Here is a 288,358-nt window from a genome sequence, read left to right on the forward strand (position 1 = left end):
GTTTTGTCGGACAAATTACACTCTCGGGGTCTGCCACCTCTATTGAATAATATGTTATATAACTTGCTTTGTGAGAAACATTTGAACTTTTCTCACGGAGATTCGGCAGTAAGTCGGGTCTCTTACATGGGCCTCCCCCAGGGCTCATGTTTAAGCCCCCTTTTGTACAACTTCTATGTAAGCGACATCGACAATTGCCTTACACAAAATTGCAACCTAAGACAACTTGCAGATGATGGAGTGATGTCTGTCGTAGTATCAAACGAATCCGACCTGCAAGGACCCTTACAAGATACTTTGAACAATTTTTCAACCTGGGCCATTGGGCTAGGGATCGAATTCTCCACGGAGAAAACAGAGATGGTGGTTTTTTCTAGGAAGCATAGACCAGCAAAACCAAAGCTTCAACTTTTGGGTAAACCGATCACTCATGCTATGTCATTCAAGTATCTTGGGGTCTGGTTCGACTCCAAATGTACTTGGGGGGCCCATATTAGGTATCTGAGTAAAAAATGCCAACAAAGAATAAACTTTCTCCGTACAATTACCGGCACCTGGTGGGGAGCCCACCCAGAAGATCTTATAATGTTGTATCGAACAACTATTCTCTCAGTGATGGAATATGGCAGTTTCTGTTTTCAATCAGCTGGCAAAACACACCTCATTAAACTCGAGCGAATTCAGTATCTTTGTCTCCGTATCGCGTTGGGATGTATGCCCTCAACGCATACCATGAGTCTCGAGGTTTTGGCAGGCCTACTCCCACTAAAAGATCGCTTCAATTTATTATCTCTTCGGTTCTTCATCCGGTGTAAGGTCATGAACCCATTGGTGATCGGAAATTTTGAGCAGCTGATCGAGCTAAATTTTCACTCCGGATTCATGAGTTCATATCATGAATTCATCTCCATGCAGGTTGATCCTTCTTCGTATATTCCCAACCGTGTTTGTTTCCCTGACTACATCAATTCCTCTGTGCATTTTGATCTGTCCATGAAGCAAGATATCCATGGATATTCAGATTACCAACGATCGAGGATCGCTCCAACGATCTTCGATGAAAAGTATAGGGGTATCAATTGTGATAATATGTACTTTACTGATGGGTCCACTATAAACGAGTCCACAGGATTTGGAGTGTTCAACGAATTTTTTAGCACCTCACACAGTCTTCAGAATCCTTGCTCAGTGTATATTGCTGAATTGGCAGCAATTCATTGGGCGCTGGACAGCGTCGCCTCACGACCTGTTGAACACTATTACATTGTAACGGATAGTCTTAGCTCTGTCGAAGCTATCCGTTCAGTGAGGCCGGAAAAGCACTCGCCGTACTTCCTTGAGAGAATACGAGAAATTTTGAGTGCTTTATCCAGGCGCTGTTATGTCATTACCTTTATCTGGGTCCCTTCACATTGCTCCATTCCGGGTAATGAGAGGGCTGACTCATTAGCAAAGGTAGGTGCAATTGAAGGCGATATTTATCAGTGTCAAATCGCCTTCAATGAATTTTATTCTTTAGTCCGCAAAAATACCATCGCTAACTGGCAACGCAAGTGGAATGAAGATGAATTGGGCCGGTGGTTTCACTCGATTATCCCTAAGGTTAGCCTCAAACCGTGGTTCAAAAGTCTAGACTTGAGTCGGGACTTTATTCGCACCTTCTCCCGACTCATGTCCAATCACTGTTCGTTAGATACACTACTCTTCCGTTTCAATCTTGCCAGCAGCAATCTCTGCGTTTGTGGCCAAGGTTATTACGACATCGAGCACATTGTTTGGTCGTGCGAGGTGTATCTGGTCGCCAGATCGAATTTAGAAAACTCTCTTCGGGCCCGAGGAAGACAGCCCAATGTGCCGGTGAGAGATGTGTTGGCTCGGTTAGACCTTGATTACATGTCCCATATATATGTTTTCCTTAAAACTATAGATCTTCGTGTGTGATTGCCCCTAAATCCTTATACCCTCCTTTCCTTCCTTTGTGGGTAATTCGTCCCCTTGCTATAAATAGTAGAATAAGTTGAAATGTAAATACACTATAGATATACGAATAGATTTATAAATTGAGTGTTCATCAACATTGTTACAATTTCCTTATATCCCATCCTTCTCCTAAAAATATGTCACCCTCCTAAACTCGAGTACACCGCGAGTAATCGGTTTTCCACCTTACTAACCATAGATGTAAGAAAATTGTTTATATATATAGTTTTAAAATTATATTTAAGAATTCGGCTCCTTTAAACTTAAGTAACTGAGCCTGTAAAAATAAACGAATTAAAAAAAAAAAAAAAAACAGTGGTCCAGACAGCAAAAACACAACAGAGAAACATACATGTTGCAGAGGTACCTCGGTTCGAATCTCGTAAGGTAATTTTCATATAGCAATTATTTCTCATTCCAAACAGTGTGTCGTAAATCTAAATAAATGATATATCAATATCATCCATAAAATGACTGCAATAAATCTGTGTGGGCCTATTTAAATACTTGATTATTTTTTTTATTTTCTGTCGAGTCCCGATAGATTTTATGACTTTTTCCTAGAAAAAAAAACGAATCAAAAAACAACTGCTTAGTAAAGGCTGCCATCACAAGTGACGTTTTCAGTTAGCTCTAATTAAGCTCTAAATAAGCTTTAGTAATGCTTATTTAAGGCTGTAACTGAATCATTCCCTATATTTCGCCTTTTTAGCATTATATCCACCCTATATTGGTTTATAGAGTGTAATAAGCATTTATTCAGTATTCTATATGTGGCTACCAGACCATTTTTCAGTGCTTACTGGATACCTGGGTTGCACAAACCGCGAATTAAATTTTATTATTGTTGACATGATAAACCGTTGATTGAATGAATATCGCTCCAATTCTTATACTAAAACGGAATTGGTGGACTCAGGTGGGCTGAACGAAGATTTAAATGTAAAAAAAAGATAGAATGGATGACTCTCATTTGTCAAACAATTTTTATGAGTAACTCAATTTGTTATATTAATGTCAGTTTTAAAGTTTGGCTAACTATTAAAACGATGTGCAACCGGAAAACCGTCCATTTATAAAGATTGTGAAAAAAACGAGTGAATGACACCGAAACAAAAGTCTCCATTGACTACTAAGTGAACAAGTAAACAAAAGACACTAATAAAAAAGCGAACGATGACACTAAGACCATAGTGGTAATTTTATGGAAATAATATCTCCCAGAAACACACATACCCTATCATACTGAAATATCTTCACGTATTTCAGAATGTTTCGAAATGTCTTCACAGTTAGTCAAATGTGTTCAAAATGAAGACATATATTCAAATCTGGCATCTCTACTCTTCACTGATGTTGTGTGGTCTACTTTATCGATAATTTATATTTCTTGACAACTTGAAAAACGTCAGCTGTTGTCGATCTGCGTGCAGAAGATGCGGTGCATGTTTTCAATCGGGCGTATGAATGCTATGAATGTGTTCACGTTGCGATTTTGAGTCGTCCTGCCGGTAGTGTCCCAAGTGAAAGTTATTGAAGAATATTTATGTTATTTGTGTGTCAAAAGTCGGTGACGATTTCAGTCTTCAGTCATATTTGTTAAAAGTACTTTGTACACGATTGAAAATCGCCGGATATCCAATCTTCATCTCTCATACGCACCAATTGAACTCAACAGGAAGTTTTTCTCCTTCACCTTTCTTCTGTGTGTCGGCTCGTGTTTGTGAGTCAAAACATTACGCCAGCGGAAAAAGCAAAATGTGCAGCGAGGCCATCAACGTTGTGAATGAACCGCCAAGCTCAACCAATGCAGCTGACTATGGTTGCAATTTTAGGATAATCGATTGCAATGATCAGATTCGGGAACTCCAAACAATTATCAGAGATAGGTGAGTTTTCGGCCGACGTTTACTCGCTTCATTCATAAGATGATGAGACCCGACTAAAAAAAGGGTGATAAAAGTATTGATCTTCATTGGATAAAGCAGGGCTGACGTTGTCTACGTTTTTGTGTTGAATATTATTTATTAATGACTGAAACAATTCTTAAACGTCGTTTGAAAATAAATAAAAATTAAAAAATTGTCTGAGTTCTGAAGCTTCAAATTTAAACAAAATGATTGAGGCAGATTTTTTTGGTATTTCAAATAACAAGGGATCGTTAGTTCAAGATACATATTGACGCAATTTTACACTCTATAGAATAACTAACGAAAGTCTTTTCAATGGGAATTTCCGATGTCGAATCGAGAGTACTGTTTGTATTCTCCAACGCCATTTTTCGTTTTCGACATTACCTTCAAAAGTCTGCGGAAACATTCATATGATCTGGGCAACTTGAAAACATTACGTTATGCGTTTTCCGTCATTCTATAAATTTTATGTTTTTCATCATTTCTTCTCCTTCTGGGTATTGTATCCATAATTTTGAAAAATTTTTGTTCGTAAATGGAAAGCTTCCTTTGTTTTTCATTTCCTCTGTACATACAATTCGGCTTGCACTATTTTGCTGTTGATGTGGGTGCTGCAAAAATGGTTATCCTTGATCGACTGTCTGTAGAATGACAATCTTTTGTGGCAAATGCTTCATAAATTGATTTGTTTTTTGGAATCCCTCGTAATGACTAACTCAGTTTTCCGTATCGTCCATATTTCCTTCCATTCTCCACCATAAAATGGCAATCGGAACGTTTTTTTTTTCACGGGTGATCGATGATTTGCGCTTCAGCTGTTGGTATCGAACTCGTGTGACTCTCGCGTTTTGCACCAAATACGCAGAATGAATTTTCCGCCTTACGCCCATGTGGCTGACACACTTGGTCTAATTTTAGAAACACCACGAGGAGCGACTTCAAATTCTACGCAGACCGGCTGATTCGGCTGGTGATAGAGGAAAGCCTAAACCAACTGCCCTACACAGACTGCTCCGTGGTCACACCCACCGGGGCGATCTACGATGGACTCAAATATCGATCCGGAAATTGTGGCGTCTCGATCGTGCGATCGGGTGAAGCGATGGAGCAGGTTTGTATACAACAACCGGTTGTATGTTTTGCAAACATGTGTCGGGTTGCGTCAATGCCGTCGTCGTGGGATTGCGGAGAATCATTGATTTATTGCGATTGCAGGGACTGCGCGATTGTTGCCGATCGATTAGGATCGGAAAAATTCTGGTGGAGTCGGACGCAGAGACACACGCGGCGCGGGTGGTGTACGCAAGGTTTCCAGATGATATATCGAGACGACAGGTACTGGTGATGTATCCTATCATGGCCACTGGGAACACCGTAATACAGGTAGGTGCTAATTGGTGACTAATAAAAGTAACATTGCGATGCTCGTGTACAACTGAAAGGCACATTGGAAGTAGCGAAACCATGTTTCGTATCTTTGCTTTGTTGGAAATATTTTTAATTCGTTATTTCTATTATCATAAAACTGGTTCTCGTTTGAGATTTTGTTCTAAAGTTTGGTCTTTGGCGATGCCATCTTGGAAAAAGACGTGATTTTGTAGATTTCGAGATCAAATTTGGAGATTGATGTTCTATCGATTCAATGGGCAATCTGTTCTAGCCTCCAAAACGTTACATAGGGATTTTCAGGACTGATTAGTTAACATCGGTTCTCATAACTTGTTAGCTGATGACGGTTGTTCAATGGTAAACGCTTTGAAGCAACCGCTTTTATTCATTTGGGATTCGGTTGACTCTAGAGATGGGCGAGCGCTCACGAGCCGCTCATTTGAGCCGGTCCGTCAGAAAGAGCGTACGATCCACGGTTCTTTAAAAATGAGCCGCGGCTCTCAAATGAACGGCTCTTATATGTACGGCTCTTGAATGAACCACGGTTCAAAACAGACCAAACAGGTTCTTTTATAACCCGTGGCTCTTTTTGAACCGCGGTTCATTTAAGAGCCGTTCATTTGAGAACCACGGTTCATAAAAGAACCGTGTTTCTTTTAAGAGCTTGATAAAGAACCTTGAATCGTACGCTTGTTCTGACGAACCGTGGCTGGCGGCAGTGCGGGAGAAATATATGTTTTCCATGTTTGTAAATTTTGGCGGATTACATATTTTCTCGAAACCCTATTAATATGAGTATCTAATGAAAGGACTAGACTAGTAGGACACAGTTATTTATGTAAAATGGAAATCCAAGATGGCGGACGTTACAAAATGGCAGACAGTTAATTTCGCCAAAACCCTATCAATATGGGTATCAAATAAAAGGGCTTGCCTAGTAGATCACAGTTATTTATGAAAAATGTAAATTCAAAATGGCCGCCATCCCAAAATGGCGAAATATGTTTTTTTTTCAAAACCCCCTCAATATGGGTATCTAATGAAAGGATTTGACTAGTAAATCACAGTTATTTATGATAAATTCAACCCACATATGGGTATCGAATACAGTTAATCATGAAAATATTCCATTCGAAATATTTTAAAAACGTTTGGGATATAAAACGGGGAGAAAACTGTGTCGTTATCGAAAACTGCTATATTCTCCCGACTTATAATTCGACATGATCAACATTATATGGATCAAGTGAAATCAGTTCTAGTGATTATAAAAAAGCTCTGTATAAATTGATTCCGGAGCTGGTAAAGCGATCTACAAATCTTGAGTCAGACGAATTAGTAGCCTAATAAATACTGCTAGATCCTCGCTTCAAGCAGCAAGGTTTTGGGGATAACAGAAAGTACAACTATGCACACCAGTCGTTGATAAGGAAGCTAAAAATGACATTCATAGAACACACACCTACGAAACTACCACAAATCGTTGGTGATGAAGCGCTGTCATCTGTATGGGGAGTTTAATGCACCAGTTCTTTAAAAGAGCCGTCGAGCCGCTCAAATGAGCCGGCTCTTTTCATTGAGCGCACGGCTCTGAGCCGCTCACTGAAATGAACCGTTTTGCCCATCTCTAGTTGACTCCATTCAGATAATACGAATTCAAGTAATGAACATCGGTGAAATCTACATCAGAGGCAAAGACCCCTGTATTTTCAGCTTGTATTGGCCCCCGAGAGCTGCGGTTAGCTGCAAGCAACTTGTTGACATGTGCTCACTCCTTCCTGACCCACGATTGATCTTGGGAGACTTCAACTCTCACGGAACTGCCTGGGGGGAACAGTACGACGACATTGGTTAATTGTTGATAAATGACCTTTGTAACAGCTTCAATATGACCGTTTTGAATACTGAAGAAACAACACGTGACCTCTCGCTTTGCCCGAATTCACTATCGTTAGATTGCAAGTAGAATGTAATCCAGGACCCCAACGCTAGTGATCACTTGCCAATCATAATTTCCATCACCATTGGGTCGAATTCTTCTGAATCTATAAACATGGCATATGACCTCACAAGACACATTGACTGGAAAAAATATGCGGACGCAATTGCTCTAGCCATCACTTCAAGAGATGGTTTGCCTCCATGGGAGGAGTATAACTTCATTTCTCGTTTGATCTATGACAGCGCGGTTCGCGCTCAAACGAAACCCATCCCAGGCTCAACTATTCGTCGAAGGCCTCCCAATCCATGGTGGGATAGCCAATATTCCAAGCTTTATCAGGATAAGTCGAACGCATTTCAAGCTTTTCGGAAACGTGGAACCATTGAGACTTTTCAAACGTATTTGAACCTTGAAAATCAATTTAAAAACTTAATCAAAGGGGAAACGTGCTTATTGGCGCAATTTCGTGAAAGGTCAATGAAAAAAATATGGAAAGTAGCTCGAAACATGAGAAATCGCTCTTCAACAATGAAAGCGAAGAATATTCACATCGATGGATTTTTAATTTTGCGCGGAAGGTTTGTTCCGATTCCGCTCCCGTGCAAAAAATTGTTCGAGATATACCACAAGGTAGGTGCGATCTTGATTCCGAGTTTTCGATGGTGGAATTCTCTCTTGCTCTCCTTTCTTGTAACAATCCGGCTCCAGGAACGGATAGAATTAAGTTTAACTTGTTGAAAAACCTCCCTGATGTGGCGAAACATCGCTTGTTGAATTTATTCAATCGGTTTCTGGAACATATTGTTCCGGATGATTGGAGACAAGTACGAGTTATAGCTATTCAAAAACCCAGGAAACCCGCGTCCGTCTTCAATTCGTACCGGCCAATAGCAATGCTGTCTTGTATACAGAAATTGTTGGAGAAAATTATCTTGTTTCGTCTTGATCGATGGGTTGAAACAAATGGCCTCCTCTCAGATACACAATATGAGTTCCGCAGGGGCAAGGGGACGAATGATTGTCTTGCGTTGCTTTCTTCAGGGATATTAGGGATCTGAGTAAAAAATGTCAACAAAGAATAAACTTTCTCCGTACAACTAGCGGCACCTGGCGGGGAGCCCATCCCGAAGATCTTATGTTTTTTTTTTTCCAAAATATATATTTTTATAAAGGCTCATATGGCGTTAGCCTCACGGGGCCGGGAGTTCATCTTATAATGTTGTATATATTTTATGATTGAAATGGGAACCCACATTTGTCCACTCGGTGTGCGAGAAGTCAAACTTCATTGTTCTCATTTCAGTTTGGTAGATCTTATAATGTTGTATCGAACAACTATTCTCTCAGTGATGGAGTATGACAGTTTCTGTTTTCAATCAGCTGCCAAAACACACCTCATTAAACTCGAGCGAATTCAGTATCTTTTTCTTATATCAGTCATCATGAGTTCATATCATGAATTCATTTCCATGCAGGTTGATCCTTCTTCGTAAATTCCCAACCTTGTTTGTTTTCCTGACTACATCAATTCCTCTGTACATTTTGATCTGTTCATGAAGGAGAAAATCCATGGAATTCCAGATTATCATCGATCGGGGATCGTTCCTATCCGTTCAGTGAGGTCGGAAAAGCACTCGCCGTACTTTCTTGAGAGAATACGAGAAAATTTTGAGTGCTTTAACCAGATGCTGTTATGTCATTACCTTTGTCTGGGTCCCTTTACATTGCTCAATTCCGGGTAATGAGAGGGCTGACTCATTGACAAAGGTAGGTGCAATTGAAGGCGATATTTATCAGCGCCAAATCGCCTTCAATGAATTTTATTCTTTAGTCCGTAAAAATACCATCGCTAACTGGCAACGTAAGTGGAACGAAGATGTATTGGGTCGGTGGTTTCACTCGATTATCCCTAAGGTTAGCCTCAAACCATGGTTCAAAAGTCTGGACTTGAGTCGGGAATTTATTCGCACCTTCTCTCGACTCATGTCCAATCACTGTTCGTTAGACGCGCTACTCTTTCGTTTTAATCTTGTCGATGACAATATCTGTGTCTGTGGCCAAGGTTATCACGACATCGAACACGTTTTCTGGTCGTGCGAGGAGTATCTTGTTGCCAGATCGAATTTAGAGAACTCTCTTCGGGCCAGAGGAAGGCAGCCCAATGTGCCGGTGAGAGATGTGTTGGCTCGGTTAGACCTTGATTACATGTCCCAAATATATGTCTTCCTAAAAGTTATCGATTTTCGTGTGTGATTGTCCTTATATCCCTATATTCTCCTTTTCCTTTTCCTTCGCGGGAAATCAAATCCCTTCTTAATAACAATAGAGTAAGGTGAAATGTAAATACATATTAGATATAAGATAGGTCTAAGAATTGAGTGTGATGAATGTGAGTGTGAACATTGTCAACATATCCTTCCTTTTCCTAAAGAAAATATGTCACCCTTCTAAACTCGAGCAAACCGCGAGTAATCGGTTCTCTCCTTCATTGAGATTAGAATTCATGAAAAATGTTTATATATACTTGTAACAATACAGATAGGAGTTTGGCTTCTTGAAACTTATGTAACTGAGCCTGTAAAAATAAACGATTTAATTAAAAAAAAATATAGGAGGTTGTGTCCAAGATACAACCGCATTGTTGACGTAGAACTACGCTGTTATTTTATATAAGTCGCTTGTTTATACCTTCGGATATTATTCTATAGTGCTGTGAAATTTTAGAAACAACTGCTTAGTAGAATAATCTCTTAAATGTTTTTTCATTGTAGAATCAGTTGACAATAATTAATTGATGATTCATTCTTGCCCTCGCAGAACAATACACTAGCTAATCATATGTCGCAATTAATTTCATGTCAATGCATTGAAAATTTACGTCGAACGCTATTCCGGTGGCCTTTTTCGCAATTAACATAGACTCGGCTACAGTCGATTATATACATGTTGCACCAGCACCATTATTCCACATCTCATAACTACATCAATATATCTTTGGCACCACGAGGAAACAACAATAATGACAACACATGCAAGTATCAAATATCATGCTACATGTTATTTAGTATTGTCTCAGTGGAATTGCACCTCTAGGCATCGTTCGTACAACGTAAACCAAGCGCCAAACAAGCGTTTGCCATAGCACACATACAGAGCCATATATTGGTGGCTTGAAACTACTAGGAATATTAACACTTCTCATCATTTTGCGTTATTCTCAAAAGAAACGATTTATGTTTATATGTTTATATTACAGGCCTTGAAAAAAGTTGCATTACTTTCTCATGTTCGAGATAAGCGCAGCTGCCAGCAAGGAAGTTTTTCTACTGGCAAGCGAAACCTAATCACATACAATATTGCAGAACGACATTTACTTTCTTGGTGTCTAAACAAGCGAAATAAATCTTTTTTGTTAAAATCAACAACCTCGAAAACAGTAGCATTGCTTTATTATGATCAAGATTAGCGCAATCCTATTTGAAAACAGTTTTGCGACTGGCACGCGATCCTAAATAACTTATAACATTCCAGTACGACATTCAAGATGCTTGGTATTCCCCAAATGTTTTTAGGTACACAACCTTGATGCCTGCTTCGTCATAAAGTCAGTTTAACCGACGCGCCGAAGTCGCCTACTTCGCTGTTGTTCGATGCGGTGTCACACTCGCGAAGGCTCGGTTCAGTGCGAGCGCTTTTCACTGCACCAACATCGCGTGCTTCACTAGATGACTTGCCTCGAAATTTGATTGTCCCTGGCAGTGTTTGGATTTCGATCAAAATCGAATGATACACAATGTGTCATGCAAGAAAACTCTCACGAACATATAACCAAATATGAGAGGATCATTCAGATACTTGTATGAATGTCAGTAATCACTTGTGTAATATTTAGTGATTAAACTGAGAGAGGAACGAAGACTGTTGTTTGCATATCCGATCTGTATCAAACATCGCATACCATTTTCGAAGCCTGCATACAAGTTTGAACCGCATATATCGTCCCGCTCTACTATAGCGAAACCCACTGCACAGGCAAGTGCAAAGCAATAAATGATACAAGAAAAATTACGTCATCATTCGGTCAAAATTGCGGAGAGCAACAAATGGGGAAAGAGAGCGGCGTTGCTAGTAAAACTATGCGGTCTATATGAATATACACATTTCAAGGGATAGAGGCGTTAAAAATGGAAAATATAATCTGACTACCCTTCCCTTAGCCTCTATCGAGCTAAATAATCATATAGTTTGCACTCTCTGAGACTTAAAAATCAGGATCTGCTACATTAGCTGAATATGAATCTTTCGCTTTGCGTTGTCCGTACGATCCTGCTGTTTCATGATGCATGGAGGGGTCGGTATGCATATGTTAGAGGCAAAGAAGAAAATAAGCTTTCTGCACCGAAAGCGTATATGATAGCTTTGCTTGCATGCTGGTGTGCAACGAAGTGCGAGCCGATGCAGAGTTGTCTCGTTCTCTTTTGTGTCGTGATTTGCAGCACATAACAACAATAGAATACCGCTGGGGGAAATGTTTCCTGAAAGATCATATTTGAACGAACGAAAGCGATTTTTTCAATGAGTGGATCATTTGGCAAACACTGGTCCCTGGCAATGCGTTCGCTTTTTGCAGTTCTCGAGCCAACCTTACTCGTCTTCTTGCTCATCACACACTGCGCGTAGCGTTTAATTTATGACGCGGAAAGAAAAACACACGATACGAATAACGCCAAAAACGAACTGAAAAAACCACACGACGATATCCAAGTTGGATTACCACTGGTGGGGTCCCATCTTCGATCGAAGCGCAGCGAAAGCAAAATGAACTGGATTGCCCAACAGTCCGATGCCGAATGAAAGTTTGCCTCAGCGAGATCCACTGTTTATACTCTAAGCAAGTATTCCCCTTCATTGTTCTTTTTTTTTTGCTTTGTTCACGGAGACTTTCCCCTTCGATTTCCCCTTCGCTGTTCGTCGATAAGTTGCTCGTTATTGACAGCTCTGTTCGGGAAAGCACACAAATGGACAGAACAAATGTATGGGAAAATGGAAATGTTTAAAGTTTTCATGTATTTTAACCATTTAGAAACCAGGAGATTCTAATGTATAGCATATTAAAAAATCTTAGGGAATTTCCGATTCGTTTAGTATGTAAATCGCCAAAATCCGTTCGCGGCAAAAATAGTTATTAACGTTAACATTATTTCATAAAAACGTGACCTGTTTTCTGATTTGGCACCCTTAATGAAAGACGTAGCTCTACGTCAAAATATCCCTGTTCACGTAAACGCAGTACAAATTTCTCGATTGATTTATCCGCCGCTTGGTCCAGATTTCGAAAAATATGTCGTTCCCTTGGTAAACATTTCAGCGGCAAAAGTAATTGTCCAGTAGTTTAATTGCTTCTTTGTAAATATCCAACCCTTTCGGAACTTGAATCTCATTTTCTCCTTTCAGATTAAAATGAATATCTTGCAGGTCGCTGCCGGCGTAATGTAGTAAATACGAACGTTTTCGCTCTGCTATGGTAACATTGTTTATCTCCCAGAATATCTCAAAATACCGCTTCCACTTCTTCCATAGATTTGAAACGGTGGAGGTGTCGAACGGATCAAACATCCGTAAGCCTGAATTTACTGGTTCCATAATACTTCTTCCGACGGGCAATTCGTTCGTTCGGTGAAGAGGAAGAGTTTAAACCTGTAATTAGTATGTGCAGCGCACACCAGTTAACAAATGAAAAAGGCCAAAGACTCATCGATCTCGCCAGCTCTAAAAGTATGGTCATACGCAGTACCTTCTTCCAACACAAATTCCTCCGAAAATAAATATGGATCTTCAAGAAAAGCGACTAACTGAACAGTAAAAACTTTTGTACAATCATCGTCCTGAATGCCGCCTACAAAGTGCTTTCCCAAATCATTTTCCGTCGTCTATCGCCACTTACAAACAGATTCGTGGGAGGTTATCGAGCCGGTTTCATCGAAGCTCCGTTTACTACTGACTAAATCTTCACCTTGTGACAAATCCTCCAGAAATGCCGTTACTACAAAGTTCCAACACACCATCTATTCATCGTCTTGAAAGCTGCTTAGATTCAATAACACGAAGCGAGCTCCGCCTGCGAATGATGGATCTCTCACCGTGAATCCTAATTCGTCGTACCCATTCTTACTAACATTTTTTCCGCCCATGATAATCGCAAGGGAAACACTCTTCCGGAGGCGGCCCTTCCGGCCACGAACAACACACTAACATTCCCCTGGTTAATGTAAAACGTGGCCGGCGTCGTTAGTGACTAGTTAAAGCTCGAATCATAGAAACTTGCACAATGAGAAAGAATTCCTACTCCCATGCATCATTCAGTGTGTTTTTGACGTAGAACTACGTCTTTCATTAAGGGTGCCAAATCAGAAAACAGGTCACGTTTTTATGAAATAAAGTTAACGTTAATAACTATTTTTGTCACGAACGGATTTTGGCGATTTACATACTAAACGAATCGGAAATTCCTTAAGATTTGTTTAATATGCTATACATTAGAATCCCCTGGTTTGTGAATGGTTAAAATTCAAGAAAACTTTAAGCGTTTTCATTTTCTCATACATTTGTTGTGTCCATTTGTGTGCTTTCCCGAACAGAGCTGTCAATAACGAGCAACTTATCGACGACCAACGAAGGGGAAATCGTAGGATTTAAAGTCTCCGTTGACAAAGGAAAAGTAGAAGAATGAAGGGAAATACTTGCCTAGAGTATAAACAGTGGATCTCGCTGAGGCAAATTTTCATTCGGCATCGGACTGCTGAGCAATCCAGTTCATTTCGCTTTCGCTGCGCTTCGATCTAAGATTGGACCCCACCAGTGGTAATCCAACTTGGATATCGTCGTGTGGTTTTTTCAGTTCGTTTCTTGCGTTATTCGTATCGTGTGTTTTTCTTTCCGCGTCATAAATTGGACGCTGTGTGATGAGTAAGAAGAAGAGGAAGGCAGGCTCGAGCCCTGCAAAAAGCGAACGCATTGCCAGGGGCAATAAAATTTCGAGACAAGCGTAAAATAATGAGGCACGCGATGTTGGTGCAGTGAAAAGCGCTCTCACTGAACCGAGCCTTCGCGAGTGTGACACCGAATCGAACAACAGCAAAGTAGGCGATTTCGAAGCGTTGGTCGAAAATGTAAACGCCGTTACCCAGGCAGCAACCAAAATCAAGCTTCCCCGCCGGTGGTGAAGGCGGTCGCTCTTGACAAACTCATCAGCGAATTCGCATCGATGGATGTTACAGCAGGGTACAAGCTGTGTGGCATAAGTCAGTCTTTTTCCAAGCAGTTAACATTGTTTGTTTTCCGTCATCGTAAGGGCTTCGTTGGTGCCTTAGAGAATGCATCAATGCATTAAACTGACGTTCTGGCGAAGCAGGCGTTAAGGTTGTGCGCCAAAAATTATTTGGAGAAAACCAAGCATCTTGAATGTCTTACTGGAATGTTATGAGTTATTTGGGTTCGCGTACCGGTCGCAAATCTGCCTTCAACCAGGATTGCATTTGCGCTAATCTTTATCATAATGAAGCAATGCATGTTTAGTCACCAAGAAAGTAAATGTCGTTCTGGAATTTTGTATGTGATTAGGTTCCGCTTACCAGTAGCAAAACTTCTTCCACTATGGGTGACAGCTGCGCTTCTCTCGAGCATGAGAAAGTAATGTAACTTTTTTCGAGGCCAGTAATATTAACAGAAGCGTTTCTTTTGAGATGATGAGAAGTGTTTATATGATGCAAACACAAAAAAAAATTAAAAATGATGAGAAGTGTTTATATGATGAGAAGTGTTTATATTCCTAATAATTTCAAGTCACCAATGTAATGGCTTTGTGTGCATGCTATGGCGAACGCTTGTTTGGCGCTTGGTTTACGCAAAATGATGAGAAGTGTTTATATTCCTAATAGTTTCAAGTCACCAATGTAATGGCTTTGTGTGCATGCTATGGCGAACGCTTGTTTGGCGCTTGGTTTACGTTGTACGGACGATACCTAGAGGTGCGATTCCACTGAGGCAATACTAAATAACATGTAACATGATATTTGATACTTACAAGTGTTGTCATTGTTGTTGTTTCCATGCGGTGCCAAAGATATAGTGATGTAGGTATAAGATGTGGAATAATGGTGCTGGTGGAACATGTATATAATCGACTGTAGCCGAGTCTATGTCTATTGCGAAAAAGGCCACCGGAATATCGTTCGAGGTTAATTTTCAATGCATTGACATGAAATAAATTGCGACATGATCAGCTAGTGTATTGTCTTGCGAGGGCAAGAATGAATCCTCAATCAATTATCGTCTACTGATTCTACAATGAAAAAACCATTTCAGAGATTATTCTACTAAGTAGTTGTTTCTACAATTTCACAGCACTATAGAATAATATCGGAAGGTATAAACAAGCGATTTATATAAAATAACAGCGTAGTTCTACGTCAACAATGCGGTCGTATCTTGGACACAACCTCCTATAATTTTTTTTGTGTAACTGCTGGTTCAGGTCAATCATGGAGAGCAACTACGAAGTGTACAGTCTACCCAAGCTCAATCTCAAACTCATACATATGATTCAATAACACGAAGACTGCCCATGTTTGTATAGGAGACGTAAACTACAAAACGAACAAAATCAACTTTTTCGCTGTTTCGCATTCTACACAATGTAATACGTTTGCTCAACATGCAAACAAACATTTTTTGTTCGAAAACATTTGAGCAATTTTGAAAAAAACCTTTCCGAAAAATCTCTGTTTGTCCGCATAACAGACGTAGTTCCATACAGCTTTCCTACATGGTTCGAAAATCAACAATTGTCAGTATTATGTGCTATAAGCTAAATCTGACAAGACTGTTTATGGCTAGAATACAACGGTGTGTGCGAATATAGAGGTTATCTAATTCATTCGAATTCCGTAGGGGCCTTGCTAAGGTAATGATCTTTAATGCCTGTTATTCAACATTACGTTTGAGGGTGTTATGAGAAGAGCGGCGTTTAACTTGCGTGGTACGAATAGATCCAGTAAATTCATCTGCTTCGCGATGACGTAGATATTAACGGTAGAACATTTGATACTGTAGCTGAACATTATACCAGGCTCGAGCACGAAGTAGTGGGAGCTGGGATGAGAAACAATGCGTCTGAAACCAAATACATGCTGGCTTCCGGATTCGAGCACGACAGGATCCGATTGGATAGTAGTGTAATGATTGACGGCAATGAATTCGAGGTAGTGAACCAATTCGTTTACCTTGGCTCAATGACAACGTCTGTCAATGATATCAGCCGCGAGATCCTGAGACGCATTATCAATGGGAGTCGTACATACTATAGTCTCCATAAAAAGACATAGCAATCGTGCGAAATGTTTGCTGTAGAAAACGCTCATAAGACCGGATGTCCTCTACGGGCAGGATTCGTGAAAAATATTCGAAGAGGACCTGCGAGCACTCGGAGCACTTTGAACGACGTGTGTTAAGAACCATTTTCGGTGGAGCAAGAGAGTGGCGTATGGAAGCGAAGAATGAACCACGAGCCCACGTAACTCATCGGTGAACCCAGTGTTCAGAAAGTGAACAAAGCTGGAAGGATACGCTGGGCAGCACATGTTGCAAGGATGTCGGACAACTATTCTGCAAAAATGGTGTTTATCTGGTACCCGATTGGTGCGAGACGACGAGGAGCATTGCGAGAAAAGAGGTTAGACCAAGTAGAACAGGACATGATTAAATGGGGTGTTTGCGGAATAAGAGAAAGATAGTCACGAATCGGGTTCCGATCAACGTGAAATTTTTTATGGAGATTTTCGAGAATGGCAGGCATTCCTGTGTTATCAGTAATATAGTGCTTGTCTAGAAGGTTAATAGCGACATTACTGTAATATGGAAGGGAGTCCTAATAGACTCAAACGCGTACTTTTGTACTATCATTTTTTTATTCTTTATCATAGTGACTTTCAGCCGTAGGCTGGTTCATCTCTTATTTTGTACTATCATTAGTTTCAGCATGGTAAGGGGGTGAATATTATTTGTATATTTATCTGCTCGATTTGAGATTCTAAATCATGCACCCATTCTTGTTATTGTATTCTGGGAAGTTGTATCAGGAATATCATCAGGGAATTGTTGTCCTTTCAATGCTTACATGCATTACAAAACGGTTTGGAGATTCTGGCATTCGAAGCCATTCGTAGACATGTATTAGCTGTTTACCATACAACTTGTTTCTGCACTAATCATAAATAAGGAACAGGGACAATCGTTATAAGTATGAAGACTGAATTTGGAAAAGTTTTGGTTCTCAAATGGACAGCTCATGTGGCTTGTTCTTTAGCACAATCTAATCTTTATGTATAAAAGAGAGTTTTTCCCACGTACGTATAACTCATCATCACGGGAGAAACATACATATCTGCACGATAACTGAACGATAACATATAAACTCTCTTGAAATACAGGGTTTTCCATCTTTAAATTCCGAAAGTAAATTGAAATAAAACACACTTAGAATTCGAATTTCGATGAAACTTTTATTTCAAATTAAAGTTTAGTTTATGCCATTATGTGTGAAATACAACATTCAAATTCAAATGTCCACCTAGGGCTTCCTCGCACACCTTGATCCGGAACAAGTAATTTTCGATGACTTTTCGGCACATATGGGGCGGTATCTCGGTCATAACTACATGAATGTTGTCTTCAAATGTTCAAGAGTTTGCGGAGAGTTGGCATAGACACGGTCTTCCGCATAACCCCACAAAAAAAAGTCTAGCGGGTTCAAATCGCATGATCTGGACGGCCAATTAGCATCACCAAAATGCGAAATTATGCGTCCCTCAAATTTCGTTCGCAATATGGCCATGTTCGGTCGTGTTGTGTGGCACGTGCCGCCGTCCTGCTGAAACCACATGTCATCCGTATCCATATCTTCAATTTGTGGCAAAAAAATCGGTTAACATGGGGCCATAGCGCTCACCATTCACAGTTACCGTCTCGCCGTCCTCATTTTCAAAGAAATACGGCCCGATGACTCCACCAGACCATAATGCGCACCAAATAGTGACTTTTGGCGGATGCAATGGCCTCTCAACAATCACGTGTGGATTTTCTGAGCCCCATATACGGAAATTTTGGGTGTTCACATAGCCGCCGAGCTCGAAATGTGCCTCATCGCTGAAAAAAATTTGATGCGAAAATTCAGCATTTTGCTGCTGTTGTTCGTTCACCCAATCGACGTATGTCCGACGCATTCCATGGTCACCACGCTCTAATTTTTGTACCAGTTGGACTTTATATGGATGTGGGTGCAAGTCCAAATGCAAAATTCGCCACAATGATGTGTTTGACAAGTCCAATTGCTGAGCACGCCGTGGAATCGAAAATCCTCCACACTGGCAGCAACAGCAGCAATATTTTCGGCCGAACGCACATTACGATGATGTACAGGTTTCACAATATCCGCTACGGATCCAGTTTGTTCGAATTTACGCACTACATTAGCGATTGTGTGCTCTGTAGGCCGTCCATGACGACCAAAATCCGTCCGTAATGCTCGAAAAACATTTGCCGGTTTTTCATCATTTTTATAGTATAATTTAACAAAATTAACACGTTGTGCGATGCTAAAACGATCCATATCGTAAAATGGCAGACATTCAACTAACGATATGACACTTTGGTTAACAGCTATGTCAAACGGTTGTCAGCGCAGGGCTGTATACTTTCGGAAGCCCGAAATGGAAAACCCTGTATATTCGTTATTTCCACCAACCAAAATATTTTCTAGAAATACATTATATGGTAGAACAAATTTTGCCGGGTCAGCTAGTTCATTTATATACGCATCAGACAGGACAATAATAAAACGTTTATCCAGTTGCATCTGAAAGAACCGAATGTAAATTATATATGTATCATTTCTACGTTGAAAAGGAACAAAAAGAAATAAATGAAGTATTGTTATATCGAGCAATATTTCTATTTAATTTTAATTGGACGCGTCACAACGCACGTGCCCATCTATTCTTTTCCTAGACACCTTCACTAGAAATAACCTTTTAAAACTTTTGACGTAGGACTACGTCTTTCATTTCTATACCGGGGTGTAAAATCAAAGTTTCGAAAACGAAAGCGTTACGCCGGAGATCGAGATTTTGAGCGTTAATAGCTCCTAAACAACTGAACGAAATGGTATGATAAACACTTCATTCGAAAGATAAAATGTCTACCCGTTCTATACTTGTTACTTTTTGATCCAAAAACTTGTTTCAATAGTCTTAAAATTGCTTTCAAAACAGGCTATTGAAATCACCAATCGGTATATATCCACTCAGTTCTAATTGAACATCGATTGGAGCATGTTGTCGCTGTTGTGGTGAAGCTCTTCGTTTATCATGAAAGCGCGGATGAACGGTGTCACCAAGAGCCTGTTTGTGCACCTTAGGCCAGACGTGAATCCATCAGGAGGAGAGTGATGCCACAAACGGTTCCCCGGGATGATCTAGAAGCAGCCGCTACACACACACACACACATACACGCGCGGAATTCTTTCCGTTTGGATGCCATTCAGCATCGAGAAAGATCCGGAAAATAATCTGCCAGTTCCTCTGGGAATTTAAAAATACATTCATGTGAAAGAGTTTATTTGAATGTTTTCTATCCATGTAACACTGTGACCAAATATAATACATTTGGTTTTGTGATTTTTCAATTAATTGCAATTAACAGGATAGCTTCTGAAGATTATTCTTCCGCATCAGTAGGATATTTTCGTATACAATATTGGATGCATAAAACCTTGTACCTCCAACGTAATGCTCTCGTTTTCGAAATCCCCCAAATATTCATTTATCCATTCATTCAGAATGGATTCAGATTCAACTTCAAACAAAGGATCACTAAATCAACGATAGTCCTACGTCACCATTGCGGTTATACCATAGATATAACCCACTTTCTGTTTTTTCACATTATTGATGTAACATATTGACATGTTAAAACATGTTTCCAGGAACCGGTTATTGTACAATTGTTGTTTTTTTTTGTTTCATTGCCCAGGCGGTGAACGTGCTAAAGGATCACGGCGTTCCCGAGACTGCAATCATCCTGTCGAATCTGTTCTGCACACCGGTGGCCGCCTCGATGGTGGTGACCGCGTTTCCCGACATGAAAATTCTGACGTCGGAGCTGCACCCCGTGGCACCGAATCATTTTGGCCAAAAGTACTTCGGCACGGACTAATGGGCTGGGGCATCCTTTCCCCCCATGCGCCCCACGACTAGAGCAATAGGTTACTTAGAACTCTACGAACAATGGGTACACAGAAGAAGGTCTTCTCATTCTTAACTTATTTATTAGTAATATTATATATTTCTCGCGATTATTTGTGACGATTAATGTGTATGTCATAGCACAATGTAAAATATTGTTTGAAGTGTCAGATGTTTACTTTTAGTACGTAGGCTATACAGTGTCAGACAGCCAGAGAAAATGAAACTGATTGTGAGGTATCGTAAATATAAACTAGTTCAATGATAAGAACATCAATTTGAAAAAAAAATGTTTTTTATTTATCTGAGAAATTCATGCTTTGATTCGAAGTTTCTTTCGCAGGATAAAGAAAAACATAGGTTGTCTGTGTTGTCAGTATGGTTTATTATAATAAATTTACACCAGTTTAATAATTTATTACAACTACTACAATAATATATACATCTTTGGTATTTTTCAACATGTCACGAGCGCTGATATCTAGCGAAGCCTACAATACTACATTCAGTTTAAAACAACTTTGCATTTATTACTTTGATTTTGTGTTCTGTAATTTGAACTATATTGTACACAATGATTTTACTTAAATCGAATGGAATATAATTGAGAGTAGTATTTTGTTTATTTTCCCATCATCATATCTCGCCCCAGCAATAATCATTGCCCCATTGTTTGTGTTTTTCGCTATCTTTATCGCTTCGCTTTCGAATGACTAAAGGTTTGATATCACAAGAGTGGATTAGATGTCGCCATCGTCTTCGTAGTCATACAGTGGCGGCACGGTCGGTCCTGCCACCGGGGAGTCCATCAGCGGGAAGTCGGCACACTCCGGAATACCTAAATAAAGTAAAGCAAAAGTTTCTTCTGTTATTTGGATATGCCTTCCCGCTTCGTTACGGAACAAAGTGTAGAACAAACGATTAATCGGTTAAACAGGATTAGTGTCACACTCGAGCCGTTAGGGATGGGTCACGTCCAAGGGGTTAGATGGATTAGGATTATGTTTGGTGTTAGTATACTTCACATGTGTTCGTGCGGTTATTCAGTTTTTTTTACGATCATAAGCTTCATCGATTTGCATTGGTATTGAGTTTTATTCCATATAATTTTGAGTACCATTGACGGATTCTTTTAGTTTGTCACATTCATCCTATTCTGCTAGTATTTGTTTTGTTTGTTTGTTTTTAATATTTGTTCTAATATGTCTAGTTTTTCATTTTCGCGAATGTTGCCATTCATACATGTGCTTATTTTGTTTTGGTTTCACCACAATTATTTAGATTTACGCTATGTATAGAGAGTAGTGGTATCAGTATATTCTTTAAGAGTTTTTCGTCTCATTGAGTTGTGATTGAATAAGAACCTTAATCTAAGAGTTGACAGTGCGTGGGAGTCATTCCTGCTGGAAACTTCGCCCAGTGTCGTTCACACAAAAAGGGGTTGATCGTCGGGGTGCTAGAAAGAGATTGGACATACATTGAAACTTTATTATATTATCTAGGATGTGGAGTGATATGTTTCGTTTAGAACATGCGTTAAGACGACGAGAACAAAAATTAAGACAACATGCTACTGGGGCTGCACGTGCAGGAGTTTGAGTGAAACGTGCACTAGAGGAATCTTAACTCCCGTGTTCAATGTACAGAAATATGTCAGTATTTTGCAGATTTCATGAATCGACCGATTGAGTTTAATATCTTGAAGCCTCTCTACCTCAATTATCAGCAAACCAAAATATCCTGAAATGGATTGTAAGGATGAGGTAATATTGAATCGAACGGAGAAACTGACATCCCTTCTGTTAAAATAGTCAATTTATTATTTAGAAATTTAAAATTTTTCTTGCATAAAAATAGAACAAACAGCTGTGTCAAGATGCAAATTGAAAACGAGGTACAGGCAAACCTTTTTTTTGTGCGGGGGACCGTACAAAAAAATCGCATAAAAAATCGTGCAAAACGTGCACTTCAAAAAATCGTGATCGGTACATAATTTGAAAAAATCTTTTTTTGTGCGATAGATAGGGACCGCATAAAAAAGTTTCCCCTAAGAAAATAACTGAAATTCACGCCCTTTTGTTTCCCTGCTCTGCGATGGGACAGTTCACTTTTCGGTTGCGCGTGGCTGTGTTGTGCTTTTAGTTGCATGTTGAAACTTGATGCTGTTAGAAATCATGTCATGCGCAACTTGAAGCATTTGATGGAAGGATGGGAATGATTTGAGAAGTGAATAATTTAGACGCAAATATGCTTTTTTAGCACTGAAATGCATATAAACCATCGAAAAAAACGAAAAAAATGGTCGTCAAATATGCTTCTTTTCATATACCGCACAAAACATCGCAAAAAAACGCACATGAACAGAAAACCGCACAAAAAAAAAATCGCACAAAAAAATGCACAAAAAACCGCTCAAAAACAGATAATAACTTTCCTGATATATTTCCTTACAATTGCCCTTTTTAATGATAAAATATTAGTGGGTTATATCTATGATGCAATATGCAAGGTTGACGCAAGACTGCCTTTGGCTTAGTAGTCATTTGTTTGTTTTGATCAAATGTTTGATTGAATGACACAATTTTTAAAATCAATTGGCCGGTGTTAAGTCAGACCGGACCATGTGACGTCTTATGATTTCGAGAAAAACGAGCTTGAAGTTTGGTGCTATAAGGGGTTTTAAATGAGCGTTCAGAACAATTTCTATAAGTTATTCCTGCTGTACGCGTGATTTTCCAAATCTGATAAATGTGGAAGTTTACAAAATATTTAACCTAATGCAATCAATAACTCGATTTTTTAAATTTTGCGACTTGGTCCACTCTGACTTAACACCGACCAATTGAATTCAATATATTAGGCTGTCAAAAAAGTCCTGCGGTATTTTTTTAAAATTTTCATTTGTTCATAAAATTAGTTACAATCATCTGTTTTAAGTCAAATAAAGGGTGTGTCACATCAAATTGCATCACGGAAAAAACGCTGTAGAAATTCGCCCAGTAGACCGATCCTTTTGAAAATTTTAGACAGTAAAATAAACACTATTAAACAACTTTTGGCATTTTCTTTCTATTCATACTTCGAGCCCAAGCCCGTATGCTCGCACCTTCCTCTTTACCCCGTCCATAATGTTCTGTACAACGTCAGGTTGTAGTTTTTTTTGAACAGAAATCGATTTTCTCTTGAAGTCTGCCTCCGATTTGACATCTTTTGGGTTCTTCCGGAGGGCCTGCTTCATAATCGCCCAATATTTCTATATTGGGCGAAGCTCCGGCGCGTTGGGCGGGTTCATTTCCTTTGGCACGAAGGTGACCCCGTTGGCTTGGTACCACTTCAACACGTCCTTTGAATAGTGGCACGAAGCGAGATCCGGCCAGAAGATGGTCGGGCCCTCGTGCTGCTTCAATAGTGGTAGTAAGCGCTTCTGTAGGCACTCCTTAAGGTAAACCTGCCCGTTTACCGTGCCGGTCATTACGAAGGGGGCGCTCCGCTTTCCGCAAGAGTAGATCGCTTGCTACACCATGTACTTTTTGGCAAACTTGGATAGTTTCTGCTTGCGAATCTCCTCCGAAACGCTGAATTTGTCCTCTGCGGAGAAGAACAACAGGCCCGGCAGCTGACGAAAGTCCGCTTTGACGTAGGTTTCGTCGTCCATTACCAGGCAATGCGACTTCGTCAGCATTTCGGTGTACAGCTTCCGGGCTCGCGTCTTCCCCACCATGTTTTGCCTTTCGTCGCGATTAGGGGCCTTCTGAACGTTGTATGTACGCAGGCCCTCCCGCTGCTTGGTCCGCAGGACGAATGAACTTGACAAATTCAGCCTCTTGGCGACATCCCGGACTGAACTTCTCGGATCACGTCTAAAATGCTCAACTACGCGCTTGTGATCTTTTTCACTGACGGAGCATCCATTTTTGCCGTTCTTCACCTTCCGGTCGATGGTTAGGTTCTTGAAGTATCGTTTTAGTACTCTGCTGACCGTGGATTGGACGATTCCCAGCATCTTACCGATGTCCCGATGTGACAACTCCGGATTCTCGAAATGAGTGCGCAGGATTAATTTACGACGCTCTTTTTCGTTCGACGACATTTTTCCAAATTTACGAAAAATTGACAGTGAAGCATGGCCAACGTGATCTATACACTGTTATCTGATTATAAGCGATAGCTGAAGATATAATTCCTAAAAATTAAATTTCTACAGCGTTTTTTCCGTGATGCAATTTGATGTGACACACCCTTTATCCGCCGTTTTATTCGATGACTTGTTCCCAACGAGATGCCAACTTCATAATACCCCTGTTATAGAAGCTCGCTTCCTTATTGGCAAAAAACTCGGATAGCCAATTTTCACAGGCCTCTTTTGTGGCTAACTTCTGACTACCTAGCTCGTTCGCCATGGACAAAAACAGGTGGTAGTCACTTGGTGCAAGGTCCGGACTATACGGCAGATGCAAAAGAACCTCCCATTCGAGCTCCCGGAGCTTCTGGCGCGTCACCAAAGAAGTGTGTTGCCTGGCGTTGTCCTGATGGAAGACAATGCGGCCTCTGTTTATTAAAGATGGCCTCTTCTTCATGAGTGCTTCCTTCAAGCGGTCCAGTTGTTGGCAGTACAGGTCCGAATTGAGCGTTTGACCATAGGGAAGCAGCTCATAATAGATTATTCCTTGACAATCCCACCAAACACACAGCAGCACCTTCCTGGCCGTTAATGAGGGCTTGGCCACCGTCTGAGCCGCTTCAGTGGGCTTCGACCACGACCGTTTGCGCTTCACGTTGTCGTAAGTGACCCACTTTTCATCGCCAGTCACCATCCGCTTCAGAAACGGGTCGATTTTGTTGCGATTCACATGCGTCGATACGGTCAAAAATGTTTTTTTGCGTCAACGTGTGTGGCACCCATACATCGAGCTTCTTTGTGAATCCAAGCTTCTTCAAATGGTTAATAACGGTTTGATGACTTATCCCCAGCTTTTGGCCGATGCTACGACTGCTACTATGCCGGTCTTTCTCGGCTAATTCAGCGATTTTGTCGCAATTTTCGACGACAGGCCTCCCGGAACGTGGTGCATCTTCGACGACCTCTACACCAGAACGAAAACGTTGAAACCATCGTTGTGCGGTGGAAATGGAAACTGTATCGGGTCCATAAACTGCACAAATTTTATTGGCAGCTTGAGATGCATTTTTGCCTTTGTCATAGTAGTACTGTAAAATATGTCGGATTTTCTCTTTATTTTGCTCCATATTTGCGACACTATAACTCACGACCGACTTAACCAAACAAAACACTGTCAAGGACTATATTATAGCGCGCAAAAATACTTTTCCAACAAACTATAGTATGACTCGATACAATGAATACAACTAGAACTACGCGCTTACAACGACACCTCGCGGAAATACCGCAGGACTTTTTTGACAGCCTAATATTTACTTTGAGAGTAATGAGTTTGGACAAATTCCATGTTATGTCAATTCATGAATTGTGGTAGATTACGTTCTACGTTACAAGTAAATTGAATGAATAAGTCTGATCGTAATACACGATGTCTTGGTCATTTCATTCATTTATCTTGAACTTCCAGAATATGTGAACGGAAGAATTGTCAAACGATCATTGTATTTGACACTTCCCTATGAAGTTATTACATCTCTTGAGTGTACGTACTTCTTGACCCACGAATTGGTTTAGTTATATGAACTTCAGGCACTCAGTTTCTATTTTGATATACACGTTGGAGGCATATTGTTGAATCAATCGACGTTATCGCAGCAAATGGTTGTCAACATTTTGCCTAAACTGCAAACGGTATGCGTAGAAGTTCAGTGAGCTGAAGATATGAAGACGTATCTTCCAATGTCGTCTTAAATAACCTAACCTAGTGTTCGTATCTGCTTTTGTAGTCCGTGTTAGGAATACACAATCCGAAGAGCCTAAATGCATGCGAGACCAACAGTACCTCCGGCTTGCATGAATTAATAACTTTTTATACTATAAAAGCTATACACTCAAAAGTTTCATCGTCTCCAGTATCTATAATGCCGATTTCACCAGACTCCTTGGGTTTGAAGTATGTGTTGGGGAAACCGTATTCCGTTGTTGTTACTCTGGCTGCTCCTTTTTTTCTGGGCAATTTGAGGAGCACAAATCGGGCCAATTAAAACGTGGAATACAGCTCGTTTAGATAATGCTTGACATTCCACAATGGTTCAATTGTTTCTCTCAGGAAAAATAAAATTCTGTTCATTTTGACAGATGTGTAGAAATATTGACTATCAATCGATGCAAACCTCTTTGTGATCTATTAAGAAATGCTCGAGTTATAATCATTCGAAACCTTTAATTTTTTCTTACGTGTTCAGTGTTCAGATTTTCATTTTACCCCCCAGATATTCCTGTTAAATGTTTTCCTTCGTATGAATATTTTCCTTAATAGCATTCTAATCAATGCCCCTTTGAAAAATGAATACTTCATTTAGAGATATATTGGGTTGGGGAAAAAGAAATGACGTATATTGTCAATATATGGCAACACTTAAACATATCTTGTGTTGTACTTATCGTATCGGGTCATACTATACGGCTATTTGAAAACGACAATCTGTGCTACAAGTGTCGTTTTGACTGTGTTGTGATTGTCCTTTTCAGTCTCAAGTTATAGCGCGTCAAAGATGGAGTCCACCAAGCAAGAAAGTGGTCGAAGCGCGGTGAGCGGGCCCAAACCATCGCCAAGCCCGGATTGACGGCCAGGAAGGTTTTGCTGTGTGTTGGGTGAGATTGGAAGGGAATCATCCACTATGAGCTGCTCAACTATGGCCAGACCCTCAACTCGGTTCTCTACTGTGAGCAGCTTGACCGTTTGAAGCAGGCGATTGACCAGAAGCGGCCGGAAATGATCAATAGGAATGATGTTGTTTTCCACCAGGACAACGCTCAGCCTCACACATCTTTGATGACCCGCCAGAAGCAACGGGAGTTCGGATGGGATGTCCTATTGCACCCACCGTATAGTCCGGACCTGGCTCCAAGTGATTATCGTCTCTTCCGGTCCATGCAAAACGCTCTTGGTGATACTAAGTTGGCCTCAAAAGAGGCTTGCGGAAACTGGCTGTCTGAGTTTTTTGCAAATAAGGAGGGGGGGGGGGGGGTTATAAGGGGGGGATAATGAAGTTGATTTCTAAATGGCAACAAGTTTGCGAACAAAACGGCGCATATTTGACTTAAATTGGATAATTTGAAGTATGTTAAATAAAGCGTAAAATTTCGATCAGAAATACTACCTTTCTTTTTCCCTAACCCTATATAATGAGAACATGGTCTGAACCTTCCTACTTCCAGTTTTTTTGGTTGTTTGTTTTAAAATTGTTTTGTTAGTATTACTGTTTTTTATACGGGAAACAACACCAGACTCACATAAAAACACTCTGACGTTCGAAAACAAAGAATTGATCACCCTCCGTATTTTCGTGACCTTGCTCATAGAGATGAACATTCCGTTGAAACTTTTAATGTCCATTTCAGGAAAGGGGTCAATCTGTTTTCTTTGTACTTAACAAGTTCAGCATAATTCATAACATATCTAAATCATGTAATTAATGAGAGAGTGAGAGAGAGAGAGTTAGAGAGTGAGAGAGAGAGAGTTAGAGAGTGAGAGAGAGAGAGTTAGAGAGCGAGAGAGAGAGAGTTAGAGAGTGAGAGAGAGAGAGTAAGAGAGTGAGAGAGAGAGAGTTAGAGAGTGAGAGTGAGAGAGAGAGAGTTAGAGAGAGAGAGAACAATAAAGGAGTTGGTGATGAATCCCTCATAGCGAAGGTATTTATGGTGGGTCCGGAAAAACTTATACAATGTGTGCTCTTATTGATAGTAATATCATGACACGGAAGAACTATTGTGGAAAGAAATTGGTAATATGCCCCATCTATGGAAAAGGTGACGGACTGGATTGTGAGAACTATCGTTTAATTACGATGGTACCTGCAACATTATGTCCTAGATTCTCATCCGCCGTTCATCTCCAATTAAGAGCAAATATGTGCGAGTACTTGGGCCGGTGTTATGTTCGATTGCCTGAAGACGGACCAGATTTTTACATTGCGGCAGATACTTTAAAAGTGTCGCTAGTATCAAGCTCCCACGCACCACATCTTTGCCGATGACATGTAAATAATCAGAAGAACACATACGGTGTTGTATGCCCGACTAAAACGAAGAAGGGTTGATCAAGGCGTTTAACACTAAAACCATGCTGGCGTAAGGAACTGACCGCAGATGAACCAAAATACGTGTAAGAAAAGCAGTTGTCAAAAATTAACTGAACATTCGAAATAGCCGTACTTGTCAGCATAAGTGAGAGACATGAGTACCAACAAAATGCCACAAAAAAAAAATTAGAACCGAATACACCTATCCCCCTATTTACATTGTACCTGTTTTACACGATTTCGCTTTTACACGGTTTATGAAATAACAAATTTTGAAAAATTTGAAAAATGTATATATGTAGTTCATATGTAAGCAAGTAGAATAGGATCATAGTTTTAACTACAAGTGCGATTTTATGTTCCAGAACTGGCAAGTTATCAATTTACTATCATTTTTGGAGTCTTGATGTGTAATTTGTGTCAATTTTTCAAGCTCTTAGAATGCCAAGAACATCGACAAAAATGAAAAGTAAAGAAGAGTTGTAGTTTTCGGCTTTCGACTGGAAATCTCTTTAATAAATTTAAGGATAAATAAAACAAAACAAATCTATGCAGCTGTTAATTGAATCTTTTATCACTAAGTCTGAAGTCGAATCTGAGATCTTCCCGAATTCGTTAACTGTTGAATCAGAATCGCATTAGGAATGCTCAAGTGATAATGATGACTTTATACTAATCAGAATAAAAATACCGGTAGTTCCTAAAAGTGGTGATAGCGAATAAACTTATTGCAATTTAGTTTCTTGAAGAATTCTTTGTTAATTTGTATCCAGAATCTATAATGAATTTCATAAGTAGATTTTTATAATTGTTTTATTTAAATAAATTATTGAATTGAGTATATATTGAGAGTTTATTTCGTTTTACACGGTTTTACATAGCAAAATCTAAGATTTGATTCTACACGGTTTTATCGGGAACCTATCTTCAGTGTAAATCGAGGGATAGGTGTATACGTAACCCGCGTAAATTCGAATGTCGCGATACTTTTTGAACAGACCTCGTATATGTCGCCTGTAGCGTCAACAGTGAAAATAGTAAAACAAATGAGCAATTTAACGAATAAAAGATGTATGTTTTGCGAGCGAATGCAAAGGTGAATAATGTATAATGCTTCTTTCATTCAGCTTGGTTCCCGTGAATGTTGTATGCCGCAATAAGGGTGATGTAGATGGTGGAGTGGGTTAGTAAGAGGCTGCAATTCCATAGAAAATCATTATTTCAGCGATACCAAGGTGATATTGTTATGGCTTATAGTGTCACTGTGTGTGACGTGAAATATAATCTGCAAACGAACATTATTTCACCAGATTTCACCGATGACTTAGAATAAGACTAATAATGAGAATAAGACAAAGGAAAGAAATCACAATACCATAGCTATCAATTGCCTATCAATTGAAAATGAAGCTTCATGATTTCATGTTTGTTTTGCCTCAAATTATCACGAAATCATAAGTATTTCCAATATTTCTTTGTTTCTTCCCCATAAACCTCATATTCAATGTATTCAATGACGCCTTTTTTTTTGTTTACCGATTCACATATACTTCGTCTATCTTTCCATACTGTTATGTACAGGGCTTGACAGTTTCGAAACTAAAAGATGAAATTGACTTTTTTACTTATACCTTTCTCTTCAGCCAATTTCAGTTTCGGTTGTGTGTACTCACTACGCATACTGAAACATCTATTCTTCAATTTCGTTTTCGTTCTGCTGTTGGTCCCCCTTGAATTTGAAGCAGATGCTTTCATTTGACGATTGAAACTGCCTGATTCATTATGGCCCATATGTCACTTTCAGTTAGACTTTCCGAGATCTCGCACAGAACGCAAAAGAGACAATGTGCTTTGCGTTATCCAGTCTCGCATCTCATAAAGTCGTTGGGAGCTGTCTGCAACAAATGAGCGAGGCAGAAGGCAGCCGAGCGAGCAGACTACCTGTGCGCGCTTAAATTTCGAGAGACGAGTATCGATTTTTTTCTTCCTCACAACTCTTCCATGTGCAAGCGATGAGACTGGGCTTTAGTACGCGAGCTTGGGATTGGCTCTTTCTCTTCTCTTACGTAAAAATTTGTAATGCGTTCAGGAATGCCTTGTCGCGTTTCGATGCGAACGATGCAAATGTGTTGTGTGCACGAAGAGATGCTCGTGCATTAGTGCTCGCGAGACTTTCTCGTGATATTCGGTCAAACCTTCTGTGATCTCGCACAGCACGTAGAAAAAACAATGTGCTTCGCCCTATTCACCCTCGTATCTCACACAATCATTACGAGCCGGGAGCTGAATGAATGGATTGGATGACTTTTGCAGCGATATTTATTTGAAACAGTTCTTCATCACTACGTGCCATATTAAGAAGATTAAAATTTTAACACCAGAAGCACAACTTCCCCTGACAGCACCAAATGTCACTTCGAGGCAGGTACACGAGAAAGTCTCGCGAGCACTACATGCATACAACACATGTGCATCGCTCATGTTGAGGTGCAACGAGGTATTCTTGAGCTCATCTCAATATTTTACAACATAGAAGAGAAGGAGCCGAATCCAGGCTCGTGTGGTCTCATCGCTTACACATGAAGGGGTTGTGAGGAGGAGAAAATCAATACTCGTCTCTCAAAATTTAGGCGCGCGTGCACAAGAAGTCTAAAGACCTCTCAATAAATATATAAAATTGAAAGAGCCAATCCCAAGCCCGTGTGCTAAAGCCCGATCTCATCGCTTGCACATGAAAGGGTTGTGAGAAAGAGAAAATCGATATTCGTCTCTCGAAAATAAAGCGCGCGCACAGGAAGTCTGCTTTCAGTTTCAAATATGAAAGAACGATCACTGTTTTTCCTGGAAGTGGATTATAAAGAAGCATACGAGGATATATTAGCCTTACAACCAGTGCCAACAACAGATTACGCCTCCTGTCATACCGCACATTCATTCACATAGTTATTTTCATTAGTTTCAGTGAATACGGTTCGATCTCCAACGAAATTTTCGTTCGAAATGAGACGCTTTCATTCGGTACAAGAATCTTTCATTTTCATTTGACGATTTGATCATTTCACTTCTGTATGAATAATGAAAGGAATGACAGTGAAATGAAACGAGACTGTGCGATGCTGAAGTTATATTCTCTTTATTTAGCGTGAAGAGAGAGTTGCACTACTTTCAGCCTGCATGAGTTTGCATGATTGAAATGATTAAATTGAAAGGCGATAGTCTCATTATTGAGTGACGATGCATCAATTGAAGTGAAATTGTAAGGCCCTGGTTATGTGTAATCTTTTTAAGTTACACAGTTGAATCTTCTGTCAGAAGCTAATTTTGTTTTTTGTTCGTTATCACCCGTTTAACGGTTGTGAGTACAAGAGGGGAACCATTTGGATATTTTATTAGAAGAAATATCAATAACTTTGAGTAGAGTTGAGATATTGGGCCTGATTCTTGAATACACTTCACGGTGAAATGTATCCGCGATGACAACGGAACGGTGTCGACATCTGGATACGAAATTAGTTTCCCACCAAAACTCATTATTATAATATCAAATTATCTTCAGATAAAATTTTTGCATGAGATTATTATGCCACATGAAGAAAACAAAACTTTCCTTTCACATTGAACACCAGTTCAGTACGAAGAATTTAATTTTCATTAATAATTTTTATTAGAAAAGTGCTCATTCCGTCTGTAAACTCATTATTATCTTCGACACTTCACTAACTCGTAAAACGTAGCTCAATGGCATGCCGTGATTTCTAAAACCGGACAAACCATGCTCAGAGGTGGACAATCCATGATAATAATTTCTCTTTGAGGAAGATCGTTGAAAAACATAGAAATTTGAATAATTTCAATGCCTTATGATAGTATTAGCAACTAGAGACTTGGGGCTTTCCAACTCGTATTGATGATGTCATTTTCATGAAGAAAAATCGATTTGCATTTACCGGACATACCAAGATCATTTACCCTACATAATTTTGGTAAAATAAATCAAATATTGTCGAAAATACTTCATTTTCTGAGTAACACAATTTATTGCTAAACTATTGAACAGAAAATCCAATTTACCTTATCAACCAGCTTTCATTTGGTTCCTAGAACGTTCATGTAGGACCTTTCCATAGAGAGATATTCAGGTTGAATGAAATATAATCCCGCCCTCCGTCTTTGATCAAGAATTATTCAATATATAACCATCGTACCGCAAATTAAAAGGCAGTTTTGAAGACTCCAATAAATTCTGCACAAGGATAATTTGTTACTTTGACAAAAAAAAATTATTTAAATTTTTTGCATCGATTTCAAAAAAGTGCCAAGTTTAATCCTAATATATCGATATAACATACATGGCAAGCTTTTTATTACTGGTAACAATCGGTACCGGTCAAACATGATCATCGTCGAATAACATGATTTGTTAAAAACTAAAACAATAAATTAATACCTTATTCAAGGAAAATCTCATCTCAAAATCCTGTGCAAAGAATTCTGCAACAATATTCATTCCCCAGTGCGGCAGTTGGCCAACTAGGTCGAGCTTTCCGACCTTTTTTCCAAACCAAGTGAATCTCATTCTGTGGCGTGTTTGTGGTACCGGTAGACGTCACCGAATAATCACCGATTGATTTGTAGATAAGTGAAACTAAGGAGTGGAACAAAACATCATCGTGCAAACAACAATTGTTAAATTATAAAGCTACGAAATGAAGACTCATGCACCGGAAAAAGTTAACCTTCCCCGATCATCGGAAGGAGCAAGGAACAGCGGCGAGGTAGCTAGATAGATGAGTGAGTGGAGGTGAAGAAACATAAAAGCAACAAATAAAGCACTGATAACGATCTGTGGAAATGGTGGGAGGTAAAGTGGAATAAAATGGGTGAGGAAAAAAAATGTATACAATATACGTTAGATGGGAAAAAAGTACGAAAAACAACAAAGAGCCGCGTAATTTCGGCGCGCTAACAGGCGAAAGACGCTCTCAAGAGTGCCACAAACAAAAGATAAGCACACCAAAATAATAGATTCATATAAATTAATTAGGCTTACCTTGCCTCGTCATGTCAGAGTTGTTTCGGGTAAGCCTGGGTCCCATCCATCCGAAGAAGGGAGAAACAAATGCCGGTGCATTCGCGCAATTTTTCCATGTCGAGGTTTCAAAAATGCGATCGTCCGGTTTTGTGGGTTCTTTTTCGGTTCCATCGTGAACAGGCAGGAGAGTGTGGCGTTTCGGGAGGCGTTGGTACTTACGGAAGTGTCAAAAGTAAGGCGTGAAGAATGAAATCTCAAAAAAGGAAGGGTGGGTAACACACGTTGAAACGAAGTTTGAATAGAGACCTCAATGAGGAAATTAAAGGGGGAGAAATAGGAACGGCACGTTGTGGAAGCATTGTAGTTTGAAAGTCATCGCCAGCAGGATGAGCCCGGCCGAGTGTGACGGATTTGGGGATAAACAGTTACTTGAGTGACTGACAATCTTAATAAGGTGGCTAACTACTTGTTGCTAGTTATAGGATAGTTTTGGATGGGAGATTAGATTTTGCGATGGGGTGAAACTCATATTATTAGCTGCGAATAACAGCAGAATTGCATCGTTGCTTCGCTGAGCGGCGTTCGTTACTATTCCGTAGGTTAACAGATTATTTTCGGATTTATTTTGTGAAGAAGTACCAGTTGGATGGAAAGAGGGATAGCATGAGATGTTTGTGCTAATTAGATATACATGAATGATTCAACTAACCCATAACAAAATGTACCGAAGGCGACAAGTTGACTCTTAAAATTGCGAACTACTCGAGGAATGGATTTGTACAGGTTTGCCAAATATTAAAATTGATTAGGCTAGTCTTTTAAGTGCGTGTTTTATCAATGGAGAACTTGTGATGAATTAAAAGTATTCACTTGAATACAATTAAGCATTTTTGCTATTTTTTTGGCTAAGCATTCGTGGATTGTTTTCTCTTCCGTATACAGGTTCGACGAATAAACACCCTTTTTTTTACATTTTTGGTAATCCCTTTTCATGTAAAATACCTGCTGTCCCGAATATTCTTATTTATAAATTTGTTCGATATTTGAAAGATTGATTTTTTCCATTCCCATTCCCAACTTTTTTGATCGTATGTTTGTACTTGAAAAACTCACGTAAATCGATTTTTTTTCTTTCGATATTTTCGATCAACCAGAGACCTGACAACTTTATGAACAAAACATTGAAAAGTGTCAGAATAAAGTGCCGGAGGAAGACAAGAGCTCCAGAATACACTGAGAAGCAGATTTATACACTGTAATCTCAATGGTTGATAGGAAAAATATTCCGAAAAATATTTTGTTTTAAACGACAAAAGTTACTTCCGTCTATCGAAGACGTACGTTCCCGGAACCGATCGATACTATTCTATGGATAGTTTCACTGCATCTCCGAACATAAAATATAAATTTAATCATAAGTTTGAACAGAAAATGATGTTTTACATTGTCATTTCCGAGCGAAGTATTTCTAAGACATGGTTCAAGCCCTCCTCTGGTTTGGCGAATGTTCGAAGAAAATTTTGATTTCGTTTCTACAAGGGATTTGGGCTCCTTGCTGTACAACTGTGTATAACTGGAGAGCCACGAATTGAAAAAAAAAACTGATTGATAGAATCGAGAGAAGTATTCGCAAGGCTGACATGAAGGCCGTTAAGCGCGCTCGTTCCGACATCAGACGGAAGCTTTGCCGAACAGCCGATCACGGACCGTTTTCAAATGTTCACTTTTTCTTTGAACAATGAACATTTCAGTAAATCAGATCTTCTTTAAGTATGTTCGTCTTTTTTTTGACAGCTTGAGAAAGAAATTCTATAATTTTAGTTGCCACCACTTATAATGTGCAACAAACCTCAAACCGCGATGACCGTCTGCTAAAGTCCGCGCTGAAAAATACGTCGTGGCTGGCTTCCAAAAATACCAGCAAAGGAATTTCGCCTCGGAAAAGATAAGTTGGAGGTGTCTTGAAGTAATTTTTTCAAGATGTCAAAATGTCAAAATGAAATATCTTATTTGGCCGGCTTTTTGCATCTGTGGCAAGCGAAATGTCCGCCACAACAGTTAAATTTGTAAAACTGAGAGCCCCCCAGAAACTTGTCTTTTACCAAATGAAAATACTCCGGATTTGTATGATACTTATTCGTTGCATTTCATCTCTCTAGACTTGAATCCACCAAACTGTCCCGAATAACGTCCGGTCGGACCCTATTTGGGGCATGATGAAGGGGGAACTCGGAAAGACCAACAGATGCAAGCAACAGATGCGAAAGATATGCAAAGAAAATGGGAAAAAAAAACGAAATAAGGTGCCAGATACGACTGTACAACCTCTTTTGAATGAAGAGGAGCTTAAGCGCTGAAACTTCTACCAAAGAGCTTTTAATAATTGATTCAATATATGTAAATTGAACTTGATACGCGTACAAAATTGTCCTACGAATTTGTTTTTTATCCGATAAATTCAAGAGAATCGAGGTTGAGATAGGGTCCTCGGACTAACAACCCACTGCACCCAAAATCAACAATCTATTACGGAAACCCAAGTTAGAAGAATATGGACTGATTTAACGGCAAATACTTTTAGCATGAAACAACGCACACGAATTGGAACATATAATGATCCTGGCGCAGCAGGATAAGTTGGCTCAACTGGTTAGCGAGGCGAGGCGCATGAAGCTCGAGATCCTGGGGCTGAGTGAAGTCCGTTGACTGAACTTTGGAGAGCACCGGCTACCTTCGGGACAGATACTATTGTTCTCTGGTATACGTGGTGACAACAATGCACACTACTGTGGAGTTTGCTTCCTGCTCATCGTGCGAACCCACGCAGCACTCTTGAAGTGGGAGCCTATAAGCATCAGGGTGATCGTAGCCAGATTCAGAACACGGGTGCGAAACCTAACAATAATTCAGAGTTACGCGCCAACCAACGCTGCCGAGCCACAGGAGAAGGAGAGCTACTACAACCAGCTAATTGCCGCCGTGGACAAGATTCCGAAAGGTGGCATCAAGATCCTGATGGATGGGATTCGACAACATGGACTAAAGCCTGTTCACGTTAAATTTCGGACACTTTTCTTTCAGTGTAGTTTATGAAATATTTCACTTACATGACAGCTGAAACCTTCCTCTTTATTTCGATGTCCAACATGTTTACATTCTTCTTCAGTTTGGTAAAATGGCGTCGAATCAAGGGGAAGTACGCAAACGCATTTTGCGCGAACGGCAGCAAAATCCACACTGTCGGTACGCGATCTCGCCAAAAAGCTAACACTGCCGAAGAGTACCGTGTTTAGTGTGTGCAAATCGTTTGACCAGCGCTTAACTGTGGATCGGAAGGTTGGAAGCGGAACAAATCGAAAAGTATGCTCCCGACAGATGGACCGAAAGGTGGTTCTCATTATTGAGAAACATCCCAACCTTTCAGTTAGAAATGTGGCTCGAAAGGTTGGAAAATCAAAATCATATGTACAAAAAGTTAAGCAGAGGCATGGACTGAAGGCGTACAAAGTGAAAAAGGTGCCCAATCGTGATGATAAGCAAAATGTCACTGCAAAAAGCCGTGCTAAGGTGCTCTACACCCAGTTTTTGCAAAAATGTTCATGCACCATAATGGACGATGAAACTTATGTTCTCGAAGACTTCAAACAGCTTCCGGGTCTCACTTTTTATACTGCAATGCGAAGGAATACCGTAGCCGAGTGTTTCCGGACCAAGAAGCCGTCTAAATTCCCCATAAAGTACTTGGTTTGACAGGCCATATGCAGTTGTAGCCGAAAATCCAAATCTTTCGTCTCTACCGGCACTATCAACAAAGATGTCTACGAGAAGGAATGTCTCCAGAAGCAGTTGCTACCATTCATAAGAAGCCACAACTCTCCAGCGTTGTTTCAGCCAGATTTGGCCTCTTGTCACTATGCATCCTGGAATGGTATAATGCACATGAGGTCAAATATGTGCCAAAAACAGCAAATCCACCGAACTGTCCAGAACTTCACTCAGCGGAAAAGTACTAGGCTCTGATTAAGCGAAAACTATTCGAAACTAAGAAGAAAGCGAATTGCATTAATGATTTCAAGAGGAGATGGAAAAGCGCCGCCGCCAGCATATCTGAGGATACTGTACGGAACCTAATGGCAGATGTTTCCAAGAAAGTTCGTGGATTTTACAGACAACGTAATTAACATCGAAGTAAGCTTTCCTTGTTTCAAATATAGACTATTTTACTGAAATAAACAATCCATTTTGTTTTATTACGTGAATTTTTGTTTTACTGGTATCATCTTGGTGTCCGAAATTTAACGTGGACAGGCTTTATGTGGACGAGATGAGTAAAAACGGCGAACTGCTTGCGAACTGTTTGGTGGCAACAACGATATATCATGATTGGGGGCACGCTCTTTCCCCATCGATCAGTACACAAAGTTACATAGGTATCAAATAATGGTTACACTGAGAACCAAATTGACCACATCTGCATCAGTCGAATGTTTAGAGGGAGCCTGCTTGACGTGCGGAATAAACGCAGTGCCGACATCGCTTCCGACCACCATCAAAGATCGGTCGTCGATTTAACACACGTCGACTAAAAGATCCTAACGTGAAATGGTCCTTTGTGGATGAACTTGGGACCCGAGCCGAGGCTGTTCCTGTTGGTGGCAGCGTTGAGGACCAGTGGACCGCCGTCAAGAACGGATTTATCGCAACTAGAGAGAATCAACCTGGGTGAACTGTGCACCCGGAGGAACGAATGTGTCTCGGAGGACACATGGAAGGGGAAAGAGGCTAGAAGGAACCCCAACGTCGCGATGGAGCGACGAAGAACCAGGTCAGGAAAAGAAAAAGCCCGTCGTCGGTATCGTGCCCTCGACCTGGAAGTAAAGCACTCGGGTCTACGCGACAAGCGAGCGTGGGCTGACTCTCTTGCTAACGAGGGGGAGAGAGCCGCTGCAACCGGCAACCTTCATCTCCTCTACGATGTTTCACGACGCCTGAATGGAAGAAGGATAAGCACTAAGATGCCTGCGAAAGACGCGATTGGTCAGTTGATAATCGACCCCATTGATCAGCTGAAACGCTGGTTCGACCACTTCGTGCAGCTGCTCCAAGTGCCCGTGAGCAACCAGGCACCAACACCCCAGCGTGAGCCGACTTCTGTGAGACGCATTTCCCGCGTCAACACAGAGGCGCCGTCATTGCGAGAAGCAGCAGCAATCAGAAGTACGAAATCCCATAGAGCTCCAAGGGTCGATCGTATATCAGCCGAGATGCTCGAAGCTGACCCCGCACTATCAGCAAAAATAATGCATCATTTAGTCGTAAATGTCTGGGAAACTGCAACATTTCCGGTCGCCTGGATGCAGGGCATCCTTATCAAGGTTCCAAAGAAAGGGGACCTGACTGAATGCGACAACTTGCGAGACATCATGCTGTTGTGCGTAGTTCTCAAAGTCCTGTGCAAAGTAATCCTCAACCGGGTCAAGAAGAAGATAGATGCGACGCACCGACGGCAGCAGGCGGGATTTAGAGTTGGTAGGGTCTGTGACGGCCACATTGCTACGCTGCGCATCATCATTGAGCAAATCAATGAATTCCAGGAGTCTTTTTACCTGGTGCTCATCGATTATGAGAAAGATTTCGACCGCCTCAACCACGATAACCTCTGGAGTTCCCTGAGACGCAAGGAAGTTCAGGATGAACTCGTCCAAAATACCCAAAATACCTATATTTCAACAATTGATGTTGTCAATGATATCGACCTCGGCCTCAAGCCTTGTTTAGTAAGTCAATGGTCTGGATTACATGCATAACTGTTGGTAACCAAAATTTTGGAATTTTATCGAGACCTTGGATAGGATGCTCAACAACAAACGAGCTCAGAGGGAAATGAAAGTATGTTGTAAGCTCTCTCTCTCTCCCTCTCTCTATGCTTGCTAAGTTTTGTTCAAAATACCGTCGAAATAATAAATTTAAGCTTGGCGACCTGGTCGCATGCTCTTCCGCGGCTGGCCAAAAAAATAATGTCAGCAAGACGAAAGCTTCAGATGTCAACACGGTCACGCTTTCCAGGTCCACAGTTAGCTGGACAATCAGTGGAGAGGGTCGGGAGTTTCCAACATCTTGATAGCCAGATTGCGTCAGATGATGGTACGAACATCGAACATCGATGTATGCGCGCTGATCGAGAAGGCGAGGACTGCCTTTGCGAGTCTGAGGAAGACATGGAGGTCAAATCAGATCAGTCTCTACATCAAAATCCGGATTTTTAATTCCAGCGTAGAATTTGTGCTGCTTTACGCATGTGAGACGTGGGACGTGTTAGCAGAGAACGCGCGGAAGCTTCAGGCCTTCGAGAACCGATGCCTGAGGTACTTAATTCGGGTCTGATAGCCAGACGGCTGGATCTCGAATGACGAGCTCCATCGTCGTTGCCATCAGATGTCAATTTTGACAGAGATCCAGGAGCGTAAGTGGAGGTGGGTCGTCCACACATCACGCAAAAGTGGCACTGGAACCCGCAAGGACATCGCAGCAGTAGCAGACCCAGAGGTTCCTGGTGACGGAGCCTCACAAACGAGATGAAAGGAGTCGACCCAAATTCGACCTGGACACGGGTCGAGACGAGAGCTGCGGATCGCCCAAGATGGAAGTTTTAACGAATTCACTATGCTCTCAGCGTGGAGCGCAGCAGCAAAAAGTAAGTAAATAAAATTAGTTATGGTGATATTTTGTATAGAAAAGTCTTTTAAGGGGAGACCCCTGAAAAACCAGAATATAATTAATTTTCGTGAATTTTTTTCGGATGTTACGATTAAAATGAAGTTTCGTGTATTTTGGTGATTGTTTAAGGTATATTCGAAGATGTATTTTCCATTTTTTGAGTTTGCGAATAATGATTGTGACGCTGTTGACAGCTGGATACGTAGATGCTGTCTGAAAATCGTTACCTTGCTGGTGGTATCGGTTCTGAAGCAACGGGGTGTCGTAGAACAAATTCCAATGAATACTATGAAACTTTAGGAAAATACCTAAAGCTTTACATAGAGATTTTTTCTATGAAAAATCTCTAAATAGCGATTTCAAAAAATCGAAAAAAGGGATATCAAAAAACCGCTATGTAACGCCTTAGATAATCCATTTTTACATGCTGATAAAAAATTACAGCTAAATCGGTCGAGTAGATTCTGAGATATCGATACCACCAGTTGAAATGACATGGTTTCGAGAAAAACGCGTGTTAAAATTCGTACAGCAATACTATATCCCTTGATGTGACTTCATTCTTTTGACTGTAACTTTCCAAGGAAAAAAAATATCGAAGATTTCTTTTAGGACAACATTTCTGAGGGCATAAGCTTCCCAAGAATGCAAAAATCAAAAAAATCATTTTTTTCGATTTTCCAGACCGGGGTCCCTCCTTAACTACTTTGAGATGATGTAAGAAATTGAGGAGGAAAACAAACAAAATTACTAACTACGATCGACGAGAGAAGTCAGCATCCAATTTTGTTCACAAGTATAAATTGCACTATCAAATTTCCATATTGTTAAATTGATGATAAACATAGATGCTGATAGAAAATCTTTCAAGAAAGAACTTCAATCAACTATCATGTTATAAAAGTGTTCCATTTAAATGTAGTCAACCATGTACACTCTGTCCAATTTCTATAAGACCAGTCTTGTCTGCCAATTTTCACGTGAGACGAATATGATTTCAATTTATAACAAGATGTGTTTGTATTGGTGAACGCTATAAAATATATGATCGCATACGTGTTATGTGCAAGTGCGCGATTTGATCGAATTTCGAATTTTTCACTTTTTCCAGTGTCCATTATAGATTATTGTATCTGTTTCATCGTTTTAAAAGAGTGGAATTCAAAATGGTTTTATAGCAACTGGTTGACAAAAATAAGTATTGCATGCACCGATAAGAAAAGAACAAAAAGACCTAAGCATACTTCATTTATTTTCTGTGCGTAATTTTTCGATGATGCTCAATTTTTTTCTATGATGACTTCTGCGCAAATTACATTGCTTTGTGTTCGGTTTTTAAACTGAAATAAATTAATTCTTTTATTCTGAGTAACAAAATTTATTACAATTTGCCTATGCTCTTTCTATCCTTACGTCATGGCATCCTTCAAGATCTTCTTTTTTCTCTCTACAGATTGGTAAACGAGTAGGAATTCTCGAACTCGCCTCTAAAATCCGTTTAAAATAGAGGGAAAGTAATACTCACAATGTTATCACCTATCAGTTTTATGTACAATTTGTTACAAGATCTAGTTTTTCTGCTGATGATGCTGTCCACTAAGTTATTTTCTCACTGCTTTAATAAGCAGTCTATTCAAGTCGTCGCGAAAGGGAAAAATCGGTAACATTTCTGGACAAGTTGTTCAATGTCTGAAAACTTTTTTCGTGATGTTTTTTTGAATTTCGTCTACACACTCACTTACAGCTTGGAATTACAACCAAACCAAACGTAATTATTTAATTATTCAGATATCTTACACTGCTCGTGGACAAAAACCGATAGTTTTACCTACTTGTGTTGAATCCTCCATCAGAATTGATCTCTCTCTCTTTTGATTATGTTCCGTGGTACCTGTTTACTCGGGCAGTTGAACAAAAATAAATCTTTCAGTCGAACTAGAAGATACCATCACTAGTTTGAGTCGTGTAGATTCGCAAAACGTGCAAAATTAAAGTTCAAAGATTTCAAATGACAGCTTAGTGCAGAACAGGCAGTTATTATGTCACCTCAAAAATCAGGGAAAAGAAGCGCTTGCACCAAACACCATCCTGCGTTTGACTCAATCAATTGATAGAAATCGCGAATAAGAAGTATGCTTTGGTAAAGTGGCAAGCGTGGCACAGAATTTGTTGTTCATCTATAGTTCGCAGATTGGGAATCAATTGGGAAAAGTTGGGAAATGGAAATGGGAAGGAAACGGAACGATGAATCGTCTGCTGTCGGCTCGAATGTACCCAAATCGTGTGACAGTTCTTCGAGTTCCAGCCATCACAAATAGTACGATAGCGAGATATATAACACCAATTGTCAAAGTAAGATAGTCGCGTTCGCACTTCGAGATTGAATTCGTTGGCCTAAAAACTACATAAAAATCGTATCTCGAAAATGAGTATCAGGTTTGTTGGTCGAACGGTTTGATTCAAAACAAAATTTGTTCTGTTAGTTCAATTGATTTATCCAAGATTTGGAATGTTTTCTTCGAGTTATAAATATTTGGCTTATAAATTAACGTTTATCATTAATCAATATAAATAATATTTTTTACACATTATACACAAATTTGTACTATAAATTCGTAATTATATAAAAAGAACATTCTTCTTTTTTCACGTTATTATACAAGAAAACATGATTTCGTTCTCCATTATTTACAATTAGAAAAGGATGCTATTAGATACTTTTCTCCCTATATCCAGTGAAATGAAGCTCATTATAACTAATTTTTGGCATCTTGCTTTCTAGAAATAGGAAAAAGGAAGTCAAGCGAAGTGCAGAAATCGGTTTCGATATTTCGATATTTTCTTTTCAACGAGAGCCAGTGTGTGGTCAATTCTGTCCACAGTCGCCCACAAGTGGCCAAGAAATACTTTCGTCGTTTGGATTGGTGAACCAATCATCCGGTTCGCCAGAAGGGTTCATGTTGAGGAAATGGGGGAACGACGGGAGGTTTCATGGGAGGTATTCTTTGTCGTCTATAATATGTTAATTCAACAATTGGTGTTATAAAGCCGATTTTAGCAATAGTAACCTCCATATCCGTAGCCGTACGAGCAGTCCTGGTGCTTGCTGGATGTCGTTGGGTGGTAATCGATGTCTTTGTTTTCGCACTTGTTCCCGGAGAAACCCTTGGGGCACCTGGAATAGGAAGCGAGAGTTAGCAGTTGTAGTAAGAGCGTCAATGTGGTGTACGATTTGTGGAGATTATTATCAATATTTTGAAAACATTTTAACTCCCGGTGGAATCTGTGATAGACTCTTTTGGAAAATAAATTGTAGGCAAAGAGGTTAACAATCGTAATCGAAATTTATTATTTAAATTAATGTCTACTGAACAAACAAAATAAAATAATTATGTCGAAGGTCCTTCATTTTTGGAAAAAAAATACTTCCACCTGGACAGAGGCATTTGGGTATTTTATAGTGTAAATCAACATTTCGCACCAGTTCCATATGAAAAATCTAGATAACAATATTCATTGGCATCCCAAATCATACGTTTTGCTTCGTATTTCGAAAAAAAAGTCCTAGCGGATTTTTGACAAATTTTTTTTTCAAGATCTCGTTTCTTGCAATTCTGCGACATTTGGCATCAAAAAAATTTTTTTTTGAAAACCTCGAGTTCTTTTACTACCCCCATGGGTGATTTTTCGATTTTCAAAAAACCCAAACTTTGACCGCCTTGCGCCACTTTCCCTTGAGTCCGATCGAGCTGAAATTTTGCATGGGGTGTTTTTTCAAGGTGGTGAACATTTTGTATGGGGTAACTTTTAGAAATTTCAGGGTCTATTTTTTCTCAAACATTCATTGGCACCCTACAGTACACACCGAAACAAAGTTGAAATGTTTTGTTGTCAACACCGTTCGCTTTAAGGTTCGAACATCCTTACTGCACCGTATCCTTACACCGGTTTATATACCCAGTTTTGAATCGCGCTCGAATCTAGTAGGGGAACTTTGGGTAAGACAGTAATCGGCAGGATTTTTCAGCGCTTATAACTTCCATTTCTCATTATAATACAATTAAACGTATTGTAGCACAAAAAACCACGTCTATCTTCATAAAATAATGATAACTTTCACCGCTTCTTCAAAATTTAAATACGTTTTTTTATGCTCCAAACGTCTTATTTTGGAGCATAAAAAAACGTATTTAAATTTTGTAAACTTCAACACATTCTCAAATGTTACCAGAGCTATGAGTTTGAGTTTGAATGAAAAATTTTTAAAAATCATGTTTTATTTAAAAATGCAATTTTCTAATTCATCTCATAATAGGGCATATCGCTCCAGTATGGAGATTACTAAAGAGTTCCAGTGTTACCAAATCACTCAGATATTTTCAGCAAATGTTTTATGCCTGGATGGTTTCTGAAAAGCATAAAACCATTTTCACATATCTTTTCTTGTATTATGTAATAAAACCCATAACGAACACAATCATTACAATGTTTCTTACTTCTAAAACCCATCCACTATTAAGAATAATACAAACCACAAAGAAACAAAATAAAAACTCATAAATTTTTTTTATCCCATTCATTTATTTATTTGGCTCATAAGCATTTTAGCTGTAACAGAGCCGGGTTTTAATCGTGTACATGTAGTAGTTAGTAGTAGCCATTTAGGTGTTAAGTTTTCTGTTCCATTATACATTATGGTAAATTACACAGTAGTAGCCATTTAGGCGTAAGGGTATTCTTTCTGTTCTTCCATTGTCCAGAAGACCGGACAGCGGAGACAGTTGATATTGATCATTGTTGGGTTATTTATAGAACAGCAGACCGATGTTTCTAGCAGAGCAGAGCAGTTGTATGGATGAATCGATCTTTGTTCCACCGTGGATCGATTTCCATCGCTGATGATGGTTGCGTGCACGTAGTTATTCTATAACAACACAAAGATGGTCAGTTGAGGGCCCTGAGTTTGAACTCACGATCGATCGCTTGGTAAGCGAACGCGTAACCAAGTGGCTACGAAGACCCCCAACTCATAAATATAACGGCCAAAAGTATGGCAGCCCATTTGTGAACAGCGCCACGTAGCAATATTTTTATGAGCAGCGGCACATATTAATACGATTGAAAACACGAATATTGTATTTAAAATTTCTCGGGGTTTTCGGTTCGACAACAAAAGTGCCTCGAAACTGGTAGAAACATAATGGAAGGTATCAGCAACGAATAAAGAATTATCCAAAATAAACGCTTCGTTTGACATCTTGACCCGTTGTTGTGGTGCATTTTGGATACGCTTATGGGCATTTTACCTCGCTTATTTCAGAATGGTGTAATATGAATGCGTTTAGAATTCTCGTTTATGATGTTTGTTTGTTTATTTGTAAACGTTCTTGCTCATGTCATTACAAAGAAAACAGACGATGTGGATGTGAAGAAACGTTGAAATATATAGTAAAAATACATGTTTCATCCTGTTTGTCCGGGCTTCCCCTATACGGTTGGTACGAAGGTGCGCTGTTGTTTTCATGCTTAGCTTAGAACGAGTGAAGACAAAAGAGGCGCTTAAATTTAATGTGTATGTTTGTGTATCAAATGAAGCGGGCACCACACAAGTGAGAAGCGATGGTTAGTATCTGAATTCTGCACCCTGTTTTGCGCTCACTTGTTTCTGAGCTTGGTGCACTCGGTACCAAGAGAGAATACGTGTTTGTTATGAACGCGCGCTGATGGAAATTAAACTCGAGGACGTTTTCACGAAGGACGGTGAAACCCTGGATGACGCCGCCCGAGTGAGATTGCTTCTACGCAAACTAAGAACCCAGTTACACGAGAAGTACGTGAATACTATTCTTCCCAAGCACCCTCGGGACTACACTCTGGACGAGACCGTCAAGAATCTGAAAAAAATGTTCGGTCGCCAGAAGTCAGTTTTCCATTGCCGCTACCGGTGCCTCGAAAAGCGGTGCGGATGATTTCACATCGTATCTGCCATGGTGAACAAACACTGTGAAGCATTGCAACTCTATAAGCTCACACCGGATCAATTCAAAGCTCTCCGTTTTGTCTGTGGACTCAAATCGCCACGGGATGCGGACATCCAGGCCAGATTGATTTCGAAGCTGGAAGCCGACGAAAACGCAGCAGAAAATGCAGGAAAAGTAACTCTTGAGAACCTTGTGGAAGAATGCCATCGCGTGGCCAACCTCAAGCAGGACACATTGATGGTGGAGAGCAAAGAAGCACACAACGTCAACACTGTTACTCGTAAACAGAAGAATCCTGCTACGAAGAAGTGTCAAAAAGTTCCTAAAACGCCCCGTTGGAAGTGCGGAGACCAGCACTATGTCCGTGAGTGTCCATTCGCTTTGCACACCTGCTCAAAATGCAAGCAACATGGACACTAGGAAGGCTATTATTCCAGTAGCAAGCCTGGCCCATCGAAGCAATCAAAGCCCAAAGAGAACAAGACGAGAAGCGTTTTCACGGTTTGCAACATTGGAAGCAAGCGGAAGTTCGTTCCGGTTGACCTCAACGGTGTAGCAGTCAATTTTCAACATGACTCGGCGTCCGACATCACCATTATTTCGAACGAAACATGAATGAACATTGGACAACCATCCACTCAACCGACGATGGAGTCTGCAATGACTGCTTCTGGAGGTAATCTAAATCTTCTTTCTGCGTTCCAGACCGAGATTACCATCGGTGACGTTGATCTTTGGTCAGTTCCAATTAGCAGCCTGGTCAACGTCAACGTCATCCAGCAGATACAAGAACAATTCATCAATCAATTCAAGCATCAGTTCCCGGAAGTTTTCAAAGCTCGCAGGGTAAGTGCACGAAAGCACAAGTGAAGCTGTACCTGAAGCCCGACGTACGTCCTGTCTACTGTCTGAAGCGACCAGTTGCATACGCTGCACTGCCTAGAGTAGACGCAGAACTCGAAAGGTTCCAGAAATGTGGTATAATTTCTCAAATTCAATTCTTAGACTGGGCTGCTCCAATAGTCGTCGTACGCAAATCGGACAACGTATCAGTCCATGTGTGTGAAGATTATTCTACGGGGCTGAACAACGTGCTGGTATGTGACCGGCATCCTTCGCCACACCCAGACGACATCTTTGCGGAACTGGCTGATGCAAGTTATTTCACGCATCTCGACTTGTCAGACGCCTACCTGCAGGTCGAGGATGAGGAAGAATCCTGCAAGCATCGTGAACACACATCGTGGACTCTTTCAATACAACCGAAACCAGCACCAGGCGCATTCCAACGTATCATCGATAGCATGGTGGCCGGCATCCCTGGAGTCAAGCCATACTTGGACGACATCCTCATCGCTGGTCGCACCAGGCAGGAGCACCTCTACGCTGTTCTCGAACGTGTGCGTGAGTATGGTTTTCACTTACGCCTCGAAAAATGCCATATTGCGCTACCTCAGATCGAGTTCCTAGGGCAATCCGTAGACAAGGGCGATATCCGACCCGATCCTTCGAAAACTGAAGCTAGTACTAAGATACAGCCTCCGAAGGATGTCAAGCAACTCCGTTCTTATCTTGGTTCTATCAACTACTATGGTCGATTCGTCAAGCAGATGAATCAACTGAGGGCTCCCCTGGACAATCTGCTCAAGAAACACGTTCCTACGACCCGTCAAAAGATATCATCGTCGCAGCAGATGCATCAGTGTATGGTCTTGGTGCTGTCATCATGCATCCTTTCCCAACCGGTGAGGTAAAGGCAATCGCTCATGCCTCTCGCACACTGACGCCTGCAGAGATGAACTACAGACAAGTGGAAAAGGAAGCATTTGCTCTGATATTCGCTGATACCCGCTTCCACAAGATGCTATATGGACGCCATTTTCTCCTGCAAACCGATCACCAACCATTGCTAAAGATTTTCGGCTCAAAGAAAGGAAAACCGCTTGCAGCGCTGGACGCTGACACTCCTGCTGTACGATTTCAGCATTCAACATGTTCCTACGGACAAATTCGGTAATGCAGACTTCCTGTCCCGGTTGATGTTATCGCAGCGTCGACCGGATGAAGACTACGTGATTGCCTCCGTTCACGTGGAATCTGAAGCGAAAGCAGTTCTCGATGACACCATCAGCAACCTTCCAGTAACGCACCAAACGATCTTGGTTGAAACGAAGAAGGACGCAGTTCTGCAACAAGTGGTTGGTTTCATCAATAACGGTTGGCCAGCAAATGCAAAGCAGATTGCCGACCCTGATGTCAAGAAGTTCTTCGCCAGAAGAGATGGACCTCAAGTCGTCGACGAATGCGTTATGTTCGGCGATCGGTTCGTCGTGCCATTTAGGTTTCGTATGCGAATCATCCGTTAGCTACATCGTGGACATTCTGGAATGGACCGGATGAAGTCTCTGGCGCGCAGCTACATCTACTGCCCCAATGTCGACGATGATGTGGCGCAGTTTGTTCGTCAATGCAGGGCGTTTGTTAAAGCAGCGAAGTCTCCAACGACAGCAACTCTGGAGTCGTGGCCCATTTCAGTCAGCCATGGCAACGTATTCATATTGACTTCGCTGGCCCTGGCACAACTATTTCGTCATCGTGGATGCCTATTCCAAGCGGCCCGAAATGTTCCACAGTCGATCCATTAACACCACTGCAACTATGGATATACTTCGTGAGACGTTTTCCCGTTTTGGCAACCCGGAATCATTGGTTTCAGACAACGGAACGCAATGCACCAGCGAGCGGTTCCAGCAATATTGCAATGCAAATGGTATCACCCATCCCCGTGATGCTCCATACCATCCGCAGTCCAACGGCGAAACAGAACGATTTGTCGATTCCCTCAAGCGTGGCCTCAAGAAGCTGAGTTATGGAGAAAGTTCACCTACACTGGAGCATCTGCACACATTTCTTTCGGTGTACCGCTCTACTGCAAACCCAAATACTCCGGAATCGACGTCTCCAGCTGAAGCGTTCCTAGGGAGACCAGTACGCAACACGTTGGACCTGCTAAGGAAACCTGATTCCGTTACTCAAGCTGCAAGGAACCACAAACAAGATGAGCAGTTCAATCGTCGACATGGAGCTGTCAAACGCAATTTCGAATGTGATGACCTGGTCTTTGTTGAGCAGCATAGCAAAAATGTCAAGTTCTGGGTTCCTGGCCGAGTCATCGAACGGAAAGGTTCCGTAAATTAAATCGTTGCTCTGCGCCCTTGCTACGATTGTGACACTTTTGAGGGAGAGACGCAACAACTGCCATGGGAAATACTCGACTCGATGAGTTTCAACCTCCAATAACACCTGCACGAGTTAATCCAGCAGTACCTTCTACATCCGTCAACCCAGCACCCTCTGCATTCGATTGCCCTGTTCCTATTCCGATGCAAGAAGTTGAGAACGATGCTACACCAACGCTTGAGCCATCCGATCAAGATGAAATAACTCTGTGACCTTCTTCTCGTGAATTAAAACTTCCAAGATGTCTTACTCACTTTTAAGAGGAGGAGATGTAGCAGGCCTTGCTTCTTAGAAGGCTATGAGTTTTATGTATTCATTAAAGTTTAATTCGTTAGTCAACCACCAAGCAAAATAGACCTCTTTTAATCGCTCCGAACTACCAGTCTATCACCGTGGTTTCGGCTACTACAACAAGTGACGCTCGAACTTGACGCAAATTTCTACGAGGTATCATTTGGTTTTTAAGGTTACATGATTGTATAAAAAAGGAGATTGAGCGTTATTAGAATTCGGCGAAGCAGCTTCCCGATGCTCAACGAGGTTGAAGTGATGCGACGGGGTGAGGTTTGCTACACCCAAAATAAAGTTGGCAGAAAGATATCATCTTTGGCAGATACTTCTCTTGTCACATGAGCAAATAGAAGCACCTTTTTTAAAAGCGTTAAAATGTTTGTATGTATGTCGCAGACCTCTCTTTCATTCAGACTGAATAATCAATGTGATTGTATAGCACATTTTTCGTTACTTTTAAGCCCATTCAATGCTATGAATGAGGATGTCAAAATATGTGCTAAATATTATATTTATTTTAGGTGAATAGATGAATTCCGAAAGGAGTGATACTCCGGAAGGTCAAAAGGTCGGGGACTGCAAATTTGAATGAAAGGAATAAAAATAGAATGTTATCTACCCTATTTTGTCGAACCAGCTGGTGGCATCGAATAATTACAACAGCATTTCTCAGAATTAAATTGAGCTATGTTTTCCGGAGATTTAGAACTGCATGAAAACGATTTCCACCAACAGTTGAAAGGTATTTAGGAAATTTCTTGGAAAAATATAGAATCAAGTAGGTACAGAACTGTTTCTTTTAGGCAAAATATTTGAAAAATTTGGTTTAATTTAACTGTTTTTAATGTGTTGAGACCGAAGAGACCTAGGTTTTTATTTGACGTTTGGGAAGTTGAGCTTTTTCCAGCAAAAAATATCAAAATGTTGTTATTCAGTTTTTTTTTCAAAAAATAATTTATTGAAATTCAATAATAAAAAGATATATCTCTCTAAGTTGTTGATGTGTTATGTAAAAATGTCTCACTTTTACAAAAGTCTTGTAAGAAGACAGGGTATCTTTGGTCTGGCGTCTCATAAACAACTAAAGAACAAGTTTGAGAATAAATTATTTTCTATAAAATTGACTCGAAACAATCATTTCAACAAACCCTACACGCGAAATCAATATACTCGATTATGTCCCGTAAAACATTACCATCAATTCTATTTCGCTAGGTTATTTATATATTTACGTGCATGCCCACTCTTGGAGATCCTCGAAGTGAATACAGGTGCCACCATTCAGGCAGAAATGCTCTGCCCCCGGTCCTCGGCAGGGTCGTGGATTGTACGGAGGTTCCGTCGAATGTGTCGATTCTGGAAATAGTCCAAAAATTAATGAAAGTGAAATTGACCGTGTGAGAATATAAACTGCCACGGCTCGTGCCGTGGTGTGAAAAAATCTTCGAAGTGAAATCGCTCGTCCCGCGCTGAATCGAGTCATATTTCATCGGGATTAATAATATTTTTTTTGCTCTCTCCGAAGTCGCACTTTTGGTTTCGCCACCGAGAGGTTTGGGGGTCGGTTTTGAGTGTTTCCAAATTAGAATCGAGTAAGTGGGGAGAACAGCGCCGCAACGTGCGGGAAACATCCGGCTTGGATTTCGACGTGTTGCACTTTCTACCTGCGCGACATTTGAGGTGTGCGCTGCTCAATTTAGTTTTTATTTTCTATTTTTGTCGTTCTCGAAGGAGAACGAGTAGCATGAGCAGCATCACAAGGTAAAAGTGCAACGCCGTGAAATCCACAGCCACTAGGCGAGGCGATCGTCGGAGAAAATGAAAGAAAATGCGATTTATAGTTACTTGGCTGCTTGCTGTTCGTATGTTTGGCCGCTATTCGAACATGCGTCGAGTTGGAAATCTTGGCGTATTTATTTTTAGCTCGGCACTCGTATTCTCCAGCATCGCTGGGAATCACCGAATGAATGATGAGCTCGGATCGTTTTCTAGTGGAAGAGAAAAGAACAGAATTTAGAGATAAAGTGTATGCGAGTGGTACGGAAAAACTGATGAGTTATGGAAGTATGATTGAGTTGAGAGTTTGTTAAAATGTGCTCGGAATGGATTGGGTGTTAAGTTATTCACGATACAAAATACATATCCTCAAGTGTGTTTTGAAGAGGCAGGGTGTAAATTAATTACAACGTTCCCATAAAAGCTTCGATAATATATTTATCGTATTAATTATATCCTCACATTTTGTACATTTTGATACTCTCGCTATACTTGAAATTGCTTAGAATAGTATTGGGGGCATTGCATTAAGAAGGCGTGATTATAATTATTTCACTATTCCAGGGACATTTTTTCCTTTAAATAACTGCTGTTAGGTTGTTAGATGACGTACAACTTTTCCGCAAACAAGAACCCCATCGTTTACAAAATCGGGTGCAGCATTACTTTTGGTATTCCAGTAGAGTAATTCCAAATGACAAAACATGAGTATTTTTGATTCGAATGAAAGAGTGTATTCCGTTTGGGTTGGAGGAAATATGAGTTTCCCACAGCAATTGGGATTTTTTTTGACTCAAGCGTAACTTTTGAAAAGGGCCTATCGATTTGAGTAAGAGAAATCTTTGATAATTTATATCTCAAAAACTATGAGTCGTACCGAAATAGTGTCTTAGAAAGAGTTATAGAGTATTGATGGTTGAATATGAAAAAAATGTACACTGAGAAAAAAAATTAGTTCTCTTTTTTTTATTTACAAAATAAAAATTTAATTTGCAATATCCAAAATACATATTTTTTAATTTTTTTTATACAAAATAGAAGTCATGCAGATAATTTAAAAAATAGGCCCAAAATGGTAAAACTATTTTTGACGAACTTTGTGGAACATCGAATTTTTAGGAATTTTCTAAACTTCGATTTTTTGTATTTTTTTTAAATCGTTTATTTTTACAGGCTCAGTTACATAAGTTTAATGGAGCCAAACTCCTATCTGTATTGTTACAAGTATATATAACATTTTTCATTAATTCTAGTGTTAATGGAGTAGAGAACCGATTACTCGCGGTTTGCTCGAGTTTAGAAGGGTGACATTTTTTCAGGAAAAGGAAGGGATATAAGGATATGTTGACAATGTTCACACTCACATTCGCACTCACATTCATCATACTCAATTCTTAAGCCTATCTTATATCTAATATGTATTTAATCGAATTTTTGTATGTTAACAATCATTTTTAGTGCACAAATTATGAATCCTGATGTGATTTAAAACAAAAAAGGTTATTATCAATCTCCTTCTAAATGTAGCCATTCTCGAAATATTTAAAAAAAAAATTCTAATTTATTGTCTTTTTTATAGTAAATGATCCCTTTTAATATGGGGGTCTTCGTAGCCACTTGGTTACGCGTTCGCTTACTAAGCGATCGATCGTGAGTTCAAACACAGGACCTTCAATTGACCATCTTTGTGTTGTTATAGAATAACTACGTCCAAGCAACCATCATCAGCGATGGAGATCGATCCACGGTCGAAATTAGATCGATTCATCCATACAACTGCTCTGCTCTGCAAGAAACATCGGGCTGCTGTTAATAACCCAACAATAATCAATATCAACTGTCTCCGCTGTCCGGTTTGCTGAACAATGGAAGAACAGAAAGAATACCCTTACGCCTAAATGGCTACTACTGTGTAATTTATCACAATGTAATGGAACAGAAAAACCTAACGCCTAAAAATGGCTACTGTGTAATTTACAATTTATAGAAACATAAACATATGTACAGGTATACGATTAAAACTCGGCTCTGTTACAGCTAAAATGCTAAGGAGCCTAATAAATAAATAAATGGGATAAAAAAAATCCCATTTAATATGTTTGTCGTGTAATACCGTCATGTTCATGAAATTTTATGAATTTGCTTATAATTTCCAACAACTTTTCCAAATACATCATCATGGTTCATTTTTTGACTCAAGCGTAACTTTTGAAAAGGGCGTATCGATTTGAGTAAGAGAAATTTTGATAATTTATATCTCAAAAAATATGAGTCGTACCGAAATAGTGTGTTAGAAAGAGTTATAGAGTATTGTTGGCTTAATTTGAAAAAAACATACACTGAGAAGAAAAATTAGTACTCTTTTTTTTTATTTACAAAATAAAATTTTAATTTGCAATATGAAAAAAAATGTATTTTTTATATTTTTTTCAATTTTTTTTATATAAAATAGAAGTCATGCAGAAAATTTAAAAAATGGGCCCAAGATGGTAAAACTATTTTTGACGAAATTTGTGGAACGTCGAATTTTTAGGAATTTTCGAAACTTCGATTTTTTTGTGTGTTAGCAATCATTCTTAGTGCACCCGTGGTTAGCGTCTCACATTATCATGCCGGGTGTTCGGGTTCGATTCCCGTTCTGGCCGGGGGATTTTACGTCAGAGAAATTTCCTTCGACTTGCACTGTGGTCACGCGTATTCTAGAGCTTGCCCATCAGAATACATTTAAGGCGTGTTATCTGGCTTAAGAAATCTCAACTAAGTATTAATAAATTACGCTAGTTGATGCATATGTTGAGACGGAAAAAGTTCCACAGGGAACGTTAACGCCATTAAAGAAGAAGAAGAAGAAGCAATCATTCTTAGCCAAAAATTATTAATTCTGATGTGATTTAAAACAAAAAAGGTTATTATCAATCTCCTTCTAAATGCAACCATTCTCGAGATATTTAAAAAAAATATTTCTAATTTATAATCTTTTTTATAGTAAATAAACTCTGTTAATATGTTTGTCATTCTTCGGCATAAGCTTCGAGTAACCGGTCGTGTGCTGTGAGCGTCTCCGTTGAAGCATTGTTTTCGGTTACCGTTGGCTGTTATTTTTTTTTTGTCGCCTGGGTGTGCTTTTTTCGCGCGTTTTCGAATTGTTCGAGATATCGTGGAACGCAGTGTGAACTCGGAATTGGTGAGAAAGGCTGAATCGTCAAAGCCTGGCAAGGCCATCGCTAACTGGCAACGCAAATGGAACGAAGGTGAATTGGGCCGGTGGCTCCACTCGATTATCCCTAAGGTTAGCCTCAAACCATGTTTCAAAAGTCTGGACTTGAGTCGGGACTTTATTCGCACCTTCTCCCGACTCATGTCCAATCACTGTTCGTTAGACGCGCTACTCTTTCGTTTCAATCTGGCCGGCAGCAATATCTGCGTTTGTGGCCGAGGTTACCACGACATCGAACACGTTGTTTGGTCGTGTGAGGTGTATCTTGTTGCCAGATCGAATTTAGAGAACTCCCTTCGGGCTAGAGGAAGGCAGCCCAATGTGCCGGTGAGAGATGTGTTGGCTCGGTTAGACCTTGATTACATGTCCCAAATATATGTTTTCCTTAAATCTATCGATGTTCGTGTGTGATTATCCTTATATCCTTATACCCTCCATTTCTTCCTTTATGAGTAATTGGTCCGCTTGCTATAAACAGGAGAATGAAATGTAAATTCACAATAGATGTACGAATAGATTTAAGAATTGAGTGTGTGTGATTATCAACATTGTAATAATTTCCTTATACCCCATCCTTTTCCTGAGAAAAATATGTCACCCTTCTAATCTCGAGTTCACCGCGAGTAATCGGTTTCCCACATTACTAACCATAGATTTAAGAAAATTGTTCATATATATAGTTTTAAAAATATATTTAAGATTTCGGCTCCTTTAAACTTATGCAACTGAGCCTGTAAAAATAAACGAATTTATAAAAAAAAAAAAAATGTTTGTCGTGTTATACCGTCATGTTCATAAAATTTTATGAATTATCTCATAATTTTTAACAATATTTTTGATTGATTGAAGTTTGTATTAAGATAAAAAAGATTTTTTAGTTTCGCTACGTTTTGTATTAACCCACATGTCTTCGAATGTTTCGTAATGTAACTCCTAAACATATGTCTAACCATAACGATGTATTTGGAAAAGTTGTTGGAAGTTTATAAGCGAATTCATAAAATCCCATGAACATGATGGTATAACACGACAAACAAATTTAAAGGGCCTATTTACTATTAAAAAGACGATAAATTACAAATATATTTTTAAATATCTCGAGAATGGCTACATTTAGAAGGAGACTACTAATAACCTTTTTTGTTTTAAATAACATCATGATTCATAATTTGTGATTAAAAATGACTGCTAACATACAAAAACTCGAAGTTTCGAAAATTCTAAAAAATTCGATGCTCCACAAAGTTCGTTAAAAATAGTTTTACCATCTTGGGCCCATTTTTTAAATTTTCTACATGACTTCTATTGTATATGAAAAAAATTGGAAAAAATATAAAAAAATACATATTTTTTGATTTCGCAAATTAAAATTTAATTTTGTAAATAAAAAAAAGAGTACCGATTTTTCTTCTCAGTTTATATTTTTCTCAAATTAAGCCAACAATACTCTATAACATTTTCTAACACACTATTTCGGTACGACTTATATTTTTTAAGATATAAATTATCAAAATTTCTCTTACTCAAACCGATACGCCCTTTTCAAAAGCTACGCTTGAGTCAAAAGATGAACTATGATGATGTATTTGGAAAAGTTGTTGGAAAATATAAGCAAATTCATAAAATTTCATGAACATGACGGTATAACACGACAAACATATTAAAAGGGATTATTCACTATAAAAAAGACAATAAATTAGAAATCTTTTTTTAAATATTTCGAGAATGGCTACATTTAGAAGGAGATTGATAATACCCTTTTTGTTTTAATTCACATCAGGATTCATAATTTGTGGCTAAAAATGATTGTTAACATACAAAAATTCGAAGTTTCGAAAATTCCTAAAAATTCGATGCTCCACAAAGTTTGTCAAAAAAAGTTTTACCATCTTGGGCCCATTTTTTAAATTTTCTGCATGAGTTCTATTTTGTATGAAAAAATTAAAAGAAAAATGTAAAATATGTATTTCGGATATTGCAAATTGAATTTTTATTTTGTAAATTGTAAAAAGAGTACTATTTTTTTCTCAGTGTACATTTTTTTATATTATACCATCAATACTCTATAACTCTTTCTATTTCGGTACGACTCATATTTTTGGGAAATAAATTATCAAAGATTTCTCTTACTAAAATCGATACGCCCTTTTCAAAAGTTACGCTTGAGTCAAAAAATTCTCAATTGCTGTGAAAAACTTATATTTCCTCCGACCCAAACGGAATACACACTGGAATTGGAATCTACAATTGGAATCAAAAATACAAGTTTTTAAAATCTGCATTTTAGGACGATTTAATTTGGAATTGCTGAGTATAGTGACCGGCATGAATAATAGCCCAATTAGTTTGTTATTTTTTTTGTCTCAATAATTCGTGGCGTACTTCATGTATACTTATTTTTTTGGTTTGTAACCAAAAAAGACAGTGAGACTTATGTTACTGAAGTATAAATAAAATAAATAAATAAATAAATAAAATTCCAATATTCATGATTTTTCTACAAATATTATTAAAATTTTGGACGTCTATCCTACGGAATTTGGAAAGAAACTGCCTGCAAGACAGATTCAATATCTAGTTTTACAGTTCCCGACCACGACCGTAATACATACCTAAGTCAACCATTTTGCTTTGGCCCTGATCGTCGCCAAAGGCAAGTTTGCGTGACGGAATTTTATTCGATTATTTCTGTGATTTTATCGACATTAAAAATAAAGTATTTCTTTTTCATCAATCTAATAGAATGTAACTGCAATCAAATGTACCAAGTTTCTCAAAAATCGGAGAGGATCGGGGTATCGGCCGGGCGATTTGGAGGTGTCGGGACCAAAGAGACAAGGATTTTTCGGTGACTTTTCGTTTTTTAGATATATTTTTATTAAGCGAAACACTTATCTTTCTAAATTCATGACATTTATTGTAAAAAAGTTTCAGTTTTTCATAAGAAGATTAATAAGAAGAAGTGATGGTGCCTATAATAAAAAAAAAACGTTGAAGGCACAATCCCTTAAGGGAGTATTCTAGTGTAGAGACACGAATTTCGGACGTTTCGTAAAAATAAAACAAAGATAGCGATAGAGAGATGCCTGCAGATTGTATCCATATAAATTCGACATGAATCGGTTCAGTCTTTAGGATGTTTTCCACAATCACGTTTATTTTCGGAAGGCTTACTTTTCATTTCGTAATGTTATATGATAAATCAAAAACGGTATGAAAATAATGAAATTTGAAAAAAATGTTCATGTTCACCTCGAAAAAACACCTTATGCAAAATATCAGCTCAATCGGACTTAAGGGAGGCGCAAAGAGTGGCGCGAAGCGGTCAAAGTTTGAGTTTATTTTTGAAAATCGAAAAATCACCCAAGGGGGGAAATCGGAAATCGGGGTTATAAAAAAAAGTTTGATGCCAAATGTCTTAAAATTGCATGAAACATCGAGATCTGCAGTCTTCTCGAATTCCAGTGATTTTTCGCTTTTCATGAAACCTCGAATTTTAACGTCTGCGACACTAAAAAATGAAGTCCGATTGAGCTAATATTTTGCATTGGGTATATTATTGTGTAAACCAACATTTCACAGCAAGTTCCGAATGAAAAATCGAAATAACTATTTCTATTGGCACCCTAAACCATAGGTTTTGACTTGCATACCGAAAAAACGACCAAAGTCCCAAAGTAGATCACGACGTTTTATGCAATTTCAAGGCATTTGGCATCAAACATTTTTTTTGAAAACCCGGATTTCTTTTACTCTCCTCTTGGGTGATTTTTCGGTTTTCAAAAAACTCAAACATTGACCGCTTTGCGTCACTCCCCTTTAAGTCCGATTGAGCTGATATTTCATAAGGTGTTTTTCGAGGTGGTGAACATTTTTATGAGGTAGCTTTTTGAAATTTTAGGGTCAATTTTTCCCATACATTCATTGGGACCCTAATGCACATATTCATCACTAATTTTATTTTTGTTGTTTTATCATAACGTTTCACCTATACACTCGCCCAAATGGGTATACATAATTGAGGGTAATGTATTACACTCAAATAATGCATTATAACTGTTCAATAGTTGATTATTTCAATAATCTTGAGAATAATCATCTTACCCTGGGCGGCCGTCTTCCTCCGTCTTCCCTTACATCTCAATTTATTCCTAGAAATCGTCAAGAACTTTCCGGTCAATACGAAACAATTGACCTGATGAATTAGCATTCGTTTGAATCCTAGAACGTTTTAGTAGCACTTTTTGTTACAGGAATATTTTTGATTGAAGAAAAATACATCTTTGGCTTAGAATTTGCATATACACTCTGTCTAACTTCTATAAGACCACCCTGATTCTATTTCGTTGCAACCCAAACAGTTTCAGAATTTCAACAAGATACATTCATACACTGTTGAATGCTTAGAATAGAATATTTTTAACGTCAATTTCGTTCAAAAGAGTTGTTAGTTTATCTATTGTACTTAAATATGATAATTTCAGCTGTCCAGTATCTATAATACCATTTCAAATTAATAAGGATTATCAATGAAAAATTCAAAACGATCGGCTGATTTACATGTCAATAATTGGCAACCTTGCCATTTTGGATAATAACCTGGAAAAATTCGTGTTGGAATACTATTTACCAGATGCTGTTGAACGAATTTCTCGATATTTTTCCATGTTTCCGAAATTGCGACCTTGAGCTCTTCAATCGAGGTGTACCGTTTTCCCTCATTGTAGATTCTGCGTACAAGGATCCCCCTAAGATTTTCAACAGGATTCAAATCTGGAGAGTGAGCCAACGAGCCTAAAAAAATAATTTTTTGGTCCTTAATCCATTGCTTAGTTTCCTTGCTGATATGAATAGTAGCATTGTATTGCTGGAATGTGATTTTTTTGTGACGATATCCACGCATAAACGGTAGGAGAGAGGATTCCGGAACATGTATGTAATCCTGTCTGTATGTGAAAGCTGTCTTGAGCTTTCCGGTTGCACAGAATCCCGCCCAAACCATGCACGAGCCTCCACCAAAATTCCTGATTGAAAAATACTGTTTCTTCTTCCGAAAATCACGCCAGTACCCGTTGAAACCATCAAGACCATCCTAACTGAACTTTTTTTCTTCAGTGAAGATAACCTATACATTGAAGAACTTTTCGTTATGGTATATAGAAAATGTATTCTTTTGGAAATATTCTTTGTCACAACACACCATGTCCCACTGTGGGTTCATGTGAGCTTTGGCAAAACTCAGACATCTTCCGATGTGAGATGGTGTAAGATGAGGCGCTTGAAACTTTTAAACCCTCTTTATGTGAAGATTTTTTATTAAAACTTGACGAATTGTCACACGAGTAACATTTAAATTGAAATATTGCTTTATTTGCATAAGCGATTTTGAGGTATTCGAATCTGTTCCAGCTATTTCCCGCTTATCCCGGTCAGAGAGCTTCGATTTACGTGGAGCACTCTCTTTCTTACCGTTTCCTTGAGGATTCGTCAAATAATTGAACACTACTTGAGGGGATCGTCCAATCCGACGGGAAATTTCTGATACCAATATTTTCTTGGTAAAATGCATCGATTTGTCTTTCTTTTCTCTCCGTGAATACTTTTCCCTTCGGCATTTTCCTGATTTATTGATGAAAACAACTTAAACAAAAAAAAAAATGTAACTGGTCTTATAGAAACTTGACACTTGGAAAATGCAAAACCTTTGGTTTTTCGCTCTGCGCTTGCACACAAACATATGAAAATCATACAATGCATGGTAGTCACCAATACCAACACAATACAATATAAGTTGAAGCATTGTTTGTTTATAATGGCACAAAACAGCAAGATCATCACCAGGTCTTATAGAAGTTGGACAGAGTGTATATTATATTCATTCATCTTCAACTTGAATAAATTTTTAATCACGGTTTAATTCTTATTTTGACAAGAAATTATTTCAATTTCTCACATCAATTTAAAAAAATTACCCAAACAGGTTTTTGTAGTGTTCTAGAAAATCCACTGCAACCACTTTAACAATGCCGATTTTAACTCCTACAAGGGAGTGAACCAACTCTAGCATTCATATCCATGGAAAAAATTAACATGTTTTCGAAATGAAAATTATTAATGATGAAGGAATCTTGCACGAAAATGATTTCCGATGGTTTTCAGTTATAATTTCAAAAATTTTATTTATCTTTATGATGTCTTTCAAAAATGGATAAAAAACGTTTTGAGAATTCAAAAAAACCATTAGCAATGATTTTCATTGAATTTTTTACGATTGAAAACTGCCTTTTTGTATAGTAATTCCAATGGTTCATGCTTGTTTCATTCTTTCAAAACTTTTCTTGATGTCGACGCCATACTTTGTTGTCCTAAAATGAACTCAGCACACCTTCCTTTATCAACCGTTATAAATGAAATGACCATGTTCCTGCCCTATTTCAGTAATGATGAGCCGAGTTCAGAGAATCTGGATTTTCGACATACTTGCCAGTCATTCCAGCTGTGTGGAACTACACGGTCCTTTTTAATGAACTAATATCAATACGAATGAACGTGTAAGGACCGCTTAAAACTTTTCAACATAATCCAATGCAACTGACGATCGTAGGTTCCACTAGGACTCTAGGACTAAAGGGTGTGTCACATCAAATTGCATCACGGAAAAAACGCTGTAGAAATTTAATTTTTAGGAATTATATCTTCAGCTTTCGCTTATAATCAGATAAGAGTGTATAGATCACGTTGGCCATGCTTCACTGTCAATTTTTCGTAAATTTGGAAAAATGTCGTCGAACGAAAAAGAGCGTCGTGAATTAATCCTGCGCACTCATTTCGAGAATCCGGAGTTGTCACATCGGGACATCCGTAAGATGCTGGGAATCGTCCAATCCACTGTCAGCAGAGTACTAAAACGATACTTCGAGAACCTAACCATCGACCAGAAGGTGAAGAACGGCAAAAATGGATGCTCCGTCAGTGAAAAAGATCACAAGCGCGTATTTAAGCAGTTTAGACGTGATCCGAGAAGTTCGGTCCGGGATGTCGCTAATAAGCTGAATTTGTCAAGTTCATTCGTCCAGCGGACTAAGCAGCGGGAGGGCCTGCGTACATACAAGGTTCAGAAGGCTCCTAACCGCGACGAAAGGCAAAACATGGTGGGGAAGACGCGAGCCCGGAAGCTGTACACCGAATTGCTGACGAAGCCGCATTGCCTGGTAATGGACGACGAAACCTACGTCAAAGCGGACTTTCGTCAGCTGCCGGGCCTGTTGTTCTTCTCCGCAGAGAACAAATTCAGCGTTCCGGAGGAGATTCGCAAGCAGAAACTATCCAAGTTTGCCAAAAAGTACATGGTGTGGCAAGCGATCTGCTTTTGCGGAAAGCGGAGCGCCCTCTTCGTGATGACCGGCACGGTAAACGGGCAGGTTTATCTTAAGGAGTGCCTACAGAAGCGCTTACTACCACTATTGAAGCAGCACGAGGGCCCGACCATCTTCTGGCCGGATCTCGCTTCGTGCCACTATTCAAAGGACGTGTTGGAGTGGTACGTAGCCAACGGGGTCACCTTCGTGCCAAAGGAAATGAACCCGCCCAACTCGCCGGAGCTTCGCCCAATAGAGAAATATTGGGCGATTATGAAGCAGGCCCTCCGGAAGAACCCAAAAGTTGTCAAATCTGAGGCGGACTTCAAGAGAAAATGGATTTCTGTTAAAAAAAAAACTACAACCTGACGTTGTACAGAACCTTTTGGACGGGGTAAAGAGGAAGGTGCGAGCATACGGGCTTGGGCTCGAAGTATGAATAAAAAGAAAATGCCAAAAGTTGTTTAATAATTTTTATTTTACTGTCTAAAATTTTCAAAAGGATCGGTCTACTGGGCGAATTTCTACAGCGTTTTTTCCGTGATGCAATTTGATGTGACACACCCTTTAGGACACATCACAGATGGAAGTTTTGATGATATTCAACTGCTTCGTGATTGTAACACCTGACCGTATTGTATTTTCAACGTTAGTGAGCAGAATTATTTTTCGCCTCTCAAATATTTGTACATGTTAGAAAAGCATGTATTTCTGACTGAAAAATTGTAGGCCAATTTGAAAGGAAACCTAAAGTGATTTATCCAGTCTTCACTCACGCTTACTAAAGTGTTCAATTGAACATTTTTAGGGTTTGTAAATGTCCCTCAAGATTTCCATATTGTTTTACACGTTTAAGCTTCAGAGTAATCAGCTGCTGCAGTAACCGATATAACCATTTTTCAGTTATTTCCAAGTGTGCATACTTTTTGGTGCGGTCTATAGAGTTGGTATTAATTTATGCCGATCACTGTATGTTTATGAAAACCGATAGGTTCTATTCACTATTCACTTCACACCTTTGAAGGTTTATTTTTCAAATGAATTCAATATGCACAGCTCCAAGCGAAAAGAAGGGATTATATTGAAGCTCGAACCATTGAAAATGCTGAATTCACCCGCTCTCACTGGAATCCGTCATTAAACATAACCTCATGAGATTCAACTACGACCGAAATCCTATGTTACTGTTTTCTGAACTACGTTTTGCTATTGATTGTTGAATTGAACAAAACAAACTGAAACACCTGAATGCAGTCCGGTTAATTCGGACACCAGAACACTTTATATTACACTCTTGAGTAATCTATGTCATCTATCTGATGTTCCAGGACCAGACTTTGGAGATTTAGAAAGGCATTCTTAGGATATCTACGTAGATGTTGAAGATGTAGAAAAAAAAGCTACTGAACTGAGCGAGAACAAAACAATAACTTTTAGGACCATTTGCTGAACCATCAAATGGTTGGACGACTAAAGTTTGAAAAAAAAAATAGAAATTTAAATAAAAACATGTCCGATTAATTTGTTTAGAAAGAAAAAATCCTGTCATGTCCATATCCTAAGCATTAGCTATATAATGTCTTTATGTACCTTTCTCAACCGTTGATAGTTCTCCAGTTTAGCCTTATTATTCTACCTTTTAATTTAGTAATACCATTACATTTTAGTGGGTACCCGAAATATATTATAATCAAGGATTGTTAACCGGTTTTACTGGTAATTCCGGGTCATTTTCCATTACCGAATTACCGGTAATTTTACAATCAATAACCGGTAATTTCGGTATTTTTTTTACGTCATAAATAATATTTGCCTTCATGCCGCTTTGAAATATTACTCGAGAATCAAATAAGATCAAAGACTTCCGACCTACGACCTCCGAACTTCAGTTCAAAAAATAGTTGCTCGATCTGAAAACGAAACACAGGATAAGCTTCAGCGATGAAGAACTGTCAGCGATAAAGGAACTGGTTGATGCCATCGAACCAGTTCTGGTCGCTGTTGAACTTCTATTGCGGAAGAAGTGCACCCTTTATGAAGCTGACGTCAGATTGCAAGTTATGCTAGAACAGCTATCGGAGCAACCATCGGAGATTTAGAAGCAGATGCTTGAAGACCTGATTGAAAGGATTGCAGTTTTCGTATATGCAGATTTGTTCCCGCATATGAATAATCATTCTGCTCGTGATCGTCGCAATTAATTATGACTTTGACCACCTCTATTAAACGTCACGGACTGCATTGATCAAGCATGCATTTCTTGATCAAATTTGACGATGATGATATTGATGTTTGTTTTTTTTTGTAAACTAATCATTCTAAATAAAAGCCGTTTCTTCAAGAAAATTGGGTATTTTAAAGTATTTTTTTCACCGGTTGTTTACCAGTTTTACCGGTAATGAAATTTTCATTACCGAATAACCGGTTATTGAAATTTTGGCACGGTGATGCAATCCCTAATTATAATGCGAACAAGCATCCCCTGGTAATTGAATAAATTTCCATTGCACCTAAATAATGCATTACGTGGATACCATCAAAATCGTCTTATCAATAATTTCTATGCCAATCAATGATGATCATGAGGGATCTCACCTGGAAAGGAAACATTTTAAGTAAAGGGTGTGTCACATCAAATTGCATCACGGAAAAAACACTGTAGAAATTCGCCCAGTAGATCGATCCTTTTGAAAATTTTAGACAGTAAAATAAAAACTATTAAACAACTTATGGCATTTTCTTTTTATTCATACTTCGAGCCCAAGCCCGTATGCTCGCACCTTCCTCCTTACCCCGTTTATAAGGTTCTGTACAACGTCAGGTTGTAATTTTTTTTAAACAGAAATCCATTTTCTCTTGAAGTCCGCCTCCGATTTGACAACTTTTGGGTTCTTCCGGAGGGCCTGCTTCATAATCGCCCAATATTTCTCTATTGGGCGAAGCTCCGGCGCGTTGGGCGGGTTCATTTCCTTTGGCATGAAGGTGACCCCGTTGGCTTCGTACCACTCCAAAACGTCCTTTGAATAGTGGCACGAAGCGAGATCCGGCCAGAAGATGGTCGGGCCCTCGTGCTCCTTAAGGTAAACCTGCCCGTTTACCGTGCCGGTCATCACGAAGGGGGCGCTCCGCTTTCCGCAAGAGCAGATCGCTTGCCACACCATGTACTTTTTGGCAAACTTGGATAGTTTCTGCTTGCGAATCTCCTCCGGAACGCTGAATTTGTTCTCTGCGGAGAAGAACAACAGGCCCGGCAGCTGACGAAAGTCCGCTTTGACGTAGGTTTCGTCGTCCATTACCAGGCAATGCGGCTTCGTCAGCAATTCGGTGTACAGCTTCCGGGCTCGCGTCTTCCCCACCATGTTTTGCCTTTCGTCGCGGTTAGGAGCCTTCTGAACCTTGTATGTACGCAGGCCCTCCCGCTGCTTGGTCCGCTGGACGAATGAACTTGACAAATTCAGCTTATTAGCGACATCCCGGACCGAACTTCTCGGAACACGTCTAAACTGCTTAACTACGCGCTTGTGATCTTTTTCACTGACGGAGCATCCATTTTTACCGTTCTTCACCTTCCGGTCGATGGTTAGGTTCTCGAAGTATCGTTTTAGTACTCTGCTGACCGTGGATTGGACGATTCCCAGCATCTTACCGATGTCCCGATGTGACAACTCCGGATTCTCGAAATGAGTGCACAGGATTAATTCACGACGCTCTTTTTCGTTCGACGACATTTTTCCAAATTTACGAAAAATTGACAGTGAAGCATGGCCAACGTGATCTATACACTCTTATCTGATTATAAGCGAAAGCTGAAGATATAATTCCTAAAAATTAAATAGCTACAGCGTTTTTTCCGTGATGCAATTTGATGTGACACACCCTTTATGCAGGGGTATCGTTAGCTGATGTGTGGAATAATCTAACGATATTCTCTCAAAACAGAATAAAACTCCAAAATCGATGAAGCGGAATTAGTACGATATTAAGCCGAGCTGTTCGTCAAGTAAGGACATCCCAGAGGATTTTGCAGATAGTGAAATGTAACGATAGGAACTGCCTCTTTGCACCAAGGAGTAATTACATTTGTGTAAATCAACATCAATTTATATCAGTCCATGTTCCTCTCAGCTTAATGCCACATGGGTTGAAAGCACCAATCCCAACTGATGTCAGCATAAATTTTCCGTCTATGTATAATTCTATGTCGAAAGTTCTTCCGATGTCGCTACTTGCATCTAAGGAACATTAAAATTTGATTCCGACCTGGGCAGATATCTATTTTTTTATGTTGAACGAACGACTTTGACTTTGTGTAAAGATTAGCGTTACGTAACATAAGGGGGAGGGGGTTTTGTCTTGCGTTACTTTTGTTACATGTGGGAGGGGGTCCAAAAATTGCATTTTTAGCGTTACGTAATTTGTGCACGACGCATTACTGGAAAATTCCGAGAAGGTCTATAGCTTTACTATAGACCTATAGAATAGCCCGCATCGGTTCGCGGATAATCGGAGTTCCACTGTATATACACAACATTTCAAAAACAGACAAACACATCATTTAAAATATGGAATATGTTAACGTGATGTATGCTAGAAACTTCTGGTCAAGCTGATTTCCAAAAAATTAAGATACGAAAAATCTCAAGCTGATTGCTCGAAACTCCAGATAATGGGCCCTATTATAGAAATCGGGGTGATAAGAATTTCGCTCGTTAGTTCTATTTTACTATTATAGTAATCGAGCAATTCGATAGCATCGAGCGAGTGATAGCTATCGATGCAAGTGTCAGAACTTTTCGAGTCGAGTTTCGACTTGTTGTATATCTTCAGAGAATTATTTTGTTTTGGTTTGCGTCCCTGATATTTTTCTTTGGGAAACATTTCAGAAACGCTTAAATATATGCAATTCTCAACACATGTTCGTTTGTTCTGATCAGTATTTGTTCTAAGGTGCTACCAGAATAGTCTATACAAGATAAATCTTCAATCCAGCATTATTTCTATTGATCATGTTATAATTTACAATGTAGAACAGAACTTACTTCCAGCGCATATTTCAGTGGTTGAAAATGAGTGGACAGACAAATCACCACCAGCTTGAACGACTCGTTGAACCAATGAAAGCGAATGTGAACATTGCTCGAGGTATTTGTGGAGGCAGTTGAAATAGAATCCCGGTTAAGGAAAAGTGGGAGGAATTCAGTGAGGAGCTTAATGCACTGAGACTATCAATGCGTCTTGGTTCAGAATGGCAAAAAGTAAGTGTTTCTTCCACGATACATATAACTTAATAAGTAAAAAAAAGTGGAATTCATGTGTGACTCCTTACAGAATTCCATAGATTGCAGTTGTGAAAAAACATGAAAAAAATCATTTTCTAATAATTATATTTTTTTTTTTTTTTTTTTTTTTATCTTCGCTTATTTTTCGTCGGCCTATTTCCGCCACTTTAGTGCCAATCACCGACATCAGGGAGGCGACTCCACCTGTTCCTACCTATCAGACTCAACAACTCATGAGCCGGGCCAACTTCTTTTACTTCCGCTCCGAAGGAAGACGTAACCAGAGATTTTTCGCCTCAGAAAATCCCAACGACGCCAGCTGGGATTGAACCCAGGCCGATCGGATTGTGAGGCTGTTACGCTAACCATACAACCACTGGCGCCGTCGTTATTATTATATGTTTGTAAAGCAAATTGTTCTATGATGTCGTTTTTATTACACATCCATGCATGCATTACGCCGATTACGCTTCATTTGTTGAGGGAATATCAGTTTTCTCCAAAACATAACCATATTAACACTTTGGAAATATAGATATGTATAATTTTCATATCAGATGTCTTTTTTGGCATTTTTCTACAGTGCTTTGTGGAACATTTCAAACTCGTTTCAAAATATGTCAGCACCGCCACATACATTCGAGCACAGTAACGAATTGAGCTGTTTTCCTCGGTGTGATAGTGATAGTGATTGTTGATTGTATTGACAACCAACATTAAGCGTATACGGTGTTAATTTATGTTATATGCTCAAACGTATCCCTAAAAATACAATTGTGGTCCACTATACACTCACTTTAGGTGCACTTGTGCGTATTTCGTCACGTTCCGGTTGATGGAACGTTTGTCCTTGAACCACGTCACTTTGGGCGGCGGCTGCCCCCGAACTTTGCACACCAGACGCACCCGTTTCCCCTCCTGTCGCGTCACGTTCGACGTGATGGAATAGATCACTGGTGGTTTACCTGAAAGGAGAGAGGAAGAAAAGACCATAAAATCAGCCATGGGAAAATAAAATGAAATTTGTTCCGATCCCATCGAAAAAGATCACCACCCCAATTCGGCCCGTGGAGGAACCGGTCGATTAATGTGGCGCGATGCTCCATTTGTTTCACGATATTCTGCCCAGACATACAGATTGAGGAGATGAAATAAAATTAGATGGGGTTTTTGAACTTGGGGCGATTTCGTAAACACAGCGGAAGATGTGCGAAAAAATTAATATGCTGTATACGCGAAATTACGCAGACCTGAATTAAGTTCGCAGCAGAAATGGAAGGCGGAAAAATCTTCTAGACAGTCAGACATATCTATCAATGTGGTTCAGTTTTTCGGCTGCTGTGCGGCTGCTTCCCTGTTTCATCGGCGTATCGAGCAGCAGTCATCTGACGGCTGACGGAATGGCGGATGACGATGATGATTGCCTGGTGAGAATCGTTTCATGTATTATATTTGCTTACGGCCCACCCCGCCGCAGCCGCCGCCGCAATCATCGCTAGAGGCGCGCAAATTTGTTGCAGAGTCAATCATATTAACGGGTTCGCAGACATTATCTGTGGCGCGGAGGTTTTCGAAGATGCTTTACGTGATTTACGGTCAGCTTCATTGTAGCGAGAAGGGAATAAATTGGATTAGCCCCTATTGCGATCGTTGTTATGGCAATTTTATTACTATTTATTTATGGAAATGTATTTTATACGCAGATGATTTTAAGGACGGCTTGAAGAGCTGCTGTTTTGAATTAATGGAGTAGCGTGGTATTTTACTCGTCAGCGAAATAACACTGTAATTATTGGATGGCTGTAGAAAATTACGGTGTTTCGGTTTTATATCTCGTTCCGGATATTCTCATTAAACTATTTACATTAATTAAAAAACAGTATATAGAACGCACTGTTGTTGATCATTGAAACTATCATGTTGTAACAGAATAGATTTTCTTTCTATTTATATACAACATATCCCGTTCACTTACAGTAAATTATGATTATTCATAACATTTGAACTTTTAATGTTCTACGCTGATTTCCAGTTCCAGCCAACCGATCACATCAGCGTTTGATCGCTAGCGGAGGGCGTGTCACACTCGGAAAATAACTATCATCACACTTAGAGACCTTCAACAAGCCGATATGGTGAAAATTGCGTGAAGTTCTTAAAAAATTTAAAAATAAATTCCGTTATAAAACAAATCTAACAGTAGACAAGCTAAACTTCAATTATGCTGCTAGGTGTATGATCATGATTCTCGGTCATCATTAGAGAGTTGAGGGAGTTAATAACGCACGCTATAAAAAATTGACTGATTCTGAATTGGATTGAATTGATGAAAAAAACTTCAAAAAATAATTCATGGACCAAATTTTCCTTAAATGCGACATTTCTTAAGCCTTTTAAGAAATATTTCGACGCTCTGCCAGGCACTGACCAGAACCGGTAGCCTTGATCGATGAAAAAATAAATGTCGGCATGTTCTACGGATCGTTCGTGGTCTAAGCGATCAGCTGCTTCCCTGTTTGATCACAAAATTATTGAAACAGATCCTCCTTTTATGACTCACTCAGAAATTTCCTATCGGTCGCAGCTGGGGGACTTTGAGAGGGCTGGTGAATTTCGGTACAGTATCTATCTGCAGTCGCTCTTTGTGGGTGATTGCCTGCTGCCTAGACACGGCCAGACTAACGCTTCCGCATAAAAACTGTCCATTTTAGTCATTATTACTTGTTCATAGTTTGACCGAAATGTGAAATTAGGGTGGACATTCGTTTAGCCGCATCTTCATATTTCGATAAAAAAAATTGTGCGGAAGATTTCGAGTTCAATCAGTAGCTAATATTTAGTATGTCCTCCTCCATTTCGGATCACTTCAAAAATTTGATTTGGCATCGAGCCAGACAGCTTTTTAAGTGTTTTCATATCGATTAGGGCCCAACACTCCTGAATTGTCGTCTGTTTGCATAGACCATCCCGGCCAAGATTCCCCATAGGTTCGCTATGTGATTGCAATCGGGACTGCAGGCAGGCCATTCATGAAGCGGAATGTCCTTCTCAACAAATCATGCCTTTGATTGCTTGGAAACGTGGATCGATGCATTATCCTGCTGAAAAACGATATCCTCAGTAGCGTTATTCTCAATATGGCTAATCAAAACGTCCTCCAGAAACTCAAGATACTTTTCGGAGTTCATTCGGATGGAAATGAAACAAATAGGAAGCTTGCTGTGATAGAAAAAGGCTCCCCACACCATCAAACTTCCGCCCCCAAAGTTTCGCTTCAATGTGAATCTGTGAGTGAGACGCGCGTCCTTTCAATAAAAGTGATTAAAATATACTACCACTACAGCAAATAAGTATCCCGATAGAAAGAACATTCCTAATTGTTTTATAAGAGTTTTTTTTTTTCAAATGCGGCTAAACGAATGTCTATCACTGTATTTTATAATTTTTTTTAATGACCAACCGAAATAAGTCCATTTTTTAAATGCAAACGTTATAACAAAGTCCAAGAGATGATGATCCTAATAAGTTCGGTAGTCTCGATGGACGAACAACGGCGAGACCATGAGTTCATCAATATTAGACTCTAAAATCAAAATGCAAGTCGGGGGTAGTTTTGTTCCCACCGAAATGTGTTTCCCTAAGATGGATTTCTAAACAAATATGCCTGGCGGAATCTGCATTGCAAATATATGCAAGTTGCGTGTACTTTGTACTCGCTTGTCTTTGTGCAGACCGGAATATGTTACCATAAAACGTACTTCTAAATTGAGAGGCCTGGGAAAATCGTCATTTCAGATACTAGAGGTAAATGAACTTTTTGTTAAGTTCAAATGAATAACATTCTTTCACAATGAATGCGATATATGTAAAAAAAAACTATGAAATAAACAAAATTTTGACAACTTAAAAAAATAAAAAAAAGAACTTTCGCGGTTCGAGAACTACGTAAACATGAGAGATGCAATAATTTTAGAAAGAAATGTAATATAATGTAATACAATGATCGTTTGACAATACTTCTGTTCACATATTTACTTGTAAGGAAGAACATAATATTTTACAATGCATGAATTGATCTCACATGGCAACTGTTCAAACTTTTCGCTTAGCAAATATTTTCAATTGAATTGAATTCGAAAATTGTTTCATTCATTCGATAATTTAATCAATGCAATCAGTGCTGAAAATATTCACGTTCACGACATTAAAATTCGGCGAATTTTGCCTTCCTTATATTGATAACCTACTGCTCAAGCGAGAGTTCACGCGTCTCGACTCTTTTGTTATACTCATTATGACAGATATGGTGTTGAGTTTCAACAGGAAAGAATTCATCCGATACTGGGAAAAATCTAATTCCTTCATTCGTGAATAAATTTTGATAATTTGTGGCACTGAATACAATACAAATACTTACTAAAACAACGGTAGTCCCACATCAACCTTGCGGTTATACCATAGATATAACCCACCCAATTTTTTTCATTTTTTGGTACAAACTCTGTAGATTACAGATTTTTGTCCTGTAGGAAAAGATTTTTTTGGGGTGCTAAATTTACAACACGTGGAGTTGGCCAATGAAGTATGGAAGAGATTTGATTTCGATTATTTGACCCTGAAATCTTTTTTACGTGTAGGATTGCTTGAAACGAATTGAAGGTTCGCTCACATTTCCGACGCTTTGATGCCCCTTTTTTTTAATATTCTCACTAATCATCAAACAGATGAATATTTTGACGCTTAAGTAATATTTTTTCGACCTTCATGCTAACGACAGAGATTTTTGTATGCCACAAATATTATAAAAAGTATAGACTTTCGGAACATATTTAGCATAAACCGAAAAAAAAACACATTTCTTGCCATCCCAACGTTTTAGAGCCCAGGTGTTTTTGAAAAGGTTGCCTGAAACTGATTAATTTCATCCATAGAAAGTTATAGTAATCGAAAACAATCATCATAACGTCTTCAGTTGTTCTTATGTTTTTTGGATTTTGGATTTTGAAGCTTAGGTTCAGACAGTGTTTAATCAACTTCCATGTCGAAGGACTTGGCTACGAGTAATTATGCCAAAACTATTTTTAAATTGAATGATAATTGGGATGTGATGTAGCAGATGCTTTCTGGAAAAAAAGTTTAGCCAATGAGCTAAACTCACACTTGCGGGAAAATTGGATTCTGGTCGCATAGATCTAGTTTAGTCACATAGGAATATTGAACGAAGACTTAAACCATGTTAATCAAAAATCATATCTCGAAAACTTAAAAAAGCATCTCTGATATCGACATATGTTATGTACAAAATCCTCAGCTTTTCAAAAAAAAAAAATATATAAAAAAATATAGCCTTTATCTTTAACCGAGAAAACTATGAAAAACTAACTCAATCAATAATTATAAAAACGAATTTTCAAAAAAAACCGCAACAATAGTATTTTTTTTTAAAATGAAACTAATTCCTAAGCTTCAATTTGACATATCGATCATCTAAATCGGTTAAGTAGTTCAAAAGTTATGAATTTTTGAAAAAAGTCATTTTTGGGAATAGGTGAAAAAAATCGATTTTTCGGACCACCCTAAAATGAAAATGGCACCCTAATAAAAAAATTGAAAAAATACGGGTCTAATTTTTGTGATAGAGAACAAAATCTCCACTTTTCACAAAAATCTCCACTTTTCACAAATGAAAATAGTCATCTCGAATTTCAAAAAGTTACCCCATAAATAATGAAAAGTCGAGATCTAGTGTCATCTCGAAAAAAAAAAAAATTTCTGGGATTTTTTTTCGGATTACGAAACGAAAAGTATGGTTTTGGGTGCCAATAAAATAGTTATTTCGTTTTTTCATTCGGAACTTACTACGAAATGTATATAGCTTAAAATTTAATAGTTAAAATTTGAGTTTTTTTTTAAAACGATAAATCACCGAAAATCGAGATTTTCAAAAATAAAGTTTGATGCAAAATGTCTTAAAATTGCATTAATCATCGAGATTTACAGTTATCTGGATTTTTTTTGTCAAAAAAAATGTTTTTGGCACTTGGTCGTTTTCCGTCTGAAAAATCGATTTTTGACAAACAAATTTTTCTTTGAGATAACTGTAAATATCGAAGTGTCATGCAATTTTATGACATTTGGCATCAAAAATTTTTGTTAAAAACTTCGATTTTCGGTTTTCAAAAAACTCAAATTTTAACGTTTGTGACACCAGTAAATGAAGTCCGTGCTATTATTTTGCGTAGGGTATATTATCGTGCAAATCAACATCTCGTAGCAAGTTCCGAATGAAAAATCGAGATAACTATTTTCATTGGCACCCTAAACCATAAATTTTGCCTCGCATACCGAAAAAACGACCAAAGTCCCAATGTAGATCACGACGTTTTATGCAATTTCAACTCAAACTTTGACCGCTTTGCGTCACTCTCCCTTAAGTCCGATTGAGCTGAAATTCGGCGTAGGGTGTTTTTTTGAGGTGGTGAACATTTTGTATAGGATATTTATTTGAAATTTTAAGATCGATTTTTCCCATACATTCATTGGCACCCTACTGTATATAGAGATTAATGTTCGAAATCGTCGGCGTAAGATAGTTTCAGGCAATGAATAGGAAAATGAACGTCCAAAAAACTGCCTTTAGGCATACCAGAAGATATTGAAAACGATTTAGAAACATTATCCTCTATTTGTACTGTCCTACATCGACTGGTAAGATGTAACTGAAGTTAATCATGGAAGCTAAGTAACTCCAATTTGGCATTCGCAATGCTTTGATTAAATTTATCATATGTAGCTGAGAGATCAAGAGGTAACACTTGATGTCCTTTTATCATCTCGCGTATAATTGAAGAGGTGTATTAAAGGAATTGCCCGTAGAACGAACGCTCCCAATTTTCGTTAATTTAAACATTTACGGATTAGGGAATCATAATTTATAGAATATCAAACATATCTTGAAAAATTTTCAATACGTTTAGTGTGCAAATAATTAAAATTCATTCATAGCGAAAGTAGTTATTAACGTTAACTTTATTTCAAAATATCGTCTGATTTGACACCCTTACGAAAAGACGTAGTCCTACGTAAAAAACGGAAGAGTCCTTCCAGTTCTCGGGGAAGGTTCCAATGGTTATTAAGAGGTTGAAGAATGCCATAGAGGGAGAGAAGCGCATGTGAATTCGAAAACCATACTTATGAATGAAAAAGAGATAACGAGTGTTGTACACTGAAGTCGCTATTTACGCGGTTTTTGGAATTTACGCGTTTTATTTTACGCAGATTTCGGCATTCACGCGGTTTTTTACGCGGATTTCGGAATTTGCGCGGCTTAATTACGTGGATTTCGAAATTTACGCGGCACGCATTAACCTCGTAAAATTGAATATGTTAATTGATGTAACTTTTCGCGAAATAATTTAGTATTGTATCACTGATTAGTAGCTGAAAAATAAAACAAGATACAGATAGCAGGATTGTAGCATGCAAAAAAATCAGTTGTTAGAATATGGGTTACATTTTAAACTAATAATTCACTGTTTGTTAGATTATCACACAGATTTTGAAAATTACCCGGTTTATTTTACGCGGATTTTGGAATTTACGTGGTTTTGTTTTACGCGAATTTTGGAATTTACGCGGTTTTTGTTTACGCGGCACGTATCCCCCGCGTAAAAAGCGACTCCAGTGTATGACATTTTTCGGGCGTCCAGATTATATTACTGAAAATATCTCGGTGCACTTTCATACAGGCTGTCACCGTGAAAGTGATACACACATTTGAGTGCCTTCCGATGCAAACGCTGCCCTACCTTGTTAATCAGCTATGTTTGTTTTGATTGTGACACATGTTTATAGTTCACTTGTAAGTGATAAACCCAGTGTTTCACTTTTTTCAGAGTAAAATTGCAATGAATTCGAGTAGAGAACAAATCAACATCTTGTATCATGCTGGAATGAGCAACATACAGATCAGAAGGAAGCTGCCACATCTGAATTTGAGCAGATTTTTCGTCTACATGACCGCAGTTGTCCCCAAACTGAAACCCGGTAAAAAACGGAGTGTGCGGACTGCAGCGTTGATCAAAGCGGTCAACGAACGTAATCCAGGCGAATCCAGCTCGGTCGGCAAGAAAAATAGCTTATGAAATAAACATGAGTCATAACACTATGTATAAAATCATCACAAAGACCTCGGGCGCAGAGTTTTCAAGAAACAGAAGATTCACGGATTACCTCGCAAAAATATCGCAGACAGGGTTGCCAGATCTCGATTGCTACTGAAGATGCACGCTGCTCACAAGATAATTTTTTCATATGAAAAATTATTTACATTGGAGGATGTTTTGAACAAGCAGAATGATCGGATAGATAGAGCATGTCTTGATATTCCAGCCGATGAAGGGCAGTGAAACGATCCCAGAATGCTTCAGCTGTGATGGTTTCTGGAGCAATATCCAACAGAGGAAAGTTGCCACTGCTGTTCATTGACAGGAGCGTGTAAATCAACAAAGAGTAGTATCCAGGACCCGAAATCTTCGAAGGAGGAAAATGAAGACCGACTCTTCTCTCAGTAGCTTCGCTTCGACTTTCCTATCTCTAATACACAGTAAGTAACGCAACCTCGCCTCACCTCGGCTCATTAGGTATGCTATAAATGTCCTCACCAGGGTTACCATATCTATACAGATTTTTCGAACTTTTTAGGACGAAGAATCTGTAGATACAGATTACAGATTTGTTGGGTTTCATGCAGATTTCACAGATTATTTTAAAATTAAAAAAAATTAGTCAGAGCTAGGTGTCAATAATATATTTTTCCATCTTAGATATTTCAAAAATATAACATTCAAATCAGTCTGAATGAGTTTGATTTTGACATTCATATGTAGCGTGATGTCCTGCTTTTCTTGAGGATTTAAAATATATCTTAAAGAATCATCGATATGTTTCGACGAAGTATTACGTTTTCGGTTTACATATTGGAAGCCTAAATATATGTAGCGTCTCGAAAATTCACCAATTTGAGCGCTTTTCGCTTAGATATTTCATGTTATTTTTGCAATTTTCAATCGGTCTTTTTTATCCCTTTTGTTTATTTTAAGCTCATTAGCATTTTAGCTGTAACAGAGCCGAATTTTAATCGTGTACATGTCACATGTTTATCATATCTATAATTAGCACATTATACAGTTGCCATTTTTCGGCGTTAGAGTATTCCCTTATATACCATTCCATATGATACACATTTACACAGTAGCCATTTAGGCGTAAGAGTTTTCCTTCTGTTCTTCCATTATCCAATCCAGTTAGACCGGACAGCGGAGACAGTTGATTGATCATTGTTGAGTTATTTATAGAACAGCAGCCCGATGTGTCTTGCAGAGCAGAGCAGTTGTATGGATGAATCGATCTTATTTCGACCGTGGATCGGTCTCCATCGCTGATGATTGTTGAGTGGACGTAGTTATTCTGTTACAACACAAAGATGGTGAATGAGGGCCCTGATTTTTGAATTCACGATCGTTCGCTTACTAAGCGAACGCGCAACCAATGTGACTACAGAGACCCCCATCAATCGGTCTTGTCCGTGTTAGGAAAACGCAAACGGTCTACACATTTATAGTTATCTTCCGTACAGCCTAAAGTGATCAAATGAGATTATTTAAGGAATTAAAGGAAATATTGAAGCACAAACCATTGAAAATACTGAATTCGTTCGAAACAAGATGGCTTTCATTGTAATTAGTCGTTAAATGTAATCTGGAAAGGTTCAACCACGATCGAAACCGAAGAGCGAAACGAAGTTCGAATGTTTTATCGACTCGAGGACTGATATTTTGATATTTCTTTCTCAACGTTTTGCATTTTATTATTTTGTTGAACAAAACTTAATGAAACGCTCAAATTCGTTAGTACTTCAGCAATATATGCACAGAATAATACATCAAATATAAGGTATCAGGAAGACATTGGAGATTCTGAAATGGATCTAAAAAAGCCACAAACGCAAGAGTAGAGAGTAGAAATATAAATTTAAATCAAAATGTAAATGATTTATTTATTTAGGAAGACAAAATTCTATCAGAACCTGTCTGTATCCTAAGAATTTGACTTCACAGCAACTTTATCATCCTTTTTAAAGGATCCGAGTTTATGAATTGTTATCTTATTATACTACTGTTGATTCATTACAAGCATTACATTTTTGTGTATACCCTAAATTAATTATAATTAAATTGTTTACGTAGCGCAACATGGTAACTTTATAAACTCCCATTACACCTCGATCAATTTGTATTTTTGCATTGTATTTTTACTACAGTGTATATTAGGGTGCTAATGAATGTATGGGAAAAAATCAACCCTAAAATTTCGAAATGTTACCCTGTACAAAATGTTCACCACCTCGAAGAAACACCCTATGCCGAATTTCAGCTCAATCGGACATAAGGGAGAGTGGCGCAAAGCGGTCAAACCTTGAGTTTTTTGAAAATCGAAAAATCACCCAAGGAAAATCGGGGTTATCGAAAAAAAAATTGATACCAAATGTCTTCAAATTGCATGAAACGTCGAGGCCTAGTGTCATCTCGAAAAAAAAAATTTATCAAAAATTGGCACTCTGGGACTTAGTTTTTTTTCGGAGTACGAAACGAAAAGTATGGTTTTGGGTGCCAATAAAAATAGTTATCTCGATTTTTTATTCGGAACTTGCTATGAAATGTTGATTTGCACGATAATATACCCTATGCAAAATATTAGCTCATTAGGACTTCATTTACTGGTGTCGCAGACATTAAAATTTGAGTTTTTCGAAAACCGGAAAATCACCGGAAATCGGGATTTTAAAAAAAAAGTTGATGCCAGAAGTCTTAAAGTTGCATGAGACGTTGAGACGATAATATGCAAATCAACATTCCGTAGCAGGTTCCAAATGAAAAATCGAGATAACTTTTTTTATTGGCACCCAAAACCACACTTTTCGTTTCGTACTCCGAAAAAAAAACGAAAAAAAAGTCTCAGAATGGCGATTTTTGACAAAAAAAATCGAGATGACACTAGATCCCAACGTTTCATGCAATTGTAAGACATTTGGCATCAAATTTTTTTTTTCGAAAACCTCGATGTCCTTCTCTCCCCCCTTGGTTGATTTTTTGATTTTCAAAAAACTCAAACTTTGACCGCTTTGCGCCATATTTTGCATTGGGTGCTTTATCGAGGTGTTGAACATTATTTATGGAGTAACTTTTTTTAAAATCGAGATGACCATTTTCATTGGCACCCTAGTGTATATGCTTGCTTGCTATTGCTGAATAAACAATAACTTAACCAATCAATTACCGTTCTGAATCATATTTCGGACGCTGAAGGAATATGATGCAGAAAACAGATCTCAACTTTATGCACAGGTATTATTTGTTTGATATTTTTAATATATTAGTTCAATATGCTTTTAAGCTTTCTACTTTGGTACCTATTTGATTAAAGACATAAAAAATTATCGAATAAAATGCTATTCAAATCAAGCGAATAAGAACCAAACTTCGGACACTATTTATAAAAAAACAAATTTCGGAGAGATTGAATTAAAATTTCGGACACTTTATTTTGTAATTTTTTGAACGAAAATTACACTACACTTGATTATATTTTATAGTCAACTGCGGAACACTTACCTAGCAATCACAGTAACCTGATAACGATGATGAGAACTGATGAAACACGGCAGAAATTTAAATATTGATGAAGTGGTAAATTCTATGTGCTCACGCTAAGCAAACGTCAAACACAAACGATAATGAGTAGTGATGTTGGATTTTTTTCTACTATGTAATAATTCAAATGTAATTCTCAAATGAAGTGATTGTGAAACCAAGGGATTACTCTAAAGAAGTAATTGTGATATTAGTTTTATAGTTATATCCTTATATATTAAGCATTTCAAGACATTAGAACAAAGTGTCCAAAATATTATGTTGTCCGAAATATGATTCAGAACGGTATACTGAAGCTAAGATTATACCGTTCTTAGTCATATTTCGGACACTCTTTAAAAATAACTTGGAAATCTCATTGTCCTGATGATATGACTAAAGGGTTACGCTAAAGAATCAATTGTGATATTAATTTTATAGTTACATCACCAAGACATTAAGCATTTCAAGTTATTTTTAAGAAGTGTCCGAAATATGAAGCTCTCCGAAATATGATTCAGAACGGTACAATCTTAGCTTCAGTATACCGTTCTGAATCATATTTCGGACAACATAATATTATGGACACTTTGTTCTAATATCTTGAAATGCTTAATGAACTGATGATATAACTATAAAATTAATATCACAATTGCTTCTCTAGAGTAATCCCTTGGTTTCACAATCACTTCATTTGAGAATTACATTTGAGTTATTACATAGTAGAAAAAAATCCAACATCACTACTCATTATCGTTTGTGTTTGACGTTTGCTTAGCGTGAACACATAGAATTTACCCCTTCATCAATCGAACTTACAAATTTAATACAGATTTTTATACAGATTTTCTAGGAAAAAACTAAGATGGAATGATTTTTTGAGACCAAAAACACATATTTAATTATGGCAACCCTGATCCTCTCCTGATTTGAATCCATTGGACTTCTAAGAACCATATGGTGAACATCTGGGATGAAATGCCGATCGAAACATAAAAAAGAACCAGAGAAGAGATATTCATCGGTTTTGCTTTTATGGCATAAATAAAGTGTATCACTTTCACGGTGACACCCTGTATATAGTGTTTACTTGAATCGTTTATGATATCAGTTTCTGCAATTGACTTATAGGGCAAACACCGTCTGCAATCCAGAACAGTCTCCTTACCACCATCTTCACCACAACTTCGGTAAGAACTTCTGTCATCTCACTTGCCCTTTCAAACTGCCGGCTTTGCTGATATATTATGCATGCATAATCCGGAAAGTGCTACCGAATGCTTCTGTCCACATCACGATTAACATAAATATAAAAAAAAAGAAGCAGCACCAATAACAGCAGCAAAAAAGGCCGAAATCAATCAATCAGTGATACATCAAATCGATATTCGGGCCCCGTATTTGCAAACAATGATTTGTTTATTTGCCGCACTGTTTTCGCGCGCCGCTTTGTTTGGAATAATAACGATTCCCGCTGCATTTGGCATGTCGGGGCTAGTCAGCGGATCACTCGGTGAGGGTGAGGTGGAGGGAGGGTAGGAAAGGCCACGGTTTTGCGTACACCCCCGCGCAACCGCGTGGCGGCCTATATCAAAGCGAGTTCGCGAGTTTTAGTGACGTTTCGAGATTTTGCGAAAATTTACATTTGCATAAGTTACTAAATCCTGCACCCAGCGAACGCAGCGCTCAGAGTTTGTACGAATCCTAAACATTTGTAAATAAACAATGCGTAGACTGTAGATAATACATGCTCTGTAGGCCGCCCAATGTTCATAGGGTTGATGTGCATCGGCGGATCTGGGTAGGAAGTAGCTAGTCTTCCTTCGTTTATTTATAACAGAATGCCTCACCTCCCAGGGCGCACAGATGAAAGATCGATCGGAGACCGTGGGAAGACATTCAGCTATTGCATGTGATTAGCTGTTGCGATTTCAAGAGTGATTGATTGTTAATATAATCAAGTCTGTACTATTTATGAAACGGATCCACCGCAGAGCTGTCAATCGAGGCGAGGAATAAATTTGCTTACGAAACAATCAGTTCAGTACATTCAAGATGGCGACGTGACAGCGATTGCGTCGTTTCTATTAGTGCCCAAAATTTGACAGATTGATCTAAACATCACTTCCTGTATCATGCCGAAATCTTAGAAGCATAACATTTACGATTAGGATGCAGTGGTAAATAGTCTCTGTTGCTCAGACACGATGCTGATTTAATGATGTGTATTCGCTTCATAACAAACCGAATGCTGCATACGCGTGTGAAAACGCCACCTCGTAGTTCGTGAGTTTATTTACGTCTTGCGAAAAGAGAACAGACACTCTGATTACAGTCTGCGGCGACACCTTTGCTGAGCGAATCGGCCACCGGTTTGTAGCCAACAGAAGGAGGAAAATAGAACTTCTAATAAATGAGATGAATCATAGCACATTCACAAAAATCTTTACGATAGCGGGCGGCGATTCGAGGTTGCCACTTTTTTTAGGTTTATGTACGATTTCCCTATTTCATTCCTCTGTCGCCGTTTTTAATAACTGTGACAATGTCCAATGTTGTCATTGTGCTGTTTCGTTCAGATGAAATGTTTTAATGTTAATTTTCCCCATTGACCATTAATTTTTCTTACTATTTAGTGATAATTAACAACAAATTATTCCCTTTGTAGGAAAGAAACAAAAACTTACTGATCTTCACACTCCGCTTACCTATTGAATCAGAGCATAAGTGCTTGTTCTTTTGGGGCGACTAGAACCCTACATACTCCCGCTTCTTCCTCGTACCAGATCGCAGCATCATCCCAATGCACAGCGACGTTGGGTGCGCTCGATTTTCCACACGAGATCGTTTTGGGGTTCAATTCTCGCGAGCACATGAGCACGGACGGGTGTTGGGGAAAGAGGTGTTGTTGCGTCTCGCCACGCAAGTTCCTTGTACGATATTCACGGAGAAGATGTATAAATAATCCCAACGACAATACACAGAACGATCGATGGTTTGGTACCGAGACGTGGCGAAAAATGCACAGAGGCTCAGTTTTGGTTTTGGTTGTTTCTTTTATCTAATGCGATGATGTGATTTTTGTTTGCGGCGGATATGTTCGCTTAAATTTTCGCTGCTGACTGTTGACAATTTTATCTGGCTCTGCGAGAAAAGTGTCACGCGAGGCCGAGTCAGCTGATTAGTCAGCCGATCGACGTTTCATTGAACTGTACGGTCGGAGTTGAGGTCGATTTTTTGTTATCGAATTGTCTGTTGTGGTCTATCAGTCTAACTATACAAATGTAAATTGAAAGAAGTATGAATCGCGGAAAATGCAAACAAGGTTTTTACCCAAGCAGCGGTAGTTCGAGTTAAAAGCGAGTTTTTAGCAAGGTTCTTTATGATAATTTCATTTTTTAAATTGTGAAATAGAATCAATTTTTTTATTGGTTTATGCGATATAGATCTTTATAAATAAAAATGGAAGGCCAAATGTGTTGCTAAGCGCAAAACCCGAGGAAGGAGTAGTCCGATTCGATCTGTGTTTATTTTGTTGTATTCGTGTCACACCCCTTCAGTGAGTGACGAGCCTGCAAACATCACACCTTGATTCGCCAAACCATCCAAACCCAACCCTGGTCGACGAACTGTCATCCGCTCGAACAAAAGGTAAAGGTAAAGCATAAAGATAAAAGTGAGCGAAAGTTAACATTGAAAATATTATATAAATTACGAAGTTCATAGTTGAATTATTATAAAACTCTAGTGGCCACAGCCTTTATTGATTACGTCACATACGATACAGAAAAACAAGTAAACACAAAATATTGAGATCATTTACAACACCCAACCCTAAACAACGTCCCACCACAGATCACAATTGACACGCGAAAATTACGAATTATTTGTGCAACTACGAATAGAACTATTAAAGATAAAAAGCAATCACTAAACGTAAGTACACACATAAATTTGCAACACAAACATGATTTGTACCACATAGAAAAACATATATCGTTACAATATTGACATGATTATATTACATTAAGATTACATGAACTACAATATTAAACTTAAATACGAAGTATACTCTATTTATTCCCTTTAACAGGAATTTAATAACATCCTGTAAAAAAATGTTATAGAATCGGAAAATTTGCTTTCTATTCAGTTGCTTACGCAACAATTCGTCTTTCCCAGTAGATCGATATAACGGAGAGAAAAATCGTAAAACTTTGGGAAAACTCTGAAGGAATGTCGGAAAATTCGGAAAATTGAATTCCCATATGTTTTACAATTACATGATGAAAGGCGTTGTTAGTCCATTTGATGTTTGCACTAATGAAATTGATCTTTGTTCGAAAATGGAAATTGATTTTCAGGTGGAATAATGCGTGTTTAAGCATGCAAGCAACACAGAGAAAGATAATATATAGACTTAATATAGCCTTGAAGAAGAAGAATTTGAAGATCAATCCACGAATAGTTCGGGGATTAAACACATAAACGTTCACTCAGTCAGAAAACGTCAGTTTGGGCGGGACGAAGTTCGCCGGTTTGAGATAAATCAGTTTAGTATAATTTGGGATATCGTGTGCGCCAGTTTAACCCTTTTAGTGCGGTGCACTTGCCAAAAATACAAACGACGATATATCGTTGCGCCTCCGTTGGGGCCTTATTGTACTCATCACAAGTGGTCTGTGTTTCAAAATAACTTTTTCAAATGTTGAAATGGTTCATATTCGATGCAACACAAATGAAAAAATGGTTATTAGATTTAACTTTTTGCTATCTTTTCGGCTGATTAGTGCCGCGGGTCCGTATATGTTAAGACGCGTCCACATTACGCCAACCCGAAGCAAGTCGGTCCGGATCAAAGAAAGTCGAGCCGAAACCCAACAAAGTACAATCGCGTTGACGGCATTTTTGTTGTCTCTTATGTTCATGTTATTCTTAGGATTTTCAACAAATAATGAAACACAATTCGTATCGTTTTTTTCTCCCTTTATTTCCGAATATGCTGCTTTTTATGTTTTGTAAATATAACTTCTACTTTCGTTTTCACTAACATTTTCGTAAACCTTTGCAAATTCGCCGATTCGGTTCGGTATTCTTCGCTTAGGCACGTTTTTTCGCCGGTACTGAAAGGGTTAAACAAAGTAGCTTTGAAAAAAGACTTAAAAGTTTTGCATCAAGGACATACTAGATCGGATACCGCGTCGCTAAAGTCGCTGTAACTCAGTAAATAATGAGAATTTCGAAAAATCCTTTCAAGGATATATTCTTGAATGAGTCTCTTAGGTATTCTGCACACGATGCAATGGATGTAAATCATATCAATCACCGAACCACACATTCTGGGAGTCTCGATCGGGTAGTAATCGTGTGTAGACGCGTTCTCGTTTGCTCTGTGCTGTTTAGCGCCGCTCGTTGGCAAAAGAAATTGTTTTAGATATTTTTTTCTCCATTTTAATTAATTTCAAAATGGCGTCTTTGCATCGCGTATGAAGTGACATTGATTTCAAATGGGAGGCGTGTTTGTTGATTTCCGCCTTGAGTGTCCGTGTTTTTCTATCGGTTAAGTGATGATTAGTGTGTTGATCCCGCGGGAAAAGTGTGCTTCATAACTTGGTGCACTCCCATTTGGTGAATTTCGCTGGAATTTCGCAATATTCTTCGTGAAAAATCAACGGATTTTCCTGTGGAGCAATTTTGCCATTAGCTCAATTCGTGTCGTATTTCACTCTAGTGTGTCTGAGTGAAGGAGAAAGAAGTGCGAAGAACGCTCCGAATTTAAAATAATCTGAGTGAAGATGTTGAGCGCGATATCAGTGTGTGTGTGTGATTCCGTAGTGTTATTACCCCACAACAACGTTTATCTCTTGTGTCATCCCGTTAATAATTGCATTTTGTAGGGAACGGGATTCTCGGCTAATGGGGTTTAAATATTCAAGATTGTTCCCAAGGTGAAGAGAGTGATTGTTTCAGCCGGGGCTCTGGCAACGCTATCCCAACCAATGAAACTTGAGCGTAGGCAGCATAAAACAGGGCTCGCGCTTAGGAGGCTCACGCGTTGTTTAATGTTTGGAGTCATTTATGTTAATATTTGATTACGTTGGATAGTTTTCTTTTGCAAGCGATGTTTGGATACTCATCCGGAAGTTTTCTTGGCGATTTGCAATTAAAATCACTGTTGGAGAACCGCGCGCTTCATTTTTAGTTTTTGGTTATGATTTCTATGCTGGCTACAAAAAAGCGGCCATTTTAGCAATCCCTTGGTTTCAGCTTCGACCGTTCAATGTGCTCTCATTTGCTCTATTTTCATATTTCTTCATGTTTTCAACCGCGTGTGTGTTATATACGTAATAAGTGTAATCGTTACGGAAGGTTCGACGAATTTTAGCGATTTTTAGTGGACGAGCGTATCTGATTTTCAGCAGTGATGTTATCACCGAGAAATGGAGCCCTTCTGTTCTGATGGCTTGGGCATATCAGGGAAAACGAAGCTAGGTTTTTTTTCTCACTCATTCATTTTTCTCTCTGTTATTTTTCTCATTTACATAATCAATATTGTATACTGACTTCGACTCGAGTTTCCGTTTCCGGTTGTTGTTGTTTATTTTTTTCTCTTTAGTAGTTTTTCTTTCATTCAATATTTATGTGCATGTGAATACAGTAGAACCCCAATTATTCGCGAATGGACGATCCGCGGTTTATTCGCGACGGCAAGTTCCATACTAAATTTGTAAACCTTACCGGGATTGGTCAGTGAGTGGTAGGCTCATGCTCTTTTATTTTGGTCATGGCTTTCACATTATCTGACCACTGGTTTACACGACCTTATAGAAGGATAATTTAATGATTTCTGTATTAATTAAACACTGTTTTCATGTTGAAATACCTTTTTTTCGCGTTTTCACCTCATTTTAGTGCTACATTGCGTTGACTGCGATTTTTGTTATCCGCGGTGATCTTGCCAGACTATTCTGCGGATAATCGGGCATCTACTGTACTTGATAATGATGATATCTAGGGGTGTCTATTTTTTTTTCTCGTTTTGTTATCGGTATAGTAGAACCTTTTGGCCGACCAAAAGTTAATTACTTGTCATGTGTTTATGTGTGCGTAGCTTTAAAAGATGTGTAATATTTATGAAAGGGTGGTCCTGCACCCTGTCTGATAAAAAGACGGGTGGGTAATGTCGGGGACATAACCGGAGTGACGTAGGACTATACAAAGGGGACAGCTTTTGTTAAATATATATTTTAAATATATTGTTTTATTTTCTTCTCCTACGTGAATACCTACCTATCTACCTGAAAAATGGATTAGTTTACTGTTTACTCTTTATGAATATGTTGACGGTTCTGAAAAGAACCTTTGGTGTTATGTTTTTGTTATCACTCGATATTCCCATCTTGTTCGGTTAAACCTTCCTGTTTAGCTATTGCGTTTGCCACTCGCCACAGCTTTCACAGTTGGAAAATTTTTTCCCATCCAGCTTGGGACATGTTGTTCAGTAAATTACATTTAATGCGACGTGCCGGAGAAACACTTTGCCACTCACTGAAACTAATTGTTGCCTTGATGAGCGCCGAACCGAAGCTGCTCTGTTCTTGATGCGGGTTTTCTGATTGTCGTGAGCAGCTTTGCAAGCCAACTCGAGCACTCCGACGGCCGAAACTCTATAATCGCTGTTAGGTATACTGGTGCTCCGGCACCAATCCGTTCGGCCTAGCTACCCTTGCTGAGCAATTGGCGGATACACCTACGGGGAACTGCACACCTGCACGGTTCGAGTGGGACTTTGCCTTTCCCTTAACTTGTCCTCCTTTGTTACGTCCACGATGCCGATGCCGTACAACCACACGGGTTTACGGTTTTCACATGCAGGCTAAAAAGGGTCCTTTTCAGGATCACAAAATTATCTTCAATCTAAAGAGTTTATTGTTTTGTTATCACTCGATATCCCCATCTTGTTCGGCTAAACCTTCCTGTTTAGCAATTTTTTGCCACTCGCCACAGCTTTCACAGTTGGAAAATTTCTTCCCATCCAGCTTTGTGACATGTTGTACAGTCAATTACATTCAATGCGACGTGCCGAAGCACCACTCAGTGTCGCATTGGAGGCGATTTTAACCTGTTTTTTTGAACATTGAACATTTGCGATGACAGTGGTACAGTGTCGACTTTCAATGTGGGGTCATAATTTGGATCTCTATGTTTACAAAAATTTCCAACTAAATAAGTCGCATTACATGTCCGTCCAATTAGCTAAATGTCGAACTAATTGTAAATTACTGTACTTTCAATCTGGAAACAATTTAAGAATTGGTGAAAATTGAAAAATCAGGAAAGTCCCCAACTATCAATAAGCTCAGAACAACTGCCAAATTCACATACTCATCAGATCCTGGCAAACAAATTATGAAAAAATCAATTTGTGCTTTATTATTATTTTGGATAATGTTTTAGAAAGCATTGAACTGTATTTCCTAAACTCTTTTTTGGAAGGTTTAATGGCCCTGAAAAGCGCCTTGTTTTATGGAATGGTTCCAATTTAGAAAACTTTGTACTCGTGGTTTTGAAAAAAAAACATTTCGAACGCCCTCGATGCCGCCTTGTTCTGGTTTTGCCACCAAAGCAGTTTGTATAAAGAACAAACTTTGATCACTGGGACTGACGGTTACAAAATAATCAACTATAAAGAAACATTGTTTGTCTTCGGATATTTTACGATATGTGATAACTTTCTAATCTAATTTGTGACTTTTTTCACGTTGTACAACGAATATCTTTGGAAAATGGGACCGAAACTGATATTGTGTAAACGCTTTTGATGTAGACTGAACGGAAAGTATAGCAAGAAAAATTCGGGGCTCAGCGTGTTAATAACCCTCCAGCGATGCGCTCTAAATCTCTGATATAGTACTACGCCCGAAAACACACAGAACATAGCACCGATTCGAACTATCCTTTAGGAGTTCTTTCGATAACCTTTTTAGGTAACCTTATATTAATAATCTCCGGCGACCGTGTTAACATAATCACATCACTTACCGCAGTGAATCCTGATTCATAATCCTCCCCACTAACAACTATCCCTTCCATGATAAACGCTAGGGAACCACGCTATAGAGGCGACCCTTCTGGCCTTCGGGCGGCGAATATCATACTAACATTTCTTCCCTTCCTCTGGTGACTGTAAGGACGTGGCCGGCGTCGTTATTGACCATTTAAAGCTCGAATCACCGAAAATTGCACAATGAGAATGATTTGCTAGTCCCAAGCCTCATTCTGTGTGTTCTTTGTCCAATTTGGTTGGTTGAGGTCAATCACGGAGAGCAACTACGAATTGTACAGTCTACCCAAGCTCAAACTCAGGCTCAATCACCGAACCACACATTCTGATTGAACCGCTAAAGGCAAGTTACACGACATATTAATCATATTTGCAGTGACCCTCTCCCACGAATAGAACATCTCAGATAATTTCAATATGAATAAGTATTTACAGTAAGAAAGATTTCTACTGAAGATTGGGGAGAATCCAACCAAGGATTTTCCAACAGCAACGATGGAATTTTCCATACTGTGCAAGTTGAAAATTCCCTACACATAGCAGGTAGCCAGTAAGTTAGTTCTAACGTTTTTAGAGTTCTGTACATCCTCACAGAGGGATCGAGGATTAGAGAGAAAAAATAAAGGACTTGATAGTTGAACATCGAGAAGAACAGTTGTTTCTCTCGATAGAACATAAAAGAAAAGTGCCCCAGACCGCTCGGGCGTTGCATATTTTTCATTATATTTTTTCCCAAATGAGTTCATGCAAACACTAAAAGATCTGAAAAAAGTTGCTTTTGACCAACAAAATTACGAGAGCTTGGATAGCTGACCATGCTGGACCCGTCCAATGTCATCAGAAGAAAACATTAAACCATTCTACCGCTTACTAAAAATTTTCCTAATCTGGTTCCCAGAGAAATGATTCAGCCAATTGATGGGGAATTCAGAAAGCTGTGCATCTTTCAGACTAATCTCCGGGTAACCGAACCAGTGTATTTATGTTTTGGGGTAAAGTTCTAGCCACAACTATCCGTGGTGGTGAAGAAAGTGGTTTGGTGTACATGGCTACAACCATCAAGTTTAAGTATAATGCGTCGATATATGATAAGAAGAAATTGACTGTTAAACCATGTGTTACACATCAGACTTAAAAATGTTGATTGGTTGATTGTGTTATAGAGAGTTTAAACGTTTGCAGTTTTAGAGCCCAAACTCCTTCTTCACCTGCCTTGAGAAAGACACTTCATTATCATCGCTCGTCAACAAACCGTGTCCACGAAAAATAGGCTCGGGAGGTTGAATGTCAAATGGAAACCCCAGTTTTGCATGAATCAATAACTTCAACTTTTTATACTACTACATGGGCTGAAAAGTCCCGGAATTTTTACTGTAAACAATCTTTTGACGTAGGACTACGTCTTTCACTTCTATAATGGGGTGTAAGTTCAAAGTTTCGAAAATGAAAGCTTTACGCCGGAGCAACGAGATTTTGAGTGTTAATACCTGCTAAATAACTGAACGAAATGGTACGATAAACACTTCATTCCAAAGATAAAATGTCTACGCGTTATATGTGTAGAGACAATAGTTAGTTGAATATTCCCAGGTATCCCTTATGGTATCATGCTAAAAAATAATCAATCAATAGACCGAGAGATAGATTGCATTGTAGAGTTACGATCTAGCCATCACTCACCAGTATCCCCTATTATATCATATCATTAGAGAATATGAGAATAGATCGAGAGGGAGAGAGAGCAGTAACAAATGAGCAAGCACCGAGCAGCGCGACTCACAGCACGAGAGCTATTGGGAGAGTTAGTTATCGTTGAACCTTTGTAAAGGCAGTTGGCGTGAGTGATTCTCGACGCGGAACCATGGAGTAATGAATGGACATTCAAAAGAACCAGAGGAAGATTCTACAATATGCTTGTCACCTTTTGAACCAAAAACTTGTTTCAATAGTCTTAATAATGCTTTCAAAACAGGCTATTGAAATCACAACAATCGGTATATAAGCGAGTGCCGCTCGGAAATCCACTCAGTTATGATTGCGCAACGATTGAGGTAGGATCGCTGGAATCAATGGATGTTTCCCTAACACAGACTTCAAAACCATGGAGCCTGGGGAAATCGACATTGCAAAATAGATGCAAGCAGCGGGTACTTTTGTACTCGTTTGCGCTTCTGCGAATCGAAATGTTTCCCTAACACAGAGCCTGTGGAAATCGGCATTGCAAAATCGATGCCAGCAGCGGGTACTTTCTGTGAAATTGTCATTGCAAAATAGATGCAAGCTGGAAAAATCGGCATTGCATAATAGATGCATGGTGCGGGTACTTTGTATTATCATGCATTTCTGCCGAACGGAATGAGTTTCCCTAGTACAGACTTTAAAACCATGGAGTCTGGGGAATTTGGCATTGTAAATTAGATGCAAGCTGCGAGTAGTTTTGTACTCGCTTGCATTTTTGCAAACCGGAATGTGTTTTCCCAACACAGTTTCCGAAATCAAGAACTTGGCAAAATCGACATTGCAGATACATGCAAGTCGGCAGTACTTTTTTACCCCCATGCATTTTTACACTCCAGAAGTCATTTTGCTATCACGGTCTATAAAAGCGGGTACAAATGCAACGCTTTGGCTCGGTTATTCAAGACTCCGAAGATATCCCTTCATGTCGTCAGCTCAGCTCATATTATGTGACATACTGTTTGATGATTAGGCAAAATGTTGATAACTATTTGTTGCGATAACCACTACCATAATGCATGAATTGACCTAAATTGGGATATATTTGCAATTGAATTTGTGAATTGTTTATTTCATTCACTAGTTTAATCAATAATTCAATAAATACACACAAAAGATGGCTCTGCGCAGCGGCGATATCCGTGCCCAATGAGGAACATCTGAGGTGCAATTATTGCTAATTGAAAAAACACAAATGATTACTAAGCCAACGGCAGTCCTACGTCAAGCTTGCGGTTATATCATAGGTATAACCAACCCATAGTTTTTTTTTGGGTAAAGCTGTATTTATTCCTCAACATAGTTTCTTTCGAGGGCAATACACTTGGTATAGCGAGTTTCCAACACTTCGATTCCTTTTCTGTATTACGAAACGTCTTCGAAATATGCCTCAGTGCCACTCTGCAGACTGCCTATTGGACTCAGGAGTGTGGTTCCGCTGATACTCTGGTTGGCTTTTGGTAGATATAATTTGAGGAGCACAAATCGGGCCAATCAAAACATAGGATTTAGCGCATTAGGGTAATGCTTGAAATTTCACCATTATTACCTTGTTTATCTAAAGAAATGGTATTTATTGTGATAGATATATTTCTATGATAGTATATTTCCTATCAATGGATCTATTAATAAAATCGCGGGTTATAAGAATTCTAAACCTCTCAGTTTTTCGTACATGTTCAGTGCTTCTATTTTCCATATATTCCTGTTAGATGTAGTCCACCAACTGGTTCGCTTGAATACCAAGTTGTAATCAACCCGTCCTGTTTGTGTATTATTTACCGAGAAGAATGTGTGTCCGAAACGTCATCCGATCATAATCACATTTTTTTGTCACAATTTAGCACCTCTTAGATATTCTGTCAATTAATTACATTTCTCCGAGACATACTCATTGATCCACCGATCGGGAGTGATTCAAACATCGCTGGAGAAACTTGAGTAATGCTCCCCACGGATCGCGTCTCGCGCGGGGTCGTGGCGCATGATTTTCCGGCAAGCGGCACTGCTAATTTTACCAGTTCCACGTACCCCAGAAGTGTATGTGATCCGGCAAATGAGAAATGAATAATTGAATGCGGTCTATAAATAGCAGCCCCGGTAATATTGAAGTACGCAGAAACGATACCGAGAAGAGGAGTGCGCTCTCACAAAAATAAACACACTCGCGCGCAGCTTTGCTAGAAGTCACGCGGCAACAGCCTGCGAGATTAGTGCAATTTTCCAGTTGCGGAGCAGCAATGATGCGCAGTTTCCACCCATTTTCGCTGCCGCGTGCGTGTGTGGGAAGAGATGGCAAGACAGCGCATGGTAATCCTTACACTTAATGATTTATGGCAGTCTCTGTCGGGGGAATGTCAACACGATACCGTCAAACATTCTGTTCCTGATTGGTGACGTGTGACGCGTCAGACGCGGTCGGGATACCCATAGTCAGCACAGGATCGACTACCTTGAAGAAATTCGTCATTCAAGACGAAGAGACTTACTTCATAGTCTGGTCGAACCACTGATGGTCAACAATTGCCATCCATTGGATGGTTTGGTTCTTTGCGGTGACCCATTTGATTTGAAACGAGCTATCGCCAACAATTGTTGGCTACTGGTTAAAAACTATAATAGAGAATAAAAAAAAGTCGCATACTTTCATGGGCAGTAACAGAGTTTTAACGAGCTCTCCTCTGGCATGAATTGGCGATTTTTTCCGTTCAATTGTGTGGCTGTTTGAAATACAAAAGTTTCCACAACGGGTCTAAATAAGAGTACTTTATTCTGGTCGGTCAAGTTCCCCCGCACAGTCGTCAAAGGTACAACCATTTTACGGCCGATGTTAATTCTGCAAGATAATCTTTGGTTCACATCAAACATTGTTCGTCTTTTTTTTATAGCAGAGTTTTGGTTTAATTTTTCTGGTTAGCCGTCATCCGTTGCACCAGCTTGAACATTCGGATGTTCCATTATTTACATTTTTCACACAATCATCCTCTTGCATTGCCTTCAATTGGGTTGGCTACGTTACGAATTTGGTAATTGGTGCAGCTTGAACTATTCTAAATCTGACTATTTGATTTAATTTGCTGGATTCTATTCGCAAAAATTTCCGGTATTCTAAACTTTCAGAGACAACTTCAAAATACACCTATTTTTTTAAAAACTATTATTTATTATAAATTGATTCCGATCTTTTCCAGCCGGGTTTCTGCGGTGGTTCCATGACGTTGTTCATTCCCACCCACCTATCGTATATCGGCACTCTCTTGTCAACGCGAATAGTGGGCGTTTGAGCAGGGTGGAAAGAACGAACTTCGGGCCGGGCAATGGAGAGGCAGTGTGCGAAAAATGCTCTTGCCAAAATAATGCTTCAAATTGTAATGGGCAGAGACCATTGTTTTCACAGTTCAGTCGGTTTCTGGTTGCTTTCGGCGCAACAGCAAATGCTGACGCATCGTATAATGGCAGCCCGCGTTTCCTTTCCCGTTTTTTTTCTATATTGTTACTTCAGTAGTTTCCACTCGATTATGGTTTCCATTGAACAAGTTGGTGTCGTTGTATTAGTCAGTTTTGTGGTATATTTTGCATTGATGTGGTTTTCATTCAAAATTGTCGTAGAATACAATGTGAAAATGTTCATTCCTGTGTGATGAATAGTGTAAACATATCTGTATAAACGTTCTTTGCATAAGACCCATTCCATGAGGTTATGCACCAAAGAACCAAATTTGACAACAGATTCTGGGAGAAAATTAATAACGTTATCTGAATAAAAACTAGTTATAATATGAATTCTTCGGAACGAATTTAATTTTTCGCACCAACCTTTGAGTAGGGCGTGTTTAGAAAAGTACATAATTATATTTAAAATGTTTTAAGTTTTCGATATTTTTATGTTTCTTGAGATATCTCTAGATATCCAAGATTCAATATCGATATACCATTGAATGAATAATTAAATGTTTGTTTAAGGAGCAGTGGGGAGACCAAGGTTCCGTTTCGTAATTTATGAGGAACAAGCATTTGAAAAAAAAACAGGTTGAGGAAAATGTTATCCATTATTTTTTGGATAGCTGGCTTTAGTGATCAATATCTCGTGTAACATCGATCATGCAAGATCAAATTTAGGCTCGTTGTAAAGGTGACATTTCCCGAGAGCTTGATTGAGATGTTTTAATGCATCTACCATATAGTCCGGACCTGTCACCAAGTGATTTCCACCTTTTTCTCGCATTGAAAAAATTCCAGGAAATTGGAATCAAGACAAGATTGTAAATATCTATTGCTACAGTTGGTTGCCAATAGGAATCAATACTTCTTCGACAGAGACTTTATGAAGCTACCATTAGAAGGGAAACAAATTTTACATCAAAACGGTGCATATTTGACCCAAGTCGGACAATCCGAAGCTTATTGAAAATAGTTTTGAATTTCACTAACCTAATATATTAGGTTAGGGAAAAAAGTTATCCATAATTTGAGGCCAATCCTAAACGTTTCTGGTTAAATGCTTCAAACGGTCCATTTGGTGACAGAAGAGATCAAAATTTAGTATATTGCACTAAAAAAAATTTAAAATAAATTAAATGGCACCTATTTTACAGTTGCAGTATCCACACCATAAGCGCCAATCACAATTTCAGCGGCCTGGCTTGCATTTTCTCATTTATAAAATAAATAGTGTAAAATGTACCGAATTTTCTCTTTGTTCACCACCATTGTTAACACCCCGTAACTCACAAGTGAATGGAACAAACAAAAAAAAACAACAAGAGATTTGATTTAGTGTGAAATGCCACCTTTACAACGGCCCTAAACGTGAAATTGTATGATCGATATTACGCGAGATTTTGATCACTAAAGCCAGCCAACGAGAAAATAATGGATAACTTTTTCCCCAACCTAATATTATACAGATGTTGTACCAGTATGGATGGGAGGGTAGCATACTTTCTGTTTTTTGACGTAGAACTTCGTCTTTCATTAAGGGTGCCAAATTAGAAAACAGGTCACGTTTTTATGAAATAAAGTTAACGTTAATAACTATTTTTGCCGCGAACGGATTTTAGCGATTTACATACTAAACGAATCGGAAATTCCCTAAGATTTGTTTAATATGCTATATATTGGAATCCCCTGGTGTGTAAATGGTTAAAATTCATGAAAACTTTAGGCGTTTCCATTTTTCCATACATTTGTTCTGTCCATTTGTGTGCTTTCCCGAACAGAGCTGTCAATAACGAGCAACTCATCGACGACCAACGAAGGGGAAATCGTAGGATTTGAAGTCGCCGTGAACAAAGGAAAAGTAGAAGAATGAAGGGGAATATTTGCCTAGAGTATAAACAGTGGATCTCACTGAGGCAAACTTTCATTCGGCATCGGACTGTTGAGCAACCCAGTTCACTTAGGTTCGCTGCGCTTCGATCTAAGATTGGACCCCACCAGTGGTAATCCAACTTGGATATCGTTTGCTTTTTCTGTTCGTTATTCGTTATTCGTATCGTGTGTTTTTCTTCACGCGTCATAAATTGGACGTTTCGCGTAGTGTGTGATGAGCAAGAAGAAGAGGGAGGCAGGCTCTAGCCCTGCAAAAAACGGACGCATTGCCAGGGGCAATGAAATTTCGAGCAAGCGTCATCTAATGATGCACGCGATGTTGGTGTAGTGAAAAGCGCTCGCACTGAACCGAGCCTTCGCGAGTGTGACACCGCATCGAACAACAGCAAAATAAGCGATTTCGGCGCGTCGGTCGAAAATGTAAACGGCTTCTATGGTGCCTTTGAGAATACATCAATGCATTAAACTGACGTTATGGCGAAGCAGACGTTAAGGTTATGCTCCAAAAAAATATTTGGGAAATATCAAGCATCTTGAATGTCTTACTGGAATGTTATAAATTATTTGGGTTCGCGTGCCAGTCGCAAAACTGCCTTCAACTAGGATTGCATTTGCGCTAATATTGATCATAATGAAGCATTGCTACTGTTTTCGAGGTTGTTGATATTAACAAAAAGAGTTTATTTCGCTTGTTTAGTCACCAAGAAAGTAAATGTCGTTCTGGAGTTTTGTATGTGATTAGGTTTCGCTTACCAGTAGCAAAAATTCCTCCACTAAGGGTGACAGCTGCGCTTCTCTCGAGCATGAGAAAGTAATGCAACTTTTTTGAGGTCAGTAATATTAACAAAAGCGTTTCTTTTGAGAATAGCGCAAAATGATGAGAAGTATTTGTATTCCTAGTAGCTTCAAGCCACCAATGTATGGTTCTGTATGCATACTATGGCGAACGCTTGTTTGGCGTTTGGTTTACGTTGTACGAACGATGCCTAGAGGTGCGATTGCTTTGAGGCAATACTGAATAACATGTAGCATGATATTTGATACTTGCAGATGTTGTCATTGTTTCCATTCGGTGCCAAAGATATATTGATGTAGTTATGAGATGTGAAATAATGGTGCTGGTGTAACATGTATATAATCGACTGTAGCTGAGTCTATGTCAATTGCGAAAAAGGCCACCGGAATAGCGTTCGAGGTAAATTTTCTATGCATTGACATGAAATAAATTGCGACATACGATCAGCTAATGTATTGTTTTGCGAGGGCAAAAATGATCATCAATCATAATTAATCAACAGATTCTACAATGAAAAACCATTTCAAAGATTATTCTACTAAGCAATTGTTTCGAAAATTTTACAGCATTATAGAATAATATCCGAAGGTATAAACAAGCGACTTATATAAAATAACAGCGTGAAAATGTCAAGCACGCGGTTATGCAATTTTACGAAGATGATGAAACCAATCAAGCAGTGCCTGGTTAGCGTGGTTGTGTAACAAAGTCAGCACTGGAATGCGTAGCTAGAAACATGCACAACCATTGGAGTTTTGTAGTAATTTTTGAAGATTTGCGTCGTGATTCTATATCCGTTTATTTATTCATCTCAGAAATTATTGATTTTATACGTCAAGAAAAGCACATTAATTTGAACAAAATTTATTTAATGTCCGATGGAGTTGCATTACAATACAAAAATAGAAAGTCCTTTGCCAGTCCATGTCAGTTTCAGAATAATCATGATATAGATTTTGAATGGCATTTTCTCATCGCATGGCAGAGGATCCTGTGATGCCTTTGAAGGAACGATAAAACGCATGGCTGTAAGGGTTAGTCTAGCCAAAGAACGTAAACATTCCATCAAAAATGCGAAAGAACTATTCGATTGAGCTCAAAAGCGGAAGGAGGAGCAATTAACCCCAATTTTCTTTTCCTATGCAACAACAACATAGTACTAAAATACAAAGCAACAGCTTAATGAATAATGTTTGAAAGCGATTACTATTTTAGATTATTATCATAAAATGACCATTCATTTATTCCCGTTTCCGTAGATAAAATAGAAGTGAGGCAATTTTCAAAATGTAATGTTGTTAAAAAACTGTAGGCATTATGAAACAATACGAAATCTGTAATAAAATGCGGCTCCCTATCATTGTATGAAAACTTGAAATAGAATACTTTCAGAAAAATAATTTTCTTATTTGAATAAACATGAAAAACACTCGTGAAACGACCAACAGTTGGCGATTTTTAGTAAATTTTATTATAATATCACTGTATCTCGGGAACGGAAGCAATGAGCAAAATTTTGCCAAATAACTTTTCATTACAAATCATGCTTTCGAACAATCGAACATTCATAAAATTCGGCCAAAAAACATTTATAAGAATCATTACAACAGTTTCATAAAAATCCATTTAAAAAAATGTATAAATTTTTTGTCTATTATTGTTTCATCTTGGCGCACTTCAGTAGTTGTTCGCTGCAACATATCAAAAAACAAAAAAAAATTAATAAAAACACCTATTCTGAGAAAAAAGAGTTTTTAGTCCATAGTTTTTCCATATAGCCCCCAATAATATCCTAAAACATTGCAAAAGATACCAGATCTATCGGACCAACCGTTTCTGAGTAATTTTTTTTTGAAAATTTACAAGTAATTTTTGTTCTTCGCATAATACTGATATCATAGTGATCCAAAGATATTTCCATTAGAATACTTCCTCACAATAAAACAATCAACTATCTGCCCGAAGATACTCTCCACACTCATATTCCCCATTTCGGGGTTCAAACAGAACAAAAATAAACCTAATTATGTAGACTGGGTCCAGATGGAGGGGTGTCTATTTTTGAGTTGTTGAATATTTCGTCTACAGCCTCAGGCATCCGTCAAACTTAAACTTCTTTCCCCAAATCATCCATAAAACGCACTGAACGTAGTAAACTCACATGTTCCCCCTCAACAGACGTTGTAACGGACAAGTGTCTTCCGTCTCGGGGAAAATGCTCCCTCTGATCGGTCCCAAAAAAACAAAATATGCTCGGTTGGCACCTTCGGCACTCGCGATGCCAAACACGATGAGGTGACCGGCTGTGAGTAATGGTTGCTATTAGAATAAATATTGACTCCCCCTAATAACTTACTAATAAATATGTAACCGTATGTTTAAGCACCATTAGCCTGGTCGTTGTCAGAGCGCCAGCGTTGTCGGAAATAGCTTCGTTAAGTTCCGAATTCCGCTGAGGATTGCCTCTGACGAACGAGGGGGTATGATCAAATTTTCCGTCATAAGTACACTCATCCGCAACGATTTGACGCATGTAGGCGATTTGGCCGTTAAGTATCTGCTCAATGTGAGTTGATGTGATAGCTTCGACAGATACCAATCAGCAAACTGACGTTAAGTACCTCAGACGATGCGATGCGCACTCGACCTTCAGTTCACATATATTCAGATTCGCTGTACAGTTTGAGATTCCAAGAAAATCTGGTTTTTCAATATCAGAAAACCGCCACGATGAGCAATCATCACCATCCCATGTTTGAGATATCAAATTTAGCACATCTCTTGCATTCTCGACTGCGATTGCAACGGCGTCTGCAATTGCAATTATATCGTTCACACTTTGCTTCGTTGGACCGTATTTTTTGTTGTTGTTGTTGCAAATCTGTCACGGACAGATGAGCGACGCAAGCAGAAGATCATTGCATGTGTCAGAAGCCGAGCTCAACCCGGGGTCGCTTGCATCGGATCCACGTGTACTAGACATCTTTTGAATGAAATTATTCTTGATTGACTCAAGATCTCCGCTAGGGACTCCAGTCCGCTCCGTGGAATGTTGCCAAAGCAGTGACTAAGCGATGGAAATTGGCCATGATACTCCCCCCATCAACGGATGGGATGCGATGGCCGCCGCGGAAACGGAGGAAAACGAGATCGGTTAGTTTCATGCTATTTCTAGACGTTGATTTTCATTCGAACTGGTATTACACTATACTCAGTAGAGGTGAGTCGACATTTCACGCTGGTTAATCGTCTCAAAATGAATCACATGGCAAGGAAAAACCGAAATGCATTAAGCTCCGAAAGTGGAGTAATGCTTGTATAGAGTCAAATCGATTCATCACCAGCTCGAAGACATCTTCGTCATTTCCATCGTGTTTACCAAAATAATGCTACGGTCGACGGCCACCGTTTCTACCGTGGGTTTCCGTCGAACGTTCGGTGCAATGATACAGATGATCGATTTCTGACTGAAACCACTATGCTTTGGGTTAATGTCGCGTTTTTCGGTCTATTGGCGCTCGAATGGGGTCTTTTCAGCTTGGTAGAACACAAGCCGGAACCGAAAAGCACTGGCGAATATTTTTGTGATGAAATGCATTGGACGAAATCGTTATTTCTAGAGCCAGTGTTAAAGTTGGATTTTTTGACGTAGAACGTAGAACGTCTTTCAGGAAGGGTGCCAAATCAGAAAACAGGTCACGTTTTTATGAAATAAAGTTAACGTTAATAACTATTTTCACTGTGAACGAATTTTCATGATTCGCATACCAATCGAATCGGAAATTCTCCAAGATTTGTTTGATATGCTATACATTACAATTCGCTAATCTCTAATTGGTTTAAATTCATGAAAACTGGAAGAACTTTCTTTTTTCCCATACATTTGTTCTGCCGATTTGTGTGCTAACCCTACCCGTATTTCGAATGAATATAACTCGAACATTTCTCAACAGACCGGAAAGATGTTTGCGTCTATCCAATTGAAAAGTGATATTTTTCATGAGATGAACAATTGAATAACTGTTAAAATGTCAAGCGTTATCTAAACACCCTAACTGCCAAGTTTTGATTGGCCCTATTTACGGTTTCCCCAACACAGACTTAAAAATCGATGTACCTGTGGAAATCCGCTTTGCAAACATACATGCAAGTCGGGGGCGTTTTTGTTCCCACCGAGCTGTGTTTCCCTAACACGGACTTCAAAATCAATGTGTCTGGGGGAATCCGTATTGTCCAAACATGCAAGTCGGGGGTATTCTTTGGTGTTGAGTACTTTGGTACTCGCTTGTAGTTGTGCAGACCTAAAACGTACTTTTAAACTGAGAAGCCTGAGAAAATCGTTATTTCAGATACTAGAGGTGAATGAACTTTCGCGGTTCGAGAACTACGTAAACATGAGATGTGCAATAATTTCAGAGGAAAATGTAAAATACAATATTCGTTTGACAATTCTTTCGTTCACATATTTTGGTAGTCCTAGGCATCATATCAAACGTAAAAGGACGTTCATCAAATTTATTTGTAACGAAGAACAGAATGTATTACAAAAATTTCGATGCATTCTAAAATAATATTCAAAATGGTAAACAAGTGGATTGTATAATATAATTGCGTAGTTCTACGTCGAAAATATGCGGTCGTGTCCTAGATACAACCCCTTACAATTTTTTTTTCATTTTTTTTGGTTCTTTTGAAATTCTGTAATGGAAAAATAAAAAATAAACCTCTCTCGTGAATAAATTAATTCTGAATAAATATTTTTGGAAAGGTTTTCCATTATATATTAATTGGAAACCAGGATTACTGTGTCTACGGAATAATCTATATTCATAGGGGAAGTGGGGGCATAGTGGACACCCTAAGGATTGTGCCCATTTCCTGCGCCCACATACCGCTTCAATTCCCGTTTTTGGGAGAGTAGTAAAAATTTAAAATAGCACATTTTTCGTCATCAGAAAAAAAGTTGAAAAATCGGACATTTTTTGGACCGGGTGGTAAAGTGGTCACTCGAAAATATCATGCTAAATAGGATAGATTTACGCGTTTTTTTGTCCAAATTTATTTAAATTATTATTGACATGGTATGTACATTAGGTTGCCAATGAAAATGGTCATTTCTAATTCCAAAAAATTACCTCATAAAAAATGTTCACTACCTCGAAAGAACGAAAGTATGGAAAGTATTTGAGTTTTTTTGAAAAACCAAAAATCTCCCAAAATCGAGGTTTAAAAAAAAATTTGATGGCAAATGTCTTAAAATTGTATTACTTGTCGAGATTCACAGTTATCTCGAAATTGGAGCGTACAAGTTTGCCCCAAAACGTGGTTTAGTGGAAGCAGTTGAAGAAGTGTGATTCATGATTCGTTCTTGTTCTCGCAAGAACAATACACTCAGGATGCATCGCGAATATTATTCTTGTGCTAGAAACAGTGCGGCCCGAGACGATCACATATTTGTTTCCTCATCACCATTATCTATTTGATAACATAAAAAAACAACAATTCGTACGCTTGATTTAATCATACACCACCAATCTCCACATAACGGTATGAAAAAGGACGCGAGACGTCCTATTTAATATTTCTCTTCTGCTTTGCTTTTGCATGTCAGTGTAAGCTCTGCACTAAGCTTGCATCACGCATATGATAAGAGTGTATTCTGAAGCGAATAATTTTGCACATCCGTTCAACAGAATAGAATCTGAGGTTAACCAGGACGAGCACAATATTTATAGTGCTTCCACAGCCATTCCACGACATGCATGAACCGTCGACCAATTTTGAGTTCAACGGACTTCCAAGCTTATTTATAAACTTTTGTGATTTTAATAGTTCACTCTCAAAGCAGTTTTTTAGCTATGAAAGAATATTTTGGGTCAATGAACTACAGAAGTAGCATTACTCATACACCTTTTATCTTTTTTTATCGATGGTCATACCAATTCGTTCAGCCGACACAGAGATATTAACTCTCAAATCCTTGCACCCCAAACGTAACGCACTCGTTTTTGAAACTCTTACATCCCAGTACAGATGCAGAAATGATGTGGTACAAAACTACAGAAGCATTTTCCACCAGACGGCATGAAAATAGACACGGTGCACTCATCGAACAAAATTTCAAATTGCAACTGTGTCTTTCAACTGTGTCTGTGTGCAATATCTTTCTTCTATTCTTCCTTTGTATCGAGAAGTTGTGTCTGACATCAGCATAGAGAAAGACTGTTCTTTCTACTAGCTACTAGCTAGATCGGGACTATGACTTGAATAATGATGATCATGGTTTTAATCATTTCCTTGAATGGCGCTAACGTGCCCAAAGGAACTTTTGCCGTCTTATGGTAGGACTCAACTAACGTCATTTCTATTAGCACTTAGTTGAGATTACTTATGCCAAATAACACGCCTTGATTGTATCCTGGGTGTCAAGCTCTAGAATACGCGTGAAGGTCAGAAAAATTTTCTTTGACGACAGTCCCGAGTCCCGGCCATAGCGGAAATCGAATCCGAACCCCCGGCATGATAATGTATGCACTGGTTTAAATTATAAATTTTATCAAAATCAATGTGAAAAATCAAAATGGTGTGGTGTAATGTGATGTTTTGTGTTTCAATTTTGCGAAAATCGAAGAGAGGTTATTTGTTTCATGTACGGACAGAAGAAACTTTGCCTGAGAGGCAATGAAGGTATGGAAAAAAATAATTATCGAATTTCAAAAACCGACCATGTACAATTTGTTTTTTTGGCCCAAAAAAATTAACTGTGAAAAGTTGCAGCTCGATCGGACATGATTTAGAAGTGCTTCAAACCGCATAATTTTTTTGATTTTTTGATCCTTGAAAATCTAAAGTATGTAGTAAAGCAAATTTGGAAAATCGAAATTTTATTTTCATTGGAAATTTGGAAAATCGAAATTTTATTGGAAGATTTTCAAGTATCAAAAAATCAAAAATTTATGCAGTTTGAAGCACCCCTAAGTCATAGCCGATCGAGCTGAAACTTTGCACAGGTCATTTTTTTGGGCCAATAAACAAAATGTACATGGTCGGTTTTTGATAATTGACATGACCATTGAAACACTACTTGTATTGAAACACTATTTGCATCGAAACAGGCACTTCACAGTATAAAAATCTCATTATTTTGTTCAAATATTCTTTAGCAAAATGCTAAGAAGTAAGCATTGATGGGACACATTATTTTCAAACTAGATTTTTCAACAAAAGAACATTGTTTCGCATGGACACAAGTACCAAAATCGACAAAAAAGAGATTTCTGATGTTTAAAAATCATATTAGAGCCTTTAAAAATAAGAAATGTTTTCTAAACTAATTAAAAACTTACTCGTATTACCATAATAGGTAAGATTGCCATGATATGTTCTTCTGCCCTACTTAACTATGAGTCTTGGAAGAAAAATAAAGAAACAACTAAACAGAATTAATCTGAATTTTAAAATCTGAAATGTTACTTAAGTAAAATACCAGATAATGTGGGTCTAAGAGATTCTCAGTAATCTGCCGAATACTTTGCAATCAGCTTCCATACGGCAAAGGCTCTTCTTTTTAGTTGCGATTTTATATTACATCCGCTATCCCTGGCTAAGGCAGATACTCATCATACAACTGGAGTATGCTGCTAAAAGGAGTCTTTGCAAGAAATTTTTCCGGCACTATTTTGTTGCAATTAAGGCTGAAGCACCCAAGACTTTTTTTGAGACATACAAATTTTGCTCTAGACCAGCGGCATTCAACCTTTTCCTCTCGAGGGCCACAAACAATGTGACAGGAGCTGCACACCACGGCCCAGTAGTGTATTGTAGAATCTAAAGGGTGTGTCACATCAAATTGCATCACGGAAAAAACACTGTAGAAATTTAATTTTTAGGAATTATATCTTCAGCTTATAATCAGATAATCAGATAAGAGTGTATAGATCACGTTGGCCATGCTTCACTGTCAATTTTTCGTAAATTTGGAAAAATGTCGTCGAACGAAAAAGAGCGTCGTGAATTAATCCTGTGCACTCATTTCGAGAATCCGGAGTTGTCATATCGGGACATCGGTAAGATGCTGGGAATCGTCCAATCCACGGTCAGCAGAGTACTAAAACGATACTTCGAGAACCTAACCATCGACCGGAAGGTGAAGAACGGCAAAAATGGATGCTCCGTCAGTGAAAAAGATCACAAGCGCGTAGTTAAGCAGTTTAGACGTGATCCGAGAAGTTCGGTCCGGGATGTCGCCAATAAGCTGAATTTGTCAAGTTCATTCGTCCAGCGGACCAAGCAGCGGGAGGGCCTGCGTACATACAAGGTTCAGAAGGCTCCTAACCGCGACGAAAGGCAAAACATGGTGGGGAAGACGCGAGCCCGGAAGCTGTACACCGAAATGCTGACGAAGCCGCATTGCCTGGTAATGGACGACGAAACCTACGTCAAAGCGGACTTTCGTCAGCTGCCGGGCCTGTTGTTCTTCTCCGCAGAGGACAAATTCAGCGTTCCGGAGGAGATTCGCAAGCAGAAACTATCCAAGTTTGCCAAAAAGTACATGGTGTGGCAAGCGATCTGCTCTTGCGGAAAGCGGAGCGCCCCCTTCGTGATGACCGGCACGGTAAACAGGCAGGTTTACCTTAAGGAGTGCCTACAGAAGCGCTTACTACCACTATTGAAGCAGCACGAGGGCCCGAACATCTTCTGGCCGGATCTCGCTTCGTGCCACTATTCAAAAGACGTGTTGGAGTGGTACGAAGCCAACGGGGTCACCTTCGTGCCAAAGGAAATGAACCCGCCCAACGCGCCGGAGCTTCGCCCAATAGAGAAATATTGGGCGATTATGAAGCAGGCCTTCCGGAAGAACCCAAAAGTTGTCAAATCGGAGGCGGACTTCAAGAGAAAATGGATTTCTGTTCAAAAAAAACTACAACCTGACGTTGTACAGAACCTTATGGACGGGGTGAAGAGGAAGGTGCGAGCAGACGGGCTTGGGCTCGAAGTATGAATAAAAAGAAAATGCCAAAAGTTGTTTAATAGTTTTTATTTTACTGTCTAAAATTTTCAAAAGGATCGGTCTACTGGGCGAATTTCTACAGCGTTTTTTCCGTGATGCAATTTGATGTGACACACCCTTTATTCACTCATTTCGTTCTCAATTTGTCCAATGAGTACGAAAATCAAAATAGTTTTAAAAAAGTAATGCCAGATGGGTCAAAGGTTGAGTACAACTGCTCTAGACCTTTGGAAAATAATGATTCTGATGTTGATATTGAAATAGTGTAGAATTCGAGGAGGAATTCAGGTGCTACAAGAAAAATAATGACAAGTTTTCTTCGATTTTTTAACGATAAACTTGCGAGGTCTTATTCAAGTTCTCTATCAGATGGAAGCGTAACATTAAATTGCATCAATTATTTTACACATGTTCTGCAGGAAAATCCCTTACGACGAAAAATGAAAAACAATTGTGCTAGATAAGTCATTACCCATCACAGATCTAGCTGATGGACGTTCCTCGTCTCGATTCCCCTCCGAAACTGACAATTACCCGAAAAAGGCAGAATGGCATAACAATGTTGAAATCGATATCACATTACGATGCACTCCCAGCGAAGAAGCGCTGAAGACACCCACCTGCCGTTCTATTTCGGTGTATTTGAGTCTACGGTCGTTTTTTTGTGTTCATTCTCATGCTTGACTGCTCGAACGGGTTTGTAAACTTGAAGCGAGAGTAATGATCTTCGCAGACTGCGTTGTGGCCGAGAACCGAGACTGTGTTTATCCATGACATATTAAAATATAACAGTCTTTGCTGCCACAAGCAGACAGAACTCTGGTGGAAAACTCGTGAGATGTAATATTTTTTTCATTCTCCATTTTCGGTTCATCACAAGTGGAGCAGAATTTGGCCATTAATTTATTACCGGATCGGTTGGTTTATTTTCAATGTGACCTAGTGATTATTGGAGAACTTTGCCCGTCGACAGTTTTTGATTGCTCGGAAACACACAAATACACCAGATCGATGTTACGGTCACATCAACCCAAGTGTGGGTTTAACAGCTGCCGATCTGGAACCGTGGGGTGACCGCAATCTGTCCGATGTCAACCAACCAGCCGCACTCCAAAATGATAGCTGACTACTTTTTAAAAAGTGTGTTCGGTTTCACTTTCATTTCACCCCAACTTTTTTCCTTGGTCAGCATGCATTCGGATGCTAAATATAAAATATAACACGCGGCAGTTTTCGGATACGTAACTGAAGATTCACCGTGGTTCCATTTATTTCTCGGTTGAGCAGACGTATTCCACTTAAATTTTTAGAACAGTCTGAACTTTGTTCGCCGACTCAGGTGCCTCGCCCATCGCTTTTCGATATTATATTTTTGCGTGGTGGTGGAAACACTTCCCAGGAGAGGTAAAATTGTTCATAGATGTCTCACTTACATCTCGTATTTCCATCATCGTAGACTAGCCGACGGCGCTCGCTACACCCTTGTACCGTGGACTTCAATCGCGCTTCAAACTTTTTTTTTTGTACTTTTTAAACATACCGCTCTCACTAATCAATCTTGACTGCTCGACGCCACTTTCCACCGGTACCACATTTCCTGGCCACGGCGTCTCTTGGCCGAATACGGCGGCGAGAGATCAATAATTTACGGTTGAAACAACAGGAGGTTCCCGCACGGTGCACATTTTCCCGATCGCTCTAATACTCGAGACGTAAATCCCACATCACACCGAGGTGCGAAAGATATGTGTTCAGGTACTGTAGCCAAATGGTTCTTGGAAGACTGACTTTTGTTTACAATGTTTGCCGACTCGATCGCTTGAAAGTTATTGGGAGGAAATACAATGTTTGAGGAGGTGTCAATAAGCGTATCCCAAAAAACAAGTTCGCCAAAATTGATGCTCAAGATCATATATGTGGAGAGTTATGAAAATACAAAACCATGAAAATTCTCTACATTCTCTACTTTGTTCTGAATATACCACGGATAGTTTTAATTGATCTTTACGTGTTGAAGAAAATTGCTAGTTGCAGTCATCGAATAGGGGAAGACGGGTTAAGACCACCCGGCGGGGGAGAACGGATCACTTCTAGTTTTATAATAAATCCTCAGTATTTTGGCAAATATGCTACGCATGAATTAATAGCATATTTTTGTCATTTCGAAACACCTTGCAACACTTGAGCGCATGAAATATCGAAATTGTAAACAAAACAAAGTTTTCGTTCATTGCGGTTGCAAGCGATCTAATTTTCAAGGTAACCAAAATAAGGATTTCTCCAGCAAAAACTGTGTATTCCGTTCTGCCTGCGTGGAAAGGTATGTAAAATATACTATAAAATGTGTGTAAAGTGCAAAATAATGCAAAAGGTGCTCTGGGGGGAAGACGGACCATTTTCGACGGGGTAAAAGCGATAAACGTTGTGATATTGAATGATGTTCATATCAAATAAAATACCTTTTTTTTGCTCGTCTCTTTACACACAAATGCCTCGAAACTACATCAAGAAGTCGTCGCGGATGCAATGGACGTTGAATAAGCTGCATATGGCTAAATCGGTAGTGGAAAACGGCATGTCCATCAGGACAGCATCCGTCAGTTTTGGAATTCTTAGAACCACCAACAAATCAAAGGCAATAAATACCTACAATGAAGCTCGGATCCATTGATCCAGTTTTTACCACTACTCAGGAACAAGAACTGGTGGAGCATTTGCTGCAGCTAGTGAATTGGAACCAGAAAGATACCTACTCATGTGTCATTCAGACCTCACGTGAACAGATTTTGAGTGATTTTAGACCCACGTAGATAATCGTCCTCATAGATTCCGAAAATATTTTCAAAACTCTGCACTTTTCGAAAGTTTGTGTTAAGTTTAAGAACAACCCTAAACATTTAGAACCTTAGACAACACTGTTCCTGCTATTTTTACTAGACTAAACTGTTTGAAAATAGCATCGCTCCGTCTTACCCCATCATGGTCCGTTTTATCCCGCGGGTGGTTCTTTTTAACCCGCCAGCAAAATAAAAAGTAATTTTTAATCATTTCAAAAATTAATGAAAAAACGCAAAAAAAGTTATATAATCAACAGTTACACATTTTTTAGTAGTAGATTATTATACACTCAATGATATGCAGCCAAACAAATAGGGGAAATTCTAAAGGACGTTTAACTGAAAATTAATTTTCTTAGGGGGACGGTCTTACCACGTCTTCCCCTACGTGTTAAGGATTAACATTTGTGTTGTTATACTCCACTCAAACTGAGATACAAAATTTGATGAATGAAAATGGATACTAATCGATTTCATTCAAAAATCTATATATATATATATATATATATATATATATATATATATATATATATATATATATATATATATATATATATATATATATATATATATATATATATATATATATATATATATATATATATATATATATATATATATATATATATATATATATAAATGGAGTGATATCTGTTTGTCTTTCTGCCTTTCTGTCTGACTGATTCGTATGGACTCGGAAACTACTGAACCGATCGACATGAAAATTGGTATGTAGGGGTTTTTGGGGTCGGGGAAGGTTCTTATGATAGTTTAGACCCCTCCCCTCTCTAAGGGGGGGCTGCTATACAAATGAAACACAAATTTCTGCATTACTCGGAAATTAATCAAGCAAATAAAACCAAATTACGCAAACGGAGGTTTTAGGGTGCAATAAATGTTTCTATGATGGTTAGACACCCCATCCCCCTCTCTAAGGGGGAGTTGCCATACAAATGAAACACAAATTTCTGCATTACTCGAGAATTAATCAAGCAAGTAAAACCAAATTAGGCATATGGAGGTTTTAGGGGACACGAAACGTTTCTCTGTTGAATCCACACTTCTCCTCCCTCTCTAAGAGGGACTGCCATACAAATGAAACACAAATTTCTGCCTAACTCGAAAACTAATCAAGCAAATGGAGCCGAATTTGGCATGTGGAGGTTTTAGGGAGCAAGAAACATTTCTAAGGTGGATCAACACTCCTCCCACCTCTCTAAGGGGGGAGGGACATAGACAGTTATCGGGTATGCTATGAAGGTTCTCGCGTGTGAATACTTTTCGTGTAAGATACAAACAAATATAGCTTAACTGTAGTATATGTCAAACCATGTTACCTGAAAAATCGATACATGCATACGTGATACACGAGAGAGAGACTATCCAGCATTTGAATTTGACTTTGCCGAGCCCTGAGGGAAAGCATGACCGCGCGATGGCAGGTGTAGCAACGTGTGATGCTTCCTAGAGCAGTTCTTTCAGGTCCTACTGGAACAGTCCTTCGATTGGTGTTTTCCCTTGAGACAGTTGATGCATAGCCCGTGCTTCTTTACGACTTCGAACCATTGTTAGGGATAGACCGCTCGAAATTGTTCTCACTGGAACAGGATGCGGGCCTTTTTTATTTACAAGAGATATGATTTGAAAACTTACAAGAGCTGAAAGTACCCAAACAAACTTCGGAACAGCAACATCGTGCTAAAACAAGGCTCGAAAGCTTTATTAGCGTATTCTAGATAATCCCAACCACTGCATTTTAATGGACGACGAGAAGTGTGTCAAAAAAGTATCCAAGACGCTGGCAGGGCCTCACTTTTACACTGAATTACTTGGGGAAAGTTTACCGACTATGGATACAACTGTTGCGGTGGAACAATTCGGCCATAAGATGCTAGTTTTGTAAGTCATTTGCACATGTGGCTTGCGATCTTCTACACTCAAAATAAATATTTAGCACATCTTTTGAAATCCTCATTCATTACATTAAATGAGCTTAGGCCAGTATTCTAGTCTAGAAATTTGAAATAAATCTTTTTTCCAATTTGTGATGTTTAGACATTCAAGAATATACCCTGGAAGGGACCTTTTGAAAATCGCATTATTTACCGAGTTATAGTCATTTTTGTGACGCAGTATCTAATCTAGTACAACCATGACACAGAACTTCAAACGCGTTTTTGTCGGAACTAGTTTTTTTTCAAACTGGCGTACACGATATCTTAAGTTCTACTGAACCGATTTATTTCAAATTTGATGTGAATGAATCTTCATACAGCTCCATCACATTAATTAAATTAAATTTGATTTTTTGACAATTGTCATAAAAAACGTGCAAAAAGCAATCTTTTTTCAAACCTTATTAAAAACAGGAAGTGGGTTATATCTATGGTATAACCGCAAGGGTGACGTAGGACTATCGTTGATTTAGAGATCATTTGTATGAAGTTGAATCTGAACTCATTCTGAATGAATGAATATTTGGAGAACTTCGAAAACGAGAGCGTTACGTTGGAGGCACAAGGTTTTATGCATCCAATATTGGATACGGAAATATCCTACTGATGGGGAAGAATAATCTTCAGAAGCTATCCTGTTGATCGCGATTGATTGAAAAATCACAAAACCTAATGTATTTGGTCACAGTGTTACATGGATAGAAAACATTAAAATAAACTCTTTCATATGAATGTAATTTTAAATTCCCAGAGGAACTGGCAGATTATTTTCCGGATCTTTCTCGATCCAAACGGAAAGAATTCCGTGCGTGTATGTGTGTGTGTAGCGGCTGCTTCGAGATCTTCCCGGGGAACCGTTTGTGGCATCACTCTCCTCCTGATGGATTCCCTTCTGGCCTAAGGTGCACAAACAGGCTCTTGGTGACACCGTTCATCCGCGCTTTCATGATAAACGAAGAGCTTCACCACAACAGCGACAACATGCTCCAATCGCTGTTCAATTAGAACTGAGTGGATTTCCGAGCGGCGCTCGCTTATATACCGATTGGTGATTTCAATAGCCTATTTTGAAAGTAAATTTAAGACTATTGAAACAAGTTTTTGGATCAGAAAGTAACAAGTATAGAACGCGTAGACATTTTATCTTTCGAATGAAGTGTTTATCATACCATTTCGTTCAGTTGTTTAGGAGCTATTAACATTCAAAATCTCGGTCTCCGGTGTAACGCTTTCGTTTTCGAAACTTTGATTTTACACCCCGGTATAGAAATGAAAGACGTAGTCCTACGTCAAAAATTATTTGTTGTCCGAGGTTCATACGGTAGCGGCATCTTTACTGATTCAGAATCTGTTCGATTTTTTTTATTTCAGAAAACCAAAAAGGGCTGGAATCGTGTACGTCATGACAAAACTTTCTTTTGTACTCTCGCACTCCTCCAGCGTGTAAGTATTCTAATTTCGAATATTTTGTTGTGCAATCCACCCATACTAGTACAGCATTTATTCAAGCGATTCAAGACGAGTTTGTGTATGCCATAGCAATATAAGAACAATATGAGAGAACAAAATAAGAGAAACTTCGCAAATAAGCACGCATTTAGAATGCGTCAGCCGCTGTGATGCACCAAATGATTGCCGTATATACATGGCACCCGGCACGAAAGGGTTAAAGGGGTTACGTTTTCTACGCTCTCTCTTCACTCTCAGAAAACACTTTCCGTGTATACTCTCAAGGTCCAACTTTTTTTGTATGATCTGATCGTGTAGAACACCCAGCCGACCTTTTTTGGGTACAATCCCAAGATTGAATATCATCTGAGAGAATGAGTGATCTTCTGCCATTCAAACTTTTTAACACACTTAAAAAGCTGTTTTTATTTGTGCATTGGACCCTTTAAGGTGAAGGTGGAAGCTAGCCACGAATGGCTGCCACAATGGCGCTCATTTCTTTCATCTCCCTCCCTTACCCCTCGCCCGTAAATTAATAATTTTACGAAACAGTGTGAAGAAAATGATCGTTTGCACACACTTCCCACCAAGTTATATTAAGGTGAAGGTGGAACCTAGCCACAAATGGCTGCCACAATGGCGCTCATTTCTTTCATCTCCCTCCCTCACCCTCGCCCTCGCCCGAAAATCAATAATTGTTAAGGCTCTCCAACGTGAATATGTGAAAAAGCAATACGATGAACGAAGGAAAATTTTAAGGAATTATCAACATCGAGTTACTGTGCGGAAACACTTGTTAATACCAAAAGAGCCCCAATTCGCGTGTGTTATAAATTTACTCATGTCACGCTAACCAGAATTTTACTTCATATGCAAATACACCTTCTATATATATATATATATATATATATATACATATATATATATATATATATATATATATATATATATATATATATATATATATATATATATATATATATATATATATATATATATATATATATATATATATATATATATATATATATATATATATATATATATATATATATATATATATATATATATATATATATATATATGTATATATATATATACAAATGTATTCCAAGACAAGACTCGTGTCAGTGAAGCGCCACACAGTCTGATAAGCGAATTGATCTATTTACGTACAAAGATCAAAACAAACGAAACAAATTGCTCTTCTTTCTCTCACAAACACTCTTACCCAATTTTTACACATGGTTTTACCTATACTACTGCGAAGCTTGCTTCCACCTTCACCTTAATACAAGAATCTTTTCTGTCAAATCCATGTACTTTTCTCACAAAAAGGGACCATAAATTCTCCTATTCATTTGGATAAATGCTTGAAGAAAAGATCGCTCTTTGAGTAATTTTCAAAGTTTCAGCAAGTTCATCATTAGTTCCTCAGTTGCCCTCAGCTAAATTCTTTGTCGCTGGTCGCTTTGTCGCTCGATGCGCCATCTAGTTACGCCACACTCATTCCTGTGGGGCGCATACTTTACCATACCATAGGTAGGTAAGCAGCATCTAATGTTTTGATTATACTGTTTCATCCACCGCTCAGTGACCCGTCTCACATTAGAAGTAGAGGATGAACCCGCACAGTCGGAGAGCGCCTGGCGACTATCCTAGAAAAAGATGCACCATCCGATGAGGCAACACTGTTGACAGATTAGGGGATTCGAGCGGCATGAACCAAACAGAAGACCGAGAGTGTTCTTGGATGGAAAATCTCGCCGAGAGGATGCGGTTGCGGTATCACACGACGTGCGATATCGTGCTGAGTGCCGTTTCGGCTGTTCTGACCGTACCTCGGCCGACAAAGGACTTCGAGAGCGGTTGGCTTGCAAAGCGGTGCGTGGCAAGGGTGTGACCCGAAATGTAACATCAAACAGCACGCAGTGGTGTAACATATTCGCGCCAATGTAAATAGTCAGTCAGTGGCTCGAGACCGGTTCGTCACACTGCGGGTTGGCTCGATTTGTTTATCATCAATCGATCGTCAGACGGTATTGCAGGTTTTTCGGTTTCGAGCTTTCATCGTGATGCGTGAACAGATGATAGTCGAAAGGATTATTTTTAGATTGGTTCTTTTTATTTCTTTTGGATAGTATAGTGAACTCGAGCGCATTGCTTTCGGACAGAGATACGAGTTTAATTACGTGTACTAATGGTGTGATCGATTTTAGAGACTGTTTTTAGTGATTAGCCACAACATTCATTCAGATTTCATTTATAATAATTCAACTTAAGTAGCACCCACATACCCAAACACGCACGCGTTAGCAACACGCGAGCTCTGCAAAGTCAGTCCCGACACAACAAGCAAGCTCTACAGAAAACGGAGAAAACATGAGTTTTCAGCACAAAGATAAGTCATCATCGTCGCCAACGGTTGCAGACGCTAATTTCCCAGTCGGTCGGTGTGAGAATGTGAATATTTTAATGTTGTGCCACGCACTCACCATACTGTTGCTGCAAAAACCAAACAGCCAAAGAAAATCCAAAAATATAAATAAATAATAAAACCAATCTCTCATGTCCCACTGTCTGGCTCGATTCTAATCCAGCGCCGGCAGCTACAGAGTTGTATTTGTTATCCCAATGTCGGTTAGTGAAGTAGAAAATGCTGTTTTTTGACGTAGGACTACGTCTTACATTAAGGGTGCCAAATCAGGAAACCGGTCACGTTTTTATGAAATAAAGTTAATGTTAATAACTATTTTTGCTGCGAACGGATTTTAACGATTTGCATATCAATTGGATCGGAAATTTTCTAAGATTTGTTTGGTATGCTATACATTACAATCTCATAGTCTGTATATGGTTTAAATTGATGAAAATTGGACGCGTTCCCATTTCCCCATATATTTGTTCTGTCCATTTGTGTGCTTTCCCGAACAGAGCTATCCATAACGAGCAAATTATGCAGCCGCTAGAATAGAAACAGTCGGAGACGAATGAATCGTTGGATTTGAAGTATCCGCAATTAAATGAAAAGAAGAATAGAAACAACGCAGGTGGATAGCGAAAAGAGAATATTTGCGAAGTAAGTAAGCTGTCACTAGTGTATAAGTATTGCATCTCCTCTGAGTAAAATTTTCAGAACCTTTCTGTGTCCGAAACAACAAAGGTCGCTTATTCTGCTCGCTTTGTGTTTTATGTTTCCCCTTGAGCTGTGAACGCTAGCGGAACTTTTTACTAAAGAGTTATTTATGAACTTTCGACGTATTCGCCAATAATATCCGAAATGATAAACCAACAAATTAAAAAAAAAGATTGCATAGTCCTACGTCCTAAACGGTCGTGTCTCGGATACAACCCCTCGATGTTTTTCTAAACGATCTTCTGAAAGTCAACGATACCAAACGTATTGCCGATAAGTATCCCACAAAGATACTAAACAATTTAAAGCTGCATTATTCAATTTACATCTAAAAAACGAAAAAGCAGATGGGTGTTAGCCTAGAGGCACGGACAGGAGCTTGACGTTGGACTGTGAATGCGTGTAGTAATTGCATTTGAACCGAGATTTTTCATTGTTCAGAAATCTGTAATGTTTATTCTTTTGATACATCAAATGGAGGATATCCTTTAATCGGGTAGGATGAGGTAGAATCCGTAACCGCATTCTAACATGGACACGATGTTCACAAAATACATTAAAGCAATTACCACCCTTTTCTTCTATTTATTTAATTATGCAGGAGCCCTCATTTATCAGTGCATTTTTGAACACAAATCTTAAATCTTCATAGAAACAAACCTCTAATAAATCTATAAACACAGAAATGTACAAGTAAACTCAGGGAAATGAAGCGGGCATAATAACGTATAATTCTTCCAAGGAAGACATATACGAGTAACATAATATTAGAATCGCAATTATTTCAGCTATCATGATCTAATATGTGTGAGCATACCCTTTCAAACGTCTAAATCAGCAGCCAAATCGAATTCTTTAATTGCAATTTTTTATATTATCAAACAACATGCTCGATATCATGATATCCTGAATCACAACTACATACATTGTTAGTAGCAAGACCACGATAAAAAAAATGGAATTGAGCACGAATTGAGCACAACCTGAACATCTATCTAATAAAATCTCTATCAACGTTTAACCTTTTGATCTCTGTGTGGTATACCCAGTTCCGGCAACGTGGACATTTTGGCTATGAAGTGGGCTGGGAACTCGGCACATCTTCCGCCATCTCATCAGCAGGCAGTCGCCGTTCGGCTTCGGGCGGGTATCCGATCATCCCGCGGATGCTCAGAGACACACATTTTGGTGATCCTGCCAGACTGCTGATTTTTCAGCAGATATGTACCGTAAAACCTGTTTTTGTGCGAATTTTTTTTGGGCGATTTTTTTTGTGCGATTTTTTTTTGTGCGGTATATGAAAAGAAGCATATTTGACGATGTTATCGTCCATTTAGTTTTTTCGATGGTTTGTATGCATTTCAGTGCGAAAAATGCATATTTTCGTCTCAATTATCCTCTTCTGAAATCATTCCCCTCCTCCCATCAAATGCTCTTAGTTTTTCTAAGTTTTTGCATGACATGATATCTAACAGCATCACGTTTCGGCTAAAAGCACAAAACAGCCACGCGCAACCGAAAAGGCAAACTGTTACATCGCAAAGTAGGGATACAAAAAGAAATTGAACGGTGAACGGCGTGGATTTGAGTTATTTTCTTGGGGGAAACTTTTTTTATGCGGTCTCTATCTACCGCACAAAAAAAAGTTTTTTTCAAAATGTGTACCGAACACGGTTTTTAAGGCTATTGGTGAAGTATTGTCCCTATCTCCCGCACAAAAAAAAAGGTTTGCCTGTATTCTTGTTTTTTCCCGAGGAATACCCCACCACGCGTGTTAGTATAAACGTATTATAAATGGGGAAGTACAGTGAATATGTATATCGTAGTTGTAAACAACACTCGAAATGTGAGAACCTAAGACAAGACCAGACAATAGGGCCAGTTTTCGAACCATTGGCAGCTGATTGGTCAATTTTAAAGGGTTGCCAATAATATTTGAAAATACACTCCTACATAATGCACTGATGGTATGTACTCTCACACTAGTTTTCATGATAAAGCATAACAGAAAAATACAATTTTTTGTGAAATACGCAACAATTTTGCTTTAAATCATCCAAATGTAATTATTCTTAAAATATCTGATACGAAAACAGATGGTAGGGACGCGACAAAATAGTCTTCGGAAACTTTTTATCATTTGGAAACTTGACATCTCGAGTGGTTCAACATCCCAACAGCAACAGCTCACGCTTGGTCGAAGAGTAAGAGTAAGAAGCCAGTTGTCACGTCTTGTTTTATTTCCATATGAAAAAAAAGATGATGATAAGAGTTCGGAACGGGACGATCGTGCTGTGTAAAAATGGAAGTAAAATTATTTGCGGATCGGGACGACCACGCAGAACAAGTACGGACTCGAGAGGAGCGTATGGAAAACAGAACTTGACTCACTTGACTCACATATCCCAAAGGTGGTTCAAATGTTTTGTATGAAGGAAAAAACACTGAAACAAAATCCACATGCATTTGTTCTTTATCGTCTTATTTTCTTTTTCAATTCTTTTTGTCGGAGAAGAGAGGAGATTTGTGGTATGCCCAGTTCTGGTAACACGGACATCGTCAGTTTAGCTATCAAGTGAGCTGGCTGGGCACTCGGCATATCCAGCTCATCAGCAGGCTGTCCCCGTTCGGCTTCAGGCGGGTCTCCGATCATCCCGCGGACGCTCAGGGACATACAACCTCCAAGGTCATTCCTCCATTGATTCGGCCAAGTGATAAATATATGCGTTTGTAATATGCGTTTGAAATCTCTTAATGAATCGTTACGTGCCTTATTTTCAGTTTCGTAGAGTGTTACCCCTCCAATATAGAAATCCAAGACGTAATCCTACATCAAAAGTGATTTTCTATGTTCAGTTAAAATAACTCAATAACTACATTATTGTTTCATAGTTTTGGTAAGTTGACTCGTTTAAATTTGTTTTTAGGAAATAGGAAATAGGAAATAGGAAATAGTAAATAGGTAATTTTGTTCTGAGTTGTCGTATTCTCTAAACTAATAAAATTTGATAAGACAAACTGATCACATCATTATCATTTTGTTATAAATAAAATTGAAATAATTTTAATTAGTTGAATTTTCAATTCTGCTGAAGGTAAAACAATCTGCGGTAAATCCTCCAATAAGCCATTCTGTTCTAGAACGATGAACACGGTCCACAAGGCGCTATCATTCGTTATTCTATATGATCAATAGCTCATTCTGTCAAAAAGAAACATACAAAGCTTAACTGCTTGGAACACCAGCAGAATATCGAAAACAGTGCTTCATAATCCATTAATAGTTTCTCCGCTGATTAATATCCCCGCTTCAGAGGCACGAAACGCTGCCTCGCTGCTTGTCCTACAAATCGATGAAATTCCTCCTGCCATCGAAAAGACACCAAACGACTGGCGAATGTTCCCCGGTGCTGTATGAGAAAAAAATTAAGCCGCACATAAATTACAATATTGTCGATGCATTGTTTTGAGCGCCATCTAGGGCCACTCAAAAGCCCAGAAGTGTGTGGATGCCTATAAAAATTCAAATAAAACGCTATTCACACAGTCACTTCTTTTGAAACGTGAGTACGGCACCAGCGCCAGGTTTGGGCTGGTTTGGATCGGTTCGGTTCGGCCTGATGACCAGTTCCAATGGAGTTTTCGAATTTCTCGCAGCACTTTTCGACTCACGGTCTCACGTTACGCTCTAGCATCCCGCGCGTAGTATGGAGAACTACGCGCGCCGCTACACACGCGGAATCGATTTGAAAACCAGCCGGGCATGCGTCAGGGCAGAGCGGCAACGACAACATCGAGGCGATAGTGTCTCCGGTTGTCCGGTCCATATTCGGGATTCTCGGATTCTCTTGCTTCTGTATGCAACTTACCGTGAGTTTTATGGTAAACGAATTGGCGACAACAACGACTAAGACGACGACGACGTGCACCTGATATTCCACATTTGGCAAGTTTGGATTTACTGTTTATACTGCATCATTGCGTTTCTCACTCACTCACTCTTTCTCTCGAGCCCGCCCTCTGCCGGGAAACCTGTGCGATCGGAGTCCAGCCGCAAAGGCCTACAAAAGGGTCGTCTTCTGTAACACGTTTCTGCACCTCCAAAAGAGTTATGGCGGGTAAACGCGAGGCAATAAAATTACGACCGCCAATCGGCCCGAGTTCTCATTATAATTGCCGCTGCGGGTTGCGTCTATCAGACGGGTGGGAAGGGGGCGCGGGATATGACATTTGAGAATGTGACGTTTCGCAGGAATGTTAGCAGAAAATTTCAAATTTCTTCTGATGCTGCATATTGATTGAAAATGGAGTTTCTTTGGCTAAACAAATTTTGAAATAATCGTTCATCAGATAAAACAAGGTCGTTTTTTCTCGACCTCATATATTCTGGTAAATTACAATATTGTTCTAAAATATTCTATAACGGTAACTTAAGTCTGTCCTATTCGTTTTTACCATCAATCCATCAAATGATCGAGTTTTTCTTTTCGTCGGAAAATATTGGGCGATTATCAATTATGAATTGAGAAATGCTGCTAAATTCTAAATACAACAAGTTGACTGGGTAATGGAATTAATAAAAATTCTGCATGGATTTTTAGTGAAAAATCAGCTCATATCATCAAGAGATATATGTACGAAAAATAATCGTACGAATTGAAAAGTACGAAAAATAATTGAACATTATCTCAAATGGTTGGAATTGTGCAAGTGATTACATTGCGGACGCTTGATTGTGAAGTGAAACATTCGTATTCTTATTTCAACGCATCATTTCAACAGGCAAGCACAACAGTAATGAATTTAAATTATTCGTGGAGTGATAGTGTTTTTTATGTAAAAAATACATCGATTTCTAAATTTATTTAATACTAGCCGACCCGGCAAACTTAGTCCCGCCCAAAATTTGTTTTTTGCTATCAATACCTTCAAACATTCACGTTTTCTTACTAAGCGCAAGTTCATGAGTGCAATCGCAGAACTGTTCATTGATTGATTTTCTGATCTTCCCTTTTATTTTTTTTAATATAAAATTTCAGTAATTCTACCAAAATTCGACATTATAGTATCAGATTATTTTCAGACACAATTCTCGTGCGAGATTTGTCAACCAATTGCAAATAACATGTTTCTCCGTTACATGGAATAAATGTTTGATACAGAAAACATGATAGAATAAAGATAGACCCCTCCCCTCTTCTCCCCTTTGAGAGGGGGAGGAGTGTATATTCACCATAGAAACGTTTCGTGCCCCCTAAAATCTTCACATGCCAAATTTGGCTCCATTTACTTGATTAGTTTTCGAGTTATGCAGAAATTTGTTTTTCATTTGTATGACAGCCCACCTAAGAAAGGGAGGAGGAGGTGTTTCGAACCACCGTAGAAACATTTATTACATCCTAGAACCTCTATATGCCAAATTTGGTTTCGTTTGCTTGATTAACTCTCGAGTAATGCAGAAATTTGTGTTTCATTTGTATGGCAGCCCCCCCTTAGAGAGGGTGGGTGGAAGGTCTAACCACCATAGAAACACTTATTGCATCCTTAAACCTCCAGATGCCTTATTTGGTTGCATTTGCTTGATTAATTCTCGAGTAATGCAGAAATTTGTGTTTCATTTGTATGTACTTCCCCCCTTAGAGAGGGGGGAGGGGTCTCAAACTATCACGAAAACCTTCCCCGGCCCCAAAAACCCCCACATACCAATTTTCATGTCGATCGGTTCAATAGTTTCCGAGTCCATAAGAATCAGACAGACAGACAGACAGAAATCCATTTTTATATATATAGATAATAATTTTACGAAATTAAAAAAGAGATGTGTGTCGAAAACTGAGGAAAATTCTAACGCATATTACGCAAAATCAAAACATACTGATTTTATTCAATATGTCGTTGGGCGTAATTTTGTTGCCTTCGATTTGAAATCAACAACGAAGTACGAGCGAAGATTTGCGTCATAGCGCGTATATTGGCAAGACGGCCAGATTGATTAAAGCTTGTTCATAACGCTACGGTTGAGGAATAAGAAGCCCAGTGCAATTTGGTCGATGAAAAGGGGTACTCGGCCTTGACGGTAACATTAGAAATTGAGGCGAGAGCAACAACAAAAAATACATTAAACGTGTGCCAAATCGCCTTGGCCATTGTTAGTCGACGGAAAGCTAATTCGGTTTGACGTCATTGTTTCACCTTCATTAAAACAACTAAATTGAAATCATTTGTCCAGATAATTACAGCCCTACGTCAAACTTATGTCCGTGCCCCTTGGTGCAGAACCTTCTATATTTATGAGAGAATGAAATAAAGATCTTAAGTGTGGTAATCACAAATCATGTACGATTGAATCATTTTCGGATCTGACGTTCGGTCAAGATATGAGAACACCGTTTGCATGGATGAGTGCAACTAAATAAAATTGACCATTCACATGTCATCAACATAGCTGATTTTCAAAAAGTGTAAACTATTACATCGTTGAATAAATTATTTAGTACGATTCCTTGCTATGGTGGCTGAGAGCAGACAAACGACCGCAAAAAGGTTAACGATTATTCTTTCAAGTACACTGAAGTCGCTTTTTACACGGCTTTTTTATACGCGCTTTTATTTTACGCAGTTTTTGGAATTTACGCGGTTTATTTTTACGCGGATTTTGGACTTTACGCGGAGTTTATTTACGGTTTTTTTTACGCAGCACGTATCAACCGCGTACAAATTCAATGTGCTATTTGATGTGACTTTTCACGAAATAAGTTTGTATTGTATCACTGATTAGTAGCTGAGAAATAAAAGGAGATGCAGATATCATGATTGCAGCGTACAAAAAAAAATCAGTTAATCAATCGTTAAAATATGAGTTGCATTTTTAATTAATAATTCACTGTTTGTTTTATTTTTATACGGATTTTAAAATTCACCCCGTTCATTTTTACGCGGATTTTAGAATTTACATGGTTTTATTTCACGCGGATTTTGGAATTTACGCGGTTTTTTTAACGCGGATTTTGGCATTTACGCGGTTTTCTTTTACGCGGTTTTTGTTTACGCGGCACGTATCCCCCGCATAAAAAGCGACTCCAGTGAAATTGACAAGTTTTGACGTTTATGTTAGATTTTGTTTATTTCCTTGCTTGATTTCTTTAATGTGTGCAAAAATGCAATGACAAAAATAAAAGCCCACCCTCGAAAAATATTATTAAAATCATTCAAAACCTTTGAGAAATTCCTCGTTTCCACATGTTGTGACAGCTAGGGCTGTTCGATATTATTTACAACCTTTCAGTAATTCAGTTGACGCGATACAACCAATGTATTGTTAACGTTGGCACATAGAAGTCGATTGTTGTTGTCTACACAAAGAGTTTTCAACAAAATAAAAATGGATGAGAGAAAACCAGTACATTTTGAAGCGGAAGATTCGGAATGAGCCGGGGAGCAGTACGTGAAATTGTGCACAAACACAAACCGTACGGTTCGCTTGCTGACAGATTATGAAGAGGCCGTCGTTGGAAGACCAATAGCCGGACGGATCAATGAATCATCCAGGAAGCGAAGAAATCTCCAAAAGTATCAGTCAGAGTCATTCAGGGAAATCTCTCGTTGGCGGCGTCGGCCAGAACCGTACCTCGCAGGCTAACTGAGCATGGACCCATGAGAAGATCATCTGTAGGCTAGAGTTCATAGCGGCCTTTCTGAGTTAATGAAGCATAGTTCGAGAATACGGATGTTCTCGTACAAGGTGCTACTCGTTTGACATATTTATATATTTCCAAGACCTTCTATGTTTCTTCGACTTCAAATCGTTACAGAACCTCTCTTGAACTTTACATGAACCATTCTACAGTTCTTGTTGATATTTTTTTAGTAGAACTCGAATTTTGATAGAATACGAAAAATTATGTTTTTTTTTGTGAAATAATGGGAGTACCGGTAAGATTGATACCCTGGCGGGGTAAAATCGATACCTTTAGAGAAACAAATGAAAACTTGTTAAAACAATTTCAAAATAATAAGAGCCTATCCATATAGTATGTAGACTTTTTAAGAGGAGGAGGGGGAAGAGTTGCAAATGATACATAATTGGTTTGCAAAGATTTTGAATGATAATCAAACAAATTTATGTGTTTCGACTGCAAACAAAAACTGTTCACTGTTGGCTTGTTGAACCCCATAGTACAGGTTTGCAGAACGAATCGTTCAGATTCCGGTCTAGAAATCGCAGGCAGGAATTATCTTTTTCTCGTTAAAGGTAAAAAATTTTGTTTTATTTTTTTGCCAATTCAAAGGCCCGACGACGGATATCGGTAATAAGGATCTTATGGAAACGGTTCTGCAGATTATACAGGTGACGGACAAACTCCAACTCCTGGTCGGGAGTAAATAATTTTGTTCCCAGCTTTGGTGAGCTTCCACCAGAGATGTGGCCAATGAGCCTTTTTTGTTGACATGTCCTACTCAACGTTGGTTCTGGTAGAATATCATCCCAGCACAAACTAGGTGTCGTTTTTGGAATCGGAAATTCGGGAGATATATTAATTAACTGTGCATTCCGGTTCTTACCGACTTGTGCTGCGAATAACGAGTAACTAAGCACGTGTAGATCGCTCGCTGGTCTCCATAGACTGATCGTGAGTACCATCCTAGGACCTGCATTGATTGATTGGCTCAATCGTTGAATCAATCGACCCATATTAGGCCAAGCGATCGAAAAATCGAACAGCAACTTTGAAAATCGGAAGCGCGGAAAAAAAATCTTGAATTTTGAGGTTTCTGTAACGCCAATAATCAAATTCACATCAAGGCTTTCGTTAAAAAAAAAGTTACATGCGCAAATCATAAAATCAACCCTTTGCTCCTTTCAATAAGCTCCTACTGACACCTTAAAACAAACAAAGCAAAACATGAGAATGGGAATTAGCTGACACAGTCCCTATATAGAGCGATGAAATACATATCAAAGATAGAAAAAAAAATAAATGACCGATGACTTATTTTTTTCAAATACCGCACAAAAACCGCACGAGATTGTTGATGCATTTTTTTTTTGTGTGATCGCACAGAAAAAATACAAAGGATAACTGAGCGCCCGTGTTACAATTTCTCAAAATATTGAAGTTTAATAAATTTTCGAAAATTAATATTTCCATTTTAGAATCCGACGTCGCACCATTAAATGTCAAAATTTGTTGAATCGAAAGAGTTTCCTAATATATATTAATTGTTTTTAACATTAAATACAATTTTTGAGTAATATTTTTTAACAGTGCATTCAAAATATATTTTTTTTCTAGATAGTTCAATAATGTTCTAGCAACTTTCCCGTATGTCATATTTTAATCAGACATTTTTATTACGAGTTACGATTTTTTGAAAAAAAGAGTTCCACGTCCTTATCAAAAATCTGTCGTAATTAAAATTGTGATTTTGGGTGACTGCCACCATATGTAGAAAATATCAAAATGATTGGAGAGAATCGTGTCAAAATTTGCTGTTTTCCGGGTGTTTTGGCTTGAAATTGCTCTTGAAAAACATAAGAGAAATGTAAAATGAGAAAAAGCGTGAAAAATGGATTCCTGGAAAAAATTGCAGAGGAATGCAATGTCCCAAAAGCCGACTAGCAATATTCTCACGCAGAATATACCTCATGTAAAAAAATGCCATACGGACAAAAGCGCAATGTATTTATTAACCTAAAAAATCTAAATGTCCAAATAAAAAGGTCTAACCTTGCATAAGGCAAACGTATGCCGTCCGACGCTTGTTAAAGCTCGGTTAGACCTTACAAAACGATCATCTTCTATGTTTCAAACTAATAGGGCAATCAGTGAAACACTGGTTTGATTGGAAAAGACCGCCGCTTCCGATGGCGGGTCAGTGGCTGACTCGGATCGCGTCACTCACCTGGGCGGCATGTCTCAACGTTTTTATTATTTATGTCTGTGAATTTATCGAATGAAAATCGCGTCTCAAATTACTGTTGCAATATTATTTGTTCACATTTTGACTGCTTGGTAAAGAGCATAAAATCGCGTGAGTTTGTATAAATAGCTAATTATAATTTTTTGACGCCCAATTGACAAATATTTCACTCGTGTAATTTTGTCACAAAACAGCATTTAGCTTCCCTACAATGAATGATTATCACAAGATATTCAAAGTCAAAAAAAACCTAATTAATACAGAAAATGTGTGTCATGTACAAAAAAAAACCTTCTACTCACCATATGTTTCGCTAACCCCTTCCAGCACCCCACTGGTGGTACGTCTGGTTTTCCGGATCGGTTGGCCGAGGATGGTGAAATTGCCGAGGTCGATCTGCTTCACAAACAGAAAGTATACCTTTCCCTGTTCCAGCTCCTCCCGAACGATTCCCCGCTCGCGATAGGTCTCCCGGTAGATGTCGCACTCGCTAAAGTTACGATAGGAGAACTGCAAACGCACATTGTTGGGCAGGTAGAATTTGGTGTGCTTCTTGTGAATGGTTACAATCTCGAAGGTTACGGAGAAATTAGCCCGCCGATCGCTGCTCATTGATTTGACCTTGCCCTCGAAAACAACGGGAGCGTCAAAGGCGAGTGTCGCAGGATCCCGCGCCGAGCAGTACCGGCGGCCCGGTCCAATACTACCGGGCCCCCCGGTTCGTCGGGGAATTTGGTTGTTACTTTGGGCGGCAACTGATGTGGGCGCGGAAGGACGGGCCGAGTCCCGCCGGTTGCGATTAGTTGCTGCTTCTTCGGGTGATGCTGCGAGGCGCAGCCGATGAGCAAGTCGGCGCGCTCGTTTTTGGCTCATACGAAGCTTCCATTGGCGTTGCAAATGTTCCTCTGCTTGGGCGGCGTTTTCAACGCTAATACTAGCACTGCTATTGCTGCTATTACTTTTGGTACTAATAATACTACTACTGCTACTGTTAACGTTATTGTGACTATCTTGGTTTGCAGTGAATTGACTTAGGCTAGCTGGCAGAATTGGCAGTTGGGACTGCTTTTGTTCTCTCGAGTACGTGGGATTTATCAGCTGTTTATTTGCGTTTGCTACAAGCGCACGATTAGCGTAATTAATTGGATGATGAACGCTTAATTGGCGGTCCACTTGAACTAGGGGCAACCGGCGATCAGTGCTGGTAGTTTTGCTAATGGATTTGGTTAAGTATTGAGTGGCGTGCTTCCGCTGCGTCGACGATTCTGGAGTGAATGGCCACTGCCTTGGCCGCCGCTGGTAAGGACTCGTAGAGTCCACTAACTCACTAGTATCACTTGTGGAACCCGCTGCTTGGTTAGAATTTTCATTGGCAAACAGCTCCAATATACTATTTCTCCTACCATTACTAAAACTACCAATACTATTTATGCTACTAGCATACGACGAGGATGGTGCCAAGTGCATCGTGGCTGCACTTTCACACCGACAGAATATCCACACGAGAATCGCTAGCCATGAGAACATCAAATATTTAATGGGATTCCATTTGCGCAAGTACATGGCGTCCGACGTTCGTGTACTGGGGTTGCTGCCTAGGTCCTAAGCATCAACCGCCTGTGATGGAAGGGGCCGAACCTCTTTCAACTCTTCCACTAAATCTCAAGGAAGAATACACCACGCTGTGTGGTGAGCTGGGGCCCTGGAGAATCCCCAGTAGTTACAATCTAGAATATATGGTTTGCACGAGCTTCGAACCCCTTTTTAAGGCGCCTCTCGGTAACGGTTGGCTCGAAATTTCAATATTAATTTAAACTTCTTTGTTGACCTACACTGACGTATGTCAATTATTTTCTTCATGGTTTAACCTAGTAATAGAACACTTCTAACGAAACGAATAGCCAAGCTGAACAGATTCTAATCACTTTGTCGACTAGCGCTTTATTCTCATTTCATTCTATGTTATTATTTTTTTTTTTGCACACTAATGTCGAGATGGAAATTTTCTCGAATTACTTTCACGCTTTTCCAGCGTGGCTACATACTTCAATCTACTGTTTTCACTCATCACTTGGCTGATTGGACAGCTAAAATATTTCATAAGATATTATTCCGGATCATTTGATGCTATACATTTGGCTCCAATTCGAGAAGTATTTGTCTTCGTTTAGGTCAATCTGGAAAGAAGAAAAAACAATTTGTTTCAGTCAGAATACTTTTCTATTTTATTTTATGTTGGGTATGGGTTCATTTCTTCGGTATTATGTTTGAGAGACGGTTTGAGGTATTTTTTCTGAAACAAGAGTAAAATATACGAGAAGCAAATACACAGTTTTATCTATGCACTGTTCACGTCTTCAAACTCTTCAGAAGAATGTGATGTAAGGGATTTCTTTTAAGTTGTCAGAACAGCTTCAATTAATCGAATACCTTATTTTATTTCCTAGCTTAATAATGTTCGCTATATGTCATCATTAAATTGTTTTTTATTTTATTTTATCAGACAGTCTCAGTTCAATTGAGGCAATCCGCAATCCGCTGAAAGTTGATAAACGCTCATCTTATTTCCTAACAAGAATAAGACATCTATTAAGTGTTTTGGTCGAAAAATTATTCAAGATTACCTTAGCATGGGTTCCCTCTCATTGCTCGATTCTGGGAAATGAGAAAGCGGACTCGCTAGCTAAGGTGGGCGCTTCAGAAGGCACACTTTTTGAAAGGCAAATTGCTTATAACGAATTTTTCCTCGTCAGTACACACTCGTAAGTTGGCAGCGCATGTGGAGTGAAGAAGAGTTCGGTCGTTGGTTACACACGATTATCCCTAAGGTCTCGACGAATACATGGTTCAAGGAATTGGATATCCGTCGTGATTTCATTCGCGTGATATCTCGGCTTATGTCCAATCACTACAACCTAAACGCGCATCTCTATCGCATTGGGCTCGCAGCAAACAATCTTTGTGATTGTGGCGATGGCTACCACGACATCGAGCATGTTGTCTGGTCATGTAGGGTAACACGGGGTGAGTTGGTCATACGGGGTGATTTGGACCACCCCATTATCTCAAAAAGTACGACTCTACTAGGATTTTTTATAACGTAAACTTCTTTCATTAATGAACCGTATGTAACTAACGTAAAAAACTTTGCTAAAATCCGACAGGTGAAATGAAATGGTAACATGAACACAGCCAGCACATTGATTGTCAAAAAATGTGAATTTTCCGATGGTGGGTTTTTCCCGCTGATTAAACAAACTTTTCGTGTATTGTGCAGTAAAGTTCTGTTCGTCTACAGAAGAGGAACAATTGCAGCGAAACTGTAAGTTTGATAACAATAAATGAAATTAATTGCATTTTAATTTTTGCATATTGTGTGGGATGACATGGACACGTTTTGTGGGGTGAATTGGTCCTACAGATTTGAGGTTTTTCTTTTGTCTAATTGATTCAAGATGCCGCTGAATTACAAAAAGAGGATGGGCAGACAACGTTGGAATAAGGAGGAGCTTGAAAGAGCAACGCAGGCCATCGAGAACGGATTTTCTTTGACCAAGCATCGAAAGTGTTTGAAAATGCTCGAACAACAGTGAAAAAATCCATGCAGAATTCGAGATTGTCTCAATCTAATTTTTTTTGGTCTGGAAACTAGCCAAGACACCTGGTATCGATTCCAGAACACTGTTACTGATTGAAACATTATTCCAAAATACTTTACATAAACATAAGTTTTTTTTCGATGAAACACACACTGGATCAAATCACCCCACAGACGTTCCAAATCACCCCGCATCAAATTTTAATGTCCAAAAATCATCTCTTTTATTTTATGATATATGTGGTAGTTTAAAGCTTGATATAATGATTAAACATTATTGATTGAGAGAAAACAAGTGTAGCTCAGTATACAATGTGACATTTTTTATTTAAACCGTATTGGTTTGGAAATATTGGGCGATTTGCTTAGGTGGTCCAAATTCCCCCCTTTTCCCCTATCAGGTTCCATGCTGCTCGCTCTAGAGCACTGGGAGCACAAGGCAGACAATCGGATATCCCCGTCCGGGATATCTTAGGTAGCCGTGATCTTCATTTATACCTGTTCCTCAGAAACGCAAATGTCAACGTTTAATGATATTTCCTCCATTGTGTCCCTGTTTCATATCCCTACTATCCGATCTATAAACTTTTACTTAGTCGCGGCAATACATACACATACTCTTTACAGATGCACGGGCCGAAGGTTGTGCAGTCCACTGATCATTCAACAAGAGCCAAAGATTGTACCGCTCATGACAACTCTACACGAGCTGATGATTGTGCCGGCTAGCGACCATTCTATCCTGGATTCCTCGAGTCGCTGCGGGGGCGCTGCTGATTAATGGTCAGCTGCATCCCAATAGAAAGTATCCCGTGTCGGGCACACGTACAGAGCATTGAAGACAGCAACATCCCAATTACGAAAACACTTGTAATACTAACCTCGAGCCAACCACGAGTAATCGGTTACATATTACTAACATAGATAATAAGAAAACAACAAATTGTCAAAATATTGAACTCTCTGCCCAGCCAGGCTGTCGCCATATGAGCCTTGATAAAATATATATTTTGGAAAAAAAACATTGAATTGATATTTGCTGATTCGATAAAATGGCATTCCAGAAGAATCGATTCTCTCTCTCTCTCTCTGAAGATGTACACTAGGGTGACTGCGAAAATGGTCATGTCAAATTTCAAAAACCGACCATGTACATTTTATTTATTGGCCCAAAAAAATGACGTGCAAAGTTTCAGCTATACGAATTGAGTATGATGAATGTGAGTGTGAACATTGTCAACATATCCTTATATCCCATCCTTTTCCTGAAACAAAATGTCACCCTTCTAAACTCGAGCAAGCCGCGAGTAATCGGTTCTCTACTTCATTAACATTAGAATTAATAAAAAATGTTTATATATACTTGTAACTATACAGATAGGAGTTTGGCTCCTTTAAACTTATGTAACTGAGCCTGTAAAAATAAACGATTTAATAAAAAAAAAGTTTCAGCTCGATCGGACATGATTTAGGGGTGCCTCAAAGCGCTCCCAAAAGGTCGATTTTCGGCCAAAAATTTGTTTTCGAGATGACACCAGATCTCGATGTTTCATTCATTTTCAAGTCATTTTGGCATCGAAAAAAAATCGATTTTCCAAATTTCCTTTACGCCCCCGCTTTGAGGCACCCCTAAATCATGTTCGATTGAGCTGAAATTTTGCGCAGATATTTTTTTTGGGCCAATAAACAAAATGTACATGGTCGGTTTTTGAAATTCGATGATGATATTTTTTCCATACATCCATTGCCACCCTAATGTACACACAAGAAATACGTCTGTGACAAGTAACAATATTTGAATCCAGCTTTATGTGAAACTTTGGAACTAATGGAACACAATCATCGTTTTTTATCATACCAAGACGCATCAAACGTGCAACAACACTTGCATAATTTTAAATACAGTTGTTTACCACTTCGAATAATATTTTAGAATGCATAGACATTTTTGTAATAGATTATGTTCTTCGTTACAAATAAATTTGATGACCGTCCTTTTACGTTTGATATGATGCCTAGAGCTACCAAAATATGTGAACGGAAAAAATATTAAACGATTATCGTATTTTAAACTTCCCTCTGAAATTATTGCTCATCTCATGTATACGTAGTTCTCGAACCAAAAGTTCATTCACCTCTAGTATCTGAAATGGCGATTTTCCCGGGCTTCTCAATTGAAAAGTACGTTTTAGGGAAACATATTCAGGTCTGCACAACCACAAGCGAGCACAAAAGTACTCAACACCAAAATATACCCTCGACTTGCATGTATTTGCAAAGCGGATTCTCCCAGGCACATTAATGTTGATGTCCGTGTTAGGGAAACACAGCTCAGTGGGGAAAAATACCCCCGACTTGCATGTTTTGACAAATCGGATTCCCCCAGGCACATTGATTTTGAAGTCCGTGTTAGGAGAACACAGCTCGGTGGGAACAAAAATACCCCCGACTCACATGTATATGGTTGGGTAAACTGACCAGACGTCCCGCGTTACGCGGGACAGTCCCGCATTTCAACGAAATGTCCCGCGTAAGATTCCGTCCCGCTAAATGTCCCGCGATATCAATATATTTCAATATCACCATTGATCATGTTGATTTTCTTAAATGGATGAACCTCAAAAAAAAAATTTATTTGGTAGACTGTTCAAGAGCACTTCTAATGCATCTAAAGATTAATACGTTGAGCTGGTTTCATCGCCCCGACATTGGGCTTTTTGTTTAAAGAGTGTCAACTAGAAGCAGCAGCAACAAAATTGGAAAATGATTTTTATAATAGTCCCCTATTGATCCGCAGGAACCAACGTGAGTCAGACGAAAAGTTCCACTTTGGTCCCCTACCTCTGTCAGGGCTTAACGTTTTAAATAAGCCGGAAGAACTAGTGCATACTCGACAAGAAGAGGCAGAGTTGTTTGATGCAGTATCGTAAATGAGGCACTGGGCGGTCATACGGAAGTTGGCCGGAACCTGAACCATGGCCGATAAAAAGATGTATATCGGCGTGTTATTTTGCCTTTTCGTGGCTTTGGTGGTCACCTGTCTCTCTATTTTGGCCATTCGCCCAAAAGTTTTCTATCGGGCGCAGCTGGGGAATGTTGGGAAGGTTGGTGGTCTTCGCGACAATGTTTATCTCCAGCCGATCCATCCTCCAGTGATCGTGGTATAATGGGCTGATACCAGGATCGGAATAAAGACCACATCATCTTCATAACTCCGGCAGGCACTTCGTAATATATCTCCCCGTTCGCCATATGACTCGAAAGAAGAGGGGCTTGGACATTCCTTCCACGTCTGTCAGAGAAGGACCTTCTTCGAGAACTTGATGTGAATGATATATCTGACGTCATCGCTTACCTGGGGAACGTAATGTACCCGGTCCCCTGCCATTCGTTGAATTCTTGCATCAAGTACGTCTCGTCTTTCATTATGAGTACGAAAAGAAGTTCTTCACTTCTTTCGCCGGAAAGAAAATTTTTACCAGCACCTCAAGCTACTCTTTCTGGGTGATTGCCTGCTGCTCAGATACGGCTTCCGCATAAAAATGTCCATTTTGGCCAGATTCTTCTCCACCGTTTGACCGGTTGCTTCGATCTCCCGGCTTAAGGAGCGGCAAAGAGATGATATTGTAAATACCAGATCGGCTATATCTGGCGGACACAAAGTGCATCAGGATGTCCAACTCCTTCGCTGTGGGGTGGAGCTTGCAGTATGGAAAAATCATCAAGTTGCTTGACAGTGCTTCTTCTTCTTCAATGGCACTAACGTTCCTAGAGGAACTTCGCCGTCTCAACGTAGTATTACTTGCGTCATTTTTATTAGTACTTAGTTGAGATTTCTATGCCAAATAACACGCCTTGAATGCATTCTGAGTGGCAAGCTCTAGAATACGCGTGATCACAGTGCAAGTCGGAGGAAATTTCTTTGACGAAAAATTCCCCCGACCAGAACGGGAATCGAACCCGAACACCCGGCATGTTAGTTATGACGCTAACCACTCGGCCAAGGGAGCACTTGCTTGACAGTGCTGCTGCTGCGAATCAACATCCTTGAATCATTTTTGTTGTAGACTTAATAAACGTAAGATCCAAAGAAAATTTGTTCCTATAAATTATCTTTCATCGCCATCCGAAATTAGTCCATTTTTTTGAATGCATACGTTAACATTAAAATCGATGAAAAATGAATGGAAATTTTCGAGCATTCCATTCGGTAATTTGAAGAAATTTATATAATTTGAATCGTGCTTGCCAGGCGTAAATACTCTGATTGAGCGAGTGATTTTCGGGCGTAAACAAAATCTAAACCACCGAAAAATCACAACTGAGTGCCGAAAATCAGAAAGAAATAATACTGATCAGTTTAGACTCGCTAAACTATGGTTTATGTTCAGATAACGTATACACATAACGTTTTGTTTTTTGTGTCCCGCGTTAGACCTCTGACCATCTGGTCACTTTATGGTTGGGGAAAAAGAAATGTCGTATTTCTGATCGAAATTCGACGTTTTATTTAACATACTTAAAATTATCCAATTTAAGTCAAATATGCGCCGTTTTGTTCGCAAACTTGTTGCCATTAAGAAGGCAACTTCATTTCGTTTCCGTGGTCTGCTGTTCGACGCAACTTTGTCGCGATGCTCTCACAAGAACGTTGTACGGCACTTACGTTCATTTTCCGGATACAATTCCGGATTCTTGTAGTCAGTTGCTTCGTGTCCTTGGCCCTCCAATTGTTTTTATACACTAGGGCACTGAGTGAGCCAAAGAAATCCTCTATTGGGCGGTACTGGGGCAAGTTTGTTGGGTTACGATCTTTCGGCACGAACGGTATCTTTTTCTCCTCAAGATACGGACATGGGGCACGTTGAATTTCCGTTATCCGCATTTAATGGTTTCATCATATGCCCCGCAATTTTTTTTTAGTCTCATCAATGTCCTTGATTAATGAAGGAAGGGATATGATAACTGCTAACTGCTACTTGCCTAATTATTTTCTAGCTTTTAGTACATTATCTGTATTATTATTATGTTTAACCTCAAATAAACCGTTTAACTTAAAAAGTTTTTTTACTCATTTTATTTTCTTGTTTTTAGTACATAATTTGTGTCATTAGCATAATAATAAAACCATTCAACCTTTTTTTAATTCTTTTATTTCTTACCTAAGTTTCCTCGGAATATCTTTATGATGTACTGTATTCTATTAGTTAAATCATTTCATTTAATACCGACATTGAGGGGATTGCCATAATACATGGTACCTGCCCCACATACATTCAAATATACATACAAACAGGTTAAGCTGATTGAAGTCATTTGAAAAAGCAAAAGGGTTATTTGGGGATTGTGGTCATCTTGGCTTTGGATTTTTCATGATCTACTACCTTCTAATAGCACTTTAATTTGATACCCATATTGATGGTGTATTGAAAAAAAATCCACCGTTTCACCGTTTTGCAGTGGTGGTTATTTTGGATTTGATTTTTTTTATAAATAACTATGTTTCACTAGTCAAGCCCTTCCATCTGATACTCATATTAAGGTTTTAAAAAAAAAAAAAAAAAAAAAATATATATATATATATATATATATATATATATATTGCACCATTTTGTGGTGGCAGCCATTTAAGATTTGCATTTTTTTATAAATAAATGTGATCTACTAATCAAGCCCTTTTATTTGATACCCATATTGATGGGGTTCTGAAAAAATATATAATTTTGTAGCGGCCACCATTTTGAATTTGCATTTTTCACCAAAAAAACTGCATTCTACTAGTAAAGCCCTTTCATTTGATACCCATATTGATATGATTTAGAAAAAAAATACATGGCGCCATTTTGTGGTGGCGGCCATTTTGAATTTGCATTTTTCATAAATAACTGTGTTCTACTATTCAAGCCCTTTCATTTGATACTCATAGAGGAACTGGTACAAAATCGGTACCCCGTGGGTAATTTGGTACCCACCCGGATCTCCGGCGGTAATGAGCGCAATCTGGTGGTGAATAAAAAAAAATCTTCTAGTAATGTAGTAACAAACGTCAGATGCCAAAAACCCAAAATATCTGTGTTTTTTGAAAAAAAAACAAATTTTGTTGTTTTTGAAATCTCGAAAATTTTTAATGTGCATCTTTTGAAAAATCATTAAAAATAGAAGAGTGAGCCGATTTTATATATTAAAGCTGATTTGGATCAAGAAATTGATGTTCTTCAACGAATTCGAGTAAGTGTATCGAGATTTTAATCAACAATTTCATAGATTTCATTCCAAAGTGAAAATTCGGTATGCGGGTCATTTGGCAACCCAATGTAAACATAGTGTTGATGATACACTATGCTAAGTATTGCATGTCCATGCAGTAAAATTGAATTAAAAAATTAACTACGCCTGCGACTTTTATAAAGGCTTTTGATTCGTTTTACTTTTTTAAGTTAGAAATAAATCGAGATGAAATTTGTTCACTTTTTCTTGAAAAATCGTTTTTTTGTTCCTCTTTGTTTTGTAAAATTGCATGCTTTTTCGTCAAAGTTGAGTTAATTTACGTAAGATAGTGTACTTCACTTCTATTTTGTATGAAAATGTCAAAAAATACATTTTTCAGTGATTTCAGGACGATTCTTTTAATTTGAAAAAATAAAAAAAGGGGTGCCAAATTTATACCTAGGCATCTCGGGTACTTGAATTTGAGTTGTTTCACTTCTATGCTCAAAGCTCCGAGCCAAATCAAGATTTTTGAAATCGGTTTGCGGGGAAATGTCTGCAATAGATCCCTTCATAAGCTGACGTAATATGAAGAAATTTCGAGCATTGGCCAAGAGCTAAGTCCAAAAAAACTACTACTAATCAAGCTTTTTCATTTGATACTCATATTGATGGGATTTGGAAAAAAAATATATGGCGCCATTTTGTGGTGGCGGCCATTTTGGATTTGCATTTTTCCTAAACAAATGTGTTCTACTAATCAAACCCTTTTATTTGATATCCATATTGATGGAGTTCTGAGAAAATATGTGAACCGGCATTTTGTAGCGGCCGCCATCTTGGATTAACATTTTGCATAAATAACTTGGTTCTACTAGTCAAACCCTTTCATTTGATACTCATATTGATGGAGTTTCTGAAAAAAAAAATATATATATATAACACCATTTTGTGGTGGCGGCCATTTTGGATTGGAATTTTTATAAACAACTGTATTCTACTAGTCAAGTCCTTTCATTTGATATCCATATTGATGGGGTTTTGGATTTCAGATCAATCGATCAACAGGAGGGGGGTCAAATTTCTATTAATGTGGAACAGCGCTACAAACATGTTACAAACATACAAACAGGACAAGCTAAATAAAACCGTTTAATAAAAAGCATTACGTTATTCGTTTACCGAGATAGCGATTTTCAACGCTAGAAATCGTTCACTAACTGATAGTAGAATTTAATTGCTATTAACCCATTAACGATCAGGCTGTGATAATTATTTGTCTAACAATGATCATATCATGTAATTCTGATTATTGGCGTTACAAAGACGATACAATCTTCAATATTTTTTCCGTTTTTACGTTTTCAGGAAAATGACGAGAAATCGAAAAATCGCCAAACAAAAACATTGGCCGAAACCTACATTTTTGTTCCTGTAAGAATTTCAATCCAATGGGTTTTTTTTTCCTATATCACAATTTGTGATCTTTAATCAAAGTAATAATTTGGAAAAGTCTACATATTTTTGAATTTTATAGAGTTTTGTTTTTGTTAGGTTGCGGTTGAGGTTATATACTTTTCGCACAAAGTTGCATCAAACTGAATTTATTGCCCAATAAAGTTATGCAAAATATTATGTAGCTAGTAGACTAAGCTATCATTTGATACCAAAACCTTACCATGAGGTTGCTTTCAAAGCCATAGAAAATTATCAAAGTTGCTGTTCGATTTTTCGAACGCTTGTCCTAAACTGGGTTAATAAAAGCCCCGGTTGAAGCAGGGTCACTGATAATGAACTTTCCTTCTGGTGCACTTCGGTTCCTGCGGATCATTTGAAAACTTTGTTACTGTTGCCCCCAGTACCGACGCTCTCTAAGCGAAAAGTCCACTGCAGGTTCGATGAGACCGGCGCGATACAGACGAAAAATTCTGTGTCGGTCTCCAGGGACTGTGAGGTATAAGTATTGTGAGTGTTCGTCCACCTAAATTTGTGCTAGTTTCCTTTCTAGTTTGCTAGACATGCAGGTGAAATAATAATGTCACATCTACCAAGTAGCTAGCCCCACAGAAGTATCACATTACGCACTTAACTCCAACTCCAATCACCTCCGTGAATCGAACGTCGTCTGTCAGATATTTTTGGAACCGATCCTTTGCCGCCAATAGATGAGATGATTTAGTCGTTTTCTAGTTCAGTTCGACAATCGTATTCGTCAAACCATGGAACCATGCTGTTTCCAGCGACCTGTCAGGCGAAATGATGCAGACTTGCGGAGGATCTATTTTTATGGTTCTTGCGCTTGTTCCCGGTTCTTGTAGCCGCTGTGTATTACACTACTGCTGCTGCTGCTCACGCAGGCAGGCACACACATTTGTTCCGCATGACAACACCGATGATGATGAGAGATAAAAACATGAACTTCCATCAATTCGGCAGTGTTCGCTGCAGCACACTTTTCCCTTCACCTCCCCGCGTGAAGAGCGCGATCGCCGCGGCGAGGGTGCCATCGGCACTCGGTGAGCATATTACATAACAACATAAACAAATAATGCTTTCGGAAAGGCCGTCCAGGATCAGTTACGGCGAGTCGTCTGGTGACGACGCGCATCTGAAGTGGCTTGGCGTAAAGTGTGTATACATGCATATATCCGTATGCGCGCGCACTCTACATAAACAAAGAGCGTGGGACAACGGGGATGAGGAAAAACAGGAGCGGAACTGTTATGCTAACCAGGCCGAAACACAAATCGAAGGATACAAAACGTTAACGCGCTAATGATATTTTTAAGGTTAATTTGTTTTCGTTATAGTTGCGTTTCGGAGAACTACGATGCGTGAAAAGTGTCACGCTTCCGTAGAGATGGCAACTCAAGAGCGAGGATTTCATTTCAATTACATTGTTGCTTTCCTCAAGTCTTTGAACTCGTTACAGACGTGTGTTGAAACATGAGCGTGTGTTGAACATTCAGTGACACCTGCTGTCCCGATATCCGATAAATTCACGAGCGTCTCCTGCGGGCGCGGGCTCATCGGTGGGTGAATCAATTAATCCTCGTGTCTGCGTATTTTCACAGCAAGGAAATTTATCAAAACAAAGCCCCGAAAGCAGTGAGATAATTTGATTAATGTGTGGAGATGGCGAAAAAACGAAACACTGTCCGCGCCAGCCAATCTGCCGTCAACAGCGCACTGCCTAAATGACTGGCCGATCGCGACACACGTTGTGATGACTAGCTGCATCACGCGAGAATGTCTGACCGCACCAAACGAGGCCACGAATGATGAGCAGCACATCTTGTGAGTATACCTATATATACTTGTCGCCGAGAAACACAGTATCTCGCGCTTTTCATATGGACGATGGCAACGAAGAGATCTCGATCGAGTTGTAGACCGAAGAACAAGACGAAGGATAAAAAAAACCTAGAAGATGCTGCCACGATCTTAAATTATCGCCCACCACCCACTTACGAACGCCAAACAGGCGAGTTCATGCGATTCTCGCGCAAGTGATTGGTAGCTCTCAGTGATGATCGTATTTTCAACAGTTTTTTTTTGAAGTATTGAGTGGTTTTTCAGCGCAATTTTCGGTGAGTCAGATATTTTGGATGAACAATATACAATTGGATTGAAAATATTCAGTTCGACACAACAATCTCGTCACGGTGATGTTTCGGTGGAAAATTGTCCGCAGTACACTCGCAAGGTACTGTGGGAGAATGAACACAATTTTTCTGGCGTAATGTCCACCCTCACCCGAATGAGAAGATACGCCGACGGTGAGTCAGTCACGTTTCATTCAAAAATAGGATTAGGGGAGTATTTACTTTTCGCTCAAATCATTCCCGTGACCATTATTTTGGCAGGCGGGGAATATTGTTCGAGTCGAGAATTTTAACACTTTCATATCGTTTACCTGTTGTATTGAGAATGTGACGTGCGAAGAGCGGTTTACAGAACAAATAACATGAAAATATAATTCAACGATAATTAATCTTTGAAAAGATAGTTATTCTAGAAATACGAATTTCGTCGAAACAATGTTATGAGATTTTGTATCAAAATTATCTCTTGCAATAATAGCTATCTGTTTGTAAATAATTAAAAAAGTACACCTCTATTTGATACTTCCAAGCAATGTATATCAACCTAGTTTTTTTTTATCTATCAGGTATATAACTATGAATTTGGAGTTGCTAAAAATGTCTCTAACTGTCATTATTGGTATTGCTTTGTTTTGACAGGTAGCAAAGGATTTCACCCCAAAACAAAACATGTTTAGAATATGAAAATTCTCTGCGTGTACTGTCTGGCCATGCTAGTAAGCTGCTATTGGTGGGGCTTGAACTGCAATAATTGTCTTCTTCTTCTTCTTCTTCAATGGCACTAACGTTCCTAGAGGAACTTCGCCGTCTCAACGTAGTATTACTTGCGTCATTTTTATTAGTACTTAGTTGAGATTTCTATGCCAAATAACACGCCTTGAATGCATTCTGAGTGGCAAGCTCTAGAGAATACGCGTGATCACAGTGCAAGTCGGAGGAAATTTCTTTGACGAAAAATTCCCCCGACCAGAACGGGAATCGAACCCGAACACCCGGCATGTTAGTTATGACGCTAACCACTCGGCCACGGGAGCACAATAATTGTCTTACTAATCTTAATTGTGTTCGTTCACACGGGGTAGTGTTTGTTCTCTGCATACCTGATGGTTATATTTCAGTGTGAGTTGACAGAGAAGCGATATTAGGAATGTACGGAAAGGTGAATTCTTGGTAAATTTAAATTATTGAAATAATTGCACTGGTGGGGTTGAAATGGACAGTCACAACCATAATCACATCCAATGCATGATCGAAAGTAAGTGAAGGGACAACGACGACGATGATGAAATAGAGAGACTTTAAACTTTTCAGTTCATTCGCCTCTATCTATGTGAATGAAAGAATATTTAACTCTTTTATATATTGCTTTCCCTTTTTTTCTATTTGAGTTATTGGACGCACAAACTCTGAGAGAGAGCGAAATTATTCCTCTCACGAGTGATAAACTTCTACGCTTCGTATATTATCAACCTGTCCATATTCCCCTCACTACATGTCCATTATACACGCATCGATAAAAATGTTCTACTTTTTGGCTTGTTAAAATTTCAGTAAAACACATGGAAAACACATTTTTATTAAACATTTGTCCAATTATTTCGAAAACCAGTATATTGAACTGTAAGAAACTACTCGATTCGATACGATTCTATCGATTTACAAAATACGGAAATTTGCTCGGTGCGGATTCGATTGAATTTACATAATAAGGACCAATAGTTCTTATACCTCTAAGTGGTTGAGGAATATGATAATCATGTTTTGCATGTTCATAAAAGACAATTTCCATAAAAAACGATATTGATTAATTACGGGAAATAAAGTACAACTTATCAATTATTTAGCAACCGATAATTATTTTTATTTCATACAACTATTTATCATTGTATATTTATTAGTATAATCTATGTTTTTCCTTTAATTTACCCTCCTATACTCAATCTTACGGTCTCACAGACCGAGAATCAATGATTTTACTTTGAGGAGGCTGAATTCATTTGACAATTGAATGGAATTGAATAAAAATATATTGTTTTTAATAAGGGCGTAGTCAGAATCATTGAACTTTTTTTTTTCTTGAATCGTAATTCAAAATCCAGACGTTCTATTAAAATAGGATGTATGACAAAGTTGTTGAAGAATTATAGAACTTTTAAAGAAAAATAGCATTTTAAATACACCGTTAAAAAACTTAATCTAAAATAGATTTAATATTGATTTTTTTTAATCTTTAAAGACTCGCCCTTCGATATGTTTAAATATATTTTCATTGAAAAACTCTTTTAATTTGACATATAGTGATGCGGTTTGGGCTCTTCAAATTGGAGATATGATATATTTTGAAATTTCAATAGGGTTAATGATCTTGGTTTGACCGGTTTGGGGTGTTTTTACGCTACTAGTAAATGCAAATCGATATTTCTTCATGAATATTACACATAATCGATACGAGTTTGAGTTTGTTGAAAAGCCCCAAGTCCCTAGTTGCTAATACTACCATAAGGCGTTGGAAATATTCAAATATGTTTTTTAACGATTTTCCTTAGAGAGGAATTATGATCATGGTTTGACCACCTCTGATCATGGTTTGGGGCTGTCCACATAACACGTGGACAACTTTAGGCGGGGTAGGGGGTAAGAAAATGTCCACGATTGTCCACGGAGAGGGGGGAGGAGGTATAAAGTGAGTCCACGTGGACAGGAAGGATTTTTTTCGAATACAACCTATACATTCAAAATAAATTAAAAAACACACATTCAAGAATTTCTCTGTATTCATCAATAAACGGATTGAGCCGCCTGAGAGGGCTGCCCAGTCAAACGTTCATATATTTTTTCTCATATCATTGATGCTCTTCAGTGAAATCTGTAATGTAAAAGTATCTGACTTGAATGGCCAAAACTATTCCCTATGATCGAACTTTTATAGTTACGGGGTATGCATAGATCCTCATTAGGGTGGCAGCGAAAATGGTCATGTCAAATTTAAAAAACCAACCATGTACATTTTATTTATTGGCCCAAAAAAATTACGTTTGCAATGTTTCAGCTCAATCGGACATGATTGAGGGGTGCCTCAAAGCGCTTAAAGTTTTGATTTTTTGATCCTCGAAAATCTTCCAAGACGGGAGTAAAGGAAATTTGAAATATCGAATTTTTTTTTCGGTGCTAAAATACTTAAAACATGTATAAAACATCGAGATCTGATGTTACCTTGAAAAAAAAATTTTTGGCCGAAAATAGATTTTTTGGGACTTAGCCTGAGAGCAATAAAGATATGGAAAAAAAAAAATTGTCCAATTTAGAGAACCGACCATCTACATTTTGTTTATTAGCCCAAAAAAATGACCTGTACCCAAAAGCGCCCAAAGTTTCGATTTTTTTATCCTCGAAAATCTTCCAAGGCGGAAGTAAAGGAAATTGAAAAAATCGATTTTTTTCCGATGCCAAATTACTCAAAAATGTATAAAACATTGAGATCTGTTGCTATCTCGAAAACAAATTTTGGCCGAAAATGGATTTTTTGGGACTTAGCCTGAGTGACAAAAAATTAAAACTTTGAGTGATTTGAGGCACCCCTAAATCATGTCCGATTGAGCTCAAATTTTGCACAGGTACATATTAACAAATTGTACATGGTCGGTTTTTGAAATTCGATGATGATTTTTTTTCCATACATCCATTGCCACCCTAACCCTCATAACCCAAAACTATAAAAATTAAACGATTCCATAATGGTTAAGATTTGATGACATGCGTAAATGATTTTTAATCAAATATAATTTTCTATACATTTTGTAATATCTCGATAATGTCTAATATCTAGTAATATCTAGGATAATAATATCTGTATAATTTTTCATACACAATTGCGTGAAAATCTCATTTCCATAGTATTTTCATTTAATCAATTTCTAGTAATAAATATTTACATTTACATGAGATTATCCATGCATCACTAGTCGTTATCTTAAACAATTGAGCCAGTGTTCTGATAGAAATATACATGCAATTAGGTAGCTGATTCGGAATATTTTAGGTGGTGATAAAGGATCATATTTGATGAAAAAAATCTACGCATATGATCAACTCTCAACAAGGATATTGTTGAACTTTTCTTGGGCCTAATTTTATGTCTTGAACTGACTCTCATTTAGAAAGCATGCTACTAACAATAATTATACTGTTCATTCGAAAGATGAGGAAATTTTGCGTAGAATGCTACTTAGACATTCAATGCAGAATGGTCAATAAGCAGTTGAAAAAAAATTTAAATATTGAAAATATTTTAATACGCTATTAGTATTCTTTGAACATTCCCCGAACTTTTGCGGAAAAAGGTTTCGTATTACGGTGGTGACTAAAAGTGAATCGAGTGTGTAAATGAACCGACATTTCCTGTGACCGATCGTATTCCGAAGTGGGCAAAGAACTACACTCGACAAAAAAAAATAGAGCAGCAAAATGCGACATCGAAAGTTTTGAGTGATTTTTGAAACGTTGTAGCTCTGTTATAAAATAATGCGTTCGTCAAAGCAACAAATGGACCTTGTATAAAATATTTTCAAGTTTGCGAGGGGCAGATTTGACTATCGATTTGCTGTGCGCTCATTATTTCATGAAGTCATGAAGTATTCTCAATTCAAAATTAGGGGAGAATTTTTCATTTGATAGAGAATACCTCTGTAGTACTTTTAAAGGGTGTGTCACATCAAATTGCATCACGGAAAAAACGCTGTAGAAATTCGCCCAGTAGACCGATCCTTTTGAAAAATTTAGACAGTAAAATAAAAACTATTAAACAACTTTTGGCATTTTCTTTTTATTCATACTTCGAGCCCAAGCCCGTATGCTCGCACCTTCCTCTTTACCCCGTCCATAAGGTTCTGTACAACGTCAGGTTGTAGTTTTTTTTGAACAGAAATCCATTTTCTCTTGAAGTCCGCCTCCGATTTGACAACTTTTGGGTTCTTCCGGAGGGCCTGCTTCATAATCGCCCAATATTTCTCTATTGGCCGAAGCTCCGGCGCGTTGGGCGGGTTCATTTCCTTTGGCACGAAGGTGACCCCGTTGGCTTCGTACCACTCCAACACGTCCTTTGAATAGTGGCACGAAGCGAGATCCGGCCAGAAGATGGTCGGGCCCTCGTGCTGCTTCAATAGTGGTAGTAAGCGCTTCTGTAGGCACTCCTTAAGGTAAACCTGCCCGTTTACCGTGCCGGTCATCACGAAGGGGGCGCTCCGCTTTCCGCAAGAGCAGATCGCTTGCCACACCATGTACTTTTTGGCAAACTTGGATAGTTTCTGCTAGCGAATCTCCTCCGGAACGCTGAATTTGTCCTCTGCGGAGAAGAACAATAGGCCCGGCAGCTGACGAAAGTCCGCTTTGACGTAGGTTTCGTCGTCCATTACCAGGCAATGCGGCTTCGTCAGCATTTCGGTGGACAGCTTCCGGGCTCGCGTCTTCCCCACCATGTTTTGCCTTTCGTCGTGGTTAGGAGCCTTCTGAACCTTGTATGTACGCAGGCCCTCCCGCTGCTTGGTCCGCTGGACGAATGAACTTGACAAATTCAGCTTATTGGCGACATCCCGGACCGAACTTCTCGGATCACGTCTAAACTGCTTAACTACGCGCTTGTGATCTTTTTCACTGACGGAGCATCCATTTTTGCCGTTCTTCACCTTCCGGTCGATGGTTAGGTTCTCGAAGTATCGTTTTAGTACTCTGCTGACCGTGGATTGGACGATTCCCAGCATCTTACCGATGTCCCGATGTGACAACTCCGGATTCTCGAAATGAATGCACAAGATTAATTCACGACGCTCTTTTTCGTTCGACGACATTTTTCCAAATTTATGAAAAATTGACAGTGAAGCATGTCCAACGTGATCTATACACTCTTATCTGTTTATAAGCGAAAGCTGAAGATATAATTCCTAAAAATTAAATTTCTACAGCGTTTTTTCCGTGATGCAATTTGTTGTGACACACCCTTTACTGAAACTTTCTATGAATCTAATGGAAGCGAAATAACCAGGTTGATTGAATTGTTGTTGGGAATACATTTTCAAAATCTATAGAAACTTTGAAAGCAAACCAAAACGCTTTATCTTTTCTTGAAATTCTTTTTAATTGATAAAAAAAATAATCTATGTATATAAAATTGTTCTGTTCGTTACAAAAACTCGAAAAGTTCAGCACTGATGGATTATGACACAATATACAATCCACTTCCAAGATTATTGCTGCTACTGCCAACGTCTCAGGAAGCTTCAAGATTTCCAGATGGAACAAACACATTTCTGAAACAAAGCTGTGAACGTAAATTAACTTTCTAGTATTGAATATTGAATATTGTGAGTATATTGAACATGTGTGAAAGCAACACATTTATTTGTAAGTGTTTAAAAATCGTGAACTTAAATTGTATCTGATAATGATTTTAAATCCGTTCATTTTTATTCGATTGGCGTTGCTCAAGATATGTCTTCGGAATTGTGTAATTTATATTCGGATGCAGATTGTTCAACTGTATTTTGCACGTTTCCATGTTGGCAAACCAGATAGGCTTTAAAACTTCGCAGATAATAGAAAAACAAAGTATTTCAAGTATTTCAAAATTAAACTCATATGAAACACATGTTTTGTTTTGTTACTCATTTCTCTGTCAAAAAACCTCAATTTGCCACAGCAAAGCGTGGCAGGGTACAGCTAGTAAAATTCGAAACAAAATAAACTTAAATAGAATAAAAATTTATTTTATGCGCAATCATGTAATTTCCTAAATTATTCTAATAAAATAAGGAAAAATGTCCACGTGGACAGCAGGGGGAGGGGTATGAAAATGTCCACGCTTGTCCACGGAGGGGGAGGGGGAATATAAAATCGTGCTTTTCCTGTCCCCGCGGTATGTGGACAGCCCCTAATTTAACATCAAACTTTGAACTATCGGAGGCGATGAAACGACGGAAGGAGCATAAATCGAAAACTCAGATAAAACCAATGATCCGTAGCAGTGCCGTCTTCCTGACGAGTTTTAATTTCACATAGAATCAATTTTGTCGGTGAAGTGGGCTCAATAAAAAGTGGTCCCTACTTCGCCACTTATTTTCACCCACAACGCCATCACGTCAAACAGTTGTTGCGTATCTGCTTCCGATGATCCTAATTGTTTATGCATCTTGCGAAATGCACCACTCATATGGATAAACGGGCATCGGAAAGGGGAATTGTTGGCGTCAAAACGGAATCAATTCGAATAACACAAGACAGCCGGCTAATTCGGGCAGAGAGGCTAATAGCTGTCTTTGACTGTGAAGTGGAACTACTGGCTTAAGACTTAAATACTTGTTGAAATAGCATCTCTTCTCCCTATTCGAGATTGATATGACTACAACTAGGAGAGCTTGAGAAGGTGGGAAATATTTAAGTGCTTGTGAGAAATTGCGATTTTTGATGATATTGAATGAATTCTGCGTGCTAATGAAATTAAGCGATTCTGAATGCCAGATCAGTTGTGTGTGCACGCCATGGATTGTACTCCGGGAGATTTTCATCAACGAAACTGCATTCATTCATAATGAGGTCTTTCATTTGTGCATCGTGAGAGTGGAATATCTGCAGTTACAAACATTACGTCGGCGGTCTCGGCGACGTCTAATCAGACACCGACATCGAGGGGAGGGTACTTATTTTATCGTGTTGCAACGATCAAAATTAATAATTAATATCTATGGTGATCATATTCTCCCAGCACTCCCCCAGGCTGCGGAATCTGGTGGGTATAGATAGAGGCGAGAAACTAATTGATATGGAAGCACATGCAATTGTCATTTTTATTCAGCTGAGGGTTTCGCGGAGTAGACAAATCCGTTCATCGTAGCGAAAAACTCACTTTCACTCAAATTTAGTGAATTCTCAATGACACTCAGCCGAGAAATCTCTCAATTACGTTGCTACTGCTAGCGCCCAGGAGCCGACTGAATAAAATACGTCATCAGTTTGGATTTGTGGTATCGTAAAAAAAAATTAACAGATAACCTGCCAAACTCCATACAATTGTTAACTACTGACTGAAACTGACTCGTGTTAAAAAAATATTAAGAAAACTATTAAAACTGCTTCAAATTCCGTTTTTCCTTGAAAGAATGGTGTGGAAATAGTACACTTTAAAGGACTGATAAAATTATTCAATTATTATAGTTTTAGGGCTATTCAAATACGCTGACATACTATGACTATATTATAACATTTTCCTTCTCCCTTCATTCTACCAAAGAGTTTTGGCAACTTTTTGTGATGTTCGTTTCATCCACGTCCAAAATCAACGTTCAATTATAATTGGAAATTATTCGTACTCACTTTTCATTAGTAGCCTAATGTCCATGTGAAAACTATCGACATTATGTGACACCGCGAGAAAAGGTATACGCAAACCGCCCCTCCGCCATTCTAGGAAATGTTCAAATTACTCAGGCCGCGATTCCAAAAATAAAAGATTACCACTAGCGAGCGGGCAATGGGCGTGAAACGAAACAGTTCATGAAAACTTAACATTCCAATATAACAACATTTCGGAGATCACCCCCGCCTTCAAACAATCTCCTGCTTTAAACAAACAACGGGTAATTCGGTGTAAACAGAGTGTGAGAATGCAACCCGGTTTACGGGTTTCAGGCGCAGCACACGGATGGGATGGGATTGCAATTTTCGGCCTGTTTAACATTTCGCTATAAATACCCTATTTTTGGTAATTATTGTATATTTGTTGTATACATTGTTCGGATCGATGTACGCGGCGGCGGGGGTAGTTATGACGCGAGCGTATTTACAAATAAGTGCTGTGCACGGAAAAAAAAGTGCCACGGGTGTGATCCCACAGTTTCACATTTCGGCTACCCAAACGCGTCAATGTTTAATCGATCAGGAATTACCGATAATGAGAGATAATTGCATCATAACGAGTAAACAAAACCATCTCTATTTTTATCTGTTCCGCAGAAAAAGAAATCTATCCTCATATGTACCAAATGAACTCATCAATCATCATCATCAAAAATAAGTATTAAGTGCAACTTGATTGAATTTCAGCATTCCATAATCTTCTCGTGTACCAACGGCAGAGAGGGAAAGATAGAATCGAACATCAGTACCACAAAAAAAAAGAGGTCGACGGGCTGCAAAGTTGGTTGGTTTTCATTTTGGAAGCCGACTTTTGGTGTGGTTTTATGATCTGCTGGCTGTGATGCCGACACAATCGCACAATTTGACGTTTTTTTTTCGCACAGAACAAAACCGGGTGAGGTGGTGGTTGTTGGTGGGGTAGGTGGGTACGATTCGGAAAAATTGTTTGCATGCAACGGTGGAGAGTAATTGGTTTTAATATAGGCGCGTTCGTGTGTGCGTGTGTGTGTTTGGATGTGTATGTGACCAAGGAAACGGCTTAATAAAATTAATTAACGTATACATGTATGTATCATTTCTGGGCGCAAATTAATTAATAGTTTAATTAATTTAGCAACTAATTGCTAACGCGGGATTGTTGTCGGGATCGGTCGGTTGACCATGCACCACATTTTTACGTTTGAACGGAGATCTTAGAAGTTTGGACACCATACCGCGTGTCGCTCGTATTTAGAATGGAACAAAATGAATGAAAAATTATTTGATTGTTACTACATTAACTACTCAGGAACGATCAGATTGATTGACATTCAACATGGTGTGCTGATAAAATGAATTCGGGGTCGTTTGAAAAATCCGTGCAAATATGAAACCTACATAATTGTTTGAGGTAAACATTTATTTTTATGTTTCCTTCATATGCTTGATCGTTTCTAAAAAAATATAATTTTAACAAGTCTGAAAATTAACCATTCGTTTCTGCAATTACCTCCTCGTTTGAAAAAAATCATCTTCCCGCCATCCATTTCTTCGAATTGGGGAACAAATAGAAGTTTGAAAGAGTCAAGTCTGGAGAGTATGGTGGATTAGAAACAAGTAGGAACGTTATTTTCATTAATTTTACGATCACTACTGTTGAAGAATGAGCTGGTGTGATGGAAAAAAACGCTCGACTGTCCAAACGAATTCCATACACAAACAATTAGACCCATCTCGGTACTAAATTTTGGTGACCTTGAAAAGGATTTCGTGGTTTTTTGTCACGTTATCCTCCGTGGTAGTCGTTTTCGGGGCACCTGGGCGAGGATCACGTTGAAACTCGTTAAACCAATTTTTGACAGTCGCCATCGAAGGAGAAAAGTCACCGTATTCAGCACTCAAGCGCTTTTCGTTTTCGCTACGCGATTTGACCAAAGTCATAGGTAATCTTAGAAAACTTAAGCTTTGTTAATGCATACAGGTTATGAATACTGTGAATAATGGCGATGAAATCGATACCATATTAAGTTAGCTGATATCATTGATTATGTAGGGGCCAATTCGAGAAGAATTTGCAGTATCTTTAGCGTAACACATGTTACTCATCGTTTACCTAGTTGAAAAAATATTAAAGTTCTAACACTTATAACATGGATGTCCAAACGGTAGTCCGCGGTCTACCGGTCACCCGCGTAGGTATTCTTAGGCGCCCGTCAGCTGGTCTAGGATAGGGTCACCTCCAAACGCAATGGATAAAATATCCCTCCATGTTTTGCCGTCATTTCTATGGTGTTTATGCTAACCTCAATGGAACATATTAGTTGTAAGAGTAGATATTTCTTCATTAAAGATTCCGTTTTAAATATTTTTTTTATTTTTTTGTCAGATTGTTAGTTATTTTATATTAACACATCCAGTTGTTCGGCCATAATTTGTAATAAGACAAAAAAATGTCACTAGAAACAATTTCTGCAATTTCTCCAGGCACATCATTTGTTGAATGATCAATTGAAAATGCTGGTCACATCCGGCAAAAGGTTTCGAAAATCAAGAAAAAAAAGATTTTTGGTGAGAACTTCGTCTTCGAAGACTGCAAATGCGAGTTTAATGAAGTATTGTTATTTTTATTTTAAAACTATGATGACTAATGTGAATCAATTGTGCAAATTTCTTTCAAGAAATATGGTCATGAATAGAACAACAGTTATGAATGAGAAACTAAAAATTTGTAAATTAAATATTGAGCCCTATTATGGAGTCTAATTGAACAGAATTTTGCTCGTTACCTCTATTTTGTTGTTATCATAGATACAGTCAATGAAAGCTGTTGTCATAATTTTTCGAGCTGTTTGGTTTGCTTGTTGCATTCCTAATATTTTGCAATGGGAAACATTTTGACAACATTTCGAAATATGCAACACATGAACAACACATGACGTTCGAGTAAGAACTCGATTCGATAAGATTCTATTGATTTACAAAATACGAAAATTCGCTCGGTGTGATAGTGACCGGATATCGGATACCGGATAGCCGAATATTCGGATTTTGATAAGCAAATACGAAACTGGGAGAAACTGTATGTGTACATGAAGCGCATAAAGGTTCATATGTTAGGGAGTAACAAACGTATTTTTACATAATAATAAGGAACTATGGTTAAATGTTCCGTATAGAATCAATATTCTCTAAAAGAGTATCAAGTTTTCTGCATTGAATATTGAACAGTTTTTTTCTGTTAATGATTTTCTATTACAATTATGAAATTTTTGTGGATATATTGAAATAATTTATATACTAGTCGAGTAAGAGTAAGTACTATGAATTTAATTAAACATCAAAACATCAATCAATTATTTTCATTCGTTATTTCAAAATTTGGAACTGTTTTGACAATCTGAGACTTAATTCAACACAAATCATATCAAACGAAGCAAATGAGACGAAACTGAATTAAACCTCACACGCGAAGCTCATGATTTCTTTTGAGACAGTTTCAACGAAGTGGCAAATGAAAATGGTAGTCCGTTTCCACTAAAACAAAATCCATTACTAATGAAATCTTCATTTTATACACACACACACGCATTAAATTCTAGCGCCCGCTTTCTCTTCGCTCGTTCTAATCAAAGCATAAAAACAACAGCGCACCTCCATACCAACCGTATGCGGTTGTGTGGAGAAAAATTACTCAACAGAGAAAGTAAACTAGATTCAAGTGCGATGTAAAATAGGTATAGAAATACGACGCAAAATACGGCGTAAAACACGGCGTAAAACACGGCGAAACATTCGGTGCAAAAACGATATTGACAACAAAACATTTGATGTGTTTCGGAGCGTGTTCATTCGCCAGAGCGCCAACAAGGAGTGAGAACTCAACTGAGTATAAAAAACTTGTTACATATCAGCGCTGCGTTGCATTCTGAAGACTGAGGAGTGTTTACAGTGGAAGACTGTTCTCCGAAACTAGCCTGGAGTACGAAGCAAATCGTAATCGATCGTTTAAAAAAATATGATAAAAGTTATAGTGTTAATGAATTAATGCTATGAGTTGATATTAACCTAATTTTGAAAAAAAAGATTCATCTTGTGTTAATGAGAAGTTATTGGAATTATTTTAATATCCGGCCAGATAGCAACTTTTGGCCGGATAGTTACCATATATCTGATTCATCTCTAGTTCTTATACCTCTTGGTAATTAAGGAATATAATAATCATCTTGGGTGTTTTTTAGAATGAAAAATAAATGCTTTGTATTTTCATAAATGACAATTTCCTTATAAAATAAACGATATTGATTGATGAGACTCTACAGGAAAACAAAGTATAACTTATTTATTTTTAAGTAACCGATAATTTTTGTTTTGAAGAATAATTTATCATTGAATATTTATTAGTATGGCCTATGATTTTCTTTTAATTAACCCTCCTATCAGAGATCAAAATGCTCGCCGATTTGAGACGAAAAACATCCATTTTCACCCACAGAGAAACATAGCTGAAAATATAGGAGGCGAGAGAATATTATACGCTCACTTCGATTCTCGCGAGAAACGCAAAGCCGATTTTTATTTTTCGGTGAGTTATGATTGCCGAAAAATGGTCTCGTTTTCAGTGATTCCTTGATGCCGATAATGGTTTTTCACTTCTTCAGTACAGCTGAAAACATGCGGCAATATTGGGTTTCATCGTGAAGTGAATATGAGATGGATTAATATTTGTACAATTCACATGCTGTCCAAATGCAGATCGTTTGGACGCTGCTCTAACAGACTAATGTTGGTAAAGTTAGCTTTGATTTTTCGCTCCATATTTTCAGTACCAAATGAGAGACGAAAAAGCATTCTCGTTGAACTTCCGAGATAGAGATTTTCATCCCTTCTCTTTGAAAAAGAATTTTCGGTGAAAAGGAAGAGACGAAAATATCAACAATACACAGTTCATCGAAAACTAGATTGATTGAATGAACATTTATCGCGCAGCCGAGCGAGAATTTCGATCTCTGCCTCCTATAATTGGTCTTTTGAGGAGGCTGAGTTAAATGACTAATGAAACTGAATGAAGTTGAAGAAAAAATATTTTCAGGATTTTTTTCAGTTAATTGTATGTTTTTTACTTTGAATAAATATAAATAACGCCTAAAATACACAATAGCAAAGCTACAGAAACACGCACGAGTTTTACGAGTTATGATTATGCGCGCGAGTACAGGAGTGTTAAAACTTTGTTCTATCTTCTAGTATTTAATTCATTTTCTCATGACTTTTTTATACAGTCAATGTTTGTAGACCGCAGCCTAACATTTGAACAATTAGTCGCCCGCAATGTCCAAAAGTTTGGCCACCCCTGACTTATACCAAGCCAATCGTCATAATATACATATCACATTGGAAAATGATCTAACGTAAACTCGTCAATACGCTTTCGGTGTTTGGGTTCGATCATTCTCTAAAGTCAAATTAAGTTTGTTGATTCTAAATACGGTTTCGCGAGTTATTAGAAGTTTTTTGTTGATCATGAAGATTGAAATTTCTGAGCGGAAACTAAAAGTTAATGACCTCCATGATGACGTATCCTTTCAGCGTCATAGAAATCTCAAATAAGTACTACTAATAAAAATGACGCAAGTAATACTTACGTTGAGAAGTCAAATGTTCCACTGGGAACGTTAGTGCCATCCAAGAATGCGTGGACCTAGTGGTCCCCATGGCCTAGTGGTCAGCGTGGGTCTTGCATTGGTTCAGGGGAACTGTCTAAGGTCAGGTGGGAATAGCAAATGGACATTTCCAGTCTCCAAGAAAAGCCACAAAAACCCGGAAACATCTCCTCTCAGCGAATTGATGCTATAAGATGCTATAATTGATATAAGCGTCTCTGTCCAGCACAGGTGATACTCGGGACGTAAAACAGCAATATCGCGAAGGTCCTCCCACGATACAGTGCGATTGGTCGCAGGCCTTGCAAGCCGCACCACAGAAAAAAAAGCAACGAACGATACACAAGACATTGTGAATCAGACCATGTTGTAAAGACGTTAAGCCAAAATGAATAAAATGCGTGGACCTTTCAAGCTCACCAGGGTATCTGGATAAGTACAATAGAATGCCAATGGATGTATGGGAAAAAAGTGACCCGAATGAGTGACACGAATTTTCAAAGCAAACTTGATTAAAAATGTTGATTCCCACAAAAAACTACCCTATGCAAAATATCAGCTCCATCGGACTTCATTTACAAGTGTCGCACAGCGGTCAAAGTTTGAGTTTTCTGAAAACCAAAGGAAATCTGGGTTTTCGAAAAAAAAATTGATGCAAATGTCTTCAAATTGCATGAAACGTTGAAATAGTGTCATTTCGAAATTTTTTTTTGTCAAAAATCGACACTCTGGGATTCGTTTTTTCGGAATTCGAGGCAAAACGTATGGTTTTGGACTCCAATGAAAATCGTCATATCGATTTTTCATACGGGACTCCCTACGAAATGTAGATTCGCACGATAAAATACCATCTGAAAAATATTGGCTCATACGGGCTTCATTTACTATTGTCGCAGATCTCAATTTTAGTTTTCTGCAAATCGAAAAATCGCCCAAGTGGGAAGTAAAGGAAATCGGGGTTTTAAAAAAAGTTTTTTGATGCCAAGTGTCTTAGAATTGCATGAAACGTCGAGATTTACTGTTTGGTTTTTATCGATGGTGTAATGGATCAAAATGTTTACTTGAACACCCTGAAGGAAAATATGAAGCAAAGTATCAACAAAATGTGAATGAATCGAGGATTCAAGTCATGCCAAGACAATGACCCAGAACTCAAGACATATAAAGTTCGTACATGGTTACATTACTATTGCTCAAAAGTTATTGATATTCCTCCACAATCTTCCGACATCAATCCCAGAAAAAAAACTGAGAAAGTTATCTGTGTAGGAAATTCAGAAACCATTAAATTTGCAAAAATTACGATTTTATAAATCGATTGATGAAAAAATAGATAAATATTCCTTTCGAATACACCAACAAGCGTACGATTATGAGTTTGAGTCAATTTTCCTACATTAGCAGATACATTCGCCATTTTTAGAGAAATAAAAACCACAATTCTGAAAACAGATAGCAAAACTTTTAACTCTCATATGACACTGTGATTTTATCTAAATAGAATGTTCCGAAAGCTTATTTTCTTTTCTCAAAAGAAATGAAAAGAGATCTGCATGGTGGAGTACGATCACGGATTTGAGTCACTGTACATATTACGTATTTACCCAGCAGTAATGAACCTTCTTTTGATTTAGAAGAATAATAACCTATTCGTAAAAAAGTTTTAAAACTGTTGGATAACTTGATACTGTCGCGTTTACTAAATAAATAAGCAAATACAGATTTCTATGTTAACAATACGAGAAATATTGGCGTCTTGAATGAGCAAAGATTATTGATTTTTGAAAAGATGAACTCATGTCAGCAAAATCAGACTATGTCTGACAACGCTAACACAGACCTGTTATGTGCAAGTAAAACGAATTTGAATCCCGACTGTAACAATAGCGCGTCTCCATCTAATACACGCATGTTGTCTTCTTTTACGTCCCTCAAAGATAATGCATGCATTTATTAACGAGTACTTTTTTGAGTATTCGATGCTATGTGTTATTGTTAATATTTTAAAGTTGAAAACCAATCGTTGAATTCCCTTTCAGGCTTTGACAACTGGATTCGATACATTTAAAGTGATTCAACTTGAACAACTCAAAGTCCTCACCACGATCTATGTGAGCTTTACATATTATTTATACTCGACTAGTATTATAATTCTTTTTATTGATTATGTTCACAGTGATTTTTGACATTATATAGCACACACCTGTGTTTCACTTTCGAGCAGTGTTTTCTAGTGTGAATTCACGATAAAAAATCACTTTTCACTTATTATTCCACCCCACAAAACAAGAATATTCTAAACATTCAGAAAAAAAACTGCTATATTTTTTTTTTCAAATCCAATCACTACACAAATCCACAATGTTAAAAAAAACTCGAAAGAAATTCGATGAACTTTTTTCTCCAGTATCCGAATATACTCCAAGCACGCGATTCGACGATTTTCTTACCGCACGAGATCGTTTGTGTTAACATTGATCTGTCGTTTGCATTCGTTGAAAATCCTACACACGATCCGGACGAATTTCGACGGTCTCGAACGAAGTTCGAAGACGATGATGATCGCGACTTGGCGGCTGCTGTACGAATACAGCGTTTCGGATCCGGAGCGCGTGCGGCCTTCAGACAGCGGTCTTCACAACAGAGCGTTCGCGCGCGCACACGTATGTATGTGTGTGTGTGTGTGTGTTTGCATGTATGCCGATGCGAGTGCGAGTTACTTTTTTCACTTTTCTGATGGTAGGCTACATATGCACCGTCAGATCTGTCGTTCTTCCCAGCAAAGCGGTTCGGACGCTGAGGAAAAGCGTGAGATGAGATTTTCCATCTCGCGCCCTTCTGTCAACTGTCGGCACACGGTAGCGCCCAACATGGTGCAGCCACAATATGCGTGGAGATTGGAATCTGCACAATCAGCGGTTCGGCTTATGATATGGAGCTATTTATGAAATTATATTGTGCGTAACGCGAGCGCTATGCGCTAATTTGGAAGGATTACGGATACACAAATGTATGGTGTTTTGTTATCATAAATATATTTTCGTTGGCAGTAATTTTACTATTTCAAAAATTAAACCTCCTTTTTGAATTACAAGAATTCATTTTCGTAATCACATTAAAACTGTGGGTTCGGCAATTTGCACGTGAAGTTTTAAACTATTCAAGTATGTCTCATAAATATTTTTAAGCTTGCTAGATATTATCCGGTGTGCAGTTTAATTTTCATATCCTTTATTGAAGCTTGTGAACTGTCGCTATTTACTGCAATTTCCGAAAATAATGTTTTTATATAATTTAAACAATTTATATAAATTAAATTGCACAACACAACAGTTCATTCTTTGTCTCACGCATCACTGTATCAAACGAAGATATTAATGCATTAACTGTTTTTTTTTTGCATTTTATTTTGTTTTACCTTCTATGAAATTTTAGTCTCTCATATGTAAGAATATTTTTTCAACTCTCTGCTTTTTTATCCTGAAAAGTTAATCAAAATATTATATATGCTATACTTCATGTTTTCAAAACAATGGATTGCTTATAAATATTAATTTAGTCTTCATTTTTAATTGTTTCTATGAGAGGACACAATTTTTTAATGTTTATATTTATGTTGTTTGTGGTTTCACAAAGTGGCATGAGTTCCCTATAACAGCTAGGCGGTTTAAATAATTCAAAAATAGCTTCTTCTTCTTATTCGTATTAGGTGGTACCAGCGACGCAGTGAGGGTAGACAGCGCCCCTGGCAAACTATGAAAATGGCGCCCCAAAAAAAACTTTATTCGATTTTTTCACTAACTTTGAGTTTCTGATATTTTGAGAAAGCTGCTCACTTATACCATAATTCACTTTGAGCAGTTTATCCGTATTTAGAAGGTGAGTGTTTCAGTTAGAATTTGGTGGCTTATTTTTATTCACTTCAGCGCCCCTAGTTGTCACATCGAGAAACTATTGACAGCGTTTTGATCCGGGTGGTTTGTTTATTCAGTAGTACAGAATTCGTCAAGGATGAAGGATACACCCAAAAGTTATCACATCACATTGAGAACCCCACGTGGTCGGGAGGTAAGAAAGAAAAATTGCTCAAATTTCCAAATTCGACTGTAAATACCGTACACAAACGTTACCGGGAGAAGTCGAACACCGATGAAAACTTGAAGAAAGTGAAGGAAATGGTGCTTAAAAATCGTCATACCAGCTTAAGAGAGATGTCTAATGAATTTGGCATTGCATATGGAACGGCACAGCGTATTGTTTTGGGTATGAGACGCGTGGTAGCCAGGCTCGTTCCGAAGACCTGAATTTCGTGCAAAAACACTATCAACAGACAGTTGCTGAAGAGATGAATTCTCAAGCCCAAAGTGATCCAACCTTCGTGAAATGGAGAATTACGGGCGACGAGACATGGGTCTATGAATTTAACATAGAAACAAAGCAAGAATCGTCCGAGTAGCGCTTTGAAGACGAGAAAAAAACGCGTCAAACCACTCAAAAGTGAAGGTGATGCTGACTGTTTTCTTCGATTGTCAACGCGTAGTGCACTATGAGTACAAAGAAATATTATTTATCCATTTTGAAACGTTTGAAAGATGCTGTACGTTGCAAACGACCAGAAATGTGGGCCGACAATTCTTGGATTTAAATGATAACGCGCCATCGCACCGAGCCAGAATTGTACTGAACCTAAGAGATGAACCAGCCTACGGCTGAAAGTATCTTTAATAAAGAATTAAAAAAAATTGAACTGAATTATTTGACCAAACATCAAGTAAAAACCACCGAGTAAGCACCATATTCACCTGATGGCCCCGTGTGATTTTTTTTTGTTTCCTTAGTTGAATTTGCCACTTCGTGAAAAAAGATTTCAGTTGATCGATGAGGTCAAAGAGAATACGACGAGGGAACTAAAAGCCATCCTTTCGTTGGCCTACCAGAGATGCATGGAGGACTGGGTCAAGTGTTGACACATGTGTGTTGCTTCAGATGAATCGTATTTTGAAAGAGATAAAAAAAATTGCCTGAAATTTAACTATTTTGTTTTATTTAAAAAATCCCTTTCTGATCATAGGGTACGTAAAAATGGATTTTTAGACAAATAGTCGGTAACAAATTCTACCTTGTCAAGCGTAGAGTAGGTTCAAATTAGTTTACGCAGATAAATTAGCTCGTAAGTTGATGATTTGGCAAGGGATGTGTAGTTGTGGAACGAAGACAATGGTTCTCATCACTGGGGCAACAATTACAAGGAAGAGTGTCTTCAGAACAGGATTTTGCCATTCATTCTTTCACTCAATGATCCAGTGAAGTTCTGACCTGGCTTGACAAGCTGCCATTACAACCCGGATGGCATCAAGTGGTATATGGAAAACAAAATCGACTTCATTGACAAAACTGTCAATCCACCAAATTGTTCGGATTTTCCAGAGATATTGGACAATATCAAAGACAACTTGAAGAAATGTGGCAGAACCATGAAAAAAACAGTTCAAATGCAGTTGATAAACCTACAAAATAACATCCTTCCCTTTTTTGTACGTTATTTCTATGCTGAGAAATATCCTACTTCATGCGACCAAATTCTAACTGAAACAGTCTTTAACTGTAAAACATCGCACGGCTATTTACGGCCTATTTCGGCGCCCCTCTGTATTGGCTCCTTGCATCTGTTTTGCATTGCATGGAGAGGCGCCCAGGTATGCGTAGCGAATAATCAAAAGGGTATTGATGTAATGTGGTGTTGGGTGTTTGAATTTTGCGAAAATCAGATAGAGGTTATTGGTTTTATTAAGTACGGACAGAAGCAACTACTCATTATAATGATTGGGAAATATAATTGTAGGAAAAATACTATTCAAAATACCTGGATTTTGGCGCCCCAAAGGGCCAGCGCCCCCGGCAAATGCCGAGTTTGCCGCCCGCTACGCCACTGGGTGGCACTATCGTTCCTAGAAAAACTTCGTCATACCAATATTTTCCTCAATTGCTTCATTTCCAATTAGTATCGCGTTGAAATTTTTATGCTATCTATCACTGTTTGACACGGTATTCAGAGTTGAAAGCCCAAGAAATGTGCGTTTTACTATTGCAGATTGAAAAATCTTCTTTGACAAATAAACGTTCAGCTAGAAGCCAGCATCTCGATAGGTGTTTCGCTAACATTCGGTAATGGGAGCCAAAAATTATGTTTGCTCTCAAGCTCGAATGATCCAATGGAAAATGGCCAGTTTCTTATAGGAAAGGTATGTGCAAAGTTACATCCCAATCAGAAATTTTTGTATACCCATTGTATTTTTTTGGGAGTAATGTTTGCGCTCCTGAATAACTTTACCTTCTCAGTTATTTATATAATTTTGAAGAGTACTTAGTTCAGATTATTTTGCCTTATAACATGCCGTTTTAGTTATAATTATATTTGACGATATACTCTATCAAGGTGCATCAAAATCATATTGACCAAGGTAGTCAAAATACTCTGCGTAACATACATTCACAACACGCAACGGCCGCTACTGATAATTATCGGATTAGATTTTCATCACCGCGCTGCCGCTGTCTATCGTTGTTTTTCTTCCATATTCATATTCTTAGCTACCCGTTTGATGTCCTCTTCCCGTCTAGGAGTACTGGCTGGCAGAGATCCGTGATCTCTATCATCGCGCTACAGTCATCATCATTCGTTTCACCCACAAATGAATCCCGTATTACGCGCGGATCTCTAACGCACCGCGCTAAATCCCCAAGCCCATCATGTTGCGGCCAATTTTCACCTTCACCTTCTTTCCCCTCCTCACCCGGACGGAACATTTGTCTGCAGCCGAGTGTATATAATGTACCTATTCCTTTCGGGTCTTTCGGTACGCACAAAAGATCGTCGGACCGGACGGTGGGTTGATCTATATTTACTCTTTCGGCTTGAGCCGTGGCGAGTTTTTCCGACTCCGACTTTTCAGCATGGCTCTCGATCTGTCTGTCTGTGCGTTGTATATAAACTCGCACACCCGCCCCCTCTCATCTTATTATTCGGCGTAATCTACACAATACTCTCGTCGTCGTCGTCTACCTCGGGACCAACATGTTGATGATATGCATCGAAGTTCAACAATATAAACTGCACTGCCTCGGATGATGGTTTTTAATTTCATATTTCAACATTGTATTTTTTCCCTCGTGATCCCGATTCCACATTGATGCACTACGACACTCGACAAAAGATAAGAGAAACAGAGTGCAAAGTCACAGCTTTTAGGTGGTTTTTGAAATGCTGTAATTTCGTGGAAAATCAACGCATGAAGATGGGATGCACATCACTTCTTCAATATTCACCTATAACATTCAAGGTTTGGAATATTTGGGTGGCTAATGAAATTTTCATGTTGGTGTATATACCGTTCTGAACCATATTTCGGACAACATCATATTTCGGACACTTTGTTCTGATATCTTGAAATGCTTAATGCACTGAAGATATAACTATCAAATTAATATCACAATTGCTTCTTTAGAGTAATCCCTTGGTTTCACTATCATTTCACATGAGAACTACATTTGAATTATAACATAATCGGTAGAAATCTTACAACACTACTCATTATCGTTTGTGTTTGACGTTTCCTTGGCGTGAGCACATAGAATTTACCCGTTCATAAATATTAAAATTTCTCCCGTGTTTCATCAGTTCTCATCATTGTTAACAGTTTACTGTGATTGCTTGGTAAGTGTTTCGCAGTTGACTATAAAATCTAATCAAGTGTAATGTAATTTTCGTCCAAAAAATTACAAAATAAAGTGTCCGAAATTTGAATTCAATCTGTCCGAAATTTGATTTAGTGTCCGAAGTTTGATTCTTATTCGCTTCATTTGAAATGCATTTTATTCGATGATTTTTTTATGTTTTCTATTAAATAGGTACCAAAGTAAAAAGCTTAAAAGCATATTGAACTAATTTATTAAAAATATCAACCAAATAATACCTATGCATAAAGTTTGGATCTGTTTTCTGCATCATATGCCTTAAGCGTCCGAAATATGATTCAGAACGGTAGATTAGGGTGCCAATGAATGTATGGGAAAAATCGATCCTTAAATTTCAAAAAGTGACCCTATACAAAATGTTCACCAACTCGAAAAATCATCCTATGCCAAGTATCAGCTCAATCGGACTTAAGGGAGAGTGGCGCAAAACGGTCAAAGTTTGAGTTTTTTGAAAATCGAAAAATCACCCAAGGGGGGAGTAAAGGAAATCCCCAAGGCATAAAAAAAATTGTTTTTTCTACTATTTCGAAGTTTTTGTGGACTGAAACAATTGCTAACTAAGTCGATAGAAAATCCAATTAATCTTATTTATCAGCATTAATTGGATTCCTATAACGTTTCTGTCCTAACCCCTCCTATGCAGAGATATTTTTGTTTGAATAAAAACTGCCACTTTTATGATGATGAATGATGATGATGTTATCTAATTTAATAAATAATGAGGATTAGCCCATAAAATGCTGTACATCTCTTCTTCATGCGTTGGTTTTTCACAAATTTACTACAACTCTGTTTGTCGATGTTTTTTCTCGATGTTTCCTTTCTCTTCGAACAAAAATGGGTTCCGCGATTATAGAAACATTATCTTTTTGAGCAAATATTGTTCTAATGCACATTAGGACTCACGAATGCTGTCCAATGACTTCGATTTATCGTTTGCATACGATAGCTTGCAAATATATATATTTCCAAAAATAATACCTGCTACACGCTTTTAGAAATTTTCGATTAATTCGAGTAGTACTTTTCTACAAAACTAAATAATCAATCTAATTCAATTGAATTTTCTGTTGTAATGAGTTTCATGAAAAATATTGTTGGAAAAAAAATTTAAGCTTTCATGAACTTGTTTTCATTCATTTCTTTATCCGTTTTGTGTAAGTAATTTCGTTTTTTTTTCTAATCTTTCATGATTTATATATACAGCCATTCCATGTCAAACCGATATAGTGGTTCTCAGATTTTCGTGAAAATTGGTGATTTTGTTCCTTACCGCAAAACATTAGACCCGTATTTTATTATTTTTTTTTTATTGGAGAGCCAATTTCCATTCTAGGGTGGTCCGAAAAATCAGTCAAATTTGGATTTTGTAATTATTAATTGGGTTAGTGTTCCATAGTTTTCTCGGTTAAAGATAGAGGGCGCTATATTTTTTATATTTTTCTGGAAAGCTCAGTTTTTTTACATCATGTATCCGAAAATCAGATACTACTGCCAAAATGTTTTATTTAGTACCCTATACAATATTTTCCATACAGCTGGTGATTTGGTTTGGGGGACTTTTTACTCCCTTATCCAGCCAGACCCTTTGGAAATATAAAACAAATATTTTTTTTTGTATCGCTCAATACTGAAAAAAATCTGAAAAAAATAACACATATCTAGAAAAACCGTAGGAACACATTTAAATATGAATTAAAGTAGTACTGAATCTCTAAATCCAAAAAAAAAATTTCAAAATTTCGGCTCTTTGAAGCGACATTTCTTGTCTAAAAAAAAAAAGAAGTTAAAGTGGCCATCTCATCCACCAGACTTTATCCCAATTGATATTCTGTAAACAAACCGGATGACAAGGTTCCTGGAGATTCGAGGGAAAATCTACAAACATTTTGCAAAATTTCTCTTGGAGCTCATCTCGGAAATCTACCATGAGCCTTCCGTACAGATATACATTTCTTGTATGCACATATAGAGTGCCGGAAATTCATAGCGAAATATACAATTAATATGTGAGTTTCTTCTGTTGAATTTTGGACTCACCCCTTCGTATTGGTGCTTTCTATTTTGCACATAAGTTTGATTCGTGAATCGATTTATTTGCAATTTTATAATTTTTTTGAATATTCCAAAAAAATACGTACCGCCACTGATGATGACCACATTGAGACGCTAATTAAGAACAAACTACGGTACAAGACATGTGGTATAGAAGACTCTGGCATTTGCTTCTGCGACTCGCTTCATAAACACAACGAAAATACGGCGTCTTGAAAACAAATTATGACGGGTGATGAAAAATAGATCATTCACATCGATTTTTAGCCCAAAAAATCCAAACGTAAAATATACCCCCAAAGCCAGACTACACCCAAAGAAAAGGCATACTCTATGTCTGGTGAGATTGGAAAGGCAATTTGTACTATTGGCTTTTATTAACTGTTTGTGGTCGTTTGTCTGCTCTCAGCCACAACAGCAAGAAACCATGCCAATCTCATATTTTATTCAACCGAGTATCAGTTCATGCGAATCAATACGGTGCTCCTATGAGTAATAGATAACGGTACACAGTATCAAACAAAGTAGTCACCCACACAAGACAACGCACAGTGTGTTGAATGCATAGGAATGTGGGACAAAATTCATAACAGCAAAATTTAGCCATTGTAACACTTTGGTGTGATGGAAAAGATTGTTCATAAGTATCGTAGTTCTGATCCATGTTTGCATGAATGTCTCATGCTATTTGAATAATCGCATAAGTGTCTCAAACGACAAAATCCTTGTTCATCCGAAGTGAAAAGCTCTGATGATTTCGGATACGCAGAAATCATTATTTGACGAAGACGAAAACATAATTTTTTTATAAAATTATCGCATCAAAATATATTGTTAAGTTAATACATATATATATATATATATATATATATATATATATATATATATATACTGCCGTTCTACGCATAGTTTTCCCATGTTACTTTTTAGCGATTTTCACTTTTGTTCATAAAACATTGTTTTTATACATAATCTTACGGAAAACACAAAAAAAACATATAGTTTACTCCCAACTTTAAAAAAAACAACATCAAGTTCAGTTGTCCCATTTTGATATTCTATTCATAACTGTCCCACCATGTATTTTTTGTAGATCCATATCGAATAAGTCGGTTCAAGTACAAGACTTTCATGTCACGCTTTCAGCAGACCTAATGCACTCTTTTCTGGTTTGGAAGAACAAACTAATTCTCACACAAATAAGAAAAAGTTTAACAGAACACGTGTACACCTTGTTAGCGAATGCCTAAAAACAATGAGATTTATATTCTACGAAGGTGTTGCAGACCAGTCATTTCTTCATAAAACGATGTTTCTATGCATAACCTTTCGAAAAAACACAAAAAAATGTTGTTTGTTATCAGTATATCAAAAAACAACATCAAGCCCATGTTGATACTCTAGGCATAACAGTCCCACCAAGATTTTTGAAACCCGTAATCAAGCTTAATTGATTCAGTGAGGGGATCTCATCACATTTCATTAAACAATAGTAGGGGAGCCGCGGGTAAGACGGACAGTGGGGGTATGATGGACAGGTGGTTGATTTGTATAGTTGCATTATGAATTTCAAATTTCTGTTGATGGGAAACCCTTCTACATGCTATTCTATGATATTTAAACCATCCTATGACAATGAATACTGATCAAAAGTGGAATAGAGAAACAAAAACCGAAAATCGAACATGATTCCGCGTGTGGATGTAACTTTTGCGGTCACGGGTATTGTTAAATAGAAATGCTTAAAGCTTTTGGTAGACAGATATGCGAGAAAACTTTGAGTGCGTTTTTCTCAGTTGCTGTTTTTGGAACATGGGACAACTATGCGTAGAACGGCAGTATAGTTCACAAAAAAATATATAAAAATGTAAAAAATGTATCACTGTTTTTCCAACGAAAAATAATTCCGACCAGTACGACACCCATGCCCGAATTCAATACGACCGCAAAGGGTTAAGCAATGCTCACAGAAAAAGGACTTAATGGCAGCGATTCAGAACAAAATTAGCTTAAATAGACAGCTTTTCCTCCAGGGCAACGCCGAACCACGTATCTTTTTCACTACCTAATATTTTTCCTGGGGGCAAAAAATTATTCCCATTCGAATAGAATAAAAAGAACATTGACCAGTTTTTCGAAGAAAAACAAAACAAGTTCTTCGAAGATGAAATCTGCAAGCTGCGTGAGAGATCAAGAACAAATTATGGATTATGGAACAAAACGGTGAGTATTAAATTGAATGTATGTCTGTGTCTATTGAAATGATGCTTTTGATTTTTCCCGAAAAGTCGTCATTAACATTTCTTTCGAATCTAAAAAAAAGGTGGGTTCACATAAACAATTTGAAAGCCTATTCTGCCCTGTTCGAAATAACAACAGGGCGTGTAAGTGTTGATGTTCTGCATTCCGTACCTGTGTAAGTGTAATTCATGGCTTATTTTTGTCCTTTGTGTAGGTGTAGCAGTGAACGAATAGTGCGAAGCACGACGGCGTTCAACGTTCATCCGTCATTTGTTTGGTAATTTTCACAAGTGGGTTTTAGGCTGTTTCATAAATGTGATGTTAAAAACATTTTCGCTGTAGAAATTCGCCCAGTAGACCGATCCTTTTGAAAATTTTAGACAGTAAAATAAATACTATTAAACAACTTTTGGCATTTTCTTTTTATTCATACTTCGAGCCCAAGCCCGTATGCTCGCACCTTCCTCTTTACCCCGTCCATAAGGTTCTGTACAACGTCAGGTTGTAGTTTTTTTTGAACAGAAATCCATTTTCTCTTGAAGTCCGCCTCCGATTTGACAACTTTTGGGTTCTTCCGGAGGGCCTGCTTCATAATCGCCCAATATTTCTCTATTGGGCGAAGCTCCGGCGCGTTGGGCGGGTTCATTTCCTTTGGCACGAAGGTGACCCCGTTGGCTTCGTACCACTCCAACACGTCCATTGAATAGTGGCACGAAGCGAGATCCGGCCAGAAGATGGTCGGGCCCTCGTGCTGCTTCAATAGTGGTAGTAAGCGCTTCTGTAGGCACTCCTTAAGGTAAACCTGCCCGTTTACCGTGCCGGTCATCACGAAGGGGGCGCTCCGCTTTCCGCAAGAGCAGATCGCTTGCCACACCATGTACTTTTTGGCAAACTTGGATAGTTTCTGCTTGCGAATCTCCTCCGGAACGCTGAATTTGTCCTCTGCGGAGAAGAACAACAGGCCCGGCAGCTGACGAAAGTCCGCTTTGACGTAGGTTTCGTCGTCCATTACCAGGCAATGCGGCTTCGTCAGCATTTCGGTGTACAGCTTCCGGGCTCGCGTCTTCCCCACCATGTTTTGCCTTTCGTCGCGGTTATTAGCCTTCTGAACCTTGTATGTACGCAGGCCCTCCCGCTGCTTGGTCCGCTGGACGAATGAACTTGACAAATTCAGCTTATTGGCGACATCCCGGACCGAACTTCTCGGATCACGTCTAAACTGCTTAACTACGCGCTTGTGATCTTTTTCACTGACGGAGCATCCATTTTTGCCGTTCTTCACCTTCCGGTCGATGGTTAGGTTCTCGAAGTATCGTTTTAGTACTCTGCTGACCGTGGATTGGACGATTCCCAGCATCTTACCGATGTCCCGATGTGACAACTCCGGATTCTCGAAATGATTGTACAAGATAAATTCACGACGCTCTTTTTCGTTCGACGACATTTTTCCAAATTTACGAAAAATTGACAGTGAAGCATGGCCAACGTGATCTATACACTCTTATCTGATTATAAGCGAAAGCTGAAAATATAATTCCTAAAAATTAAATTTCTACAGCGTTTTTTCCGTGATGCAATTTGATGTGACACACCCTTTATAACGATGAGAAGTTTCAAATTATATCGTCTGAATGGTCTGAAAGTTTAGAAGCGAATGAACTGCAAAGTTTAAAACCTCTTAAAAACAAAGAATTAATGAATAAATGGTCAGAAAGTATCCACATATCAGTTCGAGAACACTGATAGTTCAACTAAACGAGATATATATCGTATATCGAGATGAAACCTGTTGATCCTGTAAAATTTTCTGAAAAAATCTGTATATCTGTAGTTTTTGCAAAAAAATCTGTATCAAAAAACTTACGGAAAAAATGGAAAGAAAGTTTATTTTCATTTTGAATTTATTGCTCTTATTTATGGCTTGCCGTCGTATCAATACAACAAAATAAATCATTAAAAAGGTTTCTCATAATAAATTGTACGATATTTATACATGGTTCTATTGAACTTTGCTTTTCTTAAATTTTCCGTCAATTTCATCCCTGACGCTCCTCCTTGAGCCGATACATAGTTCTTTGCTTTCAAAATAGAGTCCATCATTGTGCATTGTGAAAATGAACTGTAATTAATAACATTTAAATTTGAATTTGAATAAATATCTTTAAAAACTGTATCTTTGCAGAAAATCTGTAATTCTGTGTATACAGATTCTGTATCCGAAATTTGGCGTAAAATCTGTAAAATATAGAATATTATTTGAGTTCATGATGAGTAGAAAATAAACCGTCCATTGATGGGGTAACTACTTTTTGCATCAGGAATCAAGTTTTCGTTCCTCTCTATATGGACGTTAAATAAGATTGGGTACGCGGGTACAAAATTAGTGGAAATTATGGAAATGTGGATTGAAGACAGTTGAATGAAGAGGCAGTTTTGCATTCATTAGTCGAGTCAGTTAAAACCAGTAATCCTCGCTAGTCAACGCTAGTCAATTCATTTTCTAGTCAAGTCATTTTTTATTGGCGGCGACTGCCAAAGCAGTTCTAGTCGAAGCGAAGCTACTAGGAATAGATTCGGTCTTCTTTTTTCACCTTCGAAGATTATGGCCTCTGATTCCAGCTCACTCAAAGTTACAACTGCGTGATGTACTGGCCATTCACTGCGTGGTTCACAGACAGCATTTAGTAGCAAAAAATCTGAGCCCTAGATCGCATCATCCTTTACTATATGTTATGAGTGCTATTAAAAACCTTCGAAGCAATTCTTTGAACATTCAATTATTTTCTCAGCTATATGAGAAAAATTACGAAATCTTTACTCGGTTACTTCTATACGCTGGAATTCGCTGGCCACCAAGAGATTCTTGCATAGCAAGATATTCAGCTTTTTTGAATTTCTGTTTCAGTTGCTGGGTGACGATTTCAACTTGATTGAAACAATATCAATAATATTGGCCCCTTCTGACAAAACTTTCAAAACAAAATTTAAGCAGAAGAGAATATTCACAGTTTTTCGCATTTGTCAAAATTATCACAAAAGCTTCAATACCATGCTATATTATCATATGTCACTCACTTGGACGCATTACACAAGGATTTTACTAAAATGTTTCCAGATCTTCAAAATTTTTAAATTCCTCAATGGATATTAAATCAGTACCACATCATGGAATGAGCCAATGTGATAATGCAAGAAAAGTTGATTATCATCGGTAAAGATGAGGCAGGAGTACAACTAAGGTTGTCTTATGTTCTAGTTATAACGAAACATTGAAGAACAGTATCCTGCGAAAATTACTGAAAATTATCTTCTCGTTTTTCCACCATCATACTTTGACGAAAAAGGCTTCATTATGCTTACAAACAACGCGAAACCGAAGGAACCATTTGAAAATCAACGAACGGAGATTTATGGCTTTATCTAACTAATATTGAGCCGCATTTTGATATTTTGGTAGTTGTAGATAGATTGGTTTGCGATTTGGATGTTTTTATAGTTTGTGAGTAATTTGTATTAATAATTATTTATTACACTTGATATTTACTAAATTTTATTTCACTTTTGGCTGATTTGTCACATTACTTCCATTTTTTGGAACGAATGTTGGGAGTATGAATTGAACTCGTGACCTTTTGCGTGAGAGGTGTTACCACTACGCCATATCGCCTCCGTGAAAAAATAATGTCAAGTTTATTCATTTAACCAACTGTAATGTTTTCAAATTGATAATTATTCAGTAAGAAAAAAAAACTAAGGATAGAATTTTCGAAGAAATTTGGCTATAGGGGTCCAAGGTATGACTTAATTCTGGAAAAAGGGGTCTCTTGCCCAAAACAGTTTGAGAACCCCTGCTCTAGTTGATTTACTGTTACCGCTGTTATTACTGAGCCTTACCCATATAAAAACATTAACTGCTCCTGACAGGCTATTTATTTATTAACCAGAAATGAAAATGCTTTGCTAATCAATTAATTAACATTTTAAATCATATACGAACTAGAACGAACCGAGATAAATGAGTTAAACCTAACGAATAATTTTCTCGACCAATACTAAATATATATCCTTACCAAGCAAACACTGAAAAAAAAATTTGTTTTCCTTCATATTTCTGTAGTTTAAGTATTCAAGAATATACCCTAGAAAGGACTTATCGAAAATTCTATTATTTTCCGAGTTAGAGCCATTTTAGTTATGCGGTTCTAACCTGGTGCAGCCATAACAATGAACTTCAAACGCGTTTTTCTCGAAACTAGTTTTTTCAAACTGGCGTACACGATATCTCAAGTTCTCTGAGCCGATTCATGTCGAATGTAAATGGATAGAATCTGCAGACATCTCTCTATCGCATGAACCTCTAAAAAATATTTTTTTTTTAAATTTTACTATTTCTCAAAAATCGGGAAATGTAAGAGAAAACGTTTTAAACCGCAAACGGCCGCCATTTTGTCAAAAATAACGTTTTTGACTTGTCCGAGGTTCATGCGATAGCGGCATCTTACCTGATTCAGAATTTGTTCGATTGTTTTGTTTCAGGTAACCAGAAGGGGTGGAATCGTGTACGCCATGGCACAACTTTTTTTCGAACCCTGTCACTTCATCAGCTCTTAACTATTCTAGTTATGAATATTTTTTCTCCGTTCAATTTTTGTTTTATTGTTAAAAGATAGATGACCAAATAATAATATACAGGTAAACTTCGATATAACGTACATTTCACTTTCAAAATTGTACGTTGTATCGAATTGTACGTTATACCGAAGCATAATAAAGTACTCACAAACGTAGTCTATATTACATTTTTGCGTTGATGTTTTAGTAAAGTTAATAAATAACTTCAGTCAGAAGACGAAGCCAGCCTTTCTCATGTTGTTTCCCTTCGTACTGTTGATTAAAGATTGATTCATTTTGAATCCGGAATCACCAAACCAGCTGTATTTCGGAATTGATTGAAGGTACAAAACTTGTTTTAGCATCACAATAAAGATAATTCATTGTTCTATCAGAAAAAAAATATTGAAAAAAATTTTCCTTTACACTTTGGAAATGTGTACGTTATATCGAGGTAAAATGTACGTTATATCGAGTGACGTTATATCGAGGGTACGTTATATCGAAGTTTCCCTGTAATATGATATAGATAGTAAAAATATTCGTTGTTTTATTTTTACGGAGCTCGAAAAAACGTACGAAATTCATGTCTCTACACTAGACTACCCCCTTAAATATGAATTAGAGTAGTACTAAATCTCTAAATCCCAAATTGTTTTTTTTTTTCAAAATTTCAATATTTTTTTAGCACTTTAAATTTTAATGAAATTTTTTTTCGATAATTTTTCTTGATACACCGTAGTGAGATGCACATCCAGGTTTTTTTTTCCAAATTTTTATCTCGAAGCTTTTGAGGATAGCGTGAAATAAACGAAAAAGTGCATTTTCCACTATAGATCCTATGTTAAACCACATAGGGGTTCAAAAAACCGTCAAAATTTCTTATTTAATATTCTTTACAATATTTGCCGTACAGCTGGTGATTTGGTTTGGGGACACTTTTTACTCCCTTACCCGGCCAGGCCCTTTTCCGTTTAGAATGAATATCTTTCAATAGAGTGTCAAGTTTACTGCAAGAAATCCTGAACAGAATTTTTTCTGACAAGGATTTTCTATTCAAATGAATTTTTTTTGTGAAAATATTGTAATAATTTATATATTGGTCGAGTAAGAGTAAGTACTACGACATTAAGTAAGTAAAGAACATCAAACAATAATTCAAGATTAAAAAACATAGAATTGGGATGATTATTTGATAACCACTTACTTCACTAAAAATCAAAACTATAATAGACGGCTACACCCTCACTCATTTGACGACATAACAGTGGGGCTTCATTGAGAAGTACGATAGGCTTCTAAGCCTGTTTGAAGAAATAACAAAAAATACAAGTTTTGGCTTCTCCTGTATTTGCGAGGTAATTTCGCATGCTGCTGCATAAAAAATGTTTGCTAAAAGTCAGATATGTTGTTTATTGTCGAACAAGTCGAATTTTGTGGCTAACAAGAATATTTCCGGAGAATTGAATCACTTCAGAGGAAAGAAACTGCAAATGAAGCCCTGTTGCGATTCACAGCGACAGTGCACCGCCGGGAGCTACATGTAGAGATTCGTTTCCGTACTTTCAAAATGATGAGTTTTATGTTAATGACAAAGACAACAATCTGTTTTATCGACGAGGTATTCGAATGTCTCTAGGAAGATGGGCATATTTTCAACAACATGTTATCTTCCTTTTTTTTTGCTCGTGGTGATCCCCCGACTTTAATAATTTTAATAAAATAAACTTTTAAATTCGGTTCAATTTTCAAACAGCGAAAAAAATATTCTACAGTGCTAAATTATGCGCCCAGCAACTAGAAATGTTCGGAGCATATTCTGCAACAACAACAACAACCTGAATCCAAAACTTTCACTCTCAAACACAGCAGTTTCTACCATACCTGTGAAACCGTCGGTCGGCTGGGCGGCAGTTTTCCAAAGTCGTAAATTTTTCATCCACGCGCGCACCTAGCGGTAACTAATGCTCGCGGCGGTGTTCTCAAACCATCGGGGGAGATGATTCTAATGACGGCGGCGCAGCGATGCTGGCGTTGGCGATGGGTGTTCCCGTACACCCAGCGCCAGCCACTCGCAGCGGCTGAGACACGGTGATCCACTTGAAATGAGTCTGGTCGCTCGCGATATGTCTTCCCCCGATTTTTCCCACATAGACAGACGTGTGTCCGACTTACGATTATTCAACATGCAAGATTTATAATTTGTGTATTCTTCGCGATACTGTTTCGAGGCTACCCTCACTCTATCCCCGCTCACTGACTCATTTCACGGTTACTCTAGAGTGACTTTTCCTGTGTCTGCGGTGGCCACCAGCTTTACTTTACTTCACTTTGTTGCAACGGTAGAAATATTTTTCTTTTTTTTCTCTCTCTTTCATTAGAACACTTTGAAATTAACTAATTTTATCTCGGTATTTCTTGCTTCGGTTAATTTTCACTTTTGCACAAACATTGCTCTCTAGCTTGGTTCATTTGGTCACATTTTAACACATCTGGTTAGAAAGTTTGCTCGCATCGGATCTCGGCTCGGTTCGGCAATAGTTTGGATGAATTGTTGTTACCTCGCGCTGTTCAAAGGATGAGTACTCTGTCATAAAAACTTATGTAATGACGAAATTGGTCGTCGGCCTTCGGCGCAACCCTCCAACTGATGAAGAAGATGTCAGAACGGCCGGGAGGTACCGGTAGAGTTTGAGTGGGCGTTGAATCACGAAAGTGCGCTCACGTAAAGCACCGTGGATCACTGCGATCCTCAACCGTCACACAAACACACACACACTTACGCACAAACCTATCTTGTCACACCCCTTCGCGCGTGCAAAACTTTTCCCTTCGTTCAAACGCGACAAGGCATTCCCCCCTGTTGACAGACGATCGTCGGACAGAATACTACTTCTTGCGGGAAAATAAGACAAAGCCTCTCACACTCGCCGTGGTTCACTATCGACTGAGATCAAATTATTACACGACAGAATGTCACGAAAATGAGCACCTCCAAAATCTATCGAGATGGGAAATCTCTTCCGAAAGCAAACCCCGACTTGACAAATCTCTCACACAAATCTCTCGTAAGATTTTCCCACACGCCTTTTCCTCGCTTCTTCGCTGCTGAGTAGTCAAAACCCGGTTCGGCCGCGATTGTGAAAATGTTGCGTTTTCACTTGCGATCACTTTGGCGGACGAATCTAAACTAACGAACGCTTGGCTGGCTAACTGACTGACTGAGCTGAGCTCTGCTACACTAACTTCCTCCTCCATCTGCCAACGGACAACCCCAGGCCCAATCTGAACGCCCCTTGCTATAGTCGATTCCACCGGCGGAAAGCCACATGTCTCTGTACGCATGCATTACACAGCGCGTTCAGAACGCTCCGGGAAGGGAAGATTTCGAAGAAGCGCTCAAACAGAAGCAATGGCAAAAACTATCATCACCATCGCTGCCGTCATCATCGTCGTCGTCGTCGTCGTCATTAGTGGTAGTCGCGGGGGAGGAGGCGGCAGCAAACGGTAACACATGCTTTTGTTGTTGGGAAAAACTACGGCAGTGCCTCTCGTTTGTGCGACAATTCGGCGGCGCGCCGTTATTCATGTTTGCTTTGCCTTTCTCGACCATGTGCGCGACAGGGCTGCCAAAAAGTACCGAATTGCGATGAGTGTTTGTATCTCGAAGGGACTTAGGTGATTCATATCGGTGAATGGTGATTTTACGTACCGTGATGATTTCATCAAATTCAAAGGTAGAAAGGAAATTGGAATATTCATATCATTTTTGATGCGAGTCATCAGATTGTCTACAACAATTGATGCATACATATTTGAAGACCATTTAATAATATAAGTAAGGTGCTTTCTTCATGCTTTCCCTAGTGACAACAACCATTTGATTGGGGCTGCCATACAAATAAAATATGAATTTCTGCATTACTCGAGAATTAATCAAGTAAATGAAACCAAATTAGGTTTATTGATATTTTAGGGTGCAATAAATGTTTCTGTGGTGGTTTGACACTCCACCTGCCATACTGCCATACAAATAAAAGATAAATTTCTGCATAACTGAAGAATTAATCCAGCAATTGGAACCAAATTTGGCATATGGAGGTTTATTTATTTTATTCCACCATCTTCGACTAAGTCGTACAGACTGTCTTATTAACTAAATTAGTCTAAACGTCTTATTCTAGAACTAAACATATTTTTGGACAAAGTAAAATCAAACTCATCACAGACATTGTTGAACGAACGCAAACATCGATTAAAACAGTTATTAAAGCCATAGATTGTTCTGTGGAAAGGAATTATGAATAATGGAGAATTCCGGAAACGACGAGGAGGAATATTCCACGGAATCTGCTGTAGCAATTCGGGGCAATCTACGTTGTCGGTTATAAGGTCGAAGATGAAGAGTCGCTGTTGTTATTTGCGCCTAGCAGTGAGAGTTTCTAGATCGATCAACATGCAGCGATCCGGATAGCTGGGAAGATTGATTGGATCATTCCATGGGAGCTGACGCAAGGCGAACCGCATGAAACTTCTCTGGATTCGCTCGATCGCGAGGATTTGCGTAACTTGGAACGGAGACCAAACCGGAGAAGCATATTCCAAAATACTTCGAACTAGCGAGCAGTACAGCGTCTTGAGGCAATACACATCGGTGAAACCAAAAGCATGACGACGGATAAAACCGAGTACAGTGTATGCCTTGGCGGTTACTGTACTTATATGTTCGTTAAATTTCAGCTTAGAATCGATCGTTACTCCTAGATCACAAATAGAATTCACACGTTCCAGAGGATCCAGTCCCATGTGATATTGACGACCAATAACAACTTTGCAGCGACTGAAGGATATTGATTTGCACTTCTTGTTGTTTACGCGCATGCCGTTGTCGCCGCACCAGATTAGCAGGCGATTTATATCTTCTTGTACTGCCTCGCAATCGTTGATGGATGTAATCACTCGGAAGAATTTCAAATCATCGGCGAAACTCAGTTTTGATGAGGAAAGCAGCTCATACAGGTCGTTGATGTAAATGATGAATATCAGTGGGCCCAAAACACTTCCTTGAGGCACACCAGATGAAATGTTAAATGTTCTGGAACGCACGGAGTTCACCACCGCAAAGGCCTCGCGATCGGATAAGTACGAGTACAGCCATTCTGTGACCCATACTGGGAATCCTATGTGATTCAGTTTGCCAATGATGAGATTGTGCGGTACCGTATCAAAAGCTTTGGCAAAATCCACATAGACCGAGTCCACTTGCCGTTTTGATTCCAACACCCGTGATATTTCCGATACATAACACATAAGGTTCGATGTTGTGGAACGACGTTTCATAAAACCATGTTGGCTGTTTGAGATGATCGGTGAAGCAGCTCTGTACAAAACCGTAGCAATAAATGTTTCTATGGTGGTTTGACAGAACTAGCCCCTCTCTAAGCATAAGGGGCCTGTCATACAAATGAAACACAGACTTCTGCATAACTCGAGAACTAATCAAGCCAAATTTGGGATGTGGGGGTTTTGGGTACGAGAAATGTTTCTATGATGGTATGACATTCCTTCCTCCTCTGGAAAGGAGAGGCCATAAAAATAATGCACATATTTCAACCAAACATATTCCAACCAAACATGACAATTGAAAATTTTCGGAAAACTGTGAAGGTAAATGGAAAAATTCGGAAAATTCAATTCGCATGTTCTACAATTACATTACATTACGTGGACACGTGAATCAAAAGTTTTTCTTAAAAGTGAAATCTGTTCTGCAGTTTTAAGAATGTTTAAACTTTTCACCCATTTTGAGTACTCCATATTTATCCGTAAAGAGTATATGTGAGGTGTTGATAACATGATGAAATGACCGGAATATTTGGAGGATTATCTAAATAATTTGGGAAGGACTTAGGCAAACGAGTGCTATCCAAATCTCTATACCTGCACTTGTGTAATAGAAGAACCGAATTCAGTCCACCTTTTATGAGTACCCTCGTTCCCGAATATTTCCCGATTTTTGTGACGTTATATTTAATACAGCTGAGTTAGGCATGCTCAGCACCGGAGAGTGTTTTTTTTTGCGGATCACTTTGTCCTATCGAACGAAAAATTGGGATGTTACAAGTGAATTTTCCGTTAATTAGTACATGTTATTACAACACTCGTGTTTTTTTTTTCAAGAGGCTTCGAATCCGGGATTAGATTACATATTTTGCACCACAGCCAAAAGGAAACTGCTATCGATTAGATCAATGACATAGTGGAAATCACAAGCGATAAGTCTTCCTATATTTGAAATTGAACTTAACAATTCCACGTTTTATGGAATTAACCGCATGGAAAATATTTTTGTTTCAAATTGGAATATTTTAGGCCAAAATATTTTTTTATACGTTATAATTTTCGCTTCATTATCTGAACTTGTATCTCGCTGTCAAAGTTCAGTAAAGAAGTATGCCGAAATTCATTGGTTGTTTCTCCATTGGAATGCTTTCGACACATTTTTACTTAATAGTATCTTGATTAGCTTCATTCAAAACAGCATTCAATTGTGCTAAATCATTTCAGAAGTCTTTAGAAAAACTATGTTCGATAGACACTTGTGTCTCGGAGATTTTCTGCAGGCGAATGATTCTATTGCCAAATAAGTTTTTTTAGATCTTATTTCATGCGTCATTTGATTATAGTTTATTGATTCAGTTGTGAATTTACGAATACAAAAAAAGTTTTTGCTAGATTGTGCAGTTCTACTGTCGTACTGTTTTAACCATCAGAAAAGCAGATATACATTTGTCGTTGGTTTTCTCGAATGTTCTAGAAAAGCGATTTTGAAGGAGTATTATTTTGGACGTAATACCAGTTATCATAGTGGAATTATTACATAAATGATTAAATAGATTTCGGGACGCATTAGAACAAATGAGATGGAAAAGAACGAATTTTTGTTTTAGCAACTCTATTCTTTAATACAGTTACTATTACCGAACTTTTCCTGCAGCAACTATTTCACTATAAGATATATTGGTAGAAAGAGGTGAAATCAATCAAAGAATAGAAAACATCCACAACTACTGATTCGCATTTTTTTTTTCAAAAAAGGATTTAGGATTATGATCCGAATAAAGCGATTTCAATTTCACTTTTTTTTTTCTTTTATTGTTTTTCTTGTTTTTTTTATCATTATAAAAACACAAAAAAATAAGACTAATTTAAAATTAAATAAAGACACAATGCAATTATTTCTTCTTTTCCGATTAAAATATATGGAAGAATGTCCACGAGGGCAACAGGGGAGGGGTATAGTCAATGTCCACGCTTGTCCACGGAGGGGGAGGGGGAGTCCAAAATCGTGCTTTTTCTGTCTACGTGGTATGTGGACAGTTTTGGTAGAAGTACTGAAATTTTATAATAAAATATAATTTTAAAGGGTAGATCAGAAGATCAATCAATTAACAGTTCTGCGATTGGATCCATGAACGTGCGCTTAGTGAGAAAACGTGAATGTGATAACGAAAAATAACATCCCAGTGTCGCTCTAGACAGCGAGCAATCAACAGTACATGTAAACGCGGAGAGTTAATTTAATCGAACTGGCTTTTTATTGCATTGCGAATTGTTCGCTCCCGTCACGCAAGGCAACAATTCATTTCTCGGTTATTGCCATAGTCGGACTCGATTATATAAAGATTCGATCATATGTGATTCGATTATATACAATTTTGGACTCGATTATATACAGTTTGAGAAAAATTTTTTTTTTCAAATATGACTTATTTAAAAAAAAAAGTTACCTTTCAACGGTAAGGTGAAATTTAGGTTGCTTGTATATGGGGGTAAAAGTGGGGAAAAAATCGTAATTTTTGAGGATTTGGCTTGAATTTTCACCAGGAATTGTTTATATCGATATTGCAGCGAAATTTAGATTTTTCACAACTATATATTGTACTAAATTTCCTCATCTTTCAAATTAAAGCAACATAATCGTCTTCTGTAGCGTACTTTTTGATGCAGAGCCAGTTTGAGGCAACAGAGTCTGAAGCAAAGAAAAAATTCTATAACTCTGTCATTGTTGAAATTCGAACTTATGTGTAGAACGATTTTCTCCATCAAATCTTATCCTCTATCACCTCCTGAATCAATTCGGATTTTTTCTATGAGAAAGGTCTTTTATGACTTTGAGGGGACGGATCAAAAATTAAATTCTTCTTTTATATTCAAAAAACAATAAATGTAGCATACAAAACTATTTGAAAAAAACCTTTTTATTTGACTCGATTACATACAGGATTCGATTCGTGATAATAAATCCAAAACTGTATATAATCGAGTCCGCGCTCTATTTGTATTAAAGGGTTTCATTATTCAATTTCTATAATGTTTGTTCTCGTTGGAAATAATGTTTTTTAGATTTTATTCATTGTCTTCAATCAAAATTGTAGACCGATGCATTCTTAATACTACTTAAAACTACTTACTTTAAACTAAAATAACTAAAGAAAGTTGGCTGGATGATTTATCCGTTTAATTTAGAAGAGGATTTTAACGAGTTACATAATCAATTTTTTTTATTTATTTATTTATTTCGTCAAACTAGCATAGACTAAATATGTTGCCCAAATATTACAGTGAAATTTAACTATATCTTATTCTATTCAGATAGTCTTAAGGCATTGAAGTCCTACGCGCGTGTCTTAAATACCAACCTTCTAGTTTTTTTCTATCATAAATGATCAATCGTCTAAATAAAAAAATATAACAACAACTAGAAAGTCCGAATTGGTGGACTTTGTTTTAATAAGTTTTTGTTTTACTATCAAACCTGATCTGTAATTATAATAAATAAATAAACTATTTAGGAACACTTGTTACAAGAACGTTTTTCGGACGTATTCTTAGTGAAAGAATATTTTGACCGTCCAATAACCAAAAATACTACGGACATACTTGAGAAAATCCAGTAGATTACAGACATCGACAGTATAGTTATTCCTAGAAGGTGCATAAGGTAGTTTTGAGCCATCTGTATGAAACGGAACGGAACAACGATATCTAGATATATGAGTTCATCATAAACTGTTCCCATTAATCGGACCCGCGTTGCTTAAACGTAACTTAATCGAAAATAATAAATAAAAAAATAAAATACAATAAAAAGTGACATAAGATCCACTGTGGTTGAGTAAAGTGAAGCTTTTCGCATAAAAAAATTGTAGTGTGTAATTTCATACGCAGTGATCTCTAACCGACAGTTGAGCTTCTTTTTTAATGAAGACGAAGTTATCATAACGTCACTTTTCAGTATGCTGCTACAGATTTATTAATTCTTGGGAACTCATTTTCTTGTTTCTGTTTTGTGTACTTTGGCCCTTTTTTAACGTGGGACTACGTCTAACCGGAGTATATGGGGGTGAAATGGGAACTTAAGCACAGAACATGCAGAAAAAAATGAAAGATTTCCTATCCTTATAACTGTTATAAACATCTCTTAATAGATCGGAAAGATGTTTGTATCAATTAATAGGAAATATTTCTATTCGTCTATGACATTTAATAAAATGTTATTTTTCATGAGATAAACAATTGAATAACTGTACAATGGCAAGCGTTATCTAAACGCCCTAACTGCCTCGTTTTGATTGGCCTGATTTACGGTTTCCGCAACACAGACTTCAAAATCAATGTACCCGGGGGAATCCGCTTTGCAAATGTACATGTAAGTAGGGGGTATTTTTGTTCCCACCGAGCTGTGTTTCCCTAACACGGACTTCTAAATCAATGTGCCTGAGGGAATCAGCTTTGCCAATACATGCAAATCGGGCGATTTTTGTTCCCCCCGAGCTGTGTTTCCCTAACATGGACTTCAAAGTCAATGTGCCTGGGAAATTCGCGCTGCAAATATATGCAAGCTGCGAGTACTTTTGTACCCGCTTGTCTTTGTGCAGACCGGAATATGTTTCCCTAAAAAACACTTCTAAACTGAGAAACCTGGAAAAATCGTCATTTCAGATACTAGAGGTGAATGAACTTTCGAGAACTACGTAAACATAAGAGACGCAATAATTTCAGAGGGAAATGTAAAATACAATGATCGTTTGACAATTCTTCCGTTCACATATTTTGGTAGTCCTAGGAATCATCATCTTCTTCTTCAATGGCACTAACGTTCCTAGAGGAACTTCGCCGTCTCAACGTAGTATTACTTGCGTCATTTTTATTAGTACTTAGTTGAGATTTCTATGCCAAATAATACGCCTTGAATGTATTCTGAGTGGCAAGCTCTAGAATACGCGTGATCACAGTGCAAGACGGAGGAAATTTCTTTGACGAAAAATTCCCCCGACCAGAACGGGAATCGAACCCGAACACCCGGCATGTTAGTTATGACGCTTACCACTCGGCCAAGGGAGCACCCCATCATATTAAACTAGGCATCATATTAAACGTTAAAAGACGATCATCAAATTTTCTTGTAACGAAGAATATAATCTATTACAATGCATGAATTGATCTTACATCGCAACTGTTCAAACTTTTACTTACGAAACAAAAATGTTGAATTCAACTGATTTCGAAAATTATTTCATTCAATCGATAATTTAATCAATACAATACAAATGCTTATTAAGACAACGGTAGTCCCACGTCAACCTTGCGATTATATCATAGATATAACCCACCCATATTTTTATTTTACAGTCTCCCGGGGAGCTTTGTCGACATTTGTTAGAAGGGTGAAGGAGAAAAGATAAAGATAAAAAAGAAAAGGAAGGATCAAATTAATTAGAATAAGGTTTTTTTTTTTGAAATTATGCAATTTGAATACCATGTAAGGCGAAGTATTTTTTTGTATTTCTACGATCATGCCAGTTCTATTTTTTATATTATAAAACTATTGAAAAACTATCTCTAATAAATATATCTTTACTCTTAAAGTTAAAAAAATTGCGCGAGCTAGTGGCAACTAATGAAACATTATAAATTGGTTTTAGTTCAACTTATATAATTATAACATATAATATAATTATAATATATAATTTTTAACACAATTGCAGCGAATAAAAAAATGTATAGAAAAAAAAATTATGATAGAAAATTTTAGTTTTAGAAATGTTCTCTGACGTCAATCAACAATTATGTGTGCCTTTACGTCGCTTCAACTTCTAAGAAAATTATTGAGCAAGAAAACCAATTTTGTCATCTTCTGCAGTTTATCGTTAGGTCAGCTTCCGAGCAAAGCGAATTCTCTTATGTACAGATAATCATGTAACGTTAGGCGAAGAATAAAAAATGTGAGAAAAGTGCAAAAAATGGAGCATTACCAATAATTTTAAATTCTATACACATAATTTCCGGAACTTAATCATTCAACGAAAATTTTTTTTTTCAAAATGTGAATAACTAGTGCTCACTCAGTGAACTAAGTATGAGAAAAACTGATATTCTTTGGACATAGTCCAACATTGCAGACCGCTTTAATCATTAAAAACAACGATTTATGAGATACATCAATTAGTAAACACGTAAAGCGTACCTAAAATTACCTTAGTCACGACACGGTAAGCTTCCTATTTTTACTCCATGAATATCGCTATTGGCAATTCCTTTTTATTCTAGAAGCAATATCTTTGATCAATCATCCTTTCACACCTTCCCGTTTCCTATCATTAATGTACCAATCGCATTAATTACCGTTGATTTGATCAAACGGTACTTCTGAAAATACAAGTAAATCACCAATTTTTTTTCTGAGTTTTTGAGTGAGTGTACTATTTGCAGTAGAAATAAAGTTTTCCTTGATAATAATAAAATCAACCTCGAAAGAAGGATAGGTAATTCGATGTTTTCCGAGCGTCGTGACGGTTCTCTGAACTCGGTCGGCGTCCACTCTAATAGTCTACGGCGAGTTTTAGCACACGTGCCGAAACCACGATGCGCATGTTAAATTTCAGTACGCACCCAATACATAACGTGCAAATTTATTTATCTTGAGCCAGCCGAAACCGATATAAATCTGCAACGAAAAAAAGTTGTTATTATTGCACATTTTCCCATCTACATTTTTCCATCCAGAGCGGGGTTTTCGGTGCCATTTGCTGGGAAGTTTCTTCCGAACGGTTTTCTACAACCGTCATGCGTCATGAATATATATTTTCATGCGCGGAATAATTGGAAATAGTGAACAAATTGTGGGTTCACAGGTGCATTTCGCGATCAACCCGTTTATATATCCTGATGAACGGTAAATCACACCGTGATGCAGCTAGAAAACCAACTGTTTTCCACCAACCACGACACGCAATTCGGTTCCAACGAATTTCAGCAGCTGAACCGCTGTATAATGCGCACACACAGAGAGAGAAAGAGTGGTTTATTTGTGCAGATTTCAATTTTCTTCGGTGAAAACTTCTGTTCGGCCGAAGTAAACCAGAGCTGCACAAAGACAGAAAGCAAAGTGCGGCAGCCGAAGACGCTTAGCGCCAATTCGAATGGCGCCTCCATCTGCGCTCTTTGATGCTGCAGCTTCCGCTTACGGGAGGTTCTGCCCTCTCGCTCTGTGTGCGAGGTGTGAAGGTGAGAAACTTGAATTGTAGAAAATTTACATCTGCCGGCAATAGGTTCGCGGAAGAACGGTGCGAAACGAACGGCGCAAATGGTTCCTACGGCTCTTCGCATTCGGTGTAATGAGTTTCGGTTCCGAGAATGATGCTCACAAACAAACCGCTGCCCGAAACAGTTCAATTATTCTGTGGATCATATTTATTGCATCTTGTTTCACTTTGAATTATAACAGCCGGTACAATAATTTTAGGAAGTTAAATTAAACCAAATTATGTAATCAAGCCATTATTCAGATGAGTATCGGTATGGTATAGTTTTCTCATTTCCTGCCGAAACACCATCCGGAATCCATATCCATATAAACTAGCTCTAGTCCATTCAACCATCATAACTTGTGAATATCTCTTCCAACATCGATAACCTTGTGGTGTCCTTTAACTCAGACGCCGTCATCCGAAAGCTGTCGCCGCTGGCGCTGGTTTGGAGGGTGAAATGTGCTCAGCATATATATATTTTTTGTTTGCACTTTACCATCCTCGCTGCTATGCGTGTTGTACCAGCAACTAGACTAATAAATATACGATATCATCCTAGCGAACCGAACTACGACAGACGGCTGCCAAGTTTTTGTGGGCTCGGCAAACGCACTGAGTCCGGCCACTATACTACATATAGTCGTTTCGGCCGCTGAGAGCCATCATTGGCCATCCCCGTCTGAAATGGAAACGAACTACAGAAAAGTCTACTAGCCGCCATACCAGAATTATGTGTTTTGAGTTTTGAATAATAATGCACTGTTTCGCTATGGGATTTAACAGTTCATCAACCCCATGAATATATTGGCGTTTTTGCAAACGATGTTTGCGTAACCTCGTATACATTTGAACGGGGAAATTTTAAAATTGGTCGAGTTTCTTCGCTGGGAAGTTTGAAAGCTCACTGTCTATAACTTTTATTTTACTTCAGGAACATGTTAGATAATTCGTCTCAGTCATGGATAATGGTATTCTCTATATACTTTTTGTGCAAATCCAATCGGTTAGAGTTTTACTGAGTTGCGACGAACGCTCGTGAACGCTTTTATATCTATGTTTCATTTACAAATTATTGCGTTATGTTACAACTGGATGATTGCTACACAATAACAATTGAAGAGGGATAACCATATTTGAACATTAGTTGTCCGATTTTTCAAATTATTCGTTCATAAACTAATTAATCGCCTCAAGATAAACCAATCGAATAATCGATTGTTCCATCAATCCAGAAGAAGTATTTTTTCCCAGCTTTAATTTAACAAATGAATGCTTAGATTCGATGTTATGTAAAATTTCGTACAGTGTAATTGTTTTGGCACAGAGGAATGCAGTAGTTCAGATAATAGAAAAAATTATAGGAGGTTGTGCTGAAGACATGACCGCATTGTTGACGTAGAACTACGCTGTGGTTTAATTCAAGTCGCTTGTTTATAACTGCGGATATTATTTTATAATGCACCGAAAATTTTGAAATAACCATTCTACCAGTTAGGTCGCTCTGAAATGTTTTTTTTTATTGTAGAATCATTTGATGATAATTGTTTGAAGATTCATTCTTGTGCTCGCAGAACAATACTTTGCTCGAGATAAGCGCAGCTGTCATCCTTAGTGGAGAAAGTTTTGCTACTGTCAAGCGAAACCAAATCACGTACAAAATTCCAGAACAACATTTACTTTCTTGGTGACTAAATAAACGAAATAATCTCTTTCTGTTAATTTCAACAACCTCGAAAAGAGTAGCACTGCTTCATTATGATCAAGACTAGCGCAAATGCAATCCTGGTGGATAGCAGTTTTGAGACTGGCACGCGAGCCCAAATGGGGTTTCAGCTCAGCGAAGATGCACTATTTTTACGTACGAGTTATGAAGCAAGCACTTACGCACACAAATATTCATACAGTTGAAGCAACGAAATATACACACACTTTTCTCCGTTCTGCGCTCTGCTCAACAGAAGCCCTTTTTAATATTGCCAGTCTACATTAGCTTAGCTATCATCCTTTGTGGAAAGAGTTTTCCTACCGTCATGCGAAACCAAATCACTGACAAAATTCTAGAACATTTATTTTCTTGGTGAGATGACGATAGCCTAGTTTGATGATTCCCCACACAATTGTGTAGCTCAAAACATTAATGCAATGGCGTCAGTTTGATGCAATGATTGCAATGCAAGAGACATCAGCGAGTGAGTAATTTGGTCGCGTCCACAGCTCAATCCGAAACGAAGACATGTGATGACGCAAAACAAGGAAGAACAAGCGATTGTCATTGCTTTGAATACAGAATGATACTGAAAGTTTGCCTTCCTTCCTTGCTTGAGACCTTAAACTTCTTCAATTCATTCGTCTCTAACCTTCAAAAAGGCCCTTGGAAAACTTCACTTTATCCATCATATTACTCTTCCACCCCCATTGCCTTGAGAAAGGCATTCGATCCCTCGCCGTCCAGCTTGCCCAGCAACGATGTTGCTCAGTCGATTTCCTCACGAAGAACGGAAGTTTGCCTCAGCGAGATCCACTGTTTATACTCTAGGCAAATATTCCCCTTCGTTCTTCTTCTTTTCTTTTGTTCACTTTACATCTTACGATTTCCCCTTCGTTGCTCGTCGATAAGTTGCTCGTTATTTACAGCTCTGTTCGGGAAAGCACACAAATGGACAGAACAAATGTATGAGGAAATGGGAATGCTTCCAATTTTCATCATAACAAAAATAGTTATTAACGTTAATCTTTTTTCATAAAAACGTGACCTGTTTTCTGACTTGGCATCCTTAATGAAAGACGTAGTTCTACGTCAAAAGTAAAGTCACAGTTCAACTTGAATTCTTCCTGTGCTGATATCTTCGAACAAGTCTTCTACGTTTTTTTTTTGAATCCAGAAATAATTACGTTCGTGGATTACCTCCAAAATAGTGAAAACTATACTCAAGTCAATATTGTATCCTTTTAGATCAGCCCGATGTAATAATCGTAATAGAATACATGGTTCAAAGAAGAAAAAAGTACAGTTCATCAGGATAATGTGCCGTTTTACTATTGACCCATTCCAGCGTGACGTGACAACGGTTTGACTCACTAAAAACAGGTTTTTTTTTCTCGTTTTCATGTATAAATCACACGATTTCCAAATGGTAAACGATTTAAAAGTGAAATTTAGAAAATTTCTTACAAAAATCTTCAGTTGGAGAGTATTTTGCAGTTGAATTGACAACACCTGTCTTTTGCGGGTTCCGACTTTTGAACATTAATGTTGTATTTTCAGTTCCGTTTCAAAACATACAAATAAACTTTGTTCTATGATTTGTCAATGAAAGATGAACGTTGATTCCTGTATACTCAGTTTTTCAAGAAACTCGCAAGAACATGCATTTTGCCGGCATGCATTTTGTGACGTGACAACGCGCTCTATGCGAATAAACAGTCTCCACGAAGCGTTGTCACGTCACACAATTAATAAGTGTACTATTTTTATGTTTTTTCATTACTCTGAATACTTCTGTATCTCAGTATCTCAGGAACGGTGCTTCCTACTGGATTTTCAATAGTGTCAAACCTGTGCAAAATGAGTTCTATGTTCTTTTAGATTGTGAAACATTGCGAAACGAGGCAATTTGAATTGTTTATGGTATGTTCATCAAAATAAGCTATATAAGTTGAATCTACCTGTTACCGGTAATACACGGTATGACTTTATTAGGGAAAATTCGGGGTGGTCCTAGACCGAGCTCCAGTCTTTATATCGCGATTGTTTAACGCATTCACTCTAGCGCTTGCCATCAATGGCTAGCACAATCCTGGTTCATCGAGTGGCGTTCACTACAGGGGTAACGAATTTGATTTTGATTTCAGAAACTTTTGATAAACTCTTTGTATGCATCCGCGCACATACCTGTGCAAGGGCGTTTGATTGTTGATGCATTTGTATGTGCACTTCCTTTGTATAACTCCACACACGTCGCTCTAAGGCTAAGTTCTTTCCACTCAAACATTATCTCCCTCTCACTTAAATCCTATCTCTCACTATCAAATATTATTCTTTTTTTTATTCCTCTTCGCGCATCTATGGATGCATGTATTGTGGGATTTCATGCCATTCCCGGTCTTTCATATCCGTTTTTAACGAACCGGAAGTCACCATCCTCGATTTCAGAATGGCAATGGAATACGATATTCGACTTCCGCTGGTAGGCCCATATCGTATGGGGTTTCCAATTTTTTTTAGCATTCAATACTACCATCAGCAAACCGGAAATTTAAATAAGAATTTATCTTATATTATGGAATCTACGTTCATACATTGTTGATAAAACAAAGGAGAAAGATGATTTGTATTATTGAAACGTAACTGTAATTAATTAAATTAATCATTAATGTTCAATAGTCCGAAACAGCGAAAAGTAAGGTGTTGCCACGTCACAAAAGTATTTGACTGACAACAAGCCAATCTAAGTATAAAATATTCTCCAACCGATGATTCTTGTTGGAAATTTTCTCAATTTTGCTATAACATCGTTCAATTTTGTGCGCTTTATTCATGAAAACGCAAAAAAAAAGTGTTTGTAGTGAGTCAAAATGTTGTTACGTCACACTGGAATGGATCGTATACTTTTCGTGACGTGACAACAACTTGTGTAGATAGTTGATACTCCCCTATTTGTGGACCGATCTCAACCAAATGTTCATTGTTTGCTCAGACAAACCCAAGTATAAGAACGCTCCATTTTTGTGACGTGACTACGCTTCAAAATACCTGTTGAAAAACTTGTGCTTTTTGCTTGTTTCTCAAAAATTACAAAATGAAACGTAGGTCTATTCACGACTCCTCAAACAAGCATTTAATCACCCATTCAATGTATATAGTAGACATTGAAGTTTGGTTAAGGTGAAGGTGGAAGCTAGCCACAAATGGCTGCCACAATGGCGCTCATTTCTTTCATCTCCCTCCCTCACCTCTCGCCAGAAAATCAATAATTTTGCGAAGCAGTGTGAAAAAAATGATCGTTTTTGCACACTTCCCATCAAGTAATATCAACCAAACTCTAATCGATTACTCACAAGACATTAAAAATCTGCTGTCGCACTATATAGTGAAAAACGTCGGAAAACTCGAGCAAGTGCTCTGAAAGTTAAATTTTCATTTTTCGATTCTCGGCAATGATTTTGTTTGTATCGGTGAAAGCATCGTTATTTTTTCTACACTGATGCCAGACAACATCATCGAAACAGCTATAATAAAATATTATTCCTGAGTCATAGCGTTTCATGTCATGAAAATCAATAGAATAAAATTGTGTTAATATCAATACAATTATTATTTTTACGTTCAATGGGTCTATAATGTAAGTTTTAGCAACTTGAACATTGGTTAAGAAAATTGTATTACAGAGCTCGGAACACTGCCACGGCTGCCTATGCTTTCGTAAATATTAAACGGAAAAGTATCACATTCAATCAAAATGTCCCGGCCAACGAAGAGAACTTGTTGATAACAAAAGAGCCCCAATTCGCTTGTGTTATAAATTTGCTCATGTTACGCTCAGAATTTTACTTCATATGCAAATACACCTTCTATATGTGTATTTATATTTGCAATTGTTCATTACATTTTTTTTTTCAAATGTATTCTAAGACTCGTGTCAGTGAAGCGCCACACAGTCTGATAAGTGAATTGATATATTTACGTACAAAGATCAAAACAAACGAAACAAATTGCTCTTCTCTCACAAACACTATTACCCCATTTTTACACGTGGTTCTACCTATACTACTACAAAGGCTTGCTTCCCCCATCACCTTAAAGTGAAGGTGGAAGCTAGCCACAAATAGCTGCCACAATGGCGCTCATTTCTTTCAACTCCCTCCCTCACCCCTCGCCCGAAAATCAATAATTTTGCGAAACAGTGTGATGAAAAATATCGTTTTAGCACACTTCCCATCAATGTTTTTGTTTGCATTGGTGAAAGCATCGTTATTTTTTCGACACTGATGCCAGACAACATCATCGAAACAGCTCTGAAAACCACTCAATAAAATGTTATTCCTGAGTCATAGCATTTCATGTCATTAAAATCAATAGATACATACAAGTTGATCGTCGACGCTGTGCACAAAGCGAACGACAATCTTGCATTGCAAACTGTGTCTTGCATCACCCGCATATTACTCATGACTGAGATGGAATTTCAAGCATGTACCCATGTTTATAGATTTTTTTTTTTATTCCAATTATTTTTTCGAATGAAGTGATTATCATGCCACTTCATTCAGTCGACGAAGAGCTATAAAAGCTCAAAACCTTGAGCCTCCAACGTAACGCTCTCGTTTTCGAAACCCAAAAAAGTCTATGTTTATCATCAACAGTTCGGCTGAAAAGTTTATAAGATATCACAGTAAAACTATTTTTTGTTTTGCAAAATTCAATTTTATAATTCAACATAATTGCCTTCGAGGGCGATACAGCGATTATAGCGATCTTTCAACTTATTGAAATCATTTTTATAGTACTCTTTCGGTTTTTCCTCAAAATAGGCCTAAGCTTCGGTAATCACTTCATCATCGATCTCAAATTTCTTGCCAGCAAGCATTCTCTTCAGGTCTGCGGACAGAAAATAGTCGCTGGGGCCAGATCGGGAGAATACGCTGGATGCGAAAGTAATTCGAATCCCAATTCATGCAATTACACACGACATTCGGATTTTTCCATTTTTTTCACAATCGAGCAATTCCAAATGAAATCGACAAATAACAAAACATGAGTATTTTTGATTCGAATGAAGGTTTGTATTCCGTTTGAGTTGAAGGAAATATGAGTTTTCCACAGCAATTGGGATTTTCTCGACTCAAGCGTAACTTTTGAAAAGGGCGTATCAATTTTAGTAGGAGAAATCTTTGATAACTTATATCGCAAAAACTATGAGTCGTACCGAAATAGTGTCTTAGAAAGAGTTATAGAGTATTGATATCTAAACATGAAAAAAATATACACAAAGAGGACTAATTTTTTTGAAAAAAATTAGTCCTCTTTTTTTTACAAAAAAAACTTTAATTTGCAATATCCAAAATCCATTTTTTTTTATTTTTTCATATAAAACAGAAGTCATGTAGACAATTTAAAAAATGGGTCCAATATGGTAAAACTATTTTTGACGAACTTTGTGGAACATCGAATTTTTATGAATTTTCGAAACTTCCAATTTTTGTATGTTAACAATCATTTTTAGCCACAAATTATGATTCCTGATGTGATTTAAAACAAAAAAAAGCTCATTATAAATCTCCTTTTAAATGCAGCCATTCTCGAGATATTTTGAAACATATTTCTAATTTATTGTCTTTTTTATAGTCAATATTCCCTTTTAATATGTTTGTCGTGTTATACCGTCATGTTCATGAAATTTTATGAATTTGCTTATAATTTCCAACAACTTTTCCAAAAACATCATTATGGTAAAATATATGTTTAGGAGTTACGTTGAAAATCATTTGAACACATGTGGGTTAATATGAAACGTAGCGATATTAATTTTTTTTTTTATCTTAATACAAACTTTTAACATGTTAAACATGTTGCGCCAACAGAACACAACATTTATAAAAGGAAAAAATATAATTCTCTACAATTTAGTCAAAAAATTCCTATATTTATCGGAGTTTAAGACATACTAATAATAGTACTAGAATTTTTAGCATTTATTTTTTATCAACATTTATTTTTATTAACTAACAATTTTGTTGTATATAATTTAATTGTTTCATTATTTTCTTATATTTCTATACAAATTATGATAACATGCTGCATTATCATTAGAGTACAACTTTGCTGCTACTTCATTCTCGGATACAGGTACAAGAGAATGATACTTTTGAGTACCCGGAATTTGTTTGGTGTTATCATACATGCTACTCAACTCTTCCACACCCTGATCATATTCTTCTTGTGACATATATGAAAATGACAATTTTGTAAAATAGTCTTCTTTTCGCTTGCTAGCCCAGTCAAATAATGTTTTTGCACTCGTAATCGGATGTTCATGCTGCCTAGCCAAACTATCTCTTGTTGCCATCCATTTTAATGTACCACCAATTGCATCACAAGGTCCTTTGCCGTGTGATGTTGCAAAAAAATGCCATTCAGCGTCAATGTCGTATTTTGATTTAAACTGACATAAACTCGCAAAATTGTTCCTATTTTTATACTGGGATGCAGCACCATCCGACATGAATGTTATTCTTTTTACCTGCATTTGTTGTTTCAAAAATGTTACCAATTTAGAAATAAATACTTGCACAGCTATTGTGTCATGACTTAAAACTTCAGATATAACTACAAAGCTTAAATTTGCCAGAAAACCTTTTTCATCTCTATAATAAACAACTAATGGATGGATTGTTGCTTGATCATTGTTCCAGTGATGACTTTGAACTTCATCTTGAAGCACAAATGAATAATAATGAGTAAGTAATTTTTCTTTTTTTTCGCAAAAATACGATACAAATTCTTCCACCGGTTTTACAAGAGTTTCTATGTCGCATCGATCAGTAGAAACCCATTGTGCATAAATGATTTCAATCAAATTGCTTTCCTGAAGCTCATCTAGAAACCAGTTTCCAAACTCGTCCATTGTTGGGCATTTTTTACATTCACGAAGGTAACAGTATTTTGATCTATTTGATATGTTACATAGTATATTTTCCATATATTCTTTGCATTTAATGTTGAAGGAATATTTTTTGATACTATGAAGCATAAGATTTACATTTTCATGGAATGTACAAACACAAACGTTATGATTTCCTGAACTACTCAGCAATTTGCAATGCTTCGGACGCATTGATGCAAAAAAGCTAAATCCAATTTTGCAATTTCGATTAAGTTCCTTAAATCTGTGGAAGTTTCCCGTAATGATGTTATTAATAACCTTTTTTGGATGTGTTGACGCTTCCCATCTTTGGCTACAGAAACATAGTCTCTTTCTTCAGGTTATGATCGACGATATCGTCATTATAATATTCCGAAACATGATTTTTAACATCTTCACTTAAACTTGGTCCATATTTGCTATGTGGTGTCGACAATACACCTTTTTCATTTGCCAGTTTTTTGGCTTCAATTGCCATATATTTATTAACGTCAAATTCTTCTTCCATTTTTTGCACGGACCAAGACTGTTAAACAAAACTGTTAAAATTCTAACTTTTTTTTAACTTGTTGTCTCTGTGTGGTCAAATTTCTCTTTGAGATGATTGATAATCTCATCAAACTATTTTGCCTTTTGTTTAAAGTTCGACTCTTCGTCTTCTTCATGTGAAAAGGAAAATAGATTTCTTTTAATACCTTTAGAAATTTCTTTGAATTTTTGTTCGAGGTAACTAGCCTGTCCATATCTTTTCGTCATTATTGGTGAAACGTTAATACCGGCGATTCCCTTGTTGAATAGCTCAATGTTGTACGCTCGGGAATACTCTGGTATATTGCTGTTTTGGGAATCTTGCGAAGATGCTGAAACGACTGAAACTATTGATGGTACTTCTTCTAAAGTATTTCCTACTGCTGTACTGAACTGCTCCTCAGTATTACACTGCTTTGGTTTGGAAGAGTATACAGATAAACGGCATGATCCGCAAATTTTTAAAGATGTATCTTAAAGGATATTGCATCCCATTGACTTAAGTTTCTCAATCATTGACACGGTTAAGAAACGTTTTTCAGATGAAAATTTCTTACCGTTTTTCGGAAACGGTCTACAACACGAAAAAAAAGTTTTTGTAGTCCATTGTGGTATACTGTTATTCACTCTATAAGGAAGATTGTTCGACTGATGAACGATGTTTGAATATGAGAAACTTTATATACATTATAGAGGTACCTTAAAAGTACCTGATTTTATATACCTGTACAGAAGTTGCTTAAAGATACCTGACTTTATATACCTATACTGAGGTAGCTTAGAGATACCTGACTTCAGGTATAATCTAGGCATAACGTAAACAATTTGATTATATTTGTACCCATAATGGCCGGTTGAATCAACAAGGTGTATTTGTTGTTGGGATTTCAATTCTACTGTTCGTGTTTTGATTGTGTAACACGAATAATATGTTAAAAGTTTGTATTAAGATAAAAAAAGATTTTTGTAATATCGCTACGTTTTGTGTTAACCCACATGTCTTCAAATGTTTTTCAACGTAACTCCCAAACAAATATTTTTACCATAATGATGTATTTGGAAAAGTTGTTGGAAATTATAAGCAAATTCATAAAATTTTATGAACATGACGGTATAACACGACAAACATATTAAAAGGAAATATTTACTATAAAAAAGACAATAAATTAAAAATATTTTTTTAAATATCTCGAGAATGGCTACATTTAGAAGGAGATTTATAATGAGCTTTTTTTGTTTTAAATCACATCAGAAATCATAATTTGTGGCTAAAAATGATTATTAACATACAAAAATTCGAAGTTTCGGAAATTCATAAAAAATCGATGTTCCACAAAGTTCGTCAAAAATAGTTTTACCATATTGGACCCATTTGTAAAATTTTCTACATGACTTTTATTTTATATGAAAATTTTTTAAATAATATTTATTTTAGATATTGCAAATTAAAGTTTTTTTTGTAAATAAAAAAAAGAGTACTAATTTTTTTTCTCAGTGTATATTTTTTTTCATTTTTAGACTTCAATACGCTATAACTCTTTCTAAGACACTTTTTCGGTACGACTCATAGTTTTTTAGATATAAATTATCAAAGATTTCTCCTACTAAAATTGATACGCCCTTTTCAAAAGTTACGCTTGAGTCAAAAAATTCCCAATTGCTGTGGAAAATTTATATTTCCTCCAACTCCAATAATACATATTTTTAAAATCTGCATTTTTTGGTCGATTTCATTTGGAATTGCACAATAACAAAAGTTGCTTCACTCTCAATGCAGTAACTCACGAACCATCGACCGATAGCTGTCAAATTTTGATACGTATCCATTGAAAAATGGTGCATTGTGATAATCAGGTAGATTTTTTTTGTAAGAGGCGCAATCTAGATGTGAACCTTGTGAACTTTTCAGTCGAACTGTTATTGTTCGATGGGCCAGTTATGCTCGCTCTGACCGATTCCATTTCTATTTTGTAACCGTGCTGAACTGACGTGAAAATGTTTTCATCTTAGAAAGCGTCCGCAGAACATGCACTAAAAAAAACTCTATGCTCTTACTCGGACTTCAGATTCATTTTTCAGAATATTGAAAATTGATTCAGATGTAGTTTCAAATAAATGAAAAACTAAGCAAACGGCCCTTCGCCAACCTTGCGGTTGTATCGAAGATATAACCCACCTCTAGTTTATTACTAAAATAACCTTTTTTTAAATAAAAACATAAAGTAAGCAAATTATTGCACACAATCTACATAGTTTCATCCGACCGATGAGTGAGAATCGAATTTGGTTATAAAAATCTGAATTAACTGAACTCGCATAACCGCTTATACTTCTCACCGCCCTAAAACCGCATAAATTTTGCAATAGTCTGCAATAGAAAACGTGCGCGAGCGAGAAAAAAATATGTTTTCCCCGATTTTGTGCCGAGCGGTGCGGATTCGGAAAAATAACGACCGTGCGTAGACAACCGGTACTATCGCCTGGCGCGTAAATCTGCCGGAAAATCACCTCGTAAAATCGCCGGCAGCATATAGCTGTCGTATATACTAGCTATCCTTTGCTTTGACATGATATGATTAGCAAACGAGATGGAAAATAGTGATGTTTCGGCGAAAAAATAAACCGAAGATATACTCTGAGAAATGTGCTTTCCAGGGAAGGACAAGAAAAAAATGTTGACACTGGCTCATAAAAACCGGCATTGTAGTATTTGGATAGACTCTGACGTACGAACAATGTCGTTGTTCCTCTCCGACAAATTGGAAGCTGTTGTTTTCACAGAAAGTCTCACTGTGTAACTCTTAAGCACATCCTAAATTAGATTTTATGCGGATATATAAATTCGTTTTTATTCGTGAACAATTACTCAACCCCGGTACACCCATCAATCGTTCACATATTTCATTCTCTCTTGCGCATCTTGTCCTTCGACCAGAACACATAGTCTATTTATTGATCTCTGATCCCCATAATGATTCATCTTCTGGTACGAGATGTGTGAGGAAAAAGCACCATCGCTTGGACAAACCTCAACCTCAGCATCCTTCAATTTCAGCACTTAGTGACCAGCTCTTCCACACTTTGTCCGGCCGGAAATGGCGAAGTCCAATCAATAAACGTTTCATGGTGTCTAAAAGTCTGGCTGTATTATTTATTATGTATTTATGATGCTTTGTAAAACAAAGACGAAACCGTTTCTCGAAGCTAGATTTAACATTCTACCGATCCGGCGTCGGTGGTGAAATGATGGAGGCCAAGCCGTGGGGGTGGTTATATACCCAAGAGAATCCTAGTTTTAGTGGGGTTAGTTTTTGATACGCGCCGAATGGCGATGAAATGATTTGTTTTGCTTTTGATTTATTCGCTACGACGATGGAAACGATAATGAGAAAAACTCAACACGGGCCGGGCTGTGAGAGATGGCTAGTTTGTCTTACTAATGTGGTATCGTTTTTATAATGTTATTGCTCCCTGATGGAAACGCGTTTACGGAAAGTCCTTTCTATAGCTTAGACGGTTATAATTGTGGGGAAAAATTAGCAGACACGAGAACTGCTTTTTCGCACCGACATTTTACTGTCTTAGATAAGTTCGAATTGTTATGATATGTCCTTGTCCTTGGTAATGTCAATATTTTTTTTCTCGACGTTATGAATTTGGAGCAATTTACTCGCTTCTGTAGCCTTCAGTAGGATTTTTTTTCGTCTTGAATAATGGCTTCAAATTAATGAATTCGAACGAATAAAAATACGAGCACATAATGAATTGTGTGAAATGGGTGGGAAATGTGAGTTGCCTAACATTTGAACAGCAGTAGATCACCGTTGCAGTAGTTAGGCGAAATACTCACACACAGTTTCACTCTCCCACACCCACGCGCCCGAAAGGTACCACCCGTAGTAGCCTTTCCGTGGAACTGAGAATTTAGCAAATTATAACTCGACGACACACATTTTTTGTCCAAAAAATTTGGCCATCACACCAAACCGGGGCGCAGTTCTGCCGCCCCAAAAACGGCGGAGAGTATTATCACATCAGAAGCGCCGCTGCAACACCAACAAATGCGGCGCGCAAAACCCCAGGACACAATGCTTTGTGCAGTTTTGCATTTTGCCTTGCCTTGGTCGGCCGGCCTTTCCGAGCATATCGGGCGGGAGAAATCTTTCGTCGCACGGTTTGTCTTACGGTAGGTACGGAACGATGGGCCTCATCCTCTCCCTATTTGGCATACTCGCACTTATATATGCAATACGTCTGCATACCGGACTCGTACTTTTTCGCACGATATAAACTCGGCCGAGGTCGCGTTTGTGTGTGAAACTGTGTTTGACGGGGCCAAACCGGGAAGTCAACAACAACAACTATTTTGATATTCCGAACTGCGGTGGAAATCAACCAAATTGTAGTGAGTAGCGATCATATGATGGGTCCGAGACCGGTTCTTAGCTTACCAACCTTCAAGCCTAGGTCACTTGCAAACAGTTGCTAGGAAATCGTTTCAGGAACTTCAGGGATTGTGTTGGTTTTGATATTGAAATGGGACAAAGAGAAACATTAGTTTCAGTAAAGAATGTTGAAATCATTGTTATGCAATTACACACTGATATTTTTTCGTTCGGGCTATAATGGAAAAAAAGTGTTATTTATATTATAAATAATATCTAAATTTGTCTGATTTGCGAATCTATGTAACCATCAACCGATTGTAACGATGTTCAACTGATAAAATTTAGATTACATTACTACGATTGCTATCAATCGGCTTGGATACTGATAAAAAAATCGATGATTACCTTGTTAAGATCTCAAAAATGCTTTCAAAAGAATTGATCAAAAAATATTACTCGACTCGCGGACTCGATTATATACAGGGGCTGATTCTCGAATACCCTTCACGGCGAAAACGGAATGCGCGGCACGCCATTGAACTACGTTCCACGAGTTAGTGAAGCGTCATAGGTAATAGTGGGTTTTCAGGCAGACATCTCCGTTTCGAATTAGTGTTCAATGTGATTGGAAAACTTTGTTTTCTTCATGTGGTAAAATAATCTCATACAAACATTTCATCGGTAGATAATTTGTTCTTATAATGATAAGTTTTAGTGGGAAAATATTAATTTCGTTTTTCACCGTGAAGTGTATACGAGAATCAGGCCCACAGTCTCGGATTTCTTTTCACTGTACCGTTCTGAATCATACTTCTGAGGCTTAAGGCATATGATGCAGAAAACAGATCTCAACTTTATGCACAGATATTTTTTGGTTGATATTTTTAATAAATTTGTTCAATATGCTTTTAAGCTTTCTGTTTCGGTACATATTTGATTGAACACATAAAAAATTCATCGAATAAAATGCTTTTCAAATCAAGCGAATAAAAATCAAACATCGGACAACAATCAAATTTCGGACACTTTATTTCGTATTTTTTTGAACGAAAATTACCGTTTTGAATCATATTTCGGACGTTGAAGGCATATGATGCAGAAAACAGATCTCAACTTCATGCACAGGTATTATTTGGTTGATATTTTTAATAAATTAGTTCAATATGCCTTTAAGCTTTCTGCTTTGGTACCAATTTGATTGAAAACATAAAAAAATCATCGAAAAAAATGCTTTTTAAATCAAGCGAATAATAATCAAACTTCGGACACCATTTGTAAAAAAATCAAATTTCGGACAGATTGAAGTCAAATTTCGGACACTTTATTTGGTAATTTTCTGAACGAAAATTACATTACACTTATTTATATTTTACAGACAACTGCTAAACACTTACCGAGCAATCACAGTAACCTGATAACGATGATGAAAACTGATGAAACGCGAGAGAAATTTGAATATTGATGAAGGGGGAAAATTCTACGTGCTCACGCTAGGCAAACGTCAAACACAAACGGTAATGAAAGGATTTTGGATAGATTTTTTCCTACTATATAATAATTCAAATGTAAATCTCAAATAAAGTCATAGTGAAACCAAGGGATTACTCTAAAGAAGCAATTGTGATACTAATTTTATAGTTATATCATTGCATTAAGTGCATTAAGAATTTCAAGATATTAGAACAAAGTGTCCGAAATATGATTCAAAACGGTATATGATCGTATCCTGTATATAATCGACTCAAAAAAAAAAAATATTCGTTTTTTTGCATATATTTTTCGTTATTTGCATATAAAAGATGAATTAAATTTTTGATCCATCCCCTTAAGTCGGAAAACACTTTCTCACATGAAAAAAGAAATCCAGAATCTCTCAGGAGGGGATAGACTATCATATTTGATGAAAAAATCTTAAGTACGCTACGGAAGACGATTCTGTTGTTTCCAATGGAACATCTAAATTTGTGGATTTAAAAAATATTTTGGAAGAGAAAACTTAGAAGTTTGTAATTTTTAATTTGTGAATAATTTTATCCTAAAAATTCATATTAAATTTGATTGTTTCTATCAATTAAATTAAAGCTCTAATATTGAACTCCCGGCCCCGTTAGGCTGACGCCATATGAGCCTTAATAAAAATATATATTTTGGAAAAAAAAAATAAAATAAAGCTCTCTAACCGCTCTACAATTTGTTCTTCGACATCTAACTTATATCTTTTTTAAATTTCTCTGCAATATCGATATAAACAATTCCTGGTGCATATTCAAGTAAAATCTTCAAAAACCACAACTTTTACTCCACTGTACATATAATAGTCACTTAAATTTCACCTTAACTTTGGAAGGTTACATTTTTCCTTGAAATAAGTCATGTTTGAAATATAGAAAGAACTCCAACTGTATCGAGTCCCAAATTGTTTATAATCGAATCATATATAAAAGAATCTGTAAATAAGCCAGTCCGACCTGTATTTTGGGCCTATACCATACAACAGATTAACCTAGGTCTTTCAATCGATCATTTCACAAATAAAACCGTTTTGTTCCGGTTACATACCGTTTCAATAAATAGTTAGGGTAAATGATCTTGGTTTGTCCGATTTGGGGTGTTTTTACGCAACTAGTAAATGCAAATCGATTTTTCTTCATGAAAATCACATATAATCGATACGAGTTTGGGTTTGTTGAAAAGTCCCAAGTCACTAGTTGCTTATACTACCATAAGGCGTTGAAGTTATTCAAATTCTTATGTTTTTTAACGATTTTCCTCAAAGAGGAACTGACCACAAACCATGCTCAGAGGTGGCCAATATGAGCATGGTTTGTCCGGCTTAAGAAATCATCATTTTTGAATGAAAACATTCGAATTCTCAAGTAGATGTTGCATTTATCATTACTTGAGTTTACTGTCATCATATTGATCCATTTATAATTTAGGCTTTCTTCAGAATATCGCATTTTCTTGGGCATTTTAAAAGTGTTCACCTCAAGATACTCAACATAGAGAAACTTTATTTCTGCTATACGCGAAAGACACAATAAACAAACTGCAGCGCGCCAAGCGGTTGTCATATAAATCATATGGACAAAACTCATGATCAGAATTGAGTTCATCAAAATGCGTTAATTTAATGGTTTAGCTATGTAAATCTGATACAAATGGTGTGCAAGAATGATGTTTACAATATTCGTAAGTGTTAAAATCCAGAAAAGGTCTGAATACGAGCCAAATAATCATCTGGTGATCAATTAAAAGTTAGCTCGAATGAGGGGCGCATTGACACCAAAGATGGTGTATTTTATAATCCTTTAAAACATGTGATTCCATAAAATATACTATAAAACCACTGTAAATCATGAAAAAGACAATTTTATTTATATGTTTTGAAACATTCGAATACCTGATTTGACAAAGGTGTGCTGAATTAGAACATTAAAAAAAGTGGACAAACCATGATCATATTTTCGACTGGACAAACCAAAATAATTTACCTTATATGGATATGGTTTAAATTACAACCAACCAAAATTTCAAAGCTGAAATAAACAAATTGCGTCATCACAGTTCCGTTTTGTGGAAAACTGGATATTCACTAAATCAACGGTTTATCAAGCCAATTATCATTTTAAACTCATAAAACTGAATTCGCAGTTGCGCAATGTATTCTTTGTCCACATTTATTGAAATAAACTTCAAAACCTCAAGGTAAGATTAAGGGAATGCGCTATATAATAATACCAATTAGAATAAACATTGAATAAGCTATCAAACTATGTTCAAAAGTAAGTTATGAATGTCAGTTTCCCCCGATATGATTGTGAAGGCATTTGAACACATTTCTTCGTACCATGAAAAAATCACCTGACATCCCTGTTTGGGACGGTGTACTGAACATTTCGTACCCTATTTATATGACACGTGTTCGAGATGGAAAATATAAGTCAGAAAGATTTTTCACATAAACAAAATCTGTGACGTCACAGCCCAACTGACATTTTGGCAGGAATTGAAATTTCAGTATTATTGAAGTGTTCAATTCAAGTTTACTTCTCGTCAAATGATAAGGTTTTACGATTCCTCACGCTAAAATTATATTATTTGAATTAAAATATAAATTACTCAAACTACAACATTTAAATCATTCAATTTCAATCAAACATTTATCTCATTCAATAAAATCAATGTAGAAGACTTAAATGAACATAATTCGGCTGTCGCGCTTTGTTTTTCTCATTTTCCAAGGTTTTTCCGTATTCAATCTTTTTTCAGAAAAAAAAGTTCTTCAAATCGTGGCAGTATACCTATTGAAACCGACAAATACTTTCAATAGTTCGAATAAATGTTCTTTGAATTTTAGATATATTCGTTTCTTTGTTGCGTGGAGCAGAAATCTAACGTCACAAAGTATTGAAAGATTTCTGCAAAAGGATTCTTTTTGTGGGTGAAATTTTGGCTCGACCAAAAACGTAAGGAAAACAAAGTCCGAGTCACTAAATCGTTTGTTCCATTGATCGGAGAAATATTTGACAGATACATGGTGCATGGGGAAAAAAGCGGCAAATATATTTTTCATGCAAGATTCACTTGAAGAATGAATCTGTTTGTCTCCACATCACCTAGATTAGGACGAAAAGTTTTCCGCTTGCGTTCATGTTTCAGAAGAATGAAGTGTTCAGCACCCTAATTGTGAAAAAAAAATTGTGGACAAGAAATAAACTTCCATAAAGCTCATCAGAAACCCAAGAATAATAGACTTTAGAATACTTATTCAGATAGAAGAAGGAATCAAAGAAAAAATAAATTCTAATTCTGTTATAAGATGAAAAAAACATAAGTTCTTGACATGTTCCTTTTTTAATTATGAATGTAATGCGAAAAACATTTATTGCAAATTTGTAATTAGATTCTGTATATCCTCTATCAACGTTATTCGTTGACACATGCAATTGTGTACCATTTGGGTAACTGTGAATTCCTTTTTATCAAATAGCTACTAATACAATCAAAGTTTAACACAATCAAACCCCGTAAGTCTTCCCATCTTCTATCCTCCATCTCGGTACATGCTGTAGTTATTCTATTGTGCATACTTCGATAGTGTTTTTGCTAGGTTTGTTCTAGATTAAAGGGTGTGTCACATCAAATTGCATCACGGAAAAAACGCTGTAGAAATTCGCCTAGTACACCGATCCTTTTGAAAATTTTAGACAGTAAAATAAAAACTATTAAACAACTTTTGGCATTTTCTTTTTATTCATACTTCGAGCCCAAGCCCGTATGCTCGCACCTTCCTATTTACCCCGTCCATAAGGTTCTGTACAACAGGTACAGGTTGTAGTTTTTTTTGAACAGAAATCCATTTTCTCTTGAAGTCCGCCTCCGATTTGACAACTTTTGGGTTCTTCCGGAGGGACTGCTTCATAATCGCCCAATATTTCTCTATTGGGCGATGCTCCGGCGCGTTGGGCGGGTTCATTTCCTTTGGCACGAAGGTGACCCCGTTGGCTTCGTACCACTCCAACACGTCCTTTGAATAGTGGCACGAAGCGAGATCCGGCCAGAAGATGGTCGGGCCCTCGTGCTGCTTCAATAGTGGTAGTAAGCGCTTCTGTAGGCACTACTTAAGGTAAACCTGCCCGTTTACCGTGCCGGTCATCACGAAGGGGGCGCTCCGCTTTCCGCAAGAGCAGATCGCTTGCCACACCATGTACTTTTTGGCAAACTTGGATAGTTTCTGCTTGCGAATCTCCTCCGGAACGCTGAATTTGTCCTCTGCGGAGAAGAACAACAGGCCCGGCAGCTGACGAAAGTCCGCTTTGACGTTTCGTCGTCCATTACCAGGCAATGCGGCTTCGTCAGCATTTCGGCGTACAGCTTCCGGGCTCGCGTCTTCCCCACCATGTTTTGCCTTTCGTCGCGGTTAGGAGCCTTCTGAACCTTGTATGTACGCAGGCCCTCCCGCTGCTTGGTCCGCTGGACGAATGAACTTGACAAATTCAGCTTATTGGCGACATCCCGGACCGAACTTCTCGGATCACGTCTAAACTGCTTAACTACGCGCTTGTGATCTTTTTCACTGACGGAGCATCCAGTTTTGCCGTTCTTCACCTTCCGGTCGATGGTTAGGTTCTCGAAGTATCGTTTTAGTACTCTGCTGACCGTGGATTGGACGATTCCCAGCATCTTACCGATGTCCCGATGTGACAACTCCGGATTCTCGAAATGAGTGCGCAGGATTAATTCACGACGCTCTTTTTCGTTCGACGACATTTTTCCAAATTTACGAAAAATTGACAGTGAAGCATGGCCAACGTGATCTATACACTCTTATCTGATTATAAGCGAAAGCTGAAGATATAATTCCTAAAAATTAAATTTCTACAGCGTTTTTTCCGTGATGCAATTTGATGTGACACACCCTTTATACGCTTAGAACAATTGACCTTTATTTCATAGCAAAAGAAATTGATCGATACCATTCTCGAAACGTCTTGACAATTCTATTGTTTTTGTTTTGATATAGCATGTTATTGTTTATACTGTGTTTGTGTTAGAGAATCCAGAATGTTCCTGGCGAAAAGGGGAAGGAAACATTGTTATGTATAAAGCATCATACATATTACATATAACTATATATATATATCTTCTCACGCTCAAGATCACGAGTTCAATTCTCACTCCCGACATTCTTCCAAAATGGAAGGAAAAGTGACGAACCAGCCAGAAGCGTTGAAAGTCACTATAATACAGAAAAAAAAAAAAATATATATATATATATATATATATATATATATATATATATATATATATATATATATATATATATATATATATATATATATATATATATATATATATATATATATATATATATATATATATATATATATATATATATATATATATATATATATATATATATATTGTTGCAAGTCGTCATTTATCGTTGGCGATAAATATTATTTTATTATTTTGTATATAATGCATTTTTTTTATCTTTCTTCCAGGATTATTTATCTTATTGTTGGACCGGGCCGTAACAGTAAGTGAACTTAAAAATTTTAAGCCTCTATAATATGAAAGAAAAAGTAGACCGCTCAATTAGGTGCTTAATTCAAAAAAAATTATTTTCGACCTGTCCGAGGTTCATACCATTGCGACATCTTTAATGATTCAGATCCTGTTCGATTTTTTAGTTTCGGATAACCAGAAGAGTTGGACTCATGTACGCCATGGCACAACTTTTTTTTAATCCCCTCACTATTTTTTCCGTTTAGTTCTTCTCGTATGATTAAAAGATAAAGAGACAAATAATGAAATAATGAATATTAAAAATGTTCTTTGTGGAATACACCCTTAATTGTTACGTTCTGAAAAAATTTTAAAAAAAATTTTCTTCCGGTCCGTAAAGCGCACCAAACAGTGATTTTTGAGATATTCAGCGATATCTCGACAAAGACATAAGATTTTTTTTTGGTTCTTGGCGTATTTATTCACCCAAAAACAAGCTTCTGCGCTGATTCTATTTTTCATGTGAAGAGTGCGATAAGTATTTCGAACAGAACCATGGTTTAAGTAAAACATCTGCAGAATTAACAGACATTATTCAGATATCAGTGTATTCATTATGAATTGACAAATTAAATTGAACACAAGACAAGTGACAGCTGTCAAAATGGCGCTGTCTCTTGAGATGAGTAGAGAGTAGACTTACTACATGATGTTGAAGTAGAGATGAGATCGAATATAGCCGGGCCCTATTTATACGATTATTCCCATAGTCATTTGGATAGCGTAATTATTGTTTGGATTGCGTCTGGAATATTCGCTATATACAATTACTCTTTGTATAGCGAAACCGTTTCCATCCGTTCCTGTACTTTGACAACTCGCTTGTTATTGTTTGTGATTGTTGTTTTGTGCAGTGGAATGTATTATGTACTGTTCAATCATGTATAATAATTAATAGTATGTTTGCAGGTCGTTTCCAGGTGAGTAAAAATACATGTATAAATTCTATAATTGGTCTTATTTTTCAGGTGCAGAACTGTGTAGTTTTAGGTATTCATGTTATTTTTTACGTAGTTTTGTGAAAAAGAAAATATGTGTTGTTTTTTAGTTTCGCCTGTCATGGCCGTCACAGACGCATATACAGTTAAAGTTCTCTATTCGCGTTGACGGCGGAATGGTGTCGACATCTGGATACGATATAAGTTTGTATGAGGCCAACTTTTCTCTATCAGATTAGTCCACCCCAAGGCGCCTCTATATATACCAGGTGAAACAATCATATGAAATGCACTTTCAGCCATATTGGAATTGCTGTCGGTATTGTTTACAAACAGCTGCCGGCGGCTCTCTACAAACTGCCACGGCGCTTATTCGAACGATGCCTACTATGTTCGGCTTTCGCGAATTTATGTGGAAAAGAAGGGATGATTTTGTAGAATTTCATTCTCATCCACTACTCTCGCATGTGAAAATGTGAAAATGGCGTATCCTAGCAATAACAAAACAAACAACCCCCGCTCCACAAACCGTAATCCCCTTCTTATTGAAGTGATGATGTTGCTTCACCTGTTATACATTTATACAAGCGCCTTGGTCCACCCTAAGGCAGTTTTAAATTGCTAAAATTTGTATGAAATTTTTTTCTTGGCGTTATTTACCTACTAGAAGTACGTTATTCGGACCCTAATTTAAACTATTTTCTATGAATTTTCAGATATTCTCACCAAAACTTACCAGTATAATATAAAATTATCTTTAGACACATTTTTTGTATGATATTTTTTCACTACTTGCAAGCAAAGGTGATTTTCATTTACATAGAGTACTAATTTGGTTTGATAAAAATAATTTTCATTCATAATTTTTATTTTAAAAGTACGTTCATTTCTTCTGCAAACCCATATTGTCATGCCTACTCCCCCATTTCGTAATAGGAAGCTCAATGCCGTCAACGCGGATAGCGACAATCTTTATAGCGACAAATCTCTCTATTACCACATGTCCACAGGTCCTTCTATTCTTTATAATGATATTTCTCTATAGAAGCCTTTCCCTGTAACGATATATCACCGCTCCTATTTACTCATTTATACCATTCTCTTTTGCAACAACACAATAGAGCTTTGCTGTTTGGGACCACGTTTTCTCGGGATGCTCAAAATGATTCTGACGCAAATAAAATCCATTCCGTCAAATGAGTACTAAAGAGAAGCAGAGAATGAATGCTGTCAGTTTCCTCTATTTCTGCTCAGTTGCCAGACTTTTGAGTTAAACACACGTTCAACTCAGCTTTTACAATACACACAAAGAACGCCTGGAAACTGACAAATTATAGAAAAAGATTTTTGAAACAAATCGATTGAAGAATTTTTGCATAAGAATACTGTCCTCGAGTAAAGAATGAATCTACGTTGAACTTGGAAAGAATTTTGTCTGAGCTATTGATATCCAGTGGAAGCTTTTGAACTTCAATTTAAACAACAGCTTCAAGTATCGTTTGTTTCACTTAAAATTTTCAGTCAAAAAAAAGTGAGTTTGAATACAAGAAAATCTTTAATGCTAAAAATAGGTTGGACAAACTTGAGAGGTGGTCAAAACAAGGTATCTAATAAATTTAATGTGTCGTACGATACGAGGACTATGGACATAGGGCTATGTCTTTGATATCTATATAGGGGGGTCACTCTACGAAAAATAGAGTTTTAAGTTTAAGAGTTTTCAAACGCATATTACTCAAAATGGTTATTGCGACATTCGTTGTGTTATATATCATTAGACAGGAAATTTATCCCCATTTTTTTGCTTGAAACATGAACAGTGAATGTAGTAAAAAAAAGTTAACAATTTGACGATTTAATTGGGTATGTTTTCTTTCGATTGCACCATCCACTTGCTTCCTCCCCAACGCAACGAGCAATCTTTTTGCCTTAATTCGGGCGCTAGCTCGTAATGTGAGTTGATGCGCAAAATGAATTATTCTCCATTTACCGATAATAGGCATTAATTATATATTATATTGCATTTTGTCCAATCAATTTGTGCTCAATTCATGTTTTTATCGTGTAGGTCTCACTAATAACAATTTGTATAGTTGTGGTCCAGGATGTCATAATATCGAGTATGTTGTTTGGTTATGTAAAAATGCAATAAATGAATTTAAATGGCTGCTGATTTAGAAGATCGAAAGGGTATACCCACGTAAATCAGATTATGATAGCTTGAGTAGTTGCGATCTTACAGGGCTATAAAGTTAATACAAACAATGTTCCGGACAACGTGATAACGAAAAAGATAATGCTATTTTCATCCATAATATATTTTTGTAGTCATAGATTGATTTGACTCAGTCTTATATTTATGTAGGTCTCAACTATTTAGACTTAAGTTTAAAAATGATACATGATGACTCTTTGTCTTCTTCTGCATGATTGAATAAACAGAAGAAAAAAGGGTAGTAATGGCTTTAATGGTATTTTTGTGTACATTTTTGAACAGAATGCGGTTCCGAATTCTACCACGTTATGTCATCTAACCCGTTTAAAGGATACAAGTACATACAGGAAACGGTTTTTCCAGGGCATCCATTTGATGTTGCAAAAAAGGAAAAATAAAAGATTTTGAAGAATAAAAAACTCAATTTATATGCAATTACAACACACAATCACAGTCCTATGTCAAGATCCCGTCCGTGCCCCTAGGCTCAGACCCATCAACTTTTATTTTTTAATGCTTTTTGTTTCAAGATGATTAGACATCCATTGCCTTTGTTTATAATATAATTTGATTGTTTTGTATTAAATTAGGTGTTTCTCTCTTTATAACGACATCGTAATTCTCTATAACGACGGTCCCTTGTGATGTCGCTATAGAAGGCTTCGACTGTATCAAAAAGTGTTGCCAACTCAAGTGTTTATACCCATAAGGTTCAGGTGGACATATTGGGATGAAACAATGGTTCAGGATTAAGCTTTGTGGTTTGCATTCGAATTTTAATAATTTAAAACTATTTTCGGACTTGCTGGTTCGACAGAGAGTGAATGTATGCAATGGTAGATGCAATGCAATGGTTGCAAGCAATCTAATTTTTAAGACAAACAAAATAAGGATTTTTCCAGCAAATACTGCATATTCCGTTAGTTGTCAGTGTACCAGTCCTTTAGTAGATTGTTCTGGCACTGCCCGCGTGAAAAGATATGTAAAATATAATATAAAATGCGTGTAAAGTGCAAAATAATGCAAAATGTGCTTTGGGGGAAGACGGACCATTTCCGACGGGACAAAAGCGCCACACTTCGTGCTATTGAATATTTTTTTTACTTTTTACTCGTCTCTTTACCCATACATGCCTCGAAAGTAAGTAAGAAAGTCGTCGCGGTTGCAATAGCCGTTGGATAAGTTGAAAATGGCTAAAGCGGCTGTTGGATAACGGCATGTCCATGAGAGCAGCATCAGTCAGTTTTGGAATTCCTAAAACCATCCTTCGCCAACAAGTCAAAGGCAATAAATAACCGACGTTGGAGCTCGGATCCATTGATCAAGTTTTTACCACCGCTCAAGACATCGTGGTTGACCCAGAGCGCAAAAGCGTTTCCGATGTCGAAGTTATCGCAATGCCTGAGGTTGGCCTAGCTGACCCACAACCCACAACGAATATTTTCTAAACTCTGCACGTGGAATAGCCTTTTTAGAAGTTTGTGTGTAGTTTATGAACAACCCTAAAACATGTTAGTGCCTAAGACAACACTGTTCCTGTTTTTTTTTATTAGACTAAACTGTTTGAAACTAGTCGTAGTCCGTTTTACCACGCGGGTGATCCTTCTTACCCCGCAAGCAAAATAGAAAGTATTTTTCTATCACTTCAAAAATTAATGAAAAAACGCCAAGAAAGTAATGCAATCAACAGTTACACTTTTTTAAGTAGTAGATGATTATATACTAATTGATATGTAGCACAACAAATAGGGGAAATCCTAGAGAACGGTCTTACCCCGTCTTCCTCTACATTTGTAATCCGGAATGTGATTCTATATCGGCGCGCTTGTCAGAAAAGATAAAAAAACTTGTTTTTCAAGCTATGTAGTATATGTTTTTTCCAGCTTAGCTATTCATTTTGAATTTTATTATATATTTTTCAATTCTTTGATTTTTTATTTTAGTTTACGCTGGTTGGAGGTTTTGGAGTTGCCTAAAATAACAATTTTCTTTACTATATGACCAATTTTAATTACAACTGATTTTTTTAAAGGGCGTATTCAAAATCAGTGATCGTTCTTTCAAAAAATCGTAACTGAAAATCCAGATGAAAATTTTGAATGCACTGTTAAAAAATCTAACTCCAAAAATGGAATTTAATATTCAATACATTTATAGCTCGAAAAACCCCCTTGATATTTTTTTTGTATATTTTTATTGTCAAAACGTTCCAATTTATTAATGTTTGGCATATAGTGGTGCCGCGGTAAACTCCCCAAAATGGAGATATGGATGTTTGAAAATTTATGAAATTTCAATACTTTGTGAAATCGTGACCATTTCTCACGTTGAGTCTCGCGTCGGTACCTAGGTCCCTAGAGGCTTTTTGGTAGGAAAGCGCTGACTGACTGGGACTGACAGTTACAAAATAGGAAAATAAAAATATATATGGTTTGTTTTCTAGTCGAATTTCTGACTAAATTTTACTTATAAAATAAGTATCTTTGGGAGCTGGGACCGACACTGATGTTGAGAAAACGCTCTTGATGCGAGCTGAATGAAAAGCGCAGAAATGAGTATTGGAGGGGGGGGGGGCATGTTAAGACGAACTTCGATTATATTTTTGGAAACACATGTTTCCCAATACTTTGATGCAATTTCTTGAAATTCAATATACTGTTTTTCTACCTAATAGGCCAAATATTTTACAAAAAAGTGTTTCTCTATGTTTTTACTGAAATTAAAACAGACCGAAAACATTTTTTTCGTTGCGGGTAATATGAACATATAGTGGGGGTAATATTGACAGGTTTACAATATATGAAGCGTAGAGGTTTATCGATCGCGAGAGGAATAATTTTATTCAACCAAGGTCTGAACTCATCACGAATGTCCGTTAATTGATGAAAAAATCGAATAAATCCATCCAGAAGTGATATCGTGCTTTTCAGCAGTATAAACGGACCGATCCTCAACTATTTTGCTTTTAGTTCCAGTCAGCTTCTAAACGGTCCACATTTTGATTTCCGCAGGGCATTCCTTAGGAATAGATAAAACAAGACTTTTCACAGTCTATTTCACTCCCACTGGCCATCCCACTTTTGATCAGCATTCAATGCCATAGGGTGGCCTAAATATTATAGAATAACATGTATAAGGTTAACCCATTAACAGAAATCTTAAATTCAAAATGTAACTATACAAATCAACCACCTGTCCATATTACCCCCACTGTCCGTATTACCCGCGGTGTATTTTCTGTATTGTATGTATTTTCTAATATTTCACGGACATGATTTTAATTATATTAAATTAGTTATATGTTGAGAACGGTTAGTCTTAGGATAAAACGTTACATATTGTTTTTCATGTAGAATCGCATGTAGAATCCATTTTTATGTTACTTCTCTTAAATAGTCCCAAATTCACAATTGTTTGAAATTCCATAAATTTAAAAATAAAATTCATATCTCCATTTTGGTGAGTTTCCCATGGCACTATATGTCAAACTTTGTTAAATTGGAAGGATTTTCCCATAAAAATGCGCGAAAAAAAATGAAAGAGGATTGTTTTGAGATATAAATGGTTTCAATATTAAATTCGTTTATTGGGTATGATTTTTTGACAGTGCATTTGGAAATTTATTTTTTCTTAAATATTTCATTAGTTTTCCAACAACTTTGTCAAACATCATATTTTATTCAGACATCAATGATGGAAAACAGGAGAGTGCATCGAGGACTTGTTCAAACGGCTAGAAAAATAAAATGACCTCTCGCATGCCATAAGTAGAAACAGATTTAAAATGCGTGAAAAATTTCAATAGTTATAACCGCTTGAATTTGGCGGGTACCCTGTCGATCCTGTAAAGGGGTGAAAAAGCATCTTTAGTAGCACTAACTTGATATCTTCTTACTCAAAAATAACTCGATAAATAACCTTTTTTGTTCCAAACTATCATGTTTCATGTTGTTATATTCTTCAAAATTAATCGTTTCTTAGGGTAAGGGAGTCATCGTATCGTATCCTAGTTTTATTGCTATTTATTCGAGTACAACAAGCCTAAAGTCGGCCTGTAAGCTGGAGAACATTAATCTCGGCAGATGCTTATCTCGAAAAATAAATGATAGGCTCCCGCTAGCCATTGTGAATTAGAAAGCAAAATTATGGGATTCATAAAAAAAGATTGCAGGATAAGCAAGAACAAATTGAAGCTGCAAAACAGTGACAATCTTGAACGAAACCATATCTCATGAACAAATATTTATAGTGTTCATAAACATGATAGATAAAGACTGGAGTAGCGAAGAATATGAAATACGACACTTTCCGTGAATCGAACTCCAAGGGCATTACGTCCTCTGGGAACATAAATCAGGAACAGAATAAACTCCCCAGTTCCGGAATAACGGCAACCCTGCGTCGATACTTACTACCAACATGAATCTACAGCATCTCTCATCGGGAGTAAATGTAATGTAACTCGCGTTTTGCCGGTCTCATGATACCGCCTTGAAACAAAACCAACAAGCTGTCGATGCAATTGCCAATTTTGGCGCACGCTACAAAAGGATAAATATTTTTACCGCTCATATGTTGTTTGTTTTGCTTTATTGCTTCGTCGGTTTGGCTGGCCGGGGCCCGGAGAAGTCTCACTCTCCCGACACGCCGTACATCTCATGTCGGAAAGTAAGCAAGTCACTCCGCTTCGTATCGTATATCGTATCGTAACCACATTTCTCCCACAAGGGCCCAGGCGCATAATAATAAGTAATTATATGTACGAATGCATGCGTAGTGTATGTATAAATACGGATTGCTGCCGTGCCCGCGAATACGATGCATTTTACTCCGACAGCATAAATAGTGGAGTGCTGGAAAGGTGCAACTCCGTGGACCAAATTCGGGCAGAGCGGGAACTCTTTCCCATCTTCACACGCTACTTTTCTATGCGCGGGTTGTTTGCACGAAGAACTTTTTTTTCGGACTCACATTTATAGAGTGGAAATGTGGATCACCTACGCTTTGCCGGTGGAAAAAAAATATAATAAAGAAATCTTGAAACTAGATTCAACGAGATAGTGTTTAGTTTTGAAGATGAACTCTTACTAAGTGAATTATTTTTTATAGCTGCGATTCAAGTGAAACGTTGCTCTAAAAATGTATCCTACAGTTTATGGGTTCAAGCGTTTCGCCTGGACGCTAATACATCATCATCGCGAAATGATAGTTTCCAACAAAGTTTATGATATGCTGTTGCTAACCCGCGCGTTATGGGATGCAGGGATGCGAAGGACTGCGGTGTCATTGGCTAGATAGTTGGGAAGTCGGTGGGTGTGCTGGGCAGGATTCCGAGAATGCGTCGCGAGGGGTGTGAGCGCGCATGTAAACGACCCGGCTGCGAGGATATTTGGCGCCGAGAATCGGAAAGAAAAAATCATCGTTCTTTCTTTTTACGTTACCACCGCTATAGCATCTTTGAGACAGTATTCTTTTGCCGGTTGCCGGGAGGATAATGGCATGTTTTTGTGCAATTCCGGAACGGGAGGACAAGCGTACGTCTCGGATGAAAAATCTAGATATGAAACAAAAGACTCGATTTCTGACATTAAAAAGGGTGTCCTATATCAAATTGCATCACGAAAAAAACCCTGTAGAAAATTACCTAGTTGACCGATCCTTTTCCAACTGTCAATACAGTAAAACCCATTACAGGGAAACATCGATATAGCGTACCCTCGTTATTACGTACCCTCGATATAACGTCACTCGATATAACGTACACATTTTCAATGTGTAGAAATTCACTTCAGAATCGATACTTAAATATTCATGAACAAATAATTAAATAATCCTGTCAATCTTACAGTTTCCCAGAGGGCATTTAGTGGTATTTAGGCATTTGAATCTTCATGAAAATAATCTCGTGTTTTAGTGTATACAGACTCGATAATATACAATTTTGGACTCGATTATATACGGTTTGGAAAAAAATATTTTTTTTATATTTAAAATATGACTTATTTTAAAAAAAGAAGTGTAACCGTTCAACATTAAGGTGTAATTTAAGTGGCTATAACATGTACAGTGGGGTAAAAATCGTAATTTTTGAAAATTTTGCTTGAATTTTCACCAAGAATTGTTTATATCACTATTGCAGCCAAATTAAGAACGATAGAAGTTGGGTGTCACAGAACAAATTGTAGAGCGGTTAAAAAGCTTTAATTTAATTGATAAAAACAATCTAGTTTAATATAAATTTATTGGATGAAATTAATAATAACACATTAAAAATTATTAACTGTTATGTTATTCACTTCCAAAATGTTATTAAAATCCACTTATTTAGATGTTCCACTACTATATTCTGTACTAAATTTTCTCATCTTTCAAATGGACGCAACAGAATCGTCTTCTATAGCGTACTTTGTAATGTAGAGCCAGTTGGAAGCAACAGAGTCCGAGACAAAAAAAAAGTTCTATAACTCTGTCATTGTTGAAATTCGAACATATGCATAGAAGGATTTTTTTCATCAAATATGATCGTCTATCACCTTCTGAGAGAATCAGCATATTTTTTTTTTTCATGTGAGAAAGGTGTTTTCTGTTACTAAGGGGATGAATCAAAAACCAAATTCCTATTTTATATTCAAAAAACAAAAAAATAAATGAATAAAGGTGAAAATTGTTCAACGTCAATATGTTGTTTCATTGTTGGATGTTGGTAGCACTGCATTGTTTATAATATATTGATTCGTGTTTAATATTAATATGGAATATATTCAATGAAAATGGCAAATGAAAATTCGAAAGTTCGAGAAGACTTTTCTGGGAGGGAAAATAAATTTTGAGGGTGGGGTTCATGGAATGTTAATTAGGTCAATTATGCGGACAACATTAACACGTTCGACGCACAACGCGACGTTTTTGTTTTTCTTGCAGAGCCCAACTTGCGATTGAATTGTTAAATGAAGATCAAACTTAGTTTATAGATAACTTTTACATGATCTAGCAATGCTTGTTTTCAATTGAAGACGAATTGATGACAATAACACATGTCAAAGTCATAGTATAGGGGTTTTGCAAAAAACTGCAGTACAAACCATCCGTACTATAAATTAATAAAAAGTATAGTATAAACAGTATGATATTGTAGTTATGATTTTATTATTTTTCTTCATATCCTATAGTTACATTTAGGTGCCTATTCTATCAAATAGCTTCTAAAAATCCTACTCAATTCGAGAGAGGAAAGTGTCACCCATATCTGGGTGACGAGGCATCGAAAGTGTTAAAGCAACATTAAAGACAACTTTTAATTCGTCAGTTGTTTTGCAGCAAACCGAAAGCGTTCCAAAAAGGCCTAGCATTCGTAGGTAGACGCAGCACATCTGGTTTCCTGGAAAACGCGAAGTTATTACGAAGTTTCATTCTAAAATGATTGGAGGGAGTGAATACAGTCGTGGGAACGTTGACAACTTTATCAAGCAGTATGGCTTAAGCCTAATTTTGATAAACCGGGAATAAATTTTCGAGTCGTTTTGGGTTATTGGCAAAGCATACGAGAGCGGCCTATGCTTTTAGGTTATCCATGATGCAAATTCTCAACGAAAAATGTTTTACATTTTTTGGATTTAATAAATGGACTTGATTTTGGTTTAGAGATGTTTTTTAAAATTTATTTTTTAGTTATTTATCTATTTACCCTCAATCAACTGTATGAATGAAAAAAAATACGGTAAAGGTTGGCTTCATCTACTAGTTGCATTTTATTACCATTATTTACTAACCATACTCAAACAACAAAAAAGTAAAGTAATCTGAGCTATATTTCTGAATTATTTTTTATACTTCGATATAACGTACGTTATATCGAAGTTTCCCTGTAGTAAGCTTTCGGCATACAGGGCAACTTCGATATAACGTACATTTCACTTTCAAATTGGTTCGTTGTATCGAATTGTACGTTATATCGAAGCATAATGATGAACTCAGAATCATAGCTTATATTACTTTATTGTGATGCTGTTTGGCTAGAGTTGGTAAATAATGATGACAAAATCCAACTACAACGTGAAGCCAACCTTTCTCATGATATTTCCCTTCAAACTGTTGATTGAGGGTAAAAAGATAAAATGACCGCTTACATGTTGAAAAAGCTTTTTCCCTGTAACAGACCCTTTTTCCGGTGTGCGGAGATTTTATTGGTAGTTGTATGGACTGTTCATATAATTTTCATTCAGAATTTCAAAACAAATATCTTTTTGAGAACAATAATTTTTTATTTTTAATAATTTTTTTCCATTCTGTGACTAAAAATTTAAAAATTTTAAGTTTTTAAGTTTTTTTCCGAAAAATGCTAAAAATAAGTTGAAATTTAAAAAAATCTAACTCAAAAACTATAAGAACTGCAACTGAAATGAATCATAGGAAATTGTTGAAGCTTTCATTAAAAATAGCGAGCCCCCTTTAAAAAAACATTAAACAAAATTATTTTGTAAATTAAAATTTGTTTTCTCAAAAACATTGATATATGAGTATTCCATATCACTAGCAACAAGTCTCCCATACATTGGAAGAAGGGCGCTGTTACTTTTGGATTTTTCAATTAGAAAAGAATTAAAAAAAAGTTCTTAAGAAAAATCAATTTCAATCCAAAAATAATTTATTTCAGTGTAATTTTATTTATGTATTTTTTAACATGAAAATTTAAACAATTTCTTACATTTCATTTTTTGACCAAAATTTTGCATTATATTTTTGGAGTATTTTTTGTAAAAAATAAAGAAAAAAAACTTTGGCCCTTTTCAAAAAGTAGTCTAATTCTTTTTTGAAGATTTTAAGTATGGATAGTAGAGTGCCAAGCGACCTTGATTAAAAATGTTGATTCCCGCGAAAAACTACCCTGGGCAGAATATTAGCTCGATCGGACTTCATTTACTGTTGTCGCACAGCGGTCAAAGTTTGAGTTTTTGAAAACCGAAACATCACCCAAAGGGGGAGTAAAGGAATTCGGGGTTTTCGAAAAAAAATGTTGATGCCAAATGTCTTCAAATTGTATGAAACGTCGAGATCTACTGTCATCTCGAATTTTTTTTTTTTTTAAATCGACACTTTGGGACTTTTTTCGGAAGCAAAACGTATAGTTTAGTACGCCAATGAAAATCGTCATATCGATTTCGAAATGTTGGTTTGCACGATAAAATACCCTCTGCAAAATATTAGCTCATACGGACTTAAATTTTAGTTTTTTGAAAATCGAAAAAGGAAAGGGGGTTTTAAAAAAAAAATTCGAGATCGAGATTTACTGTTGACTCGAAAAAAAAATTTGTTGTCAAAAAATGACTTTTCGGCACTTGGTCGTTTTTGTCTGAAAAGTAGATTTTTGATGATTTTTTTTTGAGATAACAGTAAATCTCGACGTTTCATGTGTTTTTTTAACATTTGGCATATTTTGACGTAGGATTACGTCTTTCGGGAACATATTGGGGTACAAATTGAAAAACGAATATCGATCGATCGTGAAAAATGTCCAATTTCAAACGCTTATTGCTCAGTCATTTCATGACGGATTGATGAGATTTTTACATCAACATTGCGGCACTCTATAACAATTTTTCACCTTGAATAAAATAATATATATCATGTAATTAACTATCGAACAATTGAAAAATCTCAACCCCTATCCAAACGGTACTGATAGGTCGAAATTGACGTCATATCTTTTTCGCCTGCTTCGCTTCTTTCGTTCCCGATAAGTCAAATATTTATATGGCGAGCGAGTGGGGGGCGCCTATTTCTCACATACCAACTGATATAAAAGGACGGTAGCATTTTTGGATTTCTCATTCTCGTTCAACGCTCAGATCGGAAAACATCTGGGCTTCTAGTGTGCAGTGCTCTACAAATCAACCAACACCATACGGTGTGGCAAAGGAGAGGAAGCCATCGGCAACCAACGATGGATGCGGTGCGGCAAAGGGAGCAATGAAGAGGAAGCAGCGGAGAGCATCGAATTAAATCTAGTGTGCGCTCCTCTTCACATCAACAATTGGATGCGGCAAAGAAGGCAGAGGATCCGTCGTTTAGCTCGTCGTGGTGGTGCCAATCAAACCCTCGCAAATCGACGCACAGAAGCCGATGGCGCCAAAGTCAAGGAAAGCATCAGCGAATCCGTAAAAGCTACCGCTCCCAAAACTAAACTGCTACATCCGACTGAAACGCAGCAGATTCCGTACAACTCATTAAACCATTCCAGTCCTTCTCAGGATTATCAATTTGTTTTGAAACAAAAGAGTTTATTTTACTGTTTTCCACTTACCACAAAAACTATATAAAACCGATAAAAAATACTGTTTATTTTTACATTTTCTACTGACAACTAACATGGAACGTATCACGTCAAAAACATACGTTTCATCAACCACCTTTTACTATTTAGATTTGGCAAAAGAAGCGAAGGACATATGCATGCATGTATATAACGGAACGCTCCCGTCATACACAGCCCGTTAGGGCCAAATACCTTTGGGTTAAAGTCCCTTCAAAAACAATAACGAACGATACACAGCCCGTATCAGACCTATCAGTGCCTTTGCGCCAACTACACGGGCGAGTAGCACCATAGTAGCAAAAAATGTCGACGTTCGTGACATCTGGTAGCAATATTTTTCTTCTTTTGAATTATAGAGACTTTAAACTTTACGTTCATTCGTCTCTAGCCCTGAGAAGGGACCTTGCGAAGAAAACTAGTTCATACTCTTTCTCGACCTACCTTTAGAAAGACATTTTCATTGTCGCTCAGCACTCCTCAGCAAACGAGTCTGCTTTCGGCTTCACCAAGCGACGCCATGAGCAATATTCATTTAGGGAGGCAGATTATTTTTTTTTTTTTTTTTTATCTGTATTATAGTGATTTTCAACTCATTTGGCTGGTTCGTCACTTTTTACTTCCATTTTTGGAAGAATGTCGGGAGTGAGAATTGAACTCGTGACCTTTAGCGTGAGAGGCATGGATGTTACCACTACGCCAGATCGCCTCCCAGGCAGATTAATCTCCCATCGAACTAGCAGACCCGAAGGCAGTTTTGAATTGATAAAATTTAAATGTATTTATTTTTGACGTAGGATTACGTCTTTCGGGAACATATTAACATATTAATAACTCTTTTGTTCCCGCTCGAGAACGGGTCGTTTGGTCTAAGCTGTCTGTTTTGTTGTGTTCATTCTCACCCAAAGAAAGTTTATACAATGAGAAAAAATGGAAAAGTGAAGAAATATTAGAAAATATTAGAAAGTGATTTTCCATATGCTCTACATATAAGATTAGGTGTTGTTAGTCCAATTTAAATTCGCATCAACAGATAGCCTAACGGAATCCTACGTCAACTATGCGGTCGTGTCTCGGACACAACCCTCCTGTGACTTTTTTTTCATAAAACCCCGATATCCTTTACTCCTTGGGTGATTTTTCGATTTTCAAAAAACTTTAAATGAAAAATCTGTAAATGAGATGACAGTAGATCTCGACGTTTCATGCAATTTGAAGACATTTGGCAACAATTTTTTTTTTCCAAAACCCCGATTTCCTTTGGTGATTTTTCGGTTTTCAAAAAACTCAAACTTGTGCGACACTAGTAAATGAAGTCCGATTAAGCTGATATTTTGCACAGGGTATTTTTAGTGGGAATCAACATTTTCAATCAAGTTCGCTTTGAAAATTTGAGATGGCCATTTTCATCGGCACTCTAATGCATAGTTGCTCGAAGGACCGACCAATGTCTTTACACCCACAACGTTTCACTGTAACCTGAGATGGTACGGATTCGTCCATTGAAAATGTGTACGTTATATCGAGGTAAAATATACGTTATATCGAAGTTTCCTTGTATTTATTTCATTCAACTTCAATACCATAACCGTATGCTCGCACCTTACGCCCCACTCAGTCCCAAAGAGTCGATTTTTGACCAAAAAAAATTCGAGATGACAGTAGATCTCGACGTTTCATGCAATTTGAAGACATTTGGCATCAAATTTTTGACGTGGGACTACGTCTAACCGGAATATATGGAGGGTAAAATAAAAACCTAAACACGGAACATGCAGGAAAAAATGAAAGATTTCGAACATAAAATAATTGTTTGATAATTCTTCCGTTCACATATTTTGTCCTATGCATCATACCAAACGTAAAAAGACTGTCATTAAATTTACTTGTAACGAAGAACATAATCTATCATGATGCATGATTTGACCTCACATGGCATTTGTTCAATCTTTTTATTCACAAAGTAAATATATTAAATTCAGTTGAATTCGGGAATTGTTTCATTCAATCAAAAATTTTATCAATACAAACAAATGATTGCCAAGCTAAGGTAGTCCCACGTCAACTTTGCGGTTATATCATAGATATAACCTACCCATTTTTTTCGCAAACCCCGTTTTCCTTTACTCCCCCCTTGGGTGATTTTTTCGGTTTTCAAAAAACTCAAACTTTGACCGCTGAGCGACACTAGTAAATGAGGTTCGATTGAGCTGATATTTTGCACAGGGTAGTTTTTCGTGGGAATCGACATTTTCAATCAAGTTCGCTTTGAAAATTCGAGATGGCCATTTTCATTGGCACTCTAATGCATAGTTGCTCGAAGGACCAATGTGTTTACACCCTCAACGTTTCACTGTAATCTGAGATGAGACACCTTACGCTTAACTCCACTCATAAGGTTCTGTACAACATCTGGCTGCTGCTTCTTCTGTACGGAAACCCATTTTTTCTTCATGTCTTCCTCAGATTTGACCTCTCTAGGATGCTTCGTAGTGCCTGCTTCATAATAACGTTTGCGTTAAATAAAAATGGACAAAAATTGTCGATTTCTCATGGGTTTACCTTCACACGCACAGACGAAACTACCTATGTAGTGGAGGAGTGGAGGAGATGTGTCGCGACGAGATGATCTGGAATGCCGTGAGCAGTGCTATCACACAAATCATGTCGGAGCTGCAGCGAAGGTGGAGGGCTGACCAAAGTGCTGACAACGTCCGACGGTGAAAGGTGAACAACGGCGACGGCTGTTGCAAGAGATGGTACCTCACGAGAGTAGCTGTGACGGGGTGCGCGTTGTGTTGGAGGGCACCACCTAATCGGCTCTCCGCTGGGAAGAGAAAACCTGCGAGGGTGACTGTGACGGGGCGCGCGTCAAGTTGGAGGGCGCTTCCTAATCGGTGCACGTCTTGACAGGTAAACGGATGCCGATTTAATAACTACGACGGAGTGAGTGTCAAGGAGGGCGTCTTCAAACTGGTGTATACCCCACGAGAGCTGCTGTGATGGAGTGCGCGTCATGTTGGAGGGCACTACCTAATCGGCGCTCCGATGGGAAGAGAAATCCTGCGAGGGTGACTGTGACGGGGCGCGCGTCAAGTTGGAGGGCGCTTCCTAATTGGTGCACGTCTCGACAGGTAAACGGATACTGCCGCGGAGAACAGCAAAAGGCCTGCCTGACAACGCCTGATCGTGGCCTGGATGGAGGAACACCGCGAACATTTCGAAGGAACGAGCATCAAGGATGAAGCCACGATCAAAATGGTGAATACCCCACGAGAGTAGCTGTGACGGAGTGCGCGTCAGGTTGGAGGGCACTGCCTAATCGGCGCTCCGTTGGGAAGAGAAATCCTGCGAGGGTGACTGTGACGGGGCGCGCGTCAAGTTGGAGGGCGCTTCCTAATCGGTTCACGTCTCGACAGGTGAGAAACCCCGCGAGGGTGGCTGTGACGGGTTGCGCGTCAAGTTGGAGGGCAATTCCTAATCGGTTCACGTCTCGACGGGTAAATTCAAAATGCCTGCGAAGAGGACATCAGCGCAGTGCAATTAATAACGAATGGAAAGAAAAAAATATTGAGAAAAAGGGAAGGACAACGCTAGTTAGCGTTGAAAACTCGAGAAGTGCATGAGCACAGCCGCCCCCTGAAGTAGTCGCCTAGATGTGGTCCCAGGGGGAATAAGGCAACGAGTAGAGGGCTTGGTTTTTGTGGGTGCGATCCCCACTCGACGTCTGGGTTAACCCTTCCCATGTAAGGCTGGTAGAGCGTTCCTCACCTCTTTAAAAAAAAAAAACCTATGTAGCATCAATCATAGTAACCCATGAGTCTGCAGACAAAAAAATGACAGCTCTATCAGTCGAACTCTAACCGTGATGGCGAAAACAGTGAAGTGAAGTGAACAGTGAAGAAGTGTGTGCGTTCAAAGAACGGTACCCCGCCGCGTCGAAAACGGACATCGTGCGGCACTTCGTGGACGCCGGATACGCCCGTTCCGGCATCTACAACATCTTGGCCCGAAAGAAAGCCCGATTCCGCGTGGGCGACGACCCTGAGCGACAAGAAGCTCCAAAGGGGAAGAGGAAGATCGAGGGAAAAGTGGCTACATCGCTGCGTGCGCTTGGTCTGGCGTGGTTTGAGAGGTCAGTGCAACCGGCCAAGTAGTAAAAAGTACCTGGCGAACAAGGAAGCGGAAGTCCCGTCCACTGGTGTCGGAGCTGCAGACAATGACGCAGTGGCAGCGGCTGAATAAGATGGTCAAGTCGATTTTCCGGACGAATCGCGACGTGACGGTTTTGATGGACGACGAGACCTATCTCACCCTGGATGGCAACGACTGGCAGGGCACTTCGTATTTCACTTCCCCCACGAAGGGAGTGAGCTCCGAAGTGAAGTTTATTTCACACACCAAGTTCCCCTAGAAGGTACTGCTGTGGCTGACAATCAGCGAGAAAGGGATGTCAAAGCCGCTCTTCTTTAGCTCCGAACTGGCCATGAACGGGGAAATTTATAGTACGAAGTGTTTTCCGGAAGTTGCGTCGTTCATCAAAAAATACCATAAGTGCGAAGACGCAGTGTTCTGGCCGAATCTGGCGTCGGTCCACTACTCAAAGCGATCGTTAGAGGAGATGGAGCGGCTGAATATCGATGTGGTACCCAAGTCGTCGAACCCGCCCAACGTCCCCCAGATGCGCCCCATCGTGAATTTCTGGGTAAACCTGAAGCGTAAGATCTGCTCCAACAATTTTGTCGCGAAAACTAAGAAAGAATTGATAAATAAAACGGAGAAAGAACTCAAAAACATGTCTGCACGCATGTTTTCGTCCGCCATGGCAAATGTTCCGGTTAACTGCCGGAAGGCCGCTCGCAAGGGCGTATGATTTTTTTGCATGTAAGCTAATACAATTACCTTCCATGAAAAATTGATCAAACTGAATAATCTGTCTTAGTTTTTTTTATCACCATCCAAAAAAGTCTATTTTTTTAATGCAAACATTATAAGGAACTCTATATCGATATCCAATTTGATATGATTAATATTTTGATAAGCCAACCTTATAACTTTTAACTATGCACATGGCAGGTACGGAATAAAATTAGTTCATCTGTTATATTTTTCATATATTGTAGCAATCATCGAGATTGATTCAAGTCTCAGCGGGTAACATGATAGTCTGGTATTACAAATTATATTTAGAAATTATCATATTATCATTAACGATTTTTTACTCAATATGAATAAAGTTTATAAAATACTAGCTGACCCGGTAAACTTCGTCCTGCTCAATATTTGTGTTTTGTTTTCAATACCTTCAAACATTCACGTTTTCTTACTATACGCGAGTTCATGGGTCCGATCGCAGAACTGTTCGTTAATTGATCTTCTAATCGACCCCATTGAATTCACCTTTTACTATAAAATTCCTAGTACTTCTACCAAAATTCATCATTATTTTCAGACACAATTCTCTATCAAGATTTTTTAACCGCTTGCAAATAACATGTTTCTCCGTTACATGGAACGAATGTTTGAAAAAGAAAATATGATAGATTTGCTCTTCACATTCGGTGACACATTTTTATTGGTATAGATAGAAGGAAATATAGCAGTGCGTTTCATCGCCTGAAAATCCATTTCCACTTTCGAACAAAGATCAATTTCGTTAGTGCAAACATCTAATGGACTAACAACGCTTGTCACTATGTAATTGTAGAACATATGGGAATTTAATTTTCCGAATTTTCTTCTGAGTTTTCCGAAAATTTTCAATTGTCATGTTTGGTGGAAATATTTTTGGTTGAAATATGTGTAATATTTTTATGAGACCCCACTCCATTCAGAGGAGGGAGGAGTGTCATACCATCATAGAAACATTTCTCGTACCCAAAATTCTCACATCCCAAATTTGGCTCGATTTGCTTGATTAGTTCTCGAATTATGCAGAAATTAGTGTTTCATTTCTATGACTTATAAAGGTGGGAGGTGTTTTGAACCACCTTAGAAAAGTTTCTTGCCCTCTAAAACCTCCATATGCCAAATTTGGTTCAGTTTGCTTGACTAGTTCTTGAATTATGCAGAAATGTATGCTACATTTGTATAGCAGTATCCCCCTTAGAGAGGGGGGGGGGAGTGTCTAACCACCATAAAAACATTTATTGCACCCTAAAACCTACAAATGCCAAATTTCGTTTCGTTTGCTTGATTAATTCTCGAGTAAAGCAGAAATTTGTGTTTCATTTTTATGGCAGCTCCCCTAAGAGAGAGGGTAGAAGTATCTAACCACCATAAAATTATTTATTGCACCCTAAAACCTCCAAATGCCAAATTTCGTTTCATTTGGTTGATTAATTCTCTAGTAATGCAGAAATTTGTGTTTCATTTGTATAACAGCTTCCCCCTTAGAGAGAGGGGAGGGGTCTCAAACTATCACGAAAACCTTCCCCGACCCCAAAAACCCCTACATAACATAGTCATAAGAATCAAACAGACAGACAGAAATCAATTTTTATATACAGTGGTAGACATTCGTTTTGCCGCACCCTTTTATCCTCAATATTTTTAAAAATAAGTCAATTCTGTGTACAGTTTTGCTCATAAAAGACGATTATTGTTTATTTTCATCGAATTCATTGTAAAAAAAAGTATAAATTCACTTTTTGTTTTCTAAGTAATTCAAATATGTGGGATCAGGGTGGAAGTTCGTTTAGCCGCGCCTTAAAATTTCAATAAAAGAAAATTTGTGCGGCAAATTTCGAGTCTAATCGGTAGCTAATATTCAGTATGTCCACCTCCATTTCTGATCACTTTGAAAACTCGTTTTGGCATCGAGTCAGACAGCTTTTAAAGTGTTGCCATATTGATTATAGCCCAACATTCCTGAATTATTGCCTTGAGACTGGAAATGTTGTCAAATTGTCATCCGTTTGCATAGACCATCTCGGCCAAAATTCTCCATAGGATCTCTATGGGATTGCAATCGACTGCCAGCAGGTGAAGCGGAATGTCCTTCTCGGCAAACCATGCCTTCGATTGCTTGGAAACGTGGATCTATGCATAATCCTGCTGAAAAAACGACATCCTCGGTAGCGTTATTTTTAATATGGCCAACCAAAACGTCCTCCAGTAACTGAAGATACTTTTCGGAGTTCGTTCGGGTGAAAATGAAACAAATGAGAAGCTTGCTGTGATAGGAAACGGCTGGTTGGTTTATATGTCATGTATGTACCGTTCTGAATCATATTTCGGACGCTTAAGGCATATGATGCAAAAAACAGATCTAAACTTTATGCACAGGTATTATTTGGTTGATATTTTTAATAAATTAGTTCAATATGCTTTTAAGCTTTCTACTTTCTACTATTTGATTGAAAACATGAAAAAATCATCGAATAAAATGCTTTTCAAATGAAGCGAATAGGATTCAAACTTCGGACACTAAATTTTACTAATTCAAATTTCGGACAGATTGAATTCAAATTTCGGACACTTTATTTTGTAATTTTTGGACGAAAATTACATTACACTTGATTATATTTTATAGTCAACTGCGAAACGCTTACCAAGCAATCACAGTAAACTGTTAACGATGATGAGAACTGATGAAACACGGGAGAAGTTTAAATATTGATGAACGGGTTAACTCTACGTGCTCACGCTAAGGAAACGTCAAACACAAACGATAATGAGTAGTGTTGTAAGATTTCTGGCGATTATGTTATAATTCAAATGTAGTTCTCATGTGAAATGATAGTGAAACAAAGGGGTTGCTCTGAAGAAGCAATTGTGATATTAATTTTATAGTTATATCATCAGTGCATTAAGCATTTCAAGATATTAGAACAAAGTGTCCGAAATATGATTCAGAACGGTATTTTTTATGAATCTATATATGTTTATTTGACTGGATCATGGACTAATTCGTCTACAGAGTCAAATTTAACACGCTGAGTCCCGAGTCGTTCCCTAGGGACTGACGTTGAGCTTTTCGTTAGAAAAATTCAGATCGCTGGAACTGACAGCTACGAAAAAATTGAGTATTTTTAAAAACTGGTTTGTTCTAGTATGTTTTACGATATGTGACTGCTTTCTTGTCTCTTTGAGAGCGGAGACCGACACTGATGTTGTGCAAATTTGATGCGGTCTGAATGGAAATCGTAGCAAGAATAATTCAATATGCAAGAATAAACTCAATATGGTAATGTCAGAGATAGTACTTAACTAAAGCTTCAGAACGAATCTAGTACTGAAACTAAAATAAATACTCCTTTTTCTGTGTCGCAGTTAGACTTAGCAAATACGTGCGTCGCTGAAAAAAATATAAAAAGATAACATGTGGATATATCAAATTGAACAAATTAAAAAACCTTATTCAGGAAATGATAAATGGTGGATCACACCATTGAGGAAAGGCGGATCTTTCGGTTGAAGGAGGCCTGGATGTTGATAGCTCAGACTCGGTATAATATGGCACTTCTTTCTTCAGGAATACTATCGCACAGGAAAAATAACACACTTCGGAAATCAAACACTTTGGATACTTATAAAAACACGGATGGTTTATTCGCGATGCTATTTCTACAAAGATTGGAATTTGAATGCTTGTATATTGGCAGGAATAGTTTTGTATGCACATATTTATTTGTTTGCGTTCGGCTTCTGTTATGCTGTGCACCGTATTACTGTGCTGGTTGTGGATGTGTCATACATTGCATTTTGAATGGGAGGAAAGGATTTTGATGGGGGTAAGGATAGAGTTAAAAAAAGGGAATCTTTTTTCACACTTGCTCAACGATCGCGCTGTTGGTCGCAAACAATAAACTTTTCGCTTCCCAAAAACTTCCGAGTGAAGCACCGCGTTATCATTCGACTGCACTGTTGCCGGGAGAGAGAGAAAATAAAAATTGTTGATTTGTTTGTAACCCTAACACTGTGGATAGAAAACGAAAGACTTGAAAAGCTTCTTCATAAAAATATATAATGAAAAATGGAAAAGAAATAATTCCATTACCGGAATGATGCTTTCTTTGTTATCTCATTTTATGGTGTTATTTATGTACATATGAAAACACTGATTTGCGACAGCAGCAAACAGCGAACCGTCATGATAACTTGCTCGTCTAGATTAAACGTTTGGAGCAAATATATTGTTCATACAATATTCGAGACCTAATGATTGGAAAATGTTCTACTTTCGTTCCTTCATTAGGGTGGCACGATTTGCGGGATCTTCATTTTTTCATAAGAAACATCACTTTATTTTCTGCCATTATCTATTAGTGATTTTATTTACGGGCTGTGGCATTTCACCATTAAAAATTGTCTACTTTAAGTTTTCCTTATTTTTATTATCATTCGAAAACCGTAAAACTGATTTCTCACTTGATCACAATTTCTTCTTCATTTTCTTCCCCCTGAAAAAGGACATGCTCAGATACTTAGACAGCAACAGAGCACACTTCAGCAGCAGAAAGGAAAAGCACACGGAATCTTATTTCACAACGCATTCGCATTGACATGACACATTGAGCTTCGTGTTCCGTTTGCGAAAAAGGGAATGGATTTCCAAATGAAATAAACACACATGATTGGAAATCAGTCTTCCCGTATCGATGAAGTGTTCGATAGAATATAGTAAAATATTTTCTGGAAGTTTTAAAAAGTCCATGAACGTAAATTGTGTCTGATAATGATTTAGTATTGAAATAATAAAGTTTTAATGTCAAACCGATGTAGTGGTTCTCAGATCTTCGTGAAAATTGGTAGTTTCGTTCCTTATCGCAAAATGTTAAACAATTTTTTTTATTTTTTTATTAGGATGCCTATTTTCATTTTAGAGTGGTCCGAAAAATATTTCTTCTCCTTTTTCCAGAAATGATTTGTTTTTGCAAAAATTCATAACTTCTGAACTACTGACCGACTCTGATAATCGACATATAAAATTAAAGGGCAATTAACTAGTTTTTCAAAAATATTATACAGCGCGGACTCGATTATATACATTCTCCGATTTCTTTCCACTGTATATAATCAAATCCGGTATATAATCAATTAGAAAAAAACTTTTTTTGTTCGTTTTTTATGCATACATTTCTGGTTTATTGAAAGTAAAAGAAGAATTTCACTGTGTTTATAACAGCCACTTGAATTTCACCTTAACGTTGAAATGTCACATTTTTGACGTAGGATTACGTCTTTCAGTTCTATACCGGGGTGTAAAATCAAAGTTTCGAAAACGAAAGCGTTACGCCGGAGACCGAGATTTTGAGCGTTAATAGCTCCTAAACAACTGAACGAAATGGTATGATAAACACTTCATTCGAAAGATAAAATGTCTACGCGTTCTATACTTGTTACTTTGTGATCCAAAAACTTGTTTCAATAGTCTTAAAATTGTGTTCAAAACAGGCTATTGAAATCACCAATCGGTATATAAGCGAGCGCCGCTCGGAAATCCACTCAGTTCTAATTGAACAGCGATTGGAGCATGTTGTCGCTGTTGTGGTGGAGTTCTTCGTTTATCATGAAAGCGCGGATGAACGGTGTCACCAAGAGCCTGTTTGTGCACCCTAGGCCAGAAGGGAATCCATCAGGAGGAGAGTGATGCCACAAACGGATCCCCGGGAAGACAACGCTACAAAAACATACACGCGCGGAATTCTTTCCGTTTGGATGCCATTCAGCATCGAGAAAGTTCCAGAAAGATCTAATCATTTCTGGAAAATAATCTGCCAGTTCCTCTGGGAATTTAAAAATACATTCATGTGAAAGAGTTTATTTGAATGTTTTCTATCCATGTAACACTGTGACCAAATATTTTTCAATCAAGTACTATTAACAGGTGGTTATCGAGTTAGTATTAACCACTGGTGGGCTTCCAGTATCGAGGAAAATGTGGAAATATCTAATCGTTACTGAAAATAATCTGCCAGTTCCTCTGGGAATTTAAAAATACATTCATGTGAAAGAGTTTATTTGAATGTTTTCTATCCATGTAACACTGTGACCAAATACATTTGGTTTTGTGATTTTTCAATCAATCGCAATTAACAGGATAGCTTCTGAAGATTATTCTTCCCCATCAGTAGGATATTTCCGTATCCAATATTGGATGCATAAAACCTTGTGCCTCCAACGTAACGCTCTCGTTTTCGAAGTCCCCCAAATATTCATTCATTCAGAATGAATTCAGATTCAACTTCAAACAAATGATCTCTAAATCAACGATAGTCCTACGTCACCCTTGCGGTTATACCATAGATATAACCCACTTCCTGTTTTTCTTGAAATAAGTTGTATTTGAACTATAAAAAAATAGTTTTTTTCAAACTGTATATAATCGAGTCCAAAATTGTATATAATTGAATCATATATAATCGAGTGCGACCTGCACTTGCAACAAAAAAATGAATTTTGATTTCGTAATTATTGGTTGTACTTTTTTTATCCCGTTTATTTATTTAAGGCTCATTAGCATTTCAGCTGTAACAGATCCAAATTTTAATCGTGTACATGTCCCATGGTTATCATGTCTGTAATTAGCACATCACACAGTTGCCATTTTGGCAGTATTCCTTCTATACCATTGCATATGGTACATTCACACAGTAGCCATTTAGGCGTAGGAGTTTTCCTTCTGTTCTTCCATTATCCAGTTAAAGCACCGGACAGCGGAGATAGTTGATATGATCATTGTTGAGTTATTAATGGAACAGCAGCCCGATGTGTCTTGCAGAGCAGAGCAGTTGTATGGATGAATCGATCTTATTTCGACCGTGGATCGATCTCCATCGCAGATAATTGTTTTTTTTTTGACGTAGGACTACGTCTAACCGGAAGATATAGGGGGTGAAATGAAAATCTAGGCACTGAACAAGTAGGAAAAAATGCAAGATTTGGAACGCTTATAACTCGAGCATTTCTCAATAGATCGCAAAGGTTTTTGCATCAATTGATAGGAAATATATCTACGCATCTATCATAACGAATAACATTTCATTTTTCTTGAGATAAATAATTGAATAATTGTGAAATATCAAGCATTGTCAAAATGCACTATGTGCCCATTTTTGATTGGTCCATTTTGTGCTCCTCAAATCGTACCGACCAAAACGGGCAACCAGAGCAGCAGCGAAATAGAATGAAGCACGATTGGAAAGGAAAAAGAAAAAATGAACGAAACATTGGTCGCAGTCTCACACATACGTAATTCTCGAGCCAGCCAGTCAGCTTAAAAATCCCCGCTCCGCTGCCGTAACGATCATTCTCATTCAAACCGTACACCACATCGGTTCGCATCACAACACATCAACAAACCAACCCAAGCAGCCATGTCTGGACATGGTAAAGGAGGAAAAGTGAAGGGAAAGGCAAAATCCCGCTCGAACCGTGTTGATCTGGAGTTCCCCGCAAGGGTAGCTAGGCCGAGCGCGTTAGTACCAGTGCACCAGTCCACCTAGCCGGCGTTATATAGTTTCGGCCGCCGAAGTGATCGAGTTAGCTGGCAAAGCTGCTCGCGACGATAAGAATAACGATAAGAAAACCCGCATTCGGAACAGAACACATTCGGTTCGGTGGACATCATGACAACAGGCAGTTGCAGCGAGTGGCGAGTGGCAAACGCAATCGCAGAATGGCATCAGGTAGCAGAAGAAAAAAGTTTGTTCTTTATACAAACTGCTATGGTGGCAAATCCAGAACAAGGCGGCATCGAGGGCGTTCGAAATTGTTTTTTTCAAAACCACGAGTACTAAGTTTTCTAAATTGGAACCATTCCATAAAACAAGGCGCTTTTCAGGGCCATTAAACCTTCCAAAAAAGAGTTTAGGAAATACAGTTCAATGCTTTCTAAAACATTATCCAAAATAATAATAAAACACAAATAGATTTTTTCATCATTTGTTTGCCAGGATCTGATGAGTATGTGAATTTGGCAGTTGTTCTGAGCTTATTGATAGTTGGGGACTTTCCTGATTATTCTATTTTCACCAATTCTTAAATTGTTTCCAGATTGAAAGTACAGTAATTTAAAATTAGTTCGACATTTAGCTAATTGGACGGACATGTAATGCGACATATTTAGTTGGACATTTTTGTAAACATAGAGATCCAAATTATGACCCCACATTGAAAGTCGACACTGTACCACTGTCATCGCAAATGTTCAATTACAGGTTAAAATCGCCTCCAATGCGACACTGAGTGGTGCTTCGGCACGTCGCATTGAATGTAATTTACTGTACAACATGTCACAGAGCTGGATGGGAAGAAATTTTCTAACTGTGAAAGCTGTGGCGAGTGGCAACAAATCGCTAAACAGGAAGGTTTAGCCAAACAAGATGGGGATATCGGGTGATAACAAAACAATAAACTCTTTAGATTGAAGATAATTTTGTGATCCTGAAAAGGACCGTTTTTAGCCTGCATGTGAATCCAACGAGCGAACAAATCGTAATGAATGTATTTTTTTGCCATCGCTCCCTTTTAACGCTCATTCGTTCGTCTCGTTGGACTCGCCCCTCTGGCTGAGTCTGCCGATTTGTCTCTATCCTGTGAGTGTGTACCGCTAGAGTATAAAACACGCGGACCCCAAAAAAATATCTTATTTTCTTTCAAACCGTAAACCCGTGTGGTTGTACGGCATCGGCATCGTGGACGTAACAAAGGAGGACAAGTTAAGGGAAAGGCAAAGTCTCACTCGAACCGTGCAGGTCTCCAGTTCCATGTTGGTCGCATTCACTGATTGCTCCGCAAGGGTAACTAGGCCGAACGGATTGGTGCCGGAGCACCAGTATACCTAACAGCGATTATAGAGTTTCGGCCGTCGGAGTGCTCGAGTTGGCTTGCAAAGCTGCTCACGACAATCAGAAAACCCGCATCAAGAACAGAGCAGCTTCGGTTCGGCGCTCATCAAGGCAACAATTAGTTGCAGTGGGTGGCAAAGTGTTTCTCCGGCACGTCGCATTAAATGTAATTTACTGAACAACATGTCACAAGCTGGATGGGAAGAAATTTTCCAACTGTGAAAGCTGTGGCGAGTGGCAAACGCAATAGCTAAACAGGAAGGTTTAACCGAACAAGATGGGAATATCGAGTGATAACAAAAACACAACACCAAAGGTTCTTTTCAGAATCATCAACATATTCATAAAGAGTAAACAGTAAACTAATCCATTTTTCAGGTGGATAGGTAGGTATTCACGTAGGAGAAGAAAATAAAAAAATATATTTAAAATATATATTTAACAAAAGCTGTCCCCTTTGTATAGTCCTACGTCACTCCGGTTATGTCCCCGACATTACCCACCCGTCTTTTTATCCCATTTATTTATTTATTAGGCTCATTAGCATTTTAGCTGTAACAGAGCCGGGTTTTAATCGTGTACATGTACATATGTTTATGCTTCTATAAACTGTAAATTACACAATAGTTAGTAGTAGCCATTTAGGCGTTAAGTTTTCTGTTCCATTACATTATGGTAAATTACACAGTAGTAGCCATTTCGGCGTAAAGGGTATTCTTTCTGTTCTTCCATTGTTCAGCAGACCGGACAGCGGAGACAGTTGATATTGATCATTGTTGGGTTATTTATAGAACAGCAGCCCGATGTTTCTTGCAGAGCAGAGCAGTTGTATGGATGAATCGATCTAATTTCGACCGTGGATCGATCTCCATCGCTGATAATGTTTGCGTGGACGTAGTTATTCTATAACAACACAAATATGGTCAATTGAGGGTCCTGAGTTTGAACTCACGACCGATCGCTTAGTAAGCGAACGCGTAACCAAGTGGCTACGGAGACCCCCAGATAATTGTTGGGTGGACGTAGTTATTCTGTAAAAACACAAAGATGGTCAATGAGGGCCCTGAGTTTTGAACTCACGATCGATCGCTTACTAATCGAACGCGCAACCAATGTGGCTACAGAGACCCCCATTGGTTGTATTTGTTTGTTATAGTTTACACTTCGTCAGCCTCTTGAAAGGTGAGATTTTCTTACATAACATATACAAAAAACAAGAGATGTTTTAATCGTTGTTGAGTTATGATTTTCCAAATCAATGGTCCGAAAAAACATTTTCCCCTTTTTCCCACGAATTACTTTTTTTTTTTAATTCATAACTTTTGAACTACTGGACCGATTCAGATGATCGATATATCAAATCAAATCCATTTAGCATCTTCTTTAAAAAATTACACTCGCAGAAAAATTGGATTCACTGTGTTCCTATTTCCTTTCCAATAAACTACCGCAACCAAAACATACTACCTTTAAAAAATCCTAACTCAAAAACGAAACAAAAAGAATCACATCTTTGATTTTTGGATATCTTATGTAAAAAAACCTCTGCTTTCAAGCAAAAATATGAAATAATTCAGCGCCCTTGGTCCCGAAACCATGTAAACTATAAAAAACAATTACAATCAATAATTACGAAATCAAATTTCTTTCTTTTTTTTTTGTTGCAAGTACAGGTCGGACTCGATTATATATGATTCGATTATATACAATTTTGGACTCGATTATATACAGTTTGAACGAAATTTTTTTTATAGTTCAAATATTTCTTATTTCAAGAAAAAATGTATCAATTCAACGTTAAGGTGAAATTCAAGTGGTTATTATAAGTGACTATTATAAGCACAATTCACCAATTCAAGAATAAAACCATAGTTTCGCGAGTATAAAGAAAATAAAAATAAAAAAAACCAGCTATGATTTTAAAAAAATGCATTATTGCTATTCGGAATATGAGTCAGTGACAAAAATGATGTTCGGAATTTGAGACAAATGTAAATAAACATATTTTTAGTTTTTCACCATGAATATGTATTTGTAAATAAATTTTATTGTAGTTAAGTAATAAAAAAGGCTCTATTGTATCCAAAAATCAAATTAATTTCACCAAAAAGTGCCATTTCAGATTTCGTAATTAAATGAGTCACTGTTTAATGACCAACAAAGCGTAAGGGGGTATTTTAGTGTAGAGACATGAATTTCGGACGTGTGTTTTAACAATAAAACAAAAATTGAACGGAGAAAAAATATTCAACTAGAATAGTTGCAAGCTGATGAATTAAGGGGGTTCAAAAAAAAGACGGGTGGGTAATGTCGGGGACATAACCGGAGTGACGTAGGACTATACAAAGGGGACAGCTTTTGTTAAATATATATTTTAAATATATTGTTTCATTTTCATCTCCTACGTGAATATCTACCTATCTACCTGAAAAATGGATTAGTTCACTGTTTACTCTTTATGAATATGTTGATGGTTCTGAAAAGAACCTTTGGTGTTGTGTTTTTGTTATCACTCGATATTCCCATCTTGTTCGGTTAAACCTTCCTGTTTAGCTATTGCGTTTGCCACTCGCCACAGCTTTCACAGTTGGAAAATTTCTTCCCATCCAGCTTGTGACATGTTGTTCAGTAAATTACATTTAATGCGACGTGCCGGAGAAACACTTTGCCACTCACTGAAACTAATTGTTGCCTTGATGAGCGCCGAACCGAAGCTGCTCTGTTCTTGATGCGGGTTTTCTGATTGTCGTGAGCAGCTTTGCAAGCCAACTCGAGCACTCCGATGGCCGAAACTCTATAATCGCTGTTAGGTATACTGGTGCTCCGGCACCAATCCATTCGGCCTAGTTACCCTTGCGGAGCAATCAGTGAATGCGACCAACAGGGAACTGGAGACCTGCACGGTTCGAGTGAGACTTTGCCTTTCCCTTAACTTGTCCTTCTTTGTTACGTCCACGATGCCGATGCCGTACAACGGTTTGAAAGAAAATAAGATATTTTTTTGGGGTCCGCGTGTTTTATACTCTAGCGGTACACACTCACAGGATAGAGACAAATCGGCAGACTCAGCCAGAGGGGCGAGTCCAACGAGACGAACGAATGAGCGTTAAAAGGGAGCGATGGCAAAAAAATACATTCATTACGATTCGTTCGCTCGTTGGATTCACATGCAGGCTAAAAAGGGTCCTTTTCAGGATCACAAAATTATCTTCAATGTAAAGAGTTTATTGTTTTGTTATCACTCGATATTCCCATCTTGTTCGGCTAAACCTTCCTGTTTAGCGATTTGTTGCCACTCGCCACAGCTTTCACAGTTGGAAAATTTCTTCCCATCCAGCTTTGTGACATGTTGTACAGTAAATTACATTCAATGCGACGTGCCGAAGCGCCACTCAGTGTCGCATTGGAGGCGATTTTAACCTGTAATTGAACATTTGCGATGACAGTGGTACAGTGTCGACTTTCAATGTGGGGTCATAATTTGGATCTCTATGTTTACAAAAATGTCCAACTAAATAAGTCGCATTACATGTCCGTCCAATTAGCTAAATGTCGAACTAATTGTAAATTACTGTACTTTCAACCTGGAAACAATTTAAGAATTGGTGAAAATTGAATAATCAGGAAAGTCCCTGAGCTTATTGATAGTTAATAAGCTCAGAACAACTGCCAAATTCACATACTCATCAGATCCTGGCAAACAAATTATGAAAAAATCAATTTATGTTTTATTATTATTTTGGATAATGTTTTAGAAAGCATTGAACTGTATTTCCTAAACTCTTTTTGGAAGGTTTAATGGCCCTGAAAAGCGCATTGTTTTATTGAATGGTTCCAATTTATAAAACTTAGTACTCGTGGTTTTGAAAAAAACCATTTCGAACGCCCTCGATGCCGCCTTGTTCTGGATATGCCACCAAAGCAGTTTGTATAAAGAACAAACTTTTTTCTTCTGCTACCTGATGCCGTTTTGCGATTGCGTTTGCCACTCGCCACTCGCTGCAACTGCCTGTTGTCTTGATGTCCACCGAACCGAATGTGTTCTGTTCCGAATGCGGGTTTTCTTATCGTCGCGAGCAGCTTTGCCAGCTAACTCGATCACTTCGGCGGCCGAAACTATATAACGCCGGCTAGGTGCACTGGTGCACTGGTACTAACGCGCTCGGCCTAGCTACCCTTGCGGGGAACTCCAGATCAACACGGTTCGAGCGGGATTTTGCCTTTCCCTTCACTTTTCCTCCTTTACCATGTCCAGACATGGCTGCTTGGGTTGGTTTGTTGATGTGGTGATGAATTATGAATATGAATTATAGAGGTTTTAAACTTTTCAGTTCATTCGCCTCTACTGTGGTGTACGGTTTGAATGAGAATGATCGTTACGGTAGCGGAGCGGGGATTTTTAAGCTGACTGGCTGGCTCGAGAATTACGGATGTGTGAGACTGCGACCAATGTTTCGTTCATTTTTTTCTTTTTCCTTTCCAATCGTGCTTCATTCTATTTCGCTGCTGCTCTGGTTGCCCGTTTTGGTCGGTACGATTTGAGGAGCACAAAATGGACCAATCAAAAATGGGCACATAGTGCATTTTGACAATGCTTGATATTTCACAATTATTCAATTATTTATCTCAAGAAAAATGAAATGTTATTCGTTATGATAGATGCGTAGATATATTTCCTATCAATTGATGCAAAAACCTTTGCGATCTATTGAGAAATGCTCGAGTTATAAGCGTTCCAAATCTTACATTTTTTCCTACTTGTTCAGTGCCTAGATTTCCATTTCACCCCCTTACCTTCCGGTTAGACGTAGTCCTACGTCAAAAATGTTTGTGCCATGGCGTACACGATTCCAGCCCTTCTAGTTATCTGAAACAAAAAAAACCGAACAGATTCTGAATCAGTAAAGATGTCGCTATCGCATGAACCTCGGACAAGTCAGAAACATCATTTTCGATAAAATGGCGGCCGTTTGGACAAAAAAATACTGTTTTAAACGTTTTTTTCTACGTTTCCCGATTTTTTAAAAATAGTCAAATTAAAAAATCATGATTTTTCAGAGGATTTAGAGAGATACATACTGATTGTATCCATATAAATTCTACATAAATCGGTTCAATAAAACTTGAGATATGACGTACACGCAGTTTGAAAAAACTGGTTTCGAGAAAAACGCGTTTGAAGTTAATTGTTATGCCCGTACTAGATAAGATACCACCTCACTAAAATGGCTATCACTTGGTAAAACATGAGATTTTCGAAAAGGTGTATTCTAGGGTGTATTCTCTAACACCTAAGCTTCAGAAATATGACAACAAAAAAGTTTTGATTTTTTTCAAATTTCTAGAATAGAATATTGCCTTAAGTGCCCGGAATTTGAGACAAAACGGTATATGAATGGACTTGGTCATTCTGAACAACAAACATCCAAAAAGGTCTGTTTATTTCTTGCAATCCCCTCAATATCGGTATGAAATGAAATTATTTGACTAACAGAAATAACAATTTTAAAAAAATTTTTGAATGGGTTTATTGTACAGAAAAATATTAGAGATACAGATAATGAACTAAAAACTATAAAATAAAATCGTGAGGCATTATTCTATTGTCCACAGTTAGTGGTTTCATCATATGCCCCACGATTTTATTTTGGTATCATCAATGTCCTGTATTAATGAAACAAGAGGTGTGATAACTACCAACTACTACTTGCTTAATCATTTATTAGCTTTTAGAACATTTTCAGTATCATTAGTATCTACGACAAAAACATTCAACCATTTTTTAACTTTCATGAACAACACTGACTGATAGAAAACATAGTGAAAGAGTCTAGTTATATGATTCAATGGTGAAATCGCTAGAAAGGAAATATTGCATGAACCTCGAGGAGGATCCGTTCAAGAGCACCCTCCAGTATAATCAAAACACTTCATAGAAACATTCCTGTATGGGCAGTAGAAACATTTGAGATTGTGAAACTATTTTTAATCAAATGTAGAAACGCTACATGAAACTGTAATGTTTTCACGTTAAATAAGGTAGGCCATCTTTTGGTTTTGTAAAAGTTGTGTTCAGTAAAATAAATCCATTATTTTGCAATAGATGGCGTTAGAAGTGTGTATTCCGCGTTGTATAAGTTTGTTCCGGTTACGCTAGATGGCGCTAGAAAGAAAATATGCACCAAAAGGTACATATTTGATCTCACTTATTTAATTTAAACTGTCAATTTGTTTATGCCTACAATTCCATGTGCAAATAATGAATTTCTGTTTTACAACACCTAATAATTTGCTTCATTGGAAAAAGTAAAACTTTAGATAATTTGTGGAATACTATTATCAGCCCATATATACACTTTGTTGTTTTTGTTGTTTTGGCCATTTTACTACGGTATTCTATAATTCATACTGATAATACTTATGTTTAAATTAGTAAACCATTTTTGATAAACATCCAAAATATATTTAATATGAGAAAAGCATGAATCTTAGTTATGGGTTCATCATTTCAAAATGATTTTTATCTAATGTAAGTGAGTTTTGTTTTTGTTTATTAAATGTTTGAAAAACAAAAATCTTCAAAAATCTTCTTTTGGATCCTTACTTAAGCAACTCCTTGGAAACGAATTTCTCGTTCCTTCCTTCCGATTAGTACCGATAAAAGCACACCGCGTCAATGGAATACATTTTGAATAAGCACCAATGGAAGCTCCCAGCGATGTTCTTCCATAAAGCGACGCTGCCAAAATTGTACCGGTATGCTTTTGTGGACCCTGTGGATTGCCATTATATGCTATAAAATTATCCTTGCCAGGATGTGAGAATGGTGTTGCCAGAATATCAAACCACAAACCATACAAGTTTGATCTTGGACAGTACCACAGTGTATGAAAGTCATTTCGATATACAGTAGAACCCCGATTATCCGCGAGCGGATGGTCCGCAGTGCAGTTCCATAATAATTCTATAGAACATCCCGGAATCTGCTAGTGAGTGACAGGGTCACGCTCTTTTGTTTTGGTCATGGCTTTTACATTATCTAACCACTGGTGTACAGGACCTTATAGATGGATAGTGTAATGATTTATGTATTGATGAAACATAGTTTTCACGCCGAAATATCTTTTATTCGTGTTGGCACCTCATTTTTAGTTTTTTTATTGCATTATCCGCGATTTTCGTTAGCCCCGCCGCACATGCCCACACTCGCACTCGTTCACGACACTGCGCCAATGTCACATTGACATTGGTGGGCACGTGTGTGTCCGCAATTCGTTTCACGAGTCGTACATCAGTCAGTGAAGCAAGATGGACGCGATTGATATAAGTTCAGAATCCGACAGTGATAACGAGTTTTCAAATTGATTATTGTTAATAAGGAAATCATCTGAAAAAAAAATATGGAAGAGCTCTTACCTGTCCAAAAGGAAAACACATGGAGAATTCAATTTAACTTCAAAGTTTTCAGATGAAAAATTTAAAAATTATTTTAGAATGACTAGGAAAGATTTTAAGGAAGTACATGCGATGATTGCTCAGAATTAGAAGATCAAGGATATGGTGGTCATGATCGAATTAGTACTGAAGAAAAATTGGCCGTTTTCTTAAGGTAAGTTTATTATGTAGGTAAACGGTTACAAAATTAAGTGGAACTATTTAAAGCACCATAATAATTTATAAATTTAATTTAAATAGTTTGAAACGTATTTCCAGAATTGTCGAGTTCATTACCCTGAATGACTATAATATTTGGTGTCAATGGTGTCCCACCTTCCTGTGGCTGTTGTTGTATAGGAGGAGGCATACGATATGTTTCTGCATCAAAATGTGGCTGTTGTTCTGCAGGTGAAGGCGTATATGATGAATAATATGATCCTACATCACTAACATGTGAATAGGAAGAATGTGGACGAGGCGGATATTCTACCAAGTATTTAGATTCTTCTTGGGACACCAATGAATTTACGTTTATTTTGATATTGTGTTGAGCCAGTGGCGGCAATCTTTTTGTGGTCTCGTATATACTCATAAAAAAAATGAAAAAGTTGATCATGTTTAACATTGCCTATGGTAAACTGAACAGACGTCCCACGTTACGCGGGACAGTCCCGCATTTCAACAAAATGTCCCGCGTTAGATTGCGTCCCGCGAACCGTCCCGCATTTGGCAAAAGAAACGAAAATGTCCCGCGATATCAATATATTTCAATATCACAATTTGATTATGTTGATTTTCTTAAACGGATGACCTCAAAAAAAAAAACTTTTATTTGGCAGAGTGTTCAAGAGCGCTTCTAATGCATCGAAAGATTAGATTAGAAAATGATTTTTATAAAAGTCCCCTATTCATCCGCAGGGACCAACGTGAGTCAGACGAAAAGTTCATCTTTGGTCCCCTTACTAGCGGTCAGGGCTTAACCTTTTAAATAAGCCGAGAGAACTAGTGTATACTCGACCATGGCCGATAAAAAGATGTAAGTCGACGTGTTCTTTCACCTTTTCGTGGCTTTGGTGGTCGACTGTCTCTCCATTTTAGCCATTCGCCCAAAAGTTTTCTATCGGTCGCAGCTGGGGAATGTTGGGAAGGTTGGCTGTCTTCGCGACAATGTTTATCTCCAGACGATCCATCCTCCAGTGATCTTTTGGCATAATGGGCTGATCCTAGGTTCGGCATAAAGACCACATCACCTTCGCCACTTCCGGCAAGCACATCATATGGCTCGAAAGAAGAGCGGTTTGACCATTCCCTTCACGTCTATCAGAAAAGAACCTTCTTCGAGAACTTGATGTGGATGATATATTCGACGTCATCGTTACCTGGAGGACGTAAAATACCCGGTCCCCTGCCATTCGTTGAATTCTAGCATCAAGTACGTCTCATCTTTCATTATGAACAAGGAAAGAAGTTTTTCATCAGCACCTCATGCTACTCCTTCTGGGTGATTGCATGCTGCTCAGATACGGCCGGTCTCGTTTGGCGCTTCAGCATTAAAATGTCCATTTTGGACAGATTTTCCTTCACCGTTTGGCCGGTTGCTTCGATCTACCGGCTTAAGGAGCGGCAGGGAGATGATGTTGTAAATACCAGATCGGCTATATGTGGTGGACACAAAGTGCCTCAGGATGTCCAACTTTTTCGCTGTAGGGTGGAGCTTGCAGTATGAAAAAATCATTAAGTTGCTTGACAGTGCTGCTGCTGCGAATCAACAGCCTTGAATCATTTATGTTGTAGGCTTAATAAACGTAAGATTCAAGGAAAATTTGTTCCATAAAATTATATTTCATCACCGTCCGAAATTAGCCCTTTTTTGTGAATGCATACGTTAAGACTAAAATCGATGAAAAATGAATTGGAATTTTCGAGCATTCCATTCGATAATTTGAAGAAAATTGTAGAACTTGAATCTTGCTTGCCAGGCGTAAATGCTCTGATTGAGCGTGTGGTTTTCAGGCGTAAACAAAATCTAAACCACCAAAAAATCACAACTGGGTGCTGATACTTAGAAATATATAATACCGATCAGATTAGACTCGCTAAACTATGGTTTATGTTCACATAATATACATAACGTTTTGTTTTTTGTGTCCCGCGTTAGACCTCTGACCATCTGGTCACTTTACTTATGGTGAAATCATTACTGGTGTTAGCAATTAAGCGCTCCCGTTGTTGCTGTCTTTTAGCTGCTCTACGTTCATGGTCCTCAATCGATTTAGCTAGTAAGTTATTTAAACTGTTCTTTTTTCGTCGTCTTTTACTTCCTTCATCAGCTGATGTACCAGGAGATGGTAATTCAGGGTTTTCAATAGTTTCTTCAACTACTGATTCATGAATATCCGTATCATCAACATTTTTTTGAATGTCATTTTCTGTAGTATTTGAATTACCATGAGATGATTCGTCATTTAGTATGTCTTCAGTAAAATTTATGTTACTTGGCCTATTTGCCATATGCGGGATTAAAAATGCCATATTTTCTTGAAAGCGCCATGGCTTTATATTAACAGCCTCTGATCCACTTTTTGGTTTAGAAATTTTCTGCCGACGAAGCGCATCTCGGTGATTGTTTCTCAGTTTTTCCCAACATTTCTTGGCTTCACTTCCTGCAATAAAATTAGTCATCATTAACAAGCACGACTATATGAAATATAATAAATGTATTTTTTTTTTCTTTACAGATTTGTCGCGAGCGGTAACTCATATCGGAGCATTGGTAATAGTTACAGAATGGGAGAAAGGACTATCTCAAATATTATAACCAAAGTATCTTCAGCTATTTGGAGAAACATGCAACCTATTTACTTGCCGGAACCTACACTGGATATATGGAAAAAAATGCCGTCGATTTTCAAAATATATGGCAAATGCCTAATACCGTGGGCGCTATCGATGGAAAACACGTGACAATTAAGAAACCGATAAACAGTGGATCCTCATTTTTTAATTATAAGCAACATCATTCTATTGTGCTGTTGGCGGTAGTAGACGCAAATTACAAATTTGTATTTATTGATGTCGGTTCTAAAGGCAGATTTCCAGATGGAAATATATTTGATAATTACATATTAAAGAGAAAAATGATGAACAGACAGCTGCACCTTCCCGAGCCCAAGGGTCTACCTGGAAGAGAAGACATAGTTGTGCCTTATGTTATTGTTGGTGACGCTGCATTTCCTTTAATGGAAAACCTTATGAGACCTTTTCCTCAGAGACAAGTGGTAGACAATTATAGAAACAAAGTTTTTAATTACGGACTCTCAAGAGCAAGACAAACAGTTGAATGTGCATTCGGCATATTGAGTTCCCGGTTTAGAATATTTTTACGGCCATTTGAAATGAAAGGAGAAACAGTAGACAAAATTGTTATGGCGAGTTGTGTCTTGCATAACTATTTACGCACAAAAAGTATAACTAGAACTATGGATGAGGAATATGAAAATTTACCAAATTTTCAACAATTACTGCCTCTGCCGCGATTGAGAGGTCGCGTTTCAAAAAGGGCATTTGAAATAAGAGGCCAATTTACGGATTATTTTAACTCCGTAGAAGGACGAGTGACTTGGCAAAACCACAGCGTGCAACGGGGCGCGTATTGATATCGTTCGACAATTAATACAACATTGTTACCTGTAATTATTTTGTAAATACCTACACATATTAGTATATTAAATAAATGTTAGAATTTCATATCTGCCTACAGAACAGTTTTAGTTTTTATTACCTACATACCTAATCTATTTTATACAAATACTAGACTATATTTTATGCCATGAACAAACAAACATCCATACTTTCACATTTATATCATCAGTAAGATTTATACAAGTAATACTTACCATCCTTGAGATTTAGCGCCTCTGCTATTCGTTTCCAAATAGAATCCTTTAATTTTGTATTTAAATAGTCTTGGTGTTTTACCACGTATAAGTATTTTTCACTTCGAACAGCTTCAATCAGTTCCTCCATTTTGCACTCGTGACACTGCCACTCGAAAACAATGTCTCGGTCACCTAGCAGACACGCACGTGCACGTTCATGTACGTGCCTGCGTCGACACGTTAGAGCAAATGCGGAGTTTGGTACTGCGTCATAGGTTTTAAATACAGCCACTCGCACTCGGCTCGTGGCGGCCGATGCGAGTGTGGGCATATGCGGCGGGGCTTCTGCGCGGTGACTTCGCCAGACTATTTCGCGGATAATCGGAGTTGCACTGTACAACCGGCATTATCCCCTAAATGTGTAAAATGTGTAGAAAACCAAAACTATGTGTTATATTATGATGAACGTTGCGCCAGAAGAAATTGGTTTTCATGCACTCAGAAATTTGTCAGGCATATTATTCGAAACGGGACGAATCCAGGTTAAAGTATTTTTAAAAACAAGATTAGGACAGAACATTATTCGAATGCAAGAAAGGATGATTCAGAGGGAGTATCATATTCCTGCAATAATTTTTCATGCAATTTTCCACAATTAGAAAATCACTAAATAATCAATCATTTTTGCTTTTACTTTATTTTCATATCAAAAATATTTCGTTCTTATCTTCCACAAGTGATAAAGAAAGCTCGTAAAGCAGTGTATCCCTCCCAAAAACAGCATTGCGGAATGTGTCATTTGTCGATGAGATGCTATAAAATTATCCTTGTTCATGGTTGTAGCCATACCTTCAAATCACTAGCCATAAAAGCTTTATCCTGGACAATAGTCTAGAAAGTGAGGGGTAGTTGACATTACAGCAGATTTTTTTTTCGAAATGTTTGTGAAAAAAAAACTGAAACCGTATCCTTTACTGCCGGGGTTTTCAGATTTTTTTTATGGCAGAGCACTTTTTATAGCAAAATAATTTGACGGAGCACCTGCATTTTTTAATCAATAAAACAAATCTTATTTGCGTTGACATTACCCAACTGTGAACAACTCTATTTCGGTTTCGAGTCACAGATACACGACATCTGACCCGTAGTAAACAAGATAGATCACTACATGCCCAGCGAAATGAAATTGAATAATTGTTTTTTTCAATGTGGGTTTTCAGGCGGGAGCATTTGCTATAACTTCGCGGAGCACAAATTTCCCGCGGAGCACCATTTGAAAACCCCTGCTTGACTGTATAAACTAATTCATCGTTATTCATGTCCCGTGTTATATTACTCTTCCGACGTTTGTTTGTTTTTGTTTGTCTGACAAAAGACTGGCTATACCTTTAAGGTGATATATAATGAAAAATGTCACGTATATATAAAATAGTTTTAACAACCATAACAATTTTAAACTTAAAAAATGTACCAGTTCAAGAATATGAACTCCTTTTTGGCGGTTCGCTAGTTTATTCTCAATCGGATCAAAACTAAAATATTCAAAATATAACAATTATGCTTTGACAATAATCCACAAAATCGTTTTCGGGGTGCCGAAATTCTGTAGTAAAAAAAAATTATAAAATCTACGTCTGCGCAAACTATCATTGTTATTATTCCTATCTTACCAACTCCTCATGTTTATTGATTCACTAGCTGACCTGGCAAACTTCGTCCCGCCCAAAATTTAGTTTTCGTTATCACATACACGTTTTCTTACTAAGCGCACGTTCACGGGTCCAATCACAGAACTGTTCATTAATTGATCTTCTTATCTACCCCTTAAAATTACTATAAAGTTCCTAGTATTTCTACCAAAATTCGTCATTATATTATCCTTATATATTAACCTAATATAGGTTGGAGCAACTTCTTTCAGAGGGTGAGTCGCACGATGATCGGGATCGAAGCCGAAGGAATCGTCAATACTCAACCACGCATGTTTGTTCCGCTGGAGAGTAAGGGCCAGGAGGCACTAACTCCTAACCAAATCAATAACAAAAATCTTTTGACGTAGGACTACGTCTTTCATTTCTTTACCGGGTGTAAAATCAAAGTTTCGAAAACGAAAGCGTTACGCCGGAGACCGAGATTTTGAGCGTTAATAGCTCCTAAACAACTGAACGAAATGGTATGATAAACACTTCATTCGAAAGATAAAATGTCTACGCGTTCTATACTTGTTACTTTTTGATCCAAAAACTTGTTTCAATAGTCTTAAAATTGCTTTCAAAACAGGCTATTGAAATCACCAATCGGTATATAAGCGAGCGCCGCTCGGAAATCCGCTCAGTTCTAATTGAACAGCGATTGGAGCATGTTGTCGCTGTTGTGGTGAGGCTCTTCGTCCCCTCTTAAAAACAAAGAAAGAAGAAGATGAAGCTCTTCGTTTATCATGAAAGCGCGGATAAACGGTGTCACCAAAAGCCTGTTTGTGCACCCTAGGCCAGAAGGGAATCCATCAGGAGGAGAGTGATGCCACAAACGGCTCCCCGGGAAGACATCGCTACACACACATACACGCGCGGATTTCTTTCCGTTTGGATGCCATTCAGCATCGAGAAAGTTCCGGAAAGATCTAATCATTTCTGGAAAATAATCTGCCAGTTCCTCTGGGAATTTAAAATTACATTCATGTGAAAGAGTTTATTTTGATGTTTTCTATCCATGTAACACTGTGACCAAATATTTTTCAATCAAGTGCTATTAACAAGTGGTTTTCGAATTAGCATAAACCACTGGTGGGCTTCCAGTATCGAGGAAAATGTGGAAATATCTAACCGTAACTGAAAATAATCTGCCAGTTCCTCTGGGAATTTAAAAATACATTGATGTGAAAGAGTTTATTTGAATGTTTTCTATCCATGTAACACTGTGACCAAATACATTTGGTTTTGTGATTCTGCAATCAATCGCAATTAACAGGATAGCTTCTGAAGATTATTCTTCCCCATCAGTAGGATATTTCCGTATCCAATATTGTATGCGCCCGCAATCGATTATTGCTCAGTCGCCGAAAGTTCCGAGCTCAGAGAGTTCATTCCCCTCTAGTTTGCCTTCCAAATTGCCATCGTAAACCACACCTTCTCTCGATTCAATCACACACAAAAAGCATACTTAAGCGATATTCTGGTGGTGAGACACATTCATTTTTCGTGAGGACATCGACAAGACAACATCGTTGCCTAACGTGCTGGAGGAGGTAGACGGCGAAGGATCGACACATACACGCGCAGAATTCTTTCCGTTTGGATGCCATTCAGCATCGAGAAAGTTCCGGAAAGATCTAATCATTGCTGGAAAATAATCTGCCAGTTCCTCTGGGAATTTAAAAATACATTCATGTGAAAGAGTTTATTTGAATGTTTTCTATCCATGTAACACTGTGACCAAATATTTTTCAATCAAGTACTATTAACAGGTGGTTATCGAGTTAGTATTAACCACTGGTGGGCTTCCAGTATCGAGGAAAATGTGGAAATATCTAATCGTTGCTGGAAAATAATCTGCCAGTTCCCCTTGGAATTGAAAATTACATTCAAGCGAAAGAGTTTATTTTAATGTTTTCTATCCATAAAAAATCCATATAATACATTTGGGTTTGTGATTTGTCAATCAAGTACAGTTAGCAGGTTAGCTTTTGAAGATTATTCTTCAGAACAAGGTTTTTCGTATCCTATATTGGATGCATAAAACCTTGTGCCTCCAACGTAACGCTCTCGTTTTCGAAGTCTCCCAAATATTCATTTATTCATTCATTCAGAATGGATTTAGATTCAACTTCAAACAAATGATCTCTTAATCAACGATAGTCCTACGTCACCTTTGCGGTTATACCATAGATATAACCCACTTCCTGTTTTTTGCATTTAAGAGGCTTAAAACTTTGCAGTTCATTCGCTTTTAAATCCGAGGAAACAATGGCACAATGGCAGTCTTTTGATGTAGGACTATGCCTTTCAGTAAGTGTGCCGAATCAGAAAACAGGTCACGATTTTATGAACCAAAGTTAACGTTCATAACCACCTTCGATACGAATGAATTGTGGTTATTTGCACATCAATCAAATTTGAAATTTTGTTTGTTTGAATTTGATTTGCTTGATATGTTATACATTATAATTCCCTTATCCATAAATGGTTAGAATTGATGGAAATTGGAAGCATCCCCATTTTCCCATACATTTGTTCCACCCATTTGTGTATTTAGAATTACAATATGCTTATACCACTGCGAATCAAATGCAGCGTTCGTTCTACGGGCAACTTGGTGAGAGAAAATATTGCAATGTAAGGTCCGTCTGTTTTTATTGAGTATGAATAACCCATTCGCGATCTCAAATAACAGTCGCAATCCAATATATTAAATATAAATTATATATTAAATATATATTATATTAAATATATTAAATATAAATTGAGATAACATTAAAATCGAGATAATCGAGACAAGAATGAGATAATCACTAAAAACATTAAAATCGATTTTTCAGACAGAAACAAACGACCGAGTACCAAAAGGTAATGTTTTTTTTTGACAAAAAATTTAGCATATGGTATATTTTGCGGGAATCAAAATTTCGCAGGAAGTCCCGTTCTAAAATACGAAGGTCACTTTTTTCCCATACATCCATTGGCATTATACTGTGCATCTGCTTCGACGCTAGCGAGACAGCCTATGCATTCGCTGCCAACTTCCTTGGCTGGATATTTGGTGAATATCGCACTCCGAGCGGCCACCCTCGGTTAAAGATTAATGAAGACGCTTCGTCTCAATTTTGACAGACTCAAACGGTTCGAACGCGGGTCAATTCCAATCACTGATGCTATCGCCAGTTCGTCGCTTGTAGAATTAGTGAGATCATAAAGGGTGTGTCACATCAAATTGCATCACGGAAAAAACGCTGTAGAAATTCGCCCAGTAGACCGATCCTTTTGAAAATTTTAGACAGTAAAATAAAAACTATTAAACAACTTTTGGCATTTTCTTTTTATTCATACTTCGAGCCCAAGCCCGTATGCTCGCACCTTCCTCTTTACCCCGTCCATAAGGTTCTGTACAACGTCAGGTTGTAGTTTTTTTTTTGAACAGAAATCCATTTTCTCTTGAAGTCCGCCTCCGATTTGACAACTTTTGGGTTCTTCCGGAGGGCCTGCTTCATAATCGCCCAATATTTCTCTATTGGGCGAAGCTCCGGCGCGTTGGGCGGGTTCATTTCCTTTGGCACGAAGGTGACCCCGTTGGCTTCGTACCACTCCAACACGTCCTTTGAATAGTGGCACGATGCGAGATCCGGCCAGAAGATGGTCGGGCCCTCGTGCTGCTTGAATAGTGGTAGTAAGCGCTTCTGTAGGCACTCCTTAAGGTAAACCTGCCTGTTTACCGTGCCGGTCATCACGAAGGGGGCGCTCCGCTTTCCGCAAGAGCAGATCGCTTGTACTTTTTGGCAAACTTGGATAGTTTCTGCTTGCGAATCTCCTCCGGAACGCTGTATTTGTCCTCTGCGGAGAAGAACAACAGGCCCGGCAGCTGACGAAAGTCCGCTTTGACGTTTCGTCGTCCATTACCAGGCAATGCGGCTTCGTCAGCATTTCGGTGTACAGCTTCCGGGCTCGCGTCTTCCCCACCATGTATTGCCTTTCGTCGCGGTTAGGAGCCTTCTGAACCTTGTATGTACGCAGGCCCTCCCGCTGCTTGGTCCGCTGGACGAATGAACTTGACAAATTCAGCTTATTGGCGACATCCCGGACCGAACTTCTCGGATCACGTCTAAACTGCTTAACTACGCGCTTGTGATCTTTTTCACTGACGGAGCATCCATTTTTGCCGTTCTTCACCTTCCGGTCGATGGTTAGGTTCTCGAAGTATCGTTTTAGTACTCTGCTGACCGTGGATTGGACGATTCCCAGCATCTTACCGATGTCCCGATGTGACAACTCCGGATTCTCGAAATGAGTGCACAGGATTAATTCACGACGCTCTTTTTCGTTCGACGACATTTTTCCAAATTTACGAAAAATTGACAGTGAAGCATGGCCAACGTGATCTATACACTCTTATCTGATTATAAGCGAAAGCTGAAGATATAATTCCTAAAAATTAAATTTCTACAGCGTTTTTTCCGTGATGCAATTTGATGTGACACATCCTTTATTCAAATTCAACGCCGTGAAATGGATGTGGAACTCCACGAAGCAGAACGTAGAAATTAACGTGGCAGACGGGGCAAAGAGCAACTGACCAAGCCCAATTCCGAATAGCTATTGGTTTTCTATATCGGAGTTTCTAAGTAGATCTGAAGCATCATGGTCTCTCCAACTCATGGCTGAAGATATCTCGGAAAAAATGAGGCCGTCGTCGCGTCTTGTTCCCTACATTAATCCACAGAAGTAACTAAATGACTGGAGTGGTTTTTAGTACACATCTACCGTTTTGCGTGAATTTTTCGTCGCTGACAACGAGGACAGCCACAGGCATCTCACAGTAGACAAACTGAACCGAGCAAGTAATATATTGCTAAAGAAGATCGCCTACGGACGTCGACCAATGAAGCTAAAGAAACCTAGCAGTTGTCAGTGGTACTCCCAAACATCACCACCACCGTACACCGGTAGTACGTTATATAGGTTGGAGCAACTTCTTTCAGAGGGTGAGTCGCACGATGATCGGGATCGAAGCCGAAGGAATCGTCAATACTCAACCACGCATGTTTGTTCCGCTGGAGAGTAAGGGCCAGGAGGCACTAACTCCTAACCAAATCAATAACAAAAATCTTTTTTGCATTTAAGAGGCTTAAAACTTTGCAGTTCATTCGCTTTTAAATCCGAGGAAACAATGGCACAATGGCAGTCTTTTGACGTAGGACTATGCCTTTCAGTAAGTGTGCCGAATCAGAAAACAGGTCACGATTTTATGAACCAAAGTTAACGTTCATAACCACCTTCGATACGAATGAATTGTGGTTATTTGCACATCAATCAAATTTGAAATTTTGTTTGTTTGAATTTGATTTGCTTGATATGTTATACATTATAATTTCCTTATCCATAACTGGTTAGAGTTGATGGAAGTTGGAAGCATCCCCATTTTCCCATACATTTGTTCCACCCATTTGTGTATTTAGAATTACAATATGCTTGTACCACTGCGAATCAAATGCAGCGTTCGTTCTACGGGCAACTTGGTGAGAGAAAATATTGCAATGTAAGGTCCGTCTGTTTTTATTGAGTATGAATAACCCATTCGCGATCTCAAATAACAGTCGCAATCCAACGACAGGACAGGCAAAATTCTTTCCTGATGCTGGGAGGGTTTGCACGATTCATAAGAACAATGGAAGAATGAATGAAAAAACAAACTGCAGTGCCATTTTTATTCGATGGGAGCATCTGATCGATTCTCATGCCGTCTGGCGAGAGTGTCTCTGTAAGTGTGTTTGTGAGTGTCATACATTGTTGTTTTTATGCGTTGCCAAAAATAGACTGAAGTGGATAGGAAATTTACAATAATGATTCTGGAGAAACCAATAATCGTCTGTGATCGAATGTGTCACTTGCGAAAAAGTCTGCTGCTATAGCGCTCGCTATGATATCAATACACAAAATTCGGATTTTTCCATTTTTTTCACAATAACAAAAGTTGCTTCACTCTCAATGCTGTAACTCACGAACCAATCGACCGATTGCTGTCAAATTTTAACACGTATCCATTGAAAGATGGTGCTTTGTGATAGTCAAGTAGATTTTTGTAACAAACGCCATCTAGACGTCAGCCTTATGAACTTTTTAGCCGAACATACCTACACAAATACGAGGGCAGTCCGATAAGTACTTAGCTTACAACAAAAAAAACAAAAAATTTGGAAAAGTGGCTATTTTTTTCTCAACATAGTCTCCTTTTAGTTCGATACACTCAACCCAGTCATCTGAAAAATACGTTTTCTCGAGGTCTACAAAGTAGGCCTCCGTGGCGGCGATGACCTCCTCATTCGACTTAAATTTCTGCCCGACGACATTTTCAAGTTTGGAAACAAAAAAAAAGTCACACGGTGCCAAATCTGGAGAATACGCTGGATGGGGCACCAGTGCAATTCGACCTATTTGGCCGCGAAGACGGCGGAGTTTCCATTTTTCTAAAATCCGCGGACACGCCCGCTTCCACACACGGTAAAAACAAAACTACGGGTCCGATTCGGCTAATTTTGACAGTTGCCGTTTACGATAATGTACTACACGATTAGTGATCTCACTTGCGATACTGACACCATCCGGCGATGAGACTAAGTACTTATCGGACCGCCCTCTTATCTACAAAAAAACACAGTATACAGTCTACACATAAATACGAAACTACAAACGAATATATAAAACTTTGATATGTTCATTGGAAATGTAAGAGTTTGAAAATTGATGATATCTGCTTAAATATTTCCAAGGAAAAAGTTCTTTAAAATATTTCGATCCTGAGGTAAAATTCGAAAAAAATAAAGACTGACTTTCTGCAATGAACAAGAATGTTTTTGGGTTTTTTAGTGACTTTTTTCCGATGGATTATTTAATTTTCGTGAATTTTAACATTGTTTCCGAATTAAATGTGGCGGCATAGTGCAGCGCATGGGAAGACGTTTTTTTTTCCAGTGGTGAAAACTGTTTTCTTTGGTGGAAAACTGACGAGGAAAGTTTGTTCCGGAACGGTTGCTGTAGTCGCAGCCATCTGACTATCGATTCAGTTCGTATTTTCCGTTGCCGTTCTGCGAAAGACGCTACAGAGAATTCATTCTTATATTGGCATAATGTTTATTCTCACTGACAATAATTGCGTAGACCTACGTCGACACTGGGGTTGTGCCTTGGATACCACTCTTCCAATTTTTTATGCCCAGTGTACTCATCAGTATCATACAGTGGTAGACATTCGTTTAGCCTCACCCTATTTTTTCTCAATATTTTTATAAATAAATCAATTCTTTGTACAGTTTTGTTCATAAAAGACTATTATTGTTTATTTTAATCGAATTCATTCTAAAAAAAAAGTATAAATTCACTTTTTGTTTTCTAAGTAATTGAAAGATGTGGAATCAGGGTAGACATTCGTTTAGCCGCATCCTAAAATTTCAATAAAAGAAAATTTGTGCGGCAAATTCCGAGTGCATGAATCGGAGTAGGCTGCAATGTATACATAAGCAGGCGTTGAAATAAATTCTCTCTCTCTTGTATTGTACCTCTTGACCGAGAAGGCTGTGTTTTATTTAGCTCTGTTACAGATATGGCCAATCAAAACGTCCTCCAGTAATTGAAGATACTTTTCGGAGTTCATTCGGGTGAAAATGAAACAAATGGGAAGTTTGCTATGATAGGAAACGGCTCCCCACACTGTCAAACTTCCGCCCCCAAAGTTTCACTTCGATCTCACGACATTCCGTCGACTTAAATTGTACCAATAGCAACTGTAACAGTCCGGACCATCCAAATTGAACTTTTTTCGCCGGAAAATACAATATTTCTCCATTCCAGTTTCCATTCCATGTATTGCCGGGCGAAAGTGAGATGGTTCTGCTTATGGGTGGCGGTCAGTTTCGGCTTCCCTTGAAGTTTCTTCCACATTATGTTTGGTGACTCATTCAAGATGCACGCAATATGCCTCTTCGTTACTAAAACAACCGATTCCGCCTTAATGTATGAGCAGGACATCGTTTCTTGGTTGCTTCGTGTCTTATTCGACTTTTAAGACGCAAAGTAACTTTGGTGTTCCCTTTTGTTGGTCGTTATATCCCATATTTCAGGCACAATTCAAAGAAATTCCGTACCACTTTCTCAGATCGACCAATTTTTGTTACGATCGAGCGATTAGAAAACTTTTGTTCACTGAATATCTTTATTATTTTCCGCCCCTCTTCCGTCAATAGAATACCTTTCGCCATTCCTTTAAATTCTACGTAAATCACTAATCTGACCAACTTCTTACGTTACACATCTAATATTTACCTTGTAAATTGAACATTCCCAAGTATTTTTTCAAAAAAGACAGATAAAGGCTTGGTGATTATGCGAAAACCTGATTTTTGTGCCCTGCGGCTAAACGTATGTCTCGGGAAAAAACGACGTTTGAATGTTTATATCCACCGATGCCGCCTTGTGTGTGTGTGTGTGTGTGTGTGTGTGTGTGATTGTGACGCGCGTCCTTTCAATAAAATTGACTTAAATATACTACCACTACAGCAAATAAGTATCCCGATAAAAAGAACATTCCTTGTTGTTTTGTAAGTGTTTCAAGTCAACGAATGTCTATCACTGTAGAGTAGTACACGTTATTGAAGAAGTGCGGACTGGGCGGACGAATGAATTGCTTCGGATTCGACATCGTTTTGTCGAAATCGTTTCGGTCGGTTGCTTGGAAGATAGAAAAAGAGTTGTTATAAGTAATGTAGTATGATTATGGATGTTATACTTAATTCATTCCGTTTTCACAAGATGGTGTGCTATACATAGTCAACAGCCGATTTTCGTTGAATCATGAACTGTCGATATCTGTCACCCAAATTTGTTTACAAGTCTTTGAGTTTTCCACAAGAAGTACAATTTTTACTGCGTTGAAAATGTCGAGTTTCGTTGCAAATGAACACCATTTGCGGGAAGTTATGATTTTCTGTTTCCAGTGTAAGAAAGGTGCAGCTAAAGAGCATTGAATGCTTGTGGACGCTCATGGTGACTCTGCACCATCGGATAGATTTCGTAGGGAATGGTTTGGACGATTTAAAAGTGGTGATTTTAGTGCTAAAGACAAAAAGCCTCAAGATTGGTGTCAAACGCAAACTGAGCTTGCAGAATCATTGGGAGTAACTTAACAAGCTATTTCTAAATGATTCAAAGCTATAGGATACATTCAGAAGCAACGAAATTATGTTCCATACGAATTGGAAGCTAGAGATGTTGAACGGCGATTGAATGGATGGTTGAATGGTACAAAAGGAAATCTTTTTGCGAAATACGCGATATTCCAGAACATACACGTTTTGTGTTTATCCCACGGATGTTTTCTTCGAAATTTGGTGAAGTGAGTTCTCATAGAATGTTTTTTACTGATGGATCATGCATTAATGGCTCCACTGGTTTGGGCATATTTAACGAAAACTTCAGTGCCTATTATAGGTTGAGAAATTCCTGCTCGGTGTACATTGCGGAAATGGCTGCAATCTTTCACGCTTTGGAGAAAATTGAATCCTTGTCGATTGATCACTATTTTATCTTTTCAAATAGCCTCAGCTCAATAGAAGCTATCCGTTCGATAAAACCTATGAGAGCCTCATGTTATTTTCTTATGAGAATAAGACAGCTCTTGGGTAGACTAGTGGAAAAATCTTATAGCATTACATTAGCCTGGGTCCCAGCCCATTGCTCCATTACAGGTAACGAGAAAGCGGACTCGTTAGCTAAGATCGGGGCTTTGAAAGGCACCATTTTTGAGCGATAAATAAACTATCATGAATTTTTTTGTACTCCTCGTAGTTATGTACTCTCCAATATGGGTCGCTGGTTACATACTATTATTCCCAAGGTATCGACAAACGCATGGTTCAAGGAATTGAATGTAGGTCGGGATTTCATTCGCGTGATGTCCCGTCTCATGTATAATCATTACTTGTTAAATGCACATCTGTATCGCATTGGGATCGTTGATAGCAATATTTGCGTTTGTGGTGATGGTTATCATGACATCGAGTATGTGGTCTGGTCCTGTAGAAACTTTCATTCTGCCAGGGCTCACCTATCGGATTCACTCAGAGCATTAGGAAGGCAATCTGATTTACCGGTTAGAGACATCTTAGCTAGTCGCGACCTCAACCTTATGCTTTCTCTTTACCAATTTATCAAAAGAAATGATATCTCTGTTTGATTCCTTCCCTCCTCATCAAACCAAACTACTCCACTCGCTCCATCCTAGTCCTAAATCCGGTCCAATTAATCTAGTGTTAGATTTAGTTATTAATTAATTGTTAGTCTTAATTATATAGAAAATAAGTTATATTTTAAGGTGAAATTTGACTCTGTAAACGTTAGATAATAAGTAATTGAGTCTGATTTATGCACGTTTTTGGAAAAAAATCTTTTTGCATCTAATCGTTACCGGGGATGAAAAATGTATCGAAGCAGAACACTTTGAATGGAATTCGGCTTACTTCAGAACAGTATATCAAAAACTGCCTTCAAAAATTCTTCCTTTTCGCGATGAAATTCGTTAATTATCTGAAGGATGGGAAAAAGTAGTGGCTAGCGATGGTCAATACTATGAATAATATATTAATTCATTGTATTATTCAAATAAATGTGTATTTTATACAAACAACAACGGAATGAATTAAGTTGCACACCCAATATTGTATTGTATTTTACTGAATAAATTAATCACTTTAGCATCTTTCTCATCTCAACTGTCCCTCACTTGCGAAACACCAAACTCTGACACCGTACAATAGCGAGCGAAATGAAATTTAATCCTTTACAAAATAACATTATGTCCCAGCCACAACATTCCACGCTCCCCTGCTGCAGGTTAAACCAATTTTCCCACAGAGCTTGTCGCGACCCATCGCAGTGGAAAATGGTTACACAAAATACAGTCCCGAGTTCGGGAATGCTTCGAAGTGGCGGTTTGCAACGCCCAGCTACACATCGCCTAAGGTGATTATAGAAAACATTATTACGATTTTGAACATTTTCCTCAAACACACCCTAGCAAAATTCTAATGTTTTCCAATTTGGCCCTATGAATACGTAATGAGGCTACTTTATTTATGGTAACAATGTTCCAAAACGCCACTGTTTAGCAGCCGAACCGCAAACACAAGATTGCGGGCACTTCTCCGCCCAGCCCGAGAGCAACTTGTAGGGCCGAGATTTTCGCCCACATCTCCAAGCGCGAAGCACAGCATAGCGTAGGATTATGTACACCTCGAGCGAAATAATACCCGGGTGGCAATAATAAAATAAGTGAACTGGTGGAGAAAATATTTATGCAGATTGCTGTTCCATCACTGTTTGTCGGCGGCTGCCATTCCCTTGTTGTAGGTGGGGTAGATGTTCAGTGTATCCGAATTCCGCTCCAAGGATTGTGTTCCGATACGCTCAAACTGATTTCGCCGCCAGCGTGGACGAAGCGCCTGGGCTAACAAATGACACGACAAATGTTGCACCAGACCGGTAGTATTGTGTCGGTATGCTTGCACAGTAGGACATTGTGGAGAATTTTCGAATGTTTAAATAAAAATAAAAACAAGCAGTTGGTCATATATGTGATATAACCGCAAAGTGGACGTAGGACTACCGCTGGAATCATTTGTTTGATGTTGCATCTGAATTAATTCTCAATAATGTTCTGTTCTTGTTTTTAATGGATTTAACCTGAATGTTATTGGTCACTTAATTCTCAATGAATGAATAAATGAATGCTTTGAAAGAAAGCTGTGAACACCATTTTTTTCATATTTTTTCACCAAAACCACAAGCGAGTAAAAAAGTACTCACATGTGTCTGCTATGACGATTTCCCCCGGCACTTTGATCATACGTCCCTGTTCGGGAACACCTATTCCTTTCACCAAAAATGCAGGCGAGTAAAAATTATAGGGGGTTGTATCTAACACCCGACCGCTTAGGACGTAGGATTACGAATTCGTTTTATTTAATATACTTATTTACTTGTTCGGATCAGTGTTGTCACATTTTAATCTATACCAGAGGGGTTAAAAATATTTCTCATCTGTACTTTTTCGTCCAAAAATCAGTACCATCGAAAATATTCGTTGTAGCATGAAAAAATACTCATTTATTTACTACAAATACTACATTTACATTTGCAAGTCCTTCGTATGTTTTATAATGCTTACATATAGTTTTTTTTAATCTAGATTGCGTACTATCATGAATAATTTTTTTTTCGAAAAATCGCTCCAAGCGATACTGCGGCGTAAAAGTCATCATGTGCCTTAATGTTGCTTTGTTCGTATGTAAGAAATTTCACATGCGGAAAAAATCTGTACCAATCCGTACTTTTTGACAAAAATCTGTACTCTGTACCGTACAGAATCTGTACCAAAAATAACGAAAAAATCTGTACCTTTTTAGATAAATCTGTACGTGTGGCAACACTGGTTCAGATGTTGTTCATAAATGCAATGAAATTTCATAAAAGAACAGGGTGGATGATGTCGGGGACATAACCGGAGTGACGTAGGACTACGCACCTTCCTCCCCTCTTTAGAGAGGGGAAAGGAGTGTCAAGCCACCATAAAAATATTTATTGCTCCCTAAAATCTCCATATGTCAAATTTTGTTCCATTTGCTTGATTAGTTCTCGAGTAATGCAAAAATTTTTGTTTCATTTGTATGGCAGCTTCCCCTTAGAGATGGGTGTGGAGTGTCTAACCACCGTGAAAACATTTATTGCACCCTAAAACCTTCACATGCCTAATTTGGTTTCATTTGATTGATTAATTCTCAAGTAATGCAGGAATTAGTGTTTCATTTGTATGACAGCTCCCCCTAAGAGAAGGAGGAGGAGTATCTAACTACCGTAAAAACATTCATTGCATCGTAAAACCTCCACATGCCAAATTTGGTTTCATTTGCTTGATTACTTCTCGAGTAATGCAGAAATTTGTGTTTCATTTGTATGGCGGGTGCGGAGGGTGTGGAGTGTCTAAACACCGTAAAAATATTTAATACACTCTAAAACTAAAAATCAGAGAGGGAGGAAAAGTCTCGAACTATCATGAGAACCTTCTCCGGCCCCAAAAACCCCTACATACCAGTTTTCATGTCGATTGGTTCAGTAGTTTCCGAGTCCATAAGAATCAGACAGACAGACAGAAATCCATTTATATATATATATATATATATATATATATATATATATATATATATATATATATATATATATATATATATATATATATATATATATATATATATATATATATATATATTCGTTGAATCGTGAACTGTCGATATCTGTCACCCAAATTTGTTTACAAGTCTTTGAGTTTTCCACAAGAAGTACAATTTTTACTGCGTTGAAAATGTCGAGTTTCGTTGCTAATGAACACCATTTGCGGGAAGTTATGATTTTCTGTTTCCAGTGTAAGAAAGGTGCAGCTAAAGAGCATTGAGTGCTTGTGGACGCTCATGGTGACTCTGCACCATCGGATAGATTATATATATAGATCAGATTATATATATAAAAATATATATATATAGATCAGATTATATATATATATATATATATATATATATATATATATATATATATATATTTAGATCAGCCATTCCTGTCAAACCGATATATTGGTTCTCACATTTTATTCGAAGGTGGTAATTTGTTCTTTATAACATTTGTATTTTTGTTATTTTTTGATAAGGGTGCCCATTTCCATTTTAAATAATTCATAACTTTTGAACCACTTTAGATTATCGACATATCAAATTGAAGCCAATGAGACTTTTATTAAAAATATTGAACTGACAGATGGATTTAATTTTCGTAATTATTGATTCTTTCGCTTTTATTGATTTCATGGCTTCGGATTAGAGGGCGCTATTTAGAAACAAAAAAAAATTTTGAAAGCTGTCATCATTTTATAATCAAGAGCTATAGTATCACGCCTTTATGTAACAGCACCAGTGGCTATGTAAATAGCGTAGCCGTGTAAAACAGCCTTGCATTTATCAGTTATCTTTGAAAACCCATAACTTAAAAAAGAGAAAAAATACATCTCTGATTTTGTAATATTTTATATAAAAAAAAAATCAGCTTTCTAGAAAAAATATAAAAAATATATAGCGCCCTTGGTCCCGAGACCATGAAAACCATTAAAAACAAATAAAATCAATAGTAACGGAAACAAGATTGAAATTTTCTTTCCTAGAAAGACGAGGTGATTGGCTTTAATTTGATATGTCGATCATTAGAATCGGTCCAGTAGTTCAAAAGTTATGAATTTCATTCTAGGAAAAAAAATGAAAAAAGAGATTTTTCTGACCACCCTAAAACGGAAATGTTTATCCTAACGAAAAAGAAAAAAAAATACGGGTTTAATTGTTTGCGATAAAGAACAAATCCATGCCATTTTTTAAAAAAAATCTGAGAATCATTATATCGGTTTGGCATGGAATGGCTGTTTATACACAATCAGCCAGCTTATGTACCACAATTGATTTCTACTTCTACACACTTGGGTTCCAATAAGAAACAGGTGAAAAACACATCGTGATGGCCTCACAACAATTATTCGATATAGTGTTTCTTCGAAAGTGAGCTGTGTTTTTCAACAGTCTGCTCCCATACATACAATCAATTTGAAGCTGTTGAAAAATATGCTTTCACTTGTTCACTTCACCCTTCAGCACACGAAAAAGCATTATTTCTGCCGAAGACGAAATGTTTTCTGCCAACGCTAGTTTAGCAAGTAATACCTACGTTGAAAATGTAAAAATTCAACTAGGAACGTTAGTGCCATCTAAGAAAGAAGTGTCGAGAAGTGACTATATCTTCCGTGCATCGCCATTCAACCAGCACCAAACACACAGAGAATACACACACGGTAACACACAGATGCATCGATAAAAATGAAACATCGCAAGAATGACCGTTTCTCGAATGCTCCGTTAACAATTGTGATTGTGAGCGAACTATTTGGGAATGAATGAAATGCAGCTGAACTAAATACATGTAGAACGCAGATTCCACAGGACAGAACGGATAAATATAACGAGATCGCTTGGAGAAGAATAAAAAAACGATGTTGCCATTCACAAACAAAATTCACTTATTTTGTTAATGTACGCTCTTACGATTTAAAAATGCGATTTTGAATTTAAAATCAGGTGGTTTCATCATTGCAACTGAATTCTATTTTCGGCAAAACTTTCAATTTTCAATATGATGCATTTTTTCTATTCATAGATAATATTTATATACATTCTGTTTATCAGAAAAAATCCGGAGGATGGAGAGACAGTACATGAATTGGGTAAACAAATAATCTTTTAGTGTGGAAGCAAATCGAAAAAATGTTTTTTCGTTGTTTTCAATCTATTGTTTGGCTTATTGCTTTCATGTTATCGTGGTAACCATTACCGGATTGTTTGTGAAAATTGAAAATGTCGATACGGGATTTCATTTTAAACCTTTCATTTCAGTTCAGCCCGGCGGCAGAAAAGAAATGGAATTGAGAGAGAAGAGCATAGTGTTAGGCGAGTGAGCAAGACCAGTCACATCACAATCCATTTATTTCCTAGCGTTCACCGGCTTATATACAGATATATGTGATTTCAATAGCATGTTTTCAGAGCTATTTCTAAGCAATTGAAACAATGTGTTGGATCAACAAGTAACAAGTATATAATTAGGCTAACCAAATGGTTCAGGAATAAAAACGGGACACGTAGGCAAAAACACAAAATGCATTTTGACGTAGGACTACATCTTTCATTTCTGTACCGGGGTGTAAGTTCAAAGTTTCGAAACCGAGAGAGTCACGCTGGACTGCAAGGTTTTGAACGTTAATACCTCTTTGCAGGCTGAACGGAGTCGTATAGTAATCACTTCATTCGAAAGATAAAATGTCAACGAATTCTATGTTTGTCATTGGTCCAAAAAATCGTTTCAATAGCTTAAAAATTGCTTTGGAAGCAAGCTTTTGAAATCATAACAATCTAGTTCAATGATGATGATTGGTGATCGCAATGTGTTCCCGAACACGGACGCAAAATCTAGGCACCTGGAGACGTCATAGCGAATACATGCAAGCTGTCATTTCTATTGCTCGCTTGCATTAGTGTTTGGGAAATCGTAGCGGACACACGCAAGGCGTGAGTACTTCTACTCGCATCAGTTTCTGTTCTGCTTTCGCATGGAACAGTCATGAAAAATTGTTTGCGTGTGAATGCGTTCGAGCGAAGGAATATTCGCACCCATTTACGCATTCGACTTGATGTTCCCGTGATGCAATCCAATAGCATATGTTTCTGTTCTGCTTCCGCATGGAACAGTCATGAATAATTGCCACATCACGATAAAATCGAAATGATTTTTATGCAAGGTTATAAGACTTTATTTCGTTTTCACCGTGAAATGGCGCCCTAAGTTTCTATTCTGCGCATGGAGTGATCATGAAAAATCACGTGTTATTCTCACGAAAACAAAAATGAATCATGTATCAAACATCTTCAGTTGCTTTTACAAGGCCACCCAATTTTCATTGGTTCGTTTCGGGACCACCAACAAGTTCGAAAGAGTTGAATTTTATGTTAATAACAATTCCATAGTTATACTCATCCACCCACACACTAACAAGAAAAACTTTCAGCAATAAATGATTACCGATCCAACGGTAGTCATATGTCTACCTTGCGGTTCTATCACAGATATAACCCACTTCTTGTTTTTTGTAGAATTTCATGAATGAGTGAATAAAACCTGGAATAAAACCACAATCGAACATTCTTAGAGCTATCTACTTTGTTCTCTACAGCGAATTTTATTCATTCATATTCAGATGGTGGAGAGACTTTGCGAAGCAAATCAGGATTTTAGAAATTTTATCATAGAAATTATCACATTCCAGATCGAAGTTTTGTCCAACATTGAGTCGCGACATTTGCGTTGTCCACATAATGTTCATCGTACAAAAAAAAATTCAACTGATTCTGTACTACCAGGCAGACACAAAATATAATTAGTAAGTTTCACAAATTTCTTACACTCTAGACATTGCAGAAATAACAGAATACTTAGTAGGTAGTAGTTCAACGCATGGGGTTTCAAATTAATCGCGCAGGACATTTCTCCGTTGGAAGAAAATAGGAGCGCAATCCGTCAAAAATACTCCTCTCGATAAAAGATCCGCGATTTCATGATTTCTTTCATCATGTGTTACCATACTGAAGAAATTTAGCATACTGTTCAACTCTTCAATTGTGTATGAAAATATTTGTAAACTTTCATAGCGAAGCTTTCAATATCGAATGCCAAATATTTTATGTCGATGACAGCTGTGTAAAATTTCTGCGAATGCGGATAAGTAAAATTTAAATCCAAATTAAAATTCTAAAAAAAAATACACGGTGCTACGAATTGTTCTTTTCGTCAGTGTTTTTCATCGAATCTATATATAAAAAAATGGATTTCTGTCTCTCTATCTGATTCTTATGGACTCGGAAACTACTGAACCGATCGTCATGAAAATTGGTATGTAGAGGTTTTTGGGGCCGGGGATAGCATCCCCCCCCATACATTGCGTAATAATTTATCTATGCTGATCAGCATTTTCGTTCCCATTTTTAGGATTTCAAATTTTAGTTTTAATTAATTAAAACAAGTGAGAGAAATCAGTTTTACGAAACAGCACAATTAAATAGAACTTTTTTCCTTGAATAAACAACCAATGGTGCGACTCAGTTTTCTCGGAAATTGCTGAACCGAATTGAACGCAACAAGTTTCATTTAGTGAGAACAAGTTTAGGGGCCATAGATTCCAAAATCTTAAACAAAACCCGTCATTAGAAGTATCAAACTTAACGATTTTTCCAAAATAGCTTATTCGTGATTAACTCAAGCCTACACCCAAACTAGCGTTGGCAGAAAACATTTCACCTTCGGCAGAAATAATGCTTTTTGTGTGTGCTGGAGGGTCAAATGCGCAAATAATGAAAAACTTAAACAAGTTTTGTATGTATGGGGCAGACATCTCTTTCTTTTTTTCATTTCATACGTATTGGGGAGTAGAGCATTTTCTGTTATTTTTCGGCTCATTTAATGTAATAAATCGGGATGCCATAACATGTTCTAAAAATTAACTTTGGGTGTACAGTAAAACCTGTTTTTGTGCGGTTTTTTTTCGTGCAATTTTTTTTGTGCGATTTTCTGTTCTTGTGCGGTTTTTTTTGTGCGGTGTATGAAAAGAAGCATATTTGATGAAGTTATCGTCCATTTAGTTTTTTTCGATGTTTTCTAAGTTTTTCTAAGTTTTTGCATGACATGATTTCTAACAGAAACACGTTTCGACATGCAATTAAAAGCACAAATCAGCCACGCGCAACCGAAAAAGCAAAGTGTCCCATCGCAAAGCAGGGAAACAAAAGGAAATTGAACGGTGAATGGCGTGGATTTCAGTTATTTTCTTGGGTGAAACTTTTTTTATGCGGTCCCTATCTACCGCACAAAAAATAGTTTTTTTTTTCAAAATGTGTACCGAACACAATTTTTTAAAGCTGCTGGTGAAGTTTTGCACAATTTTTCTTTATGCGACTTTTTTGTGCAGTCCCTATCCCCCGCACAAAAAAAGGTTTGCCTGTATATGACCTCATTGACGTAAACCAGATATGTCCCGGATCAGGTTTCCGAGGAAAGTGACTACTATATAAACAGAACCAAATCCCATCATTCGACATATCGAACTTCATGGTTTGTCAAAACTAGCGCATTGGTGACCAATTCAAGGGGTTTCGCCACATTAAGATAACTCGTACGGTCTCCGGATGACCTGCACCTCAAAATTTGGACCGAGATATGAAAAAGACACGACTACAACTTTAGATGGATGCAGATTAGATATCGTGAATCCCTAGAATTATGATTAATGTTGCCATAGGAAAAGAAATTAAATCAGATTTTTCAAAAAATTAAAATTAAGTATCGTTTTCCATAAGGGTGAAGAAGGCTCCAACTCAAGGACATCCAGATTTGTGTCGAAGACAATGCAAAACCATAGGTAGAGCTCCTGGCTGTAGAAAAGTTGATTTTTTGCAGCACTGTGTTATTAAAAATAATGACAAAGAAATAAATATTTCTTCTTTGCACTCAAAATACGGTACAAGTTGGTAAAAAGACGAGACAATCTAAAAGGGTCGAAAAAAAACGATACTGTCCCATTAAAAACGGTACGTTTGATCAGCCTACATATAACGCGTAGCGTTGTATCTTTCGAATGAAGTGGTTATCATACCATTTCGTTCAGCCGGCTAAGCGGTATTCACTTGTTTTTTCAATGTAGCGCCCTCGTTTTCAAAACTTCGAACTTACACCTTAGTATAAAAACGGAAGACGTAGTCCTACGTCAAAATGCTGAAAATAATAACAAACAACTAGCAATAACGACACTGGTTAAAATCTCGGGAAGTGTGAATGAAAAAAACAATGTTAGAAAAATAAGTTCATCAGTATATTCTCCCTTAAGTGCAATACACTTTTTCCAGTGATTCTTCAATTTATGTTTTACATCGCTCAAGTTAGATTTTCCATAAGGCTGTACTATCAGGTGCCGACGTACTCAAATTTTCGTTGTTCAATCTTTACAATTTTACGTCAAACATGTTCTCAAATCCCAATAAAAAAAAATTGTAAGAGGTTGTATCTAGGACACGACTGCATATTTTCGACGTAGAACTACGAATTTATATTATGGAATCCACTTGTTCACCACTTCGCATATTATTTTAGAATGCATCGAAATTTTTGTAATAGATTATGTTCTTCGTTTCAAATAAATTTGATGAACGTCCTTTTTCGTTTGATATGAGTCCTAGAACAACAACAACAAAAAATTCCTTCCAGTTATCATGAATTTAAACCGTTTAGAGGTTAGCGAATTGTAATGTATAGCATATCAAACAAATCTTAGAGAATTTCAGATTCGGATGGTATGCAAATCATGAGAATTCGTTCACAGTGAAAATAGTTATTAAAGTTAACTTTATTTCATAAAAACGTTACCTAATTTCTGATTTGGCACTCTTCCTGAAAGACGTAGTTCTACGACAAAAAAAATCGGTTTAAATTTCAACTGCCAATAAAATTTGGATTCCGACCAATTACCTATCTACCAATCCACTGTCCGGAATGCTTGGGAAATTCCACGCTCCACTTCTATGAGCCATGTTGCACCTCGGGACAGTTGCGCTCTTCGCAGCGTCTGAAAACACGGGAAGCAAGCGGAAAACATTTCCCAGTGGAACACGCTGATACCGTGTGAGGGTGGTGGCTGCAAACGACAGGTGGCAATGTACTCTTGCTTGTCGCATCTTCCGCTGCTGGTCCCGTTCCCGGTTGGAGAGTTTATTGAATATTCATTTTATGTTTAAATCTGCGTGTAAACAGAAACGCAAATTGAAATATCTATTTAACGCGTTATTATTTTTGAATAAACAAATTGTCAGTTTATTAAATTTCAGCGAAATGTGCTGTTCGGTTGCTCTCTGCTGGCAATGTGTATGAATTACTCCAGGCGAAGAAACGGTCACCGTTTTCGATCCCTGTTTATGTTGGACTCATCTCACAAGGGTGGCATTCGGCGGCTAAAGTTAAGCGGGTATTTATTAATAAAACATTGAGGTCAATGTGATGGAAATCAATTTTCGCTTCTGACAGCGGACGATCAAAATGTTTACAATTGTCAGTTCGAATCAGTAAAAAAAAAATAAATGACGCCTCATTAAGAACTATCCCCCACCAGAGACGATCGATTCTGTTTGGGAGTACGAAATAAAATTCCGTTTCTGAAACATTGATTTCATTTGCTTTTCCCACGATGCATAGCATCGTTTCTCAACACATGTGAAATTGGTCAATGTGGCGTGGAAAATATCGTTGAAAATTGTATTCCCAAATCGCTGCTAAATTTGGAAGCCATCGAAGAGCATTAACATTTTAATTCGTCCCATCGTCGTTCGTCGTTTTACGAACGACAAGCGTGATAACAAAGTCTCCTCCTCCGGTCCTCCGCAGAAAGTAACGAAAAAAACGATCCGGAAATAATCTAATTCAACAACTGTTTTGTCGTGGTTGCAAATCGCAAACATAATCGTGAGACAGATAGCAGAGGGGTCGCAGAACTGCTGATCCGTGAGTCACATTCACGTTCGGGATGCTCTTGGTCTAATTCAATTAGGCTATTCCCCCTTCGCCCTCGGGTAGCACTCTCGACGGCGTGCAAATTTTTCACGGTTCACGACAACAGACAATGCGGAATATCTCACCAGGCAGAGTCGGGGGGTCGTCCGATGCAGTTTTTGTGAGTAAAGGTTTACACAAAAAGTGTAGGCATGTTATTCGAATGATTATTATCTCATTCACACTGAAACTCATCTTCCAAGTTACCTAACCTTTATTCATTAGTATTCGAACGACATTTTTTTACGATGATAACTTCAAATACCATCATCCGGGGTGAATTTGATCAAACGAACCAATGAAAACAAATTTGAAATTATTCGATTAATTCTAAAACCTTTTTATATAACACGTTAAACAATCATTTGTTGGTTCTTTTCGTCATTGGTTCTCATAGAATCGCTTATTAAATCGCATAACAATTTTTTTTTCTGAATCGCATTTTCGGTTCCATTTTCAAGCAGGCTAAACATATTTATTCACACCCAGCTGATTCTTTACGAGTTGAAATAGTGATCAGATTGTTGAAATTATTATCAATACAAGTGAGAAAAATCAATTTAATAGAAAAGCACAATGGAAGACAGTTTTTGTTCTAACCAGTCAACGGAAACGGCTGAACCGAGTTGGACGTGACAATTCTTATTTGAAACCCATTTTTTTCATTTAAGTTTCATTTGGGAACCCTACTAAATTATATCAGAATCTGTCCACGGGTTCCAGAGACATGGCGGGAACTTGTTCAGTGTACATAAATTCTAGAACCCAAAAAAACACAAAACCCGCCATTTGGAGTATGAAACTTCATGCTTGCTCCCGTGGCCGAGTGGTTAGCATCCCACATTATCATGCCGGGGGTTCGGGTTCAATTCCCGTTCTAGCCGGGAGATTTTCCTTCAAGAAAATTTCTTCCGACTTGCACTGTGGTCGCGCGTATTCTAGAGCTTGCCACTCTAGAACACATTCAAGACGTGTTATCCGGCATATAAATCTAAACTAAGTACTGCTAATGAAAATGACACAAGTAATACCTACGTTGAAAAGGCCAATGTTCCACTGGGAACGTTAGTGCCATCCAAGAAGAAGCTTGCTTATTTTTGATGAATCCAAGCCTATATGACCTCATTGACGTAATCCAAATATGTCCCGGATCAGGTTTCCGAGGGAAGTGAGCACTTCATGACCAGAACCAAATCCCATCATGCGACATATCGAACTTCATGGATTATCAATACTAGCTCATTGATGACTACTTCAAAGGGTTTATGATCACATTAAGATGACCCAGACAGTCTCCGGATGACCTGTAGCTCAAACCATAAATCGAGATATGAGAAAGGCACGACTCCCCCTTTAGTTGGATTAAATCTGATTTGGTATTCTCAAACTCTTGATTTATCGTTTATATTACCATATGTAAAGGAAGCAGTGAATTTCTATACATTCTCGTGCATATTACACTAGAACATAAAAAATTGATCAATTTCGGCACAATGGTATATTTTGAAATTTTCCACTAAAAATGTTCCATCCTAACGTTTAAGGACATTTTTCAACAGAACAATTCGTAACGTTTTGTTACCTTGGCACCAGTACTGGGTTTCCATTAATTTGGTATAGATTGAACAGAAAATTTCGGGAATATTCATGCTATATTTGTTCAAAATTTGTAAATTTCTTCATTGTGCCGTAATTAAAAACCCGTATACTTTTTTATACAAGATTTGAATTCCGAACGTTTTTGCTTTAAATACCGGGCAGATTTGGTCATCAGCATTTCTTCGACATAAATTAGTTACTGATTTTTATAGAGCTTATTATTTCATTGTTATTCTATAGTAATATTCAACCATACATCAATTGGAACAAAAGTTATAAAATTTATTTTATGATTATTATTCTATGAACATACTTCAATACTCCTTCAATAAGAAATTTCATCGTTAACTTATGATTCGTCCGGATTTCAAATCATCGTCTAAATGTGCAAAAGATGTTATGGTTTTTTGTATTATATTTAATAAAATGAAAAAGTGACAGCAGTTCTGATTCAAAAGCATTACGGTATGGGAACGTTTGAGATATAGAAGTAAGCCAAATAGCCGTATTTGTTTATGTTTATTTTTGATTAATTGTAATAATTGTAAGGTGGAACACTACTTACGGGTAACGACAAATTCTACAATTGAATCAAATACTGTAAACGATTCTACTTAAGATTAACTGCTAGACAAACATTCTAATGAGGTACACCTCGGACGGAAAACAAGTTCCCGTATTTTGTATTTTACAGATTGTTTACTTTCCCTGATTACGTGTTCTTTTGAATGCAAGGGGATCATTGAAGTTTTTACTGTTCTCTATCTACGAAAGATAAATCTCGATTTATGATAGCTTATATTGGAATAAACCAAAGATTGTGTTTTTTGATCACAAAAAGTACGATTCAAATAAAATCCATCATGAAGATTAGCCAGAACATCATTCATAAATTCCAACTGCAACAACTCGGTCACAGGATCAATGAATCAATTTTAGGGCTCTATAATCACAATATTTTATCGGCTTAAAAATGGCATGAAACTAAAAACGAGAACATACAAAAATCAAACTTCCAATGTGCCCTCATTGAACCAAGCACGCTGAATGTTTCAACTAAATGTTGCGAGCCAACACCAAAGTAACAAAAAGCCAATTTGAGAAAATTTAAACTAACTCCCAATCCAAGCGAGCTGACGACTGCTTGCTGTATAGAGCAATACTGGATGGGGAATCACTAAAAAAATATCATTTATACCCTCGTCTGGCGAATTATACCCCACCGCTACATTACTTGCTGAATAGAGCTAAGAGTGTATTGAACCGCAATAGGTATGGGTTGTCGAGATAAATTTTGTTTTCTTATGGTTTCACCGAAGTAAACTTGTAGCTATTCGATTCTGAACGCTCCAAAACAAAATTCGAGAGTCAGCAAAACTTTTTTAATATTCTGAAATCCTCGATTTTTGCCGTTTTGAAATGGTTTGGGGAAAGTCTGCCCATCACCCGGAAACCCGGAAGTGGCAGACCAGCAAAGTCAGCCAATCCTAAAATCCTAATCCAATCCTAAAATATACGCATTAGTGGTGAGTTTTTTTTAAGTGGAACCTGAACCCCGTGTACGAACAAAAGTTTTAGTAATGCCCTATAGTAAGAAGGAAGATCGAAAGAATGGTCTTACAATAATCATAATGCCTACTAAAAATACCTGTTAAATTGAACTATAGCATATAAAACGCATGTTAACCCCAAACTAGATTTTAGTGTCCGAATTTTTCCGTGTTCAACATTTAAGTTTCAAAGGATGCCTAACAAATGGCGTTAGGGCACGGAAACATATCGGGCAAAGTTTTTTCCAACGTAGGACAACGTCTTTGATTTCTATATAGGCAGATCACTCTAGAAAAATGGAACGAAAAATTTAAAAAATTCAAATATTACACAAAATCGTTCTTACGATGTATGTTACAGTATATACCATTAGACGACAAATTTATCCACAAATTTTCTCGCACAAACATCAGCAGTGGAAATAATAAAACAAGTTAGCAATTGAACGAATAAATGAGGTATGTTCTGCGTAAGGTATTTTGCATCCAAGGGAATTGCCTCCTTACGAGGAACGCTGTAATCTGCTGCGAATTGATACTCTGGAAAACAGGCGATCTGCAGCACAAGCCATGTTTGTTGCGAAGCTGCTGAGGAACGAGATTGACTCCCCTTTCTTGCTAGCTAATCTAAACATGTATGCTCCAGAACGCACCCTACGTCATCGTGATTTCCTTAGGCTCGATTTCCGGAATAGTTTGTATGGCCAGCATGATTCGATGGAGTTTATGTCTGCTACATTCAATAGGATTTTTCACATCTTCGACTTTAATCTCGCTAGCAATGCGCTTCGGATTAGATTAAATGATTATTTCAGAATAAGTTGACACTCGCAATGCGTGTATTTGATACTGACTTGGTTAGGTACATTAAGACAATTTGATGTCAGATGGATTAAATAAAATAAAATAAAGAAATAAAGAAATCCTTTCATTCAACTTGGTTCCAGTGAATGTTGTATGCAACACAAAATTGTGTGCAATAATTCATTCTATCAAACAAATCGGAAATCCAGTCATTGTGTAGGAATAAGGGTCATGTAGATGGTGTACTCAGGAAAATCCTCGGTAGTAAACTTTGACGGTCATGAGTACATATAACAAACGGCCCTTTTCAGGACCATCATTTGGAGTTTCAAAAGAGTTGAAATAACAGATTTCTGAACAATGAAAAGAATTACATTTAATAAAACAACTGTTCCGAATAATCACAGTTGATCGCGCCAGCGAACGGATTTCGCATTAAGGCGAAATGAACCACATTCACTTCTCCCGATCTTCCCTTTTATGTAAGCAGGATAACGCATAAAACTTGTCATGACATGAAACCTCCAACAATCTCGCGTTAGAGACAACCAACACAACTACAGGCGCTACGCTGATTGGGGGGCGCAAATACTGCGCAATTCAAATACGAGCGCATAGATTGCGTTGCAGTGTTTTTCCAACCCTTCAAGCTTAAAATTCCGTACGTGTTACATATCGCAAGTTAAATTTTCCAAGTGAATAAAGCATAAAACTAGTAGAGCTCATTTTTTTGTAGTTTGATTTCCTAAATGAGCACACTGCTTTTAGAGATTATTTACCAGTGTGAAAATTAATCCATTGGCACAACAACAACAACAGTCCTACGTCAACCTTCCGTCCATGCCCCTGGGATCACTTCTACTTTCCTTTTTCAAGCGCCAGTGTATTTGTTTGCAGTGCATATCATTTTTCGAGAGTGTAAACAACATTTCTATTTTAGTTCCAAGCATGTCAACATTTGTGCCAACAAAGGTACAACCAACAAAGAAAATATCTCCAGAAAGCCATCGAATACTGTGTGATGCTAACCGTGCTTCATCAATTTGACCCTGTGGATACTGGTTTAGACGGTTCAAGTGAGAGATTTCGACACAAGCGACAAAGAACTTGTAGGAAGACCTGCAACTGTTGGAGACAATAAACTGGAGCTATATTGTACCAAAAACCGTGTCAGTCATAAGAAGAGCTCGCCAGAGGTTTGGGAGTGACTGAAGCGGATAATTCTATTTGGACAAATTTTGGGCTGCAAACAAAATTTCTTGAGCCGAAACGTTACATTTGGTTATTCAACTATGTCGAGAACACGGACGTATAAATTGTATAAGGCATTCAAAGATGATGAGCTATTTGCCATGTCAAGGAGGATCGTCTACCTCTTCAAACTATCAAAAATTTCGACAAATTAAAAGAAATGATGCTCGGAAAACGTCATTTAAGTTTGAGAAAATCGTCATTTAAGTTTGAGAGAGCTAGTTCGTGAATTAATCATCTCTCTCTAGAACGATCGTCCTATTCTTGTTGTTGGTTTGGGCATCGGAAAAGTCGCAGCACAACTAGTACCGAAAGCGCTCAATTTTCTATAAAAATTTCATCACAATCAAGTGGTTAAGGACATGCTTGAACAATCAACTCTGATCCCACGTTCATCCAACAAATAATTACTGGCGACGAGACATGGGTGTGTCTTTTTCCTATTTCAGAAACTCTAATTACCGCTTCATTAGACCCGTTTTGACAGCATTGGAGACATAACAATGAATTCGCTGCGTGAACTGAAGGCAAATCCTGAATACAGCTATATAAAGTGTTCCGATAACTGGATTGTTCATTGGAAGAACTGTATTGCTTCAGAAGGGACCCATTTTGAAGACGATAAAATAAATTTAGATGACGAATAAAATATTTTCTTTAAAGACACAAATTCCCGCTATACATTTGACAGAATGTATTTGAATGCCCCTCTCCTCTCCCCCACCCCTTCTCGCGTCACGTAATTTGTGCACGACACCTTATCAGATTCTTCATGGACACCTTCCGTGTTTTAAATGTTCTAAATATGTGAAAAAGAGAAAAAGAGAGCGAGCGATAGAGAGAGAGAGAGAGAGAGAGAGGGAGAGTGAGAGAGAGAGAAGGAAAGAGACGCACAATAAATCACTCAGTACACCGTCATCCGACAGTGTTTCGATTTCGATAAAAATCGAACGATACACAATGTGTCATGCAAGTAAACTCTCACGAACATATAACCAAATATGAGAGGATCATTCAGATACTTGTATGAATGTCAGTAATCACTTGTGTAATATTTAGTGATTAAACTGAGAGAGGAACGAAGACTGTTGATTGCATATCCGATCTGTATTAAACATCGCATACCATTTTCGAATCCTGCATACAAGTTTGAACCGCATATATCGTCCCGCTCTACTATAGCGAAACCCACTGCACAGGCAAGTGCAAAGCAATAAATGATACAAGAAAAATTACGTCATCATTCGGTCACCATTTGCGGAGAGCAACAAATGGGGAAAGAGAGCGGTGTTGCTAGTAAAACTATGCGGTCTATATGAATATACACATTTCAAGGGATAGAGGCGTTAAAAATGGAAAATATAATCTGACTACCCTTCCCTTAGCCTCTATCGAGCTAAATAATCATATAGTTTGCACTCTCTGAGACTTCAAAATCAGGATCTGCTACATTAGCTGAATATGAATCTTTCGCTTTGCGTTGTACGATCCTGCTGTTTCATGATGCATGGAGAGGTCGGTATGCATATGTTAGAGGCAAAGATGAAAATAAGCTTTCTGCACCGAAAGCGTATATGATAGCTTTGCTTGCATGCTGATGTACAATGAAGTGCGAGCCGATGCAGAGTTGTCTCGTTCTCTTTTGTGACGTGATTTGCAGCACATAACAACAATAGAATACCGCTGGGGGAAATGTTTCCTGAAAGATCATATTTGAACGAACGAAAGCGATTTTTTCAATGAGTGGATCATTTGGCAAACACTGTCATCCGATTTTGGGGATTTAGTTTTGTTAGGCAGTTGGAATCCGCGTTAACTTAATCATATTATATACCTCAAATGGTCCTAAAGCTTAGCTTTTCTTACTAACAAAAATCAATTTCTCGATAATTAAAGGGGGACCGGTTAATACTAACGGCGTCAGTATTGACCATTTAAAGTTCGAACCAGTGTGATGAAAATTCAAACTCAATCGAAGGAAATCGTCAATTGAAATCCGAAAGGACTCGTTGTCGAACGGAAGCTGTTCCTTCTCATTTGATGAATTTATTGGGTCGAACGAAGCGCCGGTGATGGAGCAATCTTTTATCACGCGGTTTTCTCGAAATTATGCGATTTTTTCACGCGGTTGTTTTGTACGCACTCATTAATCGCGTAAAAAAAGAATTCAGAATTCATTCATTTTTCTGTTTCTCTTAGCAAAATTATATCTCCAACGATCCCAAGAACATCATTCCCAAAGAAATAATCCACGAATTATATAATGCAGAACGACAACAGAAAATCGAGAATCGATTGTTGGCGGCAACTATAGCAATCGTACGAATTCTCATCTTCAGATTTCAACCGAGGATTTTACCAATGCGCTCCTCTAGACAAGCAGAATACAGCGACAGGCAATGTTGCATCACTATAATCACTGTCAGCTGGATCGATTACACGAAAGCGATTGCGTGACTACTGTCCTCTGGATGCCAAGAAAATAGAAACTCGTTGGCTTCTGCTACTGCTACCCGCTGCTGACAATATCGGGGATATTGGTGGTGCTGTTGCTATGTGCTGCAGTGTGCGTGAACTATTTCGCGGTATCGCAATACAGGTAAACTTCGATATAACGTACATTTCACTTTCAAAATTGTACGTTGTATCGAATTGTACGTTATATCGAAGCATAATAAAGTACTCACAAACGTAGTCTATAATAAATTAGTGTGTTGCTGTTTTAGTAAAGTTAATGAATAACTTCAATCAGAAGACGAAGCCAGCCTTTCTCATGATGTTTACCTTCGTACTGTTGATTAAAGCTTGATTCATTTAGAATCCGGAATCACAAAACCAGCTGTATTTCGGAATTGATTGAAGGTACAAAACTTATTTTAGCATCACAATACAGATAATTCATTGTTTTATCAGAAAAAAAATATTGAAAAAAAATTTCCTTTACACTTTGGAAACGTGTACGTTATATCGAGGTAAAATGTACGTTATATCGAGTGACGTTATATCGAGGGTACGTTATAACGAGGGTACGTTATATCGAAGTTTCCCTGTAATAGGTTCGGAACGGAGCGAGTGAAATTCATGCGATTTGACTGGCTGCAGAATCTCAAAGGGGTGGGTCTTTCAATGTTTCGTTCCTTCTCAGCTACGTTCGTTTTCGCAGTAGTATCGAGGTATTCAACTTATATTCCACTGTTACTCTAGTTGCCTGATTTGGTCGGTACAATTTTGAGTCAATCAAAACGTGGAATTTAGCGTGTTTAAATAATGCTTGACATTTACAATTATTCAATTGTTTATCTCAAAAGGAGGCAGGCATCTATTATTATGATAGATGCGTAGAAATATTTCCAAACAACTGATGCAAACATTTCTGCTATCTATTATGAAATGTTCAAATTATAAGCGTTCGGAATCTTTAACAGTTAACAGTTAAGATTTTCATTGTATGAGAGGTGTGTTGCCACACTTACAGATTTATCTGGAAGGTACAGATTTTTTCGTTATTTTTGGTACAGATGAGAAAAATTTTTAACCCCTCTGGTACAGATTAAAATGTGGCAACACTGCTCTCATATAGTTCTGTTGGATTTAAACCTACGTCAAAAATAGACGAAGCATCTATCTTAGTATCAAAACTCAAAACTCACCTTTTTTAAGTCGAATGCCCATTCGAAAATCATTAAAATGTGCTAATTGTTTAATTGAAATTGTTATTTTGAGCTCAAAACAAACAATGCTTGGATAATTATGGCTGAGCATATCAAAGGTGAGCAAACACATCAAAACAAACTATACTCAACTACGACAACTTCACTTTTCCATTAACATTCGAGCGGTTGAATTAGACAACCTATTCGATTCCTGTATCATCGAAATGAACGAGAGAGTTACGAAGTAACGAAATAGTCGAACAACTCGACTTATAAAATTAGACCCATTACCTGCGTTCGGATTAGTTATTGTTGCTTAGAAATATGGACAACATCAATTATACCTAAAATAGCCGACAACCCAGGGTTATGATGAACCGGTGATATCAAAACGAAAAATGCACGATTTGTTCCTGTCAAGTACGGAGATTACGCTGTTAAAAAATATATTTATTCAGCCTTTTGATTGCACTTATTTTAAGGTCAACAAAGTCCTATACTACTTGTGCGAAACTGTGCTCAAAATTGTGACTCACATAACGGAGGAAAATTCTTGATTTGAACCTCAATTTAAAAAAAAGGTTATATATATTATTACCACACTCACTCCATTCAGGCACCCCTCGGTGAACGGAAACACTCAACTATTCCACACCACCGCAGTACCGTAAAGACAATCCCCGATTGTTCGATGAAATTTATTTCGTCACGGATTTTAGTCAGACTTTTATGATTTTAAATGATCTTGTTATAATTTTACTCGGCGGAGATTTTATCTCCTCCCGTGGGATCTGCGGCACCGGAGTATAGAAGATAGGATCAATTTGCAACCCATGTCCTCCGCATATTTTTTTCTTTCTCTCTCTCTTCGAATACGAAACAGATGGATGGAAGATATCCTACTCGGAAGTGTCCTCGCCGAGTGTGACCCCTCTTTCAGTCTGACTACTGGGTGTTAACGGAGTGTCATATAGCCGTGTATTTTAGCCGGCCAAAATATGCGAGCTGTTGTCGGAGTTGGTCACGCGTAATAATCTAAATTACGTCTTTCGACTACCATCTCGTGAATCTATGGCAGAGCAAGGGATCACAACAGGATAACGATGATGAATGTAAAATGCGACCCCAAGTCGAGGATGAGACACTCTGTTATGCTTTTTAACAGTGAGAAGAGCAAAAATTCAGGACGAATCAAATCTCGTACCATTCAATGAGGGCAACGGTGGATTAGACATTGTATCCGGAGATTTGTTCGCACATTTAAAAATCCCTGTCGCATTGAGATTGGAGTGGTTAGTTCCCAGGATGGTCATTGATGCGAGAAGGATTTAAATTTACCGCGTATGCATTTCGATTCGAAATGCCTTCCGGTTGACTGTCGTGCGGTGGTGCTGAATAAATGCATGATTGTTGTTTCAGAAACAACTGAAAGCATCTGAATTAAATAATTTTGAGAGTGCCACCGTAAGCAGGAAATCACGCCATGATTTAAAGTGGATGTTAACTTCTGCAATAAAATAATTTTATCGATGGGTTAACGGTTCTTCGTTGATCGTTTTTTGTTCGAAGCTATCAAAGTTAACTTTGAATAATACTTAAACTCATTCTAGTGCGACTCCGCTTCCGCAAACAAGCTCACGTACTTCACAACAATTTTTTCGTCATTCCCTCTGTTAGGTTCAACACATATAATTATTCCCCACACATCATCCCCTCCATTTATTTCACAAGTCACTTCATCATTGATATAAATGTCTATCCGCAAATATGCAAAGGTCGGTAGCACAAGTACCATAAACCTTCCCCTATGCGGAAGCTGGGATTGAAAACTATTTGAGAAGGGTAAACACTTCATCAGGTGTTCGATCAACATAATTTAGCGCATGAGGGGTAGACATACGAAAACGTGAGGGGTTGTTACACGAAATCGGAATCACAGTGTTTTTTTTTCTCGTTAGTTTTTCACATTGGGCTATTAAAAACTTTTTTTTAATGAATGTCTTTTTGCTATCAGTTGTTTTGAACGCCATTCTCAATAGTTAAAAATTTGAAAAATATACTGAAAGTGCATCTTACTATGACATTTTTTCATCGAAAACTGAAGTACCGTCGATGAAGGTGAGATTGGGTCAAAAACGGAGAAAGTTACTATTAGTAATATCTTGACAAATATTGCGAATATTTTCGGAAGCTGTATATTTTCACTACTTCCAATGCATAATACTTAACTATAGTACAAATAGTTCTTATTTTATGATTCATCATAGTTTGATGTGCAGATAGCCATCAAATAACACCCCAGGAAAATCTCATGCCCAGCATTATATAGAACTAGTGTAATGTTAAATATTGGATATAATAATTCTTTTAAGTGAGGCCAGATGAGTCGTAGCTGATTTAGAATATCAAAAATGTTTTTTCATTGGAATTTCAGCATTTTCGAAATAATCTCTTATTTACGCTTAGTGAGGGTGAGAATGGGTCAAGCATAAAATTGAACATATGCAATTAAGCTGCAATGTACATGTAAGAATACATCAATGCACTCACAATTAGTAGCAATTCTCCAAATTTGTGTTTTATTTGTATGGCAGCCACCCCTAAGAAAGGGGGGGAGGGGTATCTAACCACCATAGAAACATTCATTGCACCCTAAAGTTTCCATATGCCTAATTTGGTTTAATTTGCTTGATTAATTCTTAACACCATAGAAACACTTATTGCATCCTAAAACCTCCACATGCCAAATTTGGTTTCATTTGCTTGATTAATTCTCGAGTAATGCAGAAATTTGTGTTTCATTTGTATGGCAGCCCCGCCTGCGAATGACGGATCTCAATAATTGCATGTCCGAATAATAACCTGAAATTATTGAGAAACCAGAGCAGTGGGTCCAAAGCCCCAGAAAAGGAGGATGGTTGTAATAGCTGTTATCCATGGTTATTCTGGAAAGGAAGTAATGGAAGTAAGGAAACTCTTCCTGTTTATATACTTTTTAAAAAAGAGTTTTATTAAATTCCTAACCTACTTATTCCCTAGCCGACGTCCAGTGTGAGAAAAGAGAGCGAGCCACATGGCTGTGGCCTTTTTATTATTTCATTCTGCTGGGTATGCAAGTAATGACCGAAGTGGCGATTACAATATAAAAAATAAATTTATTTTCGCTAAATTTAAAGATTACACATCAACGTTCATACTAAGACTAAATGCTATCTTCTGTTCCCTGCCTTTTTATAATGTCGGTATCTCGCGTCAGCAGATTCCTTGTTATCCGTACGGTCGCGTTGTTTCCAGATCGGGTTCCTTTGAATGATGTCGCGTGGTCAGCCGTTGTCGTCAGTTGTTATGGCTCGCGATTGTCTTGATGGGAGGCCTCTGGATGCAATCTGATCCTGGTTGCATCGGTTGTTATGATTCGTTGTTGCTCTAAGTGGTCGTGTGGGGTACATCTGGTCGTAACGTCTCCCCCCTAAGTTTCAAGCGTCCTCGATTGAAGTTTCGGCAGCTCGATCCATGGTTTCGGGATGCATTTTTGCTCTGCCTTCTTCCCCGGAAGTAGGGATAATGGAATACTTCCGTTGTTTTCAGTTTCGTCCACCTGAGTAGCCACGAGAGGTTCTGGCGGATTTTTGGTTACTTCATTTCTTTTATTACCTTTTTTGTAGAAATATACAGAAAAGAAACAGATAAATGTTATTATGAGGAGGGTTGTACCTCCAATTGTTACCCGGTGTTGTGTGGTGTTCAAGTAAAGTTGAACTTCATTGAGTTCTTCCAAGTTCTGTATTCGTAGCATGACGTTTTCATCGTCAAGATCTGTAAAATTTCCATTTTGGAGGGGCTTGCTGTATATTGGGATCAGGTATTCTTGCTGGTAGGTTACGTCAGGTTGTCCAAAAAATGTGAAATTTCGTATTTTGACGGTACAGTTTTCGGTTTCGATTATTGTGGCATCGCTAACCATCCTTGAATCTCCGCAAGAGTCTTTTACTTCTACGATTTCTGTTGTGTCGATCAGGATGATTCCTTGCTTGACTTCTTTGATTTGTGTTGTTTGTTTTGATTTTACAAACGAGCATTTGGGTGTTTGGTGAGTTAATATTTTATAGATGCAATCGTCCTCAATTAGGTTATTTCCATCGCAAATATCGCATTCTGTTGGTTGGTAATAAACTGTGTTGCCATATTTCGTTACCAGGTTGATGTTCGTATCGATCCGTGAATTGTTAACTCTCAAAGTATGGATTTCTAACAAATCGTACGTCTTTTTATCCAAAATGGGGGTCTTTATTAATATGACTGCTTGATTGTTGCTGATACCGACACTCGCTGAGGTATATTGGAAAATTTCGTCTAAGTAATTTAGCTTTATTGTTTGTGTCTTAAGCCTGTCTAAAATTAACTGTTTTTCCTCCAATGAGAGTATGTTTTTGTTTATCAAGCCTACTCTAGAAAATTCTACTTGCTCCTCGATGTCCTCTAATATGCTGATAATTTTGTCCATATTCCAGATAAGGTTGACGAATTCTAAATCTGTTTTTATTCCCTGTACTGTGTTGTATTCCTTAGTAATTTTTGATTCAATTTTACTAATAGAGTCTGTAATATTATTCAATTTATTTTGAAAAAGTTCATTGATCTGGATTTGTTTCATCTGATTGTTCACTAATTTGTCTCCTTGTGTTTTTAATATTCCCAAACTTTGATGCATGACTATTAGGTCATCGTTATCAGGGTTTCCCGTGATGAGTTTAATGGCTGTTCCTAATGCGTTCATAAGTCCCCTTTTTATTCTATGTGGTAGGAGGCTCCTGAGTTTATCTTTTGCTAGTTTGGTTTTTTCTAGTAGTGTTTGCTCTAGGTGTTCTATAGTTTTAAACGATTTCATGATTTTTTCTATGTTTTCTATATTGTCATTTAATGTATTTAGGTTGATTCTATGCAACATTCTGTCATATCCGATTCTAATCCTTGCTGTTTTGATCTTGAACGCAACCAATCCATTGCTGTTCGTTATTTCTTTATAGTTGGTGGTGCTTATTGTTTTGATGAGTATTATTCTGCAAGAAAAACAAATGGCTTCTTTAATATGGTGTTCATTTTAGTGGTCTTTGTTAATTTTTTATGCGATTTTTATGGATTTTAATGTTATTTGTGTCCTTGAAGGTTAGATGGTTGTCTTCTTTTATGGTAGAAAGTATATAAATGTCTTTATCTTTATTCAACCTTTGACTAATTTTTATGTATTTCGTGTCGTTAGGGTTGAGTGGCTTGGGTTCTTCACGATTCTCATGCTTCTTTTCGAAGGCTTGTTTACGTTTATCTAGTTCCAATTTTACTGCAGAGTGGATTTTGTTGGATTGTTCAATTATGTCAGCCGCGTTCGTAACATTATTTGTGTTAAATATTAGCTCACGTGGTTTTCGTTTCGTCACGGAGTGAAATGTATTATTATAGATGTCGGTAATTATATTCATCCGATCGTTGATCGGAAGTTCATTATATTTTGTTTTTAGTGTTCTATAAAGCTCGATTATCGTTGAGTGGAATCTCTCAACTATTCCGTTGGAATTAGAACTACTCGCGAAATGAATTTCGATTCCGAGCTCGTTTAAAAAGCCGACGAAATCTATTGATGTAAAAGCGGGCTCTTGATCACAAATTATCGTTTGCGGTCTACCGAAGTGCCTGATGTGTTCGGAAAAAGCGCGTTTTATGTCTATTATCGTTCTTGTTGTCAGTGGTATGGCGTTGGCGAATTTGGAGAAGGAGTCCACGATGGTCAGCCATTTTTGGCCTTTCATGAAAAATATGTCCATGTGAACCCGTTCGAATTGTTTTGAGCCGAAAAATGATTTCTGAATTAATTTTGGGGGCTTCCTGTCGTATTTGCTTCTTTTACAAATATGACAGGAGTTAACAAATATTTTCAGTTTTCGCTCGATTTCGGGGAAAAAATATTTCTGCAGGATTTGCATTTTGTTTTCTTTTGCTCCTCTGTGTGCTGCGTCATGTATTTCCCGTATTATGGCATCTTTTTGCTCGTCTATTCTGACATCTTCTAGAAGCTTTTCTGAAATGAAAACTTTGAATTTATTGTTAGTAAAATGTTTACAGTATGTTTCCTGAAGTTGAAGTTGTACTAATGATATTGGAATTTTTAGACAAGATATTCCTCTGGGGTTAAGGTAACTTTTGAGAATTTCGACTATGTCTGCTTCTGTATATTCTGGTTTTACAATAGTGAATCGGTGGTATTTTGGAAATGTTTCTTCGTGTATAGTCGTATCAAAATGATTTATTTTAAAAATTATTTGTGTTCTAAAACTGTTGATTGGTTTTTCGGTACACCATATGAAAAAATCATCACTGGTTTCTGCTGAGTGAACAGTTTCAAGATCAAGTTCATTATTATTTAATTCTTCTGGTTTTATCCTCGATAAAGCGTCTGCTACAACATTTTGGTTGCCAGGCTTATAAATGAGTTCATAATCAAATTCCTCCAATGCTATTTTCCCCCTTATAATTCTTCTGTTAGCGTCTGACATGGAGTAAGTAAGTGGTTGGTGATCCGTAAGAAGTTTAAATTTTCGTCCATAAAGATATGGTCGGAAATGTTTCACAGCCCAAACGATGGCTAGAAATTCCTTCTCCGTCGTGGAATAATTTTCTTCGGTGTTGTTAAGGGTCCTAGATGCGTACGCGATTGGTCGATCTTTGCCTATGGGTCCTTGTGAAAGAGCTGCCCCTATGGCAAAATCGCTGGCATCGGTGGTTAGTATGAATTCCTTCGTGAAGTCGGGATAAATGAGTATAGGGTCCATTGTAAGAAGTTGTTTACATTTCTCAAAACATTCGACTGTTTCTGGGGATATAACGAATTCGGTGTCTTTACGAAGTAGAGCAGTTAAAGGCTTCACCAATTTCGCGAAATCTTTAATGAATCTGCGGTAGTATCCCAGGGTACCAAGAAATTGATGTATTTCCTTTTCGGTTTTTGGAGTCGGCCATTTCTTAATTATTTCGATTTTGTCGGTGTTTGGTTTAACGCCTTCTTCTGAAACAGTGTGTCCAAGATAGTGAACTTCTTTTTTGAAAAATTCACATTTATCTATCTGGATTTTTAAATTTGCTTCCTTTAGTTTTTTCAATACATTCATGAGATCTTTCTTATGTTCCTCTAGGGAACTTGAGAAGATTATGATATCGTTCATATAGACGAGACAACACTTCCCTAAGAATTCTCTCAAGATGCAGTCCATAACACGCTGAAAAGTTGCTGGAGCATTTTTCAGCCCGAATGGCATGCGTGTAAATTCATATTTTCCGGAGTTAATCGAGAAAGCTGTTTTCTCGATATCTTCGTTTGCAAGTTGAATTTGGTGAAAACCGGACACCAAATCAATTGTAGAAAAATAACAAGTTCGGCCAAGTTTATCAAGTATTTCCGTTATTTCCGGGATGGGATATTTATCACTAATTGTCTTTTCGTTTAGTTTTCGATAGTCGATAACTAAACGAAACTTTTTCTTCCCAGAAGCGTCTGTTTTCTTCGGGACAACCCATATAGGCGATGTATAAGGTGATATTGATTCCCTTATTATCCCGTCTCTAAGCATTTTTTCCACTTGTTGTTGGATTTCTGTTTCGAAAATTTGTGGGTATTTATAGGATTTTGTATGTATTGGTATATTGTCTGAAGTCCTGATATTGTGCTTTATCTTATGGGTGAAAGTTAATTTATCCGAGTCGGTATAAAGTATTTCTCTGTTGGCATCTATAACCCTTTCTAAAGCTTTTTTCTCCTCATCGTTCATGTGTTCACTCCTAAAACAGTATTTTCCTTTTGGTGAAATTTTTGGAATGTCCTTCAATCTAAAACAATCGGTTCCAATTTCAATTTCATTAGAGTTCAGTTGTACTGTTCTATTGGGGTAATGACTTTTTATTGCCACTATAGCTATGCCATTTTTGCTTTGGTATAAACCGGGGAGAATTGAAAAATAATCAAATGGAGTTTCTTCCTCAACAAGAAAGCTACCTTTTTGCTTTATTGGTATTTCTACAAATTGGAACTCTTGTTCCGAAATGTTGATTTTGTGGTTTCCTGGAAATTTCTTTTCGAGGTTAAAAGTTTTTCTACCAATTTTCAATTTATTTCTGCCGATGTCCAACTGAGCATTGAGGTCTCTCAGTGTTTCGTACCCTATTAATCCATCGAAAAAATCGTGGAAATCGAATACATAAAATTTTACTTTCTTCCTAATTTGGAAGATGTCAAATGAAGCTGATTTATTGATGTCATGTTTGCCATTGATATTCGTGACGTGAATTCCTGTTTCATCTTTGCAATTTTCGAGTTTAACATGTTTGGGCGAAATATAATTTTTATTGGCACCTGTGTCCATTAAAAATTTTAAATTGCCCTTAGTTGTTTGGATAGTCAGATAAGGAATAAAATTATTATTCTTTATGTTTTTTGCTTTTCCTTTCTTACCATCTGAAAATTTAATTCGTCGCCTTCAAAATAGTCGTCGTCTTCTGATTCTAAAATTGAATCGTTCGACGTCAAATCCGCTTTAGGTTCCGGTTCGCGCACTTCATTATTATGAACCTGCATTTTCGACTGGTACGTCCTCATAGAAACGTCCTCGTCATTATTTACTTTTTGAGATCTGAATCTCTCAGATACGGGTTTATTATTCTGATTGGTTTTTGGATTATATGATTTTTGATTTTGTGAAATTGTCTGAGCCTTCTGCTCGGGAATTCTGTAGGTCGAAGGACCTTGTTTGTTTTCCAATTTTTGCCTGAATGCGGCATTGGAATGTTGCATAGTTATGTCATGGGCCTCTTCTAACGAATTCGGCCTATAGCTACGCACGTACATAGCCAGCTGATCCCCATTCAGTCCGTCTATGTATCTTGTAAGTGACATTAAACTTATTAATTTTATGACTGCTTCCATGGAATTTTTATAGTCTTCCATGTGTGCAGCAGACGATTTGATTGCTGTATCAATCGTCTTAACTTTGTTATAGTATTCTGTGAGAGATGCTTTCCCTTGTTTTACATAAAAAAGAGATTGGATATGTGAGGTGATATCTCTCTTGTCTCCAAACGAGTTTAAGAGAACCTCTTTAATTTCGTCCCATTCCGTAGGGTTACCGGAGGAAATCAAAACCTCTCTTGCTTCCCCGATAATTTTTGACCTAACAACACGTATGATTTGCTTGTAGGTTGGCTCGAATTTATAGTCACTGAATAAATCTAGTGTTTGCTGCGTGTCTTCCACCCACGCGAGCGTTTCTTTTCTATTTCCGCTAAAGTGCGGAATATTTTTCACGGGATCCGGCGTGACGAAATTTAAAAATGGATCCTTCGCTTTGTTTTCTAACTTAGTTATAGTATGAATAAGAGCGGCCTGGTTTTTCGTTAACTCTTGTATTTGAGCGATTAATTGCTCCGCTGTAATTTCCACTGGTAATTCAGCTTGCGCTGTTTTTTGCATTGTTTGGTTCTCTTGCGTGGACATTATGCTGTCTCTATGCTGTTGAAACCGTTCGTGTTTAGAATTTTTTCTTCTTGAAGCAATGGTTGCACTTGTTAGTTGCACTTGATCACTTTTTGGTTAATTAATAACGAGAGTGAAAATTACTTACAGTATCAGTAACCTCATTCCCGGAGTCTGTTAATGTTATCGATGAGCGTGGTTCCGTGAGTTGTTCGGCAGCTCCCGTAACTCCAGCGATGTCCTTTCGCGGATGGTTTCCCAGGAAGCAGCACTACACAACACTTTCACAAAGACTGCGCCAGTAATGACCGAAGTGGCGATTACAATATAAAAAATAAATTTATTTTCGCTAAATTTAAAGATTACACATCAACGTTCATACTAAGACTAAATGCTATCTTCTGTTCCCTGCCTTTTTATAATGTCGGTATCTCGCGTCAGCAGATTCCTTGTTATCCGTACGGTCGCGTTGTTTCCAGATCGGGTTCCTTTGAATGATGTCGCGTGGTCAGCCGTTGTCGTCAGTTGTTATGGCTCGCGATTGTCTTGATGGGAGGCCTCTGGATGCAATCTGATCCTGGTTGCATCGGTTGTTATGATTCGTTGTTGCTCTAAGTGGTCGTGTGGGGTACATCTGGTCGTAACGTGCATATCGCATACCGCTGACGATGGATGTGCCGCGTGGCGTGGTATACCGGCTGGATTTCCTAACGGCTCCCCTTTTAGTCGAAAGTCGTCCTCGGCTTTCCTCAATTATCTTGCTGCGGTATGAACTTAACCCTCGGTTTCTTCTGAATATATTCATCTACAATGTCCTCCATACTACCCGTTGACGTGTCTCCCTTGATAACGATTTTGGTTCTATTGCATGATGGAAGTATGTTTTTGATGACCAAGGTGAAAATGATTCCAAGGATGATTAGAGTTGTAACGGAGAATGAACCAAAGGATATCCACTTGAAGGTGCGCAAACTTCCGTGTATGTTTGTCGTCGTCAAGTTGAGCTTGTGCAGGTGTTCTCGATGATTTAGATGAAGTTTCTGTAAGTAGTCTAGAGGCATGCGATTGATGATTTCAGTGGCGTTTACCTTTAACCCGGTGGTTGGAATAAAAGACGTTGCAGGTCCTTCAGCGTCGAGATTTGTATACTCCTCTCCATTTAGGTGGATAGTACATCCGGAGAACTGAATTAAGAAAGATCCCTGCAAGTCTTTCGTGTGTTTAAAACAGCTTGAAGACATAGTCATGTTTGCATCATTTACAACGATATTGGCGTCGTTGATTTTCTTTACAAAATTTTGACCATACGTTTTCTCAACCATACATTGGGCAGAACTTCCACTCATTAGTTGTTGAATGCATGCTCCTGCTACTTCTAACTGCGACTCTTGGCAAATGTAAAGTCCTCTGGTTTTAGGACATAAATTTTGCATATGGTAAGATTTGGGTCCTTTTAGATAGTAGTTTGAAGATAGATGAACACGTGTACCATTGGTTATGACTGGTTCGATGTAGTGTAGCTCATAAATGACATCCTTAATTCTTGGAACTTTTAAGGTGTAGATAATTGAATGTGAGGTTCGAAGAACATAAGCGCTGGCGATATCCATAATAGTGCCGAAGGAATCTAGTTCGAAATTGTTGCTGGTGAGAAACTGTTGTGCTGCGAAGATTTCTTCTGGGCTGATGAGGCGGCTGCTTGGTATATTAAACCTAGCTAAAGTTATAGCCTCCTCTACTATCTCTAAATTCTTGATGAGCTCATCTAAATTAAATAAAAGATTAACTGATTCAAATCCATCCATTGTTTCATTATATGACTTGTAATAGTCGGTAGCTAGCAAAGAGATAGTTTTTGTTAAGTTATTGATTCTTTCTTCAAATTGCTTGTTAATTGCTGTTTGCTTATTATTTTGTTCAATTAGTGTATTGGTAGTGGTATTAATGATTTTCAAATCTTCGGCATCCGGGCTGCCTGATATATATTTCCAGGCTTTTCCTAGGGTTTCCCATCGTCTGAATCGTCTAATATTTGGCGTTTTCAGTTTTTCAAAAGTTATTAACAATTTTTCTTGTTTAGATTTTATAAGTGGGCTTAGGATGTGTCTATGTGTTATCTTTTCATTTGCAATTACAATCAGTTTTTCAATAATGGATTCAATAGAACTTACATTTACACGGTGGATAATTCTAACATAGTTATGGCTTATTCTCGCAGGTCCTAATGACACAACAGCTAGAGGGTTTTGATTTAAATCGTGTATGCGGACATCGCAGTGTCCGCCCTGGAGTAGTAGACATAGTCTGGAAGGAAGATCATATAAATGAGGGGTTTAGATAGGAGATCTTTTGATGCTTTTCTTGTGAATTTTGATGTTTGTGTCGTCGGTCACTGTCTTGTCCGTTTCAGTTTTGATGTTTATGAGTCGATATCTGTGTCCGTGAGGCGTTGGATGTGCTTTACATTTTACTAGTACTTGTCTATTTACCAGTTTCTTGAAATCGCCCTTTGATATTATGGGTAATTTAGAATTGTGATTGTTTGCGTCTAGGGATATATTGTCTCTAGCGGTCTGAAGTGTTTTGTTTTTCGAAAGGTTGATTTCGTCAATGTTAAGGGACGATGAATTTCCAAATATTATTTCTCTAGGTGTGAGTTTTGTCGTCGTATGCTTTGTCTCGTTATACAGGGTCGTTACCAAGACTAGGCCCTGATAAAGTGAAAGATTTTCTATTTTGTCTCTATTCGCCATAGACATTTCGAGCAATGTGTTGTGGAAACGTTCCACGATTCCGTTGCCATTACTGCAACTCGCGAAATGAAGAGATATACCAAGTTTGTGTAAGAATTTGTTAAATTTTGCATTTCTAAAACTTGTGGCTTGGTCACAAGTGATCATTTTTGGTAGGCCGAAACTTTTAAAGTATTCAGTCAGAGTCTCCATTAACTCATCGGCAGTTTCATTTTGAATCTTGTAAATTTGCGCGAACTTTGAGAACGCGTCAACGAGGGTTAAAAATTTTTCACCCTCTTTGACATAAACGTCTATGAAGACATTTTCAAACGGTCTTTCATAAATTCTTCTACCAATCGGGATTTTGAACGGTTTTCGTTCATATTTGGCAAATTTGCAAGATTCACAGTTTTGTACAAATACCTTGACCTTAGATAACATCCCTGGGAAGTATACAGATTTCTGTAGCTCACTGTATGTGAGTTTCCATCCTCTGTGGTTAAAATTATGACATCGTTTGATGAATTTCTGTTGGTCCGCTGATGACATCAAATCTGGAAGTTTGAGATTGGGGAGCCGATCTGGCGTAGTGGTAACATCCATACCTTTCACGCTGAAGATCACGAGTTCAATTCTCACTCCCAACATTCTTCCAAAATTGGAAGTAAAAAGTGACGAACCAGCCAAAAGTGTTGAAAGTCACTATAATACAGATATATATATAAAAAAAAAAAAAAAGTTTGAGATTGGAGAAGTTAATTTTTAAGGTCTTGCTAAATGTGTTATTAATTATCCTTTGACACGACAAAGAAATGTCGAGTGGCGCAAAGATACCGTTATTCGTTGTTGGATCCAGATAATCCTTCAAAATCCTTGTTAGGTCTCCATCTGAATATCCATTTCTATGAAAAATGTGTCTTACTTGACCTGGAAAAGTATTATATATTATATGTGGGCTCTTAGACTTATCCTTAGTAATTTTTAATATAAGCTGGTTCTTGTATTTGTTGATAATTTCTGGACCATATACTTCGTGATTTTCAAAGCATTCGCTTTCCAACGTTTGAAGATTGAGTTCCATGCGGGGAATCCTGGAAAGCCCATCCGCGACTACGTTTTGCTTTCCTTTCTTGTAAATGATTCGAAAGTCGAACTGTTCCAGATAAAGCCGTTGTCGGGTCACTCTGCCAGTGGCGTCTGTCAATTTTAGCTCTTTTGTTAATGGTTCATGGTCCGTGTATATAGTAAACCATCAACCAGTTGCGATAACACTGCCCCAATTGCTACGTTAGAGGCATCCGTAGTCACAATAAAAGCTTCGTCAAAGTTTGGATAGTGTAATAGCAAATCCTTAGTCATTATATCCTTTAACTGTTTAAAGGCTGTTTCGAAATCATGAGTTACATCAAACGTTTTACTTTTTCCGCGTAATTTCGAAGTCATTGGTTTTGCAATGGATGCAAATTTTGGTATGAATCGGCGGTAGTAAGATACGGTTCCCAAAAACGATCTCAACTCCTTCAATGTCCTTGGGATTGGCCAATTTTTGATCGCCTCTACTTTCTTTGGGTTTGGTTTAACTCCTTGAACAGTAACGAGGTGCCCAAGAAATTCAACCTCTTTGCGAAGAAACTCCGACTTATTGCACTGTACCTTTAAATTGGCTTCTTTCAGAGTTTGCAAAACTTTAGTGATATCTTGCAGATGATTCTCCAAGGAAGGGGAAAAGATAATGATGTCGTCCATATAGACGAAACATCTGATACCCAGGTGTTTCCTCAATACAGAGTCCATCAACCTTTGGAAAGTAGCGGGCGCATTCTTCAACCCGAACGGCATGCGAATGAATTCGTATTTGCCGTGATCTACATTAAAGGCAGTCTTGGGAATGTGAGCTGGTTCCACTTCAATTTGATGGAAGCCGCTTGCTAAGTCTAACACGGAAAAATATTGAGCTTTTCCTAATCTGTCAAGGATCTCGCTGATTTCCGGTATAGGGTATCGGTCAGCGGGTGTGACTTCGTTTAGCTTGCGATAGTCAACCACAATCCTATATTTCTTTTTGCCTGAATTGTCGTCTTTTTTGGGTACGACCCAAATCGGAGATGTCCACTGTGATGAGGACTCTTGAATAATCCCGTTGTCTAACATCTTCTGAATCTGTTCAGAAACAATTTCTCGAAGGTGGTATGGGTACTTGTATGTACGCTGATGGATGGGTTTTTCATTAGTCGTGTTTATAGAATGTTTTACCTCATGAGTGAAAGTTAACCTTTCGCTTTCATTGAAAAATATGTCTTTGAATGGCTTCAGGGTTTTAACCAGTAGGCGGATTTCTTCTTTGTTTAAATGATCGGCAGGAAATTTTAGTTTACCTGTACTGCATTTGTCTTCCAACAAGTAAGGATCATTATCGAATGGTTTTAAGTTGTGATTTCTTTTCTTTCCATTTGCAGACAGAAATACTGTTGCCCTGTTATCCTCGGCTACATATAAGCCAGGATTTACAGTGACATTTGAGTTGATATCTGTTTCATGCTCAATTAAAAATGTGCCATTCGATGTAGTACGAATCTCACCAAGTTTTTCACGACACTCGTGGAAATTTATGTTTGAAGGATAGTACGTTGTGAAAGAGTACTCTCTGTTACCAATTTTTAAAAAATGATGTGTTGTATCAATGATTGCGTTCATGCGCGCTAAATTTTCGTAGCCTATAAGGCCATCGAAAAATGGATGAAATTTAAACACGTGGTATGGCAATTTTTCACTGAAGGATTCTGCAAACAAATTAGCATGTACAACGCTATCTATTACAAATTTACCATTTTTGTTTGTTACAACCGCAGGATTAGATACCTTGCTAGCGGTTTTGACATGTTCCGGATTTATATACGACTTATTGGCCCCTGTGTCGACCAGAAAGTTTAAATAACCTTTCGAAGTCGTAAAACGAATGTATGGTATAAAATTCAAGTTCGAGAGTTTTTCAATCTGACCACGTGAAAATTTAGTTCATTGGATTCCACTGCGATATCTGATTCGTCGTCATCGTCATCGTCATTGTCATCGTCCGAGTCATTGTCCACTATGGCGCTTTGCGCTCCATTTGATTCATTATTATTATGCTCAACCCGCGCTCTGTATTGCTGATATGGTTTCTTATGTTGTTGTTGTTGTTGTTGTTGTTGCTGTTGCGGTGGGGGTTTATTAAAATTTAATTTACTTTGGTGTGCTTGATTTCCGAATGCTTTTGGTTTTACCGTCCCCTTTGCGCGTGTCTCGGCGTTAGCATTAAGCATAACTGCTGAGTGTGCTTCATCGAGTGTAGAAGGTTTAGAATTTCTAATAATGGACGCAAGTGGCTCCCCTATATTGTCCAAATATTTTGAGGCTGTTATCATCTCGATAATTTCGTTTGGTGAAAGCGGGTTCATTTGAAGATTAGCCTTCAACTTAGTATTGATTTCTTTAACCTCGTTAAAGAATCTCGAATTGTTTTTGTCACCTTTACGGATATGGAATAAAAGTGAAAGGTTAGTAGTAAAATCTCTTTGGTCACCGAAGTTTTCGACCAAAATTTTCTTAATCCCCTGTAAAGTACTGGGATTCCCGTTGGCACATAGAATGGTGCGTGCCTCACCTTTAATTTTGTTTCTTATTGCTCTGAGATAGAACATGTTTAATGTGTCAGGAGCACCCTTTCGTCCCTTCACTTTAAAGGTATCGTATAATTCGTCAACTTCTTCCAACCACGAGTTTAATTCTCGTTTGTTGCCCGTGAACTCGTACAAATTTTTGATGGGATCTGGCAGGCGA

At 38.0% G+C, this 288,358-nt stretch overlaps 3 protein-coding genes across 21 annotated transcripts; 1 reads left to right on the forward strand and 2 right to left on the reverse strand.

The window, feature by feature from the left end:
• Positions 1 to 3,414: 3,414 nt before the first annotated feature.
• Positions 3,415 to 20,941, forward strand: LOC129765137 (uracil phosphoribosyltransferase homolog). Its single transcript, XM_055765021.1, has 4 exons — positions 3,415 to 3,869; positions 4,812 to 5,004; positions 5,109 to 5,276; positions 20,312 to 20,941. The coding sequence occupies exons 1-4, from the start codon at positions 3,739 to 3,741 to the stop codon at positions 20,492 to 20,494; spliced, it is 675 nt and encodes a 224-aa protein (XP_055620996.1). The 5' UTR covers positions 3,415 to 3,738; the 3' UTR covers positions 20,495 to 20,941.
• Positions 20,891 to 171,856, reverse strand: LOC129765136 (protein vein). Of its 18 annotated transcripts, none has more exons than XR_008741379.1 (9): positions 171,448 to 171,856; positions 170,541 to 171,223; positions 124,845 to 126,719; positions 68,413 to 68,581; positions 51,832 to 51,974; positions 51,223 to 51,342; positions 33,776 to 43,649; positions 21,888 to 21,979; positions 21,328 to 21,361 (listed from the first exon to the last, which is right to left on the reverse strand). XR_008741379.1 is itself a non-coding variant. In XM_055765019.1 (8 exons), the coding sequence occupies exons 2-7, from the start codon at positions 126,103 to 126,105 to the stop codon at positions 21,918 to 21,920; spliced, it is 1,866 nt and encodes a 621-aa protein (XP_055620994.1). In that variant the 5' UTR covers positions 126,106 to 126,719; positions 170,541 to 171,856; the 3' UTR covers positions 20,891 to 21,361; positions 21,888 to 21,917. The 18 variants fall into 18 exon arrangements, 3 of the variants coding, with proteins under 3 accessions (XP_055620994.1, XP_055620995.1, XP_055620993.1); XR_008741378.1 differs by having other exon boundaries at positions 170,541 to 171,243; XR_008741381.1 differs by having other exon boundaries at positions 171,444 to 171,856.
• A 103,576-nt stretch (positions 171,857 to 275,432) lies between these two features.
• LOC129770534 (uncharacterized) lies at positions 275,433 to 282,432 on the reverse strand. Of its 2 annotated transcripts, none has more exons than XM_055773428.1 (2): positions 281,953 to 282,432; positions 275,433 to 277,350 (listed from the first exon to the last, which is right to left on the reverse strand). In XM_055773428.1, the coding sequence occupies exons 1-2, from the start codon at positions 281,967 to 281,969 to the stop codon at positions 275,760 to 275,762; spliced, it is 1,608 nt and encodes a 535-aa protein (XP_055629403.1). In that variant the 5' UTR covers positions 281,970 to 282,432; the 3' UTR covers positions 275,433 to 275,759. The 2 variants fall into 2 exon arrangements, with proteins under 2 accessions (XP_055629403.1, XP_055629404.1); XM_055773429.1 differs by having other exon boundaries at positions 275,433 to 278,375; positions 281,953 to 282,427.
• Between the last annotated feature and the right edge of the window lie 5,926 nt (positions 282,433 to 288,358).

This window comes from Toxorhynchites rutilus, chromosome 2 (genome assembly GCF_029784135.1).
Source record: "Toxorhynchites rutilus septentrionalis strain SRP chromosome 2, ASM2978413v1, whole genome shotgun sequence".
NCBI lineage: Eukaryota > Metazoa > Arthropoda > Insecta > Diptera > Culicidae > Toxorhynchites > Toxorhynchites rutilus.

What these genes read in the sequence shown, in the direction of transcription:
- LOC129765137 (XM_055765021.1), top strand. Translation starts at nt 3,739, where the DNA reads ATGTGCAGCGAGGCCATCAACGTTGTGAATGAACCGCCAAGCTCAACC. An exon ending in CAAACAATTATCAGAGATAG is followed by an intron (nt 3,870 to 4,811) that starts GTGAGTTTTCGG and finishes GTCTAATTTTAG; the next exon opens with AAACACCACGAGGAGCGACT. An exon ending in CTGGGAACACCGTAATACAG is followed by an intron (nt 5,277 to 20,311) that starts GTAGGTGCTAAT and finishes TTCATTGCCCAG; the next exon opens with GCGGTGAACGTGCTAAAGGA.
- LOC129765136 (XM_055765018.1), bottom strand. Translation starts at nt 126,105, where the DNA reads ATGTACTTGCGCAAATGGAATCCCATTAAATATTTGATGTTCTCATGG. An exon ending in AGGGGTTAGCGAAACATATG is followed by an intron (nt 68,582 to 124,844) that starts GTGAGTAGAAGG and finishes CTCTCCTTTCAG; the next exon opens with GTAAACCACCAGTGATCTAT. An exon ending in TACGCACAAGTGCACCTAAA is followed by an intron (nt 51,975 to 68,412) that starts GTGAGTGTATAG and finishes CTCTTCCACTAG; the next exon opens with AAAACGATCCGAGCTCATCA.